Below are 243,793 nucleotides of genomic sequence, written 5' to 3'. Positions count from 1 at the left end.
CTCTCATCGCTGAAGACGACACGTCTCCATTCGTCCCTCCATTCACGCCTGTCGCGACACCACTGGAGGCGGGCTGCACGATGTTGGGGCGTGAGCGGAAGACTGCCTAACGGTGTGCGGGACCGTAGCCCAGCTTCATGGAGACGGTTGCGAATGGTCCTCGCCGATACCCCAGGAGCAACAGTGTCCCTAATTTGCTGGGAAGTGGCGGTGCGGTCCCCTACGGCACTGCGTAGGATCCTACGGTCTTGGCGTGCATCCGTGCGTCGCTGCGGTCCGGTCCCAGGTCGACGGGCACGTGCACCTTCCGCCGACCACTGGCGACAACATCGATGTACTGTGGAGACCTCACGCCCCACGTGTTGAGCAATTCGGCGGTACGTCCACCCGGCCTCCCGCATGCCCGCTATACGCCCTCGCTCAAAGTCCGTCAACTGCACATACGGTTCACGTCCACGCTGTCGCGGCATGCTACCAGTGTTAAAGACTGCGATGGAGCTCCGTATGCCACGGCAAACTGGCTGACACTGACGGCGGCGGTGCACAAATGCTGCGCAGCTAGCGCCATTCGACGGCCAACACCGCGGTTCCTGGTGTGTCCGCTGTGCCGTGCGTGTGATCATTGCTTGTACAGCCCTCTCGCAGTGTCCGGAGCAAGTATGGTGGGTCTGACACACCGGTATCAATGTGTTCTTTTTTCCATTTCCAGGAGTGTATAATGAGGGGTGGCTACGATACCCTACGACTTCCTGACGTGGTTTCGCCTTGGTTTCGCCACGTGTTGAAGACACTGAGCACAGAAGTCCTCCAACACCCGAAAAGTCGTGCAGTCCACGAAATACTCGTGCCGAGCCTCCGGGCCATCACAATCTGCCCCCGGTCAAACTCAGATAGCTCGAGCGACCTCCCCATTCTACATACGGACAGCACGCTTACTGATACTACTGACTAGCAGTCATTCTTCGCTAGGTGACGTTGCTATCGTTTGGACAGATTTATTTCGACAGTAGGTCGGTAGTCATAATGTTCTGGCTGATCAGTGTGTGTAGAGATGGCTTTACAAAGAAGCTGCAAAACAAAGATATTTAATTGTTTTCATTACGTGTCGGATATGAACTGTAAGATACGACATTAACAATGACATGTTTTCTGCGATAGCAAATAAATAACCAATGTACAGCAAAAAATAATCAGTGTTTCTTTAAAAATATGTATGAAATATTTTTTTTTTTTTTTTTGGTTGAGGTTCTGTAAAGCAGCAACACTCGTATTTAGGTAGAATGAGTAAGAAATACTGTAGGTATTCTTTAGGACAATTAGACATGCAGTTAGATTCACATTCTGATACTGAACTATTAATTTCATAACCCTTATGAATTGCTGTAACACCACAAAATCCATTAAGAATCTGGTAGGAGACAGGTAGGGTAAGGTTTTACAAATAAATAGTTTGTACAAATAATTTGAAACATAATTTAATTATAATTATCATTTATATCTTTGGTTACACAGTAGAGGAAGTCAATTACCATGACTGCTGATTAAATAAACATATCTGTAACTCCGGTGCAGTAACTTCTCGCAACTGATGAAGCTGGTCACATCATCTTAAATTTGATTGTGCACTTGAGATGGTTATCTACAGACAGACCATTTACACATAATTTCATAATTATAGTTACGAATCAATTGTACTCATTCATATTTTGAATATGTATTCTGAATCACTCCGGTTCTTTGTGTTATTTCTATCGGCCAATCATAAAATAGGTTTCATGATTTTATTACTGTCTTCAAAAGACACCTGACATCACAGTAATATGGCAATTATTAACTTGGCTAGAGTAGGGCATCACCATATTAAGGCTACATGCTAAAACGACACCACTGATATGAGTGGCCAGCAGACAAAATTCTGGTACAGAAGACCTAGGATTGCGTAGTGTCAATCTACTACTTTGTAAATCTCACTTCACCTGTAATGCAGAATTTCAGAAAATGTACAGGAGTTAAAAATAGATTCATAGCCTGAATATTGTAGGTGTGCCCATGACATGACGAATTACACATCGAAAGTATTATTATTCTTCTTTCAGTTCGATTGAATGAAGCTGACGAAGAAACTTTGGAAAATGAGTACTTTGACTGTCCATTTATGTGGCAACCACAGTAATGATTTTACTCTGGTGTGGTGTATGTGTAAAACTCATGTTTACTAAAGTACGAATTTTGATCAGAGAACAGTGAGAAGTGACAGACATAACTGTCACATCTTTTCTGAACTTTATTACTTTTCCAAGATATAAAGTTAAAAGAAAAACGCAAAACGCGGGAAGAGAAAAAGAGAATGCGGCTGAATGAGAAATGTTCTGAAGTATTTAGCAATACAAAAAAGTGATTTGTGCACAGTGCCAGATGTAAAAGTTATTGCCAGACGTAAAGCAGAGACCCTGAAACTGCGGTAAAGACACTGACAGAGAACTAGCACACATCCATTGTGGATTTGTTAGCAATCACTGTTTGTCAATGAACTGCCACCTTTATAATGCCCATGAATACATCATTTTATAAATCATTGCTACAATCATATTTTATTCTAGTGCACGCTCCAATTGCAAAGAGGGAGTTATTTAATGTTTATCCTGTCGGTTGAGTAGTTGTTCACACTTAACGGTGAACATGGATATTTTAAATTATTCTCTTGATTTAAATTTGTCGCACCTGTATTGTCATCAGATTGCCACATAAGTGAACTCCCTCATGTCTGAAAATATTTGAATAAATACAAGAAGACTTCACAGCTACCAGTAAGTGTGAAAACTCTACCACACACACACACACACACACACACAAGCTTACACACACAGACATTTACACAGACAAACCTCATAAATAGATTAATAATATTGACTAATATATGCTTCTGGTTCAAATATGGAGCTGCATCACTTCGCTGGAGTTACATTTATATCCATGAAGGTGTAATCTCATTGCCAGTCGTCTATAATCATTTGCGCCCCTTTCTCAGCAACCATGACAGTAGGTGCGTTGAGGTTGCCCGAGGGAACATGTGGGATTGCAGAGGCATCCACGACGCGCAAACCATTTATTCCCACTACCCTGAGTCGGGGATCAACGACAGTGTTGGGATCATAGGGGTCACCCATTATGCATGTCCCCACTTGGTGGTTCTCGGGGCCTGTGTAACGCTTCACAGCACAAGCCCAAAAGTCGTCTGATCCTTCCCCGTATTTTTCACATCCCTGCCACAGTTCAGGCGTAAGACTGGCACCCAGTGCTCTCATGGCTGGTGTTCTGATAAATTCCAGTACAAATCTGCAAGGAAATAGAGTTCCATTAAGTTTATAATATTCATCATGAAATCGGAACAGCACACAAGACAAAAATAAATTAACACTAAAAGATGACCACTTTGTTTTGGAGGCCACAACACATTGATTGCTAAGTATTTGATGTGCGAATTTACGACCAAATTTAATTCAGAGAAAAAATGAGTGCAGAATAAAAAACGTGGTAGGCCGAGGCTCGTTAGTAAAACATAGAGGATGAAACGGCACAAAGGGAGGAACCTATGAGTGAAAAAAAAGAAAAAGATGTGGCCATACTTTCAGGAAACATTTCTTTCACGTAGAGGAAGAAAATTTATTAAATGGACATTAAAGAATGAGATTTTCACTCTGCAGCGGAGTGTGCGCTGATATGAAACTACCTGGCAAATTAAAACTGTGTGCCGAACCGATACTCGAACTCGGGACCTTTGCCTTCCGCGGGCAAGTGCTTTACCAACTGAGCTACACAAGCACGACTCACGACCCGTCCTCACAGCTTGGAAGGTGGGAGACGAGGAACTGAAAGGGTTAAAGCTGGGGAACGGGTCGTGAGTCGTGCTTGGGTAGCTCGGTTGGTAGAGCACTTGCCCGCGGAAGGCAAAGGTCCCGAGTTCGAGTATCGGTCCGGCACACAGTTTTAATTTGCCAGGAAGTTTCAAATGGACATTAGTCCGGAAATGCTTATTTCCATGTTAGAGCTCAGTTTGAAGTGAAGCCTCATCCGTGAACAGCATTTTTCCACTCAGTTGAGGGTAATGGCTGTATATTGTTGAACGAGCCATTCGCAGAATTGTACCTGTGCAGGGAAATCAGCTGCTGTAAGTGCTTGCGCACGCTGCACGTACTGCGGATACAACAGGCTCTCAGATAGTCATGTGGTTAACATTACTTGTTGCAGCTAACTGGCTTACGCTGACACTATGCCTAACTTCACGAAGAAGTTCCTCCTCTAGTTGAGGTGTCCCTCTAGGCCTTCCCAGTCGCTAATAGGAGTGGTTTAAACGTCCCATGCTCTCTAAGACGGCGGTTAATTGCTGTCGGGGCATCGTCGGTCTGGAAATCTCTCCCGCTGGCCACGGCCACTACCATCTGCTAATCCGCATAGAAAGTAGGCACTGCCAATTTTGGATTTAAATACATTTCCACTGCACTGTACCGGACGAACACTAAACAGTTGAATATACGTCCTTGTTGCTACACTCATGCTCATAAATTAAGGATAATGCTGATACATGGTGAAACAACGCTCTGGTGGGCGGTTTGCGGGTTTAAATCACCTCGGGGTATGACCATGCGGTGCATTTGACGTGCGGTCGTCCCACGGTGGCGCTGGCAGCAGTCCACATACGCAGAGGTGTGTTGGTACATGTCAGAGTACGGTGCAGCGAGTAAGTGTGCAGACGTTTTCAGACATGCTAATGGTCACTGTGTGTTGAAAATGGCTCAAAGAACACATACTGATGACATTATGAGGGGTAGCATACTAGGGCGACTGGAGGCTGGTCAAACACAGCAGGTCGTAGCACGGGCCCTCCACGTGCCACGAAGTGTGGTCTCAAGATTATGGCAACGATTCCAGCAGACAGGAAACGTGTCCAGGCGCTACAGTACGGGACGTCGACAGTGTACAACACCACATTCGCAGGAAACTGTGGCGTTTTGTAGCACATGTGTTTCGGGACGGTTTTCTCAATTTATCACTAATACCGTGGACTTACAGATCTGTGTCGTGTGTGTTCCCTATGTGCCTATGCTATTAGCGCCAGTTTTGTGTAGTTCCACGTTGTGTGACACCACATTTTGCAACTATCCTTAATTTATGAGCATGAGTGTAGAAGAGCAACGCGTGTCAACGCAAGTAATGAAGTGAGTCGGATGTCAAAATTCCCTTCGTTCAATTGGAACACTAAACGCGGATTGTGAACCTAAGAATTACAAAATACTATAGATTCTAGGCAAATGTAACGAAGACATGACACATGCATAATATACGTACTTGATGCCCTCAACCAGAACCTTGACATCGAAGAGATCTCTGAAGTACTGGGCGTATATGCGTGGTGGCTGGAGCGGGTCCTTGCTTCGTAGCTCTATGTAGCCACGACTCTGCGGCCGCAGCAGAGTGGGCGTGATGTCTATGTAGGCTGGCGGCGAGGAGCTGGTCATCGCCGAGGAGCCGTTGGCCTGCTCGCCCGCGAAGAACACCTGCACGTCTGGTATATCCGCAGGCGCCAGCGGCGCGTACTTGGTTCGGATGAAGCCAGTCAGCTGCAAGCATCCACTCAGTTATACACACAATCAGCTCACAACGGTACTCACTTTAGGAAATTAAACTTTCATGTACCAAAATGTGCACAGTTTGCTCACAGACGCCTCATTCTTCATGTTATTTGCATTAGAAGAGCTACAGCTTCCTCGTCAGTGTACTTATTAAGAGAAAGCAACAAACCTGGGACATTCCTGTAGACGTTATTGGTCCCAGTCTCTTCTTGACGTACTCGTGAAGCGTCCCGTTGTTCAGCAGTGCTTGCTGCTTCCAGTTGGCCAGCTTCACCCTCATCTTGTATGAAACATGATTCTGGAGACGTCTACCCACACCAGGCAAGTGATGGGTCACAGATATTCCTGTATATCAATTGAAATATTTAGTAACTAGAACTGCCAAGTAATTTTGTAAGCCAAATAAATGTTAAAAACTCATGCGTTTGCAAAATCACCGAGCTCTTGCTAAAAAGAGCTCTGTCTAAGAATACAGCTAATCATAAACGAAAAGCAGATAGTAATATTTGTTTTCCATTGTTTATATCCAATCGCAAACCTGGAGTTAGGTCACACCAGTGGCACCAAAAGACATGAATTTATACAAACTTTCGTTACTGTTTGTTTATTAACACCATCTTTACAACAAAAGTTTTCACTTGATTGAGCATGTTGGTGCAAATGAGGTGTTATCTCCTACTGCCACTGAAGTTAATTCGCTTTAATGAACTACTTTTCCCTAACTGTTGCAGTTAAATTTATTATGAGCAAAACTCCATTCGTTGAACTTCAGAGCTGAGTTTGCCCCGCGACCTCCATTTGATTGGCTGTCTCAAGCCAAGCGATGGTTCAGCCGAGTAAAGACATGCTATTGCCTCTACATGTAACAACGTTGGTTTTTATATCATCTCTACATCTACATCTACATCCATACTCCGCAAGCCACCCGACGGTGTGTGGCGCAGGGTACCTTGAGTACCTCTATCGGTTCTTCCTTCTATTCCAGGCTCGTATTGTTTGTGGAAAGAAGGATAGTCGGTATGCCTCTGTGTAGGCTCAAATCTCTCCGATTTTATCCTCATGGTCTCTTCGCGAGATATACGTTGGAGGGAGCAATATACTGCTTGACTCCTCGGTGAAGTTATGTTCTCGAAACGTCAACAAAAGCCCGTACCAAGCTACTGAGCGTCTCTCTTGCCGAGTCTTCCACTGGAGTTTATCTATCATCTCCGTAACGCTTTCGCGGTTACTAAATGATCCTGTAACGTAGCGCGCTGCTCTCCGTTGGATCTTCTATCAACCCTATCTGGTACGGATCCCACATCGGTGAGCAGTATTCAAGCAATGGGCGAACAAGCGTACTGTAACCTACTTCCTTTGTTTTCGGACTGCATTTTCTTAGGATTCTTCCAATGAATCTCAGTATGGCATCTACATCTGCATCTAGGACCACTTTAATTAAAAAAAAAAATGGTTCAAATGACTCTGAGTACTATGGGACTTAACTTCTGAGGTCATCAGTCCCCTAGAACTTAGAACTACTTTAACTAACCAAAGGACATCAGACACACCCATGCCTGAGGCAGGATTCGAACCTGCGACCGTTGCGGTCGCGCGGTTGCAGACTGTAGCACCTAGAACCGCTCGGCCACTCCGGTCGGTCCACTTTAATTGAAGCAGAATAAACTATAGGCAATAAAGTTTATGAAGAACAAATTATGACTAGTGCTGTATCACACTGATAATTATGGGAATTATTCTATATTACTTTTTATATGTATCTCAGAAAAAAACAGTCCAGTGCTGCTCCTATCAACTGCTCAACTCCTGTTTTTTATCTAATGATCGAAACTAAGCATTTATGTAACTTCACACGAATAACATAAATTCATACGTAACGTTGTCAGCGGTAAGTGTAGTGGTAAAGCCTAGGTATCAATGATACAAACATTAGAGTTATGCGAAATTTACATCACTGTATCCAAATATTCTAGTAAATTATGGGAGTGGCTAATAGTTCATACCTTTAATTGACGCCGGCCGCGGTGGTCTCGCGGTTCTAGGCGCGCAGTCCGGAACCGCGCGACTGCTACGGTCGCAGGTTCGAATCCTGCCTCGGGCATGGATGTGTGTGATGTCCTTAGGTTAGTTAGGTTTAAGTAGTTCTAACTTCTAGGGGACTGATGACCACAGCTGTTAAGTCCCATAGTGCTCAGAGCCATTTGAACCATTTTGAACCTTTAATTGACTTTTCAATTCCTGCAGTTTTAAACACTCTAGGTCAAAAAAGCGACACACCACGAAGAAATTATCCGAATGGGACGGAGATAGCTAGATGTAATGCACATGTACAAACAAATGATAAAAATTTCAGAAAAAAAAGATGATTCATTCCGGAGGAAGAGCTTCACAAACTGAGAAAGTCAATAACGCGTTAGTTCACCTCTGGCCCATATGCAAGCAGTTTTTCGGCTTGGCATTGGTTAAGATGTCCTCCTGAAGGATTTCGTGACATATTCTGTCAAACTGGCGCGTTAGATCGTCAAAATCCCGAGCAGGTTAGACGGACCTGCCCATAACGCTCCAAACATCTCAACTGGGGAGAGATCCGGCGACCTTGCGGGCAAGTGGGAGTTGACAATCACGAAGGCATGTAGTAGAAACTCACCTTGAGCGGGCAGGTATTGTCTTGCTGAATGTTCATTTCGGGTTACTAAGAAGGACAACAAAACAGGGTCTAAAATATCGTTGACGTACCGTTGTGCTGTAAGGTGACAACGAAAAGGGACCAGCTATGAAATGAAATGCCAACACAGACCATCACTCCTAGTTGTCGGGCTGCATGGCGAGCGACAGTCTGCTTGGTATCCCACTGCTGTCTGGGTTGGTTGATTTGGTGGAAGAGACCAAACAGCGAGTTCATCGGTCTCATCGGATTTGGGAAGGAAGTCGGCCGTGTCCTTTCAAAGGAACCATCCCGGTATTTCCTGAACTGATTTAGCAAAATCACAGAAAACGTAAATCAGGATGGCCGGACGCGGGATTGAACAGTCGTCCTCCCGAATGCGAGTCCAGTGTACTAACTACTGCGCCACCTCGCTCGGTCGCTGTCTGGGGTGCCTCTAGATATGTCTTCCACCTGTAATCTCACTGACTGGACTAGAATTGTCTTCAGAGGCGAGTCCCTCTTTGAATTGGGCCGCGATGACTAGTGAAGACGTGACTGAAAACGCCCCAGACAGTGGTGGGATACAAACCTGACTGTTGCCTGGCATAGGACCCAACAGCCCGGGGTATTGGTCTGGAATTCAATTTCATTTCATGACTTAACTCCTTTGGCTGTTATCCGCAGCACCCTTACAGCACAGTGCACAGTGGTACGTCGACAATATTCCAGGCCCTGTTTTGAGACCTCCGTGGCAAACCATTCTGGGCTTACATTTCAGCAAGATAATGCCCGCCCGCAGGCAGCGAGAGTTTCTACTGTTTGTCTTTGTGTTTGCCAAACCCTACCTTGGCCAGCAAGGTCGCCAAATCTCTCCCCCGATTGATAACGTTTAGAGCGTTATGGGCAGAACTCTCCAACCTAGCCGGGATGTTGACCATCTAACGCCCCAGTCGCACAGAATTTGGCACGATATCCCTCAAGGAGGACATCCAACAACTCTACAATCAATGCCTAGCAGAATTACTGCTTGCATAATGGCCAGAGGTGGACCAAAATGTTATGGACTGCTGTGACTGAGCAGTTCTAGGCGCTTCAGTCTGGAACCGCGCTGCTGCTACGGTCGCAGGTTCGAATCCTGCCTCGGGCATGGATGTGTGAGATGTCCTTAGGTTAGTTAGGTTTAAGTAGTTCTATGTCTAGGGGACTGATGACCTCAGATGTTAAGTCCCATAGTGCTTAGAGCTATTTGAACCATTTATTATGGACTTGTGAAGCTCTTTTTCTTGAATAATCCAATTTTTCTGGAACTGTAACCATTTGTTTATCTGTTCATGTGCATCACATATACCTATTTCCGTCCCATTCCGATAATGCCTTCATGGTGCATAGTTTGTTTTTTACCTTAGAGTGTATTTCCTGCCTCAAACTGGCGTACAAAAGTCACCCAAATTACAGTGCTCCGGGGAAGATTTTGACACATGATGAAGCCCAGGTGGTTTCTGTAGACCAATTTGAAATTGTTTACCGGCTTCCACGTGTGTGTTTCTGAGAGCATAATGGAGCCGCCACCAGCTCTCCTCCGTCCCACAGTACAGGTATCAAGGAGCTGTTCTCCTGGAAGACGACAGATTCGCGCCCTCTCATCGGCATTGCGCCAGCGTCCAGTGTTGATGGTCACATGTCTGTTACATTCATAGTTGCCGATGTCGTGGTGTTAACATTGGCACATTCGTGGGTCGTCGGCTGCAGAGGCTCATTCTTAGGACCGTTCAGTGCACTATGTGTTCGGACACACTCGAACTCCATGGAGCATTAACGTCTGACGTTAGTTCCACCACAGTTCGCCGCCAGTCCTGTTGTTCTAGTCCGCCCAGCATACGACGTCTGACAATCGTAATGGGGGGCAGCCCCGCGACGTCTGGACGTGGTTTCACCTTCATTTCGCCACGTGTTGAAGGCATTCAGCATAGCACAGCACTTCTCGAACACCAGACAAGTCGCGCAGTTTCCGAAATGCTCATGCGAAGCCTAAGATCCATCACAATCTGCCTTCGATCAAACTAAGATAGACGCTGCTCTTTCCCCATACTACACACAGCGCACTCAGTGATACTACATGCTGCGTGGGATTAGCCGAGCGGTCTAAGGCGCTGCAGTCATGGACTGTGCGGCTGATCCCGGCGGAGGTTCGAGTCCTCCCTCGGGCATGGGTGTGTGTGTTTGTCCTTAAGATAATTTAGGTTAAGTAGTGTGTAAGCTTAGGGACTGATGACCTTAGCAGTCCCATAAGATTTCACACACATTTGAACATTTTTTTGATACTACATGCACCGTGCGTGCGTGGACTGGTTTATATCGAGTGTAGGTCGGTGGTCATAATGTTCAGGCTGACCATTGTAGATCTCTGTGTAAGACAAGATGGTGCATGTAAAGATCTGCTGGATACACAATTTCTTAAGAGTGCACCAGTACACAATACTGTGTTGACCTCACAGGACTTCTCAGACACACTGTATGTCACTTGCGAATGTTATAAGGAGCTGTGAAATGAGAACGAGACATACGGATAAAAGTAAGTAACCTATTAATTTTTCGGTCACCATAACAATACATTCATCCCACAGTGAAAGAAGACGGGCAACGCCTTCATGGAAAAATGTGAAAACCGACGACCACGATTATCTTTCTTCAGGGCTTCAAAAATGTGGAAATCGGTACTGTACGGGCATGAGTAAGAGCTTACAGCGAAACTTCTGCAACGTACGCGAAACGATCTCGGTAACATGTGGGCAGGCATTATTCTGCAACAGAATGATGCCGTTCGTCAATATCCCTGGACGTTTGGATTTGATGGTGCTGTTCAATTTTTGTGCAGTGTTCCAGAATGTCAGTGAACAACGGGCCCTTGCAGTCAGTGCGGGGAAAGTGGTGCACGTCGGGGCGCAACCCTGTCTCTGCAGGGAACTGCAAACGTTTTCCATGACGGCATTGACCGTCTTGTCTCACAGTGGGATAAATGTATTAACAGTTGTGGCAATTAATTTCGAAATAATAAAGAGTAAACTTACTTTTTTCCATCTGTTTCGTTTTTATTTGGCTAACCGTGATAAATTTTATTTTCTAACAGCAGCTACCACTTAAAAATCCAGTTATGTCTACGGGGGGGGGGGGTTCACAATTCTTTTAAAAATGTAGTAAACTCTAACCAGATTTCCTGTCCTCTCATGCAGTGTTACAGTATTGTGCTTGTGTTGTTGATGGTGACGATGATGATGAGAGAGAAGGACGAGATTGATAAAAGGTGAATGTAACCTATTTTAGAATTAAAGCTTAACAGATGTCCCCAGTGGACAGACTGTCATCAAGATTCATATTCCTACACAGGTGTTTGAGATTTAAAAATTTAGCCAGGTCGTTTAGTGATAAGAAAAGGGATAATACCGCTTCTTCTTTTCCTGTCGGTCAAATAGTGGGGAAGCTAATTTATTTTGTTACCAGCTTCCGAAACTGTGAATCTAACACTACCGCTCGAGTGTACTGTGACGAATTCGATGAGGTGTATTGGAACACTGGGTGTCACGCGCAACCAGTGGAAAGGCTGACCGATTCCAGGGAGAAGTTACTCGTAGGCCAGCAGTTGAACTTCAGAGTACCGCCAGTGTTAGCTGTGTTACGGCACCGTGTTCTGTATACGTACCGACTTTCTGCAGATGCTCCTTGGGACCGATGCCGGACAGGAGGAGGATCTGCGGCGATGCGACAGTTCCGGCGCTGAGGATGACCTCCTTGGCGGCGGTGAGTCGCCGCGTCTTGCCCTTCCGCACGTACTCCACGCCTGTGGCCCGCTTTGACTGAGGGTCTACCAGCACACGTGTTACCTGCGACACATAGACACATCTCACACAGCCTGCTCACTTTCGTCCTTTTGTTTCAGTATTCTCGACGTCCCATAACAACGAGAGCACGAGAGATAGAACAGTCACTATATTTTGATTAGAATGTGAATAGCAGGAATCGAGGAAGAGCATCAGAGATCGCATGTAATGAATTATAGTCCGTGAGACGAGTGATTGGTACTGACAGTTCCGGCGGGCAGACGGCGCTGTTGCCGAACGTGGCTCACAGCACGCGGCGCCCTGTCTGCTACACGCATTCTCTAGCAGCAGAAATAAAAGCGAGACAAAATACAAGTCGTATTGGTACGCGTGAATTTATTTAAAGTTGATGCTTGAAATATATTAACTCTAAAACTGATAAGAGCTATTTAGTACAAGTATCTAAGATGCTGAAACATAATAAAGTTATTTGTTAAACTTCACAACTGAAATGAAAACTATTTTCGCAAGTTGTTGAACATTAGCAGTTTTGGTTTCCATTGTTAAGTATTAGCATTATTAATTTGTTCTACTACAAGCCGCAGAATAATTGGTCAGTGTATTAAGAGTTATAATCTGAAGAAAGTACTCACAATATGATGATCTGGTTGTAGATCGATAGCAAACTCCCTCCTTACATTCCTGAATACGTTGTAGTTACTGTAATGGAAAAACACCACTCACATCACTGTCAGAATCTGATTTGACATTGTCTTCCTCAGCACTACTCGAACTATCACTGCTCTCTCCCAGATGAATAATTAAATTTTCGATGCATTCCTCCACAACCCCTTCGGTTTTGGCCGCCTCTCTGATGGCACTTGCAGTGCTGTTTACAATTTTAGCCCACGTCTCGCTTGTCACTTTATTGATAGCTGCTGGAAGGAGAGTTTCCACTTCAGAGATCGTGAATTTTTTATTGTTTGCAGCAATGTAATTTTTTATCTGCGCCCACACTCCTTCAATTGTATTGAAGTGACAGTGGTGTGGAGGAAGCCGAACGATTTCATGCCCGTGCCTTTTAGCAATCTCGTCAATTACATACGTTGGAAATTGGGGTTTCTTTTGTGCTACAATTTCGAGCAGTTCCGCCTTCCTTAAATCTTCTCTGAAATCTACTTTTCGCCGTTTCAACCACTGAATGATATCGTCTTTTTTTTGTTGCCAAGGTTGGTGCTTTATCGTGAACAACGGAATGATAAGGCGCATTGTCCTTAACAATCACTGATGGAGTTGTCAGATTCGTCATAAGCGATGCCTCGAACCATTCTTGAAATACTACACTGTTCATTTCTTCTTGGTAATCTCCCGTCTTTTTTGACCGAAACATTTTCAAGCAGTTTGGCACAAAACCTTTCGATGTTCCTGCATGTAAGACAATAATACGCCCTCCTTTGCCAACAGACACTGCCATTGTCCCCTCGGGCGTTCCATCATTCCAGCCTCTATGTAAAGAACGGCTGGCATTGACCCAAGTTTCATCTAACCACACTATACTTTCGAATTCCACACCCATGATCCTGCGCAGAAATCTGCACCGCCATGCAACTACATCTGTCCTTTCCATTAATATTTTGCGTCCGTTAAACAGTGAATAGCTGAAGCCTATGTCTTTCAACACTGTACACAATGAAAATTTGCTCCCTTTAAAAAGATCGTCTTTCTGAAGCGACACCTGTAATTTAGATAGAGTGGGATGTTCCCTTCTCTTATAATAGCTGTATATATGACGACGAATAGCGTCTTTCTGCAAATCGTCAAAAGCTGTCACCTGCTTATTTCTCAGTCGCTTCTTTCCTGGTGTGTGCAGCTTTGTTGTGCCACTCTCGTCACAATCTACACTATACTGTTCTTTCCCTATCTTTAGAACAATGTTCTTCTTACTTATTTTCAATGCTGCTGCAGTTCTCTTCACAACCTGAACAACAGGAATTAAGGGCCCACCTTTGTCCTTTTCTTTCTCAAAGTAATCCCTCACAGAGCACACGAATTCACGGGCCTGGGTGTGTAGCACACTTTTCTTCCTCCGTTTCACTTCTTGTGTTGGGCTGGTACTACCCGCCGCACTAGACATTGTTTACAACGAAACATAAACAAAGAAACACTAAAAACAACAAAAACGAAATAAACTGCGAATTCAACTTCAGACAAACGACGAATGACCGCACCGCCTGCACGCGAGACACTGGTAAGTTTCATGAGCGCGCGCGACCGGGTTTCAGAGCGGCAACGTGGCCCTTGCTACCCTTCTCAAAGTCAGGCCGTCATTGGCTGCCTGCCTGCGGTCGCTAGGCAACGGAAAGACGCTACCGAGCTGTCAATACCAAAGACTCGTCTCCCAGACTATAGGTCTACCTGAAGAAATACAGCAACCAGCCACATTTAGTGCAGCTTCATTTAAGCCACGATGCGTTTTTGAGCTTAGTGGATCTACAGATAATATAGAAATATTGTATTGTACTGTACTGTATGTTAACCAGGGGCCTAGAAACGACGGAGAGGCTCCGTCCCCGCCGCAGGCGCAGTGGTCCACAACCGTACGACGACTACCCCAGTCCACTTCACCCCTCCACCGCCCCACACCGAACCAGTCTTTCAAGGTTACTGTGCGGTTCGGCTCCCGGTGGACCCCCCCCCCCCACCGCCCCCCCTCAGGGAACGTCTCACACCAGACGAGTGGAACCCATCTGTGGTAGAGTAATGGTGGTGTACTCGTACGTGGAGAATTTTTTTGTGCAGCAATTGCCGACATAGTGTAGCTGAGGCGGGATAAGTGGAACCAGTCCGCATTCGCCGAGGCAGATGGAAAACCGCCTAAAAACCATCCACCATCGGACCTCGACACATGTCCGCCGGGCGGATTCGTGCAGCGGAACAGGCGCTCCTTCCCAATCCGGAAAGCCGTGCGTTACACCGCACGGCTAACCGGGCGGGCTAGAAATATTCATGTCATCGTTTGTGTAACGTTTTTGAAGACTGCATTTTGAACGCTGCTGCGGCCTTATGCAAAATAAGAACTCGTTTAGCTGAGACGTTTCTTGATTTGTCTGTGTATGTTTAATTAATAATTAGATGCAGTTACTGTTGTGAGTTGTGGCTCATTTTTCCGCCTTTGATGCATCAGTGAACCTAAAATTGTTTGTGGATTCCATATAAATCTATTGCACCAGGCCTGCTCAGTCTGCCGCCGTAGCTGAGTGGTCACTGTAGACAGCCGACATACTGAGGACCAGGGTTCGATTGCCGTTACTGCGAAGGATTTTTCTTTGGTTTGTTGGTGGGTTTGGGAGGGATGGGGAAGGAAATCATCCGTGCCCTTTCAAAGAAACTATCCCGGCGTTTTCCTGAAGCGATTTAGGGAAATCACGGAAAATCTAAATCAGGATGGCCGGACGTGAGTTTGAACTGTCGTCCTTCCGAATGCGAGTCTAGTGTGCTAATCACTGCACCATCTCTCTCTGTAATTCTTCTTTGCTGTAATGTTTAATTTTCAACCTTGTGGTGCTGATTGTGAGGAGCAGCCCCCCTTCACTCCCCCCCCCCCCCCCCCCCCGAGACTGATAACTAGTTGCTCGCCAAGGTCTGATAAGTCGGCAAAAGAACCGGGAGACAAGTGTGCTGACCACGTGGCCCTTGGGCCTTCAGGGCCTGGACGAGTAGCTTGCATCCTCCATGCTCATCAAGGATGTACACGTAAATATTTATTGAAATGACTCAGTGAAGAAGAATGAACCATACAGTTTTTATATTGGTTTCAAACTGAACTCATTAACTTCCCTATTGGCTTCACTTACGTGACGAAAGAAATTTTCAACTTTACATAGTTTGTAATTCTTATTGAAGTGTAGCTATGCAATAAATACGGGGTGTCACTAAAAGAATTTTACAATTTTGAAAATTCATATTGTTTTATTTATGAGATTTGCTGACTTAATTTTCGTGTCGTTTTTTTTGTAGGAAAGTACATAATTTTTTTTTTATCTTATAGCTAAACAGCCTGGATTTGACGCTACTTATTATGTGATACACGTCCTATCTGAAGTTGATTTCTCGCCTAACTCGTTGCAATAAGTGAGGGATAGTATATTCAATTGTTCCTTAGATAAGCGTCTCTCAATCTTTCAGCATTCGCGATCTACTTTACATCGCGTCCCCTCACCTTTTAACCATACGCTAACACTTCATATGTTTAAGATAATGGCGTATTGAAGATTTATCACGCCCTGAGGGCTTGTTATGCTTTGTTATAATTAAACGTCAGGTAATGACACATTGGCAGCGAGAGCCATAGGAGACCCTAAGATGAAAGACACAGCTTTTAAATGTTGTATGTGTTCGGCGTGCTGTTGTGGATAGAGAAGTGGAGTTAGGGAGTCGAAGGAAGTAGGTTTGCGTCCTATGTTCTAATATTTTTTTTTGGTTTTCGCACTTGTAACAGATTCTGGAACTCTCTTATTGACGTAACAGAAGTACAAGGGGCAATCAAAAAGTTTCCGTAGATCACGTTTCCGCATTTACCGCACGCACGCTGGAAAGACACGAATACCACGCGAATCCCTTCCGTACATGTCCGTGCTTAATCCACAATGGAGTCAGGGTGTGCTGTATGTACGGCGTTTCCGTAAGTTCGTACAAAAATGTAACAGGACATAGGGAATGCTCCACTGAACAATTTGAGGTAGGGAACCTGGGGTCAGAGAAGCCAGGAGAAATGGAAGTAAATTTGTCTAGTGTTTTGTCTAGCGTTACTGTTTATGTGGTGTCACCGCCAGACACCACACTTGCTAGGTGGTAGCTTAAATCGGCCGCGGTCCATTAGTACATGTCGGACCCGCGTGTCGCCACTGTCAGGATCGCAGACCGAGCGCCACCACACGGCAGGTCTCGAGAGACTGACTAGCACTCGCCCCAGTTGTACGACGACTTTGCTAGCGACTACACTGACGAAGCCTTTCTCTCATTTGCCGAGAGACAGTTAGAATAGCCTTCAGCTAAGTCCATGGCTACGACCTAGCAAGGCGCCATTAGCCTTAGATAGCTTGTATCTAAAGAGTCTCACTTGTATCGCCACAATCTCCAGATGTGTTATCAAGAACGATGTATACAAAGGAAGGATTAAAGTTAAGTATTTTAGAAGCTACGTACTTTTCTTTATAACATTCATTACGTATCCTGTTTCAGACCTCACTCCATCCTTCGTGAGTTAGCGCGTGCATCTTGGCCGCCTCTTTCAATTAGTGTGCGTAGTGTTGGCAAGTCTGCCGACACTACAGTTTACCAGCTTATTTAAAACCTACGTGCGTACAAGTTTACACGTACTGTGCTGTTTATTTACATATACACTCTTTACTTCCTGCAAGGAAACAAGGAGGACGAGCCTGATTAAAAGGGAATTTACCCGGCAGTCTGAACGCTCACCTGCACTTGAGGTCGTTGCAAAGAGCTCTACACGAGTTGTTTCAGAACCTACCCTTGGCTGTTCGTGAGAGGATGTGGGTACAACATGACAGTGCACCGCGTCACTTCAGTGTGGATGTCCGCAACCATCTCCATGCTGTGTTTCCTGGGTGCTGGATTGGGAGATCCTATTCCATAGCCTGCGAGGTCACCTGGCCTGGATCCTCTTGGTTATTACCGGTGTGGATATCTAAAGACCCCAGTGGATACGGAGGTGGAATTAGTTGCCAGAATTTTAGCTGCCTGTGATGTGATTCGAAACATACCTGGGATATTTGCCAGGGTGCGTCAGAATCTTGTTCACAGATATCACGCTTACATTGAGGTTGATGGCCATCAGTTTCGGCACATTTTGTAAGATACAGCACAAGTGGTACGTTCATTGTGTCAATGATGGTATTTGCAGTTAACTGTAACTAATGTAAATAAAAAAGTAAACAGTAAAGTGATTTTATTCCTATTACCTCCTTGGGCTGGCTTCTGTGACTTCAGGTTTCCTATCTCAAATTGTCCAGTGGAGCATCCTTTATGTCCTGTTAAATTTTTGCACGCTTTACAGAAACTCCCTGTATACGCTACAGCAACACCTTCAAACGAAAATTTTTTGATCGTTCGTAATATATTCTGCAACATTTGATATTATTTAAATATAAGAATGGTCTCTCTCTCAGGAATAGGTTTGTTCAATTTTCTGAGTTCAGTCTGATTAAATAACGAAAGATGAAGCGAATATACGTGAAACGAGCACCAATGACACTTGTATTCTTGCTTGTCACAAATATTTACCTATTTTTTCCGACTAAGTCGCGATTTCCAAAGGTGTGGTCAGGCAGGAATCTAAGATCACAGCTCAGATTGTTGCGAGTGAAACGACCAGCGATAACAATTATATTCCAGACGGTCACAAATATTTATCTATTTTTCCCAAGTACGTCACGCTTTCTGAGGGTGCACCGACGCACTGGAGGAGCTAGTGTCGCTGACAGCTTATTAGGTCGACTGCTATCGAATATCACAGTCGTATCGAGGAGCGTGTCATACTGACGTCACTTTACGTTTAGCTTCTAATGCGACAGTTTCTCCATCGAGACCAGTGAAGGCAACCATGTTTGTTGCAACTGCTGCTAGCGCTTGTGGTGGAGTGATTCAGTACTAGTGTACCATGTGAGTCAAAACTTGACCTATTTCCCTGCAAAATTACACCAAGGCTAGGACTGTAAATTGTACAAATAAGATTGTGTACGTGGCAATTAGAAAGTTTCCGTTTGAGGGCGTTGCTGCAGCGTATATGTAACGTAGCGCGATTCCAATGTGGGTATATAAGCACCGACATGTAGGCAAGGAATTAGTGTAATATTGGTGTCGTTCTGAAGAGTGTGTAGTACATGCAGAAACGTGGACATATTGCTATTCTTTTCTTGGCGCTGAAGGAGAATGAAGAATGTGTATGGGACAGCATCTCTGTCGAAAAGCACCGTTCTGGAATGGCGCACCAAGTTCCGTGCTAGCCGAGATTCGACACAAGATGCTTGTCGATTTGGAAGGCTAGCCAACTCAAGTGTGAGAATTTCGAGCACACTCCCTATACTTCCGGTCTCTCCCTGTGCAATTATCACGCTATCGTCCCTTAAAAAAGACCACGAAGTGTCCACGGTTCCTGTTGGACAAGGACGTGTAGCAGGCAGTTATCGACTTCTTCACACAGCAGGATACGGTGTTTTACCCAACCAGTATCTTCAAACTGGTACTACGGTGGGATGATTGCCTCAATAAAGCAGCATAATGATTCTGCACAGCACAGCCTTCGAACAGAAACTTTTTGATCGCCCCTTTTATGAATTTTCAAAGTTGTAAACTCCTTTTAAGAGCAGCCTGCAGTTATAGTCGGTTTGCACTGTTCTGTAGCAGCAGAAATATGTAAGCGGGTGGATGTGCAGAACTGCAGTCCAGCTGCACGTACGCTGGCCTGCGACTGACCTGCGCCCTGGTGACGATGCTGAGGTTCGGGCGTCGCGCGGAGCCGCCGCAGAACTGTCGCAGCAGGCTGGACCTGGCTCCCCGCACGGTAGTGGCCTGCGCGGGGGTGAAGCCCAGCTGGCCGGAGGCGCCGTTGGGGTCGTGGCCGACGCGCTGGCCCATCTGTGAAGCGGCTTGCAGCATGTTGTCCACCAGCTGCGGCAGCCACTTGAAGCGCTCCACCGTCATCGGGCCATCAGTGCCGTGCAGCGACGGCTGCAGGGAACCACCACACACAGTTAAGCTTAATAAAGGAACGCCATCACCAGCCAGATTGTTGAGAAGGTAATACTCTACTGGCCACTGAAATTGCTACGCCAAGAAGAAATGCAGATGATAAACGGGTATTCATTGGACAGATATATTATACTAGAACTGACATATTACATTTTCACGCAATTTGGGTGCATAGATCCTTAGAAATCAGTACCCAGAGCAACCACCTCTGGCCGTTATATCGGCCTTGATACGCCTGGGCATTGAGTCAAACAGAGCTTGGATGGCGTGTACAGATACAGCTGCCCATGCAACTTCAACATGGTACCACAGTTCATCAAGAGTAGTCACTGGCGTATTGTGACGAGCCAGTACCTCGGCCACCATTGACCAGACGTTTTCAGTTGGTGAGAGATCTGGAGAATGTGCTGGCCAGCGCAGCAGTGGAACATTTTCTGTATCCAGAAATGCCCCCACAGGACCTGCAACATGCAGTCGTGCATTATCCTGTTGAAATGTAGGGTTTCGCAGGGATCGAATGAAGGGTAGAGCCACGGGTCGTAAGACATCTGAAGTGTAACGTCCACTGTTCAAAGTGCCGTCAATGCGAACAAGAGGTGGCCGAGACGTGTAACCAATGGCACCGCATACCATCACGCCGGGTGATACGCCAGTATGGCGATGACGAATACACGCTTCCAATGTGCGTTCACCGCGATGTCGCCAAACACGGATGCGACCATCACGATGCTGTAAACAGAACCTGGATTCATCCGAAAAAATGACGTTTTGCCATTTGTGCACCCAGGTTCGTCGTTGAGTTCACCATCGCAGGCGCTCCTGTCTGTGATGGAGCGTCAAGGGTAACCGCAGCCATGGTCTCCGAGCTGATAGTCCATGGTGCTGCAAACTTTTCGTGCAGGTGGTTGTTCCTTTGCAAACGTCTCCATCTGTTGACTCAGGGATCGAGACGTGGCTGCACGATCCGTTACAGCCATGCGCATAAGATGCCTGTCATTTCGACTGCTAGTGACACGAGGCCGTTGGGATCCAGCACGGCGTTCCTTATTACCCTCTTGAACCCACCGATTCCATATCCTGCTAACAGTTATTGCATCTCGACCAACGCGAGCAGCAATGTCGCGATACGATAAACCGCAATCGCGAAAGGCTACAATCCGACCTTTATCAAAGTCGGAAACGTGATGTTACGCATTTCTCCTCCTTACACGAAGAATCACAACAACGTTTCGCCAGGCAACGCCGGTCAACTGCTGTTTGTGTATGAGAAATCGGTTGGAAACTTTCCTCATGTCAGCACGTTGTGGGTGTCGCCACCGGCGCCAACCTCGTGTGAATGCTCTGAAAAGCTAATCATTTGCATATCACAGCATCTTCTTCCTGTCGGTTAAATTTCGCGTCTGTAGCATGTCATCAACGTGGTGTAGCAATTTTAATGGCCAGTAGTGTATGTACACACATCAATGTGTTTGTTGTTTTTCCTCTGCGTTCAACAGTCTTCCCACAAACACATCAAAAATTTTATGACCTGATGTTTTGTAAATGGCTGTACCTGAAACCCGAAGTTAACGACACATGGCATCGAGATTTCTACACTTCATCTCACCTGCTGCCCAGGGGAAAAGGAACATCAATGGTTCACTCTTGCCACATGCACTTTGAGGTACTAACAAATCTATATTTAAAAAAAGAAAAACTACTTTTAGCTAATAGGCTGAAAATGAAGTAAATACTAACGCAGTGTTGTTCAATACACCGTTTTCAGTCACTAACAGAAATATCTGTACTATACAGGGTTGTCCATTGATAGTGACCGGGCCAAATATCTCACGAAATAAGCATCAAATGAAAAAACTACAAAGAACGAAACTCGTCTAGCTTAAAGGGGGAAACCAGATGGCGCTATGGTTGGCCTGCTAGATGGGGCTGCCATAGGTCAAACTGATATCAACTGCATTTTTTAAAATAGGAACCCCCCCATTTTTATTACATATTCGTGTAGTACGTAAAGAAATATAAATGTTTTAGTTGGACCACTTTTTTCGCTATGTGATAGTCACAAACGTATACGTACGTGGTATCACGTAACATTCCTCCAGTGCGGACGGTATTTGCTTGGTGATACATTACCCGTGTTTTAATGGACAGTTTACCAATTGCGGAACAACCGAAATAAAATGTTCAAACGTACCTACGTTCTGTATTTTAATTTAAAAAACCTGACTGTTACCAAAATTGTGAGCCATATGTTTGTGACTATTAGAGCGCCATCTGTCACAAAGCGAAAAAAGTGGTCCAATTAAAACATTCATAATCTTTACTTACTACACGAATATGTAATAAAAATGGGGGTTCATATTTAAAAAAAAACGCAGTTGATATCCGTTTGACCTACGGCAGCCCCGTGTAGCGGGCCAACCATAGCGCCGTCTGATTTCCCACTTCAAGCTAGACCAGTTTCGTTATTTGTAGTTTTTCCGTTTGACGCTTATTTCGTGAGATATTTGGCCTGGTCACGATCAATGGACCACCCTATATATACCCGTTACACTCTGTATATAAGCACTTACAGAGGCATTTTTACCTCGCTCAACGTGCATATGGCATTGTAGAGAAGACGGATAGTGTTGGCATGAAGTAGCCTCCACCGTAAGCCATACAGTGGAGTGGAGAGCGTAGTGTACAGGCACTTACGTCGACGAAGGGGCTGCCCCTCTTGACGTCGAGGTTGTCCTCGGAGCGCAGGAAGTATGGCAGCACGTCGGCCCAGGACCAGCCGCGGCAGCCCGAGGCGGCCCAGTGGTCGTAGTCCCAGGGGTTGCCGCGCATGTACATCATGCCGTGCAGCATGCCCGTGCCGCCCACCATGCGCCCTGCCACCGAGCAACGTCACAGTGAGATTACACGAGACAGTCTCAACAGCCGGGTGCTCAAAGGCATGCGGCACCTCAGGCAAGTGAAAACAACTCAGTACGTGATTACTAGAGGCAGTCATAAAGTTCTGATCACGATCTAACAAGACAGAAAGTTTTGCGATTAATTTTTTGTTTGTGTGCAGCGACATGTCTGCAGTCCTGACGTACACTGAAATGTCGGCATCACAGTTCCAAAGCACGCTGGTAGAGGAGCCCAACTGCCATAAACATCGCAGCCCACTGCACAGAGTACGCGAAAGAACTTGCCCCCCTTCTAACGGCCGTGTATAGCAAGTCTCTAGAGGAACGGAAGGTTCCAAATGATTGGAATAGAGCACAGGTAGTTCCAGTTTACAAGAAGGGTCGTCGAGCACATGCACAAAACTATAGGCCTATATCTCTGACATCGATCTGTTGTAGAATTTTAGATGTTTTTTGCTCGCGTATCATGTCATTTCTCGAAACCCAGAATCTACTCTGTAGGAATCAACATCGATTCCGGAAACAGCGATCGCGTGAGAGCCAACTCCCTTTATTTCTTCATGAGACCCATAAAATATTAGATACAGGCTCCTAGGATGATGCCATTTTCCTTCCGGAAGGCGTTCGACACAGTTCCGCACTGTCGCCTGGTAAACAATGTAAGAGCCTACGGAATATCAGATCAGCTGTGTGGCTGGATTGAAGAGTTTTTAGCAAACAGAACACAGCATGTTCTTCTCAATGGAGAGACGTCTAAAGAAGTTAAGGTAACCTCTGGCGTGCCACAGGGGAGTGTTATGGGACCATTGCTTTTCACAATATATATAAATGACCTAGTAGATATTGTCAGAAGTTCCATGCAGCTTTACGCGGATGATGCTGTAGTATACAGAGAAGTTGCAGCATTAGAAAATTGCAGCGAAATGCAGGAAGATCTGCAGCGGATAGGCACTTGGTGCAGGGAGTGGCAACTGACCCTTAACATACACGAATGTAATATGTTGCGAATACATAGAAAGAAGGATCCTTTATTGTATGATTATATGATAGCGGAACAAACACTGGTAGCAGTTACTTCTGTAAAATATCTGGGAGTATGCGTACGGAACGATTTGAACTGGAATGATCATATAAAATTAATTGTTGGTAAGGCGGGTGCCAGCTTGAGATTCATTGGGAGAGTCCTTAGAAAATGCAGTCCATCAACAAAGGAGGTGGCTTACAAAACACTCGTTCGACCTATACTTGAGTATTGCTCATCGGTGTGGGATCCGTATCAGGTCGGGTTGACAGAGGAGAGAGAAAATTCAAAGAAGAGCGGCGCGTTTCGTCACAGGGTTATTTGGTAACCGTGATAGCGTTACGGAGATGTTTAACAAACTCAAGTGGCAGACTCTGCAAGAGAGGCGCTCTGCATCGCGGTGCAGCTTGCTGTCCAGGTTTCGAGAGGGTGCGTTTCCGGATGACGTATCGAATATATTGCTTCCCCCTACTTATACCTCCCGAGGAGATCACGAATGTAAAATTAGAGAGATTCGAGCGCGCACGGAGGCTTTCCGGCAGTCGTTCTTCCCGAGAACCATACGCGACTGGAACAGGAAAGGGAGGTAATGACAGTGGCATGTAAAGTGCCCTCCGCCACACACCGTTGGGTGGCTTCCGGAGTATAAATGTAGATGTGTAGATGTAAAGTGCGGATGGGCTGGGCCATGCATAGCATGAGACTCATGTTTTATCGTGCACAGTGAGGCATGCCGATTTGTTATTAGAACGAAAAAAATTCAAACTTCGCGATCTAGTCCTGAAGACCGTGCGATGGCGTCTGGCTGCAGCGAGATCCTTTGCCATATGGCATCACGGGGGTAAGGTATGGAAGGGCATGAAGTCAGAACACCGCACTCCCACCGAGCGAGGTGGCGCAGTGGTTAGACACTGGACTCGCATTCGGGAGGACGACGGTTCAATCCCGCGTCCGGCCATCCTGTTTTAGGTTTTCCGTGATTTCCCTAAATCATTCCAGGCAAATGCCGGGATGGTTCCTCTGAAAGGGCACGGCCGACTTCCTTCCGTAATCCGATGAGACCGATGACCACGGCAATGAACGAAAAACAGAAGCAGAAAAAAGTTTAACTACTGTGCCCCGAAAGTAACTGAAATTGTACCGTATGTTATGTTATGTTAACCGGGGACCTAGAAATGACGGAGAGGCTCCGTCCCCGCCGCAACCGCAGTGGTCCACAACCCCATGACGACTATCGCAGTCCACTTCACCCCTACGCCGCTCCACAACGAACCCAGGGTTATTGCGCGGTTCGGCCCCCGGTGGACCCCCCAGGGAACGTCTCACACCAGACGAGTGTAATCCCTATATTTGCGTGGTAGAGTAATGGTGGTGTACTCGTAAGTGGAGAACTTGTTAGCGCAGCAATCACCGACATAGTGTAGCTGAGGCGGAATAAGGGGAACCAGCCCGCATTCGCCGAGGCAGATGGAAAACCGCCTAAAAACCATCCACAGACTGGCCGGCTCACCGGACCTCGACTCGGCGCTCCTTCCCGCCCGGAAAAATTGTACCTTACTAACGATCCGCCTTAGCTTTGCGTGGATAGATTAAACTCTCTACAGCCGGACAATCTGTTTGGCATAGCAGTTATTTTGTCTACGGGCCACTGCATAGAGTTATAATTAAAATTCAGATAACAGCTTTAGGTAACTTAATATCATCGCTTTCATGTAACTATAACGATTTAAGCAGTGCACGAGATGAAAGTTCTCAGAAGGCACCACTGTTACCTTTGCCACATTTTATTGGAATTTGGAGTGACATCTTCTGGCGATGATGGGGCCTGTAAACTAACCCACTGCCTGTTCTACCCGCCTGCAGGGCTAGTCTGGTGTGAGCTTTGGTCTCTCGCCAGGCGCGCGACTGCGGTGCCAGTACAATGTGAATGTGGTCCGGCCGACCACAATGGAGTTCGGCACGAGCTGTGGGCCCTCTCCATCCACCTGGCGCCAGCACCAGTCTGGCGCGAGCTGCGTTTTCTTTGTGGCCTTACCCGCATTGCCCTTCGCATCCCGCAAACTTTAACTATATACCAAAAAATCTGTTCTTACCAGCGTGTTACATTCTGAATTGCAGGTCATTTCGGAAGTCGGTGGTAGCTCGCACCAGCCATACATCAGCGGTACCTCGTGCCAGTCTGATACTGCAGTTGGCAGCCTTACACATTTCCAGGGCGTTCCTGCTTCACTATTAAGCGGCAATGGCATTGTTTTCACAGTGGCTTTAATTCACCATAGTTCAGCCACCTCGCACGTAATATTCACAAATTATACATACAAGTCTTCCTCGTGAATCAGTCTATCTATCAGCGAAAACCGTATCAATATCTCTACAACAGTTTCTGCAATTAGCCTTCACATACAGACAGATAAACGCAGTGTGAGGACTTCAATTATTGATATACAGGTAGAAGATAGATAGAGGAAGAAGACAAAGGAAGTGCGTTTGAAGTACGTGGAAAATAAGCACCAAGGGCATGTCTGCACACCTGTCGTCAGTGATCCATAAAGCGAGCTGCGCAAGGATTGGTATGACTTTGTGAAAAACGCTGCAGTTGTTTCTCGTGACGTAGTGTGGTACACAGAATGAGGACTCGCCTACTCGGTCTTCAGTTTGCAGATCTGTGGAGGAGGTAAGGGCATGACCACAATCTGGCGTCTTACATTCTCTCAAGCTTCTACTCCCAACCCCCACCCTCTGCTCCGACCTCTCTGCTACACTCGCACTACACAATTTGTCCTTTAATAGGACTCTATTGCCCTTATATATGGTACACACATTTATTATTGATCCTTAATCCACTTTATTTAACAGTATACATTAATTTTATACCATTAAAAATCAGTTTTTAATAATGTGCGATTTTTCAGTCCCCTGCAACGCGGAAACTTTTAGTCCTAGAGAACAAGTGAATAGGAGCTTTCTCTCTGTGAAATTTAATGTACGTAGCTTATGTTTGTCCTGGGAAACAATTTCACTAGAAGTCTCCGTTTTCGAGTTATTCAAGAAAAAGAAAAAGAGTGACCTTAAAACTCCCCCCCCCCCTTCCACCCACGCCTCCATCCCAACGCTCACACCACACAGGTCAGGGGTTGCAGTATGTAGTTCATGGTACCACTGTACAAAAATTTGTAGCGACACGAAATTTTTCCCCCATTCAATCTTTTTTTGGTCTTCGTTGAGTGGGCTATAAATAGAATGGAGTATAGTGGTCGAGCAGCTCTTCATGGGGTATAGATTTCTGTAGTCATGATAAGCGACGTCGCTGGACACCGGATAACAGGAAACAAATGATTTGGAGATATGAAGTCACGATGTATCTTGTGGCAATCTAATGTAAGGGTTGGAGGTGGCAAATGCATGGAGAATGTTACCTACCATCACGTGTAGTGCCAATAGTGAAGTACAGTGGTGGTTGTGTTAAGGTATATGGGTGTTTTTCGTGGTTAGGGTGTGGTCCCCTTATTGCGTTTGAGAAAACTAGAAATGAAGAAGGATACGCACACGTTTTGCTACCTTGTGTACTGTGTACATTCGAAGAACATTTCGGAGACTATGACAATATCAGCATGACAATGTACTCTGTCATAAAGCAGCGCCTGAGGTAATGGTCTGTGAGCAATAACATTCCCGAAATAGACTGGCCTGTACAGAGTCGTAACCTGAAACCAATGGAACATATTTGGGATGAGACAGAATGTCAACTTCGCTCCAGATCCTATCGTCCAATACCAGTACCTTTTCTGCTTTCGGTTCTTGAGGAAGAATGAGCTGCCATTCCTCCACAGACATTCAGACACTTCACTGACTGTATCCGCAGTGGAGTTCAAGCCGCCATGAAGGCCAGAGGTGCGCACATCGCATATTAATGTCCACTAATAGGTGTCCGAATACTTTTGACCAGATAGCACGTGAAAGAGACCAGGAGTGGAGAGACGAGTAGAGCGTGTGACTCACCTCGCGGCCAGTAGCAGGTGCTGGCGAGGCAGTAGTTGGGGTCCTTCTCGAGCTGGTAGTTCCAGTCGAGTACGGTGCCCTCGTAGGCGTGGTAGAGGCTGGGGGCGGCGGCGGCGGCGGGGGCGGGAGGTCCCGCCTCCAGCAGCGTGACGCGGTGTTGGCCGTTCTCCGAGAGGCGGCACGCCAGCACGCTGCCCGCCGTGCCGGCTCCCACCACCACGAAGTCCGCCTCCTGCGCAGCACGTCGCATTCTCAAGGAACCCTCACGACGCATGGACCCTCACACGTTTACGCCCTTAAATGGATGGGTGGGCTTAATTTGGAAAGCTAAACAGCGAGTTTATCTACAACTGTACTTTGCGAGTCACCTTACTCTTACTGTATGTTGCGTTCCAGTTCCAGTTGCGAATTGAAGGGCTTATTTCAATACACCTCCACTTTTCTGTCTACAATGCTTGTGAAATTAATGGTCGAAACAAACAGAAAGAAAGGTTCATCTCTAGGTTCAAATGGTTCAATTGGCTCTGAGCACTATGGGACTCAACTGCTGAGGTCATAAGTCCCCTAGAACTTAGAACTACTTAAACCTAACTAACCTAAGGACAACACACACATCCATGCCCGAGGCAGGATTCGAACCTGCGACCGTAGCGGTCGCGCGGTTCCAGACTGTAGCGCCAGAACCGCTCGGCCACCAGCGGCCGGCTTCATCTCTAGGAGGAAGCATGAATATTTCTGGTATCTCAACTGCAGATTTTTCAGCACTCATTTAACTTTAGAACTCTGTATCTCAGAATGAGCAAAAATGGACTTGTACCACTATTGAAATAATCCATTCAATTGGTCTTGGAAAGAAAGATTGTTAGTAAGCCCCGTGTGCCCTCACATCTCTTTTAATTTTACCTTCGTGGTGTTTTTGTGAGATGTGCATAGGAGGAAGAATATATTGATTGATACTTCTAGAGACGTATGCTCTAGGAATGTTTAACAGTAAACCCTCCTGTCGTGCAGCTCTCCCCTTTCTTGTACCATCTAGCACTGGCCCATGCTGAGCATCTCCATGATGCTTTACACCTGCTAGATGAAACTATAGCGAAACGCACTGTTCTTCTTTTGATCTTGTCTATTTCCTGTAACAATCCTATCTGGTACGCATCCCAGACAGGCGAACAACATTCAAGTAGTAAACGAATTAGGATTTTGTAACCTAGTTCAGGGACTACACTTCCTGAGCAGTCTTGCTATGAAAGTCTGGCATCTGCCTTACCTGCGATTAATTTTTTGTAATCGCTCCGTTCCCACATTCCTAGATATTAAATGGAGATGACTGAGTTCAACAGTGCAACCGTACAACAGTGCAACCGTGCAATCTTACAATAATTGAGCTTTCTGTCTATTTATGCGCATATGTTACATTTGTTTATGTTGAGGGTCACTGCCACTCCCTACAGCGAGCATCGATCCCCTGGGCGTTGGAACCCTTTTGCAGAATATCGCTTCTGCGGTGAGACAATTCTGCGTAGTTTGGGACTATTGCTGGAGCCTTTCCGCCGGAAGCATACAGGCGTACTGTGAAAGAAGGCTTTCAGGACAGGATGTCTTAGTTGCTTGCGAGTCTTCCAAGTTGTACGGCCGTCGTCCATGAAACTTTTCTGATCATGAGGTTTAGTCCAGAGCTGTCCTCCTGGCGGCACTGACTTTCTTGCACCATGACCATACAACCCGAAAGACACAACAGCAACCATACTTAGAAAACCTGACTGTGGTAAGAGACTGATCTGTAACTTTGAGGTCTAAGTTAGGATGGAATGTGACTGTGAGATTGTGAGTCGGCGGAGCAGACTGTGAGTTGGCAAAGCCAATAAATGTGGAAGCAGAAACTACCTGAAGTGTCTTGGACTCCATAGAAGTGTGAACAAATTCCACGGCCGTACAAATGTCACTCCGAACAACTCGATCCTTTTGAAGTCTACCCGCATTTTACTATAGTTTTCTAGCCTTCCGACTTCTCTGTATACTGCAGCGTCGTCTACGAAAGGCCTCCTGGAACTTTCGACGTCATCTACCACGTTATTTGCATGTCTTGTGAAAAATAATGGTTCTCTAACATTCACTTGCTATGTGCCCCCGAGTTAATTTTGCATCTGAAAATTTCTCTCCGTATAAAATGAAATGTTGTGTTCTATTTGTAGCAACCCCCATTCTCAGTGTAATATAATCTTGTGAATAGTCAGTGCTGTTGAAATTAAAAAATGAAAACTATACGTCCGCAAATACAATCATTAAAATGTTACACGAATTTTTAACAGTATCATTGATCGTTTCCTTTCCGTCTTCTTCTTCTTCTTCTTCTTCTTCTTAGCGCCGTCCGTTGGAGCAGGTTCTGCTTTTTGAGTCTAATGCTTCCATGGATTTAGGCTTCTTGGTCTTAGATCTGCGTTTATAGTGTCTAAAAAGTACGTCAGAACAGGCCATGAAGGCCCAACGGTACTGACTGGCCGCCGTGTCATCCTCAGCCTGGAGGCATCACTGGACGCTGATATGGAGGGACATGTGGTCAGCACACCGCTCTCCCGGCCGTATGTCAGTTTCCGAGACCGGAGCCGCTAGTTCTCAATAAAGTAGCTCCTCAGTTCGCCTCACAAGAGCTGAGTGCACCCCGCTTGCCTACAGCGCTCGGCAGATTGAATGGTCACCCATCCAAATGCTAGCCCAGCCCAACAACGCTTAACTTCGGTGATCCGACGGGAACCGGTGTTACCACTGCAGCAAGGTAGTTGGCGTTTATAGTGTGTAAACACCATAATTTAGGTCTTCCACATTTTCTCTGGCCTTCGACAGTGAGAAGGTAGGCTGAGATGCTGACTGAAGTAGGTGATGCCCTTACGATGTGCCCATACCAAGAAGTCTCCCTTCTTGCATCTCTTCACTAGCTGGGTTCACTTCAGCTAGTTGCCAGATCGTTGTTTCTTTTTTTTTTCTTTTTTTACCGATCAGTGATCTTCTCAGTACCGACATTTCCGTGACGTGTAGTGTGTGCTCAGCACTTCTAGGTGTAGGCTAACACTCATCACTGTATAACCTAAATGGCCTCACCATTGTGCGGTATATCTATGATTTTAGGTGGACAGGCGTGGAATAGCAGTAACGTCTCTGAACCGCATCCAGGTTGCTTGCACGTCCTCACACTGCTGTCACCCTATAGTCGAGAATTTAGATGTAGGAATGTGCCTACCTTGGTAAGAGAAGCTCCATTAATTTGTGTAGTTGCAGGAGATGGAATCGTTTCCACCTACTCAGTTTTGTGAATGTTTAAACGGAGATCAGATCTTTGTAGGCGATCATACCAATCAGTTTTGGACTTCCCTGGTGCCCGTCACAAGCATTACATCGTCAGCATATGGCTGATGGTTCCCTTTTGTCACACATTTAAAATACTGATAAAATAGTTTAATTCATAAGTATGACTGTATGATCATATATCTTATGGGATGAATCAGTCATCCTGAAACACAATCAAATCTCTATACAGTCAAATTGCGCTGTGCGAGATTTCCTTATTGCCTAAAATGGAGGATAAGTTCGTCTGTAGGCTGAACGCCCGCCATAGTCAACGTATAAAACATTATATAGTAATGCCTGATGCTCTATAAGTATTACTACACAAACAGTGCATTCTAGTAGACCTTCTTGTTGAGTTACCCGTGCCTCATCGGGCAATGTCCAATACAGAGCTGAGTGAGTACCACTGAATGGAAAGATTAGTGCTGTGATCTTGTTGTCGATCTGACTGATTGCAGCTTGTTGGTTGTCTCTTCCTGCTACAGTCTTACCCGCTTAGTCGTCACCCTCTTTATTAGTGCGGAAACGCAAAGAATATGGGTAGTCTACATGCAGAGTCGTCGTACTGACCATCGCAGTTACATGCACCTACAGATGCACATACAAAATGATGCTCAGTCCATTACTCAAGATACAACATTGTCTATAGAATGTGGCATGTGTTCCAGTTGCAGTGCAGTCCTCCTTGCACTGTTTTAACACGTTGATGAGGCTCCTGACAATGCAGCAGACCGCCTGCTGTGGCTGCTGATGACCACATGGCAGTCACCATGTTTGAGAAATTATTTGGTAAAGAAACTGATTCTTTCACAGTTTTCAGCTTCATTCATCAGCTTTATGGTCAACTGCCTATTATTTCATTGATGGCCATAGTTATTGTGACACTTCACAATTAAGTAACACACTGCACGAAATTCGAATCAACTGCAATGAAAAGTAGGAGACGCTATGAGTTTACATTTGGTGCATGTTAGATGATATATTGCTGCATGAGAAATGTAGCTAACGTATTGAATTTTTCTTTAAATTCGATAGGAGAGTTGCAACTATCTACAGTCTCGAGAAAAATGAGTGTATGTAGGGTGTTCACTTCTGCTCGCAAGCACTAACGATAGAATGAGAATGAAAGATTTATGATATCCACCGTATCCCCTCAATGATTCAAGAAATTTAATCATAATACATGTATAACTACAAACTTTTGCAACGAATGATATAATTTTTAAGTGTTATCGATGTCAATGACATGAAAGTTAGTGTGGCCTTGCAAAAACAGAACTGAAGATATTATACGTTTATGAGGTTTTTCGTGAGCTATTGACCTGACTTGTCCACAGTTCCTTCTATAGTAATTATCCTAGCAAAACATTCTACACAATTCATTATTATTATTATTATTAAATTTCTGGGCACCTGTTGCATGATAACATTGGGGTGATGGCACTTATACAGGGTGACACACGGGAGACGGACGGTTTTGAACTGTGTAGTACTGAGCTCGCGGTGGTGGGAGGCGGTCGTGGTGGGGATAGTTCTGATCCACACAAGACGCCATTTCATTTACTCAGTCACTATGGAGCAGTGGGACTGGCAACGTCGAGTGTTTGTCTATGACAGTTTCGTGAAAAGTGGTGAGTCTATTAATGCTACGCAGCGATTGTTTCGTTCGCGGTTTGTCGGTCGACATGGAGCTGTTCCGAGCCGTAACAAAATCCTCAGATGGGTGGAAAACTTCAGATCAACTGGAAACATACTGGATAAGAAGCATCCTGGCCCGAGACGCAGAGTAACGACACCAGAAAATGTTGAAAGGGTAAGGCAAGCGGCAGTCAGAAGCTCAGGACGGTCAGCTAGACGTCATGCTAGTGAGTTACGAATCAATCGTGAATCGGTTGGACGAATTTCGCATAAAGAATTAAAATTTCGTCCCTACAAAATGCTCATTGTCCAACAACTTAAGGAAATTGATTCTGCTGTACGAGAAGACTTCGCTTACAGAATGCAAGTGATTTTGGGATCGCCGGCCGGAGTGGCCGAGCGGTTCTAGGCGCTACAGTCTGGACCCGCGCGAACGGTTCGAATCCTGCCTCGGTCATGGATGTGTGTGATGTCGTTAGGTTAGTTAGGTTTAAGTAGTTCTAAGTTCTAGGGGACTGATGACCTCAGAAGTTAAGTCCCATAGTGCTCATAGCCATTTGAGCCATTTTTGATTTTGGGATCGAATGAAAATGAAATTTTATTGATGAGCGATGAAGCTCATTTTCATTTAAACGGGACTGTGAATAAGCAAAACTTACGTTACTGGGCTCCAGAGCATCCACACCTTATCCACGAGCGTCCTCTACACTCAGAAAAAGTAAAAGTCTGGTGTGCTCTTGGCTCTGTTGGCATTATTGGACCTTATTTTTTTGGTGAGAACGGGGCCACAGTTACTGTTAATTGGGATCTTACATTCGTATGCTTGAAAAATTCTTGAAACCAGAACTAAGAAGACGACGAATCCCTTTAAAATGCGTTTGATTCCAGCAGGATGGGGCAACATCGCACACCGCAAACACTTCAATGACAGTTCTTAGACGCACGTTTCTGGCCGGATTATCTCACGGTTTGGCTATGTTCATTGGCCTCCCAGGTCTCCCGACTTGTCAGTATGTGACTTTTTTCTGTGGGGTTACCTTAAGAACTGTGTCTATAACCACAAACCACGAAATTTGGACGAGTTGAAGAATGAAATCATTCAAGAAATTGCTGCCTTCCCTGCAGAGATTTTAGTCCGTGTGATGGAGGATTTTGGGAAGAGACTTGAGTCCTGCATTCGAAATGATGGGCATTACCTTGACAACATTATTTTTCACAAATAACTTTGTTAACTAAAATGGCAAATAATGAGCTTTGATTTTGTGTAAATAAACATGCATTAATTTTAAAGCTGGCTGAGTATTATTTCATTAAAAACCGTCCGTCTCCCGTGTGCCACCCTGTATTTGGAGGGAGGAGAAGGGGAAGGGGCAGGAGGGGAAGGGTGAGGAAAAATAATAACAAATTGTGCCATTTCCCCCTCCCCGAGCCGAACCCTGCTGCCGAAGTCAGGGAATCAACCGGACAACAGTTTGTGTAGGGCAGTACTCACCCCGTTGAGGTCGTCACCGCTGGTGTCGAGGCAGGCGGTGGGGTCGACCAGGTCGCACTGGCGCTGCAGGGTCTTCTCGACGGTGGCCATGACGGGTGTGCCCGGGTTGCCCACCACCTGCGGCGAGTCGGCCGCCTGCGCGCACTCGCACTTGCCCTTGGCCGGCGCGGCCGTGGCGGCGGGGGTGGCGGGGGCGGCGGACGTCCCCAGAGCCGCCAGCAGCAGCGGCAGCAGCAACGTCACGGCGCTGTGGGCAGGAGACCGACAGCGGTTTACACTACCGATTACGCACACTGCCGGCGAACAGACCCCATGGCTGCGATTGTGTACATTAACTTTTACCGTTTCTTAGGTGCAACAGAAGTATTTTTCCGCAATAGACACCTGAGGTACACAATTGTGAATGTTCAACTTTTTCATCATGCGCAAGTGCTGCCAACTTTTGTGCCTCACTAAGAAAATACCAACAAGTCAATGCAGCAGTGCACAGCATCTCGTGAGCACCAGAACACGCGGATGTGGTTGGTTCACTATACTCTACTGTATAAGTGAATATTGTTATTGTCATTTTGCATGGTAATTATTGAATGATCATTTTACTGTTTATTACAACAAAGAATATTTCATAAGTATTGATTTTAGGGCATAAATTAAGCCAACTGTACAACGTATCTTGTGAAAATGGATACATATTTTTGTATAAATCTTGCATCTGAAATCATTAAAAAATCATCTAAGAGCATTACCGTACCAAGAAAAGTTTTCCGTCCTCTAGAAAAAATTCAGGTCTGAAAGGGTTAAGTTTCTGAGTGTGTGTGCTCGTACCACTGTCGATGGTGGAAGTAATCGGCTATAGGGAGATACGGCAGCGCACTACGAGTCTCGTAGCAGGACAGCTACGAGGTGACAAGCGAGTGATTCTGCATATGGGAGGCTAGTTGATCTACTTGAATGCAACTCCATCGAGTGTGGATAGGAATGACTCAAAAGTGTACTTTCCTCCAACCTTTGAACTGACTTATTCATCCAGTTATATCAAGACTTGCAGTTTAATACGGATACTGAACAACGTTGCAGCTTGGCATTTTCCACATTAATGAACATTGTTGCCAGAGCTGAAAGAATGGAAAAGAGATGGACAAATGTCTTAGAATTGACGAAGGAACAAACTGGAGACCTTTGAATCTGTAGGGTCTGCCATTTCACCATTGCGTAATAGCCCAATAGTCCAAAAACAGTCGAATATCGGGAATAGGTCTTGTACTCGGAAATTTTTGTACTGTGGAAGCAGGGTGTCACGAACCACACACAAGAAATTCCAGCTGGTGAGGGATGAGTGTAGGGGTAGAGGTGCGTTTGAAGGTCACTTTGTCACTTTTGTACGTTTTTCTTGAATAACTCAAAATCATAAGGGACTGCAAAAACGTAAATTAACTACATTAAAATTCCCGCAAAAAGATCCTCTTCATTTTTGTCTGTGGGATCAGTTTGCACGTAGTGAGCGAGAGAATATGAAAATCCCACTCTTGGTTTTTGAAGGCCAGACAAAGAATTGCGGTTTGCATAATACGACATCAGTAGGGCCAGCTGAATACAAAATGATACCGACAAACGCCGAAGGGCTGTAGAGGGTGTCTTGAGGAAGAAATTGAGGAGAGGAAACATCATCCAACGACGTACGTACGGTGCGTTGCAATTATAGGCCCTGGCGCCTGCAGCTAGGCCACCCATTCAGCTTAAAACGTGACTGTACACTGACGGATGGCAGGCGGAACGTCTCGCAGTAGACATGTGCTGTTTGTTATTTGCGACTGACTGCCACGATCGCCAGTGGAGAAGATGAAGCCAGCTGCTGCGTAAACAGGTCTTGTCAACTACGAATGCGATGCTCTGCTGCCTCGGTGGATGACAGCTTCATACACGTGTTTACGGCCGCAGTTTATTTTTCTCCTGAAACCCTCTAAATACTCCAATGGTTTTCAGTATACGGGGTGTAACAGTAAGATAACGACAGCGCCGAAATTACAGGGACTGATATCTACCTATACGGCATCTGTCGCCGTCTGTTCTGTTGGATCATCAGTAATAAGTTGTGTTCGGTGAATAACGGCAGTGTTTTCGGTAATTCGGCAATTTAATTTAATTTAAAGTAAAGGAAATATAAATGCAAAAAAGATGAGGAAACATAAGAATATTTACTGTGGCAGACAACTGAAAACAAGTTTCAAGGAATGAACGTAGCTACCATTTGTTCTATTATTACAAGAAATTGAATAAAATTAGAGAAGGTGATCAAAATGCCTGCGTCCAGCATTTTAGTATGCCTGACACCTGTGTACCGTTGATTGAGGCCCTCGTTCACGAAACCAGGGGATGGTGCGAACATCTTCACACGATGACTGTATCCTTGCAACTAAGTCATCGTTTGGCTCCACTGTATACGACATTCTTCAGGTGGCTCCACAAGGAAAAGTACAACACTCTCAATGGTATTTAGATTTGTGATGCGGTGGGGCTTTGCAGCTGTCAAATAATTGTGAAACTTCATTTTAAATGACCATCAGCTGCTTATTTTTATGCTGGATGCAACCGGTTTTGATCAGCAGACCATTATCAAGCCGAGGCAAATCGTAACCAGCTTATCCTTACAATATTTGAAGTGAAAAACTTCGATGTAGATAGAAAATATAGCTTCTGTTACAATAAATAACCTCCAAAAGACACAAATATGTAGGAGTAGCACACAACACCTTTATGCATTTCAATTATGCGATTTGCAACGTACGATCGTCTTGCGTGCGTCTCCTGTATACTGGCGCCAACAAACTATTTTCACATTCGGAGGACAAAGCTGATGACTGAAATTTCGTGAGAAGGTCCCGCCATAACGAGAAACGTCTTTGTTTTAGTGATGTCCACCCAAAATCCCGTATCATGTCCGTGATACTCTCCCCCGTATTTGTAGATCGTAAAAAAACATGCTGCCTTTCTTTGGACTTTCTCGATTTATTCCGTTAATCCTATTTGGTAAGGATTCTATACTGCGCAGCTGCACTACAAAAGGGGACGAAAAATGTTGAAATGTGTGTGCAATCTTATGGGACTTAACTGCTAAGGTCATCAGTCCCTAAGCTTACACACTACTTAACCTAAATTATCCTAACGACAAACACACACACCCATGCCCGAGAGAGGGCTCGAACCTCTGCCGGGACCAGCCGCACAGTCCATGACTGCAGTGCCCTAGACCGCTCGGCTAAACCCGCGCGGCACAAAAGGGGGGGACGGACAATGTAGAGTAGGCAGTTTCTTTAGTAGAACTGTTGCATCTTCTAAGTGTTCTGCCATTAAAACGCAGTCTTTAGTTCGCTTTCTCCATAATATTTTCTATGTGTTCTATCCAATTTAAGTTGTTCGTAAACAACTCTCGTTCACGTTTAGTGTTTCTGGAGAGGCCGTTAATCAGCGCTCAGTATGTGCAGAATGTTGTAGATCTGTTCTTGAAACAGGAAGAACATGTGTTGTTCGAACAGGATAACGCTCGTCCACACACTGCTTGTGAAACTCAGCGTGCTGTGCAAGACGTGCAGAAACTTCCGTGGCAAGTGACTCGTGCGACTCGGCAATAAACAACAACTACAGAACTATGTGAACAGGTGGATTAGCCGTGGAATATAGTATGCCAAGACAGGACTCGCCATCTGTACGATCGTACGATCGACTGGATGACAGGGTCAGAGCGTGCATTGCCGCCCATGGGGGCTGCAATGCGTGCTAATATGGGTGTTTCAGCATGGGTCGATACGTGATACCTCAGAACCGCCTCTTCTATTGATCTGTAAATATAATCGTTTCGGCTGGCCAGAGTGGCCGAGCGGTTCTAGGCGCTACAGTCATGAGCCGCGCAACCGCTACGGTCGCAGGTTCGAATCCTGCCTCGGGCATGGATGTGTGTGATGTCCTTAGGTTAGTTAGGTTTAAGTAGTTCTAAGTTCTAGGGGACTGATGACCTCAGAAGTTACGTCCCATAGTGCTCAGAGCCATTTTTTTGTAATCGTTTCGCGTACTCCAAATGCACTGTTGCAAATCTTGAGTGAACTGGTAACTTGTAAAAGGGTGTCCTAATTTTTTCCTGCAGTGTGTATTCCAAAACACCGCCCATAAAAACGAGATTTTTTTGAGGTTCATACCTCGGATTCTATTGGTGATACAAAGATAGGGTCACGTGTTTTGGATAGTCCTTATGCTAGGGACTATTTGTATGCTCAACATAAGGATTGTGTTAGTTAAGTATCCTACAGAACAGAGTCAATATTTGAGTATTATAGACTTCGTCCGGCTTAGGCAAATAGAGAAAATCAGTTGGTTCTTTTTGCGTTAGATGTGATCTACGGTGCTCCATATGAGTCTTATGCAGGCACCATTTAGTTCATGGACGGTTCCAGAGAAAACCCGAAAAACTTGCTTTTTGGATACAAGACCTTGCCGCGGATTCCAACACGGCTAAGCACAGCAAATGGCTGTCATTTCTACGATACAACCCTAAGATCACGATCTCTAGCAGTTTTGAAAATTTTCTTGATATCTTTATTCGTTTCCGAGATGCAGAAGTTCAAAACTGCACTGCTCGCGCACATAAAATACACATGTAAAATTCGGTGAGAGTCGAAAACGTAGCTACACAAAATGATGTAGCGCAAAGAAATATGTCGTAAAGTGTCTCTGTTATCAACAGAAGGGTTCTGGGAACCCAATGTTGTTGTAATTTTAACACATGGAAAATTTTTATGCATTTAGATTCCGGTCTGAGACGTAAAATTAGTTTTGCTTTGGTTGAATTTCACATAAACAAACTATGACAAGTGTGCTGATCCGTAAAGTTCTTTTCATACGAGTGACATGCCCCTCTGTAACAGGTAAAAGAAGGGAACCTGCAGAACAACGCTTCTATAGGAGCAGAAAAAAGGCTAATACGCTCCTGGTTAATTTTAAAGATTCTGACTGAAAAGTTGGGAGCCACCTGCCACATTCTACCTTCCTCAGCACCTTTGAAAAATTTCTCAAGAATTTTGGCTCAGGAACATATTCATGCTTTTTATGCTGAGAGACTAGGAGACAGTGGCCGTGGGAAAGAGATGGAAAAATAACGAATACTGGAAGATAGTAGACAGTGGTTTTGGTATAGAAAGAGCGAAGGAGACAATGGCAGTATGAGAGAAAGAGAGGCACACAGTGGCAGCTTAATATAGCTGACAGTTTCAGAACAGTGCTAGGAAAAGTGAAAGAGACACTGCCAGTGGAAGAGGAATGAAGAGAAGTAGAAAGCGGAAGTGGGTCAGAGCCGGTGATAATGAGAGACTATGACACTGACATCGAGGAAGAGAGAGATAATTACAGTGAGAAGAGACAGCAACAATGGGAAGGAATGAAAGAGATAGTAACAGTAAGAGAGAGCAAGAGGGAGACAATGACAGTGAAGAGAACGATGGAGACAGTCGCTGTGAGACATGGGACAGTGACAGCTAGAGAGAAACAAAGAGTTAATGACAATGAGTTGGACTGAATGGGCGAATGAGAATGGGCAAGTGGGAGTGGGTAGATACGAGTGACTTCCACGGATGAACTATTGGGTGTCAGTGAGTTACAGTGAGAAGTGAATTGCATGTTAAAAAGAGCATGAATATGTTCGCAGGCCAAAATTTTTGGGGACATTTTTAAAGGTGCTGAGGAAAGTAGAATGAGGTAGCTGGAATCCCACTTTTCAGTCAGAGTCCTTTAGTAAACAGTAATATATTCGCCTTTTTCGTGCTCCGATATGAGCATTTTTCCTCTTGCGAACTCTTTGTTACACTACGTCTCGATATCTTTCAACTCAAAGAGCGCTTCTTACTAGTGTGATAACCATAACTGCAACTTTGTGGTACTTTCATATGGAAAGTAACTTTCCCTCCTTTGACGAGTGTCAGTAAAAATAATAAAAAACAGGGCTAATATGTGTTCAAGTTTCGGTCCTAGCTTTAAACGTAAACAAATAGCGTCACACGAAAGTTAAGTAACAAACCGTGTTGATGGTGCCGACATGCGAAAGCAAAGAGAGCTTCACTCCAAGTTTAAACGCAGCCAAAACCTCTCAGACAAACAGAAGCTAAACGATGTCAAAGTTAGCGTAAGGAGGGCTATGCGTGAAGCGTTCAGTGAATTCGAAAGTAAAATTCTATGTAGCGACTTGACAGAAAATCCTAGGAAGTTCTGATCTTACGTTAAATCAGTAAGTGGCTCGAAACAGCATATCCAGACACTCCGGGATGATGATGGCATTGAAACAGAGGATGACACGCGTAAAGCTGAAATACTAAACACCTTTTTTCAAAGCTGTTTCACAGAGGAAGACCGCACTGCAGTTCCTTCTCTAAATCCTCGCACAAACGAAAAAATGACTGACATCGAAATAAGTGTCCAAGGAATAGAAAAGCAACTGGAATCACTCAACAGAGGAAAGTCCACTGGACATGACGGGATACCAATTCGATTCTACACAGAGTACGCGAAAGAACTTGCCCCCCTTCTAACAGCCGTGTACCGCAAGTCTCTAGAGGAACGGAAGGTTCGAAATGATTGGAAAAGAGCACAGGTAGTCCCAGTCTTCAAGAAGGGTCGTCGAGCAGTTGCGCAAAACTATAGACCTATATCTCTGACGTCGATCTGTTGTAGAATTTTAGAACATGTTTTTTGCTCGAGTATCATGTCGTTTTTGGAAACCCAGAATCTACTATGTAGGAATCAACATGGATTCCGGAAACAGCGATCGTGTGAGACCCAACTCGCTTTATTTGTTCATGAGACCCAGAAAATATTAGATACAGGCTCCCAGGTAGATGCTATTTTTCTTGACTTCCGGAAGGCGTTCGATACAGTTCCGCACTGTCGCCTGATAAACAAAGTAAGAGCCTACGGAATATCAGTCCCACCGGATTTCAAACACATTTGAGTATTTAGCAAACATAACACAGCATGTTCTTCTCAATGGAGAGACGTCTACAAACGTTAAAGTAACCTCTGGCGTGCCACAGGGGAGTGTTATGGGACCATTGCTTTTCACAATATATATAAATGACCTAGTAGATAGTGTCGGAAGTTCCATGCGGCTTTTCGCGGATGATGCTGTAGTATACAGAGAAGTTGCAGCATTAGAAAATTGTAGCGAAATGCAGGAAGATCTGCAGCGGATAGGCACTTGGTGCAGGGAGTGGCAACTGACCCTTAGACAAATGTAATGTATCGCGAATACATAGAATACATAGAAAGAAGGATCCTTTATTGTATGATTATATGATAGCGGAACAAACACTGGTAGCAGTTACTTCTGTAAAATATCTGGGAGTATGCGTGCGGAACGATTTGAAGTGGAATGGTCATATAAAATTAATTGTTGGTAAGGCGGGTACCAGGTTGAGATTCATTGGGAGAGTGCATAGAAAATGTAGTCCATCAACAAAGGAGGTGGCTTACAAAACACTCGTTCGACCTATACTTGAGTATTGCTCATCAGTGTGGGATCCGTACCAGATGGGGTTGACGGAGGAGATAGAGAAGATCCAAAGAAGAGCGGCGCGTTTCGTCACAGGGTTATTTGGTAACCGTGATAGCGTTACGGAGATGTTTAACAAACTCAAATGGCAGACTCTGCAAGAGAGGCGCTCTGCATCGCGGTGTAGCTTGCTCGCCAGGTTTCGAGACGGTGCGTTTCTGGATGAGGTATCGAATATATTGCTTCCCCCTACTTATACCTCCCGAGGAGATCACGAATGTAAAATTAGAGAGGTTAGAGCGCGCACGGAGGCTTTCAGACAGTCGTTCTTCCCGCGAACCATACGCGACTGGAACAGGAAAGGGAGGTAATGACAGTGGCACGTAAAGTGCCCTCCGCCACACACCGTTGGGTGGCTTCCGGAGTATAAATGTATATGTAGATGTAGATGCAGCATACTCACTCCATAGGTGTTGCTACTCTATGGTCTGGTCATCGGAAAACGCCGCCGCCTGTTCTCTCTTTCCCGCCGGAATAATAGCGTCGGATTCCAGTCGAGCGTCGCCGCACGTCTGCGCGCTAGCTTTCGGAGTTACGAGGGTCGCCTGCCTTGAATTAATAACAGCCTTGTGCGAAAGAGTTAAGATACTCTCCCATTTACGCTGACAGTTTTCGTGGTAAGGAACTCCTAGCGAGCAAGGTTAACTACTCGACGTAGCGATAACATTCACTATTAGTTATGCACTGTACGAAAAATTTCCATAAAGCTAACTCGAAAGTCGTCTAAGCATTATTGCTCTGACTATTATGTACAAACTGAATTGCGCTTACAGGTGATCGTAATAACAATTCTGAGGGTGTCAACGGCCCGGTGCAAGTATTTCTGTTGAAGGTCACTTCGGTGACTTGCGTGTCCCTAACCTTCCCATAGTTGTCCAGCGGTGGGACGGGGACCTACAGTTTAAGGAAGATCCTTCATGTCGTTGAGAGGTGGACTCCTCATATCGTTGGGGGGTGAAGGCTATATTAAGGCGCTGCAGTGTGTTCGTCCTTAGGATAATTTAGGTTAAGTAGTGTGTAAGCTTAGGGACTGATGACCTTAGCAGTTAAGTCCCACCGGATTTCAAACACATTTGAACATTTTTGGAAGGCTATATCAAGACGAAGACTGAGAAATGTGTTGTCCCACGAAGAGTCGAACCCGCAACTTCACATCATTTTCAGGCACAAGCTTTTCTGCTAGACTACCATGCTCGACATGTATATACGTACATCATCTATTGGTTTTGGTGAGAGAGCTTGCGGGCATCAAAATATTTGACGTATATGGCTGTATCATATGAATGCATTGACTTGCATTATTTACACCGCCAAGGGACCATAGACGTTAGTATTTGACATAAATTTTGACTTGATTCCTATACCTATTCCTGAGAAGAAAGGGGTCTTAACAGTCGGACGGACAGACAGACAAACATACGAACATGAAACTTCCTGGCAGATTAAAACTGTGTGCCGGACCGAGGCTCGAACTCGGGACTTTTGCCTTTCGCGGGAAAGTGCTCTACCATCTGAACTCCCCAAGCACGACTCACGACGCGTCCTGACAGCTTCACTTCCGCCAGTTCCTCGTCTTCTACCTTCCAAACTTCACAGAAACTCTCCAGCGGATCTTGCAGAACTATAGCACTCCTGGAAGAAAGGATATTGCAGAGACATGGCTTATCCACAGTCTGGTGGATGTTTCCAAAATGAAATTTTTCTCTCTACAGGAGAGTGGGAGCTGACATGAAACTTCCTGGCAGATTAAAACTGTGTGCCGGACCGAGAATCGAACTCGGGACCTTTGACTCTCGCGGACAAGTGTTCTAGCGGCACACAGTTTTAATCTGCTAGGAAGTTTCATATCAGTTCCCACTCCGCCACAAGGTGAAAATTTCATTCTGGAAACATCCCCAGGCTGTGGCTAAGCCATGTCTCCGCAATTTCCTTTCTTCCAGGAGTGCTGGATCTGTAAGGTTCGCAGGAGAGCTTGTGCGAAGTTTGGAAGGTAGGAGACCAGATACTGGAGGTAGTGGAGCTGTCAGGACGGTCCTGAGTCGTGCTTGGGTAGCTCAGATGGTAGAGCACTTGCCCGCGAAAGGCAAAGGTTTCGAGATCGAGTCTCGGTCAGGCTCACAGTTTTAATCTGCCTGGAAGTTTCATATCAGCGCACACTCCGCGGCAGAGTGAAAATTTCGCTCTGCAGACATACGAACAACAAGATGATCCTACAAAAGTTCCGTTTTTACTTTTGTCTAACTGAAACTAAATTTGGTTCTGTTCCCTGATCGTAAGGGACACAGTCTTAACCGTGTTCAATTAAAATGTCAGGACACTGCACAAAAAGCATCACTCTAATGCCGTATAACGCTGCCTCTAATCCTGATATTTCGGCGAGTTAGAGAACCAATTAATTTATCCAGTTTTGCCACATCCTGCTGAAGCCACTCATTCGTCATTAGTTCCCATAGAACCATCAGATTACGGGGCTGCTGAGAGCTGCATTTCACTGACTATTCCAAATTGTCCGAGACTTATGTGAGATTAAGGCCAACTGATTTGAGGTGCAAAAGGCTACCTGAGCATTCGTGAGACCAGGAGCGTACGCGTGCAGCCGCGAGAACACATTGTCACCTCGGAATAGGGAAATGTCGGCAGAATGCTCGCCACGAAAATGTGGAAGGAATGGCAGCACTTGGTCACCGAGAATGTTGAAAGGAACTTGCTGGTTCACTTTCGGCGACAGTGGCTTCAAGCGATGGTACGAAAAATGCTCGAAAAACACCACAGATCCCCATGCAGCCACAACGAAACCTCCCATAGATCGCGGATTTATCTCCTTACTGGACTGTCGGTGTACTCGACGGCCTGAGTCATTTGAAAAGAGGCACTATCGCCACACGTCGTGCCACACCACACTCCTGCAGTCATGTGATGGTCCAGTCTCTGTGTTGTTCGGCTCATGAGAACGAGCAGCTTTCTGCGCCACTGCCTGTGGTGCGGTACCCGACTCCAAACGTTCAGTGCATCCAGATACCTTCGCAATGTTTTCTCAAAAATTGGTTGAGACGAACCTTCACTCACAAACAAAAAATGGTTCAAATGGCTCTAAGCACTATGGGACTTAACATCTGAGGTCATCAGTCCCCTAGACTTTGAACTACACTCCTGGAAATTGAAATAAGAACACCGTGAATTCATTGTCCCAGGAAGGGGAAACTTTATTGACACATTCCTGGGGTCACATACATCACATGATCACACTGACAGAACCACAAGCACATAGACACAGGCAACAGAGCATGCACAATGTCGGCACTAGTACAGTGTATATCCACCTTTCGCAGCAATGCAGGCTGCTATTCTCCCATGGAGACGATCGTAGAGATGCTGGATGTAGTCCTGTGGAACGGCTTGCCATGCCATTTCCACCTGGCGCCTCAGTTGGACCAGCGTTCGAGTTGGACGTGCAGACCGCGTGAGACGACGCTTCATCCAGTCCCAAACATGCTCAATGGGGGACAGATCCGGAGATCTTGCTGGCCAGGGTAGTTGACTTACACCTTCTAGAGCACGTTGGGTGGCACGGGATACATGCGGACGTGCATTGTCCTGTTGGAACAGCAAGTTCCCTTGCCGGTCTAGGAATGGTAGAACGATGGGTTCGATGACGGTTTGGATGTACCGTGCACAATTCAGTGTCCCCTCGACGATCACCAGTGGTGTACGGCCAGTGTAGGAGATCGCTCCCCACACCATGATGCCAGGTGTTGGCCCTGTGTGCCTCGGTCGTATGCAGTCCCGATTGTGGCGCTCACCTGCACGGCGCCAAACACACATACGACCATCATTGGCACCAAGGCAGAAGCGACTCTCATCGCTGAAGACAACACGTCTCCATTCGTCCCTCCATTCACGCCTGTCGCGACACCACTGGAGGCGGGCTGCACGATGTTGGGGCGTGAGCGGAAGACGGCCTAACGGTGTGCGGGACCGTAGCCCAGCTTGATGGAGACGGTTGCGAATGGTCCTCGCCGATACCCCAGGAGCTACAGTGTCCCTAATTTGCTGGGAAGTGGCGGTGCGGTCCCCTACGGCACTGCGTAGGATCCTACGGTCTTGGCGTGCATCCGTGCGTCGCTGCGGTCCGGTCCCAGGTCGACGGGCACGTGCACCTTCCGCCGACCACTGGCGACAACATCGATGTACTGTGGAGACCTCACGCCCCACGTGTTGAGCAATTCGGCGGTACGTCCACCCGGCCTCCCGCATGCCCACTATACGCCCTCGCTCAAAGTCCGTCAACTGCACATACGGTTCACGTCCACGCTGTCGCGGCATGCTACCAGTGTTAAAGACTGCGATGGAGCTCCGTATGCCACGGCAAACTGGCTGACACTGACGGCGGCGGTGCACAAATGCTGCGCAGCTAGCGCCATTCGACGGCCAACACCGCGGTTCCTGGTGTGTCCGCTGTGCCGTGCGTGTGATCATTGCTTGTACAGCCCTCTCGCAGTGTCCGGAGCAAGTATGGTGGGTCTGACACACCGGTGTCAATGTGTTCTTTTTTCCATTTCCAGGAGAGTATTTAAACCTAACTAACCTAAGGACATCACACACATCCATGTCCGAGGCAGGATTCGAACCTGCGACCGTAACAGCCGCGCTGTTCCGGACTGCAGCGCCTGAAACCGCTCGACCACAGCGGCCGGCCACTCTAAAACAGCGGACTTCCTGTCGCGTTTGGAAACCGACTGTCATTGACAAACATGACACTGTCTGAGGCTCCTGCCGGTTACGTTACGCTGCATTACAGGGCGGCGTATGGTACATAATTCCTTGGAGAGATATTGGACAGTCCGCACCGATACGCTAACCAACAGGGTTTCATTCCCGTTGTGGTTATCGGCACATCCAAACACTGTGGGTACTTTATACAATTCTGTCACGCCTCCACGTCGATCCAGCTTAAATGCACTTATTCGGTACAACCTTCTGGGATGCACACACCACTTCACTGCCATGAATTACGTCAGGTATGAAGGGAAAGATGATCACCTGGTGCCATTTCTACGCCATCAACAGCGCTCCAAAACGACCAATATACTGACTTAAGGGCTTGACAATGGCTTGCGTGACAAACATAAGGACGAAGGTAACTGCTGTGTAACGCGTCATTATGAAATAATATAGCTTAATGAACCTGAGACCATACATATAAAGAATAGCTACAATATAGTACAGAAGGTAACTGAAACAAATAAGGAATGAGACGAACAGAAAGAACACTTTTATTCAAAGATAACAATTATACTGAAGTCTCCGCGATTAATGATGGTCCTCTGGACGTTACATAACGCCATACACGGTTCTTAATAGATTGTGAGATCACGAATAGCAGTGCATATTCTGCAACGTGCTCCCATGTTATCCACAACGTCGGTAAGGAGTTGTTGTGGTAGGGCTTCACATTCCTCCACCAGCGCCGTTGACAGCTGCTGAATGTGGACGTGCTGCAGTAAGTGGGATTCAAGTCGGGCGAACGGACAGGCCAGTCCATTCGCGGAATATCCTCTTGTTGCAAGAGCTCCTACATCTGCACTGTTCGATATGTTCCCGCACTGGTATCCATAAAAATGAGGTCAGGAGGAATGCATCCCTGACGCATATCGGAAAGGACTACAGAGTCACAGTGAAATTGGCCAGTGAGTGTAGCGTGTTCAAAGATTTGGAGGTCAGTCCGCCCATGCAACGTACTGCCCGCCATCCATGTGGAGGACGTGTTGGTCTCACCGCGGACTTCTCGACTGAGCCAGACACAACTAATTTCAGCAAAGTGAACGGGCCTGAAGATGGCGTTGCCGCAACGTCGAAACTAGTAGCGAAGTAAATAAAAAATCTTAAGTACAGCTGGAAGAATTTCATTTTTAATAAAAATCATACCAGCTGTGTCCCAGCTTCATCCAGTTTAAATATGGATGTACGAAGATCATCCAGATATTGTCTCCCTTCCATATTGTAATGAAAAACACAATCACAGTGCATCACAACTGCTCCCTGATTAGCACACAGTGTCTTTTGCCGTTCGCTCAACTGCCTCGTGCTGCGGAGCCATCCTCATCTAGCGTTATAGTCACGCCACGCGGCGACCATCTTCCTGTGCACGATTGGGAGGCCTATGTCAACGTGCTCCCACCCTTTAATTCATTTCCAATGGGTAGTTAATATGTTATATTAATTTATCTAGCCCGTCCTTAAGTTTGGCAGACAAGTGCATATTTTCGACCGCCAGTACTGGTTTCGGTTGCTAAGGCTATTTTCAGGTGGTTAGCCAAAGAATACTGAAGAAAACAAGGTAGAGGAATGAAATAAGTTACACGAAAAAGAAGCTAAGTACAAACATCGTCGAAACGAGAATTGTAAAATAAATAATATTGTACAGCAACCTGTCAGAATTTAAGAAACCAAGCATGGGTATTAACTTATGAGGGTATCGTCGTGGGAGTACAGTGATACACTGATGAGAAATGTGAAGATGCAAATGCCTAAAGGGGGAGACCCCACTCCCCCATTTGCCTAAAGGAGGAGAACCCCCTCCCCCTTTAGGCATTTGCATCTTCACATTTATCATCAGTCTATCAGTGTACTCCCACGGCTATAGGGAGAGACTGTAAATCGTTAATTTGTAAACCTGTTAAAATCAATATGTTATTGTATTTTGTTTTATTTTTAAAACATAGTTCTTACTATTATCTGTTTCCCACTGGCCACCTCCCCTACCCTATAGGGCCCTCCTTGTAACCCACCCCTTCCTTATTTAAGCACTGACTGTTGACATGTCTCATCAGTGGCTCTGTGGACTCCCAGGATGATGTTACTTTCTTCAATTGTGGATCAGATAGTATACAACATTATTTATTTTAGTATGAAGGATAAGTTTTAGGGAAAAAACGAAGAGGCAGGTCAAGAGCAATGTATTTTAATAACATCAAAGTAGATATGGGGATAAAATCGTATGAAGAATTGAAGAGGATGACAACGGAGAGAGGGACGTGGCTAAATTGACAAGGCATAGCCTTTAGTTTATGATGATATGATGATGTTTGCTAATTTCTCTTTTAGAGAACTTTTTCCACTGTTCCTTGGTTTTCAATTTTGCTCAGATAACCACTGGAAAATGATCTTAGTGGCTGAAGCTAGTCATGGTATTCGAAAATAAAAGTGCAGCTGGTGCTGTTATTAGATTTCAAATAATTACTATAATTGTAGAACCTGCAACATTATATCCAACATCTTGCAAAAAAACAAAACAAAAATGATATTTTGTCAGCTAGACATATAGCACAAGAGTTAAAATATGGATGCAGTAATGACGAGGAGCCTCGGTCACATATCTATCTGCGTCTCCTCACCTGCTTTCCTGGATCTTTTATGACTAATGGAACTGTTTCTGAATATATATTACTTAAAAAGTACCAGTTAGGAAATAGACGGTCAGGTAGATAGCAGGGACTCCAGGTGTTGGTGAATATCTTAACCATTGTGCAGCCACGAAATGTCGTAACCTGAAGGAACATTCAAGTACAGTAGGTTGCGAAAATGAATGGCATTGCCAGTATGATGAGCAGAGATTGAACTTTTCCTTGTCTTATGTCAGCTTCTTGCTCAGTGCCGAGGTACAGTAATAACTTTTCAAAGAAGATGACTCGTAAAAGAGTGTTTCGTTTTGTTCAGTCTCGGTTGAGCAAGTTGCATGGCATGTCAATAAGACACGTCGAGTACAATGGAACAGCAGGAGCTTTCTCCTGGTCAAGCGGGAATGGAAACAGTCGATTAGTTCTGTCATTTTGGAAGTGCATGAACGGCAGAGGACACCAGTTACAAAACTGTGAGCAATATTCACGTTTTGTATTCATGGTTTTGTAAAGTTGATGTGTGACATTCATACTACGAAAATGTATATATGTATGTCCCACATCTACTCCGAAACCACTTGACAGATTTCAAGCAAACTTGGTACACATAACACTTACTGTCTGGAAATAATCCCATTGGGGATTCGTATTACCTACCAATGTCAAGGGGTTAGAGGTGGGAACAAAGAAGTGGTGTAGGGCACGACACATGAATACCCAGACTTTATTTACCCAGTATTTGAAAATGAGAGCACTTAATGACTTGCAACACACTTTGCATGTAATTTGGAACCTTCACGAAGCGTTTTCTCGCTGACAACCCCCACAAAATGTTTAAAGGCAAAAGTTTATTGTTTACTACATTTTCGCTGTTAATGCAATAAAACTGTCACATCAGGATTGATGTTGTAATTTATTACTTCTTTACTACTTACTATATGCGTGAAACTATTTTCAAACAGTTTTCACGTATACTACTGAAAGTACCTGCAAAATTATACCACTCTGTGAATAGTTCACGAGATATGAGATCATAAACAATGAGTTGCATGAATACCTGCCGCATCATGTATTACGTTTAAATTTATTCCTTACTTACCACTAACTCTATTCGCAATACATTCCACAGAAGTATCCATATATGCCGTTCAATGAAGCAACAAAATTATGTCACTATATGGCACATAGTTCAGAAGATATACACTACTGGCCATTAAAATTGCTACACCACGACGTGCTACAGACGCGAAATTTAACCGACAGGAAGAAGATGCTGCGATATGCAAATGATTAGCTTTTCAGAGCATTCACACAAGATTGGCGCCGGTGGCGACACCCACAACGTGCTGACATGAAGAAAGTTTCCAACCGATTTCTCATACACAAACAGCAGTTGACCAGCGTTGCCTGGTGAAACGTTGTTGTGATGCTACGTGTAAGGAGGAGAAATGCGTACCATCACGTTTCCGACTTTGATAAAGGTCGGATTGTAGCCTATCGCGATTGCGGTTTATTGTATAGCGACATTGCTGCTCGCGTTGGTCAAGATCCAATGACTGTTAGCAGAATATGGAATTGGTGGTTTCAGGAGGGTAATACGGAACGCCGTGCTGGATCCCAACGGCCTCGTATCACTAGCAGTCGAGATGACAGGCGTCTTATCCGCATGGCTACAACGGATCGTGCAGCCCCGTCTCGTTCCCTGGGTCAACAGATGGGGACGTTTGCAAGACAACAACCATCTGCACTAACAGTTCGACGACGTTTACAGCAGCGTGGACTATCAGCTCGGAGACCTCGGCTGCGGTTACCCTTGACGCTGCATCACAAAAAGGAGAGCCTGCGATGGTGTACTCAACGACGAACGTGGGTGCACGAATGGCAAAACGTCACTTTTTCGGATGAATCCAGGTTCTGTTTACAGCATCATGACGGTCGCATCCGTGTTTGGCGACATCGCGGTGAACGCACATTGGAAGCGTGTATTCGTTATCGCCGTACTGGCGTATCACCTGGCCTGATGGTATGGGGTGCCATTGGTTACACGTCTCGTTCACCTCTTGTTCGCATTGACGGCACTTTGAACAGTGCACGTTACACTTCAGATGTCTTACGACACGTGGCCCTACCCTTCATTCGATCCCTGCGAAACCCTACATTTGAGAAGGATAATGCACGATCGCATGCTGCAGGTTCTGTAGGGGCATTTCTGGATACAGAAAATGTTCGACTGCTGCTCTGGCCAGCACGTTCTCCAGATCTCTCACCAACTGAAAACGTCTGGTCAATGGTGGCCGAGCGCCTGGCTCGTCACAATACGCCAGTCACCACTCTTGATGAACTGTGGTATCGTGTTGAAGCTGCATGGGCAGCTGTACCTGTACACGCCATCCAAGCTCTGTTTGACTCAATGCCCAGGCGTATCATGGCCATTGTTGCGGCCAGAGGTGGTTGTTCTAGGTACTGATTTGTCAGGATCTTTGCACCCAAATTGTGTGAAAATGTAATCACATGTCATTGTCCAATGAATACCCGTTTATCATCTGCATTTCTTCTTGGTGTAGCAATTTTAATGGTCAGTAGTGTAATATCACAAACAATGAGGTTCTCGTAAACGAAACTGCAGGTTAAATATGTGTATAAATATGTTGGAAGTCTGTTAAATACGTGAAATATGTGTGACATGTGCATACGTGGGCAAACCCACTTGTAAAAAGCTCCTCCTCAACCCCTGGATCGATTTCAACCAAACCTGGTACACATACTACTTACTATCTGGAAAGAAATACTGTGGTGGTAAGAACAAGCAGCCTCCTATTGGTGTATGGGTAATGTGAATAGAAAAGGGGGTGGGGTGGGGTGGGGTGGAAATAACAGACAGAAAGGGAGAAGGAAGGAGATGGGTAGGAGGGGAAGGGGGTAAATGGACAGACAGGGACTAGGAAGAAATGGGCAGAGAGAGGGGAGAGGTAGAGAATGACAGGAAGAGGGGAAGTAGGAGGTGGACTAACAGAAAATTGGAATAAATACACACACGGGAAACGCCGCAGACTCAGCTAGCAATATATATATATATATATATATATATATATATATATATATATATATATATATATATATATATATATATATATATATAACGCAACATGTTTCAATGCTTCATTGTTTATTTAGATTGGGCAAGAATCCAGGCTACATGCCCATAGTCAGAGTGGTGTAATTGTTGTGCCCTGACAGAAATTCTGTAGATTTTTGCGAAAATTTCACTTTAATTTTGAATTGCCTTTCAGCGTGTCGTTGTTTTGTAAATGGGTCATGCTGAGACATCCGTAACACAAGAATGACGCGAAAATAAAGAATAAAACAAGTAATACATTTCATTCATCAGCAGCAATATTGAGCTCATTAGCATGAAACAGATTCTGTTGATATGTAATGTGAAACCAAGTCTCACTGTGTATTGCGGAATATGCTGATCCCGGTTTTACCCCGCTGCGGGCGCAGGACTGAAGCAGTCCCTACAAACAAGGTGGGTCTTTGCTTACCACGAGATGCATGAGAGCTACTGGCTCTTCAGCAGACCGTGGCAGGTGGTAGAGTGGCAAGCGATCGGATACACTCTCTGCAGGGCGGCAGCTGTGCAATTCTCCGTCCCGACATCCAGATTCGTGTTTTCCAAGAAATCTCTAAATAGCTCAAGGCAACCGCGAGACGTATCCTTGGAAACACAGACGACTGATTTACTTCAGTATCTTCCCTAGTCCGAGCGTATTTCCTCTGTGATTTACTTACCATCAAACTCAAGCTATTAGAAACACATGCTTTTGACGTAATGCTCATTTAAGACCTCTTGGTGCCTGTAATATTCATTTCCGATAATCGGCTATTTGTGTCAGACCAATATAGGGTAATACCAACAGCGGCAGAAGAGGGTGTGACAGACGTAGGATGCGTTATGAATAGGGAAGTATGGCAGAGAGTGGCTTACGTTGAACAGTCACTAAGGTCGTTATTATCAGGCAGCAAACCAACGCCATCAGTAATATTTCAGGTATACATGGCGAGGCCACGTGACAAGTAGAAGGTGAAGAGGTGGAGCAAATATATGATTATGGTGAACGAATAATTTATTATTTAAAGGGAGATGAAAATCTAGTAATCATGGGTAACTGGAGCGCTGTGGTAGGGGAAGGAACAGAAGATTAAGCTACGGGAGAATATGGGCTCGGCTGTATAAGGGTCAGTCAAATGAGAACAAGCCAGATGGAAAAAAAGGTAAGTAAACTGTTTATTATTTCAACAGTAATAGCCATAGCTGTTAATACATGTATCCCACTGTGAGAGAAGACGGCGAATGCCTTCGTGGAAAAGAGTCTGCGGTTGCCTACGGAACCGTGATTGTATACAAGGCTACACTTCTTCGCCTGGAGCGAATCGACGGCCACTAATGTCTTTCTTCAGGGCTCCAAAAATATGGTAATGGCTTGAGTAGAGATCGGGACTGTATGGAGCATATATAAGGGCGTTCCAGCAAAACTTTTGCACAGTAATCGAAATACTGCTGGCAACATGTGGGCTTGACCACGACCCGCGACAAGAGTCCACGCACTATCAGCGCTCAGAGGCGCATGAGACAAATAATAGAACGATTTGCTCCGCAGGTTTAGGTGAAAGCACTTTTTTTTTTTTTTTTTTTTTTTTTTTTTTTTTTTGCGGATCCGATCTAACTGCTGTCACAGTCTTAACTATAGCAGAAACTCTATCTTATCGAATCCAACATTATTAAAAACGTGTCTCTGTTAGAAATATAAGGATTATAAATTGAGGACAGTGACCAGCCAAGAGTGTGGCATAAAAAGTTGGTTCATATTTAACCAACAGCACTTTCGGATTTTTAAAAATCATTCATCAGATGGCTCTTACAGATCTTTTATGCTGAGGCCTTGCTTTGTGCTTGTTACTTAATAGTACTCTAAGAGAAAGAAAACACCCGTTTAAAATTCAGTAAAAATATGGGAAAAACTTGTAACTTGAGGAATCATACAGGAAATGGTCTTAGAAGTGATAAATATATAATTTGGAGAAAACGTAAATGGTTTATGTCCCTGAGAGACGCATTCGTCGAAAAGTACAAATAGAAATGTTTACTGGTAATGATTAAATGTGAATAAACTTTTTATACCATACGTCCGGCTGGGTGCTGTATTACGAGGGTTATTCGGAAAGTAAGGTCCGATAGATCACCAAATGGAGACGACAATGAAAATCCTATGAAGCTTTGAACAGATGTGTTGGGCAGTGTCTGTAGTATACCTGTCGATCATGTCACGTTACTCTTTTCATATATGAGCACACAGCAAGCAAACAAAGATGCCTAGAAAATAAAGTTGCGCGCCAAGTGTAGGTGCCCACTGCGAGGTTTCTCCTGATTTTATGCAGCCCCACATAAAGTGCGTGTTATGCATTTCCTTCTTCATGGCAATTTTCGGCCACACACTCCAAGTGTAATGAGGACATCCCTGCAGCGTTTTCGATGGGAAATGTGTGATCACCCGCCGTACATCCCAGACTTGGCTCCCTCCTTTGTTCATCTCTGCTCACACAAATAGCTGGCTATTAAGACAACATTTTGGCTCAGACAAACTGCAGACCAGCGTAGAGAAGTGACGGAAAGCACAGGAGGCTGCCTTGTATGACAGGGTATTGGAAAGTCGGAACAAAGCTACGGCTAATGTCTGAGTGGTGACTATTTAGAAAAGTAACTGGAAGGTGTAGTAAAAAACTTTGGAATTTCACTGTGGTTTACATTTCGTAGCGACCGGACAATACTTTCCGAACAACCCTCGTATAATCACTATAATAGCGGAGGACGTTTACTGGTGCCATCTACACGCAGCCTCGATAACTAACCTTGTGACATGACACGTCTTCATAAACGTATTTGACACAATAGTTATATTTTATTCTTATCATTGATTTAAAATGTAAATCTTAATGGTTTGTTTACTGTTAAAGCACCAGAGAAGTATAACATACAGTATGTATCAAAATACATGTGTTAATTGCGTCTGCTGTGTAATGTTGGCAATTCGCCATGTAACAATAAGTTAGTTAGAGGGAGGTAATTGTGGGAGGTATCCCGGATAGAGGAATGAGAAACTTTACGTAGGAGTACTTACTTAGCTATTGAAGTGTCGGCCGCCAATGTGAAAGCGCCGCTCTCCAAAGTGCTCGTACGGAAGCGGCAGGTAATTTTACGTGGACGTCTAACGCGAGTCGGTCTATTAACGGTCTCCTTTTTACAGCCGATTGCAGCAGCATACTGTGAGACAATAGTGGGTTCAGTCTGGAAGCGCTACTTGTTGCAAAGCATAAAGGAAACGCTAGCATTCGCTGCCTAGCGCTTTCAAGCCGCAAAATGTATGTCCTGTGGTGTAATAGTTTCCTTTGTGTTGTATTGTGATTTGTAATGTGCCGACTATGAACAAGCTCACCATGAAATAAGCATGTTTAGTATAACTTTGAAGACTCTGTCATAAAATCAGTATATGGTAACATTTGTTATTCTAATGAGCCCATTAACTTCCAATGACTGTTCCGCAGTAATCTCCTTCTAGCAGAGATAGTTAGAAAATATGACCTAAGAAAATTTGCTCTTTTATTCAAAGTATGATTGTAAACAGATGCAAAACCGAGCGAGGTGGCGCAGTGGTTAGCACACTGGACTCGCATTCGGAAGGACGACGGTTCAATCCCGCGTCCGGCCATCCTGATTTAGGTTTTCCGTGATTTCCCTAAATCGCTCCAGGCAAATGCCGGGATGGTTCCTTTGAAAGGGCACGGCCGACTTCCTTCCCCATCCTTCCCTAACCCTATGAGACCGATAACCTCGCTGTTTGGTCTCTTTCCCCCAAACAACCAACCAACCAACAGATGCAAAGTCACGAATGAAATGCTTGTGGACAGTGATGTAGTGTACAGGTAACGATTTGCGTTCATGACACTTCGTAAGGAAGGCTCTTCGGGTGTACAGTCTTAAACAGTGAAACCAGTGATGTATTTTTTCTCGTTTTAGTGAGTTTATAACCAGTGACATAGTTAGCTGCTCTAAATACGAATTTCATACGTTTTGTGCACTTTTTTCATAGGCTAGTGAAGTATGTCACGGAAGACACCATCCTTTCGCACATATATAATTTAAGTCGAAACTGCAAATTAACTGTTACAACTAACAATTTATTTTATTTCCTCTACTCGTTTAAGCCTTCATCATGATGTAGAGTTATGTGAATTAATAAGCAATGAATGTGTTGCGTGTATGGTTTTTTGATAACTTGTGGCCCTATACAGTAGGAAGCGACGAAAACAAAACACTATTTCAGTACATGGCTCAAAGTTTTGTGGAGGTCTCCAACTGCAAATGTGAATATAAGTATATATGTCAGTTTTGTGCCGTGTACTAAAACAGTGTTTTGTTTCTGTCTTTTGCTGCCAGAGAGTACCACACGTTACCCCTTAGCCGCTCACACAGCACACAAATGTGATATTAATTCACATAAATTCACTTGATGACGGAGACACTGATGACACCTGATGACACACTGATGACTGATGACACCTGAAACGCGTAATGAAAGTAAACTGTGCCTGATTCCAATAAAAGTCACGATATAGCCTAACATAAAATAATAATTACTTGTAGATACTAAAACAGAAACCAATGTAATCATTTTACGATGTGTAAGTGTTACATGATGTGTATTTTGCATTGCCTCATGTTTAACATGTTGTGTGAAGTAAAATTTGTTGTTGCGTGAGTATTGTACTTTCTGGCTTCCGCCTCCCCTCCAATTTCGTGTATGTGGTGTCAAATGAGGGGTACGATTCCTAGTGCGTTTCGACGTTAGCGTCAGACATTTCCTATGAAATAGTTGTTAATTACGTATACGAGGTGGATAATCTCGGTGACCGTAAGGGATGTGTGGGCAGCCGCAAGCATTTGCGATTTTGGTTGCGGCTCGACAACGGGTTTGGTGGGCTCTGTGGGCTGTGGGGGTGTGGGGGGGGGGGGTGGTTCTGCTGCATGGCAGCCTAATGGTCTTTGGTCTTTCTTGCCAGAGCAGATGTGTACCAGCCACTGGTTTCTTTATTTCATTTTCTTTACAGAAACACCAAATCTTTCTGCGAGTTGCAATTGATGGCTTATCCACCCCCCCCCCCGCCCCCTCCCTCCCTTTCATACACCATAAAGCCTGTGATGGGACCTGTGTGTTATCGTCAACAGGCAGCTCACCAAGTACACGCGATACATGATTACGTCCATCATTCGCATACATTTAGAAACTACTCTCACCAGTGAAGACAAGAGGGTGTAATTCAACTCTCCAGTTAACTCTCTCACGGCACCAGAGTAGTCGTGCTTGGCGATGTCGTGGTGTTAATAGCAGCCTGTTAATCCTGCGGCAAGCAATCGGTTTCTTGTCGTTCCTGATAACACATCAGGTGCAACATGTGCGTGGATTTCGTCGCTGGACTATGTTCGGTCAGCCACCGCTGCTCGCAGAAAGCGTCCGTCTGTGCTACGCAACCTTCCAGAACCTGGTCTGCAGGCGTGGGAATATTGCACAGATCACTACTGAAAGTAGCTAGACATCGCCGGAACACTGTGCAGAACACGTGAGGCAATCCGTCGATACGTCGATCCAGCTTCCCACAGGCTCGCAATGCAACCCCATTCAAAGGGCTAAAGCTGTGCAACAGGAGTGCGTACTCGCGGGGGGCATTGTTGTACCCTAGAACAAATTTTGCAAACACCGTTCACCTCTAAAATCAGCAAAGTTACTGTCGGCAGAGTCTAAGCAAAGGGTGCACAGTCAGTCATCCTGAGCGTCGTTTGACAAATGAACCAGTAACACTAGAATCTGTCAGTATGCACATACGAGCATACGGTTATGCCACTGAAAGCAGTACTTGAGGGTGTCGCGGTTTTTTCCGGAAGTGTATGTTGCATTTTGAAGGGTCTCTTGATTAACGCGCTGGCTCTCTCGTGTGCTATGGTTATATGCAGGTACCATGAAGATGAACACTCTGTTATAAGATATGAAGAAAACTGCTAAGTATTGCAGTCATTTTTTATATGTTACGTGACAAAATGCGCCCGCTGTGTTAAACCATCACTTCTGAAAGCAGAGATACGCACAGTGCAACTCTTATTTCGTGTAACTGTTACGTCCCTACTTTGGAAATGAAGCGTCGGTTCAAGGCACATTTACTACACATAGTTAGCAGTCTCAGACATGTAACTACGATTATACGCGGAAAGTAAATGTGATATTCTGTGTAGCTGGGTTACACTGGAAAATAAACTGCTGATAATATGTGAAGCCTAGTGCTGCGCGCAGTAGAGAAGTAACGCAGTCACGTTCCCTTGATTGTCTAGCTTTCTCTATTGCGCTGTAGTAAACAGCACGCGTAGTTCTCAACGTCGGAAGTGGGTACATGTTAAAGGAGCCCCGACAAAACTGCAAGTTATGTAGCAGCGATAGCAAAAGTTGAAAGGGAAATCAGAATTTGTGCCCTCAGAAAAAGATAAAACTGCACTAAACGGGTCATAAGGCTAGGGAGACAGAAGAGACGCGTAGAGAATTTCTTAAGAGAGGAATAGCCTTTTAGAAGGGCTCTAGAGTGTCTTTTTCTTGCTCCATTACATTTCTCGATATAGGTCATCAGTTTACCTGCAACTACCGAAGATAGCTCAAGCTTCAGAAGGAGGATAAATGCATTATAAACACGCGAATTCATTCTTAACGAGGTTTAACTACTGTAGTACTATGGTAATGGTATTTACTCACTTGTCTTGAAAATCGAATACCTCTCCGAGAGAAATGTACTTTCTGATGATGATACCACGTCAAAACCTATTCAGCCCGTATTAGATACTATTCGCTAGAATAGAAAATTTGAAAAGCAGTTTGTCGAGTTTTATGTCCTCCATAGCATCTGGTGACGACATTTTCAGGAAACTAATTAATCTACTAAATCTGTCTTTCGAATATACGTTCGCTGCCCGACAAAAAAAGTGGAGCACCGAGAAGACATGTTCGGATGTCGACGTAACTTCGTACACGTACGAACCTTTGGGGATTGGAGTTGCAAATCTCTGCGAAGAGTACAATGGTCACCAGAGTGCGTTAGTGTTATTCCCGTTTAGCGCTCTTACCAGGCCTGGCAGGGTATATGCGGGGTGCGAACAGCGTCCGATGTTGAGCAATCACTGTGAATGACACAGAGACACCGTCTACTCGCCTGAGACATCGCCATCACCAACTGGCAGAGTTTAAACGGCTCCTCATTGCGGGTCTCTATTTGACGGGCTGGTCGATTACAAACCTCATTACCTGGCGCTCAGTGCCTCGCCTCGCACGTGCTGTGTAGAGGGCTCGTGAGTTGACACTGGCTTAGTCCGGCTGAACCAGTGGCTGGAGCAGCTCGTTGTGGCAAGCCTCGTCACATACCTCTGCCGCACTCCGGATGAGCACCGGGAGAGCTGTCCGTGTTCGAGGAGTAGGCTTACGTTAATAGCGGACTTAGTGAAAGACTGACCAAGAGAATAAAATTAGTGATAAAGTCAAGTTATATGAGGAGTTTCTAGAGCAGGCTCTTATCTTCAGGTAAACTACGAGGGGCGTCCAGAAAGTAAGTTCCGATCGGTCACAAAATGGAAACGACTATGAAAATCCGATAAAGCTTTGCACAGGTGTGTTGGGCAGTGTCTCTAGTATGACCCCAGATAGCATCACGTCGCTCTTCTCATTTATGAGCTCACAGTGAGCGCGTAAAGATGTCTAGAAAATTAGTGTCTCTCGCCAAGTACGAGGGCCTGGTGAGAAATGTCGCCTGAAGCTATGCAGCCAACATTACATAACTGTTGTGGGTTTTCTTCTTCAAGATAATTCTCAGCCGCATTCTACAGGGGCAATGAAGATGCTCCTGCATCGTTTTCAATTGGAAATGTTTGATTACCCACAATACAGCCCGTAATTGTCTCCCTCTGAGTTTCATCTCTGGTCACATGAACCTCTGTCTATGAAGACAACATTTTGGCACAGACAACGAGCTGTAGGCCAGCGTGGAGAATTGGCGGAAAGCACTGGTGGCTGCCTTCTATGATGAGGGTATTGAAAAGTTCGTACAACGCTACGACAAATGTCTAAGTCAGAACGACGACTACGTAGAGAACTAGCTGGAAGGCGCAGCTAACTGTTACAAATAAAACATTTCTGATATTCCCTGTGGTTTCCATTTCGCGATCAATCGTAACTTACTTTCTGGACAGGCCTCGTATACAAGAATCTTTAAATAGGCTAATACTTTTTCAACGTAAAAAGTAATCAGTAAAATCGTCTGACAAAACAGCCGCCGACTTACTTCATATAAAGTCCTTTTCGTAATTTGCTGACACCTTCTTAAAAGACTGAATGAAAAATGAGACGGGAGCTGTTTGTCAAATTGTTTCACTGTTTTCTTTTTACGTTATTACAGTACTAGCTTATTGTAAGATTATTGTATATTTTATTAAAGATGAGATCCTGCCCCAAAACACATCTTGAGACTTGTGATTTTATCACAAATTTTATGTGATTAAACCAAATTTTAAGTTTTCATTAATATTTCACATCCACGACCTCAGCCTACCTAAAATGCAAAGTTCTATATAGCGTACTATTCTTTTGCATTTTAACGCTTTATTTCGTTTTCGTTCTCTGTCATGTATACGTCACGTTCTGGTTATTTCACGCTAAATGATGTCGTTTGTAGTTGTATTTTACAGGAAACTATTATCTTCTTCATACGAAATTTGCTAACGAGAATTAATAATATTACAGCGAACCTTGTTAGGATTCGGACACGAAATCTACCGAACACCTTGTCCCTCCTCATAGCTTCAGTTATGTCCAGCACATCCGACCGGCTTTAAAATCTTCGAAAAGGCTGTCGTATACACCTTAGGGACCAGCGCTCTCGAATAAATGATATACACGCCAAAAGCAGCTTAGCAACAGCCTACGTAGTTGTTATCAAAATGTACCTTTCTCTCTACAGTGAAATGTGCGCTGTTTTGAACCTTCCTGTCAGATCAAAATTGTGTCCTTGTCCGGCGCACAGTTTCGATCTGTCAAGAAATTTCAAACTGTGTTGTTATTTTAAAATCTCAAACACGGCCGTCATTTCAGCAACTGCTTGAGAATAAACTTGAAAATGTCGAAAAAAATCAGCGAGCCAGTTTCTGGAACCCTTGACCTAGGATTGTTTGTGAGTGTGCGTGAAATTTTAGGGGACTTAACTGCTAAGGTCATCAGACGCTGAGCTTACACGCTACTTAACCTAAATTACCCTAAGGAGGACTCGAAAATCCGCCGGGACCAGCCGCACAGTCCATGACTGCAGCGCCTTGGACCGCTCGGCTAATCCCACGCGGCTGACGTAGGTTTCGACAATTATAAAAATGTTCTTCTTGAGGAGGTGAAATGGACCTAGTTACATCACATGCTTATTAAGTACATTGAATAAAGCCAGACGACTCTTGTCATATGAGATATCCATCTTAAGAGCACAAACAATCGCAAGCTATGACTTAGGGTTGCAGCACTACAGTATTACAGGTGTGCAGATCAAATACCAAGCACAGTGGCCCATTGCCATTGCTAATTGTGATGGTACTCTATTGTATTCAAGTCAACTGTTGCGTCGGCAAGACCGTTATATTAATGGGCTATTACACTTTGCATTTGTTCTGCTAATCTGTAATATTACAGTGCTGTAGTCCTTCGTCATGCCTTGTGATTATTTTTGTTCTTAAGATGGATGTGTCTTAAGACAAGGTCCATTTGGCTTCATTCAATGTACTTAATCAGTATGTGATGTAACGAAGTCCATTACACCTTCAGAAGAAGAGAATTTTAAAATTGTCGAAACCTAGATCAAGGGTTCCATCGACCTTTATTTGCAATTGTCTGGCTGATTTTTTCAACCTCTCCGTCATTGTTTTCGTACGTATGGACAGTTTCAAATGCACGTGTGAACCCGCTGTTGTTTTATCCACGACCCGCTACCGAAGTGTAAAGCTTCTGTGAAGTTTGGTAAGTAGCAGGGAGGTGCTGGTAAAAGTGAAGGTGAAGTTGTGAGGGCGGGTCGTTAATCGTTCCTGGATAGCTAACACGGCAAGAGAATTGCTTGCGAATGTAGAGGTTAAGGTTTGTAATTCCGGTCTGCCACGCAGTTTTAATCTGCCAGCGCACACTCCACTACACAGTGGGAGTTTAACTCTGGAACTAATCCATCCTGTTCGCCTCGTACAGGTCTTGGCGCGACCTCCACTAGTTTGCCTATCCAGTTACGGCGACTCTCTTACAGAGACAGAACTGGCTCTTCCATGTAACCGCAGACACGCAGCCGAGCGGCCGACAAGTTTGATTAGCGACAGAAAGAGCGAGGACGCCGGCTGTAACGGCGAGTGCCGGCGGCAAAGCGCTGCGGTGACGGCTCGCCTGCTTCTCGCAAGTGTCACCCGGAACAGTTTACTCTGCACCTCATACTAAAGTACGCTCTGAAGGCTCAAAACTTTATGGTCGACTGTGTCTGCACCGTGGACGAGCCTGGCGGAATAAAATACGTCCGAAAAATATTCATGGACTCGCCAAGGGATCAGTCACACCCGGCGAGGGCTTCTGCAATCACACAGAGATTGTAAATAAATATTTACAGGAAAATTTCTTGCTGTCGAGGGCTGGAGGATGGGCAGACATGCCGGTGGAGAAGAGGTTTTCTTCACGATGACAGAAGACGAAGTGTGGGCTGACGTTGAAAAACTTAGTGGAAATGTGAGAGGGAAAATGTTACGGTTGGGGCGTATTACACGGCTGCAGCTTACCGGCACTTTTTTATCCGGCACACATGTCGAAGAAGTGGCGAAGAAACTAAAAGACAATATCAGAACGGAAACGATGGACGAGTGGGAGTACATAGCAAACCTAAATGGGAGCCGGCCGGAGTGGCCGAGCCGTTCTAGGCGCTACAGTCTGGAACCGCGCGACCGCTACGGTCGCAGATTCGAATCCTGCCTCGGGCATGGGTGTGTGTGATGTCCTTAGGTTAGTTAGGTTTAAGTAGTTCTAGGGGACTGATGACCTCAGAAGTTAAGTCCCGTAGTGCTCAGAGCCCGCTACGGTCGCAGATTCGAATCCTGCCTCGGGATGGGTGTGTGTGATGTCCTTAGGTTAGTTAGGTTTAAGTAGTTCTAAGTTCTAGGGGACTGATAGAAGTTAAGTCCCATAGTGCTCAGAGCCCGCTACGGTCGCAGATTCGAATCCTGCCTCGGGCATGGGTGTGTGTGATGTCCTTAGGTTAGTTAGGTTTAAGTAGTTCTAAGTTCTAGGGGACTGATTACCTCAGAAGTTAAGTCCCATAATGCTCAGAGCCATTTGAACCTAAATGTGAAAGTGGAAGACGACGATTAAACCGTAATTTCGCTTTGTAGAGCATTCTCAAGCGTTAACAGTAGAATCAGTTGCGACCAGTGCCCTAAACGTTCTGTCAGTTTTGACCCCGGTTACGTCAGACACCAACCGAGCAAACGTCGCTAAAGCTGAACTGCCTTGCGTGGTATGAAAATGAACTGGACGCCGTCTCATTACATTGTAAGTAGGCTGTTTAGGATTTTATGTTGGTAACGCCACGCAGCGCTCTGTATGAAAATCGCTGACTGTGCTGTGTGCAGTCTGTGGCTCGCTTGCATTGTTGTTTGCTATTGTAGTGTTGTGCAGCTGGATGTTAACAGTGCGTAGCGTTGCGCAGTTGGAGGTGAGCCGCCAGCAGTGGTGGATGTGGGGAGAGAGATGGCGGAGTTTTGAGAGCGGATGATCTGGACGTGTCCGTCAGAGACAGTAAATTTGTAAGACTGGATGACATGAACTGATATATATATTATGACTTTTGAACACTATTAAGGTAAATACATTGTTCTCTATCAAAATCTTTCATTTGCTAACTATGCCTATCAGTAGTTAGTCACTTCAGTAGTCAGACTCTTTTATTTAGCTGGCAGTATTGGCGCTCGCTGTATTGCAGTAGTTTGAGTAACGAAGATTTTTGTGAGGTAAGTGATTCATGAAAGGTATAGGTTATTGTTAGTCAGGGCCATTCTTTTGTAGGGATTACTGATAGTCAGATTGCGTTGCGCTAAAAATATTGTGTGTCACTTTAGTGAATGTCTGAGTACGTTCAGTTTTGCTCAGCTGTTTGAAAATCAAATAACGTAGGGGTTTATCAGCACAGTCATTCATTAATTTTTCTAAGGGGATTTTTCAACATATCTATCAAAAGCTGCCGTTTTTGGTGTGATTTGTTGTAATAAAATATCGAAAAAGCCACTGAAGTCGTTAAAAGTGCTATCTTATCTGTAACTGCAAATACAGGTTGTCCAAGGAGGAACTGTTAGTATTCAGCGATATGACAAGGACGATCATTCGAAGCAAAAAATGTTTAGTAAACATGGACTCTGTAGTGCCTACGATAAGAACTATGAACCCGTCTTCATCTTCGATACTGTGAAACGAGTATCTTCTACGCAATCTCTTTGCTTTCTGTAATTTGAAAGGAGGTAGTATCGTCAAATAAATAAATAAAAAATTGTCAAATAAACATGGGCTCTAAAATGCATATTTCAAGAGACATGAGCACTTGTTCAGCGGAAGAGATGTGTTTTACGGTAACGAAGATGAAAAATTGGTCATTAAGTTATGGACTTTAGAGGCCATGTTTACCGGACATATTTTTCATGCTCTGGTCCATAGTACCATCTCTCAAAATATGGAAAGCAAAGACCTTGCACTACAGCGGGTTCGTTTCACAGTAGCGAAGATGAAGAAGTTGTCATAGCCCTTGAGGTACGGACCTTATAGCCCATGTTTACAGGACTTTTTTCTTGTTTTGGTCCACAAAATATGGAAAGCAAAGAGCTTGCAGAAGAAATTATCTGATTCACAGTAACGAAGATGAAGTAGTGCTCTTAGTTCTTAACATATGCATTTTGGAGCCCATGTTTACCAGATATTTTTGCTTTTAATGATCATTCCCACCATATCCTTGAAAATTGAACGTTGCTCATGGGGCAGCCTGTATATGGAGCATTAACTTCTCCATATGGTTTCCTCAACCAACTTGTGTTTATGACGAATTTAAAATTTTGTTTGTAAAAAAGGGATGGGAGATTATGGTTTAACGGTCCGTCGACATCGAGATCATTAGAGCCGCAGCACAAGCACAGGTTGTTTCAAGAATGGGGAAGGAAATCTGACGTGCCCTTTCAAAGAAACCGTCCCGGTATTTTCCTGGAGCGATCTAGGAAAATCAAAGAAAACGGATTTGAACCGGCGCCCTCCCGGATGCGAGTCCAGTGTGCTAACCAATGCGACACATCGCTCTGTAATTTTGTTTGAGGTGATTTTGCAAAGTATGGAGGGAAACAGATGGGTGGTACGAACTTTGATCTAACCAATGAAGAATGTTTAAATTGTGTATTGAGGTTTGTGTTCGATTCCCAGTTTGTATATAATTTTAACCTCTCCGAAACCTTGTTTACTCGATCGTGATATGAAAGACATTTTCTCTAGGAGGAGGTACAATATTTTTAACGCCTTCTTTTCATACGTTAAGTTTCGTTTTCTCCGCCTATCTTCGACCCCATAAATAAAGCTAAAGCGAATAGTTCACAAATATCTGTCGCTCTGGTCGCAGACCACATTGACGAGAATATTGCACGTAATAATTTCTTTGCTCTCACCAATTACATTAGAATCCCATACATGAGCTCTGATCCCCAATCTGTGAACCTAACCGGTAATGATTGACAGAAGAAACTGAGAAGACCCACAGAAGAGAAACACCTTTCGTCACAGGTTCATTTAGTAAGCGCGAAAGAGTCACCAACTTCTGCGGCAAACGCTGCAGGAGAGGCGGTGAGCATCACTGTGTTGCTAATTGTTAAAGTTTCAAGAACGTAAGTTCCTAGAGGAGCTAACCAACATTTTGTGTCGTCCTATATACGAAGGACGTTCAATAAGCAAAGAGATAAACTGATGTAGGAAAAGAATGAGACTTTTACTACTTCTCAACATAGTATCCACCAGTATTAAGAGACTTGTCCTGGCGATGGAATAGGTTTTTCATATCTAATGTAAAGAAGTATTTGTCTTGTTGTTTGAGCCACTATCCGAAAAATTCCTTGACTTCCCCATTGTTGCTGAACATTTTTCCACGTACTGCTTCCCTGAGTGGATCAAACGAAGGAAAATCCGAGGGAGCAAATCTGAACCGTAGGAGGATGAGGCAGCGTCACCCAATTCAGTTTTTCAGTGGTTTCTTGGGTCAGCTGGGCGGTGTGAGGGCGAGCATTATCGCGTAGCAATATGACGCGTTTTCTTTCACATCTGCAACATTTTTCTGTCATTGGTGACTTTACTTTGTTCATAAGCATGTCTGAGTGAGTGGCACTTGCGATGCATCACGAATTCATTCTTCATTCATTCTAACACACACACACACACACACACACACACACACACACACACAGACACACACACACAAAAAACTAAGGTGGTAAAGAATGAGATTTTCACTCTGCAGCGGAGTGTGCGCTGATATGAAACTTCCTGGCAGATTAAAACTGTGTGCCCGACCGAGACTCGAAGTCAGGACCTTTGTCTTTCGCGGGCAAGTGCTCTACCATCTGAGCTACCGAAGCACGACTCACGCCCGGTACTCACTGGCAGAAGTAAAGCTGTGAGTACCGGGCGTGAGTCGTGCTTCGGTAGCTCAGATGGTAGAGCACTTGCCCGCGAAAGGCAAAGGTCCCGAGTTCGAGTCTCGGTCGGGCACACAGTTTTAATCTGCCAGGAAGTTTCATAAGGTGCTAAAGTTGGTGATAAAGTGGTGGAGGTGCGGAGGCAACAGACGGCAGGGGAGTTGGGGAAGGCGGGGATGCTAGTTAATATCTAATGGCCTAAGAAAGTTTGAAAACCTCTGTTATAGAGGACTCTGGATGTGTTACAGAGGAGCAGATACTAGATAGGAAGAGCTGGGCAGTATATGAAAGCAGTCAACAAGTTTTTGGCATTAATGAAGATAAATGCATGGCATCTTATGGAAACAAAGATGAGATACCGGGAGAGCTTTAAGTGAAGGCCTGGAGGAATTCACTGAACAGAATCATATCTGTAATCAAAGAAATGCATAGTCATTTATCGAAGCTGATATACCCACCTAGAAGAAAGAAAAAATATTTACAACCCTTTTTTGTCGGAAGCGATTAACAACTGTAGCGGTGCACGCTTTTCCAGAACAGTTGGACGAGAAGTACAAGGTTGCAGTGGAGTGAAACCTGTTACAGCGGTCATATCTCCGGTGGAAAAGTAGTTTGCTTCTACACTCCGTAGTGCATCAAGCTGCTGCAAAGCAGAGAAAAAAACTGACAAAATATTTGTCATTGGTAGCTAAGAAATGGAACAATGCGTAAGGAGCGGTATACGCATGTGAAGTTCAATCAGGAGTCGCAGTTGTACACGTGAAAACGCGCGCTCCTGTCATGTGTAATTTATCATCGTTATGACACTCTTAGTTGCTCTAAATCTTCGATCGTCAGTCTTCGACCGCTGGTCGAGCTTCAGTGCACCTAACTGAAATCTCTGTCTCCTGTTAGGACATTCGAGACGACGCCCGAATCTCACATGGGTGCATCTCAAAGTGGTTGACATAATGACAAAACGAATCATTCACAAGAACAGAATTACCTTCGTCGTTAATGTCGGAATGTCTTGAAAACGCTGCTATATTACGCTTTTTTACAGATGTAATGATGTGACTGTCACTAGAGTCGTCCTCAGAACCATAAAAACATTTATTCAGTCTCCGAATCTTCATTCTCATTAGGAACATCTGAATAGACATCGTAAAATTCTTCCGAAATTATTTTAGTTTGGTTCATTTCGTTTGTTTCCTGTATAGAGCCATGTCTAACAGCAGGAAGAACTTCAAGAAGAAAATAGTGACTGCATGAAATATCTAAATACAATCAGAATGCTGAACAAGCGAAAAGCACATGAAGGCGATCAAATTTGATACATTGTTTGCTGGTATGAACACCTAAATAGATTAAGTAGTTAAATTGCCTGTACATCGCAGCAGACGACATCTACAGACAGCGCGCAGAAAACACGAGTTATGTCGAGGTCCGTCCGTAACGGATGGCGTGACAAACACGAGTGAATTTGGAATCCGTCTGGAGTGTGTTAATGACAACGGACCTTTAGTGAAACGTACTGTGAGGGATGAACAAGGTAACTTATATAATTGCTTTACAACGATAATTATATGACGTGTTGCGATAAGAAAACAGTGCCAAGGCGAGGAATTCAAGGTTAGTGGATCACCTATCATTAGAGAATGCAGGTTTTGCGCGTAAAAAGGAATCAGCACGCCAACTTCTTCTCTTGTAAATATACTGTCTGTTTATCCTTCACCGCGGAAGACTGACGGTTCTGGAGTAGCATCCAGATTGACGTTTAATGGTGACTCTGCTGTTAGTCGTACAACGATACATTTGAAATCGTCCATTATTATCCTGGATAAACACGAAGAAAGGAACGAAGATTAGGGGTTTGCTTTCCGTCGATAACGAGGCCATCATACGAGGGGCGTTCAGTAAGTAATGCAACGCATTTTTTTTCCTGAAAACAGATTTTTTTTCAGGGTTTCAATACACCGTATTATTCCGCACTCTTTTGGCTATAAAACCCTATTTTTCGACATAATCTCCCTCAATGCGACGGCCTTACGCAACCTTACTGGGAAGACCCGGATGTCCGAATGGACTGGTCGACGTCGGAGCCAACGCCTTGCTGCATCAGTAACCTCCCCATCATACTCGTACTGTGACCCGCGGAGTGCGTCCTTCATTGGACCAGACAGATGCTAGTCGGAACGTACGAGATCCGGGAAGACAATTCCCGTAAAGTTTTGTAGGTTCCTCTCGAGTGCGCAGGCTTATTTGAGCTCTTGCGTTGTCATGGGGAACAAGAAGTTCGTTTGTATTTTTGTGGCGACGAACATGCTGAAGTGTCCCTCATGGTGGGACAATACCCTTGAAAGTTGATCGTAGCCGGCCGCGGTGGTCTCGCGGTTCTAGGCGCGCGGTCAGGAACCGTGCGACTGCTAAGGTCGCAGCTTCGAATCCTGCCTCGGGCATGGATGTGTGTGATGTCCTTAGTTAGGTTTAAGTAGTTCTAAGTTCTAGGGGACTAATGACCACAGCAGTTGAGTCCCATAGTGCTCAGAGCCATTTGAACCATTTGAGAGTCGATCGTTTCTAGGGGACTAATGACCTCAGCAGTTGAGTCCCATAGTGCTCAGAGCCATTTGAACCATTTTGAGAGTCGATCGTTGCACCTTGGGGCAGAACATCAAACAGAATAACGCCTTCTGAGTCCCAGGAGACCGTCACCATGACTTTCCCGGCTGAGGGTGCGCCTTTGAACTTTCTAGTAACTGATCGGTTTAGCTGGATCAGAGGACCTAGACCATTCCATGTAAACAAATCCATCGCCAAGGTGGGAATTTAAGGAGATGGGACGTGGGTAAACTGACTAAACCAGAGATTGTACAGAGTTTCAGAGAGAGCATAAGGGAACAATTGACAGGAATGGGGGAAAGAAATACAGCAGAAGAAGAATGGGTAGCTTTGAGGGATGAAGTAGTGAAGGCAGCAGAGGATCAAGTAGGTAAAAAGATGAGGGCTAGTAGAAATCTTTGGGTAACATAAGAAATATTGAATTTAATTGATGAAAGGAGAAAATATAAAAATGCAGTAAATGAAGCAGGCAAAAAGGAATACAAACGGCTCAAAATGAGATCGACAGGAAGTGCAAAATGGCTAAGCAGGGATGGCTAGAGGACCAATGTCAGAATGTAGAGGCTTATCTCACTAGGGGTAAGATAGATACTGCCTACAGCAAAATTAAAGAGACCTTTGGAGAAAAGAGGACCACTTGTATGAATATCAAAAGCTCAGATGGAAACCCAGTTCTAAGCAAAGAAGGGAAAGCAGAAAGGTGGAAGGAGTATATAGAGGGTCTATACAAGGGCGATGTACTTGAGGACAATATTATGGAAATGGAAGAGGATGTAGATGAAGATAAAATGGGAGATATGATACTGCGTGAAGAGTTTGACAGAGCACCGAAAGACCTGAGTCGAATCAAGGCCCCGGGAGTAGACAACATTCCATTAGAGCTACTGACAGCCTTGGGAGAGCCAGTCCTGACAAAACTCTACCATCTGGTGAGCAAGATGTATGAGACAGGTGAAATACCATCCGACTTCAAGAAGAATATAATAATTCCAATCCCAAAGAAAGCAGTTGTTGGCAAACGTGAAAATTACCAAACTATCAGTTTAATAAGTCAAGGCTGCAAAATACTAACGCAAATTCTTTACAGACGAATGGAAAAACTGGTAGAAGCCGACCTCGGGGAAGATCAGTTCGGATTCCGTAGAAATATTGGAACACGTGAGGCAATACTGACCCTACGACTTATCTTAGAAAATAGATTAAGGAAAGGCAAACCTACGTTTCTAGCATTTGTAGACTTAGAGAAAGCTTTTGACAATGTTGACTGCAATACTCTCTTTCAAATTCTGAAGGTGGCAGGGGTAAAATACAGGGAGCGAAAGGCTATTTACAATTTGTACAGAAACCAGATGGCAGTTATAAGAGTCGAGGGACATGGAAGGGAAGCAGTGGTTGGGAAGGGAGTGAGACAGGGTTGTAGCCTCTCCTCGATGTTATTCAATTTGTATATTGAGCAAGCAGTGAAGGAAACAAAAGAAAAATTTGGAGTAGGTATTAAAATCCATGGAGAAGAAATAAAAACTTTGAGGTTCGCCGATGACATTGTAATTCTGTCAGAGACAGCAAAAGACTTAGAAGAGCAGCTGAACGGAATGGACAGTGTCTTAAAAGGAGGATATAAGATGAACATCAACAAAAGCAAAACGAGGATAATGGACTGTAGCCGAATTAAAACGTGTGATGCTGAGGGAATTAGATTAGGAAATGAGACACTTAAAGTAGTAAATGAGTTCTGCTATTTGGGGAGCAAAATAACTGGTAATGGTCGAAGTAGAGAGGATATAAAATGTAAACTGGCAATGGCAAGGAAAGCGTATCTGAAGAAGAGAAATTTGTTAACATCGAGTATAGATTTAAGTCTCAGGGAGTCGTTTCTGAAAGTATTTGTATGGAGTGTAGCCATGTATGAAAGTGAAACGTAGACGATAAATAGTTTAGACAAGAAGAGAATAGAAGCTTTCGAAATGTGGTGCTATAGAAGAATGCTGAAGATTAGATGGGTAGATCACATAACTAATGGGGAGGTATTGAATAGAATTGGAGCGAAGAGAAATTTGTGGCGTATCTTGAGTAGAAGAAGGGATCGGTTGGTAGGGCATATTCGGAGGCATCAAGGAATCACCAATTTAGTATTGGAGGGCAGCGTGGAGGGTAAAAATCTTAGAGGGAGACCAAGAGATGAATTCACTAAACAGATTCAGAAGGATGTAGGTTGCAGTAAGTACTGGGAGATGAAGAACCTTGCACAGGATAGAGTAGTATGGAGAGCTGCATCAAACCAGTCTCAGGACTGAAGACCACAACAACAACAACATGTCTGCCTGATAAAAAAAGTTTACTCGCACATATAGAGAGGTGGAAATGATATGAATGTACACGAGAGGGTGTGTGACGTTATTTCACTGATTACGAAACCGAGTCAAATTTACAAAGGCAGTATGAGTTCATTTATCAGTATCACGATGCGCCTCCTCTGACATGGATGGAAGTATTGGTTCTGTTGGGAATGGTATGATGAAGCTGTTGTATTTCTATTAAGCCAAACTGGCCGACAACTATTTATTTATTTACAGCGAGCTCCAATACAATATTGGTAGTGTAGTGTGTGTGTGTGTGTGTGTGTAATGTAATGTCTGTGTTGTATGACGATGATGAAAAAGGGGAGAGGATGAAACCCGATACGGACTCATAGCCTATTCCTGGTGAGTAGCAGCAACGAGGCCGCCAAGATTCACACATTGCCGTCCGCAGATCTCGTACAAATTTATTCGCTTGGCGCCGGCAGCGCTAATCGGATTACTTGACTTGTCGCCGGCCGCTTGTCACCTTGCAGTTGATTACAAGCTTCAAACACATTGACTTTTGCGTTCTTTAATTTTTCCGGAAATCCTATATTTTGCCGTATCGTTCCACAAACTCGAATTTTCTTTTCAAGTAACTTCTCTGCAAGTTCTACACTGTTATAATAATTATCCATGTAGAGGTGATGCCACTTTCCATAAGAAGGTGTCAACAGTTCTATCACTATTTTTGCTAAACGTTGTCCAGCGCCGGAATATATCTTGAATGAGGAAATGTATCCCGTATTCGAATCACACAACATCCGAATGAGTATGCCATATTCGGTAATTTTCGACGGATTGTAAATTTTGAAATTTAACTTTCCATGCCACGGTATCATTCCTTCATCAATTGGGATGTTTTGATTTGGATTAAACGTTTCGTTAAACTTTTTGGAAAAATAATCAGTTACGAGTTGCACTTTGAAAAGGTGGTCGGCATTATCTGGTTTATTGTTATTGTTAGAAAAATGTAAAAATGATAATATTTGTCTGAATCGGTTGGGGGACATCGTTTTGCGAAATATCGGTGTGTCTATCAACGTATTCGTTGGCCAGTAATCATCGATCCTAGTTTTTTTTTTTTTTTTTTTTTTTTTTGCAATTCCCATAAGGATAGCAAACCCAAACCATTTTCTAAGTTCGGGTTCCGTAGTGTCGACAAATTTTGCATTTTTTTTTGTCCAGTTTCCTTCTATTGCGATTTTGACTGTAATACTTGTTGGTTTCGTTGCTAATATATTCAAATGGATCTTTCCCATTATATAATTCTACGATATCCACGACGCGACGCTCTGTGTGACTTTGGGAAATATGTGTGGACCCGGAGATCGTCCAAATTTATTACTGGTCCTCAGTAAATCATAGTCTGTCTTCTTAGTCTGATTCATCCGAATCAGCTGGCAACCGTAGCGGTCGCTGGATTCTTCTTGGGCGTATTTGCGTATTTCACTATCTTCCAGCGATTCTGCTTCACTTTCATTTTTCTGATATCCAGTGTCTTCTCCCCTATCGGCCAAGTCGTCCGTAACGTCAGACAAGACGTCCGCACATTCATCGTAAATAATCGTATTGTCTCTTTCGTCTGCCATTACGAAAGTGCACAAGTACTTATAAAATTAAAAAAAAAAACTTGTTGACGTGTGTGGCTTATAGTTACCTAAACAAAACACCAACAGAATGAAAAAGATACCAAAGTGCTATCACCGGCCACTGCCCGATACTATGCTCCCGACACCACAGTGGTGTCGCCGGACGGCCAAGTGTTAACATCCCCATCCGGTGGACTGATCGCCATCAACATTGTCACATGCTCTCGCTGTATGGGACACTGCAGAGAGGTTTGTATTTAAACCAGGACATGGGAGGAAAGCCCAGTGATCAGGAACTTTATACCACAACCTCTCCTGCTCTTGCCAGCCAAATACTGGCATTGAAAATTTTTTCCACCACCAGGACTCGAACCCTCAAGTCGAGCGCCTCTGCACAACCGCAATTTAGCGGACTCTGGCGTGGAGGCGGTTTGGCCTACAACTCTTATAACTGGTCCTCGAAATTACGGACACTGACACTGCCCGGCTCAAAAATGGCACCATGATATCGTCAAATAGCAGGCAACACACGAGGTTGCAGGAAACCCATGACAAACCGTTGTGCTGTCAGAGTTCCTCCAATCACTACTAGCAGTGAATTGAAGTCATAGTCGAAGGCTACCCACACCGTGACGGCAGGAGTAAACCACTGTGCCCCTCCTAGATGGGGACCTCTCCCCACCTCGCCACCATACTCGTTAGCGATGGTCATGACAAGTTGCGCAGAAATGCGATTCATCGCTGATCACAACTAAACACCATTCATCAGCAGCCTCTGCTTCCCCGTCACAGCAGCATGTGTTGGGTGTTAATGGCAGCACACGCATCCCCTACTCCACCTGCTGCTGGTCTCTGGCGTATGGTGCGAGATGATACAGAATGTTGCTTGGAGCCCATTACCTGTTCTCTTACGGCAGTTGCGGAAGTCAAGGGTTACCATGTGTTTGAGGTACAACATGGCGACCCTCCCTTGTCGTAATCAGACGTGGGCGACCAGAATCTTGACATCGAATATGCCTACACTTACCGTGCAGTCCAACATCCGAATTCCCCACAAACCTGCACGATATGATCAGGTGGCCAAAGGCAGAGCCACAGTGAAGCCCCTTTCAAACTCCGGCAGGTACTGATACCGGTGCTTCACATGGGTATGCATCATCTTCATGACCTCTACAGTCCTCACTCATTGCTGACCCTGTCAGTCCTGGTAGCAAACAGGAACAACAATGTCGGTTAGAGAGAGCAGCAACTTTAATCATTTACAAATCCGTCGATGGTGTGTACGTGTACTAAGCTACATTGACACCCCAGCTTGTCTTAGGGATGCTTCACTCCTTCTGTCAGGTAGTGTACTTAATCTGGACGAGCAGTTATCGACGAGCACTCACTTTTTGTTCGCCCATGTCACTAGATACCAGGCCGTGACCCGTGGACAAGTTGCACTATGCAGCTACGATGGTGTAAATGGGAAGAAGTAAGATCTCTAAATGAGCGACATATAAACAAGTACTGTAATGATGTTTAAGGGCGATGGGTTTGACAATTTAATGAAGAAATGGAGAGTTAGATTCACTGCCAATTACGATCGCGAGGATTCATTAAAGCCATAAGACCAACGTGGGACTGGTACAGCAGATGTCGCTAGATCGCGTGACGATAGAAAGTTCACTACATGATGAAAATTATCCGGACACCTAGATGTAATACGTAATATACCACTAGATGTCACGAGAGCTGTAGCCGCCACTTTAAAAGGACGTGGAGGGCATTGTGTTGTCAGTAGAGAATCTGTAACAGCAGAATGGATCGACCAGCAGAGCTCAGTGACTTCGAACGTGAACTATTCGTTCCATGTTGATTGACTTATCCATCAGGGTCATTACATTTACTCTAAAACTCCCCGTTTTGACTGGTTCAAATGGCTCTGAGCACTATGGGACTTAACATCTGAGGTCATCAGTCCCCTAGACCTTAGAACTACTTAAACCTAACTAACCTAAGGACATCACACACATCCATGCCCGAGGCAGGACTCGAACCTGTGACCGTAGCAGTAGCGCGGTTCCGGACTCAAGCGCCTAGAACCGCTCGGCCACCGCGGCCGGCTCCGTTTTAACTGTTAATGATGTAATTGTGGAGTGGAAATGCGAAGGAATAAGCACAGATAAACAAAGACCAGGCAGCCTTCATGTACCGATGACCACGGTCTAGACGGATTGCGAAGGGAGATGATGAAAATCACATGAAATGAACGGGTCAGTCGTGAGTTCCAAAGTGTTACCAGCAGTTCGCCTAGCACATTGGCTATGCACGTGGGGTTAAAGGAATTATGTGCAATGGTCGAGCAGATGTAGTCACTACTACGAGAAGCTTGAGGTGGTGTAAAGAGAGGCGCCGGAGGACAGTGGATGACCGGAAATAAGCGATCTTGAGTGAGGAATCACGCTGTACCTGTGGCAAGACGGTGGAATCGTTTGGGTTTAGCGAATGTTTGGAGAACGTTACTTGCCATCACGTTTGGTGGCGATAGTGAGGTACGAAAGATTTGGTATTACAATACGAATGCCTTTTTCGTGGTTATTATGTTGTCCCCTTATTGCGCTTAAGAAAAAGCTATATGTGAAGGGTACGAACACAGTTTACATCATTGTTTATTGCATATATTAGAAGAACAGTTCGTACAGGATGACTGTTCGCATTCGCACCACAGTGTAACCTTTCATTAAGCAGCATGTTTGAGACAATGACTTGAGGACAATAATATTCGTTAAATGAGCTGGGCTGACCTGAGTCTCTAGCAGAACCCAGTGGAACATCTTTGGGATGAGACAGAGCGTCGCCTTCGCTCTAGACCTCAGTGGCCATCTCTACTGGCTCTTGAGGAAGAATACACTGTCGTTTCTCCACAGACATTCAGACATCTCATGAAAAGTGTCCGCAGCAGAGCTCAAGCCTTCATGAAGGCGAACAGTGGACATACCGAATTAATATCCACTAACAGGTGTCTGGATACTTTTCATTAGATAATGTACGAGTCAAACCCGGGATTTCTCGAGCTGTGACGTAAACAGCTCGAGCCCTGTGCAGCTATATCGAGCCACACTGTGTGGGCAGACGGCAGAGCTCTGCTGACCAGTGATTCACGCGGACGGGTTCTCCCGCAGCGCCGGTGAGCGGCGATTCCGACCTCTTCCTCTCTCTCTCCGCTCAAGGCCGCCGACTGCCGGACACCTCGACGACTTGCGGTCGGAGACGGCAGGCGGTCTGCGGTTCATAAAACGGACCGCCGCGCCTAGCCGCGCACATAACGTTTTACTGTCCCGCCACAGCTGCGGTCCAGATTTTCATCTTAACTGCGGCGTTCGCACCGGTAATGGTGGCGACCCTGGCGGGGGTTATTTACACCTGTCGGTTCCGGCTTCAGCTCTGTACTTAGCCATGTCCTCGCTACTCAGCTCGTGAACGTACCTAGTGGCCGTTAACGTCTGCTTCATGACCCACAAACGCGATCTCCTAAGAGGCTCACGTCTCCATCAACGCCTACCTCTATTCTCCTCGAACCACCTTACGGTGTGAGAACGAGGGTACTTCGTGTTTGGCTGTCACTTGCTTCCTTTCCTGTACAAGTCGCGAATGACGCACTGGAATAACAGTTGCTGGTAAGCCTGCGCGTCAGCTCGAATCTCTATAACGTTACTCCATGTCCTTTGTGCGACATACACAGGCTGATTCAGCTGTCCACACCAATTAGTTTCATACAACTCGCACTACGTCTGTATCTGGAATAGTATCAGGCAGGCAACAGCAGCGTAATCGATATGAGTTTTCTGTCAGTGCAAGTTTATTCCGTTGATAGTACTTAATCTTTCCTAAATTTGATCTGACATTTTGTATTGAACAACTGAGGTCGCACAACCATCCAATATAAAGACAGACTTACAGAGATAACACAAGAGGGTGCGTTTGGAGCGATGACATCAGCAGCAAGCACGGACTGCTCATAGATGGTGACGCATTGAGTTCAGCGATGAATGAAGGTTCTGGAGTACGCCAGTTCGTCATCGACGGCTAGTATGGTGGCCAACAGTGTTGGTCCGGGCATCAGCATTAGGCCAGATATTGTGCGTGTCTACAGGTCATGACTGGTACTGAATGAGACAACTGTGGCAGTAAAATGGTACGTTATGGATCTCTCTTGTAACATTATTGTGAAGCATTTTTTTCATTAAAATCCGTCCACACATGGTGGGTGTCTATATGAACTGTCTGACTGACGTTGAGATACTCCAGTGGCAAGCAAGATCACCAGACCTATCCTCGATAGAACATGTATTGGACCAGATTGGACATCAGTTCCGTCCCAGTGCCTGTATCCAGGATCCCAAGGTCCAGTTACAACAACTGGAGGCCAGCTTGCTAGATGAAGGCAATCCTCCCCAATAGAAGTGCAGGCGACCAGGGCAGCGGAGAAGCAACGTCATACTGACAAGTTCCCACACATTTCCAAGTTCTTTGTAAATTTGACTCGATGATTAGAATAGAAGCTTTCGAAATGTGGTGCTACAGAAGAATGCTGAAGATTAGATGGGTAGATCACATAACTAATGAGGAGGTGTTGAATAGGATTGGGGAGAAGAGAAGCTTGTGGCACAACTTGACTAGAAGAAGGGATCGGTTGGTAGGACATGTTTTGAGGCATTAAGGGATCACAAATTTAGCATTGGAGGGCAGCGTGGAGGGTAAAAATCGTAGAGGGAGACCAAGAGATCAATACACTAAGCAGATTCAGAAGGATGTAGGTTGCAGTAGGTACTGGGAGATGAAGAAGCTTGCACAGGATAGAGTAGCATGGAGAGCTGCATCAAACCAGACTCAGGACTGAAGACCACAACAACAACAACATTATAATCATTCGAATAACATCACTCAGGCTCTCGACCTGACGTTTCTTTGCATGTCCTCCACCCCTTCTGGACGTTTCATTGCTTTTTTTATCAGGCAGTATAGATGGCGATTTCTGTTGTCATCGACATTCGACCATTCCATTTGACTCTGGTCGCGGCAGTTTTCCCCGAATAGGGTCATGGATCCAGACTATCCGGCATTGTAGCCGGTGAGAAATCTAGTGTATGTAAGACTTTGGAGATCGGGTGTGCCATACAGAATGAAGGACCTGATTGCAATTATCTGAGGTGAGGTCTCGTGTCTTACCGATACTGACTGCAACTGTCAGTCATAGGGCCAGTGTGACGTATACTACGACATGATCCCGCGCCCTTACGAACTATTTTATTCGTGAAGGTCACGGGAACAAAATGCGTGTCTCTGTCGTTACACTTATATTGTCTTTCATGCGCTTTGGCGGAAAATGGTTCAAATGTCGAGGCAGGATTCGAACCTGCAACCGTAGTATGGCGTAAAGTTTTAGTGACAAAGCTGTGGTTGTCTCTCGAAATACGACGGCCTCGCCGGAAAGTAAAGAACGTTTCAGCATACCAAGATTTCAATAATAATACAGAAACTAATTACACCCATTTGGAACATGCTTGATCTGCTTTCCCACATAGTCTCCTTTGACATAAGGCACGCGCCGTTCCTTGGTACCAATTTGTGTATACCCTCTTCATGCCATATGGCCGTCTGGCTATTCAACCAGGTCACGACAGCATCCATGAGGTATTCAACATTTGCGAATAGTTTACCAGCAAGATATTGCCTCAGTTTTATAAACAGGAAAAAGTCCGACTGTGCCACGTCCGTGTTGTAGGAAGGATGCTCGATCATGTCCCAACAGACTTTCTCAGGCACGAAGATTTGTGTGTGCCGGGCAGTATGCGAACGAGCATTGTCGTGCAACAGAACAATTCAACGCCAGAGTCTGCTGCCTCTTCGGCGGTTCTGCACAGTCCGAGGAAGACGTTCAAGGGTAGCACACTACGCATCACTGTTGGTTGTTGTGTTGCAGGGCATGAAATCGACGAGTGGGACGCATTCACTTTCTCAGAATATAGAAGCAATCAGGTTTTGAGTTTATGCTGTATGTTTTAACATGCGTGGCGACTGAGGATGGTACCACTCAATAGAATGTCAATTCATTGTGGGGGTGTCATGAGAAACCCATGTTTCATGTCGTGTAACAGTCTGGTCAGTGAAAGTGTTGCCAGCCCTTTCGTAACGCTCCAACAACGCTAATGCAGCACCCATTCTCGCAGCTTTCTGGTCATCTGTGAGCATGCGCGGCAGCCACCGAGCACTGGTTTTGTGGTAGCCTAAGAACTGAGTGACAATTTCAGAACTGAACATAACACTTTCCAATATTGTTCATGCGTGTCTCTAATCGTGAATGGTCGATTACGTTGAATGATGCGATCCACCTTCGTTTCAGTGCATCTGTGATGATGGATGGTTGCCCAATTACACTTTGTAATGAACATGTGTTCTCCCGTTCTTAAACATTATGCATCACTTTCGAATATTGGCTCCATTCATTACACCTGCGCCATAAATGGTAAAAAGTCTGCGATGAATGTCACAGGATCCGACAGTTTCCGACTGCAGAAAACCAATAACATCTCGCACTTCAAAGGCGGAGGGATTCGCAATCGGCACAGCCATGGTCACAGCCGTCTCTGCACTTACCACGAGACAAGGTCCGACTTACACCCGCGTGCGCAACTGTTCGCATCACAGTGAACACCAGAAAACAATGAGTGGTTGCCACAAGACAGGTGCGCGGACTGTACGTGCAAACGTTTTTTGCTTTCTGGATGGGCCTCGTGGCATGAAAAGTTTGTTCTCTTTCAAATAGGAGGCCAGACGAAAAATTTGGTGTGACGGAAACGATCTCTTGTAACAGCACCTTGTCAACAAGCGCCACAAACACAAACACACACACACACACACAGTGATAGAGAAAGAGAGAGAGAGAGAGAGAGGGAGGGAGAACGGTTGATCGGTTGTTATACGAGAAGACCTTCTAAATGCAGGCCTATATAAATGAGAATTACTTACACTGTTAGTATGACTCGTTCGCACCGTCTACTGAATGAGTTAGGTGACTGGCAGAATCACGGAAACAAGCTACTGGAATACGTTAGTCAAGTAAAAGAGACATGTTGTTTATCTCCGTGTTTTCACGTTTTATTTGTCCCGTGTCTTGTGACGTACACTTCCGCTAAATCTCGTCTTATTTGAATGAAGGAACGTGTTGTGTCTTCTCGATGAAGATGTCTTTAGAAACGGTAAGAATGGCTTAGGATTCAGTCGTGGCCTAATATAGCGACAATATCGGTGTTCGTAAAATTGTGAGCCTGTAAGAGATTACATCCGTAGCAATTCTAAAACGTTAGTCTTGCTAACGAGATTTCCTTGATTTATGAGGGCCTGTGTATGTGAATTTGGTACTATCCTGTTTTGCAATATGTGCGAGACTGTCCGATAATCATTTAGGCATTTCTAGTAAACTCGATCTGGATAAGACAAGACATATTTACACGAAATAAGATCAACGTTTCGATCACTGATTTAGAGAAATATCAGCGCCCGTCGGAAGTCTCTTGTAGGAGCTGACGAAACGGTTTGATATTGTGACAGGGCGTGTCACCTAGGAAGGTCTCACCATAAGTAACTCCCACCACCACAGCCTGCATTCGTGTCATTGGAAACGCTCTGCAAATTGCGAGCCGGACAGCGGAGGACGAAATGCAAATGTCCGTCCTCTATTTTATGCAAAGCGGAGCAGTCAGGCGATTGTAAAGTGGTTTAAGGGTCATATCCTGGAGAATATTTCATGTCCACTGGGACCCGGAGCGCGTCGGCGACTTATAAATTAGTTGCCCTCGGTACAATTACAGAGGAGCGTTCCGGGAGCGGCATCTACAGTACATCAGTTATGAGAAATACAAGTGTATGATGAAGTCTGTGTGGTTCAACAAGGACTAGAACGACAGCGCTCCCTTTTGTAAATCCTCGTCGCCAGTTTTGTAAAGGCCTCCCCGATACTGCTTTGGAGGCCAAGTTCCCACTGTTGTTACAGTAGACCGAGTTTGTGACTTCGTGAAAAGGCTTCTGGTGTGGTACACCGCTAAGACAATTTCTCCCTGTGATTGTTGTAATGTTAATGCATTAAGTTGTTCTGAAAGCGGTGCTGATATTCAAGACAATAAAAGCGGCTTAAAAGCTGTGAGCTATCTGGGGAAGTTAACCTTGCATTACTGAGCAACTGTTTCACCATGTATCCAGTCTAGCTTACCAAATTCCCAACCAGAGTAACATTAATTATAATCTTTTAATAGTAATCTTACGACAACCGGTGATATATATATACACTCCTGGAAATTGAAATAAGAACACTGTGAATTTATTGTCCCAGGAAGGGGAAAGTTTATTGACACATTCCTGGGGTCAGATACATCACATGATCACACTGACAGAACCACAGGCACATAGACACAGGCAACAGAGCATGCACAATGTCGGCACTAGTACAGTGTCTATCCACCTTTCGCAGCAATGCAGGCTGCTATTCTCCCATGGAGACGATCGTAGAGATGCTGGATGTAGTCCTGTGGAACGGCTTGCCATGCCATTTCCACCTGGCGCCTCAGTTGGACCAGCGTTCGTGCTGGACGTGCAGACCGCGTGAGACGACGCTTCATCCAGTCCCAAACATGCTCAATGGGGGACAGATCCGGAGATCTTGCTGGCCAGGGTAGTTGACTTACACCTTCTAGAGCACGTTGGGTGGCACGGGATACATGCGGACGTGCATTGTCTTGTTGGAACAGCAAGTTCCCTTGCCGGTCTAGGAATGGTAGAACGATGGGTTCGATGACGGTTTGGATGTACCGTTCACTATTCAGTGTCCCCTCGACGATCACCAGTGGTGTACGGCCAGTGTAGGAGATCGCTCCCCACACCATGATGCCGGGTGTTGGCCCTGTGTGCCTCGGTCGTATGCAGTCCTGATTGTGGCGCTCACCTGCACGGCGCCAAACACGCATACGACCATCATTGGCACCAAGGCAGAAGCGACTCTCATCGCTGAAGACGACACGTCTCCATTCGTCCCTCCATTCACGCCTGTCGCGACACCACTGGAGGCGGGCTGCACGATGTTGGGGCGTGAGCGGAAGACGGCCTAACGGTGTGCGGGACCGTAGCCCAGCTTCATGGAGATGGTTGCGAATGGTCCTCGCCGATACCCCAGGAGCAACAGTGTCCCTAATTTGCTGGGAAGTGGCGGTGCGGTCCCCTACGGCACTGCGTAGGATCCTACGGTCTTGGCGTGCATCCGTGCGTCGCTGCGGTCCGGTCCTAGGTCGACGGGCACGTGCACCTTCCGCCGACCACTGGCGACAACATCGATGTACTGTGGAGACCTCACGCCCCACGTGTTGAGCAATTCGGCGGTACGTCCACCCGACGTCCCGCATGCCCACTATACGCCCTCGCTCAAAGTCCGTCAACTGCACATACGGTTCACGTCCACGCTGTCGCGGCATGCTACCAGTGTTAAAGACTGCGATGGGGCTACGTATGCCACGGCAAACTAGCTGACACTGACGGCGGCGGTGCACAAATGCTGCGCAGCTAGCGCCATTCGACGGCCAATACCACGGTTCCTGGTGTGTCCGCTGTGCCGTGCGTGTGATCATTGCTTGTACAGCCCTCTCGCAGTGTCCGGAGCAAGTATGGTGGGTCTGACACACCGGTGTCAATGTGTTCTTTTTTCCATTTCCAGGAGTGTATATATATTGTCGTAAGATTACTATTAATATATACACTCCTGGAAATTGAAATAAGAACACCGTGAATTCATTGTCCCAGGAAGGGGAAACTTTATTGACACATTCCTGGGGTCAGATACATCACATGATTACACTGACAGAACCACAGGCACATAGACACAGGCAACAGAGCATGCACAATGTCGGCACTAGTACAGTGATATTCCACCTTTCGCAGCAATGCAGGCTGCTATTCTCCCATGGAGACAATCGTAGAGATGCTGGATGTAGTCCTGTGGAACGGCTTGCCATGCTATTTCCACCTGGCGCCTCAGTTGGACCAGCGTTCGTGCTGGACGTGCAGACCGCGTGAGACGACGCTTCATCCAGTCCCAAACATGCTCAGTGGGGGACAGATCCGGAGATCTTGCTGGCCAGGGTAGTTGACTTACACCTTCTAGAGCACGTTGGGTGGCACGGGATACATGCGGACGTGCATTGTCCTGTTGGAACAGCAAGTTCCCTTGCCGGTCTAGGAATGGTAGAACGATGGGTTCGATGACGGTTTGGATGTACCGTTCACTATTCAGTGTCCCCTCGACGATCACCAGTGGTGTACGGCCAGTGTAGGAGATCGCTCTCCACACCATGATGCCGGGTGTTGGCCCTGTGTGCCTCGGTCGAATGCAGTCCTGATTGTGGCGCTCACCTGCACGGCGCCAAACACGCATACGACCATCATTGGCACCAAGGCAGAAGCGACTCTCATCGCTGAAGACGACACGTCTCCATTCGTCCCTCCATTCACGCCTGTCGCGACACCACTGGAGGCGGGCTGCACGATGTTGGGGCGTGAGCGGAAGACGGCCTAACGGTGTGCGGGACCGTAGCCCAGCTTCATGGAGACGGTTGCGAATGGTCCTCGCCGATACCCCAGGAGCAACAGTGTCCCTAATTTGCTGGGAAGTGGCGGTGCGGTACCCTACGGCACTGCGTAGGATCCTACGGTCTTGGCGTGCATCCGTGCGTCGCTGCGGTCCGGTCCCAGGTCGACGGGCACGTGCACCTTCCGCCGACCACTGGCGACAACATCGATGTACTGTGGAGACCTCACGCCCCACGTGTTGAGCAATTCGGCGGTACGTCCACCCGGCCTCCCGCATGCCCACTATACGCCCTCGCTCAAAGTCCGTCAACTGCACATACGGTTCACGTCCACGCTGTCGCGGCATGCTACCAGTGTTAAAGACTGCGATGGAGCTCCGTATGCCACGGCAAACTGGCTGACACTGACGGCGGCGGTGCACAAATGCTGCGCAGCTAGCGCCATTCGACGGCCAACACCGCGGTTCCTGGTGTGTCCGCTGTGCCGTGCGTGTGATCATTGCTTGTACAGCCCTCTCGCAGTGTCCGGAGCAAGTATGGTGGGTCTGACACACCGGTGTCAATGTGTTCTTTTTTCCATTTCCAGGAGTATATATATATATATATATATATATATATATATATATATATATATATATATATATATATATATATATATATATATAAAGAGAATTTAAATAAAAATAAATAAATCAGTTTATATTTGGATATTTATTTTAACATTGATCATTGTTCCGTTAAAATTTCAGCATATTAAATTTGATTCATAACCAAACTGGTGCCTTATTTAGGACTGTGAAAATGTGAGTTTGTAATCTTACGGAACACATCAAATATGGAGCAAAGATTGGGAGACTGCATACAACACTGCATTCATAAAATAACACACGAAGAACGTTGAGACATATGCAAGAGGAAATTAACCACAACCAACCGATTCAATTTTCACCCAAAGAAGTTACGTTCGTAGTGCAATCCTGTCCGTCATGAAATTACCACATACTGGTATACTAAATTCATCCTAACTCTCTGTGAAATCTTCCCGAAAAAAATAGCTGAGGGCTACTTTGATGATTACACCACATGCTTCACGTGGTCAACTTGGTTTACACAAAGAGTGTAACTCCACAATAATTTTGATAATTAAAATAAATTACATCGAAACGCAATTTTCAAAAGAAAAGCCTCGAACTGGTTACTATCGGCTTACTATTACACTGATGGGTCAAACAATTGTATAAGCACGTGGTACTGGTCTCACAAAGTACACCCCACGTGGGTTGAACATAAAGAAAAGTTGCTATATTGAAAAATATTGTCAAGACGAGACGTTATAATCTCACGCACACACGTGGTTCCACTTTACTCACAAAATAGTGACAATCCAACTACTGGAAGATATTCTGAACTTCACACTCAAATTACACTGCGTTGTAATTTAAGATAACATTAGATATTTTAGATCTAAGCCTGAAATAAAGATGATTAAATTTTCAGTTAGGCTGAACTTAAGAAATCCATTGTCCTATGGACTTAGCAGAGACGCACTTAGCCGGAGATCTTACCACTTCAGACGCTCGCCGCGGACAGACTGGCGTGAGCCCCTACTGAGGGTGCTTCACAGATACAAACGGAAGTGACCAGAGAGGCAGATTCCTATACCAACATGACAAGGGATGGACAGGACCATACTAAGAATAGAAACCTCTTTGCTTTTAGATACCGTAGCTACCTGTCCCGGCGTTGGTCCTACTGTTCTCTAGCAGACAGGCTTGTCTGCTACCATCAAGCATGCAACTAGAAATACATTTGCTCTTTCACACAGAAGGGAAGGGGGATGACAGTATCTTCTCATATACAGTACATAAAAGAAAGCGGATGTAGGTTCCGTATGAGACTGTGTGACATGAATTACATATAAACTGTGTTTTAAAGTGTAGCAGTGTGACAGATCGTTCTTGATTATGTTTAAAAGTAACACGTTCCACTGCTCAGTCTCCTCCCGCACAGAGTGAGAAACACCACAGTAAATTTAGAAGTGGAATTTATGCCGAAAATGACAACAGATTTAAGAAATTAACATGAAAGGAATCCAACATAGACCTTTCATTATTACATGCTGTGCCCCAGGGTCAGATAACAGGATAGGAGAACGAAGGTTCTACAACACCTACACAAATTAGTAACAGTCACACAGACGAGTTAAAAAGGTTTACTTATCTTTGTGACTTGTCAAATAGTGCATCTGCAACACTGCATGTACACGGAAGAGCGAAAGAAACTGATACACCTGCCTAATATGGTGTAGGTACCCCGCGAGCACTCAGATGTGCCCGAACACGACGTGCCATGGACTGACTAATATCTGATGTAGTTCTGCAGGGAATTCACACCATGAATCCTGCAGGGGTGCCCACAAATCCGTAAGAGTACGAGGGGGTGGGGATCTCTTCTGAACAGCACGTTGGGAGGCACCCCAGATATGCCCAATAATGTTCATGTCTGGGGAGTTTGGTGGCCAGCACAAGTATTTAAACTCAGAAGAGTGTTCTTGGAGCCATTCTGTGGCAAATCAGGACGTGAGGGGTGTCGCATTGTCCAGCTGGAATTCCCCAAGTCCGTCGGAATGAACAGTGGACATGAATGGATGCAGGTGATGAGACAGGATGCTTACGTACGTGTCACCTGTCAGGGTGGTGTCTAGACGTATCAGGGGTCCCATACTACTCAAACTGCACACGTCTCACACCATTAGAGAGCCTCCACCAGCTTGAACACTCTCTCGCTGACACGCAAGCTCCATGGATTCATGAGGTTGTCTCCATCCGCTCGATACAATTTGAAACGAGACTCGTCCGACCAGGCAACATGTATCCAGCAATCAAGAGTCGAATGTCGGTGATGATGGGCTCAGACGAGGCGTAAAGCTTTGTATCCTGCCGTACAAAACGGCTCTGAGCACTACGAGATTTAACTTCTGAGGTCATCAGTCCCCTAGAACTTAGAACTACTTAAACCTAACTAGCCCAAGTACATCACACACATCCATGCCCGAGGCAGGATTCGAACCTGCGACCGCAGCAGTCGCGCGGTTCCAGACTGAAGCGCCAGAACCGCTCGGCCACCGCGGCCGGCTGTCCTGCAGTCATCAAGGATACACGAGTGGGCCTTCGGCTCCGAAAGCCCATATCGATGATGTTTCGTTGAATGGTTCGCACGCTGACACTTGTTTATGGCCCAGCATTGAAATCTGCATCAATTTGCGGAAAGGTTGCCCTTCTGTCACGTTGAACGATTCTCTTCAGTCGTCGCTGGTCCCGTTCTTGCATAATCTTTTTCCGGCCGCAGCGATGTCGGAGATTTGATGTTTTACCGGATTCCTGATATTCACGGTACACTGGTGAATTGGTCGAACGGGAAAATCCCCACTTCATCGCTACCTCGGAGATGCTGTGTCCTCGCTCGCACGCCGACTATAACACCACGTTCAGACTCACTTAAATCTTGATAGTGTGCCAATTTAGCAGCAGTAACCGAGCTGACAACTGCACCAGACACTTGTTGTCTTACGTAAGTGTTGCCGACCGCAGCGCCGTATTCTACCTGTTTACGTAGCTCTGTATTTGAATACGGTTTCCTATGCCAGTTTCTTTGGCGCTTCAGTGTAATATAACATAAAAAAGGCCGTAAATGGCTAAGTGCAAAGAATCGTAGGTTAACTTCACAGTACATAATAAATGTAATTTACAACTGTTCACTTTTAAGAGTTCAGTAAACGACGTTCCTTGTCTAAGTCAGCCCTGGACGATGGTCTATAACCAAGTGGGTGAGAGCTGCTCTTCTGTCTTCCGAGCAGGCTTCTGTCCGTTGTCGTCTGGTCATTGTCGGACTATACTCGGCCGGCAATTGGACGAGGCGACGTCGATATCTTCATCCTCAGCGCCGCTCGTGGCGTTGGTGGAGCTCGCGCAAGGTGCGAGTATCTACGGCACTGGTACCAACTCGCATCTTTGCGCCTGTGGTGCCTTTATCCCGGCATTCCCGAGTGCGGATCCAGCGCCATAATTCCGCTTTGCATTTTGTGTGTCTACCATTTGTAGAACTGTAGTCAGTCTCAAGTTTAGTTGCAGCTTGCTAGAGCAACGCAGCGGCCTTGAGCGACAGCTGTTTAACGGTACAGAAACTTCCTCATAAGCCAGTAACTTATTTTATTTTGAATACAAAAAATCCAAAGTTTCTGTATACCGAAATCTCAGCAAAGCTAGTTATCCAATTCCAAAGAGCAGAACGCCGTCGAATTTGTGTCTTTGCCGGCCGCGGTGGTCTAGCGGTTCTGGCGCTGCAGTCCGGAACCGCGGGTCTGCTACGGTCGCAGGTTCGAATCCTGCCTCGGGCATGGGTGTGTGTGATGTCCTTAGGTTAGTTAGGTTTAAGTAGTTCTAAGTTCTAGGGGACTTATGACCTAAGATGTTGAGCCCCATAGTGCTCAGAGCCATTTGAACCATTTTGAACCAGCCAATTTGTGTCTTTCAAATCCATGGTATTGTAGTATTCATAACTATAGGTCCATTTGAAAAATGGAAGTTGATACCAATACTTCTGCCGTTAACACTGCGATGACAACAGAGTGTATGTCATTTAGTTAAGACTCTCTTACATTTACCCGCCTTCGTAGTCGAGATCGCTAGCACGTTCCTGTGTGGTGGCGCTCGACCCGGAGGTACGTCGGTTTAAATCTGGTGGAAGATGAAATCTTTACTGCCAGTATCTGGCCGGCAAAGGGGATGGGAGGTGTTGATGTAAAGTTTATAACCACCAGTCTTTACGCTAACGTCCTAGAATAAATTCCAAACCTCTCCACAACGTCTCAAAGTGAAGGCATGTGTCACAGTTAACGGTGATCCGTCCATCTGATGGGGATGTTCTCGGCTGTCTCTTTGGGGCCATTTGAGGGGCTTAGGCTATATGCCACCAGCTTGTTTCACCCTCTCCTTTCTCCCATCTTCATCATACAACATAAACGTAATATTCATAAAACTGCACCACAAAGGCATCCATCACACTCACCTACACTCTACAAATAGGTCTACACATATGATACAGCTTTCACATATCCGGACAGAAAGTGGCTAAAGTTTGCCCATGAAGAACACAATTTCTGACAGGCAGCTGAAAACACCACGGTGGGCATCTCAGCCAACAACATTATACAACGTTTACATTTTTTTCTTAAAATTCGTCCGGTATAAAACTGAATTAATGTATCTTAAACAGTTCTGGAAGTTCTTGAGGCTAACAGTTTAGGTGAGGTATCCTATGCAGTGCAAGACAGGAGTGTCCCCAAGCTACACATCGAAGAAGGGAATAACGGAAATAAGTGAAAGGTTCATGATTGGGATTAAAATTTAGGGCGAAATGACATCAACGATAAGGTTCCCCGATAACGTTGCTATCCTCGGGGAAGGTGAAGAAGAATTACAGAACCCAGTGAATAGAACGAACAGTCCATATGGACTGACAATAAACTGAACAGTAATAAGAAGTAGCAGAAATGAGACTAGCGAAAAGCTTAACATCAAAATTGGGCATCAGAAAGTAGAAGCAGTTAAGGACTTCTGCTACCTCGGCAGCGAAATAGCCCATGACGGACGGAGCAAGGCGGACATAAACCAGACTAGAGCTGGCAAAAAGAACGCTCCTGGCCAGGTGAAGTCTGCTAGCACCAAACGCAGGTTTCAGTTTGGGGAAGAAATTACTCAGAACGTGCTGAGCCAGATGGCGCAGTGGTTACCACACTGGACTCGCATTCGGGAAGATGACGATTCAAACCCGCGTTCTACCATCCTGATTTAGGTTTTTCGTGATTTCCCTAAGTCGCTTCAGGCAAATGCCGGGTTGGTTCCTTGAAAGGGCACGGCCGATTTCCTTCCTCGTCCTTTTCTAATCCGATGGGATCGATGACCTCGCTGTTTGTCCCCTTCCCCCAATCAACCAACCGACCTACTCAGAATGTACGCTTGGAGCAGAGCGTTGTATGGTAGTGAGTCACGGACAGTGGGAAAACCGGAACAGAAGAGAGTCGAAGCGTCTGGGATTTGTTGCTACAGAAGAACGTAGGAAAGTAAGTGAACTGATAATGTGAGGAATGAAGAGGTTGTCCGCACAATCGTCGAAGAAATGAAGATATGGGAAACACTTACAAAAAGGAGGGACAGGATGTTAGTACATGTGTTAAGTCATCAGGGAATAACTCCAATGGTACTATAGGACACTGTTAACGGTTAAAGCTGTAGAGGAAGACAGGGACTGGAATACATCCAGCAAATAACTGAGGACGTAGGTTGCAACTGCTACTCTGATTCAAATGGTTCAAATGGCTCTGAGCACTATGGGACTTAACATCTATGGTCATCAGTCCCCTAGAACTTAGAACTACTTAAACCTAACTAACCTAAGGACATCACACAACACCCAGTCATCACGAGGCAGAGAAAATCCCTGACCCCGCCGGGAATCGAACCCGGGAACCCGGGCGCGGCTACTCTGAGATGAAGAGGTTGGCACAGCAGAGCAGTTAGTGACAGGCCACACCGAACCAGTCAGCAGACTGATGATTCAAAACAAACTTATGTAACGGCTGTTCTGTCATCTAAATAAAAAATAATGTTTCCCGCGGAGCACTATTAAGAATTTGCTCAGGAGCTGGCGGTACAGTCTCTCCTCCTGCTTCGCAGTGGTGGAAGAGTTTGTCTGCTAGGTGTGCTTTGTCAAGTCTCTGGATCTGACGCGACCACTCCGTGTTTCTGACGCGACCACTCCGTGTTTCTCTTCTGAGTTAGATGAGGAAGTTAAGTGCACAAAAGCGGGAATACACGGGTAGGTCTACGTTACTTCATAACTTGTCAGAAATGAGGAAACAATGCTGGCGGGCGGAGAGAATTAGCAGAAGTGACGGAGAACAGGAGGAAATGCCTTTAAAGTGCGAGTCAAATCGTTCGAATTGCCGCGTCTCTGCCGGAAGTCGATGACGCGGTCGAAGAACTGGACTGGTCGCTGAGTAATCCTGACGCTTGCGGCAGTCAGCGGTAGTGACGGAAGCTCTACCGAGAACTGGCCTGCAGCGAGAGAGAGACTCCCAGGCGGCGCGTTGCGTCAGTAGGAGCAGCAGGGCGCAGACCGCTGCCCTCGGTCAAGGTCACCAGGGCAGACTTCGGCGGGTCAGCGTATGAGGACGGTCCTCGCTTAGGATGATTCGGTGTCATTAACATAACTCCATTCCTGTCATTTGCATGAACACCTAAATTAATCTGGAGGGAGATGGGAGGTCTCGGTGGGGAGAGGGGGCGGGGGGTTATTTTTAGTAAATAAAGGAGTTACGCACAGTACATAGACACACCCAGTCATAGTTGTTCTATTGACCATGACGCCTTCATCTTCTCTTCCTATCCAAATCGAATTCTTTTAATGACATTCACGAGATCCTTAAAATAGAAGTACAGAGATCAAATACTGATTAAAAATTGGGACAACTTATCGTTAACTCTAAGACCGAGTCCGTCGGATCTAAGCAGTTTCCGCTCCATTACGTTAATTTTTCGTGGCAATGAGTGCGAAATTGCAGAGTCTCAATATTATTCACATTTCTCACAAATTATTATTCTTTTCATGAACAGTTTCACAAATTGTAAATCTCTTTTCAAGAAGCTTAAGTTATAATGGCTTTCGATTAAAAAAAAGAAACAAATGACATGAGAGTATGGCATCGTTGGCCGGAGGCCCCTATTCGGGGAAGTCTTATTTCATTATTTTGGCGTGTCGCCAACTTTTCACCTACATAAACAAACGATTCAAGAGAACAGATCCTCGCAGCGCCAGTTTTTGAAGCTCGTAGGCAGTTGTAAGTGAAGCGACATCATGCGACGAAGTTAAACACCTGTCGTAACTAACGCGTAAGGTGGCATTACAGCGAACAACTGGGCTGTTTCCACATGTAAACTGATTAATGCGTATGGCGGTGGGGAAATGGGCGAATAAGAATTCATGTCTATGGAAACGCGGTCTAAATAGTGATATTGTTGTTGCTGCGGTCTTTAGTCCTGAGACTAGTTTGATGCAGCTCTCCATGCTACTCTATCCTGTGCAAGCTTCTTCGTCTCCCAGTACTTACTGCAACCTACATCCTTCTGAATCTGCTTAGTGAATTCATCTATTCATCTCTTGGTCTCCCTCTACGATTTTTACCCTCCACGCTGCCCTCCAATGATAAATATGTGATCCCTTGATGCCTCAGAACATGTCCTACCAAACGGTCCCTTCTTCTTGTCAAGTTGTGCCACAAACTCCTCTTCTCCCCAATTCTATTCAATACCTCCTCATTAGTTATGTGATATACCCATCTAATCTTCTTCATTCTTCTGTAGCACCACATTTCAAAAGCTTCTATTCTCTTCTTGTCCAGACTATTTATCGTCCATGTTTTACTTCCATACATGGCTACACTCCATACAAATACTTTCAGAAACGACTTACTGACATTTAAATCTAAACTCGATGTTAACAAATTTCTCTTCTTCAGAAACGCTTTCCTGGCCATTGCCAGTCTACATTTTATATCCTCTCTACTTCGACCATCATCAGTTATTTTGCTCCCCAAATAGCAAAACTCCTTTACTACTTTAAGTGTCTCATTTCCTAATCTAATTCCCTCAGCATCACCCAACTTAATTCGACTACATTCCATTATCCTCGTTTTGCTTTTGTTGATGTTCATCTTATATCCTCCTTTCAAGACACTGTCCATTCCGTTCAACTGCTCTTCCAAGTCCTTTGCTGTCTCTGACAGAATTACAATGTCATCGGCGAACCTCAAAGTTTTTATTTCTTCTCCAAGGATTTTAACCCCTACTCCGAATTTTTCTTTTGTTTCCTTTACTGCTTGCTCAATATACAGATTGAATAACATTGGGGAGAGGCTACAACCCTGTCTCACTCCCTTCCCAACCATTGCTTCCCTTTCATGCCCCTCGACTCTTATAACTGCCATCTGATTTCTGTACAAATTGTAAATAGCCTTTCGCTCCCTGTATTTTACCCCTGCCTCCTTTAGGATTTGAAAGAGCTTTCTCTAAGTCTACAAATGCTAGAAACGTAGGTTTGCCTTTCCTTAATCTTTCTTCTAAGATAAGTCGTAAGGTTAGTATTGCCTCACGTGTTCCAACAAGAAAAGTATGGAAACCATGTGAGAATATGAGATCTCAAGAAAATGAGAAAAATGGCTGTATCCGGGATCTATATAGCAGCAAAATCAAAGTAATGGGCGATAAAGAAAGAGATACAATCTAGCTACCGACGTGAAATCCGTGGAAGTGAAACAGTGATTCAGATAATGGGCTGTTCGTGTACCGCCGAACGTGCGGTGCTAGCCACCAAAAAGAAGTGACTGGCCGGATATACACCGCGTCTGCGGACTTGACTGATTGAGGAGAGTAAGAAATAGAAGATAACACTAGGTGTAGTTTTACCTCGCGCACAGCTGGCTGTGCAGAAGTTTTATTGTTCAGTCGTTGTCTTCGATTGTGAGTCAGCGCTATGGAGGACGACTAAGGTTTAGCGTCCTGCTAGCGTCGAGGTCATTAAGTCTAAGTACCGCCACGACGAAGGCGTTCTGGAAAATCGTGTTCTCATACAAAACGTCACGAGATTCACCTTAACAGGATTAGAGAAATCACGGGGAACCTGAAAGTGTATTTTCCCTCCTGGCTACTTCCGGGTTTGAGTACAGTAACATGAGTGACATAGATAACAGTGGCAGTGGAATTGAGAAACAGCTGAAATTGTTAAAATTGAACGAAGCTCAATGGAATCCCTATTAGATTCTAGATTGAATTTGCGGCTGAGCTAGCCCCTCTTTGAACTATAATTTACAATAAGTATCTTTGACAAAAAGAATACCCAGTAGTTGGAAGAAAGCACAGGTCATCCCATCTACAAGGAACGTAGCAGAAGTGATCCCGAACTAGTGTCCAGTACCCTTGACATCCATTTGCCGCAGAATCTTAGAACATATCCTGACATCAAACATAATGTTTCGAGCAAAATGACCTCCTCCATTCCAACCAGCACAGATTCTGCGAACATCGATCGTGTGAAACACAACTCACACCTTTCTCGTATGACACACTGAAAGCCACAGATGACATCAAGGTAGTCAGGTAGTGAAGTATTTCTCGATTTCCGAAAAGCATTTGATTCAGCAGCATATGATCAAAAGTAAGATTGTATGGGGTATCAAACGAAATTTGCGACTAGACTGAGGTTTTCTTCTCAGGTGGAACGCAGCATATTATCTTGGGTGGAGAGTCATCCACAAATATAGAAGTAACTTCGAGTATATACCTGGTAAGTGTGTTGAGTCCTTGCTGTTCCCATTGTCTGTCTTCTCTGTATACGTTCAGTATTCCCTGTTAGTGCTATCTGGTACGGTCTCTCATACTTGAACAGTATTCTAGGATGGGTCCCGAGAGTGAATTGTAACCAATCTCCTTTGTAGACTGATTGAATTTCCCTAGTACTCTATCAATAAACCGAAGTCAACTACCGGCGACTATGTGATCGTTCTGTTTCATGTCCCTACAATGCGTTACACACAGATATTTGTATGAATTTACCGAATCCAACTGTGTCACATTGGTAATGTTGTCATATGTACAACGATTTTTCATTTTGTGAAACGCAAAGTTTTACATTTCTGAACATTTAACTCAAGTTGTCAGCCTTTACAACACTTGAAAACCGTATTAAGATCCGATTGAATATTTGTATAGCTTGTTTCAGTCAGTACTTCACTGTAGATAACTCACTTATCTGCGAAAACATGATGTTAGTATTAAGGTTGTCCGCCAGGTGGTTAAAATACAACACGAACAGCAAGAGATTCAACACACTACCCTAGCATCACCAGTAGTTACTTCCACGTCTGTCGGTGACTCTCCACACAAGACAACATGCTGCGTTCCCCAGCCAAGAAATCAGTCCAGTCACAAACTTCGTTTCGTACCTCATACAATCGTACTTTTGATGATATCTGTGGATGAGGTACTGAGTCAAATGCTTTCCGGAAGTCGAGAAATACTGCATCTACCTGACGTGGCTATCAGTACGTCATTTGAGAAAAGTGCGAGTTAGATTTCACAGGATCGGTATTTCCAGAAGCGGTGCTGATTGGAATGGAGGAGGTCATTCTGTTCGATGTACCTCACTATGTTTCATCTCAGAATATGCTGTCAGATTGTACAACAGATGGATGTTAAAACTATTGTACTGTAGTTTTGTGGATCACTTCTACTCTCCTTCTTGTAAACTGGCGTGTCGTGGACAATCATTGATTGATTATAGTTATACGAGAGGCTAACTTAGCCGCAAATTGAATGTGGAATCTTATAGGGATTCCATTGGGCCCTGGAAATTTGTTCAATTTTAACAATTCCAGCTATTCCTCAGCGAGAGTGACATTATCATCTGTTTAATTCATCTTTTGAGAAGTACGAATTGGGGCAATATTCTGGGTACGTACAATCAGAATTTATTTGTGTTTTGTGATACATCATTTGACAAGACTTGTGGATAACACAAAAATATATAGAAATGGAGCATCAGCTTCATAAATCGATGGAAACCATGCAAGACAGGCGTACAAGGTGTGAGATCAGAATAGACCAGAATCAAGACCAAGCAGAGTTGCGTGCTGGTGAAGAAAAACTGGCACTCATTGCGTTGTAGCCACAGGGCTTTGTCTCACCATCTGCTCTAAAGTGGGGGAAGAACAGAGGCCTTCCTTACCGCCTGGAGTGAGAAACCGGCGTTTCTCCGTAAATGAATTGCAACATCCCGTCTCCATTGCACCCTTCCGTGTACCAAGAAATTAAACCGTTTCCCTCTTCGCTCTTTCCTCTTTGTAACGCTTCCACATGTGGCCGACACGGTTATCTCTGATAGTGAGACGGAAGTTCCTGTCTGGATAATTTCAAACACTGTGACGCTTGCTAACGAAAGCGATACGCCGCAGAATGGCGTACTTAGACGCTGTGGAAGGGGGATTGTAGTGTATCCTTAGAAAAGTACGACGAGAGATCCAGAAACATTTCTTTATTATCCTATGGGCCAACACAAAACGCACCTTGGTTGAACGGAAAGAGGTTTTGTTCTCATCCTCATCATTTTCATTTCCAGAGACTATGCGTGGTGCCTATTTCGTCTTCGTGGGTTGCCTTATTTATGTCGTCTCTTCTTGGACTTCAGAGACTGGTTTTCCCGTGTGGTACATTTTCATAGCCTGTAGCGTAAATCCCTGTTCTGTTATTCTTTCCACATGGACTTTCCATTCACCTGTATATTCATTTATTACATTTATTCGTTCAACTTTTAACTTGACATAATGTCTTAATTTTTTATGTTATTTTTTAATTTATTAATTTTACAGGTTAGTGAGCTCAGTGGCTGTGGAATTCCATTTGGGAAATCGTTAGGGAATTCAATATTCCGAGATTGACATCGTCAATAGTCTGCCGATAATACCAAATTTCAGGACAACTTAGTGGCCGACGGCCTTCACTTAACGACCGAGAGCAGCAGCTCTTGCGTAGAGCTGTTAGTGCTAACAGACAAGCAACACTGCATGAAATATTCGCAGAAGTCATTGTGGGATGTAAGACTAACGTATCCGTTAGGATATCGGCGGAAATTGGTGACAATGGGCTATGGCCGATGCGAGTGCCTTTGCTAACAGCGCGTCATGGCCTTAGAACACCTCTCGTGGGCCCTAGACGACTGGGGAACCGTGGCGTGGCCAGATGAGTCCCGATTTCAGATGGTGTAGGTTGATGATAAGAGTCCGATTGTGTCGCTGACCACACGTAGCCATGGACGCAAGCTGTCAACAAGGCACTGTGCAAGCTAGTGTTGGCTCCATAGTGATGCCTGCAACAAATGAACCTTTCATTAACTGCAATGCTAATGTTCAGCTACTTGAAGACCTTTTGCAGCCATTCATGGGCTTCATATTCCCAAAAAAAAACAATGGAATTTTTATGGGTGGCAGTTCGCCGTGTCACCGAGCTAAAATTGTTCGTGATCGGTTTAAAGGACATTCTGGACAATTCGAAGGAATGATTTGGTCACCCAGATCCGCGCGATATGAATCCCTTCGAACAATATGGGACATGATCGTGAAGTCAGTTCGCGCACAACATTCTGCGGAGTTAACACTTTCTCAGTATTTCTGCAGGGGACTTACGACTTCTTGAGGCCATCAGTCTCTGCTCCACGCCAGGCAAAATGTGGTCAGACACGATATTAAGAGATATCCTATGCCTTCTGTCACCTCAAGTATACACAGTTTGCACTTGTAATAACTGTCTTACTGTGTTAAACCTTACACGTGAGATATAACTCTTAATGAGTAGATAAAGACAGCATATTAAATTTTTTGAATTTGGTTAGTAATTATATGAAATATTGAAAATGAAATTTTTGTTACCTCTGGGAACGAGACATGCCAGCTTAATGGTTCAAATGGCTCTGAACACTATGGGACTTAACATCTGAGGTCATCAGTCCCCTAGAACTTAGTACTTAAACCTAACTAACCTAAGGACATCACACACACCCATGCCCGAGGCAGGATGCGAACCTGCGACCGTAGCGGTCGCGCGGTTCGAGACTGAAGCGCCTAGATCCGCTCGGCCACAGCGGCCGGCCATACCAGCTTAACTATTTAATAATTTAGAGTGGTCAGCTATTGTATACAACAGTCTGAAATGAGCCAGAGGTAATCGAAGAATTTTAATTATCACCTCGGAAGAAATAAATTTGCGCAATTAATTTTTGGTCTGTTTGCAGGTATGCAAGTACAGTCTTCGTACACGGTGATCCCTGCACCACATTACCGCAGGAAGTCGATAGAGGATTCAAAACAAAATGCGGCAGCCCATTGATTCAGTGGAGCATCGTGATGCATTTCGTTTTCGGCAGCAGTGGGTATGTTGCAGTTGCATCAGGCCAACGCAGACGGCTGGGGAAGTGATCCAGGAGTGTGCTGACTCAGCGGCGGGCTCGCTGGTGGGCGTGGCTCGGGCTGCAGCGCTGTGGTAGGCCAGCGGCAGGAGACCGGCCCACGTGGCCGTGACGTCACTGCGGTCGCGCAGGTTCCGGCTGCACGCACTTCACGGTCACATTGCTTCACTGCCGACTGCTGAGAAGCGAATGGGCATCGCAATGTTTCCCGCACGCCAAGATCTGCTGCAATCCGTTTCTTAATACAAAGCACAGGCGTGATTAAAACACGAGGACGAAATTATCGATAGCCTTTTACTGGCATGTTCTCCATCGAATGAACCAACCAACCAGTCAATCATGACTCTCGACCTGTCCTCAGTGTCGCACTAGAGATGAGAAATGATCTCTGTACTCTCGCTTTAAACTCGCCAGCGGGTCCTATTACGTCATCTCAGGATTCACCGTTCTCCCGCGCAGCCCACTAAACTGAAAATTCGTCCCTTGAATCAAAGCCTTCTGGTAGAAGTGAACGATACTATTCTCTAATACAATGACTAATGAGATAGCAGAAAACATTGTGTCATATATATATATATATATATATATATATATATATATATATATGTGTGTGTGTGTGTGTGTGTGTGTGTGTGTATTTAAATGTACAGGGTGTTTCAAAAATGACCGGTATATTTGAAACGGCAATAAAAACTAAACGAGCAGCGATAGAAATACACCGTTTGTTGCAATATGCTTGGGACAACAGTACATTTTCAGGCGGACAAACTTTCGAAATTACAGTAGTTACGATTTTCAGCAACAGTTGGCGCTGCAAGTGATGTGAAAGATATAGAAGACAACGCAGTCTGTGGGTGCGCCATTCTGTACGTCGTCTTTCTGCTGTAAGCGTGTGCTGTTCACAACGTGCAAGTGTGCTGTGGACAACATGGTTTATTCCTTAGAACAGAGGATTTTTCTGGTGTTGGAATTCCACCGCCTAGAACACAGTGTTGTTGCAACAAGACGAAGTTTTCAACGGAGGTTTAATGTAACCAAAGGACCGAAAAGCGATACAATAAAGGATCTGTTTGAAAAATTTCAACGGATTGGGAACGTGACGGATGAACGTGCTGGAAAGGTAGGGCGACCGCGTACGGCAACCACAGAGGGCAACGCGCAGCTAGTGCAGCAGGTGATCCAGCAGCGGCCTCGGGTTTCCGTTCGCCGTGTTGCAGCTGCGGTCCAAATGACGCCAACGTCCACGTATCGTCTCATGCGCCAGAGTTTACACCTCTATCCATACAAAATTCAAATGCGGCAACCCCTCAGCGCCGCTACCATTGCTGCACGAGAGACAAATGGTTCAAATGGCTCTGAGCACTATGGGACTCAACTGCTGTGGTCAGTCCCCTAGAACTTAGAACTACTTAAACCTAACTAACCTAAGGACATCACACACAGCCATGCCTGAGGCAGGATTCGAACCTGCGACCGTAGCAGTCGCACTGTTCCGGACTGCGCGCCTAGAACCGCGAGACCACCGCGGCCGGCCGCACGAGAGACATTCGCTAACGATATAGTGCACAGGATTGATGACGGCGATATGCATGTGGGCAGCATTTGGTTTACTGACGAAGCTTATTTTTACCTGGACGGCTTCGTCAATAAACAGAACTGGCGCATATGGAGAACCGAAAAGCCCCATGTTGCAGTCCCATCGTCCCTGCATCCTCAAAAAGTACTGGTCTGGGCCGCCATTTCTTCCAAAGGAATCATTGGCCCATTTTTCAGATCCGAAACGATTACTGCATCACGCTATCTGGACATTCTTCGTGAATTTGTGGCGGTGCAAACTGCCTTAGACGACACTGCGAACACCTCGTGGTTTATACAAGATGGTGCCCGGCCACATCGCACGGCCGACGTCTTTAATTTCCTGAATGAATATTTCGATGATCGTGTGATTGCTTTGGGCTATCCGAAACATACAGGAGGCGGCGTGGATTGTCCTCCCTATTCGCCAGCCATGAACCCCTGTGACTTCTTTCTGTGGGGACACTTGAAAGACCAGGTGTACCGCCAGAATCCAGAAACAATTGAACAGCTGAAGCAGTACATCTCATCTGCATGTGAAGCCATTCCGCCAGACACGTTGTCAAAGGTTTCGGGTAATTTCATTCAGAGACTACGCCATATTATTGCTACGCATGGTGGATATGTGGAAAATATCGTACTATAGAGTTTCCCAGACCGCAGCGCCATCTGTTGTTGAAAATTGTAACTACTGTAATTTCGAAAGTTTGTCTGCCTGAAAATGTACTGTTGTCCCAAGCATATTGCAACAAACGGTGTATTTCTATCGCTGCTCGTTTAGTTTGTATTGCCGTTTCAAATATACCGGTCATTTTTTAAACACCCTGTATGTATGTGTACGTACACATTTATGCATATATATATATATATATATATATATATATATATATATATATATATATATATATATATATATATAGGGTGTCAATTATCCAACTGTATGAAATAAAATCATCATAGCTTGTTTCAAATGGCTCTGAGCACTATGGGACTTAACATCTGAGGTAATCAGTCCCCTAGAACTTAGAACTACTGAAACCTAACTAACCTAAGGAGATCACATACATCCATGCCCGAGGCAGGATTCGAACCTGCGACCGTAGCATCATCATAGCTTCTGAACGGTTTGCTTTGGGACGTTCAGGTTGCACCTGCCGCGGGGCATGATGGAAATTAATTTGATGTGAATATGGTTTGGTTTAGCGACGAAGCGAACTTTCATTTGGATGGGTTCGTCAATAAGCAAAATTGGCGCATTTGGGTGACTAAGGTCAGTTTTTCGCGATCGAGAAAGGGGTGACTGTGTGGTGCGCTATGTCCATTCACGAGATAATTCCTTGCTGACACGGTGACTACCGAACGGTATGTGAAGGTTTTGGAAGATGATTTCATCCTCCTTATACACAGTGACCCTGATTTCGACACGATGTGGTTCATGCAAGACGAAGCTTGACACCATCGAAGCAGGAGAGTGTTTGATGTCCTGGACCGCATTCTGGCTCTGGGGTACGAAGAGGCTACTGCCATAGGCCTCAATTGGCCGCCATATTCTCCGGAGCTGAACACGTGCGACTCCTTTTTTTGGAGCTATATTAACGACAATGTGTACAGCAATAACTCCAAAACCACTGCTGAGCTGAAAACAGCCATTCAGGAGATTATCGACAACATCGATGTTCCGACAGCGGGTCATGCAGCACTCCTGAAAGAAATGATATTGCGGAGACATGGCTTAGCCACAGCCTGGGGGATGTTTCCAGAATGAGATTTTCACTCTGCAGCGCAGTGAGCGCTGATATGAAACTTCCTGGCAGATAAAAACTGTGTGCCGAACCGAGACTCGAACTCGGGACCTTTGCCTTTCGCGGCCAAGTGCAATATCCTTTCTCTCAGGAGTGCTAGTTCTGCAAGGTTCGTAGGAGAGCTTCTGTAAAGTTTGGAAGGTGGGAGACGAGGTACTGGCAGTAGTAAAGCTGTGAGGACGGGGCGTGAGTCGTGCTTGGGTAGCTCAGTTGGTAGAGCACTTGCCCGCGGAAGGCAAAGGTCCCGAGTTCGAGTCTCGGTCCGGCACACAGTTTTAATCTGCCAGGAAGTTTCAATCGTCACCATGTATGTTCGTATATGGATACAACTGTTTGAATGAGTACTGTACATTTACTTTAATATCCACTCAGAGAATGTCCATCAATTGCATTATTACGTCATCTTATAGGCCTGGCAAAACAAAGAGCGCATCTTATTTGCTTTTGAATCTCAGAAATGGTTCAAATGACTCTGAGCACTACGGGACTTAACATCTGAGGTCATCAGACCGCTAGAAGTTAGAACTACTTAAACCTAACTAACCTAAGGACATCACACACATCCATGCCTCAGGCAGGATTCGAACCTGCGACCGTAGCAGTTTCGCGGTTCCGCACTGAAGCGCCTAGAACCGCTCGGCCACCAGCGGCCGGCTGAATCTCAGAGAAGCATTCATTAAAGCTATTTCCCTCCTTTTAAACTATCAAGCTGCCAAACCAACAAGACAGGATATCTTGCGAAGCAAAACGGATGCACGACGTAAATCTAGAGAGGCCGCTATTTTAATGAGTATGGCAAATTTTTGTACAGCAGATTTAATCTGATGATGGGGCTTCTAGGCTACGAAATCGGTAGTTAAATAAATTATTTGCTAGAGCATTCAACCGGTTATTATTCAAGATGAATTAAATTGTTGTAGGCAGTAGATCGTGATCTCGTAATCACAGATGGTTACTCTCGCTCTCGGGGCCCCGGGTTCGATTCCCAGCCGGGTCGGGAATTTTCTCCGCTGCGTGTATCTACGTATATACTCCGCTAGCCACCAAGCGGTGTGTGGCGGAGGGCACAAATCGCACCAAAATATTTCCCCCTCTCGGTTCACTCGCGGATGTGCTGTCATAATCAACATTTCATCATCATCGACGTGCAAGTCGCCGATGCGGCGTCATCTAAAAAGACTTACCAGGCGGTTGAATTTGCCGGAAGGGGGACCCCGGCCGCAAACGCCATACGCATATTTCATTTTTTTCACTTTGTTACCGAGTGTGTGAGGACAGAACAGGAAAACCGAGGTCAACGACGTATACGGACCCTGCGGCGTGCGTCGCAACACGTGACACAACACGTCTTACACGAGTCCCAGCGACTGTCTCCAGCGGTTGTATTAGACAACTGTAATACTTCGTAGCTGTGCGTCTAATATACTCACGCTCTCGATAACATATTACAAAGTTAAGGGCTAGTGGCTACATTCTCACTGACATACTGATTTCCCGCCTGGCTCCAGTCGTAGCCGAGCGTTCGCGAGATACATTGAACAGCCAAACCACTATGACCATTGCTCACCGCCACGTTGGATGCCGCCAGGCTGTAAAAAAAGTATGTAAGCGTAGCAGACACGGACGGTGGATCATCCCAGCGAAGACATGGGCTGCAAATGAGGAAATCCATTGACATAAGCGATTTTGAGAAAGGGGAGATTACTATTACGGAAAGCCTGTGGACGAGTATCTCGAAAACGACGAAGATGGACGAATGTTCACGTGGTACTGTCGTGAGCACCTATGGAAAGAGGTAGAAGGACAGTGACACTACCACTAGGCGCTAAATAGTCGGGCGTCCACAACTCCTCACAGAATGTGGGGTTTGGAGGCTTGTGTGGTCTGTAAAGTAGGATAGATGGTGGTCTGTGGGTTCTCTGCCGAAAGAGGTGCTTCGGAGAACACCGGTAATCGTACATTGTTGAACTTGCACTGCCAGATCCGAACTAACTGCTGGTACGTTCCAACTGACTGATCAACACTCAGTCCAGCAAAAATAATACGGCAGGGCTTATATTGAAAAGCGCTGCTGCTGCCGCTCACGGGCAGGCAAGGCAGCAACTCAGCGACACCAGTAATTGAAAATTAACATAACGAGGTAGCAGTACGGTAAAAAAAATTACAAGATGTTAAATAAGAGGTGGCACGAACACGAGCCACGGACGGCTCAACCACGCTCTGCTACCAGGCTGTACTGCTTTTCTTATTGGTGTTTGATTGCGTATTTTAATGGCTCGTAGCCGATGGTTTGAATTTGTATGCTTTTAGTTGGGCTTTAAATAATGGGCCTTCAGCCGTTTTAAAATTGAAAGTTCCTTACTTGTCAAGTCTTGAATTTTTTGCGCTTTCACCATCGTTTCCAATGTTGACCGAAAGACATCGTCAATTACGATTGCAGAGAGCACCGGACTATCGTAACTCGACGTCGATCAATGACAACGTGTCGGCTCTTGGGTGAATCACATTTTTACTACACTAGGTCGTCGGTCGTCTCCACAAACACTGTCATCGAGGTGAACGGCGACTCAAAAACGTGCAGCGCGCCACGAACGCAGACTCTATGGGTGACATTCTCCTGCGGTTGCATGAGACCTCTGGTAGTAATGACAGCTGCGAACCACATGCATCCCTTCACGCTTGATGTCTTCCCCGATGCTGATGTCATTTTTCTGCAGTATAACTGTCCGTGTGTCGGAGCCACAACCGTGCTACAGTGGCTTGAGGTGCATTATAGTGAACTTATGTTTATATCGGGCCTGAAGTAAGTCCTATAGTACCATCTGGTCGCTATCGGGCTCCATCACGGGGTACACAGACCAGCTGCCCGTTATTTACGGGAATTACATGACCTATGCGTAGAGATTAATGCCACATAAATGGCTCTGAGCACTATGCGACTTAACTTCTGAGGTCATCAGTGCCCTAGAACTTAGAGCTAATTAAACCTAACTAACCTAAGGACATCACACACATCCATGCCCGAGGCAAGATTCGAACCTGCTACCGTAGCGGTCGCTCGATTCCAGACTGCAGCGCCTAGAACCGCTCGGCCACTCCGGCCGGCAATGCCACATACCTCCACAAAGCTACCAACAAACAGTCAGACACGCAGACTCATTGATGTATTGTGGTCCAAAGATGGACAAGCAAGCTATTAAGCAAGTACTCATAACGTTTTGATCATCAGTGTATATCTGCCAAGGCAACTAGCGTGACGTCGCAAGTTCTTTGTGGGGACCGTATTTCATGTGAGCACGGAAGTACATGCCCATTCAGTAGCCTTAAAAAAAAAACCATCCTAGAATATTGCTATTGTAGGGGTGACCCACACGAAGTAATTGAAGCAGGCTATATACACTGGTGCGGAATACTTAGTACGACAAGACCACGTCGTGCCTTTTGAAATATTCGGGGGACCTTGATAAATACTAACTTTGAATAAAAGTGTCATTTCTGTTCGTTTCACTACCTTTCGTGTTATAGCGCAGCATTTTTTCTATTTATGGTCCACATTTTATCGAGATATGTTACTTAGGAGTGACTCATCATTCGAAAGTTACTTCCACCCTTAAGTTTTGCACACCAGTTTATATCGCGCACAAGGAAAAGCAGCACGAATGTTCGCATGTTCGACCCGCCGGAGGGTATGACGGAAACACTGAAAGAACTGAAATGGGATAAGGTTTAAGATATGCTTCAACTATACCGTGCTTGGCTACCTACAAAGTTGTAAGAACTAGTATTAATTGAGGAGTGTAGGAATACACTGCAGCGTCCTACGTATCTCTCCCGTAGGCATCGCGAAGACAAGATCTACATGTATATTCTGCAAGCCACATTGCTGTGTGTGTTTGAGGGTACTTGTGCCCCACTGTGCGGTGCTCTTCTTTGAATCTCCTCTATTTCCTCAATCAGTCTTATCAGGTAGGAGCCTCACACAAACGTGCAATATTCAAGTATTGGCCGAACGAGGGCTCTATAAGCTGCTTCTTTTGTTGATGGACTAGGGTCTCTGAGGATTCTTCCAATGAATCTTTGTGGTATATTTTATTCGGTCGTTCCAGTTCACATCTCTACGTACTAGCATTTCTCGATATTTTATGGAAATAACTGCTCCCAGTGATTGTTCTCTACAATCTGGTAACCATACGATGGAAATGGAAATGAGCGTTTGGCGTCATTGGCTGGGAGGGCCATTGCGGGGCAGGTCCGGCCACCTTGATGCAGGTCTTATTACATTCGACGCCACATTGGACGACTTGCGCGCCGGATGGGGATGAAATGATGATGAAGACAACACAACACCCAGTCCCTGAGCGGAGAAAATCCCCAACCCAGCCGGAAATCGAACCGGGCCCGTAGGACGGCAATCCGTCACGCTGACCACTCAGCTACCGGGGCCGACAACCATACGATAAAGGGTCTGTATTCGCAATATCTCAGTTTATGTTCGGGGTCAGTTGCCAGTCAGTGCATCAAGCGTAGATCCTTTGCAGATCTTCCTACACTTCGATACAGTTTTCTAGAGTTGCGACTTCTCTGTATAAAACAGCGTCATCTCCGAAAAGCCTCATGGAATTTCCGACGTTACTCATTCTATCATTTATATAAAGGCTGGACCATTTCAGTTCATAACGGGGAATGAATCTGGATAGAGATGAGATACAGTAAAATGTTTGACATAGAAATTGTAGATGTCAAAGAGGGTTACGCATTCCTAATAATGTCCGTGACTTTGAACGTAATTTTCAAGGTGATATGCAGGTCAAAGAGTTTTTGTTTGAAGTGGCAACCATAATATTTGACTTAAGATTTCAAAAGAGTGGCAAATTTTACGTATAGAATGATACATTATTCAACGTCATGGCAAGATTCAATGAAGGTCAAGCAAATAAATACATGTTTAGTTCTAGTTGGGATTAGCTCGGAATAGAGGAGGGATACAAATGGCTCTGAGCACTATGGGACTCAACATCTTAGGTCATAAGTCCCCTAGAACTTAGAACTACTTAAACCTAACTAACCTAAGGACATCACACACACCCATGCCCGAGGCAGGATTCGAACCTGCGACCGTAGCAGTCCCGCAGAGGAGGGATACAACAAAATACAATGTTACATGCAAATTGGAAGGGGCATAAGGTGTCACGAATCATTACCAATAACCATGATCTTTAAGGTAATTATCGAAGGTCATTCGAAGGTTGAGTTTTGTTTTATGAACCCCTATTTATGACGTCAGATTCGGAAAGAGCAAATGGAGATTTGAACTTAAAGTTTTAATTAAAGTGTTTATTGGCAAAAGCAAAAATGAAAACGCCACAACGTATAAATGTTATTGTGGCATTTGCAAGACACAACAATCATAAATAGAACGTAGATCATTGATTTACGTGCCGCCGAGTGCCCCCCGCACCTGTCTTTCCTCGGGATGTCTCTTCCAATTTGTATCTAACATTGTATTTTGCCTATTGCAAGTCAATCCCTGCTACGACTAGCCGGCCGTTGTGGCCGAGCGGTTCTAGGCGCTTCAGTCTGGAACCGCGTGACTGCTACGGTCGCAGATTCGAATCCTGCCTCGGGCATGGATGTGTGTGATGTCCTTAGGTTAGTTAGGTTTAAGTAGTTCTAAGTTCTAGGGGACTGATGACCACAGATGTTAAGTCCCGTAGTGCTCAGAGCCATTTGAACCATTCTTTGCTACGACTAAAAACATATTTCATCAGGCTACCTTCCATTCAGAAGGCTGTTGCACGCAGCGACTCTTATATTGTAAATAATAGATTTCGGCTATCCGTCGTCCTTTCTAGCCGAAATCTAGACCTGCCAATAAAATTTCAAAAGGACGACGGATAGCTGAAATCTATTATTTACAAGTCAAAAACATATTTGCTTATTTGATCGTCACTGAACCTAGCCATGACCTTCAATAATGTATGATTTTATCCGTAAAATCTGCCGTTCTTTTCAATTCTCGAATGAAACATTACGGTATCCATTAAAAAAAATCGTTTAACCTCCAAATCACCTTGAAAATCACGTTCAAGGTCGCAGCCATTAGTAGCAATTAGTGACCCTCTTTCACTTTTATCTAAAATTTTTGCTGTATCTCATCTCAGTCCCGAGTTATTCCTCATTATGGATTAAAATGGTCCACTCCGTATATTGTGAAAAGTAATGGTCCTATAACACTCCCCTGCGCCACGTCCGAAGTTACTTTTGCATGTGAAGACTTCTCTCCGGAATTACATGCTGTGGTCTGTTTGCTAGAAACTCTTCAATCCAATCACGCAGTTGATCTGACACTCCGTACGCTCGTATTTTGTTCCCTAGGCAGCAGTGCGAAGCTGTATTGAATGCCTTCCAGAAGTCAAGGAACACAGAACCTATCTGGGCACCTGCTTTCTGGGTCTCGTGGATGAACGGAGCGAGATGGGTTTCACACCATCGTTGTTCTCGGTACAGTTCCTACAGATGAGATTTTCGGCCTACAGAAACGTCATCACGTAGTTGAGTAACTACATCGCGCACAGAGGCACTGAAGACAAACAAATGAGAAACTTGCGGCGACTGCGTTCTGTCACGTAGGCTCTCGGACAAAGCGGGCGTCTGAGGACAAACCAATAAGCAGATGTGAACTTCGCTAGGCGGTGCGATAAGCAAGCATGACATGAGGTCGTTGCTGGTATTGCTTTTCCTAGAAAAGCGAGTGGGAGTCACACGGAGCTCATAGCAATTACCCTTTCCGTTTAGGACGCACTTTCCTTTTGCTATGTTTGAAGATTTTACAGTTTTACAGCAGAAAAGCTGTAATTTACAGACCCACAGCTTTACCTCTCTGTACGTGCTTTTATTTTTTCCTATCTTCACTTTCGCTTACATTCCGCCACAGTGAGCCGATAAGGAATAGTAGAGAAGACCTTTCAATGGACAGATAAAGTTTTAATAAGGGTGAAACTAATTGGAGAGCATTTGGTTAAGGTCTTCATGTTCTTAAAGGGGACACGTCGTCAGAAGTGCCAGTAAGAGGTATACTAATACACATACAGAGACAGATACACACACGACGTGTGCTACACATTTCTGCTCAGATCTGCTACACTCACTGATAACCACTACTGGTCGATCATACGTAGAGCAAATTTTAATCATAAAAACCATACTAAATCATAAATCATTTGCTAATTTGTCTGTAAAAGAAAGAGTACTTCTACTCTGCTGGGCCCGCATCTTGTGCACTTATTTAGACTTTTACAGAATTAGATGCACGTATTTTGTTTCTTGTTATTCTTACGTGGTTTCACGACAAGCTTATTTCTGCCTTTGCGGCATTTTCATGTGTTCATCTAGAGAGAGTGAAATCCGTGAAACATCTTCTTTTATTTATTGCGTTGCTAATATGGGTCATGTATTTATCTTCTATAGAAACTCTATAGAAGGTTCATGACCTATACAGCCGGCCGGGGTGACGAGCGGTTCTAGGCACTACAGTCTGGAACCGCGCGACCGCTACTGTCACAGGTTCGAATCCTGCGTCGGGCATGGATGTGTGTGATGTCCTTAGGTTAGTTAGATTTAAGTAGTTCAGTTCTAGGGGACTGGTGACCTCAGAAGTTAAGTCCCATAGTGCTCAGAGCCGTTTGAACCATTTTTTTACCTATACATAACCCATATTAAGAATGCAGTAAACAAACGAAATGACGTTCCAAGATGTTTTATGGGTGTCACTCTATTTAGACGAACACTTTTACAGAATTAGATGCACGTATTTTGTTTCTTGTTATTCTTACGTGGTTTCACGACAAGCTTATTTCTGCCTTTGCGGCATTTTCATGTGTTCATCTAGAGAGAGTGAAATCCGTGAAACATCTTCTTTTATTTATTGCGTTGCTAATATGGGTCATGTATTTATCTTCTATAGAATATAGAAGGTTCATGACCTATACAGCCGGCCGGGGTGACGAGCGGTTCTAGGCACTACAGTCTGGAACCGCGCGACCGCTACTGTCACAGGTTCGAATCCTGCGTCGGGCATGGATGTGTGTGATGTCCTTAGGTTAGTTAGATTTAAGAAGCAAGCTTGTCGTGAACCAATGTAAAAACAGCAAAAAATTTACTATTTGCAGCTAGTTTTGTAAAAGTATTAAGAAGATGCCGTGTAGTAAAAAAAAAATCGTTTCAGTGAACAGACAGTTTCTCTTCTTCTTACTAAGTACAAAGTCTTCATTCGAATATTCTGACTCTTATTAAACAAATAACAACGCAAGAAATTGAAATTCATCGCGGAAAATATGACCCCTTACTGGCCAAAACTGGTTTTCGACAGGGCGCCGATCTGTCTTTTCTCCTTTTTAACGTCGTTCTGGACAAAAACATGCGAGAGTGCGAACTAACAGTAAATTCAAAACTACTGGGAACCTGTATGAGCGAGAACGATACAAAGACGAAAAAAAACATGTGTACTAGTTGTGGTGTCACCGCCAGACACCACACTTGCTAGGTGGTAGCTTAAATCGGCCGCGGTCCATTAGTACATGTCGGACCCGCGTGTCGCCACTGTCAGGATCGCAGATCGAGCGCCACCACATGGCAGGTCTAGAGAGACGTACGAGCACTCGCCCCAGTTGTACGGACGACGTTGCTAGCGACTACACTGACGAAGCCTTTCTCTCATTTGCCGAGAGACAGTTAGAATAGCCTTCAGCTAAGTTAATGGCTACGACCTAGCAAGGCGCCATTTGTACCATTGCATGTATCTCAAGATAGTCTCACTTGTATCATCAAGAATGCTGTATACCAAAGGACGATATAAAAGTTAAGTGTTCTAGTAGCTACGTTCTTTTCTTTATCACATTCATTACGAATCCTGTTCCAGACTTAACGCCAGACGGCGTGAGTTGACGCGTGCCCTTTCGGCTACTTCACTGTGGACTGGCTGCCTTAACCGTCCACTACACTAGTCTTTCAGATGACATGGTAATCTTAGAAAATATCAAACCACTGCAGTGAAACACAGAAACCCTCAAAGAATGTGCTGAAAAGACTTCACTTACAAATTTTTTTTCGAGAAACTCAATTCTCGTGCTCAAAACTCGATCTTGAAAAAAACCTGTTGGGAAAGTATAGTCTATTCGCGAGAGTTTCGTATTTCAAATATATTGCCTAGATCCTTGAACCTACTGGGGCAGCGAACAGTAGAGAGCATTCGACTATAGAAACACAGGAACACCTGCAGGAGAACTTAAAAAATTTAAAATAAAAATCTCTGTCCACACTTACAAAAATCGGGCAGTGCAAAACAGTTATCAAGCCAGAAACCCTATATTACAGCGAAACTCACACTCTAAAGGCGATATCGTGAGTGAGAAACGGGTAGTTATGGGCAAGGTTCCTGAACAAAACGGTACGAAAGATGGCTACAGACTAAAATCCTGAAAAATAACAGAGAAATTTATCGAGTGCAAACCGTAAACGTGATAGATTAAGGAAAGGCAAACCTACGGTTCTAACATTTGTAGACTTAGAGAAAGCGTTTGACAATGTTCACTGGAATACTCCATTTCAAATTCTGAAGGTGGCAGGGGTAAAATACAGAGAGTGAAAGACTATTTACAATTTGTACAGAAATCAGATGGCAGTTATAAGAGTCGAGGGACATGAAAGGGAAGCAGTGGTTGGGAAGGGATTTAGACAGGGTTGCAGCCTCTCCGCGATGTTATTCAATCTGTATATTGAGCAAGCAGTAAAGGAAACAAAAAAAAAAAAAAGGTTCAAATGGCTCTGAGCACTATGGGACTCAACTGCTGAGGTCATTAGTCCCCTAGAACTTAGAACTAGTTAAACCTAACTAACCTAAGGACATCACACACATCCATGCCCGAGGCAGGATTCGAACCTGCGACCGTAGCGGTCTCGCGGTTCCAGACTGTAGCGCCAGAACCGCGCGGCCACTTCGGCTGGCAGTAAAGGAAACAAATCAAAAATTCGGAGTAGGTATTAAAATCCATGGAGAAGAAATAAAAACTTTGAGGTTCGCCGATGACGTTGTAATTCTGTCAGAGACAGCAAAGGACTTAGAACAGCAGTTGAACGGAATGGTCAGCAAAACGAGGATAATGGAATGTAGTCGAATTAAGTCGGGTGATGCTGAGGGAATTAGATTAGGAAATGAGACACTTAAAGTAGTAAAGGAGTTTTGCTATTTGGGGAGCAAAATAACTGATGATGGTCGAAGTAGAGAGGATATAAAATGTAGATTGGCAATGGCAAGGAGAGCGTTTCTGAAGAATAGAAATTTGTTAACATCGAGCATAGATTTAAGTGTCAGGAAGTCGTTTCTGAAAGTATTTGTATGGAGTGTAGCCATGTATGGAAGGGAAGCATGGACGATAAATAGTTTGGACAAGAAGAGAATAGAAGCTTTCGAAATGTGGTGCTACAGAAGAACGCTGAAGATTAGATGGGTAGATCACATAACTAATGAGGAGGTATTGAATAGAATTGAGGAGTTTGTGACCCAATTTTACTAGAAGAAGGGATCGGTGGTAGGACATGTTCTGAGGCATCAAGGGGTCGCCAAGTTAGCATTGGAGGGCAGCGTGGAGGGTAAAAATCGTAGAGGAAGACCAAGAGATGAATATACTAAGCAGATTCAGAAGGATGTAGGTTGCAGTAGGTACTGGGAGATAAAGAACCTTGCACATGATAGAGTAGCATGGTGAGCGGCATTAAACCAGTCTCAGGACTGAAGCCCACAACAACAACAACATAGCGTATTTCATGCTCGATCATTGTACGCCATTCTTTTTAACTCCCTACGCACAGTCACTATCCTAGCTGGACTGCTGATAGCACTTCGGTTCCTTCGGCTGATTTCGTGCCGAATCTTACGGCCACCCATGCAACGCCTGACGGTTCCTGTCCGTCAGAACACGATGTCTGTCTCGTCCCGGTTTAGCTGAGGTGCAGTCTTCGATTCCCCACTTCACGGCCAGCAACAACGTACTTGGTCAGCTTTAGAATGGCTGAAAAGTCCCTGATGGATCTGCTGCTCAGGCGACGTCCAGTTATTAGTGCACATTGAAAGTCACTGAGCCTTCCTGACCGAACCATTCTCTTGTTACCGTTTTTCTACTGAACACATAACACTCCCCGCCACCTTTCACACTGGCGGGTCCGCTCTCTCGTGAAATCTAGTGATTAATTCAGCATTACATAGCAGTGACCGAATACTTTTGATTATATATTATAGCACACTTTTAGCCAGTCTGACTCGTGTTGTATGCTGCATTCATGGAGTTGTAAGTTTTATAGCGACCAGTGTATTGGATGCGAGAGGTGTGTGGGAAGCCGGCGCCTTTTCCTGGTTAACCATCGGGAAAGACGCGACTGGTGTTTTTTGGCGCAACGCTGGATTCCGTTCTGCCACGGCTGGGCGAAAGTAGGAGCAAGAGGGGCGCCGTCGCCACAGCGGCGGTCGTCAAACTGCGCGGCGCGAGTCAAATACTCGTGCGGGCCACGGTTCTCCGCCGAATTTTGTAATAATACGCATGTGGCACCTAACAGCCGTTACGGGCATATGCAATAATTTCACACACACACACACACACACACACACACACACACATACGCACACACACACACACACATACACACACACACACACACACACACACACATATATATATATATATATATATATATATATATATAGGGTGGACCATTGGTACGCATTGGTAAGCATCAAACGAAAAAACTACAAAGAACGAAATTCGTCTAGCTTGAAGGGGGAAACCAGATGGCGCTATGGTTGGCCCGCTAGATGGCGCTGCCATAGGTCAAACGGATAGCAGCTGCGTTTTTTTAAAAATAGGAACCCCCATTTTTATTACATATTCAAATCATGCAGTGGTGCACGGTAAGGTGTCGAAGTTGAGTGACTGTAGGAAGTAGATACAAGAAGACTTAGACAAAATTTCCTGTTGATGTGATGAATGGCAGCTAACTGTAAATGTGGAAATATGTAAGTCATGCGGATGAGTAGGGGGAAGAAATCCGTAATATTCATATAGAGTATTCCTAGTGTCCTGCTCGACGCAGCCAAGTCATTCAAATATCTGAGCGTAAAGTTGCAAAGGGATGTGAAATGGATCGAGTATGTGAGAGTTATGTTAATGAAGGTGAGTGTTCGACTTTGGTATATTGGGAGAATAAGGGATGTTGGTGCGACCTATTCTTAAGTACCACTCGAGTGTTTGGGATCCGTACCAGACAGAAGACGTCGAAGCAATTCAGTGGCGGGCTGCTTGATTTGTTGCAGGTAAGTTCTAACAACACTTAAGAGTATATGAAGTCTTCACGGGTTGTCAGCCGAGTAGCATCGTCGGCTGACAACCCGTGAAGACTTCATATATGAAATTCGCCGAGAAAGCCTGCACTCCCATATAACACTTAAGAGTTACGGAGGTGCTTGGGGAACTCAAATGGGAATCCCTGGAGGGAAGGCGACGTTCTTTTCGAGAAACACTATTGAGAATATTTAGAGAACAGGAATTTGAAGCTGGCTGCCAAACGATTCTACTGCCGCCAACATACATTGCGCATAATGACCACGAAGATAAGATACGAGAAATTAGGGCTCAGCCGGAGGCATGTAGACAATCGTTTCTGCCTCGTTCTGTTTGAAAGTGGAACAGGAGAAGAAATGACAAGTAGTGTTACAGGGTACCCTCCACTACGCGCCGTACAGTGGCTTGCGGAGTATCTGCGTAGCTATAGATATCAGAGTGAGAATGTATCACCGTTTCTCTTCCAGTGTTCACAACTCACAGGCGTGCCCCACTCGTACCGATCGGCTTCTTTGCTCTAAATTTTGACACGGAAGTAACATGGATTCGTCATCTTCAGATGCGGTATTTGTTTGTAGCAAGGAACCTTAAATTAATGAAGGTAATACAACACAAGTTTCCTTTAATTTACGTCTATGGTCACAATCTATTTTGTTTAACAGATTACCGGTTTCGATCTTTAATGTATGAAACAGATCTGATGATGGTCATTATAGACCGAAACCGGTAATCTGTTAAACAAAAAAGATTGTGACCATAGACGTAAATTAAAGGAAACTTATTACGTATACGGGTCACTGTGTTTTTTCGAGACGATGTCGCAGCTTGTGTAACACAACATAGTGAGTAGAAAGGAAAACGACATTCAAAACATTTAGTAAACATTTGTGGTCGTGTCATATGTTAAATAATGCATTCACATATAAGTTCATTTACTTATTAATCAATTAATCGTCCGTTCACGCGCACAACAAAACAATACTTCATCAGCCAATTATAGTGTCACCACTTTGGAGTCACTGAGGCCGACAACAATGGAACAGAGAAGAGTCGGCTCAGAGTGTTCCGAATGGTGCCGACTTTTAACATTCCTTACTTTTCACAGAAAAAATTTCTCCAAAACTGAGAAAGAAGATTCTCAAAGTGTACATATTTGCATCGAAATGGAACGCGAATACTGGAAAAGTCAGGGATCAATAGACGGAAGTATCTGGAATGCGATAGTACAGAAGAAGGTTAATATTAATTGCATATATAAAATACGAAAAGATGTTCTAGATCGAAATGAGGAGGAAAGACGTCAATGGAAAACAGTAGGTATGACATGCACATATTCTGCGGGGAACTGCACGCCATTACCCTTTCCCCCGTTGGCACGTAGCTACGGCAAGCACCTTGAAGGGGCGGCCCACGACTCAGATCTGTCGATGATTACACAATAACAAGACTGAAAATTTTATTCCAACTGTGTGGTTGAAACGGTTTTGCGCAATTAAGCTCTTCGAAAATAATGCTGATTCAGTCACTTTCTTCTACGAAGAAGACAAGGTATGCAGCAGAGAGGTATGGCACAGGTAAATGTGATGTCTACATCGTAACAGATATTATGAGAAGGAAAACCGCAGGTACCGATAGTCACGGAAGATGATGTCTCAAGTACGTTATGTGGCTACAGAGAGCCAGATGTTCAGAATTTCGCGCAACCATCTTGAGTCATAGGGAAAATGATATCACGGCCTCCAGCCATGCTACGTGCTGAGGTAATCCACCAGCAGACTTGTCGCTAGTCGCAGTTTTTCGAACAGTTTCATATTTTGCACCTTTTCTGAGTATGCTTAATTTATCAATGTCCTTGTATGTGCCACACCCAAGGTCGTGCCTTCATTGTATGGAGTAATCTAATGTTTCTGTTTAATCTTGATACACTTCTGAAGCACCAGTATTTTAATAATGCCAGTTTCCTCATCGCTTCGGTGATCCATTTTCAGCTCCCACGAAATTCCGTAAAGTTTTAGGCGCCTCTTCGTCCATCGATTGGCAAAATTTGATTCCAGCAGTGCTCGTTTGTGGAAAGCTTTCTGAGTGTGCTTGAACTTTGCTTCAGTCTCGTCTACACAAGTTTTCTCCACTTCTTCATTACTTTTGGTTTGACTTTGTTTATACGAGTACCTACACCTGGTTCTGTGCTAAATGTACTGTTCAGTCCTTTGCTTTCGGCGAGAAGGCCTCTGTCGCCTTCTGTTCTTAAAATATACGATTTCTTTATCGACATTTAAAAAAAAACAATATAGAAAAAAACTTAACTCTTTCTGCACATTATTTATTAACTCTTGGACGACATTTTCCGATTATTTTAAGTAATTCAGTCGTCATTAAGCCTCCACCTTAAGAGTTAAAGTAGCTCTGTTCAGTATGAGCTGTGTCCATCATGAAGACACTTCATTCTGTGTAGAGATACTTTAACTCTTCAGATGGGGGCAGGGGGCGGGGGGGGGGGGGGGGGGGGCGGAGGGCCTTAATGACGGCTGGACTCTGCAAATCTGATCTGAAATCAAAAACCAAACAATGGAACAATGTTCTTAATCTATAGGACATTGCATACGGAGTAATAGCACAGTTTTTTGTAATTTGATAAAATAATAAAATGTCGGCCGTTTGAAACAAAGATATAGTTTTATCGTGTGTTTTTGGACACACTTTTTGAAATAACTAAAAAAATTACTATGAAATTAGCGTATTGCTCATTGCGGAAATGTCATAGGAGTAATTCAGCCAAATTTCAAAAAGATCTTTTTAGTATTGCAAAAGACGAGACCAAAAAAAAAAAAACACAAAATTATGTCTTTGTTTCAAACATCGAACTTTTTTTTTAAATTTCGAAAATTTGTGCCACTACGCCATTCGAAATATCCTATGGATTAAGAAAATAGTTTTTTTTATGTCAGATAAGATCTGCAGACTGCAGAACGTCCGTCATGAACACATCTCATTTTGGACAGAGCAACGTTTACTCCTTGGATGGCGGTGTTTAATGATGACTAAATTTCTTAAGAAAGATCAGAAAGTTTTGTCCAAGAATAAATAAATAATATGCAGAGCGATTTTCGTTGATTGTTTCTGCAAAGAAAGTCGCGTGTTTTGCAGACCGACTAAGGACAATGGACTTTTAGTTAAATCAATTTACGATGCATATATCGGAAGGTTTTCCATAGGTCCACAAATGCTTGAAAATACCATGGTCTCCTATTTTTCCTTTTGTTACTAAACGAACGGCCACCATTGCTCCTCTGGTACCTTATTAATTTCTGTGGAACTAATCTCCATTCTCTAACTCTTCAAGCCTTGTTTCTTGTTTTGCACATCCCTCTACTGGGGAAAACATAGGTGTGGTACGATAGATAGATCGGCAGTTATTACGAACAAAATGAAGTAACTAATGTGTCCGTAGACACACTGTGAAAAATTCCGCAGTCGAGTTGCAACGCCAGGTATTAGATAAAAAAATGGCTCTGAGCACTATGGGACTCAACTTCTGAGGTCATTAGTCCCCTAGAACATAGAACCAGTTAAACCTAACTAACCTAAGGACATCACACACATCCATGCGCGAGGCAGGATTCGAACCTGCGACCGTAGCGGTCTCGCGGTTCCAGACTGCAGCGCCTAGAACCGCACGGCCACTTCGGCCGGCGGTATTAGATATTTCCTGAAGTACAATTGTACACAGGTGTTAGTGTATCTTTAATTCCTGATCTGGTAGTAGTTAAGGTTTAATGTCCCTTCGATAATGAGGTCATTAGAGACAATGCACCAGCTTAGACTGGGGCGGCACTGGATAGAGGCTGACCGAGTCCTTTTCCAAAGGAGTCATCCCGTTGTTTACCTTTAGGAGCCCATCATAAATCCTGATAGGGACCAGCACCCGGGGGATTCGAAATTCGCTCTTCCTGAGTACGACTCTGGTGACCAAGCTACTGCACGGCGTCCGCCAGTCATTCTGAGTGCGATACAACGATACCTTTCGACTTATTCGTAAGGCTCTATCTCTTCATCTATTTACTGAGGGTGAGGTGTCCTATTTCTTATTAATCTAATCTAATGAATACGAGATATGTAATTTGTGAAACTATGTAATTCTGATTTTCTTCAAATGAAATCTTTTCGATTTTGAATTTTGGGCTTTGGGAAACAGTGCGATATAGCGTAAACGACGTCACTGCGAAGACACATGTTGCGCATTCCGATTCTATCTACACTCCTGGAAATGGAAAAAAGAACACATTGACATCGGTGTGTCAGACCCACCATACTTGCTCCGGACACTGCGAGAGGGCTGTACAAGCAATGATCACACGCACGGCACAGCGGACACACCAGGAACCGCGGTGTTGGCCGTCGAATGGCGCTAGCTGCGCAGCATTTGTGCACCGCCGCCGTCAGTGTCAGCCAGTTTGCCGTGGCATACGGAGCTCCATCGCAGTCTTTAACACTGGTAGCATGCCGCGACAGCGTGGACGTGAACCGTATGTGCAGTTGACGGACTTTGAGCGAGGGCGTATAGTGGGCATGCGGGAGGCCGGGTGGACGTACCGCCGAATTGCTCAACACGTGGGGCGTGAGGTCTCCACAGTACATCGATGTTGTCGCCAGTGGTCGGCGGAAGGTGCACGTGCCCGTCGACCTGGGACCGGACCGCAGCGACGCACGGATGCACGCCAAGACCGTAGGATCCTACGCAGTGCCGTAGGGGACCGCACCGCCACTTCCCAGCAAATTAGGGACACTGTTGCTCCTGGGGTATCGGCGAGGACCATTCGCAACCGTCTCTATGAAGCTGGGCTACGGTCCCGCACACCGTTAGGCCGTCTTCCGCTCACGCCCCAACATCGTGCATCCCGCCTCCAGTGGTGTCGCGACAGGCGTGAATGGAGGGACGAATGGAGACGTGTCGTCTTCAGCGATGAGAGTCGCTTCTGCCTTGGTGCCAATGATGGTCGCAGGTGAGCGCCACAATCAGGACTGCATACGACCGAGGCACACAGGGCCAACACCCGGCATCAGGGTGTGGGGAGCGATCTCCTACACTGGCCGTACACCACTGGTGATCGTTGAGGGGACACTGAATAGTGCACGGTACATCCAAACCGTCATCGAACCCATCGTTCTACCATTTCTAGACCGGCAAGGGAACTTGCTGTTCCAACAGGACAATGCACGTCCGCATGTATCCCGTGCCACCCAACGTGCTCTAGAAGGTGTAAGTCAACTACCCTGGCCAGCAAGATCTCCGGATCTGTCCCCCATTGAGCATGTTTGGGACTGGATGAAGCGTCGTCTCACGCGGTCTGCACGTCCAGCACGAACGCTGGTCCAACTGAGGCGCCAGGTGGAAATGGCATGGCAAGCCGTTCCACAGGACTACATCCAGCATCTCTACGATCGTCTCCATGGGAGAATAGCAGCCTGCATTGCTGCGAAAGGTGGATATACACTGTACTAGTGCCGACATTGTGCATGCTCTGTTGCCTGTGTCTATGTGCCTGTGGTTCTGTCAGTGTGATCATGTGATGTATCTGACCCCAGGAATGTGTCAATAAAGTTTCCCCTTCCTGGGACAATGAATTCACGGTGTTCTTATTTCAATTTCCAGGAGTGTATATCCGGATCCCGCTTCAGCTACTGCTGGGTCTGGGTGCTGACAAGTCCTCTCCATTTGGCTCGGTCCTCCCACCACTTTTCTTCCTCCACTTGCTGCCAGGTCACACCTTTCCTTTCCACAAATATTCTCACTCCCGTTTTCCACCGTGTTCTTGAGCGCCCTCTAGGTCTTTTTCCATCCATATTTATTTCTTCCATAATTTTGGGGAATCTCTGCCCACACATCCTCTTAACATGCCCGTACCATCTTAGTCTCTTTTTTTCAATTTCTTCTCTCATACTTTCTTGTTTAAGGTCCTTTCTGATATCTACGTTCCTTACTCTGTCCGTTCTTGTTTCTCCCTTAACTGCTCTGAGAAATTTCATTTCCCCTGCTTGCAGTCTGCTCCAGTCCCTTTCTATCATTGTTCATGTTTCTCCCCCATAGGTTACAATAGGGAAGTGATAACTCTTATACATAAGGAGTTTTGCTTTTTCTGAAACGTCCTTATTCCAAATCAGGTGTTTTATTGTTTGGTAGAAATTGCCTCCCTTCTGTAATCTATTAATTTCGTTGGTTATTCTTCCATCAGTAGATATTTCACTCCCTAAATAAGTGAAACTGTCTACCAGTTTGAAGGGTTCTCCATTCAAAGTAATATTTCCGTTGATCCCTTTGTCTCTTCCAAATACCTTTACTTCACTCTTTATCTTATTTATTTTTAATCCATACCTTTTCATTATTTCCTTCCAAGCATCAAGTTGTAACTGTACATCTACCTTTTTATCGCCCCATATTACCATATAATCTGCAAAAATCATCTTTTTGTCTTTATCTTTTACTAAACTGCCCTATTCATTCCCTCCATCACAATATTAAAAAGTGCAGGAGTAGAATACTTCCTTGTTTAAGCCCTTGTCTTATTTCCAAGTATTCAGAGTTTCCCAATGATGTTCTAATTCTATAATTAAGATTACCCTCCGCATTTATCGCACACGGGGGCTACGCTAAGTTGGCAAAAGTGATGGGGTACCTCCTAACACCGTGTCGGTCCTCTTTTTGCTCGGCGTAGTTCAGCAACTGCACCTCGTGTGGACTCAGAAAGCTGGCGGGAGTGGACGAGCGGTTCTAGGCGCTTCTGTTTGGAACCGCGCGACCGCTACGGTCGCAGGTTCGAATCCTGCCTCGGGCATGGATGTGTGTGATGTCCTTAGGTTAGTTACGTTTAAGTAGTTCTAAGTTCTAGGGGACTGATGACCTCCGATGTTAAGTCCCATAGTGCTCAGAGCCGTGTGAACTTTCTTTTCTTTTCTTTTTTTTCTTTTTCTTTTTTTTTTTTTTTTTGACTCAGAAAAGTCGTTGGAAGCACCTGAAGAAATCTTGAGTTATGCAGCCTCTACAGCCGTTCACAATTGAGAAAGTGTTGCCGGTGTAGGGTTTTTGAGCACGAACATCTCTCGATTAAATCCCATAAACGTTCGATGGCATTCATGTCGCGCGTTCTGGGTGGCCAAATCATTCGCTCGAATTGTCAAGAATGTTCTTCAAACCAGTCGTGAACAACTGTGGCCCGAATACATGTTTGGAAACGGGGAGTCCATGAATGGCCCTGCGAATGGTCTCCAACTAACCGAACATAACAATTTCTAGGCAATAATTAGAAATAGTTTCCATTCCATGGAAACGCAGCCCACACCATTAACGAGCCACCTCCACGTTGCACAGTGACTTCTTTATGCCTTCGTGGGGTCTGCGCCCCACTCGAACACTACCATCAGCTCTTCCCAGCTGAAATCGGGACTCATACGATTAGGGCCACGGTTTCCAGCCGTGGTCATGAACCCACGGGAGGCCCTGAAGGCGATGTCGTGCTACTAGTAAAGGCACTTGAGTCGGTATCTGGTTGGTGTAAACATACTTCTACGATATAACTTTTTCTTCTTTTTTTTCTTTTCGCATTAAAGATAATTATATACGTTCTATGTGTATGATCTACTGAACCCTTATTTTCTATTTTCTGCTGTTATGTACTCAACCTTCGAAATACTAGGGGGGGAAGGGGGGGGGGGGGGCGAAATTACTTTCAGCCTACCTTGTGAAAATATCGTGATCTAGTCTGGTACTTTATATTTTAAAATTCTGAAAAATGTTTATTTTTTTCAGTGTGTTCTTAAGTCGGATTCTGTTACTGTTTTAAGTCTTCTAGTAAAGCTTAGCCCAAAAATATGTCTCAACAGTGAATGTGACATTTCCAAACAAACGTCATATTCATATTTTCAGCTTCAGGACCTTTCTTATACATGTATATAACTTTAAAAAGTAACTTTTGAATGAAAATCGACGACAACTAACGATAATTGTATTTTAAATTTTTTGTGATGGTCATTAAGCGCCGCTTCACTCGTAGTAAACGCAGGAAACGAGATGGTGCTGCTAAGTGTGTGTTAAAAGATATTTTCGGAATCTGCACCTTACTTATACAACAGTATCAAGTATGTTGTTAATAACACGTTTAACGAAATTTGTTTTTTGTTTTTGGTGGTGGGCATAAAGCACACCCCCCCCACCCCAACCCCCTCGGTATTACGCGTTATGGAAAATGTGTTGGTAATATAATTACACTGAAAAGTTTGAGCCGGCCAAGGTGGCCGAGCGGTTCTAGGCGCTACATTTTGGAACCGCGCGACCGCTACGGTCGCAGGTTCGAATCCTGCCTCGGGCATGGATGTGTGTGACGTCCTTAGGTTACTTATGTTTAAGTAGTTCTAAGTTCTAGGGGACTGATGACTTCAGAAGTTAAGTCCAATAGTGCTGAGAGCCATTTCAACCATTTTTGAAAAGTTTGAAGTATTATAATTTATGTAACATTCTGCGAGATATGAGCTTTGAAATGTATCGAAAGGTCGCTATGTCCAGAAGTAATTGGGAATTGGGGAATTGTGTAGGCTGATTACTATCGTGCATAAACGAGTACATCACGTGTTTGTAGCAGCAGCTCGAAATTGTTTTCGGTGATGATTACCGATGTGCGGACAGTAGATCGACGTATTTGCTGAGTGGAGTGTTTTCTGTCTGTAGCGGGGATTGAATTTAATGGTCGTGTAAATGAAAGGGATTCTCGGTATAAACTATTATATCGCAACATAATACTATGGAAGCTACAAAACTAGCACAGTGAAGAGACAGGTATATCGAGCTCACTAGTTTCAAGGAACAGCGCGGGCTGTGAAGCTAAAATACTCATATGGTTCCTGCCATGGACCACTGGTAACAAAACAATTATATGAAAGCTAAGAAGTTTAGACAATCTAGGAACATGTTTACCAAGTGAACTGGTTTCGCTGTGTAGCGCATATTACGAATGATAAATTTACTGAGGTGTTTGTTATCATAGACTAATATCAGGCAAACACATATATACTACTACGTTCGAACAATGGTGAGAAGCGGTCAATGAGAGCGCTGACGGCGGTAAACATAACGTTGTACTGGGTGAATCATGTTAGTCTGTGTCGCCGACTACAGATACCTCAGTCAACAAGAAGCATGTAAATAAAGCTTTACCACTGCCTCATTAAATGAGTGACCACTTTCAAGAGGGCAAGAGGCAATTATTACCAAGAATTATACTGAAATGCTTTATGACCCGTCAATGTCGAATGACAACACGCTATTTGTCACAGCTAATATGTTTGTTCACGGACATTACGACTGTTTGGGAGCTCTTCCCTCGTAAAGCGATGTCATAAAACTTACGTAAGAAACATACAACTTTTTTGCAGAAATTACTCCTACGATTTGTCATTGTTGTTAATTATCTCATTTATCCTAAATCCTACGCACTTTAAATAATTTTCTCAGTAACTTCAAAAGGATTAAACTGAAATTAATGTCTTTTATTAAACTCCCTTTTATACAGGGCGATACACGAAGATATGCAGAACTGAAACGAGCAACGAAATCCTTTCATACATGTGCAGATGAATGCATTGAACTCGGTGGAGACATTTTTGAACATTTATTGTGAATGTATTGTGAAATTGTATGTACACTGTACAACTTCCTTAACACTGAGCTTTGTTTTTTCCTGTTTAACATGAAATCAAGTGTGCTATGGCATTAATAAAAGTAGATTATCTGACACATTCATACAGTTTCAGTTAACGTTATTATCATCATTTTTCCAAAATGAAATTCTCTACAACTTATGTTGAAGACTTTGTGCAATTGTCTGGAATATAAAAAAAATTGGGCAACACAGTTAATAAATTAAAAATTTTACAAAATTACTTCCTCGCTTTTCTGGGTGTTCTGGAAAACTACTGCAGATACACGTCTGGGACATGTTTTATTAGAATCACCAGATCAATAACAACAAAATAAGTGGAAATCGTGCTTTACTTTAACCTCGTACAGTTTTGCGATGGATTCATGTGAAAGGGTACAGTACCGCCCGACATTGAAAATAGGTACAACATACTTCATTATTTTTGTCAGAACAACACATTTTTTTGTAAAATAACTCAATTTCAATTAATACAGCGAAGCCGGATACCAGTGTGGGAAGGAATGACAATTTATTTATTTAATTGATCATATGTGCACTCCCACAAAATAAATCCCTACATCCAGTTTGGTGAGATCTGTGAAGTGAATGAATGTATGGTAGTCTGCCAACCGCAGATAGTAAATGTGAATATATGATCATCTTTGAGACGATCCTTTGGCCACCTTTGGTGGAACCAAAGAGATGAAACTTACCAGAGCTTTGAGCGCCTGAAATGTGGCTGACCAATACGGTAGCATGGTCTTCCCCCACCTCGACAGAGGTGCGAGATGACCTGAAGAACGGCCATGTTTCAGCACTCTGCCGCTGGATCTTGTGCTGTTAAGACCTGTCTTAGTTGTGCTCCGTAAAGACAAAAGAGTGGAGGCATGGTATGCATGTGGAATATTTAAGAGTAGTTTGAAATAATAATTTCTCTATTTCAGGAACTTTTGTGGGGAGAATTAAATGTCAGGCAGGTAATATTAATGGGATCGTAGTAATCTTCGAAAGTGACCAACGGTCACAATGAAACCACGTGTAGCAATAAGTTGAAATACTTCCGTGTGCTTAAGTTAAGCTGAATTACTAGCGTGTGTACTATAAGTTGAAATATTTAAGAAATACCGTGTGCAGGACTTGAAATTAGAGGCGAGTACTTCCACGTAGTGAGTACTGTGTGAGTCTCAATCTGTGTATGAGACAAAGGATAAAGAGAAGTACTCGTCCATGGTATCAGTTGAGGACTCGTGTGTGTGATGAATATGTTCTTATTATTACTTTGCGTGATATGTTTCCGTGTGACGCTTGATTCAAACTATAATACTCTGAGAGAGAAGCAAGGTGAGTCAGCTGTCTATCCAGCAACGCCACTTGGCTTGCATTGCACAGGAAGACGTGCATATATCTCCAGAGTTCATAGTAGGAAAGAAGAATTACGAAGTGGGGCAGTGTCGTGTGAAACTGGGATAAATACTAATTGAAGTGGGAAAGCTGAAAGTGATAGTGTTGTGACTATTTATTGTGTTGTATTGCATGTTGTAGTGTGGTGTATGTCATGTAATTTGGGTATGTGTGGTTTGCATGGGAGAGTTGCAAGGTAGTTTCAGAGGTAGTGAGTTATGCTTGTTCCTTTTGTACCGCTCGGTTTGGAGGAAAGTTTCGAGATGATGATTGTGAGAGTCGAAGTGTGAGATATAATAAAAGATCCACCATCCTATCCAGAAAGTGCACTGTAGCGTTAAATAATTACGAGACCATAAGATAGAGAATCACCAATGTAAAGCCATGCCCACTGGACGGAATTTCTCATGTGTTAATGTTGTAGGTTATAGAATTTGTGTGTTTAGGTTATAGAATTTATCGGAATAAATAAGATAGTGAAAAGAAAAAGATTGGTGGCCTTTTCATTCGTATTGTATGTTGTCATGATATCCAGAATTTATAATGTGTGCGCCATTCATATTCAGTGCGATGGCCACGTGTTGATAAAAGCCGTTAAATAAAAAAAAAAAAGAAAATGTGGTATTGCCAGTGCGTAGTGAACAGTCAGAGTTCTGTAAATTACTGATAGTCAGATGTGGGTTTCCGTTGCGTATTATTCATATAGGAGGATAATTTGTAACTTAGTTGTGAGTACGAGAGTTCATGTTACTCGATAAATAAGAATGAATCCACTCGCTTGGTAGACCACTCATCTTGCAGGCCTGACTGCTTGATGCCACAGTATGAGCAAGGCATGTGGGTGCCTCTCACATGTTAGCGAAGTCGTTAAATTTCAGACAAAATCTTTTACTAGCCGTAACTCCGTAACTAAACATTTGGGGGCCTATGTTTGTATGAACTTTCTTCTTTAGTTTTACTTGTAGAATAGCATATTAAAATATCTGCATATCTTCGTGAATCATCCTCTAGAGAAATATGTGTCTTCTGTTACATCGCCTTCATTCCTGTAGCATTTATGTGTGCTGTAGATTCATCTGCAGTGGTACAACCTTTTTATTTTATGTTTTCTCGATATTTCACTAAATATAAATGTGTATCTGTAGTATTTGTATTACTCCTTTCTATTACATGTTTATTCATGTTACATATCGAATTACGTGGTGTTTAGTGCGATATGATAGAAAAATACGCGCGTCGTATAGCGTCCGCCATTAAGCCAGTTGGCTACGACCAGTGAGGAAAGAACAGGTGGATTTTCATTGGTTAAACATTTAGACCACGTGAAAACTTTAAATCTGACAGAAGTGTGTTGCATGGTTTGTTAACATATCAGAATTCGTCAGACTGCAGGGCCATTGTAGGACTTTGCATACTTTTTGGCGAATATTAATAATTGGTCCAGTCCGAGCGAATGTAATATTCATTGAATTCTGGGAACGCTCAAAATCTTATGCGTTTACTTATTCCAAAGTTATATACTAGGTATGCTGTGCACATTTCCTTAGAAACGTATCGTTTCTTTCAGTTTTAACTTTTTTGGGGTCAAATTCCGCTTAATTGCAAATAGTAATTATTTTTATTTGTAAATTATTTGTATAAACACGACCATTTCTGTTAGAAGTAATATTAGGGAGGCTCCTCTTTCGTTACAACGACCGGACGGGTGTCTGAATCAAATACTACTGCGCCATCTTGCTCACTGTGATTTTTTGATATGCGCCTGAGATAATGGGTTGAGGTACGGCGCTACACACATTGCAAGATTCACAAGCATCCGAGGTGTTTCAGGGTCCACGACACAGTAAAGGCCGAAATAGTAATCGCCTTTTTTCCAAAACTGTTTCAATGAGAAATCATCGCGCGAACGACAAAGTAGCCGATATCGAAATAAATGATCGTCGGACAGTAAAGGAACTGAAATTATTCGAAGTCCACTGGATCGACGGGAAAACAGTACAATTCTACATAGACCTTTGCCATCTCCTAGCGGCGGTGTACTGTAGGTCTTTGGAAGCGCGAAGTGTTCCCGATGGTTGGAAAAGGGCACGGGTCATTCCCACTCTGAAGAAGGTCATCGAACAGTCGTACAAAGCTATAGGCCTATATCTCTGACGTCAATTACTTGCATAATTTTGGAACATGTTTTATCGTCGCGTATAGTTACATTTCTGGATGTCAAAGATGTCTGTAAGAATCAACATGGCTCTGTTCGTCCACGAGACCCAGAATGCAGCAGATACAGGCGCCGGCGTAGATGCCGTGTTACTTGACGGCCGGAAGGCGTTTGATGCAAGTCCGCACTGCTACCTAATGAACAAAATACGAGAGCACGGAATATCAGACCAAATATGTGATTGGAGTGAAAAGCTTCAAGCAGACAGAACAGCATGTCATTCTGAACGGAGACAAGTCTTCAGACATAAAGGTAACCACGGATGTGCTCCATGGGAGTGTTAGACGACCACTGCTTCTAAAAAGATTAGAGGTATGCTAAAAAGTAATGCCACCGAATTTATTTGTGAAACATTTTAAAACTTTTTAAGTTAAACAAACTTTATCCTCTTTCTACATCTCTATTCTTTCTCATGTCTCCATATTTCTTTCTCAACATAGTCACCCTGGCGATGAACACATTTCTCCCAACGAAAGACCAGTGTGTTGATACCATCAGTGTGGAGTGTCTGACTTGGGTGAGAGCGCCACAGCCTGAGCTCCGCTTATATCGCTGTATCACTGTCAAAGTGGTGTGTTCTGGAAACAGATGAAAATCGGATGGGGTCAGTTCGGGACTGTATGGAGGATCGATGACAGAGAAGCCAAGGCGTCGGATTGTTGGAGAAGTCGCAGAGCTCGTGTGTGATCTGGCATTGTGGTGCAGAAGAAGAGGGTACACCATGTGTGGACGAACTCCTCGAATTCTAAACTCGATTACAGCACGGTGTTCCCCACACACAGCCGTAGTTACGTTAGCACACCGCCTCGTTACACGCTACAGTCCGGAGCCCTCTAGCGGGAGAAGATAGCAACTTGCGTAAGCGAAGCAGGAAAGTCGACCAAGACTTATGACGTGTAATAACTCAAGCGATACTGAGAACAGAATAAAGAAATTCAGAGACATTAATTTTCAGCACGCCTTCGTTTATAAGTGATCTAGTAAATAAAGTCGGAAGTCCCCTGAAGCATTTCGCGGATGCTGCTGTTGTATACAGAGAAGTCATATCGGCAGAAAACTGTAGCGAAAAGCAGGAACACCTGTAGAGGGAGTGGGGATTGATGCTCAACAAGTGCAACGTATTTCATATCCAAACAAAGAAAGACTCCTTATTCCATTATTACACAATCGCTGGAAGGTGCTATTTCCCTAAAATATCTAAGAGAGTGCCTTCCGAACTATTTGAAGTGGAACGATCACATAAAATTAATCATGAGTAAGGTTCGACAAAATATGAATGTTGCTCGTCAGTATGGGACCCGCACCAGATAGAACTGATAGAGGAAATGGACAAGATCCAAAGAAGAGCAGCGCACCTCGTCACAGCACGAAAGCGTCACAGAGATGGTCAACCAACTTCAGTAGCAGACGCTGCAAGAGTGGCATTCTGCATCACGGTATAGTTTCTTGAAAATATTCCGAGAGCGTACGTTACTAGAAGAGTCAAGAAATATGTTGCTTCCTCGTAAGTACATCGCGCGAAAAGCCCATGAAGATAAAATTAGGAAGATTCGAGCCCACACGGCGGCTTACCAGCAATCTTTCTTTCCGCGAACTATTTGTGATTGGACCAGAAAGGGGGGGGGGGAGGGGCGGGAGTGACAGTTGTTACGCACCCCCAGATGGGTTGAGGAATATAGGTTTTGGTGTAAGAGTCCCTGGGCATGTCCGCTTGACGGCAGCCCTTGATGTTGCTTGTGTACCACCGAATGTAACAAAAATGTACAACAGAAAAAAATTCTGTCCCAATTCCTAGATTACATAATTCAAGTACAGTAGAGGTGCAAGTACACGAAGCATGTATAAGTAACCTGCAAAAGTTTCATTAAGTTGCGTGAAGTAGTCCTTGAGAAAAGGGCCAGGAAATCAGCAAATTTAACATTAACACAGGAGCATAAATTAAATAAGAAACTGTGACATACCTTGCTAATGAAAACAACCCTTATCTGTTGCTAAAAAACAAAGTGATGTATGAAACGGAAGGATATTAAAAACAACCGAAGACTGTAAACAATATCGAAAACGCTTCGGTGTGAGAAATAGATCTACCAATATAGAATCAGGAGGTATACAATGAAAGTAAAATAAGAACCATAACTGTTGTTCTACCAGAATCAGGAGGTATACAATGAAAGTAAAATAAGAACCATAACTATTGTCTCTTGCACTATTTCTTTCATTAGACGTAGTACCATCATTCTGATTGATAAAATGCTAAATTTAGACATGTTAATCACAGTCACACTTTCTCCTGCCGATTCCAATACGCAATTTCCATAGACACTGGCTTACTGATGTATTTTAAGACGTTCACAAGCTGGCGCGTTCACAAACTATGGGTTATGTAGTGCGGATCAGTTTTCGTCTTATCGAGCCATTATCAAATAGGAACTATATGACATCCAGAAATGCGCTAATTTTTTCGCTTATTTGTAGATGCTAGTTAGCTGTTGTTTAACAATGCCTTAATAAGCTGAAAAATGGTCAGTAATAAATAAATACCGGCGGAATAACAGAAGATTGGCTACTATTAATTCTAAATTATTAAATTAGTCCGTGACGATGCAACAGAAGACCTTCATTTGAAATTTTATTTCTCCTTTCTTGAATTTCGTACAGATCGCTTGTCATAACAAGAAGACATATCTCTTGGGTCTGGGCGGTGGTTCTAGTGACACACGAAGAGCTCAGGTCAGCACCATATTTGGAATCTGTAGATCGCTAGGCAGGACTTGTGGTACGAGCCCTACATGGGTAAACGTTGTAATTAACTAACAAAAATAGCACCTTAGGGCAATTATTGCATTAAAAAAAGTTGTGTATAGTTGTCATTGGTATAATTACTATCAAATTTTTTCTTGTAAGAAAGTTACGTTAAAAATGCGATTGACTATTTGGTGTTTGAATTTCCTGCTAAAACGTTCACGGTAGCCTCACGCTGTCACATCTATGACGTCACGAATCAGTATGCTGTCTTGTCTGTGGACCGTGAGGCATATTGTTCGCTTCTCGCATGTCTCGTTCACGAGTAAAACTGTCTGGAAACAGCTTCCCCTAGCTTTTAGAGTTCAAGAATCTGCTTCTGACGACGGAAAAATGTATTTTCTGTGCTGGTTTGGACGAAATCGGCTTTCCGCGAAATCGAATTCATTTCAGACTGTCAAAATTCCTGTAACCGTTGTTTTAGGAGTCTTGGCTATTTTTCTTTTGACAGGACACCAGGAAGAATTGGACGGAAAGCAGTGTGGGGTTTAACTCGTTACTGTCCGCCTTGTCATCATCAGCCGACTGGAGACATCAGATGCGCATATGGAGGCTCGTGGGGCCAGCACGCCGACCTCGCGGCTGTTGTCAGTTTTCGTGACCTGGAGCAGCTCCTACTCGGTCAAGTAGCTCCTCTGTCAGCATCACAGTTTCAGTGCACTCGGATGGGTCAACAATGCACGGTGGAGGCGACAGTCACCCATCGATGTGTCGACCATGCCCGACGGTGCTTAACTTCGGTGGTTTGACGGGAAACGCTGTATGCAACTCGGCACTGCCGTTGATGGAGTTTTGAAACGTAGTAATAACAGTTAGAAATAAATTCGCTGATTGCGAATATTTTGGCAGCAGCTCAACCTATTAGTGACATATGAAAACATGTGCCAGACTGGCACTCGATCCCGGATTTCTCGCTTATCGCGAATGTAAGGCGTTAGGTGCAAGGTAAGGTACAAGGATGTTGTAGTGTGACGTCAGGAAGTTTTGATACGCCCGGGAGGCGTGCACGGGTAACCGAAGATGTTAAGGCGGCCGCTCGCGATAAGCAGGAAATCCGGGTTCGAGTCGCGGTCCGGCACAAATTTTCATATGTCAGTAACATCCGTAGGTAGTACATCTATACCTAATGCCACTGATGTCAAGATATTCGCGCGCAGCGAATTTATTTCGAACTAATTTCGCACGACTGTCGATTGTCAGGAATGTCTGTTCTTTCAGACACGCAACTAAAAAATAGTAATAATTATCTCATGTGGCTTAATGCACAAGTCTTTCAACTGGATGCCATTTCGGTGGCGAATTTTCCTAATCGGTCCAGTTCCCCATTTGGGAAGAGTGGCGTTCAGTTCATCGTGGAATCCGAACTGCGTGTCGCGTCTAACAAATCTCCACATCGTTGAGAGGTGAATTCTTGGTTGAAAGGAAGGCTGAAAACAAAACAACAAGAAACAAAAAAAAATCGCAGTCCTACCAGGATTCGATCCAGGGATCTTTCGCTTTCCAAACATGCACTTTACCTGTTTCTATCCATTTTCCTTCCTATTCCTTCGTCGTTTTTCTTCTGTACCTGTGTGCGGACGCTGCATGACATCCCTCAAAGTCTATCGATGAAAACTTCACTTAGCTTTTTTAATACAGAGGGTGACTGGTCCCCTGACCTATCACTCTCAACTACGCTACGCTACCCTTTCGAGGGTTGAGAGACAGGTGCTATTCACTGAAAATTTCAGCCGAATAGACTCATACAAAATTACGTATACGCCTCTTACGATTATGAGGGGGCCCAGACCACAGTGTTAAAAGAAAGACATTTTCTTACCGTTAATGTCTGTGTTAGTTAGCCTCTTGTTCCATGGACCATTTGTATGATAAATCATAGTGATGTGGAACGAGTCATTTTACATTCACATCGCAAATTAATTTATAAATGTGGCTACATGCTGAACATTTATGTTTTCTATTTAAAAATACGAGTGTGAGTTAGTAATTCGTACCCATCATATTTTACACATGACAATAATAGAAATTCTTCTACGGAACAAAAGAAGTTGTCAAGGAGTAACTTTTCCGGTTTGTTTTCAAATTTTCCTTTATGTCTTTAAGATATTTGGTATAAATGGGTAAGTGATCAAAAATTTTGGTTGCCGCATTGTGCCCCCTTTCTTGTGCTGAAGACAACCTTAATCTCGAGTTGTGAATGTTATTTTTCCTTCAGGCATCACTGTTCAGCACTGTTCCTTTTGAAGAGTAGTGGATTGTTTACAACAAAGTATGAGGAAATATGTGTATACTGTGGAGCAGTAGTCAGAATGCCCAACTTCTTAAACAGATGCTTACAAGATGATTGTGTGTGAGCACCATATACAGTATTATTCTTATAGCAAGTTTTTGAGCAATGAAGACTTTCTTTCCTAAAGACGAATTACCCCAGAACATTATTCCACATGATATTATTGAATAAAATATGCTAAATATGTCAAATTACTGTTTTGTCTTTCCTTAACATTTGCAATTATTTTAAGTGCAAACGTGGCTGAATTAAGTTGTTTTATGACTTTCAAAATGTGCTTTTCCACTTTAAATTCTCATCAGTATGCGGACCTAAGAATTGCTATGTTTACACCTTCTTTATTATTTCCTTACCATGTGTTACACATACAATTGGTGTAGTATCCCTACATGTGCAAAACTGAATGTACTGAGTCTTCTTAAAACTGAATGTGAGACCATTTGCAGAAAACCAATCAATCATAATTTTAAGAACATTGTTTGCCATTTTTGTTTTTGTATGTGTATGTTTGGATTGATTACAATACTAATGTCGTCTGCAAAAGGAACTAATTCTGTGTGTTGTATATTAGTCAGAAAACGTTTACGTACATGGTGAACAATAGTGGCCCAGAGATTGAGACTTGGGGAACCCCATACGTTATTTTTCCCTAGTCAGAATAATGTTCATGGAATCTATTGGTTGGATTACTAAGTACAACATTCTGCATTCTTTTGGTTAGATATGACATTATCCATTTGTTGGCTATGCCATTAGTCCCATAAAAGTTCAATTTATCTAGGAAAATGTCGTGATTCATACAGTCAACTGCCTTAGACGGGTAGCAGAAAATAACAGCTGGCGGTATTTTGTTATTTAGTACTTGTAAAATTTGATGAGTGAACATGTAAATGGAATTCTCTGTAGAGCAACTCTTCCGAAGTCCAACTGTGATTTTATGACGTCATTATTGTTGCTCAGGTGACACACTATTCTACACTCATGCTTATAAATTAAGCATAATGCTGATACATGGTGAAACAACGCTCTTTTGGGCGGTTAGCGGGTTTAAATCACCTCGGGGTATGACCATGCGGTGCATTTGACCTGCGGTCGACGCACGGTGGCGCTGGCAGCAGTCCACATACGTAGAGGTGTGTTAGTGCATGTCAGAGTACGGTGCAGCGAGTAAGTGTGCAGACGTATCCAGACGTGCTAATGGTGACTGTGAGTTGAATATGTCTCAATGAACACATATTGATGACGTTATGAGGGCTAGTATACTAGGGCGACTGGAGGCTGGTCAAACACAGCAGGGCCCTCCGTGTGCCACAACGTGTAATCTCAAGATTATGGCAACGATTCCAGCAGACAGGAAATATGTCCAGGCGCTACAGTACAGAACATCCACAGTGTACACCACCACAAGAAGACCGATATCTCACCATCAGACCCCGCAGACGGGCACGGAGCACTGCAGGTAGCCTTGCTCGGGACCTTACCGCAGCCACTGGAACAGTTGTCTCCAGACACTCAGTCTACAGACGACTGAACAGACATGGTACATTCGGCCGGAGACCTGCAAGGTGCATTCCACTGACCCCTGGTCACAGGAGAGCCCGTAAAGCCTGGTGTCAAGAACATAATACATGGTCACTGGAACAGTGGTCCAAAGTTACGTTCACGGACGAGTCCAGGTATAGTTTTCATCTGGCGTGAACCAGGAACCAGATGCCAATCCCTTAATGTCCTTGAAAGGGACCAGTATGGAGGTCGTGGTTTGATGGACTGGGTGGGATTATGATTGGTGTACGTACACCCTGCATGTCTTTGACAGAGGAACGATAACAGGTCAAGTGTATCGGTACGTCATTTTGCCTTTTCAAGAGTGCAGTGGGTCCCGCCTTCCTACTGATAGATGATAACGCACGGCCCCACAGAGCAGCCATCGTGGAGGAGTACCTTGAAACAGAAGATATCAGCCGAATGGAGTGGCCTGTCTATTCTCCAGACCTAAACCCCACCGAGCACGTCTGGGATGCTCTCGGTCGACGTATCGCTGCACGTCTTCAAACCCCTAGGACACTTCAGGAGCTCCGACAGGGACTAGTGCAAGGATGGGAGGCTATACCCCAGCAGCTACTCGACCACCCGATCCAGAGTATGCGAACCCGTTGTGCGGCCTGTGTACGTGTGCATGGTGATCATATCCCATATTGATGTCGGGGTACATGCGCAGGGAGCAGTGGCGTTTTGTAGCACGTGTGTTTCGGGGCGGTTTTCTCAACTTATCATCAATACCGTGGACTTACATATCTGTGTCGTGTGTATTCCCTATGTGCCTATGCTATTAGCGCCAGTTTTGTGTAGTGCCACGTTGTGTGGCACCACATTCTGCAATTATCCTTACTTTATGAGCATGAGTGTAGAACACATCATATTCCGAAAAATTTTGGAAAATGATGTCAGCAGTGAAACGGATCAGTAGAATTGACATCTCTCCTACCACCTTTCTTAAAGAGGGTTGGCAATGGCACATTCCAGTCTGTCTGGAGACTGCAGCCTACATAGCGTGAACGTGAAAGTGGCGATGTCTCAGTGGCGGGACGTGCAGCTGACACTAGCCAGACGGCTGCATGAACGGCTGACGGCATCCGGCGAGTGTCGTGCTGCGAGGACGCACGCCACAAGTTGGCCCAGGTCGTTGGCTCCGGCCGCTTTGTCGGAAGCTGATGTCGCCAACACACAGGGTCTCACCTCGACCTTCACACGCCGCTTTTGATACACTGTGTTTGTCAGTCTGCAGCTGCCCAAAAGATCGAACGAATGGTCTGACGTTCCACGCTCGTAAACTACTGACGGAAATGATGCGCACAAGAACAGACAAACATGTGTATCGGTCGGCGAGCATCTGTCTGGAACCAAAAAAAGTGAACGCAATAAACTGAATTATCCGATGTGTTAACCTCGCCTGGTCCATTCTAAGGATGTGTCGGAAGAACATAATCTTTCTTTTTCTAATGGTGTCCGAGAGCCCTTCTGACTGTATAGTTCTTGCACACTAATCTTATACAGGGTGAGTCACTGACTATTGCCACCTAGAATAACTCCGAAAGTCTGATAGGAGCTGAAAAGTTTGTGGGACAAATGTTGCATGGGACAACGGTGGCCATAATATGACTTTGATTTTTTGTTGCTAGGTGGGGACATTACTGTCATCTGTCGATACACGATATTGATTCATTTTCGCCGCAGTTTCACAGTTAATTTTATTTAGAGTGTGCTGGGTACATATGCTAGGAGGAAAGCTTTTTCACTGGGAAGCTGTTGTCCCGCAGCGGTCTCTGGGACACATTTGTCATTTTGAGGTAGTCAGTGAATCCATTAGGAAGGGTGAAGGTCCCCTGGGAGCTGGGCAGTTTTCGAGAAAGTGAAGCTGCCGTCTCCTTCGTGCTTTTGTTGGCAGAGTCGGCGGTTCTCCTAGGCGCGAGTGCAAGGCGCTGTAACGCTACTGCTAACCCCGGAACATAACTGAGCAAGACAATTTTTTGCCTCTTCTGTTCAGACATCAAAAGACGAGACACATACGCCACCTGACCGATGTAGGTACGTCCGTTGCTTTTGCTCCAAAACTTGGTGTACCCAATAGGAATGAGTCGCCCCGCCACCGAACAATTGATGGGACTCTGCTCCATCCCATTACCAAACTACTGTTTGTTAAGGTGCGTTTTGTACACGAGGAATAGGAAGTTTCCGCAGCGTTCCCCGTTTTTTGATGAAGTAAGCGATGCTTGCGTCCCGTCACACTGGCAGCGGCATTGAGTCGTCTCCTCCATATAGAAATTTTTTTGAAAGTGTAGAGAGATCTGTGTTTCGTGGTCATTTGATCGCAGCCTACCGTGAGGGTTACTCATCTCCCACTCTTGTTGGTGACTGGCACACGGTTTGCTTATTTTAGGGAAATATAAGTGTCGCAATTGCGGTAGCATGTTCCATATTCTGAACAACTCGCTACTTGCTTACTTCGCCACGCAACTTGTGTTACTTATACTTGGTTATACCTTGTGGTGGAGAGTGTATCTTGTTCAACCGTTTGGCGGTAAGTACGCCCAAGCAACATTATACCTCTCCGCACCAATAAGAACTGAGCTTCCAAAAAAATATGTTCCAGAATGTTCCCGGGTGCATTACATGTTCCCACCTCAAGTCATATGAGGGTATTTAACCGACCCAGGAAAATTGCTGAACGTGATCTGCATCTACATCTACATACGTACTCCTCAAGCCACAGAACAGTGCGTGGCAGAGGGTATCTTTTAACACTACTGGTCATTTCATTTCCAGTTCCACTCGCGAGGGAAAATCGACTGCCTAAATGCCTCCATATGAGCCCCAATTTCTCTTATCTTCGTGGTCCTTTCGGTAATTTTTGTTGGAGACAGTAGAATCATATAGGTGGTGGAGGTATTATGATGTGGGAGGCACAATGTTGCGTACTCTTGAACAATCTACGTTCACCGCTCAATGTTATTGTGACATACACTTCTTCCTCACTTGCACTTGTTCACGGGTGCATTCGGCCCTGACTTCATTTTTATTGCTCACAATACGCGACCGCATCGAAATCGGCAGCTCTCCAGGTGGAGGAAATCTTGGAACGAGAGGATATTCGGCAAAGGGACTAACCCTTTCCTTCGTCTTAAACCCCTCAGAGCACGAGGAGGGGGGGGGGCTTTAGTTAGTCGTATTGCATCACGTACACATGATCCACCGACCATCTATCACTTTACGAACTTGCAGCATGCTGCAGGTGAAAAATAGGTCCGCAACTTGTCGTGTAATGGAAATAAATGGTTGTAGCTTAGTCATAAGTGTCATTGAGAAGTATCTATTTTATATTTCTCGATGGTGACTCGTCTCGGACGTCTGCGTCCATTACAAATACAGGCTATAGCCCATGTACAGAAACTGCCGCTGCAGTAATCAAGGCGGTGTATGGCCGACTTAACAACAGTTGTTAAGTTGGCCGTATACTGCAGCGGCAGTTTCTGTACATGGGCTATTGCCTGTATTTGTCACAGCACGGACGATTTGAAAATGGACGCAGGTGTCTGAAACGAGTCACCATCGAGAAATATAAAATAGATACTTATGACGAAGCTACAACCATTTATTTGATTCACATCTAGCACTTGCCGACGGAACTTGGGGCAGAGGAATGATGAAACGTCCTACCACGAGAACTCCTTACCAACTTTGAAGACAGCGTGGGAGCACGTTGCAGAGCGTGCTATGCCGTCCATGGTGATCACACGTCCTACTAAGAACCCTGTCTCGCCTTTTTTAATGTCCAGGGAACCATAATAAATCGCAGTGGTATCAGCGTAACTATTGTGTTTGAATAAAGCACTCATTTCTGCTCCTCTCATTTTTTCAGTTAACTTCTGTAATATAACGTAGCAGTTCCTTTTATGTATGGGCCAAGTTTCATCGAGCTATGGCACTTGGCAACTACTTCCACACCAGAATATTTGAGTTTCTTTTATATTTTCGTAATCGTTGTTTGCAAGCGTCAGATGTCAGTCTGAAAAAAAAATACATGCCCAAAAGCAAAAAGAGAGAGATTAAGATCTTTAGACGACTGAGCTGTGAGAGCAGGGGCCCTAGCTGCGATGGGAAGGAAACGGATTGAGAATCGACCGTAGCCTATTGGAGGAAGCATTCCGGAATCGGCCTTACATCAGCACCGTCATTTCAAGACTTTCGAAGTTTTCTCATTCAGCAGTATTGCGCATTTCTCTTTGTCCGGTGCTGTACCTACAGCAGACACCACATTCAGAAGAGCAGTACTTTTTACGGCTGCATTTGTCCTTCGTTGCGCCAGCACTCTCGTTATGATTGCTCTATTACCTTCAGCTTCAGTGCATTCCGTCTGCTGCGCAACGTCCTTTCCCTTCTGCTTCTTCGGAGGAACATCAAACGCAGCGGAACCGCAATCGACGGCAAGGGAAACGCCACCGCCGCCTGCCACGCCTACTGCAGACCCGTCCCGCTGGGCGTCAAACCGCCACCTGCGACCTAAACTCTGCTTTTCGCTTCCTCCATCCTGGACATAAACTTTACGCTGCCCGGAACGCTTTCGCTTCCCGCTAAGTGACTGCAGTCAGTCGCCGTACACAATCGTCTGTGTCTTTCACGTAACGTTGTTAACAAACCTGCGCGTTGCTTTACACAACACAGAGATGGCGAGACAGTGGCTTACCCAACGAAGGTTCAAAAAATGACTCTGAGCACTATGGGACTTAACTTCTGCGGTCATCAGTCCCCTAGAACTTAGAACTACTTAAACCTAACCAACCTAAGGACATCACACACATCCATGCAAGAAGCAGGATTCGAACCTGCGACCGTAGTGGTCGCGCGGTTCCAGACTGTAGCGCCTAGAACCGCTCGCCACTCCGGTCGGCCGCAGCGATCTATTTAGTTGTTTAACGAGAAGCTGAACGAAGTGAAAATGAGCGAAATGAGAGTATTGAAAGAAGCGTTCAGTGACTTGGAAGTTAAAATTTTGTCAGCCGATCTGAGTAAAAAACTTTAGAGGTCTTATATGAAGATGTCCGAAAAAACAGATACCATCATCATATCGATAAGGCTTACCGGCCAATGATCTTCTTCAGTGCGGATGCACTCACATTGATCAAACTCTTACGGGAATCGGTAGATTGACTGCCGCGAGTAATGAGTGGGTAGGGGCACTACAAATGTAGTGTGAGGACAGTAAGCTGGGAATGTGGGTCTCACGGGGAGGGTGCAAGAGATAATTCCCTGCAGTCGCACTATCCTCTGTCTCCAAGATGGCTTAGTTGGATAGAGCGTCTTCCATGTAAGCAGGAGATCCCGGGTTCGAGTCCCACTCGGCGACAAATTTTCAACTGTTCCCCCCTGATATTTATCAACGCCTGGAAGCAGCTAATGGTCTGGATTTCATTGTAATTTCATTTTTAGAGGTTTTGGTCGGACGTAAAATCAGCAAGCGATTCGAAATCCTCTATTAATTCGCTCAGTGACCATACTGTAACCAAAACTTAACAGAGAGAAGGCTAAAATACGGAATTCGGTATACCTAAAATGTTTCACCGCGAAAGACTGTAACACAGTCCTTCCTTTTAATCATCGTATGATCGTTGAAATGGCTTAGATTACGATACCTGATAGTGGAATAGAAAAGCAACTACAGTCGCTTAGTAGTGGAAAGGCGCAGGACCAGCTGAGATACGTATAAGATACTGCAAAAATTATGCGAAATAACTTCCTCCCATTCTAGCAGCAGTTTTTCGTAGATCGCTTGAGCAACGAAGGCTACCTAGCGATTGGAAGAAAGCACTGGTCATTTCCGTTTTTAAGAATGGTCGTAGGACAGATGAAAAAATTATAGACCTATATCATTGACGTCAATCTGTTGTAGAAATACGGAACATGTTCTATACTAAAGAATTATGACATTTAGGGAGAGAAAAAATCTCCTCTATAAAAATCAGCATGGATTCCGAAAACAGAGATCCTGCGAAACTCAGCTCGCTCTGTTTCTGTATGAGATCCATAGCGCTGTAGACAACAGCGTTTAGACTGATGCCGTGTTCCTTGAATTCAGGCAGGCATTCGACAGCGTCCTGCGTTGGACGTTTAGTGAAACGAATGCGAGCTTGCCGAGTAACTGGCCAGATTTGCTACTGGATGCGAGGATTCCTTACAGACAGAACTCATTACCTCGCTTATAAGTTCGTAGCGTTTTCCTATAAGTTTAATAAACACGACAGATATATGTAAGAGATACTTTAGTCATCCATAATATATTCTCCTTGACCATTTACAACAGTCTGCCAACACTGGAGTAACTTTTACACTGAAGCGCGAAAGAAACTGGTGTAGACATGCGTATACAAATACAGAGATATGTAACCAGGTAGAATACGGCACTGCGGTCGGCAACACCTATGTAAGACAAGTGTTACATCGGATACTGCTGCTACAATGGCAGATTACCAAGATTTCAGTCAGTCTGAACGTGGTATTATAGTCGGCGCACGAACGATGTGACACAGCATCTCCGAGGTAGCGATGAAGTGGGGATTTTCCTATACGACCATTTCACGAGTGTACCGTGAAAATCTGGAATCCAGTAGAACATCAAACCTCCAACACATCTTCGGCCGGAAAAAGATCCGGCAAGACCAGGACCAACTACGACCGGAGAGAATCGTTCAACTTGACAGATGCGCAACCCTTCCACAAATTGCTCCAGATTTTAATGCAGGGCCACCAACAAGTGTCAGCGTGCGGTTCATTCAACGAAACATCATCGATATGGACTTTTGGAGCCGAAGGCCCACTCGTGTACCCTTGATGACTGCACGACACAAAGGTTTTCGTCTGGCCTGGGCCCGTCAAGCCCGTCAACACCGACATTGGACAGTTGATGACTTGAAACACGTTGCGTGGTCGGTCAAGTCTCGTTTCAAATTCTAACGAGCGGATGGACGTGTACGGGAATGGTGAAAACCTCATCAACCCATGGACCTTGCATGTCAGAAGGGGACTGTTCAAGCTGGTGGAGACTCTGTAATGGTGTGGGGCGTGTGCAGTTGGAGTGATATGAGAGCGCTGATTCGTCTGGATACGACACTGACAGGTGAAACGTACGTAGGCATCCTATCTCATCAGCTACATCAATTCATGTGCATGGTGCATACCGACGGACTTGAGCAATTACAGCAGGACAATGCAACACCCCACACGTCCAAAATTGCTACAGAGTGGCTCCACGAACGCTCTTCTGAGTTTAAACACTTCCGATGGCCACCAAACTCCACCGATATGAGCATTATTGCACATATCTGGGATGTTTTGCAACGTGCTGTTCGGAAGAGATCTCCAGACCCTCGTACTCCTACGGATTTATGGACATCCCTGCGGGATTCATGGTGTCAGTTCTCTCCAGCACCACTTCAGACGTGAGTCGAGTCCATGCCACGTCGTGTTGCGGCACACCTGCGTGCTCGCGGGGGTATATTAGTTTCTTTGGCTCTACAATGTAGATTACACAATTATTGAAATCACGTGGCTTTTACGTGAAGAACTTATTCGGAGCGCATTTTCATCCGGAAAGGAACTCTCTTGAAGGTTGCTTCAATAGAGAGATGATGATGATGATGATGATGAGGTCCCATACACGGAGGAGGGTAGGGAACGATGCGGGAGACCTGCACCGCCGACTAGGCAAGGTCGTAGCGGAGGTGGTTTGCCATTGCCTTCCTCCGACCGTAATGGGGATGAATGATGATGATGATGAAGACAACACAACAACACCCAGTCATCTCGAGGCAGAGAAAATCCCTGACCCCGCCGGGAATCGAACTCGAGACCCCGTGCGCAGGAAACGAGAACGCTACCGCAAGACCACGAGCTGCGGCCAATAGAGAGAGGAAAAGGTGAAAACCTGAGGGCACAGCATCAGGTGAATCAGGTGGGTGTGGACGACTTCCCAACCTAACTCCTGTATAGTGTCTTTTGCCAGTCTAACAGAAGGCGGGCGTTGCCGTGGAATTGCATCACTTCACTCAATCTTCCTCGTCGTTGTTCTTTGATTACGTCTGCAAGACGTCACAGTCGTCGACAATAATTGTAAGCAGTGATGATTACACCGCGGTGAAATAATTAGTACTACATCACACAGTCGGTGTTCCACCGGATGCACCATATAATTTGTGGATGAGCGTAGGTCTTTGCACTGGGAGTTGCTGCTTTGTTTGGGCTCAACATTCCTTTCGTTTGCTTATGTTAGTAAAAAGATACAATTTATCGTCACCAGTACAGGATAGGAATGGTCGATGTCGCTCAAGAAACCAATTGATGACAAGCAAGCAGAGATGCACATATGGCAATCAGCTGATTTTTGTGATTTTTGCTTAGAACATGTTGTATCCATATACCCGACATCTGAACCTTCACCATTGCATGGAAATGTCGCACGATGGTGGAATGATCGCAGATCATCAAATTTGCCAGTTCTCGAATAACTGAGGTGGAGCATTTGGATTAATTCGTTTAAATGATCTTCATCAAAACCCGAAGTTATTTCTGAACGTGGAGAATCACTAATGATAAAACGATTTTCCTAAAAACGAGAAAACCATTTTCTTGCAATGCTCTGTCCAGTGGTATTGTCCCCATAGACAGCTCAAATGTTACTGGGCTACTTCCGTTGCAGTTACTCCTTTATTGAACTCAAACAGAAGAATATGTCGCAAATGTTCCGATTTCTCCACTTGGCTCACGATTTTCTAACGTCCACAACGCCACTCACGATCTCCAAATGGTAATAGACTGTATATATATATATATATATATATATATATATATATATATATATATATATAGTCAAATAACAATCGTGTTGTTCCTGGCTGGTCGGAGTGGACGAGTGGTTCTAGGCGCTACAGTCTGGAACCGCACGACCGCAGATTCGAATCCTGCCTTGGGCATGGATGTGTGTGATGTCCTTAGGTTAGTTAGGTTTAATTAGTTCTAAGTTCTAGGGGACTGATGACCGCAGAAGTTAGGTCCCATAGTGCTCAGAGCCATTTGAACCATTTTGAAGTTGTTCGTGTTTTCAGTGATTTGTCGCCAGTTGTGTAATTGAACAATAGGTCTTGCTGTGTATTTGTTTTCAGCATATCTGATTAATTTGCGTTGAGGGTTCACTTCGCTATCAACACTTTATTTCAAAATGGCCTAACCATTTGCTACTATGCCGCAGTACCAATGCAACTTTTTAAGTGACATTAGTTTTTAAATAATTTTTTTAAATTGGATAAATACCTTATTTTTGTCGTGAAGTCTTTGTATAACTGCGGAAAAGCTGAAGCATGTTCAGCAAGTCTCTGTGGTTGTCTCCGATGCTGCCGTAACGTTTTCTCACAATAATTTCTGTGTGCGCAAGAAGTTTCTGGCGGTAGCTGCAGCGAGTGAATAAGAAATCCGTTACGATAAAAAGGAGTGACATAATGTGAACTGTGGTGCAGAGAAATCAGGCAAGAGGAGCCTTACGCCTGTGTCTCGAATGGCACGCGACGCTCCTGGACCACGTCACGCTACGACCTATTGCACCACGTACGTCACAGTCTACAGGCATACGTATTTCAGTTACTTTTTGAAGAAACAATATATACTACCAGATGCACTTTATGTGTGTTTGTGCAGTATTATTCATTCAAATACTTCGCGGACTAGGTCTTCTTGTCAGAAATATGACGAAAGAAGAAATTTCAACTACACATTTTCCTCTGTGATGTCGGTGGTTCTTCAAATCTTCACAAATGACGCTATTTTCTTCATGTTTCACGCGAAAGTTGTCTAATTTTTTGGTTTCATCTTTGGTAGTGGGCATCGGCACTATCAGAAATTTAGCCAGACCGGTGCAAGATTTTAAAGCTGTAATTTCATATATATCTAGTTCGGCGATTTCAAATGTGTCATGTTCCAAGAATTACATGTGATAGGAGGTACATGAAACATGCTGCCTCCCAAAAGATTAATAGTTATGTACTCAATTTTTTAGAGGTAAGTTACCGTGATTCCGAAAAGGTAAACATATATGATTTGTATACGCAATGTAGGTCTTCTTGAATTGTTATTATGTTTATAGATACCGTTTGCTTTTAATTAATGACTTGAAATTATATTCTCATACGATTAAATACAGAGTAGCCAACGAAAATGAAGCTAGCAAATATCCACAAAAAAATAATTTTATTCAGACACCAGTCATGTAAGTTTGAGACTGAAAATTTAAAAAAATCTGAAATAAAAAAAATTGAGAAAGATAAAAATTAGATCATCTCATAAAATCCTGCTGGATATTGACAAAAATAATTAGAAGGAATACCGCATTCAATAATACTCCTCAAAGTGGAGAGAGGGGAAATAAACTAAAAAAAAACGCTGAAACTTCCTGACAGATTAAATCTGTGTGCCGGATCGAGACTCGAACTCGGGTCCTTTGCCTTTGCGAGCAAGTGCTCGAGCTACCCAAGCACGACTCACGACCCGTCCTCACAGCTTCACTTCCTCCAGTACCTCGTCTCCTACCTTCCAAAGCTGTGAAAACGGGTTGTGAGTCGTGCTTGGGTAGCTCAGTTGGTAGAGCACTTGCCTGCGAAAGGCGAAGGTCCCAATTTCGAGTCTCGGTCCGGCACACAGTTTTAATCTGCCAGGAAGTTTCATATCAGCGCACACTCGACAGCAGACTGAAAATCTCATTCTGAACAAACGCTTATTCAAACTTGATGCCATCTAAAATAGTTTGTTTTCAGAGAACTTCAGGGGTTTAGATACATGTTTTGTGCAACAGTGTGTCCTGCTGCGCGAGCCTGTAACTGCCTGCTGCGCATCTTTATCCGACAGGAATCTCCGGCCCGTCAAGATCTTTTTTAAAGGGGTGAAGGCATTACGATCGTTTGGGGGGAGATCAGTACCACAACGCGGGTGCTCCAGTGTATCTCACTTGAGATGGCGTAACTTCTGCGTCACGACGTTTGAGATACGGATGCGCGCACTAACATCAAGCAGCGTCCACCATTCCATACGGTGATTTTCGACGGACCTGCTGCCCCATAAACATTCTTCAGTAGTTCAGTAGCTGATAGATGTCTGCCAGTGTTTGTCCTTTGGCAACAAAGGAAAGAATAACAGTAAGTTGGTCCTGTTTGGAGGCATTTCGTATTAAAGTCACTATAGTTCACGTTTCGGCATTTACCGCACGCACCTCAGAAACACTCGAATTCCACATTAATCCATTGCCTACTTGCCGGTGCTTATTAGGCATACAACTTTGCTTCCGCCATTTTTTGTCCAAGTTGGAGGCTTTATTGTGAAAAACTTTTATGATTCAAAGTATTGGCCATCACTGGCCACTGCTTTATCCTGACTGCATACCAAACTCGCGGCGGGAAGACTGGGCGTTTCTAGGGGAGATCAACGAATCGATCAAATTTTGCTCATGTTCATGTGATCGGAACGCTGGACAGCCAGTCCGTATGCCATTGATCGCAAAAATGTGGAAGTCAGAGGTAGCAATGCCTGGAGAATTCGGCGGGAGCGGTAGCAGTTCAACGTCTCCCAGTATGTTTTACGGCATGGGGTCGAGCACAGTCATGCTGCAAAATCACCTTTTCATGTCTATGGTTGTATTGTGGCCGTTTGTCATTCAATGCTCGGCTCAAACGCAACAACTGCTTTCGATAACGAGTTCTTGTGATTGCATCCGTCGGTTTCAGTAACTTCGAAAACCTTTTGTCTGCCGCCCCCATAGCTTCAGCCGCAGATTTCCTCATGTTAAAGCAGAAAATTAAAAGTTCTCGCAAATGACGAAAATTGGGCTGGTAATTTGACGCATTCAGTTGAGGATAACTTTATGATGCAATCACAAATCGAACAATATTTTGATGGTGTTAGGTTCACAAATGCCTAAGTGTATTGTACGCCACTTACGACCCCCCATCTGCACCACCACTTGCTGCAGTTGCCATCTATTCCAGAACGGCGGAAGGAAAGGTATAGACCTCACATCCGCATCGGAGTCGCGCTACGTTCCATACACGCCGCATCAACGCCATAAAATGGAAACTTTTTGATTGCCCCTTATAATACAGTTGAAAATACCTGCAATATAAAACGTTCGTATTCTTTAGGGTATACTACAACCACAGAAGGTGTAAAACTGAATGTAATACTCGTAAGCCCGTAATACCCGTAAAGAAGAAGGGTGTGTACTACAAGTACACTGATCGGGAAGGACATCATGTCCACCTACCTAATAGCCGGTATGTCCACTTTTGGCACGGGTAACAGCGGCGTCGTGTCTTGGCATAGAAGCAATGATGGCTTGGTAGGTCGCCGGAGGGAGGTGGAACCACATCTACACACACAAGTCACCTAATTCCCTTAAATTCCGAAGATGAATCGAGGAGCTCTGACATTCCAGATGTGTTCGATTGGGTTCAGATATGGCGAGGAGCGGGGCTAGCACATCAATTGGAACTCGCTTCTGTGTTCCTCGAATGACTCCATCTCACTCCTAGCATATGGCGCACTATCATGCTGAAAAATGCCGCTCCCGTCGGGAAACATGATCGTCATGAAGGGATATACGTGCTCTGGAACCAGTGTAGGATACTCCTTGGCCGTCATGGTGCCTTGCACGAGCTCCAGCGGACCCATGGATGCCCACATGAAGGTTTCCCAGAGCATAATGTACCCGCCGCCAGCTGGACTCCGTCCCGCTGTACAGGTATCAAGGAGCTGTTCCCCTGGAAGACGATGGATTTGCACCCTCCCATCGGCATGATGAAGAAGATATCGTGATTCATCACACCTTCCAATGTTTTGACACTGCACGAAAGTCCCGTGTCGATGCTGAGGTAGCCACTCCAGTCATAGTTGATGACGTCGTGGTGTAACATTGGAACGTGAATAGCTCGTTAGCTGAGGACACCCATCGTTAGGACTGTTCGGTGCACTGTGTGTTCAGACACACTTGTACTCTACTCAGCATCAATGATGTTAGTTCCGCCACATATTGCCGCCTGTCCTGCTTCACCAGTCTGCCCAGCCGACGACGTCCGACATCTGTAATTAGAAGTAGCCGCCCAGCCCCACGACGTCGGAACGTGGTTTACCTCGGTTTCGCCACCTGTTGAAAGAACTCACCACTCCTCGAACACCCGACAAGTCGTGCAGTTTCCGAAATGCTCGTGCCGAGCCTCCGGGCCATCACAATCTGCCCTCCGTCAAACTCAGATAGGTCGTGCATCTTGCCCATTCTACACACACACACAGCATGCTCACTGATGCCACATGCACCGTGTGTGTGGTTGACTGGCAGTCATTCCTCGCCAGGTGACGCTCCTATCGCCTGGACGGGCTTATATCGATAGGGTAGGTCGGCCATCATAATGTTCTGGCTGATCAGTGTACGTTTATAACGTGTTGCAGAAAGAAGACAAGAATGACCCGCGAGTTTCCGATCTCCTCCGCGCACCAAGCTGGTAGACTAATCCTCCCATACAACAAAGTTGGTCGAAAGATTGAACGGTGCACAGATAGCTTAGTCTTGGTACTGACTTCCTTCTTGCAGAAGAGAGTAGATCGTAGCTGAGCGCTCACTGCACTAGCTTTGCTACACCTCGCTTCCAGTTCTTTCACTATGTTGCCATCCTGTGAGAATATGCATCCTAAGTACTTGAAACCGTCCACCTGTTCTAACTTTGTTCCTCCTATTTGGCACTCAATCCGTTTATATTTCTTTCCCACTGACATTACTTTCGTTTTGGAGATGCTAATCTTCATACCATAGTCCTTACATTTCTGATCTAGCTCTGAAATATTACTTTGCAAACTTTCAGTCGAATCTGCCATCACAACTAAGTCATCCGCATATGCAAGACTGCTTATTTTGTGTCCACATATCTTAATCTCACCCAGCCAGTCTGTTGTTTTCAAGATATGATCCACAAATAATATGAACAACAGTGGAGACAGGTTGCAGCCTTGTCTTACCCCTGAAACTACTCTGAACAATGAACTCAATTTACCGTCAACTCTAACTGCTGCCTGACTATCCATGTACAGACTTGTAATTGCTTCCAAAAGTTTGCCTCCTATTCCATAATCTCGTAGAACAGACAATAAATTCCTCCTAGGAACCCGGTTATATGCCTTTTCTAGATCTATAAAGCATAGATACAATTCCCTGTTCCACTCATAACACTTCTCCATTATTTGCCGCAAGCTAAAGGTCTGGTCCTGACAACCTCTAAGAGGCCTAAACCCACACTGATTTTCATCCAATTGGTCCTCAACTAATACTCGCACTTTCCTTTCAACAATACCTGAGAAGATTTTACCCACAACGCTGATTAAAGAGATACCTCTGTAGTTGTTACAATCTTTTCTGTTTCCATGTTTAAAGATTGGTGTGATTACTGCTTTTGTCCAGTCTGATGGAACCTGTCCCGACTCCCAGGCCATTTCAATTATCCTGTGCAGCCATTTATGACCTGACATTCCACTGTATTTGACGAGTTCCGACTTAATTTCATCCACCCCAGCTGCTTTATTGCACTGCAATCTATTGACCATTTTCTCCACTTCCTCAAATGTGATCCTATTTCCATAATCATTCCTATCCCATTCTACCTCGAAATCTGAAACATTACTGATCGTATTTTCACCTACATTGAGCAACTCTTCAAAATATTCCCTCCATCTGCCCAAGGCATCCACAGGATTCACCAGCAGTTTTCCTGATCTGTCCAAAATACTTGTCATTTCCTTCTTACCTCCCTTTCGAAGACTGCTAATTACACTCAAGAATGGTTTTCCAGCAGCTTGACCCATAGTCTCCAACCTGTTTCCAAAGTCTTGCCAAGATTTCTTCTTGGATGCTGCAGTTATCTGTTTGGCTTTGTTTCTTTCTTCAACATACCTTTCTCTGTCTACCTGAGTTCTAGTATGTATCCATTTTTGATACGCCTTCTTTTTCCTTTTACAGGCTGCCTTGACTGTGTCATTCCACCAAGCTGTTTGCTTCATCCTACTTTTACACACTACTGTTCCAAGACATTCTTTAGCCACTTCTCGTACTGTGTCCCTGTACCTTGTCCATTCCTTTTCCAATGACTGTAATTGACTACATTCAACTAACTGGTACCTTTCTGAGATCGCTGTTATGTACTTGTGCCTGATTTCCTTATCCTGAAGTTTGTCCACTCTTATCCTCCTACATATGGACCTGACCTCCTGCACTTTCGGCCTCACAATCCCAATTTCACTGCAGATTAAATAATGATCAGTGTCATCAAAGAATCCCCTGAATACACGTGTGTCCCTCACAGCCTTCCTCAATTCCTGATCTGTTATTATATAGTCAATGACAGATCTGGTTCCCCTGCCTTCCCAAGTATACCGGTGAATGTTCTTATGTTTAAAAAAAGAGTTTGTGATTACTAAGCCCATACTGGCACAGAAATCCAAGAGTTGTTTCCCGTTCCTGTTGGCCTCCATATCCTCTCCAAATTTACCCATAACTTTTTCATACCCTTCCGTTCGATTTCCAATCCTGGTATTAAAATCACCGATGAGCAGAACACTGTCCTTGTCCTTTACTCTACAACCACATCACTTAGTGCCTCTTAAAAACTATCCATCTTATCTTGATCTGTCCCTTCACAATGCGAATATACTGACACAATCCTAATTTTCTTGCTAGACACTGTCAAATCTATCCACATCAGTCGTTCGTTTACATACCTTATTGCAACTACGCTGGGTTCCATTTATTTCCTGATGTAAAGCCCTACACCTCATTGTGCTATTCCTGCTTTGACTCCTGACAGGTAGACCTTGTATTCTCCCTCTTCTTTCTCACCCCTTACCCGAATGTCACTAACAGCTAAAACGTCCAGCTCCATCTTACTTGCAGCCTCTGCCAGCTCTACCTTCTTCCCAGAGTAGCCCCCATTGATATTAATAGCTCCTCATCTCATTACCATTTGTTTGCCAAGTCGTATCTTAGGAGTCCCTGGTTTGTCAGTTAGAGGTGGGACCTTCAAAGGTCCGAGGCATTTTGCTCTGATTGTTGCCAGCATCATATTTAAAGTACCAGGGAAGCAGGTTGCTAGCCTTACTTGCCCCGAGTCCCATTGAGTTTTACCCCTAACGGTTGAGGGACTAACCGGAGGATTTGGTAGTCTTTGCCGTATGAGCACAAAGGTGACCACGACTCAGAATATGTCCGAGATTCCCAGCCTTATTCCAAAGTAACTGGTATCCCGACTGTCGGGACCACTTACTTGGCCACTCATACGTTGCCCGTGGTTCATGAACTAGGACATGACTACAGGAACCCACACCATGAACCACCATGAGGCTAAAAGACAAACACCCCTAATTTACGTAGCTATTGCTAAAGTGACTTTCTTCCCGTCACGTTCGGCAATGTTAAATCTGGCGTTTATTACAGTCATAGGCCAATATATAAATGCATGCGAATTCTATAACTGATAAAACGTTTGCACTTCAGCTTGGAGGAAAGGTACAAGTACTCCCTTCTTCAACCCTTGTAGATGAGGCCTCTTCCAGAGACGATCTGGATCTGGACATATCAGTGATGGACACACATAAAAGGGATTTTGAAGCTCTTTCATGATTCTGTGGTGGCTTTTAAAGTTTTTAGCTGAGCCACAGGTCATAAAATGGATACATGTGATTCATCCAGTCTTGTTCTGATTTCCTCTACTACAAGATACCTAAGCAACTGAAGAAAAGAATTTGAAACATATGCCTTCTTCCACGGTAATAATGGACATAGGGAATACTGGGAACAGGCAATAGAACTCAAGAGCTTCAATAACAGTCATGCTGTATCCATAGACGTGGTCACTATCAAACGCCTATGCTGTGGCGCTCGACTGGAAGTACACCAGTTCGAATCCTGGCGGTGGAACATTTTCACTGACAGTAATTGTCCAGGAAGGGGAGGAGAGATGGTGATATCAAATTCATGAGCACCAATCTATGCACCTGTGTCCTGTATTAAGTTCCAAACTTCTATGCAGTGTCTCAGAAGGAGGGGGCATGGCGATCCGACTGTCGGATGGAGACTTTAAGCCCGAAGACCGTCTTGCAGCTATTCGGGAGGAGTAAGCTGTTTGTCGGCACCGAGTATAGCCCTTTCCGTCCTCCCATCATCACACACCGAACATAATATTACACTACACACGCGTCCCTTACACTCACCTGCACTCCAGAGATACAGATATGACACAACTTCGACGTCTTCTTCTTCTGTAGTGGTCAATCCAAGGATTGGTTTGCAACAGCTACAATGGCAGCTTGTCTCCATTCTGTGCGTCTTTCAGCTTTTCTCTTCATTTCTTTATAGGTGTTACATCCCACATCTTTCACGATTTGATCCATGTACCTCAGTCGTGGTCTTCCTCTTGGTCTTTTTCCCTCGACATATCCCTCTATGATTGTGTTCAGGAGTCGTTTATGTCTTAATAGATGGCCTGTAAATTGCACTCTTCTTTTAACAATGAAACTCCAGAAGCTTCTCTTCTCACCTGCTCTTCGACGTAGACGCACAAAAAGGGACAAGTGCGTGGAGAAAGAGCAACCTTCCCGACTGGCGGCTGAACCAACCCTGTGGAACTTCTCTGCCAATAACAACAACCGACGTTTTTTCCCTTTTTTTCCTTCCACGAAATTCTTCCGCGTATTCATGTCCAACTGAGATGGCGTGGTGATCCGGACACTGGCCTGGATTATAATCCTTCTCTGGCCATCCTGATTTGGGTTTTCTATGATTTCTCTAAATCCCTTCATGCGAGTGGTGGGACGATTCCCTAAACAAAGCCTTGGCTGATTGATAGTGCTCCAGATCTCATGACCTCAGACTCGACGTGGCTTTGTATTCTCACCTTCCGATAGAGGGGGCACTCTCGGTCGACCTCCCATCTGTCAGATCGCGCTGGCAGCGTGCCGTCCCGTGTGCAGAGTCACGTAACGGGAAAACCGGTGCTTTCCGGTGGGAAGGTCTCGCGTCACAGTGTACTGTACCTGATCAGGCGGAACCAGGAAGCACGCCCTGCGGTCAGTGTCGCAGCGGCGGGCTTCCCGAGCCCGCGCCCGTGACACTCGCTTCTGCAAATAAACCGTTTCGGCCGGTAGTGGGAGGGTGGAACTCAGCACACCTACAGGTGGGGACTGCCAGACAAGTGCGAGACCTGCTTTTCTCGAACGAAGTGCTACCCAAAATGTTCCGAGCCACATGGTGGTTATTAAACTTGAGAGTGTCTCCAATCAAAAACGACTGATTGTAGGACTATGAAATTTTGTGGAAAAATGTTTGACATGCCGAAGAGAACTAACGAATAAACCATTAAAAGAAACACATTTCAGTTTCCACATGAGAGAGTTCAAATTTGGCAGTACTGGAGTTATGCAGTTTGGAACGATCGGTCAATTATTTTGTTTGCTCCTGGGACAGGTCGACGGCTACCGGGCCCCAAGTTGTTGAAAAACTTACTTTTGCAATGGCTGTTAAGACTGGATACAATGTACGCTTTTCAAGCAGTGCGCGAGATGTGTCACCACAGGTGAACATTCCATAGTCCTCCGTTCCAAAAGTGCTGCTAACAATTGTGAAATGATATCCGTACAAACTCCACACTTCTGTCATGGGACGCAGGTAGTCGAGCAGAATTCGCTCTCACATTTCTTGCAATTTCTTTTTTTTTTTGTAAGTGCATGCGACACTGCATGGTGTGGCCTTACGGCACAGTTCATGATTATTCAATTTGTCTTTGAGGATCCCGAATTCAAGGGCCAAGGACATGCAACGTGGAAGGCACACGTTATTGTGATCTACTTCGCCAGCATGTGACTCCTGCTCTACGAGAGAGATGTGCTTTCGACTCTTTTGATGCACGATAGAGCTCCACCTCACACTGCTCGTGATGTCGCTCTTGTTACTTCGTAGCACATTTGGAGAAAACTGGTTCATCAGCCGATCTTTCTGAGTAGCGTGGCCACAAACATCACCAGATTTCAACCCTCTCACGTGGAAATTAACATGTGTGATTTTCTTCAATTGTTTATTCGTTATTTCTCTTCTGCTAGTCCTTACAAATTTTTCCACGAAGTTTCATTGTACTACGATCACTCATTTTTCATGGGAGTCCTCGCAACAACCACCCTATAAATAAATTACAGTTATTACAGAATGAGATTTTCACTCTGCAGCGGAGTGTGCGCTGATATGAAACTTCCTGGCAGATTAAAACTGTGTGCCCGACCGAGACTCGAACTAGGGACCTTTGCCTTTCGCGGGCAAGTGCTCTACCAACTGAGCTACCGAAGCACGACTCACGCCCGGTACGCACAGCTTTACTTCTGCCAGTGCCTAGTCTCCTACCTTCCAAACTTTACAGAAGCTCTCCTGCGAACCTTGCAGAACTAGCACTCCTGAAAGAAAGGATATTGCGGGGACCTGGCTTAGCCACAGCCTGGGGGATGTTTCCAGAATGAGATTTTCACTCTGCAGCGGAGTGTGCGCTGATATGAAACTTCCTGGAAGATTAAAACTGTGTGCCCGACCGAGACTCGAACTCGGGACCTATGCCTTTCGCGGGCAAGTGCTCTACCAACTGAGCTACCGAAGCACGACTCACGCCCGGTACTCACAGCTTTACTTCTGCCAGTGCCTCGTCTCCTACCTTCCAAACTTTACAGAAGCTCTCCTGCGAACCTTGCAGAACTAGCACTCCTGAAAGAAAGGATATTGCGGGGACCTGGCTTAGCCACAGCCTGGGGGATGTTTCCAGAATGAGATTTTCACTCTGCAGCGGAGTGTGCGCTGATATGAAACTTCCTGGCAGATTAAAACTGTGTGCCCGACCGAGACTCGAACTAGGGACCTTTGCCTTTCGCGGGCAAGTGCTCTACCAACTGAGCTACCGAAGCACGACTCACGCCCGGTACTCACAGCTTTACTTCTGCCAGTGCCTAGTCTCCTACCTTCCAAACTTTACAGAAGCTCTCCTGCGAACCTTGCAGAACTAGCACTCCTGAAAGAAAGGATATTGCGGGGACCTGGCTTAGCCACAGCCTGGGGGATGTTTCCAGAATGAGATTTTCACTCTGCAGCGGAGTGTGCGCTGATATGAAACTTCCTGGAAGATTAAAACTGTGTGCCCGACCGAGACTCGAACTCGGGACCTATGCCTTTCGCGGGCAAGTGCTCTACCAACTGAGCTACCGAAGCACGACTCACGCCCGGTACTCACAGCTTTACTTCTGCCAGTGCCTCGTCTCCTACCTTCCAAACTTTACAGAAGCTCTCCTGCGAACCTTGCAGAACTAGCACTCCTGAAAGAAAGGATATTGCGGGGACCTGGCTTAGCCACAGCCTGGGGGATGTTTCCAGAATGAGATTTTCACTCTGCAGCGGAGTGTGCGCTGATATGAAACTTCCTGGCAGATTAAAACTGTGTGCCCGACCGAGACTCGAACTCGGGACCTTTGCCTTTCGCGGGCAAGTGCTCTACCAACTGAGCTACCGAAGCACGACTCACGCCCGGTACTCACAGCTTTACTTCTGCCAGTGCCTAGTCTCCTACCTTCCAAACTTTACAGAAGCTCTCCTGCGAACCTTGCAGAACTAGCACTCCTGAAAGAAAGGATATTGCGGGGACCTGGCTTAGCCACAGCCTGGGGGATGTTTCCAGAATGAGATTTTCACTCTGCAGCGGAGTGTGCGCTGATATGAAACTTCCTGGAAGATTAAAACTGTGTGCCCGACCGAGACTCGAACTCGGGACCTATGCCTTTCGCGGGCAAGTGCTCTACCAACTGAGCTACCGAAGCACGACTCACGCCCGGTACTCACAGCTTTACTTCTGCCAGTGCCTCGTCTCCTACCTTCCAAACTTTACAGAAGCTCTCCTGCGAACCTTGCAGAACTAGCACTCCTGAAAGAAAGGATATTGCGGGGACCTGGCTTAGCCACAGCCTGGGGGATGTTTCCAGAATGAGATTTTCACTCTGCAGCGGAGTGTGCGCTGATATGAAACTTCCTGGCAGATTAAAACTGTGTGCCCGACCGAGACTCGAACTCGGGACCTATGCCTTTCGCGGGCAAGTGCTCTACCAACTGAGCTACCGAAGCACGACTCACGCCCGGTACTCACAGCTTTACTTCTGCCAGTGCCTAGTCTCCTACCTTCCAAACTTTACAGAAGCTCTCCTGCGAACCTTGCAGAACTAGCACTCCTGAAAGAAAGGATATTGCGGGGACCTGGCTTAGCCACAGCCTGGGGGATGTTTCCAGAATGAGATTTTCACTCTGCAGCGGAGTGTGCGCTGATATGAAACTTCCTGGAAGATTAAAACTGTGTGCCCGACCGAGACTCGAACTCGGGACCTATGCCTTTCGCGGGCAAGTGCTCTACCAACTGAGCTACCGAAGCACGACTCACGCCCGGTACTCACAGCTTTACTTCTGCCAGTGCCTCGTCTCCTACCTTCCAAACTTTACAGAAGCTCTCCTGCGAACCTTGCAGAACTAGCACTCCTGAAAGAAAGGATATTGCGGGGACCTGGCTTAGCCACAGCCTGGGGGATGTTTCCAGAATGAGATTTTCACTCTGCAGCGGAGTGTGCGCTGATATGAAACTTCCTGGCAGATTAAAACTGTGTGCCCGACCGAGACTCGAACTCGGGACCTATGCCTTTCGCGGGCAAGTGCTCTACCAACTGAGCTACCGAAGCACGACTCACGCCCGGTACTCACAGCTTTACTTCTGCCAGTGCCTCGTCTCCTACCTTCCAAACTTTACAGAAGCTCTCCTGCGAACCTTGTAGAACTAGCACTCCTGAAAGAAAGGATATTGCGGAGACCTGGCTTAGCCACAGCCTGGGGGATGTTTCCAGAATGAGATTTTCACTCTGCAGCGGAGTGTGCGCTGATATGAAACTTCCTGGCAGATTAAAACTGTGTGCCCGACCGAGACTCGAACTCGGGACCTTTGCCTTTCGCGGGCAAGTGCACTTGCCCGCGAAAGGCAAAGATCCCGAGTTCGAGTCTCGGTCGGGCACACAGTTTTGATCTGCCAGGAAGTTTTACAGTTATTACAGCTTGCCTAGATCTTATTATTCACCATCATCTACAGAGTAGTCCCCATGGGACACAGATGCCAACGTTTTTGCCACTCTTCAAATGTTCTTTTGTTAAGATATTTAGTACCTTCTGTGAATTCTCTTGAATGCACACCACTATATCAAAAATTCTCCCCTTCAACTTGATTTTCATCTTGGTGGAGAGGACGAACTCGTAGTTAATCATGTCTGGCAAGCACGGACTGTGGAAAACATTTTCATTTTGTTTTTAAAGGTAGTTGATTTTTTGTAAAATCTTTATTAGGCAAGACTGCGTATAGGAAATTTGGTAGATAGTTTCGACAGTTGCCGTTATTTTTAAATCAAAATATTCACAGCAGCGTCTAAGACATGAGTACACTTTGTCATGTGGCTGTTAACAACGTAAGGGAATGTTGGCTTCAAAATCAAACTTGTAACGTGAGTAAATCGAAAGTACAGACGACCACTGTTGCTGTGAATTCTGCACACAAGACTTACCCATGTTACAAGTGTGAGTTCCCTTGCGTTGTTAACAGTCAAGGGACAAATGTCCCCATGAGTTAGACGCTGCTGTATACATTTTGATCTAACCGGTAACTGTCGAAACTAGCTGTCAGACTCCCTACATGCGGTCTTGGCAAGTAAAGATTTTGATGACCGTGCAGCTTCTCTAGATTGAAATGATAGTAAAGTCGACAACATAGCTGCTAACAGGCGTTGATATACATCATTAGGGACATGTTGAAAATGTGTGACCGGACCAGGACCCGAACCCGGGATCTCCTGCTTACTTGGCAGACGCTCTATCCATCTGAGCCACCGACGGCGCAGTGGGTGTCATGGGGAGCGTGCAAGAGATAAGTTATTAAAATAACAGATCGCGTCTCTACAAGGACGATGCCAAATGACTAAATGTTATTTTTAGTCACAAATATCCGAATAATTTACGCGGTACCCAGTCGCACACTGCACCCAGCCGTTGGTCCTCTGCTTTTGTGGACGTTTTCTCCTCATGTACCCCGTCAAATGTCCTGGAATATCATGATGCAATTCGTTATTCACTGTCTGTCGGGGAGCGATTAACTTTTGATGAACAGTCGTTTCGATATGTTAACATTGTTTTCATTTACAATCCTGCGATTTTAGTTGTTACTTTCGTATTTAATAATCCATCGACAACGAAATATTTAGCAACAAAGAGATTTATTTGTCGCTTGTTAGTATGCAATTTACCGGCTGTTTGCTTGATGAATCATATCTGATGGCTTTTACGGATTAAAATATGCTCTGCTGCATGCATTAATTGCTTACTTTTCACTGGCTACTACTATGTAGCGAGTCTAAAATGGTGTGAGTACAGAAGGAAGTTTATAACTGCACCTAAGCTGAAGATAATGATGTAGATAACTTTTCCTGGCCGCTGAAAACAAAAGCGCTATAAAACTGTTCTCGACAGTGTTTCCTGTGCGTGTTACGGCGGAGGTGATGAAACTGCTTGCTGTTGCGCAGAACATCTCTTCCGAAAGCGTCGTTCCGCCGGCCACATGTTCGCCGGGAGCGAAACATCCTCGCCTCACGTGGGAGTCTGGTCTCCTCCAAGAGTCACTGCGGAGGTATATCGAGACGACCTCTTCAATGGAGCAATGGGATTGTAGTCCCACTCCGCCCCGTTTCCTAGCGTATACAGAATCCTAAGAGGAATTATCCATCTCTACCGCTTTCCACATACTCGTAAAAAACGTAAAGAAAGGGTTACTGCTGATGAGAAATTTAAAACCTGGAGATTGGTCACAGATTTATGTCCACTGATATTCACACACGTATAGACGGATCATGCAAAACTGTATAATCTGGTGGTCGATGAATGTACGACGCGGCAGCGTAGGTTCACCGTACATTTGGCGAGGGTAGTAAACGGGGGACATCTCGATACCAGAGTATAAAGTTTCAGCGCATTTCAGTCCGCTGGATAGTAATTATGCCTCGCAGACAGGCGCGTGGATAATATACGCAGATCTCAGCACTTGAAAGATGACAGGTAGTCGGGCTCAGAGTAGCAGTTGGAGTAATCGGGGGAACGCTCGAATCTGCATAGGAGCGATAACAGTATTTGAAGATGTTTGCAGGAATGTGTGACCCGTGGCGGTCGGTCTAGAGAGACGACAGAACGAGAGGACAGAGCAATCGTCAGAGAGGCACTCAGAGCCCCGGATTTATCATTATCATCGATCCGACGTGCTACTGGTTCTTGGTGACAGCAAGGACCATTAATAGAAGGCTCACATAAAGGGACCCGAGCTCACGGCGCCTCTTACGCCAACCAGCATCGATCTCTGGACACCAACAAGCCCGTTTGCAGTGGTGTCTGGCACAATCGGCCTGGAATCTCATTGACTGGAGTAGCACTGTCTTCAGCGATGAGTCCCGCTTCCAAATGAGACCTGATGACAAGCGACGACGTGTCTGGAGACTTTCCGTGCAGCGGTGGGGTACCAGCCTGCCTGTCGATCACCAAACACTACGACCACCTGGGGCAATGGTCTGAGGTGCCACTTCATCTCGTGACAGGACCCCTTCGGTTGTCGTCTGCGTCACAGTCACAACACAGTGGTGCGTCGACGTCATTCTACGCCCTGTTTTGTTGCCCTTCATGGCAAGCCATTCTATGTTTACATTTCAGCAAGACAATGCCCCGTCCGCACTCGCCGAGAGTTTCTACTTCTTGTCTTCGTGCTTGCCAAACTGTACCTTGGCCTCCCGAATTGAAGCAGTTTGGAGCATTGTGGCTGGGGTCCTCTAAGCAGACCGGTATTTTGATGTTCTAACGTGCCAATTGGACGGAATTTGGCATGAAATCCCTCAGGAGGGCATCGAAAAATTCTATCGATCAATGCCATGCCAAATGACTGCTTACATAGGGGCCAGAGGTGGACCAACTCGTCACTGACGTGCTTTACTTGTGGAGCTCTTTGCCGGCCGGAGTGGCCGTGCAGTTCTAGGCGCTACAGTCTGGAACCGAGCGACCGCTACGTTACTTAGGTTTAATTAGTTCTAAGTTCTAGGCGACTGATGACAAGATAAGTCGCATAGTGCTCAAAGCCATTTGAACTATTTTGTGAAGCTCTTTCTCTTGAATAAATCATTCAATTTTTCGGAAATCGTAGTCGTTTGTTTGTCTGTACATGAACATCAATCTACTAATTTCCGTCCTTTAGGATAATTCCTTCTGGGTACGTCTATTTTTTATTTTAGAGTGTATTTACTTGGACAAAACAGAGCTGACGATCGCAGCTTTTCTCCTGATGTTTGCACATCAGACCTGTAATCCTTTACACCTTTGAATACTGCGTCTGCAACATCATTTTTGTCGTTACTGTGATCCATCAAGTCTTTTCCGATTACATGATGAAGAGCATCTGTCCATTTGTTACTGGAGGCTATGAGTGAGAAGCGGGTCCCCCAAAAGAGCAAAAACACTGTACCAACCCCTGATGCAATCACATTATTTTGATTGTATTACATTATTCAACAAATTTTATTTTTATTATTATTTTTCAAGTCCCATACTTGAGTCGGCGAAAGATCATCGCGGACAGCTCGCAGCGCTGTTGCCAGATTTCAACTACGAAGTGCAAACGGCTGCAGGCGTAAAGAATAGCTGTCTAAAGAGCAGCGACAACTCTGGGGCATCGCCATAGACACGTGTAGTATACGCATATTCCACTGTAACTGTGAGCAATCTTCTAACGTTGACTACGCAACAGGCATCTATGGCACGTTAAATATGTGTGTGACGGTAATATATACTGGAGTGCGGGACAGTAAATACAGTCAGTATGTAGTTCCACTTTGGGTGAAGATAACGACATAGATAATTTCCTCCTCCCCTCCCCCCTCCCCCCCCCCCCCCCACACACACACGCACCCACTTTGACCCCTGAATATACGCCTTCGTTATTCTACGGGCATTCTGACGCTGTCTCTAACGTCATATATTTACTTTCCCCTTGTTTTCCTCTTCGTCTCTGACCTGTTCTTCAAAGCATTGTAACGTTCTGTGGAGAACCTTCTGCTCGCATGACATACCGAAATTACCATAGTTTTATCTGCAATAAGTATATTTTTAGACTACAAGTAACTAAATACAACTTTAGCAGCCACTAAACTTTATTTCTTCGCCAAGTGATTTGGAAGCTTTGCTCCATCAAGTGACAGATTTGTTTTTTAACTCAGTATCATTGTTCACAGGGAAGCAAACATGTTTACTACAATGAATGACATTGTAACAATCGTAAAACAGTGAGTAAAGTACTGCTTCTTAACTGCTGCGATGCAGTTCTTTGAAAACGTGTTGGTAACGTGGTAACCTTTCCATTATGATCAGGCGTGACCAAATACAAAACTTAGTTTACAGTTCCACGCATTAATAGCCAAAGAAACTGCTCGTGTACTCATTGACGGGTTCTTTTCGACGTGATGCAGTACGGTCTCTTCTAATTCGGGTGTGCGACATCTTCTTTTAGCACCACGACCACGCCGCTGACGGTGAAGGTACCTTTTCGCGAAGCCGTTGCGTATCTGTGGCGAAAAGGGTGTGCGATGTAGTTCGGACGTTGTGGAGAACGATCCTGACAAAAGCGACGATCATTTCTTCCATTACTGTGAGCTTCACCATCCAGAAGGTTCATGTCAGTGTATTGTGCAAACGTGTACTCAACTATGTTGCTCTAACACTCACAGACACGCGAATCAGGCTCGAACCAGGTCTGAGAGGTGGGACAGACAGACGTCCAATGACATCAGCCGATCCGACGTAAGCACCCCTCTTCCACGACTACCGTGTTGCATCCCTATCTAGCAAACATGTTTTCAAACGGCTGTGGCATGGAAACGGTACATTCCCGGACATGGGTCCCCATTCAAAATATTATGTACTCATTCATCTCTACAAGTTCTAGAAGCTTGTAACGAAAATTTCCGAACACACTATATTACACATATGTACTGTCATCAATATGCATTTTTGATAATGCGAGTTTTGAGCAAAAGCCTGGGGGAGGTGCTTACCTGTGGCAAAATTTGTGTAATTCTATGGATTTAACCAGCTGGAAAACAAATTATTTCCACAGTAATATCTGCACCAGGCGTAAACCGATCGATGCTGATAACTGTAAGTAACGCCTTTAAGTCGATCTTATGGTGTATGTTGTGGGTTGGCAGGAGAGCCAACACCGTGATATTAGAGGAAGCCGAAAGACACGCGTTTTAGCTCACGCAGGCTGGCGTGAGGTCTGGAACAGGACAAGGAAATTAGAATTTAGAAAAACGGACGTAGCTGGTGGAATACTTAACTTTATCCATTAATGATGAACGTCGCTCTTGACTGCACATTAATCATAATATCAATAGTAACTGGTAATGGCGCCTTGCTAGGTCGTAGCAAATGACGTAGCTGAAGGCTATGTTAACTATCGTCTCGGCAAATGAGAGCGTATTTTGTCAGTGAACCATCGCTGGCAAAGTCGGTTGTACAACTGGGGCGAGTGTTAGGAAGTCTCTCTAGACCTGCCGTGTGGCGGCGCTCGGTCTGCAATCACTGATAGTGGCGACACGCGGGTCGTACGTATACTAACGGACCGCGGCCGATTTAAAGGCTACCACCTAGCAAATGTGGTGTCTGGCGGTGACACCACAGTGTAAATGATTCTTGCCCCATCAGTGCTTACCTGTTTCGTTTTCGTATGGTGCCACAGTTACACGACCCCCACAATTCTCCATTCATAAAAAGTGATGATGAGTGGCCATAAGATTCGAAATCTGTCACGAAAGGTGACAAGTTGCAGTTATTCATGGAAAGCTTTATTCATTTTACTATGTTAAGAGATTGCAACCGTTACATGGCATTGGTAATAGGTACCGGGTATCAGCTTTTAAACTTCCCATGTTTACTTATATGTGAGCTCTTTTCCCTCAAGTATATTATTACTGATGTCTACCATTAAAATTGAGACTGTTAATAACCAACATAAATATAGCGAGATGGGGTTCAGTTTGCAAACAACGCGAGTAACAACAACAACGACAACAGCAACAAAAGCGAAGACTACAAACAAAGTCCCGTGCCACTCAGTTTGGGGAGAAAGAAGCACATTGTAGGATAGAAGCCAGCGTGTTACACTGTGATCGTAAAGAAGAATCATTCGGTTTGCTCGAGACCTTTATTTGTACTAGGAACACACAACGGCTTTTCTCTTCCCATTGTTCACTACCACCAAAGACACGTTCTGATAGCTGCCCTGAATATGGTGTTTTTGGCTATAACACAGAGCAAACATTACATTTCTGACTATTCGCATGGGCACAATGCAGTCGTAAGTCGCCAGGCTGACGTCAGCATGCGCAGTGACAGATAAGGTACGTTCATACAAATGTGTGGATAACACACCGTGTAATTAGATGTGTCACAAGGAAAGACATTTGTGTAATTGTACATGGCATTTTCAGACGCAGAAATTATATTCATTTCATACGGTTATGGAGGTACGCCACCTATCAGAACCGAGTATAATTGTTTCCTGTCCGACTGTAGAGGTCAGATCACAGTGCGGTCGTAATTGTCTGGCAACGACCTTGACCGATAAGATTCCAGACTTTTCCTTGTAATTACGGAGACAGTGTTGTGTCCTTCCATAATTGCACTTGTCGTTATGAAATTTAGTTGCGTAATGCCTGGCTGACTTTTGCCACGGAATTTTTCAGACGGAAATCATTTACGAAGACTATGACGACCTGGTGGTTGGACTTAACGCGTGGTAAGAATAAAAATATGCGCTGGAATATAGGTGCAAATTGTTGTGAAACTGAAAAATAAGAAACGATGAAAGAAGTCGTCTCGTGTGATTCCTAAGTACCGGTTGGTTATAATCAAAGTCAGCTACTGACAAAGGTCCAGTGTGGGCTGCAATTATCGTGTGACAGCGAAACTTGGTAGTTATGCCAATGCGTCAATGAGAAACCGATCTACGCCGGAAAAAATTAGTTCCAGTTTTGACAACGAGGTGAAAATCTGGTGCTGTACACTGTTTGTATGACGTATGACATCCACGCTGTCATTTGACGAGCCATAATGGTTTATGATAAAATCAGTATTATGCGTTCCTCTCTTGTTTGGCATTTTCTGCCCACGTCTCATTCCTAATACATTTTTATGGAAAGGTTTATATTCGTTTTTGTTGCATTCATAGTGCGAGATTTGCACTTGGTGGCAAAAATTATGTGTTTCCGAACTATGTTCGAACATTATGAATTACCTACAAGAAAACCATTTATTGACACATAGTCAGCACGGCTTCAGAAAATATCGTTCTTGCGAAACACAACTAGCTCTTTATACTCACGAAGTAATGAGTGATATCGTCTGCGGATGTCAAATTGATTCCATATTTTTAGGTTTCCAGAAGGCTTTCGACACCGTTCCTCACAAGCGTCTTCTAACCAAGCTGCGTGCCTGTGGAATATCGCCTCAGTTGTGCGACTGGATTCGTGATTTCCTGTCAGAAAGGTCACAGTTCGTAGTAATACACGGACAGTCATCGAGTAAAACAAAAATAATATTCGACGTTCTCCAAGGAAGTGTTATAGGCCTTGTATTCTTCCTGATCTATATTAACGACATACGGAGCAATCTGAGTTGCCCTCTTAGATTGTTTACAGATGATGGTATCATTTACCGCCTTGTAAAGTCATCAGATGAACAAAAGGGATTGCAAAATATTGTATCCGGCCGCTGTGGCCGAGAGGATCTAGGCGCTTCAGTCCGGAAGCGCGCTGCTGCTACTGTCGCAGGTTTGAATCCTGTCTCAGGTATGGATGTGTGTGATGTCCTTAGGTTAGTTAGGTCACATGAGTACTAAAAGAAATCCGCTAAATTTCGATTCCGCGGTAAGTCATACAAAGTCCGAAGGCTGTAAATTCGCCTAAATATTTAGAGATTTCAATTACAAATAACCTAAATTCGAACGATCGCATAGATAACGTTGTGGGTAGAGCACACCAAAGACTGCGATTCAATGGCAGAACATATAGAAGGTGCAACAGGTCTACTAAAGAGACTGCTTACACCACGCTTGTCCGTCCTATCCTGGAGTGTTGCTATACGGTGTGGCATCCGCATCAGGTGAGACTGACGGATGACATCGAAAAAATTCAAAGAAGAGCAGGTCGTATTATCGCGAAATAGGGGAGATAGTGCCACAGGCGTGATACGTGAATTGGAATGGCACTCATTAAAACAAAGGCGTTTTTCGTTGCCACCGGATCATCTCATGAAATTTCAATCACTAATTTTCTCCTCTGATTGCGAAAACATTCTGCTGGTACTCACCTATATAGGGAGAAATGATCATCGCGACAAAATGAGAGATATCAGGACTCGCACAGAAAAATTTTAGTGCTCATTTTTTCCGAGCGCCGTTCGAGAGTGGAACGGTAGAGAGACAGCTTGAAGGTGGTTCATTGAACCCACTGCCAGGCACTTTTTCGTGAATAGCGGAGTAATCCCATAGACGTAGATGTAGATGAGAGATGTGGAACTAATATTTTTTCAGCGTAAATCGGTTCCGCATTACTGCATTAGAATATCTATCAAATTTCGCTGTTGTATGATAATTACAGCCCATACTGGGCTGGACCTCTGCACCTTGCATATAACCGGCTGGTATGTTGCAGTCTGAACCGAGCAGATCCAAGCCTGACTGACTATCATTGTTCTCATTCAGATTCTAACACGAGGGTGGTTTTACGTGGTTTCCCACAGCTGTCTCGCCAGTACCGTGTTTCTCAGGGACAGAAACAATTAAAACTAGAGAGAAAATTGGAAAAAAATTGTGTACCATTCGGGTTCGCAGCACAGATTTTTAGTGAAAAATTCGGGATAAAATCATACCAATTGCTACACGCTATGAATTCCGAGGTCCTATCATCGGCAAATGGTTCTGTTGGTACAGTGCGATGTTTAGCGCTCTTCGAATCACATTGAGAACATAAGATATCGCAAACACTGCACGCAAACCGGAACTCTTTTGCACTGAAGGCCTTGGCGAACTATCGCCGCTCACCAACGATTATCCACCTGTGGATCTCTGGTGGGTTGCTCAATAACATCACAGTGTGTCGTAGTACCTTCCATCGACTTACGCGCTTTGATGCCTGACGTTTCAACGTTGGTTGACAACACGGCCGTATTTAGTGATCTTGACGCTGCCACGTTGCCAACTATGTATCATCAATGTTTTCTGTACTGCCTTCCAACGTCTGCCTGCATACGGTCAGTAGTCGATTGGGCAGTCACTGGCCGCTATGTGCCCGATAGGCCAGCTACGTAATCGCATTGCGCTGTTTTTAATTTCCTTTTCGACAGTGTCACAGTCGTCGCATTCGCTCGCCACCGGACATTTTAAGATTTTTAGTTTCCTTGCTACGCGAGTTTTCCTCTAACTTGCGTTTTCTATAATTCCGGTCATACTGGATCGTTATAAATGAAGTGCAGCTACTCATAAAGGTCCAGTGCGCACTATAATAATCGTATTGTAGCGAAACTTGGTGGATATTCTAATGCGTTAATGAGGAAACGATTAACGCTGGAACAAAATTTGTAATTTTGGTCACCAGGTGCGCATGTGGTGCTGTGAATGCAAGAAAATCATATAAAAATGTTTCCATATGTAATGGATTAGGAAGGGGGCGTGGGCAGAAAAGGACAAACAAGTGAGAAAGACAAACTTGTGGTTTTATTGTTAACTGCCTCTTGCACAATTTGTTCAATACGAGCACCGGAGACGTCAACGAAATACTGTACAGTGCACCTGGAACTAATTTTGTTCACAGTAAATCGGTTCCGCATTAACGCATACTGAGTTTGGCCGCCATCCGATAATTACAACCCGTACTGCACTTTAATTGTAACCACCCGGTACTTACGGATCATACGAGACAACTTCTTTCATCGTTTTGTAATTTTCAGTTTAACAGCGATTTGCACCTATATTCCTGATTTAGGTTTTCCGTGATTTCCCTAAATCGTTTCAGGCAAATGCCGGGATGGTTCCTTTCAAAGGGCACGGCCGATTTCCTTCCCAATCCTTCCCTACCCCGAGCCTGCGCTCCGTCTCTAATGACCTCGTTGTCGACGGGACGTTAAACACTAACCACCACCACCACCTATATTCCGGAGGATACTTTGATTTTCTCACTGAAGGTTCTAGTAGCGCTCTATAAGGTATTCACTATGCCACCAAAATCAGTCTCATAGCTCAACGCTTTTAGACGCTACACCAATTTATAACACAGAAAGTATGAATAATTCATCATTTCTGTGTGCTGAATACAGACAATTTCACAGCTGCAAAATATGAGTAATGTTAAATGCAATTTATAACTTTACACAAAACTAGTTTGTAACATTCACGTACATGATTCTTCACTGGTAAAATGACATCACAAGTAAAACAAATTCCGTGCGATGAAGACGTACTGATTTGATCTTTCCGTCGTGGGTTCAACCTTTGTTTACGTATTATTACTTTCGTAAATATTACAGATTAAAATCTGACTGTTTTTTGTCACACAAGAAAGATCGACCGACGAACGAACATATCTTTTCACGACGAAATTAGCGTCATTGACAGACGAATGGTGTTTACGGTTTCCTCAGCTTCACGTGGCAATGTCGTGACATGAGTAAGATCTGGCCGTAGATATAAAACAATACCGGCGACTAATCATCATTGGCAATGATAAATGGGATTTTGTCTGGCTTTCACACTTCGAAAATGTCTAATGGGCTTAACGGAATGATTTCAAGGTCTAACCTTTCTGCATAATTTTACTTGCAGGGGGATGTATGACAAACTTTTGGGGTCAAAATTATCCGGATAGAAGAGCATTCATAACTGAGTACTTTGAGATTAAGAGCTGAGGATCGGAGCTGAATGTTTGTTTTCTTGTCGGCGTAAACTTTCACCTTACAGCAACGTATTAAGCTCATAGCAAATGTTCAAAGTCACGACCAGCACTCTCAACTTCTCTTTTACAGCACTCCATAACATTTTGCCGCTCTCTCCCAAATATATTGTATAGTATCTCATTTAGATTGCGGCTGTAGCTTATTCTTATCGTATACTTTGGGATAATTTTAACTCTGATCGTTCGCGTAAGAATCCAGAGGCGCTATATGCACGGGCATTTTGAAAGCCTCTAACGATATTCTACGTTCTACTCGCTGAAATAAGGCTTAATAAAATGAATTGTCATCCATTATAGCAGCTCATTTTGTTCGACGTTCTTGGACTGGCTCATTCGGAAGGAAAAAGTTGCTGGAGTTATATTGTATCCTTATGTTATAAATGAAATAATTATCTGAAATAATCTGATTCGTATTTAAATGAAATAACTGATTAATGATCTCACAGCAGGAAAGAAGTTAGAGTAGAATAATATAACATGTAATGCACTTCGGTTTATGTCTGGTTGGTCGTGTGGTTGAAGCGGAATACGATCTTTTTTATTCTGGCGAATTTAAAAACCTGCAACTTCGTGATAGTTTTCAAAGTTTAAATTGTTCCTTTGCATACCACGAAAGTCAATTTGCTTTGCACTACGTACCACTAGACAGAGCAGGTAAACATACATAAGAGGAGATCAAAAACTTTCCGTTTAAGGGCGTTGCTTCAGGGTATATGCAAGCTAGCGCGACATCGATGCGGATACGTAAGCACCGACATGTAGGCGAGGGATAGTGTGGCATTCGTGTCTCTCCGAAATGCGTGCGGTAAAGGCGGATAGGTGAACTATGTCGACGTCATTGCCAAATGAGTCTAGACGGGACCAACATGCTGTTATTCTTTCTCGGTTGCCGAAGGACAAACACCTGTTGACATCTGTCGGAGAGTGAAGAATGTCTATAGGACAGTATGTATGTCGAAAGCCACCGCTTTGAAATGGTACGCCAAGTTTAGTGCTGGTCGCGACTCGATTCTTTGATTACCGCAGCTCATTGCTTGTTGATTTCAAGGAAACTGGTGACTCTACCACTATAGGGAACGGTACTGCGCATCGCTGGAGAAATTAGGGCGTACAGTTAAGGTGAAACGCCGGGGAAAACTGCGACGGTGAGTACTTCTGTTTCATGTTCACACCCGTTCCCATATCGAAAATGTCGTAACGCAGAAGTTACGCCAACTGGGAGACATAGAGCACCCGCCCAATATTCCTGGTCTCTCCCCTTGCGAGTATCACGCTCTCGGTCCCTTAAAAGAGATGTCGAAGGATAGACGACTTCTTCACGCAGCGGTACACGGTGTTTTGCCAAAATGGGATCTTCAACCTGGTGCCTCGTTGGAATGATTTCCTCAATGCTCACGACGATTTTGCCTGACTAGCATACCAAGCTTCGAAAGAAAACTTTTTGATCTCCCCTTATACACTGTCCAGCCGCGTTAATGTGTCCACCGCCTATATTCGATGTCAACGTATAATAAGCCCTCACAGACTGCAGGTGGCAGTACTAGCAATGTAAGGTATGTGAAGCGTGTGGGGCTGATGGTGAGGGGGGGGGGGGGGACGTGGAAAATAGTGCGGCCGTTGTGGTAACGCGGAAACAGAGCGATTTATCTGACCCCCAATGGCTTTTGGGTCAAGGGTGGAAGCATTTCCGAAATGCCTAAGTTCGTAGGCTGTTAACGTGCCGCCGTGGTTAAAGTACATCGTGTATGGCAACACGGCGATGTCCAAATCCGGCGCCGAGGCATCTATGATGCACCACTGGGTGTAAATGAAAGGGGTCTATGACGGTTGTGCCGGCCGGGGTGGCCGTGCGGTTCTAGGCGCTACAGTCTGGAACCGCGCGACCGCTACGGTTGCAGATTCGGATCCTGCCGCGGGCATGGATGTGTGTGATGTCCTTAGGTTAGTTTGGTTTAAGCAGTTCTAAGTTCTAGAGGACTGATTACCTCAGAAGTTAAGTCCCATAGTGCTCAGTGCCATTTGAACAATTATGACGGTTGTGGAGATGTGTACGGGCGAATAGACGGGCAACTGTTGAGCAACTGAGCACCTAAATGAACCAAGGTGCTACCAATAGTGTGTTCTCAACGACCGTTTAGCGAACGTTGCTAGCAAGGGAACATCCCCATCGCACCCCCCTCAGATTTAGTTATAAGTTGGCACAGTGGATAGGCCTTGAAAAACTGAACACAGATCAGTCGAGAAAACAGGAAGAAGTTCTGTGGACCTATGAAAAAATAAGCAAAATATACAAACTGAGTAGTCCATGCGCAACATAAGCAATATTAAGGACAATATGAGGTCGGGAGCGCCATGGTCCCGTGGTTAGCGTGAGCAGCTGCGGAACGAGAGGTCATAAGTTCATATCTTCCCTCAACTGAAAATTTTATTTTCGCAAAGTTATGATCTGTCCGTTCGTTCATTGACGTCTCTGTTCACTGTAATACGTTTAGTGTCTGTGTTTTGCGACCGCACCGCAAAACCGTGCGATTAGTTGACAAAAGGACATGCCTTTCCAATGGGAACCGAAAACATTTGATCGGAAGGTCATAGGTCAACCGATTCCTCCACAGGAAAATACGTCTGATATATTATATGACGACACTGGTGGCGGCATGTGCGTCGCATGACAGGAATATGTTGTCGACCCACCTAACTTGTACACTTGGGGAATGGGTAAAAAGATTGTTCTACCTTGCCCGATTTAGGATTTCCTGTGGATGTGATAATCACTCCTAAAAAAGTGATGAAAACATAAGAGTTTGTCTCATAAACCGCAACAAATGAATCCAACATTTTCACAGTCGCACAGTTTTCCCTGTGCTCTGTCAAAACACATGTTTTTAACGTTGTCAAATTTTTCCGTGTGTAGACCGTCAAATCCTGCATATGTCCAAGAAAATCTGAACATGTCCTCGAATTTTGGAGAGTGAAGTTGATTATGTGTGAGTGCCTGAACTATGATAATTGTCTGAAAATAGAAAAAAAATAAAGCTTTTCACTCGAGGGAAGACTTAAACCGAGGACCTCTCGTTCCCGTAGCTGCTCACGCTAGCCACGGGACCACGGCGCTCCTGAGCTGACACTATCCTTGATGTTGTCTATCTTACGCATGGACTACTCAGTTTGTATATTTTGCTTAGTTTTTCATAGTTCCACAGAACTTCTTCCTGTGTTCTCCATTGATGTGTGTTCAGTTTTTCAAGGCCTATCCACTGTGCCAACTTACAACTAAATCTGAGGGGGGTGCGATGGGGAGGTTCCCTTGTAAGTATGGACCTCTGCAGCAACCGCTTCGTTCATCCACCCATCCTGTCTGCTGTTCATCGGCGACGAAGGCTGGACTTAGCACGCCATTACCCCAACTGGACGTCCACTCAGAGGCGAACTTTCTAGAAGAATCGGGTTTTATGCTCCATCGGATAGAAGGTAATTGGCGTATTCGGCGTGGAACTTCTGAAAGCAGACAGTGCATCAACACAAGTGTGCATCCATCCTTGGGGACCATGTACACCTCTACATATAGATTGTTTTGGCCCGGCAGGATGCCATATATCAACAGGACAATGCAACGTATCACGTAGGTTTCAGTGTGCGTGCGGTGTTCAAAGAGAACCAGAATGAGTTTAGCTCACTCCCCTGACCACTAATCTCCCTGGATTTAAACACAGTCCAGAATGTGTGGGACCACCTCGATCAGACTGCTCGAGTCATGGATCCTCAATCGAGAAACCTAGGGCAGCTGGCGGCAGCACTGGAGTCGGCATGGCTGCACATGCCTTCCAGTACCTCACCGACTCTCTCCCTACATGTTTCGCGGCGGTGTAGAAGGTGATTGTTCCGGATTTTAACAGTCTGTCACATTGATGTGAATGGACAGTGTGTATAGTACAGGGTGTTTCAAAAATGACCGGTATATTTGAAACGGCAATAAAAACTAAACGAGCAGCGATAGAAATACACCGTTTGTTGCAATATGCTTGGGACAACAGTACATTTTCAGGCAGACAAACTTTCGAAATTACAGTAGTTACAATTTTCAACAACAGATGGCGCTGCGGTCTGGGAAACTCTATAGTACGATATTTTCCACATATCCACCATGCGTAGCAATAATATGGCGTAGTCTCTGAATGAAATTACCCGAAACCTTTGACAACGTGTCTGGCGGAATGGCTTCACATGCAGATGAGATGTACTGCTTTAGCTGTTCAATTGTTTCTGGATTCTGGCGGTACACCTGGTCTTTCAAGTGTCCCCACAGAAAGAAGTCACAGGGGTTCATGTCTGGCGAATAGGGAGGCCAATCCACGCCGCCTCCTGTATGTTTCGGATAGCCCAAAGCAATCACACGATCATCGAAATATTCATTCAGGAAATTAAAGACGTCGGCCGTGCGATGTGGCCGGGCACCATCTTGCATAAACCACGAGGTGTTCGCAGTGTCGTCTAAGGCAGTTTGTACCGCCACAAATTCACGAAGAATGTCCAGATAGCGTGATGTAGTAATCGTTTCGGATCTGAAAAATGGGCCAATGATTCCTTTGGAAGAAATGGCGGCCCAGACCAGTACTTTTTGAGGATGCAGGGACGATGGGACTGCAACGTGGGGCTTTTCGGTTCCCCATATGCACCAGTTCTGTTTATTGACGAAGCCGTCCAGGTAAAAATAAGCTTCGTCAGTAAACCAAATGCTGCCCACATGCATATCGCCGTCATCAATCCTGTGCACTATATCGTTAGCGAATGTCTCTCGTGCAGCAATGGTAGCGGCGCTGAGGGGTTGCCGCGTTTGAATTTTGTATGGATAGAGGTGTAAACTCTGGCGCATGAGACGATACGTGGACGTTGGCGTCATTTGGACCGCAGCTGCAACACGGCGAACGGAAACCCGAGGCCGCTGTTGGATCACCTGCTGCACTAGCTGCGCGTTGCCCTCTGTGGTTGCCGTACGCGGTCGCCCTACCTTTCCAGCACGTTCATCCGTCACGTTCCCAGTCCGTTGAAATTTTTCAAACAGATCCTTTATTGTATCGCTTTTCGGTCCTTTGGTTACATTAAACCTCCGTTGAAAACTTCGTCTTGTTGCAACAACACTGTGTTCCAGGCGGTGGAATTCCAACACCAGAAAAATCCTCTGTTCTAAGGAATAAACCATGTTGTCTACAGCACACTTGCACGTTGTGAACAGCACACGCTTACAGCAGAAAGACGACGTACAGAATGGCGCACCCACAGACTGCGTTGTCTTCTATATCTTTCACATCACTTGCAGCGCCATCTGTTGTTGAAAATTGTAACTACTGTAATTTCGAAAGTTTGTCCGCCTGAAAATGTACTGTTGTCCCAAGCATATTGCAACAAACGGTGTATTTCTATCGCTGCTCGTTTAGTTTTTATTGCCGTTTCAAATATACCGATCATTTTTGAAACACCCTGTACTTTAAGAAGGTAAGTCAACTGTGTATTGTAGTTGGGGTGTGAACATTGTATTAATAACAATCTTATCCTGAGTTAGTTTTGTTTACTCCCGGATAGAAACCCTGTGGCGACCTTGCCGTTTTTGTTACTTCTTCCTGATACTATTAACCGTGATTTGTCTGAGTGTTGGGTGTATCCATTACGACAAGTAGCAGTGCTGATGGTATAGGTTGGGGGTCAGTTGTGCTACGGCAGTACAAAGCTGCTCTCCATTAGTAGGATTCCGCAGGTTAAGAAATCCTCTCGCTCGAGCAAAATAAAACAACAGCAAAAAATAGTTCAGATGGCTCTAAGCACTATGGAACTTAACATCTGAGGTCATCAGTCCCCTAAGACTTAGAACTCCTTAAACCTAACTAATGTAAGGACTTCACACACATCCGTGCCCGAAGCAGGATTCGAACCTGGCACCGTAGCAGCAGCGCGGTTCCGGACTGAAGCGCCTATAACCGCTCGGCCACGGCGGCCGGCAGAACAAAAGCATTTCAAACGATTGCTTCTGCCATAGGAAAGAACCACGCAATTAAAGTGTGAGTTTTCTGTTGTTCAGGTGCTGACGAGTATTAATATCGACGTGGGATGGTGCACCGTCGTATTGAACCACATCCTCTCGCGGACGAAAATCTACAGGGTATTAAACAACTGCAGCAACGCGTTGCATTAACACGAGGTGAGGAGCGCCATTCAAACAACGTGACAGCAAATGTGACTATATATCTCGATCTTGTATAGCAATAGCCCCTACGTTGATAGAGCATCGTCGCTAGTGAGCAGAGCCTAAGGTGTGGATTTCCATGACTCCAGGCGCGGCTATTGCGGCCGATGAAAACCGTCACTGTTGAAAGAGGCCTCACTTGTGATCAACACAGACTGTAGAAGGCCCAGCACCCCAGCCCTGCACCGGATAATCCATAGACTGAACTGAATTCTGGTTCCAGAATCACCTGGCAACCTTTCTTATACGCGTTTGCTATAACAAGGTTGCAATTTGCCGAGAACCTTGATCGACTGTCTGCACCTTGAACTACACAGCTTTTCTAAACTTTCTGTTCAGTGCCAGAATTGTCTTCCAGTTAAACTGACGTTTTTTGCGATATTTTTCCCTGCACATTCTCTCGGCTTTTCCGGCCGTACAGTAAGCTATATCATACATTAAACGCTTGTCGGATAGTTGCTCTATCGTATAACACTCCGCCTTCGACAACATGCCGCGGTGAACCCAAAAGGTTTGGGAAAGCCTGCTTGTAGCAGTAAACAAACGATGTCTCTCAGTTTGCACGCATGATTTGGAGAAACGAATTTCGTGGCGAGAAGATTATTATCTTGAAACAGTGTGCAGCGTGTTTTGGAACTGGTCAAAAGCTCATCTTATGGTAGACACAGTACTTGTTTTGGATGTTGATGTTTTTCTTTCTTTCCGTGCTTGCTGGGAACAATTATGCAAGACAACTTTAGTTTTTTTTCTTCGCCGAAGTTTGTTCGAACGTCTTTTGTGCTATCTGTAGAGGCATTATTTTTAATGTCCAGTCTGACAATTATTATGACATGTTAACATCTGAATTTTAGGTTAAAGTCATTTATATACACAAAAGACTGATCACTAGTTAATGACATATGTTACCTAGCTGGTAGGATAAATACTGAAGGGTTTTTCTAGTTTGGAAATCAAGTACTTGCTTATACCTGACATGATTCTAGGACTTATTTTTATGGTCACAGCCTTTCAGCTACCACACTCGTTTAGAGCCTATCATCTGCAAGCAAGCAAACATAACGGTTTGTAATTTTCTGTCGGAAAATCGCATTATTTAGGATGTTACTTCCAGGCTACAGAATCAAATATCGTAAAGCAGCAGGACACAGAATCAAAAATCGTTACATGCTAAGTAGCGCGATTATCGGTCTGAAATTGACGAAGAAAACAAAACTGGAAACTGCAATCCTTCGATTGCAGATGACAAGCTGTAGGAATGTGTGGTAGTTGTGAAGTTATCAGCATATTAATAAAATCTTATCGTCGTGTAAGGTATATATAAAACTATAGGAATATTTGTTTTCAAAACTAGTATTCTAGATTTAATTTTCGACATAGCACAAACATACAATACTTCGTGTATTTGTAATGTATCATATGGCATTAACCATAAGTGTAAAATCTGATGTCTATCATTAGAGATAGAGTATTCAATATTAATGGAGTAAACTCATGCAGTTGAAAGCACACGTTACTATAACCAAAACAGTCTCCGTAAACAAAGAGCTATAAGAACTCGTTTATCTTCGGTACTGCGAAACAAATCTCATCTACTGAAAACTGTTTACTTTGCGTAATCTGGGAAGAGATAATACGGACCAAAACAAGAAATAATATCTAGTAAACATGCACTCTAAAGCGCATAGTTTAAGAGCAATGAACACTTTTTCAGTAAAACAGATGTGTTTCACAGTAGCGAAGATGAAGAAGTGCTCATAGCTCTTAATGTTTGCGCTTTAGAGCCCAGGTTTCCTTCTAGTATCATGTACTTTCAGTTACATCGTTGACGCCATTAATTACCTTACATGATACATGTAGGGTGTCCCAAAAAAAAATCCAACAAGCCTTAGGGACACGTTGTTTACTCAACAACTCAAAATGGCTCTAAGCACTATGGGACTTAACATGTGAGGTCATCAGTCCCCTAGAATGAGAACTACTTAAACCTAACTAACCTAAGGACATCACACACATCCATGCCCGAGGCAGGATCCGAACCTGCGACCGAAGCAGCAGCGCGGTTCCGGACTGAAGCGCCTAGAACCACTCGGCCTACTCAACAACTAGAAAAAAGCTTAGTAAAAATGGGCAGCAATATGCATACCTTACGAGCCATGAGCACTCGTTCATCTTCGATAATATAAATAAATTTCTTCTGCTTCAGGTTCTTTGCTTTCCATATTTTAGGAGGAGGTAATATGGACCAAAACAAGAAAAAATCTACAGTAAACATGGGCTCCAAAATACATACTCTAAGAGCTATGAACACTTGTTTAGTAGAAGAGATCTGTGTCACACTAACGAAGGTGATAATAGCTGTTAAGGCATGTATTTTAGCGCCCATGTCTACTAGACATCATTTTTTTGTTATGGGCAACACTTCGTCCTCCGAAAATATGGAAAGCAAAGACCTTACAGTAGAAGAGATGTATTTCATGGTATCTAAGTTCTCATGCCTTTTAAGGTATGCATTTTAAAGCCTATGTTGACTCTACATTTTTTTTCCGATTGCTGTATAAAGAACCTCTCGCTAAAGTTTGTCGGTGCTGTTTTGGGACGCCCTGTATAAGTTTTAAGTTGAAACTGAAATGTTACCAGCCGGCCGGAGTGGCAGTGCGGTTCTAGGCGCTACAGTCTGGAGCCGCGTGACCGCTACGATCGCAGGTTCGAATCCTGCCTCGGGCATGGATGTGTGTGATGTACTTAGGTTAGTTAGGTTTAAGTAGTTCTAAGTTGTAGGGGACTGATGACCACAGCAGTTAAGTCCCATAGTGCTCAGAACCAATTGAACAATTTTTTTGAAATGTTACCATAGCATAGTAATTTTAAGACTAAACCAAAAAAAGAAAAAAAAGCCAGTCCGAGTGAGGATAGCACAGAAGTGGTGAAACATGTTTGGGTAAAGAGAAACAAACAAAAGGTATCTTACGTAAGGCGGAATGTTTCTGCAATTTTAAATATTAAAGAATTCCTGCGATCTTGGCTACCAGTTTATTGTTTTACAAGCATCTAAATCGCTTCCAGATGAGCACATTGTGCTCCCTACAAAACATACCAAAGAGGTGAAAACACTTTCACGATATCTGAGAGGTACGATGACCGGTGGTCGTCACGCAATGGTGCCACGAGAGGAACGCTAAACCAGGGATAAATTAATATGGTTCAATGGTTCAAATGGCTCTGAGCACTACGGAACTTGACCGCTGAGGTCATCAGTGCCATAGAACTTAGAACTACTTAAACTTAACTAACCTAAGGACATCACACACATCCATGACCGAGGCCACTCCGGCCGGCATATTAATATGAAATGGATAATAGGTCACGCCACTGATAACGCCTACGGTCTGTAGTCGCAGTCGTTGTGGTGTACCACTGAATAACTTGTTTCAGTTTTCCCGGTTACGTGAGACTGATGACGCTTGCGATGAATCACTGCTCTGTGCAAGGCACCGCAGGAAGTAAACGGTTTCAGGCAAAACAGCAGCGCGCCGATTTTCCTCGTGTTGCGGTTACGTTCGCGAACTTCCTTAAGGAGGCGCGAAAGTTGCGCTCGGCGCGGCGCGGCGCGGCGCGGCGCGGCCGGTCAGGGGGTGCAGTGCCGGTGTACTCACTGCGCTCGCGCTCTCATCGCGGCGGCTGTGGAGGGCGGTGCGGCGCTGTCGGCTGCTGCGCTGGCGGCTGCCGCGGCGTGCGGGCCAAGCAGACTCGGCGGCGGCCGGCGCGGCCCGCATATAAAACGGGGCCCGGCGCGCGCCGCGCGTTCGTCCTTGCCTGCCTCGCCTCGCCGAGGCCTTCCGCCAGACGCTCTGGCGCCCAGGGCGGGGCACCGGGCGATCTCCGCTCCGGAACTGCCCGCGCTGCGCTGGACCGCCGCGCCAGTCTCCCTAGCCCGCCACCTCCCTCGTGCCTGCGCGGCTGCTTGCACTCTTTTGCTTTCTCCCAGTCGCAGTGCGGCTACACGTCACGGACGACTGCACAGGTCCCGCAGTAGTACGAGGGGCGTCCGACGAGTTATACAGTACATGAAACATGTGAGGGGAAGGCACATATGCATTACTTGAAACCATTATGCGATGATCTGCTTTTCTGCCAAAAGAAAGTTAATGACATCTGTCTGCCATTTTGAAGCATAAGCACAGAGCCGCCAACTATCAGAACTTCATGAAACTAAAGGGGCTGAAGAGAGAGTATGTCTCGATGACCCACAATAAATTTCGCACTTTTTCAATCGACATCGCGTCAGAAAAAAAATGCGTAAATATGTACTGTATACAGAATGAGATTTTCACTCTGCAGCGGAGTGTAAGCTGAAATGAAACTTCCTGGCAGATTAAAACTGTGTGTCCGAACAAGACTCGAACTCGGGACCTTTGCCTTCGCGGGCAAGTGCTCTATCATTTTTTTTTTAAAGAACATCCGCAAGGTTTCTTCGAGATTCGAACCCTGGTTCTCCGATCCCCAGCTGTATTTGTTCGGGGCGGACGTCCCATGACGCCAGTTCAAGGTCATCGTTGATCCCTTAACTCAGTTTTTTTACTACAGAGAGCAGCTAACCCTCTGACCGAACACGCTGAGCTACCGTGCCGGCTACCATCTGAGCTACCGAAGCACGACTCACGCCCGGTCCTCACAGCTTTACTTCTGCCAGTATCTCGTCTCCAAACTTCCTTTCTTTCAGGAGTGCTAGTTCTGCAAGGTTCGCAGGAGACCTTCTGTAAAGTTTGGAAGGTAGGAGACGAGATACTGGCAGAAGTAAAGCTGTGAGGACCGGGCGTGAGTCGTGCTTCGCTAGCTCAGATGGTAGCCGGCACGGTAGCTCAGCGTGTTCGGTCGGAGGGCTGCGTGCCCTCTGTAATAAAAAAACTGAGTTAATCGATCATCGACGAACTTAAACGGATGTCTTACGACGTCCGTCCTGAGCAGATGCAACGAACAAAAGCGAACAAAATGAGATTTAAAAAAAATAGATGGTAGAGCACTTACCCGCGAAAGGCAAAGGTCCCGAGTTCGAGTCTAGGTCGGGCACACAGTTTTAATCTGCCAGGAAGTTTCACATCAGCGCACACTCCGCTGCAGAGTGAAAATCTCATTCTGTATACAGTACATATTTACGCTTTTTTTCTGAGGCGATGTCGGTTGAAAAAGTGCGAAATTTGTCGTGTGTCATCGTGACGTACTCTCCCTTCAGCCCCTTTAGTTTCATGAAGTTCTGATAGTTAGCGGCTCTGTATTTACTCTTCAAAATGGCAGACAGATATTAACTTTCTTTTGGCAGAAAAGCAGAGGATCGCATAATGTCTACATTTAATTCATATGTGCCTTCCCCTCACGTGTTTAAGACAAGTATTATGCACATTTATGCTATCGGGAATGCTCAGTAGCAGCAAGGCTACATGTACATTTGACAATTAAGCGTCAGCAAGGAGTATTAGTGATGAAATCATAGGAGGCAATTTTGTACAACCAATCGGACCTTACAATCTGAGACAGTGTTCCGAGACAAACTTCCGTCACAATGCCCGCAAACGTGACGTCAGATTGGCCTAGCAACAGCGATCTGAACGCCCATTGGCTGAAAGTTGGGGTGGTCTCTCTTGTCCTTCAGGAAGACAGGGACTCAGTCGCGAGGAGCCACTCAAAACGCACGGTCGAGTAACTTGGTTCAAATGGCTCTGAGCACTATGGGACTCAACTTCTGAGGTCATCAGTCCCCTAGAACTCAGAACTAGTTAAACCTAACTAACCTAAGGACATCACAAACATCCATGCCCGAGGCAGGATTCGAACCTGCGACCGTAGCGGTCTTGCGGTTCCAGACTGCAGTGCCTTTAACCGCACGGCCACTTCGGCCGGCGGTCGAGTAACTGGGGCGGCTCTAAAAGAACGGTCGCGAGTGCATATTTCGGATGTTAAACAAGCTAGAAGTTGAAGTTATTAGTTATCAGAACGCCACGTCTCGTGGGCAGTGTTTATCATTACGTAAAGCTAGATAACTGTGTTAATATATTACAAAGCGTCGAGTATAACGGCATAGTGCAGAGCGGCCATATTGCAAATGCTGATTCTGTGACGTGTGTGACAAAGCAATTTCTGTATTAAAAAAAGTATAGTACAAACGTTGTTGACAATTAACAACTGGCATCCCTAAACACTTCAATTCAGCAGGATCACCACCTACATGGAACCTGGCGACTGAGTGCTACTTCTGTGCTACGAGGGACTTACCGAAGCAGCAAGACACCAGGTTAGTGATACCACCCAGAGAAGCACTTCCTTCTCGCTACAATGCCAATGAGAGTGTTGTATACAGACACTTGGTAGTGAACAAAAGCACAGTGAGGTGTCGTGGTAAGTCATATGTCACCATCGCAACGATGTCGCGCAAACCTGTCAAACACGGCGCTGCTGAACTGGATTCTGTTGGTAGTGCTGACACACTCGTCCACTAGTTGGGAGAAGCCCGTGCCCGCTGGGCTCTTCACTCCCTAACAGAAGATTATAAAGAGCAATGGAGGATCATCGGTTCAGAATTACCTGCCGGCCATTGTGGCCGAGGGGTTCTAGGCACTTCAGTCTGGAACCGCGCGACCGCTACGGTCGCAGGTTCGAATCCTGCCTCAGGCATGGATGTAAGTGATGTCCTAAGGATAGTTAGGTTTAAGTAGTTCTAAGTTCTAGGGGACTGATGACCTCAGATGTTAACTCCCATAGTGCTTAGAGCCATTTGCAGAATTACCTGAGCGTTACAAGGATGATCGTGACAATGTTTTGTCGAACATTGTTACAAGCGATGAAACATAGATTCTGTAGTGTAAGGTTTCATACGCAATGGTAAGGAGAGGTGGGCTACAGAGAGGTGCAGCAACTGTCGTCCAAGGAAATCGTCTGCAGCTCGTGGTCTAATGGCTAGCATTGCTAACCCTAGATCACGGAGACCCGGGTTCAGTTCCTGGCTGGATTGGGAATATTCTCTGCCCGGGTACTGGGTGTTTCTGTTGTCTTCAGCATTTCATCCTCATCAAAAAATAGTTCAAGTGGCTCTGAGCACTATGGGACTTAACTGCTGAGGTCATCAGTCCCCTAGAACTTAAAACTACTCAAACCTAACAAACCTAAGGACATCACACACATCCATGCCCGAGGCAGGATTCGAACCTACGACCGTAGCGGTAGCGCGATTCCAGGCTGAAGCGCCTAGAACCGCTCGGCCACTCCGGCCGGCATCCTCATCATTCGTGACAGTCGCTAGATTGGACTGTGTAAAAAATTGAACTGTGAAAAAATTGGGACCTTGTACAGGCGCTGATGAGCGCCCCACAAACGAAACATCATCATCAACATCCAAGGAAAGCTGGAGAGAAGCAGAAACGATTAACGATCAAACAACACAGATTTATATGACTTGTATTTCTCCAAACATACGAAGACTCATTACGAATGATGCAACAAGAAACAGAGTCCAGCAATCAATGTCATCAAGGAAGAGTCTCTGTGTACTGAAGCACAAACGACGATGTCAGTGCCATGACTGGGTGGCGTCTGTATAGCCTCCTGTAGCGAAGTGGCTCCAGTCCCGAGTGGGATTGAGCTCTGACACCAGGCATCCTGCATCATGGCGCAGAGGGCGCTCGTGGTACAGAGCCGCTGAAGGCGTGGCTCAGTGGGCGCTTACCACTGGGTCCACCAGATCCCGAGCGAAGCTATCACTTCTTGCTATTCCCTTCCTACGACGCTCCTGGGGTGTTATCGGTTCGTGATACCACAAATTCATCGCTTCGAACCAGAAACAAAATAGCAGCCAATGGTGTGGCGCCACAATGCCTCTCCTCCGAAGAAAAACTTTAAGGCCACTCCTTCAGCCGGTAAAATCATGGCGACGGAATTCTGGAACTCAGTACGCGTTATTCTGTTTGATGTCCTCCCTCATGGAGCTATGATCAACTTTGAAGTGTACTGTGCTACCCTCAGGAGACTGACGAAACAACTTCAACGTTTCGTAGCCACAAAAATGCAAACGAACTTCTCCATGACAACGTAACACTTCACATAAAAAACAAATTGTCAATATTATTTAAAATTTTTTTGGCCTGTTTAAGACATAGTATTATTTTTATCTGATACAAACTGTCAAAATAAGAACAGACGCGGAAAATTTAACAGATTTTCGCGCTCAGGTCGCCATGTAATCGCGACCTTATTTGGTTTCATAGTCGAAATGATGTCTTCCACCACACGTATGTTGATCAAAATATTGTAACACTTCTGTAACCTCGTTACGGACATGTGGAAAAACTGAAACTTCCTGACAGATTAAAACTGTGTGCCCGACCGAGACGCGAACTCGGGACCTATGCCTTTCGCGGGCAAGTGCTCCACCATCTGAGCTACCCAAGCACGACTCATGGCACCTCCTCGCAGCTTCAGTTCTGCCAGTACCTCGTCTCGTGGTAGAGCACTTGCCGGCGAAAGTCAAAGGTCCCGAGTTCGAGTCTCGTTCGGGCACAGAGTTCTAATCTGCCAGGAAGTTTCATATCAGCGCACACTCAGCTACAGAGCGAAAATCTCAATGTGAAAACACTATCTGAGGAATACAGTGTAGATGTCCTACACACTTTTAACGTAAAAGAATTTGTTTGTAAAGCGGGAATTACATTGCACATCAATTAATTATAACTGCCACGTGCAGGGACCTTTGGAATGAAACGGCAAACGGTCTCGAAAACTGATGTAAAATTTGCACTGTCCTTAAAACGTTTGTAAAACTATCCTTGTAATGCTTTCACGCACACTATGACTTCTTCGGACCTCCCTTTTCTTTAATGCCAGTGAGTTTAGGAAAATGGACGGCGATTTTTGTCAGAATTTGTCGCTTCCAAAATACGATTTTCTTTTTAAATGCATCCCCGTCAAATCAGAAATTAATTGTTTCTCACTTTGCAGTGTTTTATTGTAGGCAGCAGGCAGTTATGTCTGTTTAAAACGTGAGGTCTACATTCCAAGTGTTCTAATTTTCGTTTCTGCACTCCTTATTCCTTCATAAATTTAGCGATATCAGGTTTAAAGTCTAAAAACCGTGCCAGGCATGCCAGTTGACTTAACCAACGTATTTTGCAGCGTTATACATGTAGGGTCTCCTTTATTGTTCATTCAGTTTCATCGAAAACTGTTACAACTGACAGTAGAATAATAGATGCGGCTTTAGAAATTTTACTTTTCGTTTCACCAGTTTCTTCACGTGCTCCATGCCTTCAAATTTAACGCAAAGTGCTTCTTGACGTACAGAATAATGAATCCCATCCAGCGGTCTTAATTTCTTGCTCTTTCATTATCAACTATAGTTTTAAACTCTTTCTGCATGGTACTGTGATGTCGTTCATTCCAATTCAGTTTTAAAGGCTTGTGAGGAACGATCGCTAGACTGCCTCTTTTTGCGCACTGGCCACTGGACCTGTGGACATCCTCCATATCTCAAACAAAGAGTGAAGGGTATTGTATTGTATGTTAACCGGGGGCATAGAAACGACAGAAAGGCTCTGTCCCCGCCGCAGCCGCAGTGGTCCACAACCCAACGACGACTACCGCAGTCCACTTCACCCCTCCGTCGCCCCACACCAAACCACTCTTTCAAGGTTATTGTGCGTCTCACACAAGACGAGTGTAGCCCCTATGTTTGCGTGGTAGAGTAATGGTGGTGTAAGCGTAAGTGGAGAACTTATTTGCGCGGTAATCACCCACATAGTGTAGCTGAGGTGCAATAAGGGGAACCAGCTCGCATTCGCCGAGGCAGATGGAAAACCGCCTAAAAACCATCCAGACAGCGTCTCGTGTTTGAATACCGCTTAAAAATTTGCCACCATTATGGAATAGGACTAACTGGATACATTGAAACGAAAGGTTCAAGATTTGTTTGGTTCGCAGGAGAGTCATAGAAAGTGTGAAAAAACTCAACTGGCAGACGCAGAAAGGCAGACACCAACTTCTCCCGCAAAGACTAGCTATAAAGTTTAGAGAACCAGTAACAAGGAAGCAGTCTAGCAATACTTCTGGAATACCAGCTGCTATTAAGGTGATGTTTCGCAGAAATGAACTGTCACCAAGGGCCAATGAGGGGAGACAACAAACAGTTTATAATAATCACTAGAAAGTATATTTATTTTAAAATGGAACAATGTCCATTGACACTAACTACCATTAACATGTAATTTGGGCAGCAGAATAAGTGATGACGTCCGAAGTAGAGAGGGTAAATTTGTTAACATCGAATATAGATTTAAATGCCAGGAACTCTTTTCTGAAAGTATTTGTATGGAAAGCAGCCATGTATGGTAGTGAGACATGGATGACAACACTTTAGACAAGAAGAGAATAGAAGCTTTTGAAGTGTGGTGCTACAGAAGAATGCTGAAGATTAGGCGGGTAGATAACAACTGTGTGATTTCAACTCTGGGCGTCTTCCTTCCGTTAGAAAATGGGGTGAAATATGTGTATGAGGGGGTGTCACGACCTTTCTATTTTGTGAGGTGTCCACGTTGGTGTTCGGCAGAACTCTGGTGGAATTTGGTGTCAATGTGACATCATTAAACCACACTATGCGTCACATGTACTTCTGAGGTCTGGCCTCTTTTTCGCATGTGTAACCAACTTCCGTTTGAAGCGCCATCGAGCTCTTGGGTGTTGTCGCAGGGCGCCACGCTTTTGCACGTTTATAGACATCTGTGAGCCAAATTTCAAACTTCTGCGTCGTAATGGGAGGCAATTACGTGGTTTCGAAAAAGTGATCCTTTCATTGTGTTTCGCGATGTACAGTATATAACCTTATATTCTCAAACTTGATTTGCCTCGAGACGACTGGGTGTTTGTGTTGTCCTCCTCATTTCATCATCATTCATGCAAGTTACGGGATTGGACTGAGCAAAGGTTGGGAACTTGTACGGGCGCTGATAACCGCGCAGTTGAGCGTCCCACAAACCAAACATCATCATCATCATCATCATTATCATCAAACTTGATTTTCTCGATAATGTTGGCATGTGCGTCTTCCTGTTTACATACACGTATGTTGAAGTCCCAGTCGTGCCGTACACACCCTGTCAATATGAGCTCAGTTGGTGAGAAGAAGTTCTTACGGTCACCCTTTCTGTACTAGTAGAGCCACGGCAGGTCGCAAGTGGCGATACGTGGAGCTGCTTGTGCAGGCTGTAGAAGCCACCCGCTAACTGCTGTGACGGGATGGTTGCAGATAGATAAGGCGAAGGACGCGTTGCGAAAGAGAGACGCGGCAGCGAACCACACCCGGACCAGAACGTGACAACCGCTAAGCTTAATGCCCTTCGACAGCTAAGGGTCACAGATGCAAGACTAGCACGGGTTGGACCACGCCCTAAGGACGTTGCACTGCAAGAAAGCCGGACGCGTTCACGAGGAGGCGTCTTCGAATCACATTTCGGCCACTTAGTGTATAATTCCTGCTGTTTACTTGAGCATGGATAAAGTCAGGAAGATTCTTCAACGAGGTTCGTCCGGTTCAATTTCCATTCCTCAACGCAAACCGATTAGTCGTGCTATTTAATCACTTAGTCTTCGACTTTAAAACCTACAAAGAGATCATTGGCCGTGGAAGGCAAGGCCCCAAGTTCGGGTCCCTTTACAATTTTAATCAGTCAGGAAGATTGATATCAGTCCACACTTCACTACAGAGTGAGATATTCATTCTGGAAGCACGTCGTCGAGCACGGATAGCGTCTTGACAAGCCTCATTCCACCAGGGGACGGAAAAGCGACGTGAAGAAGAGGCAGTACGAGGAATGGAATGTTCAGCAGCATTGATGATAACAGCCGTGAGGTATTCGACCTGACTGTCACAACTGAGAAAATCGTGGTCCGGAAAGGTCGCCAGGGAGGAGTAAAGTCCCCAGTCAGCTTTCGGTATGTTCCAGCTCGAAGGACGTGGGGATGGGGTGTGGTGCAGGAGACAAACGACACATGGGAAGTGGTCGCTCGAATAGGTGTCAGAAAGAACATACCACTCGAACCGACGGGCAAGAGTGGTAGAACAGATCGAGAGGTCCAAGTGGGAGGAGGTATGAGTAGAGTCCTTTTGTCCAGGACTGCCACTCCAGCAATGTGAACTTTTGTGAATTTTGGAAACCATGAGACACGTAATGGCAGAAATCTTTTAGGGCGAGTAATGAGCTGGTCACGTGGAAGTCACGGTTCCGGTTTAGAGTCCACGTTCGTCACATAGTTTTTATCTAATGCTTTGAAACATCACATACTCCGCTACAAACTGGTAGACTTACAATTAATTCTCACAGTTTTCTGTTTCCTACTACCAGGGATTAGACAGTCCTTAACGTCAATAAACTCAAATTTATTACAACAAACTAAATTTCTAAAATGTTACCACTCCCATTAGCATCTGAGACTTATAATGCTGGTCAGTCAGTCACATAAATCATTCGGTAATCCTTTCCTAAAACTATTTTTTTTTTTCGAATAAGAGATTTTCCAGCAGTATATGGACTCTCAAATATCGGTATAATTCGAAGTGTTCTTGTTACCTGACAGCTTTTCCAACCACCTATTAACCGCCGTTTGCATAAACTGGTTAATGAACTAACCAGTTAGAAAACCGTGATTAACAGCGTCAACTGCTCTGTGCACACCTTACCATCAACAACGTATCACTAGTAATTTCACTGTATTAATGATGCCTCATAGATTTATGCGCAGTTCGAAAGTAATCTATCGCCCTTGTTACCTAACACTAAGTGACATTAAAAATCATGACCAGGTACGTATGTTTGAACTTCAGATATATAGCCACCTGTTTTGTTCTGGAAATAGATTCAATCCCCGTATCTATAGACAATGCAAACTAAGCCAAGCTTTCGTGTCTGACCGAGACTCGAACACAGGACTGATCTTCATTGGTGACTGCACATTAACAGACGTGATATATCTCATTTTAACTAGTATCAGTTAGTAAACCTGGAATTCAAATTACATGACAAAAATCTTTGTATTGGACTGAGAGTCATATCCAGCAACTACCGTCCCTGTTAACTAACTATGAAAGATGTTAAATATAATTTCATTCATTTGTGTTGCAGAGATATTCTAACCCAGCACAAAATTGGATTGTTAACTGAGCAGAATAAAATTTTAGATACTGAATTCTCTCAGCAGCATCGAAATGTTTCAACCTGAAATGACGAGATGAATGAATAATTTTTGTCTGCCAGGGATTCGAACGCGGCACCTATCGCTGTTGTTTTCTAGCAAAAATGGACATAAAATGTAGGCTCCTTTCACTAGAAGCGAGATGAGGGCGTGTTTGGACTAGAAATAACGTGACTAAAAGTTCAGCGCCTATATCTTACGGGGAGTGAAAACCGCCCCATATCGTTATTGTTGACAAGGAATGATGATACGGCTTCAAAATACATCATGCAAATGTCCGAGCTGCACCAGGATTCGAGAACACATTGAGTCGTTTCGAGACTCGAGCAGGCAAAGAATTGATGAAACGTTAATGACATTCAGGGATCAAACCCTGCGAAAGGGAATATGTAACTTCCAGTCCCAGTCCAGTTCCAATATACTCAACATCTTAAGCACAGTCAAAAGATGGAACAAGTGTCCTGTGACATCACATGGCGTCTGTTTTCTTAACTAAACTAGACGTATAAGAACCGATACTGGTGACAGAATTTCTGTACACTGACACTTCCGCCTCTGTTGTGCTTTGAATAAATACTGGTAGTGGTGAAAGCCTGCCAGAAGACTTAAGGGCTGATCGCCGGCGGTTTCCAGCACCCAATAGAAATAATTTTTTAAAAGTTTGTTCAGGATACAGCACCTCCGAAACGAATGATGCTGACGGGAGCATTAAATTCTGTGGCTGATTGACCGTAAGGCCCGAATGTTGAAACAAATTCGTGCAGCGGTTTGGAGCTGGCGAAGTCGGAAGTCAACTGCTCGCCAAGAGGCGTACGAGCACCTATTTTTTTCATTCTTCAGTCGTGAATCGACGGGAAAACCTAAATACACATCCAGAAATGTAAAGTGTTGCACCGGCATTTTTCTAGCTTCATGGAACTGTTCATTACGCAACATGTATTAAACGGTTAAACTTTTAATTTGTATTTGGAAATGATGGCCTTCAGAAACATCAGTGTAAAGTGTGTGATGTCTTTAGGTTAGTTAGGTTTAAGTAGTTCTAAGTCTAGGGTACTGATGACCTTAGAAGTTAAGTCCCATAGTGCTCAGAGCCATTTGAACCAATTTGTAAAGTGTGACCCACATTGGCACATACAGACTGTGGTATTCATCGTGGCATGGAACCAAACCCCTCCGAATGCCATCTTGGGGAGTTTCTCTCCATATCTGATAACCTGCCGTGACAGTTCATGAAGAATTTTGGCTGGCGGCTGTTTTGACAGTATACGTCTCCGAATATCATCCCAGATATGCTCTCTGGGTGAGCAATCGGTGAACAGAGCAGAGCAATCAACGATCTGTACATCCCTGGGGTGACCTCATTGTGCGGTCTTGCATTGTCCTTTTGGAATATGCCATTTGTTACTTTCACTTAGGACGACAATTATTCAAATCGCAGCCCAAACCTGTATTTAGGATTCTGGTGTTTTTCTACTTATTTCGGATGGACTCCCGTGTGCTCCTTTCCAAAACGCAAAGAGCTGATGTATACTCCTTCAGTTTCACTTCGTGCTTTCTCTTTAAATGCCAACTCGTCGGCGGGATGTCAACAGCAGGCGCAACCACACTCTTTCAGGCCGCTAACCCAATAATGGATTCAGAATATTATTGGCTTTGACAAAGTGAAATGCAATCTGTCGGAGATCCTTTTGGGTAAGACCAAAAAATGTACTCTCCATTGTCATGCTATATTCAGGCAGCAGTTGTTCTTGCTCAGGACGTAGTACAGTTTTTGACACAGGTTTGGTCTTTGTAGCTGAATCATGAGTTAAATCTGATTTTACTAGCTTAGACAGATTGACCCTGACACCATGGAAAGTTTTTGTGACTTTCAAGAAGCCCCTCTTATTTTCTCTAACTTTTTAACTGCTGTTTGCATAGCAGACTCATACCACTGCTTTCGAGCTCGTGAAGTCACTTCTGAAGCAACACCTATAAATAAAACAGGTTGTGGAAATGTGGTACAAATATGGAATACTTGGGTGAAAATATCGAATACTACACTGAAGAGCTAAAAAAAACTGGTACACCTGTATAATATCGTGTATGGCCCCCGGGAGCACGCAGAAGTGCAGCAACACGACGTGCCATAGACTCGACTAATGTCTGAAGCAATCCTGGAAGGAACTGACACAATGAATCCAGCAGTGCTGCCCATAAATTCGTAAGAGTACGAGGGAGTGGATATCTCTTCTAAACAGCACGTTGCAAGGCATCCCAGATATGCTCAGTAACGTTCACCTCATGGGAACTTGATGGCCAGCGGAAGTGTTTAAACTTCGAAGAGTGTTCCTAGAGGTACTCTGCAGCAATCGGGAAATGTGGGGTGTCGCATTGTCCTGCTGGAATTGTCGGAATGCGCAATGGACATGAATGGATGCAGGTGATCAGGCAGGATGCTTACGTACGTGTCTCTGTCAGAGTCGTACCTAGACGTATCAGGGATCCTAAATCACTCCAACTGCATACGCCCCACACCATTACAGAGCCTCCACCAGCTTGAACAGTCCTCTGAAGACATGCAGAGTCCATAATTCATGAGGTCGTCTCCATACACATACACGTCCATCCGCTCGTTAGAACTTGAAACGAGACTTGTCCGATCAGGCAACATGTATCCAGTCATGAACAGTCCAATGTTGGTGTTCATGGGCCAAGGCGAGGTGTAAAGCTTTGTGTCGTGCAGTTATCAAGGATACACGAGTTGGCCTTCGGCTCCGAAAGCCCATATCGATAATATTTCGTTGACTGGTTCGCACGCTGACACTTTTTGATGGCTCAACATTGAAATCTCCAGCAATTGCGGAAAGGTTACACTTCTGTCAACTTGAACGACTCTCTTCAGTCGTCGTTGGTCCCGTTCTTGTAGGATCTTTTTCCGGCTGCAGTGATGGCGGAGATTTGATGTTTGACCGGATTCTTGATATTCACGGTACACTCATGAAATGGTCGTAAGGGAAAATCCCCACTTCATCGATGCCTCGGAGACGCTGCGTCCCTCCGCTCGTGCGTCGACTATAGCACCACGTTCAGACTCACTTAAATCTTGATAACCTGCCATTGTAGCAGCAGTAAGCGATCTAACAACTGCGCCAGACACTTGTTGTCTTATATAGCCTTATTGCTACTCTTTACATATCATGTATGTGAGTACGCATGCCTATACCAGTTTCTTTGACTTTTCAGTGTAGTATTCCGTTTTACGACAGTCATCTTGAAATTCAGAAATGCAAATAAAATCGAAAATTAAATTTAAGTAGGCAACAAACACGTTATTTTAGAACGTAATGTGTTAGCTAAAATCTGCATAGAAAATATATCAATAATTTATGTATTATAACAGGAATGAAACTGAAAAAAAAACCAGTTTGAAACATTTATTCTTCCTATTGAATTCGTAAAAAACGAGCTTCACTCGCTCACAATGGCTGTTAGCTGCAATAAGAGTGAATCTCAAATCAGTGTACAGTTGTCCAACGTAGTTATCAAGCATGTGAATTAAAATGGCTCTCTAAAAAAATTTCTGTGTCTGAGATTGCAGCGGAGTCTGTAACAACGTACTCTATCCGCATGGTACACGAGTTAAACTTGATAAAAATATTCAAAGTCACTGAAACTCGCTCTTGAAATCAGTAATTCCAGCCTGATAGGCTGAGTCCCGGATCAGTTGGTAAGTGCTGATGATAGGGTTCTGTGCGTGGCGCAGACCCTACGAAGCCGTGGATCCAAGTTGCCAACAAGGAACCGTGCAAACTGGTGGTGGCTCCATAATGGTGTGGTCTGTGTTTACATGGCAGGGACTTGGTCCTCTGTTGGATATGGTTATGTTCTGTTACTTGGAGACCGTTTGCAGCTGTTCATGGACTTCATGTTTTCAAACCACACTGGAATTTTTATGGAAGACAATGCGCCACAATTGTCCACGATTGGTTTGAACAACATTCTGGACAGTTCGAGCGAATGATCTGGTCACCCAGATAGTCCTACATGAATCCAATTGAACATTTATGGGACAAATTCAAGAGGTCAGTTTGTGGACAAAATCCTGCACCGGCAACACTTTCGCAATTAAGGACGGCTATAGAGACAGCATGGTTCAGTATCTCTGCAGGGGCTTCCAACAACTTGTTGAGACCATGCCACGTCGACTTCATGCACTACTCCTGGAGAAAGATGGTCCAACACGCTATTGGGAGGTATCCCTTGACTTTTGTCGCCTGTATGTAAGACGTTTCACCGTTGACGTATGGTAGTAACGTGGTGTGTGTGTGTATCTATCGGTTGTATGGAATCAGCACAGTAAGCTGGATCGACAAACACGCGACAGAATGGCGGAAAGGAGCTGTCGAGTTTGAATGTGGCCGCACCTTGAATGAGGTTGCGTGATTTGTCAAAACGGCATGTCTAAAGGTGTCTGCAAGAAATGGCGTTCCACTCGCTGCCATGTAAAACGGCATTAGAACAATATCCATAAAAATATTCTAACCAACAGGGGAGGGAGACGAGTGTCACACCTTGTCAATGAAAATCGCTTTCAAAGTGATGCCATCAGTGAATGCAGTTCCATGTCAACGAGTTCCCGAACGAACATTATGACTAGCATGTTCAGTCAGGTTTTCGCAAAAGGCCGTTGCTCACTGCATTTCTTCAGCGGCGGAAATAGCACAGGGTAATGGAAGTAGCTGATGGATGGCGTGTAGTGTGTCCTATGAGCTGCGATTTTGCCTCTGTTCAAAAGATGCAGGACGTTGAGTACACGGACTGTCGAGTCAGGAGTGTGCGAAGGGTGTGGAGGGGTTAATTGGGCCAGAAGTGGTTCTGTCATGTTTTGAGTGTATTTTTTCTACCACGACCTATGACCATTCATTACCGCTAACTTTAAGCCCTCATACCCACATCAACCAGGACGTAGTGGTACGAGGTACTCTTCGCCATGCACCATATGGTGACTTACGGAGTATGTTCGTAGATGTAGATGTAGATCTACTTTATCATGTCCAAGTCAGCCGCATACACAGTGGTGGGCTCCTGGACAGGGCGAGAATTCCACACTGCTTGTTTGCTAAGGTCCTGGAGTATGTTCGTGGATGTCGATGTAGATCTACTTTACCACATGTCCAAGTCAGTCGCATACACATTGCTGAGCTTCCGGTCAGGGCGAGAAAAAATGGTTGAAATGGCTCTGAGCACTATGGGACTTAATATCTGAGGTCATCAGGCCCCTAGACTTAGAACCTAACTAACCTAAGGACATTACACACATCCATGCCCGAGGCAGGATTCGAACCTACGACTGTAGCAGCAGCGTGGTTCCGGACTGAAGCTCCTAGAACCGCTCGGCCACAACGGCCGACACAGGGCGAGAATTCCACACTGCTTATTTGCTAAGGTCCTAAAGTCCTGGGGTATGTTCGTAGATGTAGATTTACTTTATCACATGTCCAAGTCAGTCGCATACACAGTGCTGGGCTCCCGGACAGGGCGAAAATTCCACAGTGCTTGTTTGCTAATGTCCTGGAGTATGTTCGTAGATGTAGATCTGCTTTATCACATGTCCAAGTCAGTCTCATACACAGTGCTGGGCTCCCGGACAGGGCGAGAATACCACATACTTGTTTGCTAATGTCCTGGTGAGAGCGGTGCTAAGTATTAGGGAAGCTGCGAGTGCGTATCTTGCCGATACTTCACACATGTGCGGATCTCGCGATTACTTTGCACAAGTTTGCAGACGATGCTGTCGTTTACCGTCTAGTAAAGTCATCAGAATATCAAAACCGATTGCAAAATGATTTAAACATGATATCTACGTGCTGCGAAAAGTGGCAATTGATTCTAAATAATAAAAAGTCAGATTATTTACCTAAGTACTAAAAGGAAACTGTTAAATTTCGGTTGCATGATAAATCACACTAATCTAAGGACCGTCACTTCAACTAAAGATCTAGGTAGTTACGAACAACTTAAATCGAACGATGACAGATTGTTACGCGGGAGACGAACAAAAGACTGCGTTTTATTGGCAGAACTCTTAGAATGTGCAACAAGTCTACAAAAGACACTGCCTACGCCACACTTGTCCGTCTTCTTCTGGAGTATTTCTGCGTGGTATCGAATCCTTACCTGACAGGAATGATGAAGGACGCCAAAAAAGTCCCAAGCAGAGCAGCTCGTTTTGTATTACCCCACAATAGGGGAGAGAGTGCCACGAATATCATACGCGAGCTGGCATGGCAATCATTAAAACAGAGAAATTTTTCGTTGCGGCGAGATCTTTTCACGACGTTTCAACCACCAACTTTCTCCTCCGGGCGCGAAAATATTTTGTTCAATTAATTGTTATTTATTTTGCATAGGGACAAATGAACATCGTAATATAGTAAATGAAATCAGAGCTCGCACGAAACATTGAAGCGTTCATTTTCCCACGCGCTGTTCCAGAATGCAATGATAGAGAGGCAGTCTAAAGGTGGCTCGATGAAGCCTCTGCCAAACACTTAGGTGTGAACTGAATGGCAGAGTGGTCGTGCAGATGTACATGCTGATGTCTGTAATGACTGCTTGGGTGACATAACGTTTGTGTCGTCATGGCTGCGTGATTGGATGTGTGCCGACTCTGAAGAACTTATTTGGAATTTTAAGGCAAACACAACTTAAATAAACAAATATGTAGGATGTCCTGGAAATCAGCACAGCAATGTTGTAATTTCTTGTTAGAGATGTAAACCACAAAACTGAGAATATTGGATAGCTTCGTAAGGGGTCTGATGTATAATAGTTGTGAATCATTAAATGGCTGGTATATCAATAAAGTGGACGGAAGACAAAATTGTCCTGCAAAATCATTCAGAAGAAACGATTTATAAAACAGATTCTTCGACGATGGAATATATAATCAGCCGGCGTCGCAAAGCAAGACTTGTCAATATGTTATCTATGTAAGCTACCCGCTCTGGAGATAGCATATCTTTCTGAAAGTTTTCAAGAGAAGATGCCTCCTTCAATAACTTTCCTTCCTACGCGATATGTTTACCGGAAAACGAAATGTATCGACTATCACGCAGAAGTCTAGGCTCGTTTTAGTACAACCTACGAGGGCTATTCAAAAGTAACGTCCGATCGGCTGCAGTGTGCAAACCACTGTCAAAATAAAAAAAAATGTTTTATTTGCAACAGTGAGCTACTACACCTTTAGCTACTTCTTCACATAGTTGCTGCTCCGACTTAAGCATTTGTCGTAGCGTTGTGCCACCTTTGAAATATTCTCGTCATAGAAGGCAGTTTAAAAGTAATGTTTTTTTTTCGCGGTGCTGTGCTGTGCTGTGCTGTGCGTGATCAAACACTTCCCAACGAAAATGCTGCAGTAGCATCTTCATTGCCCCTCCAGGAAACGCATGACAGTTATGTTCCGTGGGCTGCACGAATTCAAGCGAAATCTCTCACCAGGCCCTCATACTTGAGGAGAGACGCTATTTTCTAGGCATCTTCACGTGTCCACCGTGCGCTAAGATCTGAAAAGAGCGAAGTGATCCGATGGATATACTACACACATTGCCCAACTCACCTGTGCAAAGCTTCACCGGATTTTTCACTGTGGTTTTCATTTCGCACCCGATCGGACCTTGCTTTCCTAATAACCCTTGTATAACTTGTAATGCCAAGCCAATATTTCCAATTCGTGCTGTTGCAGCAACTACGATATTTTCCTTAGCGATATCTCACTCTCCGAACTAAGAATGTGTTCCTTTGTAGTAACACTATTTTTCTGTACGGTGCAGTTTGTTAATGGTATCCAATCACCGTCATGCAGAAATACTGCAACGTTTACGACAAAATGTAAATAAACAAATAAATATTTTAGTTGGAGTATGAGGATGAATTGGTACACTTGACCATTTATGATGTAGTCGATGACTGGTAAGATCTTATGGGACCAAACGCTGAGGCCATTGGCGCCTAAGCTTACACACTACTTAATCTAACTTAAACTAACTTACGCTAAGGGCAACACACACACACACACCCATGCCCGAGGGAGGTCTCTAACCTCCGACGGGGGAAGTCGCTCGAACCATACAAGACGCCCAAGACCGCGCGGCTACCCCGCGCAGCTCAAGTCGATGACGATGTACTAATACAAACAGGTATCGACAATTTGATAGTCATTTGAGCAACTAGGTATCTGTTAATGTTGCTTAAATTTTGCACTAGTTTTACGACGACCACCACTAAATCTGATTTCTCTGTTTACTGAGAAACTTAAAATGGCTGACATGTTTCGGATCTTCCCGTACCGTCAGGTGCACGGCAAGCTGTTGTACGTATACATTGATACAAAGCGTGTACCTTGTAAGTACGTTTATGCGTACTATACGCTCAGTCTAGCTACGAGGGTGATCCCAAAAGTAAGGTCTCCTTTTTTTTAATAAGTACATAGACCTGTTTATTTCTACAATGGTTTACATCAGTTTACAGCTTGAAAATTTAGCTATTTTTCGACAGAATCATCATTTCTGTCGATGCATTTTTGTACACGCTGTGGCAGTTTTTGTATGCCCATGTCGTACCAGCTCGCTGCCATGTTGTTCAGAAAGTTATGAACCTCGTCTTTCACCTCATCGTCGGAGCTGAATCGCTTTCAAGCCAACTGTCCTTTTAACTTCGGGAACAGGTGATAGTCATTGGACGTCAAGTCAGGGCTATAGGGTGGGTTGGTGATTACATCCCACTGAAACTGTTGCAGGAGAGCAACGGTTTGCCGAGCGATGTCATGGAGAATGTGCACGCCCTTACTCAACATTCCTCTTCTCCGGTTCTGAATTGCCCGTTAGAGTTTTTTCAGTCTCACAGTACCTGTCAGCGTTAATTGTGGTCCCAGTGCTCAACCTTCAACACTGTCTCCTCAGAAATTGACGCTCTCCCGCTCCTTTGTTCGTCGTGAATTTCGGTCCGACCAGCTGCAACATCTCTACACGAACATTTTTGACATCCATGCACGACTCACAATACACTTCCGTCAATTGGCGATGGATTTCAATCGGCGCAGTGCCCTTTGCGTACAGAAACCGAATAACTACGCGCAATTCGCACTTGGCGGTAACATCCAACGGGAGCTGCATTCTCAACGGCTGCCAAGCCAAGATTGAGCGCCTCAGCGCGGCGTGCGCATGTTTACACACAGCGCGTGAAGCAATCTTCATAACAGTGTGATCAACTACCACACAAACAGAGTTCTGTACTTATAAAAAATAAGATACCTTACTTTTGGGATTACCCTCGCAGACATGGAGCATAAGGGAATCTGGCTTTTCCACTGGTCCGGGTATCATCCCTACGGTCGCTCCCAACATTCCCCGCGCGTAGTGCCAAATTAGACTGCGTTTGTAGTAGAAGCTGTCTCTTTGAGTGCATGAGGTGTATAACTGTTACCAGGTACATTGACTATTTATTAGACCGACTCCGCTAACAGAAAATTGGGAAGGCTACAGATCTGAACACCGGTGGTGATGCGGAACTGATTTCTAGTGCAATCTCCCACCCGAGTACGTGGAGCGTTTCCGTTTTCGTGACGCTCTCGCATTGAATAAACGCACAGATCTTAGTTAATCCGATTTCATAACCACCCACTTGGATATAACTGCCTTAGGGAGGCTACTATTCATGTCACAACAAAAGCGTCTCGCAGATTTTTGAGAAACAAGGCGATCAATTATAAAAAATGGCTCTGAGCACTATGGGGCTCAACTTCTGAGGTCATTAGTCCCCTAGAACTTAGAACTAGTTAAACCTATCTAACCTAAGGACATCACACACATCCATGCCCGAGGCAGGATTCGAACCTGCGACCGTAGCGGTCTCGCCGTTCCAGACTGCAGCGCCTAGAACCGCACGGCCACTTCGGCCGGCGCGATCAATTATATTTGGCCTCAAAACTCACTGGCTACTAACGCTGGCAAAGATGCCTGGGATAACTTCTGCTCAAAGCTCAGGAAAGAAATCCTCGCTATTTATACGAATAACAAGAACGATGCCCGGGCGTTTGCATACAGCAATGTTTGGAAAACAGTTAAAGATTTGTTGAATTCCTTCCGCTTGTGTGGCCCCTTTGTCTTCTATTAGTGTTGAACAAAGACGATATAAAATGAGCGATCATAAAGGGACTTGATCAGTTAATATTTATTACATAGCGTGATTGTATTGTTAGTGGCAAAGATAAATTTATGTTACTTGGCTGTTAACCTGTTTTTGTGTTCGAAAATCAGAAATTTGCCTTACCGCATGGCAAAGAGGGACAGAGGACCTTCCGAAGCTCTGGTGCTACGAACAGACGTTCCGCCCTGTCGAACTCCGAATGTCCACTGAGGTTCCGAGATGCGCTCTAAAAAGGCGCCCATTTGCTGAGTTAAGCTGGCTGATAATGCAGAAACTCAATTAGGCATTATCAAGACGTAAATAATGAGCTGTCACTTTGCAGGTTCACAGTGTGCACATGCTGCTGATAACACGAAGTACGACGACTGACGGTGACGTAATTAAAATGGAAGTACAGAGACTCCCCTCGTTAATGTACACAAAAGGGCTGTTCGGTACTGCACAGCAGTGCATTGTGGTGCACTGATATGGATTGTTCGCAGTTGCTCCTAATGACTTTCGGCGTGGGATGGGTGTCACTTACATCACGGCTTGTTTTCCTTGCCATTGTGTATGACGCTGACAGCCACAATAAATGTTAAGAGGGAGGAACAGGGGCTTCCATGACTCAAAGCTGGGAAAAAAAATTATTCCGTTATCAACTGAACTGCATAAGCGGTCAGCGCATTGCTTATCGTGCAGGTAGGAAAACAATGTGACTTCGAGATTTCAGCAGCAAAAAATGTCACGACAAATGACCAGATAAACGAAAAGTTTACTTCCGTCTTTAGCTTGCAGTTCCTTCCCGGAACTGTAGGAAATAACCCTACAAGCACTTTATTCAAACTAATCGCGCTAACCAACACAGGCCTTGTGTTCAGTTTACATCGGGAGGACGCTCAGCCATCCACACTTGGCCCGTCCGGTTGGCCGAGCGGTCTAACGCACGGCTTTCCGGAATGGGAAGGAACGCCTGGTCCCCGGCACGAATCCGCCCGGCGGACTTGTGTCGAGGTCCGGTGAGCCGACCAGTCTCTGGATGGTTTTAGGCGGTTTTCCATCTGCCTCGGCGAATGCGGGCTGGTTCCCCTTATTCCGCCTCAGCTACACTATGTCGGCGATTGCTGCGCAATCAAGTTCTCCACGTACGCGTACTCCACCATTACTGTACCACGCAAACATAAGGGTTACACTCGTCTGGTGTGAGACGTCCCACCGGGGGCCGAACCGCACAATAATCCTGGGTTCGGTGTGGGGCGGCGGAGGGGTGGACTGCGGTAGTCGTCGTGGTGTTGTGGACCCCTGCGGCTGCGGCGGGGACGGGGCCTCTCCGTCGTTTCTAGGCCCCCGGTTTACAACATACAACATCCACACCTACGAGGAGAACACGACAAGTGTCATAACCCGATTTCTCAGAAACATCCCTCAGTGGAAGACGAGTCAAAATAAGCGGACACGTGGCTCGGCTTGTCCGTAGATACATGACAGTTTCTGACAAAATCGTCAATCAGTTTTTTCGAGGTACTTTATCTGCCTTTTAGCGAGAAAACCGTTCAACCGAAGCGGCGACGCAGTGGCTAGCATCACGGCATCTCACTTACGCACCCCTGTTCGAAACTCGATTATTATTGTTATTTATTTTATTTTTTTCATTTTTCTACCCGTGTCCGTAGAAGGTTACTACATGAATGTTTCTTATGAAGTATACAAGGGCGTTATATAAATTGCACTCTGCACAAAGGATACAGAACCCGTACTAAACCAAAATAAGAAAATATCAACTTGTTTTAGTTCATGTGACAATCATTGTGTGCTTCTGTCTGTGGCAAATTTGCCAGTTTTTCGCATACACCGTAGTGGAATTAGAATATGTTTTCTACTTAGTTGTTGAGTCTTTTCAGGAGACCGAAAATTTCCTCGGTAGGAATCAACATGCATCTCACTAACAACGATCGTGTGAAACCCAGATCGGTCTGTTCGACCACTACAAACAGAAATCGATAGATATCGACATCCGCATTAATGCTCTGTTCGTTGACTTTCGGAATGCATTCGACACAATTTTGCACTATCACCTAATGAATAAAAGATGGGCGTACGGAATATCAGACCAGGTTTTTGAGTGGGTTTATATAACCCAATGAAAAAATTAATAGACCTTCATGACTCGCCGTGTTAATGTGCTAAAGTAATTTCATAAACAAAATTTGTGCAATAGGTCTTCGTATACTTTATCACTTATTATGCGATATTTTGACAACGAACTTCACATTTCCAGAAGGAACTGTCATGTGGGGTAGATAAAACGACGCCAGTAGGGGCACCTAAATCATCTTGTAGACTAATATTTTCATTGGGTATACTGGGTATAAATTTTAAGTTGACAAACCAGAATAACTCGAAAAACAAGCTTAACACGAAAAAATGTGTAGAATCCAAAGCTGATTATTTTCGAGGGGGACATCTGCTGGTGCTAAAATTACCCCACCACCCCAGCCCCCTGGGGATGGGGCGAGAAACTTTAAAATTTCAAATGGGAATCCCCAGTTCTTATTGCAGAATCTGATTCTACATAAATATTTTTTTAAATTCTTGGTAGTTGGCGCTGTAATTCGAGAAAATCCATTTCTCATTTTTGTGTGGAAAATGGTTACGGATAAGTAATAAATACTTATTTACTTCGTAAATTTTGATTCGCTAAAACTAAAACTGCCTTGAGAGAGCGGAATTACAGTTTTACAAATGTTGACCCAAATATTATTTTTTTCCGCAGATTCGGATAAGTTTTGTTTGTTTCGTGGTCATGGGGCCACACAACTTTCAATTATCAAACAAATCATCTGACTAGCTATTAACTAACCAAACATCCTACTTACTACCAAACAAAACTTATCCAAATCTGCGGAAAAAATTAATAGTTGGGTCAACATTTCTAAAACTCTAATTCCTCTCTCTCAAACCCCACCCGATGGGAAGAGAGGAAGAGTTTTAGTTTTAGCGAATCAAAATTTACAAAGCAAATAATTTTTTTTTATTTATCCGTAACCATTTTCCGCCCAAAAGTGAGAACATGGATTTTCTTGAATTACAGCGCAACTACCAAGAATCAAAACAAATGTTTAAGACTAAATAAAACGTAGTTTTTTATGTAGAATCCGATTCTGCAATAAAAAATGGGGGTTACTACTCGAAATTTTAAAGTTGCCTCCCACCCCATACCCAGGGGGCTGTGGTGTCGGGCTAATTTTAGCACCAGCAGATGTCCCCCTCGAAAATAGTCAACTTTGGATACTACACCTTTTTTTCTTGTGAAGCTTATTTTTCGAGTGATTCTGATTTGTAAAATTAAAATTTACAACCTGTATATCGGAAAGTTGTTATTTCCACACTTCTCATTTTGATATCTTCTGTTAATTTCGTTGTTTTCGATGGTGAAACATGCGTCATATAATTATGAAAGATTAAGTACTATAAACGGAATAAACTTTATACTCATGAAGTAATAAGTGCTATCGACAGGGGATGTCAAATGGATTCCATATTTTTAGATTTACAGAAGGATTTCGACACCGTTCCTCACAAGCGTCTTCTTATCACATTGCGTGCCTACGGAGTATCGCCTCAGTTGTGCGACTGGATTCGTGATTTCCTGTCAGAAAGGTCACAGTTCGTAGTAATAGACGGAAAGTCATCGAGTAAAACAGAAGTAATATCCGGCGTTCCCAAAGGAAGTGTTATAGCCCCTCTATTGTTCCTGATCTATATTAACGACATAGGAGACAATCTGAGTCATCAGATGATCAAAACGACTTGCAAAATGATTTTGATATCTACAGGGCTATTACAAATGATTGAAGCGATTTCATAAATTCACTGTAGCTCCATTCATTGACATATGGGCACGACACACTACAGATACGTGGAAAAACTCATAAAGTTTTGTTCGGCTGAAGCCGCACTTCAGGTTTCTGCCGCCAGAGAGCTCGAGAGCGCAGTGAGACAAAATGGCGACAGGAGCCGAGAAAGCGTATGTCGTGCTTGAAATGCACTCACGTCAGTCAGTCATAACAGTGCAACGACACTTCAGGACTAAGTTCAACAAAGATCCACCAACTGCTAACTCCATTCGGCGATGGTATGCGCAGTTTAAAGCTTCTGGATGCCTCTGTTAGGGGAAATCAACGGGTCGGCCTGCAGTGAGCGAAGAAACGGTTGAAAGCGTGCGGGCAAGTTTCACGCGTAGCCCGCGGAAGTCGACGAATAAAGCAAGCAGGGAGCTGAACGTACCACAGCCGACGGTTTGGAAAATCTTACGGAAAAGGCTAAAGCAGAAGCCTTACCGTTTACAATTGCTACAAGCCCTGACACCCGATGACAAAGTCAAACGCTTTGAATTTTCGGCACGGTTGCAACAGCTCATGGAAGAGGATGCGTTCAGTGCGAAACTTGTTTTCAGTGATGAAACAACATTTTTTCTTAATGGTGAAGTGAACAGACACAATGTGCGAAACTGGGCGGTAGAGAATCCTCACGCATTCGTGCAGCAAATTCGCAATTCACCAAAAGTTAACGTGTTCTGTGCAATCTCACGGTTTAAAGTTTACAGCCCCTTTTTCTTCTGCGAAAAAAACGTTACAGGACACGTGTATCTGGACATGCTGGAAAATTGGCTCATGCCACAACTGGAGACCGACAGCGCCGACTTCATCTTTCAACAGGATGATGCTCCACCACACTTCCATCACGATGTTCGGCATTTCTTAAACAGGAGATTGGAAAACCGATGGATCGGTCGTGGTGGAGATCATGATCAGCAATTCATGTCATGGCCTGCACGCTCTCCCGACTTAACCCCATGCGATTTCTTTCTGTGGGGTTATGTGAAAGATTCAGTGTTTAAACCTCCTCTACCAAGAAACGTGCCAGAACTGCGAGCTCGCATCAACGATGCTTTCGAACTCATTGATGGGGACATGTTGCGCCGAGTGTGGGAGGAACTTGATTATCGGCTTGATGTCTGCCGAATCACTAAAGGGGCACATATCGAACATTTGTGAACGCCTAAAAAAACTTTATGAGTTTTTGTATGTGTGTGCAAAGCATTGTGAAAATATCTCAAATAATAAAGTTATTGTAGAGCTGTGAAATAGGTTCAATCATTTGTAATAACCCTGTATATGGTGCGAAAAGTGCCAATTGACCCTGAATAAAGAAAAATGCGAAGTTATTCACATGATTACTAAAAGAAATCAGCTAAATTTTGATTAGGCGATAAGTCATACAAATCTGAAGGCTCTAAATTCAACTAAATACTTAGGGATTACAATTACAAATAACCTAAATTGGAACGATCACATAGATAATATTGTGGGTAGAGCAAACCAAAGACTGCGATTCATTGGCAGAACACTCAGAAGGTGCACCAGGTCTACCAAAGGGACTACTTACACTACGCTTGCCCGCCCTATTCTGGAATACTGCTGTTCAAAATGGTTCAAATGGCTCTGAGCACTATGGGACTCAACTGCTGAGGTCATTAGTCCCCTAGAACTTAGAACTACTTAAACCTAACTAACCTAAGGACATCACAAACATCCATGCCCGAGGCAGGATTCGAACCTGCGACCGTACCGGTCTTGCGGTTCCAGGCTGCAGCGCCTTTAACCGCACGGCCACTTCGGCCGGCGGAATACTGCTGTGTGGTGTGGGATCCGCATCAGGTGGGACTGACGGATGACATCGAAAAAGTACAAAGAAGGGCAGCTCGTTTGTATTATCGCAATATAGGGGAGATAGTGTCACAGACATGATACGTGAATTGGAGTGGCAATCATTAAAACAAAGGCTTTTTTCGTTGCGACGGGATCTTCTCATTTTTTACAGTGTGTTGACGTTTGCTAACAGCTGTTCAAAGCTCTAAGAGGTAATGTATATCGATTACGTGGCTGTCAGCTGTCTAGGTGCCGGTCCTGTATAGACGTGGTGCGGCTTGCGTAAAACCGATCGGTAGGGGCAACTTAATCACCCTGTATATATAGTATTATAAGTGTATATAGCCCACGTCCGTCCTATTACGTTTTAGGGCATTGTGTAAGAATTTAAAGTGTATCGGTCTGAAACAGGGATTTTTTCTACCAATGTTTCCACTAGATGCTAATGTATATTTAAATACATTATTTACAGGAGGAGCGTCACATAATTTGTGAGATGACTTTGCATGTGAAAATAGACCGAAAAAGTGCTGTGAACATGTGTTCGATTTTCGATCGTTACCGAACTGGAGCGGGGTGAAGACTACACACATCCGTGAACGATTGTACCGAAATGCTGTGCGGGCGCTGTAGAGGACAGAATAATGGTGGGAAAGATGACTGATCCATCCTACAAGAGTTGTTCAAAATGTTCCTCACCCATCTCAAACCACTTGTCAAAAAGTTGGAAGGTTGTTGTGTTGCACATCAAACATCATCTCGGCAGGCTTTAATGTGGGCAACAGCGTCGGTGATGTAAGTGATACGTTCTTCACGTGCATCGCCTGTAACCTGCCCTATAAACTGAAGTCTAATGGGGTTGGATTGAGTGATCTGGCAGGCCAGGTAATGAGTCCGCCACGGCCAATCCACTGTTGAGTAAATGTGTTATTCAGATACTGGGATACTTGTCTGGTACAGTTACTAGGTGATCTGCCATGCTGCAGGTACATTTTCCGTCGTTGCTCTAATGTGCTATCTTCCAAAAGCGCAGGTAGGTCAGTAAATGTGCGTATGCTGCAGCTGTCATGCGATTTGGCAGAAACACATGCCCTATCACCAGATCATCAGTCAAACCACACCAGACGTTCACGGAGAACCTGACATGGAATCTTGTTTTCCCAGTGCCACGTGGCTTCTCCATCGCTTATGTATGAGAATTGTTTGTGTTCATGGTACTATTGCGTGGAAATTAGCCTCATCTGTAAATAATGGTTAAAATGGTTCAAATGGCTCTGAGCACTATGGGACTTAACATCTATGGTCATCAGTCCCCTAGAACTTAGAACTACTTAAACCTATCTAACCTAAGGACGTCACACAACACCCAGTCATCACGAAGCAGAGAAAATCCCCGACCGCGCGGGGAATCGAACCCGGGAACCTGGGCGTGGGAAGCGAGAACGCTACCGCACAACCACGAGCTGCGGACTGTAAATAATGAGATTACGCGATATCTTTGTGTACAATCAACCATTCACAATATTGTTGACTGCTTACTGAGTCACCAGAATACAGATGTTGTATGGGCTGCACATGGAGTTGGTACAAGCTTTCGGAACGTAATGTACGTCACACTCGCGTTTGTGGACTATCGAGCTGACGGCTGATGTGCTGTGTACTGGTGATGGGACTCCATTGTGCCATTGCAATAACGTCTTCACTTTCCTCAACTAACCGAAAGGCCTCAAGTTCTGTTGTTACGTGTACAATGGGCAGTGTTCCGGATTTACGTAATGCTTGAAACACATTTGGATATGACCTGGCACAGGGGGTTCGTCGATTAGAGAAACATATGGGAACCGCCATTACGATATTCGACCATGAACAACATGTCTGCCGCGCGGGATTAGCCGAGCGGTCTAGGGCGCTGCAGTCATGGACTGTGCGGCTTGTCCCGACGGAGGTCACTAGAACTTCCCTGGTACACTGAGGCTATGTATAAGTGATTGGAACTCCAGTTACACACAAATAGAATCACCCACACATCAAATCACTTCAAGTCTGTACGTACCACGACATGCACTCATTTCTGGCACAGGACCACAGAATGTTTTACAAGGTGAAAATGAAACAAGTGACAGTCAGAAAAAAAATACAGATAATAAATACGTATATTGATTATTTGGGGACTGAGGAATTTGTTACAATTAGGGATGGTCAAAATTTATATAACTGTCACAAAAACTGTTTCTGAGTCGTGACTATGGAATAGTCAAGCTCCCATAATACATTTTTAAAGGGATGGGATTCACCAAGCAGAAAACTGAGGTTTTACAATTCTCTTCGTTTTTTGATAGCAAGGGGGAACTACTTTTTATTACAATTCTTTACTCCTTGCTATCAAAATTACAGTAGCTGCACGTAAATCAATACCCTTTGTGCCTTGTAAGTGTACTGAGCAGCCTCAGAGTTCTGTTTCGCAGGCTATTACAGATACAGATAGCATCGTGCCGTCATGATGTTATTTGCACGCCTGCTACTTACATGTACCGCAATTTTTGGCACTGCACCCATTAATTACACGGACCAGTCACCTTAGTGACCACTAGCTTGTTCGACGTCAACGTACAGTAACCACTCACAAACGGCAGGTGGCAGTACTAGCAGTGGAGGGAATATAAAGAGTGTCAAGGGACGCGGGAAACAGTGTGTCGTCGTCGTAATGCGGAAATGGAACATTTATCTGACGTCTAAAATGGCATGATGACTGGTTTTCGGGCCAAGTGTGGAAGAATTTCCAAAACGTCCAAGTTTGTAAACTGTTCGCGTGCCGCCGTTGTCAATGTATATCGTGGATGGCAAAACGGCGCTATCCAAAACCGGTGCCGGGGCAATTGTGGTGCACCACGAACCATAGATGACACTTGTGAACGACGGCTACACAGATGTGTCCGAGCGACTCGACGTGCAACTGTCGAGCAGGTGACCACCCACATGAACCGCCGAGTTACTAACAGTGTCTCTTCAACGTTGCTGCGTATGGGCTTGCACAGTATTGGCCTGGTTCATGCAACCATGCTGACCGCCGTTCTTCGGCGACGAAGGCTGAAGTTTGCACGCCAATACCACAAAGAGACGTTCACTGATCGGCGACAGGTGGTCTTTTCCGATGAATCACATTTTATACCCTATAGGATAGACAGCCGTTGGCGTGTACAGCTTGAAACATATGAAAGCAAACATGCTGCAACAATCGCCGGAAGAGTCGACGCCGGCCGCTGGTGGCCGAGCGGTTCTGGCGCTACAGTCTGGAACCGCGCGACCGCTACGGTCGCAGGTTCGAATCCTGCCTCGGGCATGGATGTGTGTGTTGTCCTTAGGTTAGTTAGGTTTAAGTAGTTCTAAGTTCTAGGGGACTTATGACCTCAGCAGTTGAGTCCCATAGTGCTCAGAGCCATTTGAACCATTTTTGAAGAGTCGACGGGGGAGGAGGGACCGTCATTATCTGGGGAATGTTTTCGTGGCGTTCCCTGGGAATCTCGTTGAGCCGTGGTAAAAATTGCTGTTTTGAAGAGCGCGCCACAGCGCGTAGTGTGAAGCAGTCGCCCTTCGTTTGTGGTGGTGGCCCCGCTGTGGCAATCGCAGCTTTGGTGTCTCCCTCTGGTGGGAAAGGTTGCCTGTTCACGTGTATTTAAGGGGCGCTATGGGCTCGCCAGTCGGTCAGTCTGGGGTCGGCCTGGGTCAGTCTTTCGTCCCCAGCTTGCTAGTCTGTCTCTCGGCCGCAGTTGTGAGGCAGTCAGTGTCTGTCTGTCGTTCGGATCAACCTTTGAAGCCGGTAAAATGAGTCTTTCCACTCCGCCAGTAAGAGAACTCAGCGAGTGGTCGCCCGGTCGGGGCTTAGTTCCTGCATCTGAGTCTGTGTTAACGAATTTATTGCTTGGAGTGTAACGACCTAATTTCTGAAACATGTTTTGATCTTGCGTATCATTTTGAGAGGCGGCATCTATGTACTGTAGAGCATCTTAACTTGTTTGGCCAACCCAGTAGAATTTTATAAAGATTGCATTTCATGGGCTTTTATTTAAATGATCATTTTAGTATATAAAGTTGCCACCTTTCACCGTAAGGCTTTCTTAGAAAAAATCAAGTTGCACCTTCGGTGGTAAAGTTAATATTTTAATTTTTACTGTTTTGTACCATTTCCATCCCTCCTACGGAGGTGCATAGTTTGTGTGCTTGTGTAAATTGTTAAAACCTTTAGTTTATAGTAATCTGGTGTGTTGCAGATTTGCACCAGTGTAGTTTTTCAGAGGCTGTTGTGAGCGGTCGTAACTATGGCCGTGTCGAAAGGGAGCGGCAAGGTTCTCTGCCCAAAAGCTCATACCGTCAAAACTTGCTCTTTCTGTCTCTGAATAAATTGTTAACTTGATATTTAGAGGGTGCTTTCTGATTATAATTTTAAATCTGTTTCTTTTAAGAAATGCTTTTAGGCACTAGTAAATTAAATAAATTACCATTTGTTAGAAAGCAATTTGCTTATGATTTCATCAGTTACTCCTTGGCAACTACTTCCACGCTCACATAGAGTGATTGAATGTGTTAATGTTCTTAATGAATCGCTAGTAAATAGAATAAATACTTAAGAAAATTCTTTGAAAATAAATCGCGGTTCACTTGTCATTCTGAAAAGCACAATGGAGCAACACAAATATGCACCTGTTCTTTGGGAGCATGCACACCTCTACATGCAGTTTGGTTTTCCTTCACTTGATGGCATCTACCAGCAGGACAATGCAAAGCGTCACAGATCTCGCAGTGTAAGTTCGTAGTTCGAAGAACACCAGGATTAATTTGCCATATTCCCCTGGTCACCAAACTCCCACGATGTAAACCCAGCCGAGAATTGTGGGACCACCTCGATTGGGCTGTACGCACCACGGATTCTCACCCGAGAAACATCGCGCAAATGGCCACTGCACTGGAGTCGGAAGCTCTCCACTTCCATGTCGATACCTTCCAGACCCTCTCTGACTCTCTCCCTGCATCTTTCGCAGCGGTCCGTGGTGTAAAAAGTGATTGTTCCGGCTTTTAACAGTCTGTCACATTGATGTGAGTGAACAGTGTAGTGTTTCTTCCTGGGCTGTATGTTCCTCACGACTGCAATGTATTCGTTCCTTCAGTAACGATTTAACAGAGATTATCTGCCTACTGCAGAGTTGTTCCACTGCGCAAGCAGTGTCACCCATCTTACTCGGATGCTGTAACATTTTACAATTCTAAGTGTGTTGTGCTTCCCTATTTGTTGAAGGATGCATGAAAACACTACAGAGATCTTCAATAAACCTAAAATAATTATAAATTCAAAATGGTTTCATTTGTCGCATAAAACAAAACCATTCCTACAGTAATGAGAACTATTTCGCTGGTTTCAATATACATCGCGGCCTACGTTGACCACATCAAATAAGTAATAGGTTTATGGACCTTATTACATGGGTGGCACTGGAACATCGTAACCTATTACTCGTAATTAATAATTTAGCTCATCCCTATTCATGACCAGTCCGGAACCACGCGGCTGCTACGGTCGCAGATTCGAATCATGCCTCGGCATGAATGTGTGTGATGTTCTTAGGTTAGTTAGGTTTAAGTAGTTCTAAGTCTAGGGGACTGATCACCTCAGATGTTAAGTCCCATAGTGCTTAGAGCCATTTGAACCATTTGAACCTATTCATGACAGTGTACTCTACTGCATCGTATTTTCCTCAGTGGGAAGGACTCATCAGATAAAGTGTAGTTTGTGACAACTACATGTACGTCTACGTCTACGTGATTGCTCTGCAATTCACACATAACAGTTTTCGGGAGGGCTTTCAGAGTATTTCTCGACCGTTTCAGTCTAGAATAGCACGAAATTCTTATCTGGTAAGGAATCCATACCACCTAGCAATAGTCCAGAAGAGGACGGACAAGCGTAGTGTATGCAGTCTCTTTAGTAGTGTGTGACATCTTCTATGTGTTCCTTCAATAAAAAAGCAGTCTTTGGTTCGCCTTCCTCACAACATTTTTTACGTGTTTGTTCTAATTTGAATTGTTCGTAATTGTAATCCGTAAGTATCTAACTGAATTGAGAGCCTTCAGATTTGTGAGATTTATCGTGCAACCGAAATTAACTGATTCCTTTTAGTATTGATGTGCATGAACCTCCCGCTTTTTTATTATTGGCGTGAATTACCACTTTCTGCACCACCCATGAGCATAACTTGTCTAAATAATTTTGTAATTCACCTTCGATCCTCTGATGATTTTAGTAGACGGTAAACGACCGCTTTATCTATAAAAAAACGATCATGGCTGCTGAGATTGTCTCCTAAATATTTTATGTACTCGTAGATGAAGAAGACAATTACTTTAAGCAGTTAGTTTAGCGGCCAACACTAAGTGTAAATGGTTTCGATATTATACTAGAGCTATCAATGACAAAAAAACCCTGAGTAAATAGAGAACGTTACAGAAATCAATTGTAGCGAGACTGAATATCGTAAAATTCAAATTAACCAAAAATAAACGTAAAATGTAGCATCTACCTTAATATCACTACAAGATAAACTACTTGTAACAGCAACAAACACGTTACCACTAATTGAATTTTGTATATCCGTTCTCTACTTTCTTAGGTCCTTGGCAGAAATTTCGGTGAAACTCATCGTGCCTTTAGCCAGGTTTGATCGCTTAACTGTTTCTGGATCAGTGCTTCCCGTGGGCGATTGGAGCTCTGCTTCTTTCTCAACACAAATACAATACAACTATAATACCGGTGTTTTCTAGGACTGCCCTCATCCTGTGCTGGACTTACTCCGTTTGAGACTTTATTCTTGTTAAGGTTTTCCAAGCCAACTCCATACAGCCCCCACTACCCATGCAGCCTCCTCATGCGTGCAGCGGATCCCTGATGTAGTAAGCGCATCCTGACACTTCCCCACCCTATGACGCAAGTCTAGGAATTTACAGCCGACACTATAGCAGCACCATCTGAGCTTCCGATTCAGACTCTTCGTTCAGGTCTGTAACAAAGTTCGCAGATGGTGAGCTTCGCTTTGACGTTGGAAGCAAGACTGGCTGTCTTAACCATTTCAGATAGCGGCCGGAAACTGTGCAGTGGAACTTATTCCCGACGTACAGCCGACGTTCATTGAGTAAGTCTACGATGACTGTGCGAGATTGTCTGTTGATATTTGTGTTGTTGGCCAGCCTTTGTTTTTTAACGACATAGGTCGTGTAATATCATAATATCACGCATGTCTGATCATAGTACATATATCAAATACCGGTTGTATGACATAATGATAGTTAAGTGTGCTGCTGAAGCTAGGCTTTTGACTTGATACGGGTCAAGCACTATCCATTAAAAAGTTAAATGAAACCTATGCGATATCGCAGAGATTGTCTTCCTTGTAAGTTCGTATAGTATCTTTTAGTTAATGTTTTATCACTTTAATGCTGATTTAATGTAACACGTGTTTTACTGTATCTTTTAAATACACACAAATCATAAAATAGATATTTTATACATGAATGTTTGTTTGTTGTAATTTATGTCAAATTAGTATAAATTCTGTTGATATTGATGTAAAAAGGAGTGCTACGGTCCAGTAACTTAATGTTATTTCTGTAATTTTATCGAGGAGGGAGACAGTTGACATTGAGAATCAGTAGCAGGAGGAGGATCAGAAAAGAAGAAGTTTGTTAGTGGAGAAACGACTTGTATTTTTGTGGAAGGGAAGAAGTCTTTTGTGGAAATGTGTGTTTGGTAAAGCAGAGAGGACTCGAAGTTTTGAGAGTGTGAGAGCAGCTTTTGGAAGATTAGCGACAAACAGAACCATAATGTTGCCAGATTTGGGTGATAGCATAGTTATAATGAGTCTCTGAACATTAAGGCAGAACATTAGTGATTTAAGGTTTTCAGTGGAGAAGAGAGCCAGACGAGAGAGGAGGGGAGAACAGAAGAAAGAAGAATAAGCTTGACTGAGAAGGTTATGAAGAAGAAGACATCAAGACATCAAAAGAACAAGAACAGCTTGGGACTTTCGTTAAAGAATTATGGGTGGACGTTATAACAGATGAGACAACTCAGTGTGACACACTACTGACTGAGAAGTTAGCAGCTATTTATTAGAAGGATAGAAGAGAAACGTTGGTAGATTGTGAATGACAAGTGAACTTTTATGCTACGGGAGATGAACTTGGAACTGTGCAGACAATATCAGAATCACTATTGTGACGGCCTAGCACATATTAGTTTTGAATGAGAAAGTGTTGAATAAATCAACACTCACCAGCCAGAATAAATCATTGCCTGGGCGCCCACTGCTGCAAATAATAATCCATTGCATCTCATAAACGTATTCCACACAAAATATTTATAGGAGTTGTGGTCGCCGGACAGTGAGATAAAATAGTATTTTGACTACGGGGGGGCATATCACTATATTGACAAACAGCACTGACCTCCAGCGCTGCTGGTGTCCAGAGATGATGTCATCAGCGATTGAGTACAGCTGAGTGACGACTATGCAAGGTACGAAACATCTTTGCTTCTAATCAAAATAAAATACTAACTGATGCACAATCGCACAACGCTACAGTTTTACAAAGACTATTTCCAACTCAGTTAGTTAAAACATTCCAAGAGGTAAAGCTCTACAATAGTGATTAGTTCCCATCAGTGAAACATATTTGAGAGTTACAGCCAAACATAGATTATAGCTCACAGTTAATTACTTTATATCTCCATATAAACACGAGCGCATAAACTCTCTATATTTGAAACAGAAGCGTTGAATTAATTTGTGTTTAAATGCAGTTTCCCTCGTGAATTGACTTTGTTTAGGGATTTTTTATGTGATGTCACTTTACAGATGTACCAGTTAAAAATATATGAGATTAACTATACTTTTACACAGGAACAGAATTCACTCGTAGTTAAAAGACGTACAACTTCGGCCTAAACATAGTTTGTTATACATAAACAGCTTGTGAGAAATTTAATAAACGTATTTTTTTCACTTCAAAATAAATTAATTGTATCTTACTGTTGAAATTTAGTGGTTTTTCTGGTTTTAAATAATAAATTACACACACTACTTAAATAAATTCATCAACATTGTAATCCTTTGATGTTTTCTTTTATGCTTTATATGGAATTCAATTATGTGGTATGACTATGTGAGTCTACAAGATAATATATTACCTTTATTAATAAGTGAAGACATCAGACAGGATAACAGAACATAAAGTGTTTATTAGTGGAAGTCATTAGTATTTTAACAGACTTAAGGGAGAAGTGAAAGGGTTCTGCGTTCATGTACGTTAGATCAGTGACATAAGTCGTTAGTATTCGAATTAATGGGACATTACCAGAAGCCAGTACAGAGTTCACAGCTATGTATTTCCTGTTTATTTTGATAAAGTGGTAGTGAGTGTAGGAACAGGCATTTCAGTTATATTTAAAGTGTATAATAAAGTAGTTAAGAACAGTGTTAGCAGGCAGAAGATACTCGTTGGCACATGAAGTCGACTTTTAGCTATCATGAAATTTGGGAGAATTGAGCAACTTGCGAAGTAGCGTGTATATAAATTTACACTACGCCCACTAAAGCTGTCACAGCGAGAATCGTGAATATTAGCGAGAACGCAGCTACTTCTGCATGGCCAAGCACATGCATCGTTATACTGTAGGAATACACTGAAACACAGTTTCATGTCCATCTGATCACATGTAGAGAGCTGCTCGGTTCGATATCCGGTAGATAGAATTAATTTCGGATCTTTGCATGTTTTCTCCTCTGAAAAGGGTTTGTGGCTGCGAAAAATCCCAAGTGAAGTCATAATTAGAATTTCCTGTTGATCTGTGACTTCTTTAAAATTCGTTGGGTTCGTCAATTCTGCGACCTCCAGGACCTTTATGTCTTCTTATATATTCCGAAGGAGGCTTGCCTTACTCTTTTGCAATGGAGCAAGCTGTGGTCCCTGTTTTTCTTCGGCAATTCGAGGACTGAACCGAAGAACTAATGAACAGGAATGGAAGTGTTTGGTTGTGGCACAAGATACCCACGCTATGCGCCGTACAGTGGAATGTGCAGTGTGTATGTAGACACGAGTTCAGGCACGAGTTCAGGCCAAGGTGATTTCCAATAGCCATACCACATAATTGAATTCCGTATCAAGCATAAAAGAAAACATCAAAGGATTACAATGTTGATGAATTTATTTAAGTAGTGTGTGTCTGAACTCGTGTCTGAACTGACGCACGCTCAACACCAGCATCTAAGTAAACAGGATGTAACCGGGGCAGCTGTACAGTTCCGAATAGATGACAAAGCACTCGTTTCAACAAATCTGACACATGGTCATGATGATGTCTTTGATACGCTTCCCATCCGGATGTGGCTGGATCCACAGCACTCACACTTCCAATGAAGGTGAAGACGTCTTCTGGTTAGCAGCGGTCACAAGGTGCTGGGCTGTCTGGTACGATTTCTGAATCCACAGGGCGAACGGGTAGCGCCATAATGTTTTCTCGCCCATAGTCCACCTCCGTACATCTTTGGCGCCTGATCGGATCAGAGTTCTGGACATCACAGGGGTTCCAGAAGACTAATATTGTGTCTTTCTGACGTGAGGCAAACCAACCGACATCGTTGGAAATCACCTTGTCCTGAACTCGTGTCACGTCAAAGACTACTCACTGCATCAGAATGCCCATCCAAAGACTCATGAGAGATCTGAATGAAGATGTAACTGTGCTCCTGACTACTGCACTGATGTCGATAGCATGCCGTTGACTGTAGACCGAATATATATACGAGTTTACAAGGACGTACTAAAAAGTAATCCCTCCGAAATTTTTTGTGAAAATTCGTAAAGCTTTTTAAATAAAAGAAACTGTAGTAACACTCTACATCTTTATTCTTCATATCCACATAGTTATTTTTCAACATAGTCACTCTGGCGACGAAGACATTGCTCCCAACGAGAGATCAGTTTGTCGAAATCGTTGGTGTAGGATGTTTGACTTCGTTGACGGAGGCAGAACATCATCTCCGCTTGCACCGTTTCATGACTATCAAAGTGAAGTCCTCGGAGGTGTTCTTTGAGTTTTGGAAACAGATGAAGCTCTGTCACATACGTTGAGGTTAGTACCGACGTTTCCTTCATTACGAGCACGAATAACCCGACATCGCACATTACTGATGTCGATACAATCACCCTGTAGTTACGTAACACAACGCCATGTTACACGTTACAGCGTGCTCTCTGGCGGCAGAGAATTGCAACTTGCGTCAGACTAGCGGGAATGTCGAGCGAGTAATACAGCATTTGTGACATGTAGTAGCTCAACCAACACTGCGAACAGAATAAAATATTCGGGGCATTACTTTTCAGCACGGCCTCATATACACTGGAAATTACGTACACCTTTAGCTTCCTTACAGTAACCGCGACAGGCTCAATTATTGTATTCAACTGATTCTTGAACTGTTTTCCTGATGGTATTTTGTATGAGTGCATTATTGTGTTAAGACAATGTTCACTCTTCTTGCTCTTGCCTGTATTTCAGAGTTGGACAATAAAATAAAGCGGATGGCCGCCATACTTCACAAACAAACTACCGCACACAATTGTTTGAAACATGAACTGAAACTTTTAAGACCTAGAAGTCAATAGGCGCCCAATTTTCGTAATGATAACCAGCACAGCTTTTTCAATACCACATACTACCCTTCATTTTCGAGGTGATCTATTCTTCTGATGTTTCGTGATACTCGTCTTTTGAAATAGGATTTAATCTGAACAAGGTGGAGAAAGTATTAAGGTATACTACTGACGCCTGTTGCGATTCATCTGTTTTGCAGGCAACTGCTGTTTAATTTTTACGTTACGTAGAATGCACCAGTTAATATTCCTCTGCTTAGAGAGTTAATAGCCTATCCTTAAACTGGGCTCATACGCACTCACTTCGTTAGGATACCATTGGACATTAGTATGGCTGGCTCTGAGCACTATGGGACTTAACAACTATGGTCATCAGTCCCCTAGAGCTTAGAACTACTTAAACCTAACTAACCTAAGGACATCACACAACACCCAGTCATCACAAGGCAGAAAAAACCCTGACCCCGCCGGGAATCGAACCCGGGAACCCGGGCGCGGGAAGCGAGGACATTAGTATGTTCTGCTGTTCTTTGTGCACACTCGATGTTACCTGTTAGTCCAGTACGATCTGAATCTTAAAAATATCGCAAATGTTCTAGTAAGATTTGGAGAAGTATTTTATAAGCAATTTCTCCCCCAGTAACGAGGCCACCGAATACAGTACGACTTTCATGTGGTAGATTTTTCCATAGGACCACAACGGATTCCTTTGCCATTCATGTTCTGCTTCACTCTGGTAACACCGTTATCCATGGAACACTAAGTATCGACTAATAAAAATGAAACAAAAGTACAGAGATGAACTGTCTCTAGGAAAATAACCGGGCTAAATGTACTTGGTACATTTATGGTTCTCTCATTAATGGATAGAAAAAAATCGCTTTCGTAAAGACCTTAGGGTAATATCAAACTGATGGTGAAAGAACATTTACTAACAACAATGATATCTTTTATATCTGCTTTTTTTCTCAGTATAAATCGAACGGCTTCTTGGAAAGATTCATAGCTTCTTACGAGTACGCATGTTCCATTGAGTGCATAAAAGGATTCGCCGCGTCTTCGTACAAGTCTGCTGCCGCCTCGCTCGGTAAAGAAAAATATAGTGGTGAGCGATTAGAATGTGCTCTCTTATATAAAAGCCAGCCTGCCTTGCACTGTCTGATGTGGTTTTCACGCACACGTCTACCAACTGACGACGTTGCTTCAGTCAGGGACAGACAGCTTTGCTACAATCACTCAAGCGTTAAGCGGATCCGAAGTGCAGAAGTGCGCGTTATGTACAAAGGAAAATTAGGGATTAATATATCGTCGACGATGACGTCATTAGAGACAGGGCGGGCGCCTAAGGAAGTCAGCTTGGCTTTTTTCAAAGGAAGTATCCCTGTCGAGGCTGTGGTTTATTGTTCTGCGACGTTGCTGCTGCTCGTGTAGGTCGGGCGAATATGGAATCAACTAGTTCCGGAGAGCCATATTTGACACCATGGCGAATCTCAACGAACTGAACACATTAATTTTTCGGCTGTGAAGAGTGGTACAGCCACGTCACATTAAGTGCTCCTGTTTACAGGAAGACGGGGGCGCACACGGAGAGTGTGACGACGCCTGTAACAGAATGGCTACAGTTTTTGCTGGTTTCCTCGTCGCACCATACCTGTTGTGGAATACGGTCCTTTTAACCTGCGCAGGAGAACTGTAACATTTGTAACGACTATACAGGATCGTCCATTGATAGTGAACGGGCCAAATATCTCACGAAATAAGCGTCAAGCGAAAAAACTACAAAGAACGAATCTCGTCTAGCTTGAAGGGGGAAACCAGATGGCGCTATGGTTGACCCACTAGAAGGCGCTAGCATAGGTCAAACGGATAACTGCGTTTTTTTAAATAGGAACCCCCATTTTTATTACATATTCGTGTAGTATGTAAAGAAATATGAATGCTTTAGTTGGACCACTTTTTCCGCTTTGTGATAGATGGCGCTGTAATTGTCACGTATAAGTAAGTGGTATCACGTAACATTCCGCCAGTACGGACGGTAGTTGCTTGATGGTACATTGCCCGTGTTAAAATGGACCGACTACAAATTGCGGGAAAGGTCGATATCGTGTTGATGTATGGCTATTGTGATTAAAATGCCCAACGGGCGTGTGCTATGTATGCTGCTCGGTATCCTGGACGACATCATCCAAGTGTCCGGACCGTTCGCCGGATAGTTACGTTATTTAAGGAAACAGGAAGTGTTCAGCCACATGTGAAACGTCAACCACGACCTGCAACAAATCATAATGCCCAAGCGGTCCAACTAAAACATTCATATTTCTTTACGTATTACACGAATATGTAATAAAAATGGGTGTTCCTTTTTAAAAATCCGCAGTTGATATCCGTTTGACCTATGGCAGCGCCATCTAGCGGGCCAACCATAGCGCCATCTGGTTTCCCCCTTCAAGATAGACAAGTTTCGTTCTTTGTAGTTTTTTCGTTTGACGCTTATTTCGTGAGGTATTTGGCCCAGTCACGATCAATGGACCACCCTGTATAAGTCACTGTCTTGGTTACACGTTACTTTATCAAAATTGATTACCAGTTTCGGCTCTGCAGCCATTATACGATCTAAAAATTATGGCAGTGGCCAGGGGCATCCGCAGGGCGACGCCTGGAAAGGGGATGGGTTGGGGAGGGGGGTGGAGAGAGCGCTGGCGGCGTGGGAGGCCGGTGGGGGCAGTTGAATAACTGTCGTAGAGCTATTGCACTGTATGACACTAGCTATGCAGAGGTACTTGAAAGTAAAGAGACCTCTGTTGTAGTTAGAAAATGTTTCAAAATTTGCTGGAACAACTGGAGCGTACATTTTGATATTTTCGTTTAGTTCATAAAACGAACCTGAAAAATTGACACGCGAGTATCTGTATTTCACAAACAGCAATTTTTTACGTTTGGAGAAACATCGTTGCAAAAACTGATATTGTCAACAAGTTTCTTGTGCTGGCCATTCTCGCAGTAGCTGTGTTTAAATTACAATGGTTAAAAAGAGAACGCCTCTTGCATGCTGTACATCACGTTTTGGTACTTATCTTGTGCTCCCAGACGCGTTTCGCCTTAATTACAAGGCACCTTCAGTGTGTGTCCTGAAAAAGCACACGATTTTTTCGTTTAGACATACAGATACTTATAGGTTAGACTGATGACCTCAGAAGTCGCATAGTGCTCAGAGCTATATGAACCATTTGAACTTATAGGTTATAGATTTGAAACAGTTCATTGACGCTGTGACGCTGATGTGTAAGTACTTGTGCATTTTATTCTAAAAATCTCAACGAACTGTTTTAAACTATAACCTATAAGTGCAAACGATAACCTGTAGCCGGCCGCGGTGGTCTAGCGGTTCTAGGCCCTCAGTCCGGAACCGCGCGACTGCTACGGTCGCAGGTTCGAATCCTGCCTCGGGCATGATTGTTAGTTAGGTTTAAGTAGTTCTACGTTCTAGGGACTGATGACCACAGATGTTAAGTCCCATAGTGCTCAGAGCCATTTGAACCATTTTTGATAACCTGTATGTGTGACATCGTGTAATATTTCAGGACACCAACTGAAGATGCCTTGTAATTAAGGTGAAACGCGTCTGCTTGCACAATATATATATATATATATATATATATATATATATATATATATATATAAGAAAAAACTTAATGTGTAGCAAGCAAAAGGAGTTTTATTTAAACCACTAATTTATACAGTTATTTTTCCTTCAATACCCATTGCATTGTATGTTAACCGGGGACCCACAAACGACAGAGAGGCTCCGTCCCCGCCGCAGCCGCAGTGGTCCACAACCCCACGACGACTACCGCAGTCCACTTCACCCCTTCGCCACCCCACACCGAACCCAGGGTTATTGTGCGGTTCGGCCCCTCGTGGGCCCTCAGGGAACGTCTCACGCGAGACGAGTGTAACCCCTATGTTTGCGTGATAGAGTAATGGTGGTGTACGCGTACATGGAGAACTTGTTTGCGTAGCAATCGCTGACATAGTGTAGCTAAGGCGGAATAAGGGGAACCAGCCCGCATTCGCCGAGGCAGATGGAAAACCGCCTAAAAACCATCCACAGACTGGCCGGCTCACCGGACCTCGATACAAGTCCGCCGGGTGGATTCGTGCCTGGACCAGGCGCTCCTTCCCAGTCCTGAAAGCCGTGCGTTAGACCGCACGGCTAACCGGGCGGTCTTCAATACCCATACCTGGTACAAGGATGTAGCCAGGATTTTGTCAAGGGGGTGTCCGATTCGTTAAAGAGGAACTTGAGTACACATATCGCCGTTCCACAAGTGACCCGTCTTCATGCACAGCTACATAGCACAAAATGACGCTGGCTAGCCGCCTTGCAATGTAAATATCGCTGAACTACGCATATTGTCGATACCAAACACAAACTAACACTGAAATTAAATACTCTTTGACCGATAAATAAATAACTATTCCCCAAACCAAGATAAGTACTATTACAAAAGTAAAAAAAAAAGTTATTATTTATGTCACTATTTCTACAACTTAAAAACATTACAGTTTGAAGACAATCGTAGAGCATCGTAAAGAACTTCAGTTATTATGGTATTACAAGCGTGAAAGTAGATTTTGGACAAAAGGGATGTGTGTGTGTGTGTGTGTGTGTGTGTGTGTGTGTGTGTGTGTGTGTGTGTTGGGGGGGGGGGAGGTCGGACCCCTTACCCCTTTGCCGGGGATGGAGGGCACTTTCGCCTCAGACAATTTCAAGCAACCCGCTGAAAGATCTTTTCAAAACGAACGAATTTCTGTGTAGAATGTGCTGTCACCACATAATCCTTCCGATCTCCACAAACACCATCCCAGCGATCCGTATCGAAACTGGTTTTCATAACTGAATACTGCTTGGGTGAGCAGACTGGGCGCTATTTTGCCGTTTGGCCCAGAAATGATCAAATTCTGAGCAAACAGTTTAAAGAAATGCAACCATCACCATGTGGGCGATATTTTTGATAATTATAGCGATGTTTGGGTGACACTGGTAAATACAAATATATTTTTACGCACCGACTTTAGTTCGATGTTATTTGTACTGAAGTTTCCCGCTCCGCTGCTTTGTGTAATAATGAAATATTACAATCCCAAAGTTCTACCGGAAAGTAAGTTCCGCTCGGTCGCTAAATGGAAACCACAGTAAAAATCAGAAACATTTTATTTGCAAGAGTTAGCTACACTTTCCAGATACTTCTCTACATAGTCGCCGCTCCAACTTAGACATTTGTCGGAGCGTTATACCGAATTTCCAACACCCTCGTCATAGAAGGCAGCCGTCTGTGCTTTCCGATAATTCTCTACGCTGGTCTATAGCACGTATCCTGCACCCAAGTGTTGTCTTCGTATCCAGTGTTCCATGTGAACAGAGATGATACTCAGGACGAGCCAATTAGGGCTGTGTTATGGGTGATCGAACACTTCCCATCGAAAAGGCAGGAGGACCATCTTCACTGCCCCTGCACAATGCGACTGAGAATTTTCATGAAGAAGGAAGTGCGTAGCAGTTGTGTTAGATGGGCTTACTTTCTGAACAACCTTCGTATTTCGATTCGAAAACCCGCAACAACCGTGCTTAAGGGATCTCTAGGTTCCACGAGAGAAAACGTGGCAATATTTTCCTCTCTGTTTTCGCAAGAAACGGAAAAAAAGCAGCTATCCACCGGATAGAACATCCAACGTCGACGAAAGTGTTCTAAGCAATGTGCGAAGCAAGATTTCTCGCGTCATTGCAAGAAAGGGAAGGCGTCGAGGAACAGCCATCTTTTCTGCAGAGCGTGGGTCGCCTAGGGCCCGTTGTCAGCTGCATGAGTGCTACAGCATCTTTTGTCACACCAATGATGCTGTTCCCTTGCAAGAACCTCAGCAGTCAGCTAATGAGAGGTGCTCTGCCTCGGTCCGTCCTGCTGGCCACCCCTCTGAATGAATTCAAAGCCAGCTATACACTAATTTTCTAAGAAACCTGAAGCCAAAAGTAGGATCGCCGGTGCTTATGATTCTCGTTGAGCATTACAGCCACTCCAGAAACCTGGATGTTATAAAACTCACGCGCGAAAACCGTGTCAGCATCTCGTGCTTGCCTCCTCATGCCTCCCAAAAGTTGCAACAGCTGAATAGAAAGCATATTTCTCTGAGAAGGTACGCGTATGGATTAAGGAAAATGTACGTCCAGTAGTAAACTCGAGCATCGCTGAACTGTTTGGGAAGGCCTACCTCTAGTGCGAGTCAGAGGATAGCAATAAATGGGTTTAGGGTGACAGGAATATTCTCGTTAAGCCCTCACATGTTATCTACAGGAGCTGTGACTTCTAAAAATGGAAAGTGTCGGAGGGTAAGGAGAGGCGGGACCATCTTCCGCCACATTCGAAATTACAGCTTTGCAAATCTCGTCCGCCACACAAATAAAGAAGAGACCAGGTACCGGGGAAGAAAAGATGACTCTCCATCAATGCTGACATCGTCCCCTACGGTAGATGTCTTAAAGCATCAACAACAGCAGCAACTAAAGAGGAGAAAAAGAAGCAGACGCCGCCAAGGTCTAGGGTCCTAGAAGCATCTGATTCTGGGGGTAAAGTTTTTAGTTTGAGAGGTTATTCGTCCGCCCTCAGTAATGTTCCGGACAACAGCGTTCACACTAATGAAGATGCCGATTGTCTTTTTGCTCAGGTAAATTTTCACATGACAAGGCAGGGGGAGAACGGAGAATGTGTCTAAGGTGTGAAAGGTCGGCGCACACTGAATGTGCAGGGGCGATGTATGTGTGACTTCTGGAAGTGAAATTACTTAGAGTATGGAATTTAATAACTGAAAATGTCATATTTTGCGTGGTTTTGCGTTTTTATAGTCTATTAGTACATTTTATTGTGTTTTCTTTGATGATGAGTTACTAGATTTTCAATTATTTATTTTAAACCTAGCACACTTGAAACGAATGAAATAAGAAGGGCGTTTGAAAAGTCCGTGTAAAAATAAAAACTACTTACGTGTTTGGGGTAAACCTTTTTTATTTTTCGGCATAGTCTCTTTTCAGACTTATACACTTCGTTCAACGTTGTTCTAATTTGTTGAGCCCTTCCGAATAATAGGAATTGTCCAAGTCTGCAAAATAGCTATTAGTTGCTGCAATCACCTCCTCGTTTGAATAAAATCTTGGTCCCACCAGCCATTTCTTCAAATTGGGGAACAATAGTAGTCCGAGGGAGCCAAGTCTGGAGAATAGGGGGCACGTGAAAGGAGTTGGAATCCTGTTTCCATTAATTTTGCGACCAAAAGTGGTGAGGTGTGTGCTGGTGCATGGTCGTGATGGAAAAGGACTTTTTTGCGGTCCAGTCGTCGGCGTTTTTCCTGCAGTTCGGTTTCTAGACGCTCCAATAACGATTAATAATATGCAGCTGTAATAGTTTTACCCTTTTCCAGATAGTCGATGAGGATTATCCCTTGCGAATCCCAAAAGAGAGCCACCATAACCTTTACGGCCGAAGGAATGGTCTTCACCTTTGTTGGTGCAGATTCTCCCTTGGTAACGCATTGTTTAGATTGTTGTTTGGTCTGAGGAGCATAGTAATGTATCCATGTTTCATCCAGAGTGACGAAACGACGCTTAAAGTCCTGTGGGTTGTTCCTGAACAGCTGCAAACCATCCTTGCAACACTTTACACGATTCCGTTTTTGGTCAAGCGTGAGCAATCGCGGAACCCATCTTGCGGATACCTTTCTCATGTCCAAATGTTTATCCAAAATATTATGTACCAGTTCATTCGAGATGCCCACTGCACTAGCAATCTCATGCACCTTACCTCTTCTGCTGTCTATCAGCATGATTTTATCAATTATTTCTGGAATCTTAACCTCCACACGGCGTCCAGAACGTCCAGCATCACTTGTGCCCATATGGCCACTTCGAAAATTTTGAAACTACTTATAAATTGTTCTATTCGAAGGTGCAGAGTCACCGTAATGTTTATCAATCTTCTCTTTAGACTCCTGAGGTGTTTTGCCTTTCCTAAAGTAATGCTTAATCACAACACGAAATTCTTTTTCGTCCATTTTTTGACAATCACTCGACTTCCTTGATTCACACGAATGGAAAACACAAATAAATAGGCCAATCTGGCTGAAACTTGGTGTGCGTTTTTTCCAAAGATGTTACCAACTAAACATGACCTCCATACGTGCCGGTGCTGCCATCTCTCGGATTTTGCAAGGCCTTTTCAAACGCCCCTCGTAGTCCATTTTTGTATCTGAAGAGTCAAAAATGTCGAACTTTGTGTTAAGCCTCATTCAGAAATGTTCCTAACGTAGTATGTATTCCAAAGCATACGAAGCATCCCAAAGCATGTGCTACAGATATTTTTTTGTTTAGTGTGGAAAAATGAGAAATTTATGAAATGTATTTCTACATATTTCTGTTGGTCCCATCATCAGCCCTATTTCCTCAATTAATTGAGTCCTTCCCTTGCCACTTGCCACTCAAATTATATATATATATATATATATATATATATATATATATATATATATATATATATATATATATATATATACTGGTGTCCAAAATTAAAGCAACAAACCGCTATTTCCCCTTCCTGTGCCTAATTCACGATATAATCATACAAAATGTCAACCAGATGTTCGTACGATCGTATTCTGAACGGAAGATAGCATTCTGGTCAACGGATAACCATGCCAACGATGACGTCAGGGCACCTATGAAATGAGGTAGTGCTTTCCGGGTAGCTCCACATCCCCAATCGCTGTGTGCTTAGTCACAAACGGTGCAGTATGACACAGAAAAGATTGTTAGAAAACTCTCTGAGGTGCAGGGCCATAGAAAGAAAGGATGCAGGACAGTCGCAAACTGACGTGACCCGGTAGATTAATGTGAATCGTTCTGTTGTTTCTCTGTTGTGGCGACGGGCTATAGAGACCGAAACTGTAACCAGAAGAACAGGGAAGAGCCGACAATGTGTGACTTTAGAAGAGAGGACCGTCATTTGGCTGCAAGGGCACAACAGTACCACCATAGTACTGCACTGCACCTGGCATGTGAGCTCGCAGCATCCACTGGACGTGTTGTATCGAGGCAAAGGATGTGCAGAAGGCTTCGACAGAGTGGGCTTTATTGTCGGAGACCTGCTGTACGCCTGCCCCCGACGCGTATTCACAGAAGGGAACTTCTAGAGTGGAGTCATCAACATGCCATCTGGACTGTCGAACAGGGGACCAATGAGTCCCGATTTCGTCTGGAGAGAGATTCTCGATGTATTCGCATCTGGTGGGAACGTGAAGACCGACATCGAGGAGGATCCCTAATGGTGTGGGCAAGGATTATGTTGACCACTGGAACTCCTCTTCGTGAAATTGTACGGGTGAATCGGCCAGGTTTAAGTCCTGTGAGCGATCGTGAAGAGGTCGTTGATGTTTTCTTGGAAACGGAAGATATCGCACGGAAGGCGTGGCCTCTTCGCTCTCCCGATCTGAATCCCAGCACGTCTGGGCTGCACTACGGAGACGGCTTGCATCACGTCAGGATCCACCGACCAAGCTCTGCAGGAAGAATGGGCTTTACTGCCTCAACATGTGACTCATGACAGCACTTACAGCATTCCCGTCAGTGTCAGGCCTGTATTGCTGCCTGAGATGGTCACATCGCGTACTGAGCACATTAACCACCTGCTGGAATGCCTGTGCGAATCCTTTAAGTTGCAAAAAACAAAGAATACTTTTGTCTACCGTTATGCGTGTTGCTGTTGTTTACGTTCTGTATTCTTTACATTGTTGCTACTTTGTTATCACCTGATTATGCTGTTTTGCGGCAAAATAAAAGCAACCTTGCAAGATTTCCGTTTGTCGTTTTAATTTCGGACACCAGTGTATGTATTATTATTCAGGTATGGGCCCAATAGGACCACGCGAGGTACAATCCATCAATGTCGCTTTTGAAGGTTGGTCTTCCTTTGTGTCCAAATTTGTTTCGTCCTTTCAGAATGAAAGTCTCTTTCTTTCATCAGACCACGAGGTTCCACTCCGTTTTTTAAATTCCCGCTGACCAATTTTCCAAGCAAATATCTTTTGTCTGGATTTTTTTCTGTCTGTAACGTCTGCCTGAGTTATACCAGCTACTTTAAAATCCTCCTTAATCACAGCGATCCATTTAATTGGCTCAGTTTTGGCCTCACTTCTGTTTTCGTAGAATTCTACTATTTGTTTTGTCAGCTTAGTGGCTACCATTCTTTTAATGGGCCCATAAAATTTAATCTTCGTTTTCTTATGTCACCAAAATGTTCAAATGTGTGTGAAATCTTGTGAGACTTAACTACTAAAGTCATCAGTTCCTAAGACACTACTTAACCTAAATTATCCTAAGGACAAACACACACACCCATGCCCGAGGGAGGACTCGAACCTCCGCCGGGACCAGCCGCACAGTCCACGACTGCAGCGCCTTAGACTCTCATGTCACCATGTATGTCTGTATATTCTATTTCCTTATTACTTTCCCCAACAATAATTTTGGGGACCAATATTTTCCCAATAATCTTTCTTCCTTTCTTCTGAATTTCTTCAGTATACCTCTTTCTATTTAAAATTAAAGTGCCTGCTCCATAGAGAGTTTCAGGTTTGATTACAGTGCTGTAATGCCTAAGTTTGCTGAATTTAGAAAGTGATTTTTTATTATAAATATTTTGTGTTAATCTGAATACATTTACCATTTTTTTACAGCGATCTTCATTTGCAGCTGTTTTCAGACTGTTTTCTTGTATGATTTCTCCCAAGTATTTAAAACGAGAAACCCTTTTTATTTTTCCATATTTTGTGTTCGAAAACTTTGGTGCTTATTTGCTGCATGTCATATATTCCGTTTTTTCGAATGATATTTGTACTTTTTCCGCAACTTCTTTAAGAATTCCAATTTGGTATTGAGCTGTGGTAATATTCCTACTTAAAACTGTCAGACCATCTGAAAAGGCGAGGCAATATACTCTAGTATTACTTCTGGCAAACTTGAATGATTGATCTATAGTTTGACTCGACTTTTGCTCTCGCCATTCCGTAGTCACCCTTCCCAAAACACAGTTAAAGAGTAATGGGGAGAGCGCACCTCCCTGTCTAACACCAGTCTTTATATCAAATGGTTCAGAAATTTCTCCTATGTATTTGAGTTTAGAGCTTGTGTCAGTTAACGTTTGCTAAATCAGTGTTAGAAATTTATTATGTAGCTCTAGTTCCTTTAAAATATGGAAAAGAGATTTACGATCAACTGAGTCGTAGGCATTCTTAAAATCCACAAATGTACATACAGTATTGTTACCAGAAATCCTTTGGTGCCTAAGGATTAGTTTTAAATTGAGAATCTATTCCGGACAGGATCTGTTTGGTCGAAAGCATGCTTGGTATTTCCCAATTTTATGTTCTAATTGCTCTTAGATTCGATCAAGTAAACAATGCGAGACAATTTTGTATGTGACGGGGAGAAGAGAGATTCCTCGGTAATTTTTAACATCTGTTCTATCCCCTTTTTTATGCAACAGATGAATTAGGGCAGTTTTGCAGTCCTCAGTTTGACAGATATGTCCCATTAGTTGAGTAATCTCTTTTCTAGTGTTAGGGCCAGCTGATTTTAGAAGTTCTGCAATTATACCATCTTCTCCGGATGCTTTATTGTTTTTAAATTTCTTAATTTGTTTAATTATTTCAGTTTCGTCAGCTTCTTTAGAGTTAGGGTTGGTGTTATTAGTTTGATGTTATTGGAATTTATTCGCTGGTTATGGAGAGTTTAATAGGTTTTCAAAATAATTAGCAAGTACCTTACAATTTTCCTGGTTGTTAAGAGCCAAACAGCCATTTTCATGTTTGAAGCACAGACTTCGCAGTTGGTAACCAGTTGGTTTTGTTTTGAATGTTTCTTGTATTTTTCTTTTGGAATTATTATTCGATTTCTAAAAGTTGGGCATTTTCGCAGTTTCTTTTAGTCTGTCGGATTAATTTAGTTGTTCTTTTTTCTTAAAGTTAGAAAAGTGTTGTACGTATTTTCGGTTTTATTACTATTCCAGTTTTTGAATGCCTCATGCCTAGACTTAACTGCTGTTTCACAATCCGCTTTCCATCAGCGGTGTTTTGTTTCTTTAGAAGCGGAATTAAGTTTTGTGGTATTGTGACGAACTTTTCTTTTAGGCTTTGCCAAATGTTGAATTGTTTTTTGTCAAGTTCGTTTGTTAGAGTTGGGGTTATTTTAGCAGTTTCAAATTTTGGGGTAACATTTTTTGTTTTGAAGAGTTTTTGAGGTTGAAGTTTTAATTTTATTCGTATTAAATAATGGTCAGAATCTACATTAGCCCCTTTCCTAAAATTTATTTGCACATACGTAGGATGAATAGATAACAGTGGCCTCATTTGCAAATCTCATATAGGGGGAAAATGTTTTGATCCTAACAACAGAAATTAGTAGAAGAGTTAGAAGTTGAGAGAAGACAAACTAACAGCAAGAAAACAAGACGTAGATCACGGTGTCAAATAGAGCGAAAACATATCACCATAACTGTTTACACAGAGGTACAGAAATATGGAATACAGACAAAATTCCACAGGAATGGAAATATGCGTTGACTCACCCACTCCACAAAAAGGGCGCCCAGATAGATCCTAATAACCACAGAGGTATCTCATTATTACCGGTCACATACAGAATTCTCTCCAAGGCATTACTCAACAGACATAGATATAGGTGACTACCAAGCAGGCTTCAGAAATGGAAAATCCTATATGATCAGATTTGGAACCTGCGAACGCTCCGAAGGTCAGGAAGACGGTCGACACGTCACATTCGCGGACTTTAACAAGGCCTAAGAGTCCATAGGCAGACAGATTCTTTCTTACACATTAGAAGAATATGGAGTAGACAGAAGAACTAGGACACTCATACAACAGACACTTACAGACACCACACCCAAAATAAAATTTGTGGGAGAAATCTCATAACCATTCGAGATATATACAGGAGTCGGACAAGGGGATAGTCCTTCACCTCTTTCATTCAACTTTGTCTTGGACAAAATTATCAAACAATGGAGAGAAAAAGTAAAAGGAATTCAGTTGAGAAGAATGTGTATAAACAAGACGATCATAAAACGCCTGACATTTTCTGATGACCTTGAAATACTCAGCAACAATAGACAAGAAGCACAAGAAGCACTGGAATATGTCCATAAAGTCTCTGCAGAAACAGGTCTACAGATGCCTTATGACAAGACGTAATACATGGAATAAAAGAACAAGAAAACCAAGCCATGTACACAAAATACGAAAAGGTTAATAAAGTCGAAATGTTCAAGTATGTTGGGGAATATATACAAACAGGAGGATCAAACAAGGTATCCAACATACAAAGAACAGTAAAACTTCAGAAAGCATACAAAATTACATGGACGCACCAGAATAAAATATTTTAAGACAGGCTAAACTCAGGCACTGCAGAGCAGTTTTAGTATCCAGAAGCATTATACACATCAGAAACGACCACAATCGGACCGTTAGGCATCACAGAGACTGAAAAAATAGAACGTAAAATCACCAGAAATTTTTTTGGAGCAGTACACAGATATTGCATAGGGATGAAGAAACCAACCAAAGAATTATATGAGCAGGTAGATAGATTCACAGACATGAGCAGAAAATGCCGACTAACATTCTATGGACACTTACGTAGAATGAACAACAACAGACTCACAAAGAGCATGTTTGATTTAGTAAACAGTTGAATAAAAAAAAAAAAAAACAATTGGTTTCAAGAAACAGCAGAAGACCTAAAACAAACAGGGATTAGTAGTGACATGATAAATGGAAGAGACAAATTCAGAAAGAAAATCATTAACACGAAATTTGAAGTAAAAGAAAGGACGAGAACACGCAAAATATGGACAGAGAAAACGAAACCGGAATGCAGCCAAAGAATGAGATGTTTTGAGTAAAGAAGAAGAAGGCTAGAAGAAATGGATAATCTCGTAACATTCAAGTTAGTCATTGTCTTGGAGGCGAAAATGTGTAATAATTGTGGTGTCACCGCCAGACACCACACTTGCTAGGTGGTAGCTTTTAAATCGGCCGCGGTCCGGTAGTAAACGTCGGACCCGCGTGTCGCCACTGTCAGTGATAGCAGACCGAGCGCCACCACACGGCAGGTCTAGAGAGACGTACTAGCACTCGCCCAGTTGTACAGCCGACGTTCATAGCAATGGTTCACTGACAAATACGCTCTCAATTGCCGAGACGATAGTTAGCATAGCCTTCGGCTACATTTGCTACGACCGAGCAAGGCGCCGTATTCAATTGATATTGAGATTCTATTAATGTATCATCAAGAGCGATGTTCTACAAATGTGGATTAAAGTTAAGTATTCCAGAAGCTACGTACTTTTCTTTATAGCATTCATTACGTATCCTGTTTCAGACCTCACGCCAGCCTGCGTGAGTTTAAGCGCGTGCCTTTCGGCTTCCTCTCATTGTGTCTAGGCTGTCTTGTCTAGACACAACAATAATAATAGCAATGAAATGAACTTATGGCATTGATGGCCGGTATTCCCCATTCGGGGCAGCTCGGTCGCCGTATTGCAAGTCCTTTTTAGGTGACGCCACATCGGCAACTCTTGAGTCAATGATGATGAAAATGACGATGAAGGACACATAACACCCAGCCCCTGCCGGGACTCGAACCCTGGCCCCCTGCAATAATAGTGTACGTAGACTTGATCACATAGGTGAGACAGCGTACTCTGAAATTAATTTTAAAGCCAACAATGTGAATTCAAAAACCCTTTTTGTGTTTTGAACAGAGTGTTTCAGCTACTGAGAAGACGAACTGCAATTGCACTGATCATTACAGACGCAACACCAGCGGATGCAGAATAGATTATTAAACCTGCACGTGATTTGGAGGTATACATGGTCGATGGAGCTGCCACCTCTGGTAGGGGCTCGGCGTTGAAGTCCAACTGAGCTTGGACGACAGACAAGGGTACGTCATTCCACGCTGCTTCAGCTCTACGCCAGATGTTATCAATTATTGGCTGGAGAATACTGGCGTGCTAATCTCTCAGCGTCCCATGACCGGAGATGTTTTCAGTGAGTGACACATCTACAGAACATACTAGCCAGGAACACAGAAATACATGGTACCTAGGCAAAAAATAAATTGGAAGCGCAGGGAAGCTGAGGCGAAACAGCTACATGAAAGATGTGATGAAATCGAAAGAAAAAGTATTGTCGGAAAGACTGCCTCAACATACAGAAATGACAAAACAACCTCTGGCGAAATTAAAAACAAGGGCGATAACATTAAAAATGCAATGGGAATTTCAGTGTCACGTGCAGAGGAGAGAGCGGATAGGCGGAAAGAGTACACTGAAGACCTCTATAAAGGGGTGGACCTGTCTGATGACCTGATGGAAGAAGAAAGAGAAGTCGACGGGGAAGAGATAGGGGATCCAGAATTAGAATCACAATTTAAAGGAGTTTTGGACGACTTAAGCTCAAATAAGTCAGAAGGAATAGATAACGTTCCATCGGAATTTGCAAAAAAAAGACTATTCACGTTGGTGTGTGGAATGTATGAGACTGTCGATATACCATCAAACTGTATGAGCCCTAATCTCTCTTATCTTATCTTTGTGGTCTTTCCGCGAAATGTAAGTTGGCAGCAGTAAAATTGTACTGCAGTCAGCCTCAAATGCTGGTTCTCTAAATTTCCTCAGTAGCGATTCACGAAAAGAACGCCTCCTTTTCTCTAGAGACTCCCACCCGAGTTCCTGAAGCATTTCCGTAACACTCGCGTGATGATCAAACCTACCAGTAACAAATCTAGCAGCCCGCCCATGAATTGCTTCTATATCCTCCCTCAATCCGACCTTATAGGGATCCCAAACGCTCGAGCAGTACTCAAGAATAGGTCGTATTAGTGTTTTATAAGCGGTCTCCTTTACAGATGAACCACATCTTCCCAAAATTCTACCAATGAACCGAAGACGACTATCTGCCTTCCCCACAACTGCCATTACGTGCTTGTCCCACTTCATATCGCTCTGTAATGTTACGCCCAAATATTTAATCGACGTGACTGTGCCAAGCGCCACACTACTAATGGACTATTCAAAAATTACAGGATTCTTTATCCTATTCATCTGCATTAATTTACATTTATCTATTTAGAGTTAGCTGCCGTTCTTTACACCAATCTCAAATCCTGTCCAAGTCGTATCCTCCTACAGTCACTCAACGACGACACCTTCCCGTACACCACAGCATCGTCAGCAAACACCCGCACATTGCTATCCACCGTATCCAAAAGATCATTTATGTAGATAGAAAACAACAGCGGAACTACCACACTGTCACGTTCTCGCTTCCCGAGCACGGGGTCCCGGCTTCGATTCCCGGCGGCGTTGGGGATTTTCACCTGCCTCAAGATGACTGGGTGTTCGTCTTGTCCTCATCATTTCATCATCATTCATGAAAGTGGCGCGACTGGACTGAGCAAAGGTTGGGAATTTGGACGGGCGCTGATAACCGAGCAGTTGAGCGCCCCATAAACCAAACATCATCATCACCTACCACACTTCCCTGGGGCGCTCCAGATGATACCCTAACCTCCGATGAACACTCACCATCGAGGGCAACGTACTGGGTTCTATTACTTAAGAAGTCTTCGAGCCACTCACATACTTGGGAACCAATCCCATATGCTCGTACCTTAGTTAGGAGTCTGCAGTGGGGCACCGAGTCAAACGCTTTCCGGAAGTCAAGGAATATGGCATCCGTCTGATACCCTTCATCCATGGTTTGCAAGATATCATGTGAAAAAAGGGAGAGTTGCGTTTCGCAGGAGCGATGCTTTCTAAAGCCGTGCTGATGCATGGACAGCAACTTCTCTGTCTCAAGGAATTTCTTTATATTCGAACTGAGAATATGTTCGAGAATCCTGCAACACACCGATGTTAAGGATATTGGTCTGTAATTTTGAGGATCCGTCCTTCTACACTTCTTATATACAGGCGTCACCTGCGCTTTTTTCTAGTCGCTCGGGACTTTACGTTGGGCAAGAGATTGGCGATAAATGCAAGCTAAGTAAGGAGCCAATGCAGTAGAGTACTCTCTGTAAAACCGAATTGGAATCCCATCAGGACCTGGCGATTTATTTATTTTCAACCCATTCAGCTGCTTCACAATCCCAGGGATGTCTATCACTATGTCCTCCAAACGGGAATCTGTATGAGACTCAAACGGCGGTATGTTTGTACGATCCTCCTGCGTGAAAGATTTCTCAAATGCTAAATTTAAAATTTCAGCTTTTGTTTTGCTGTATAGAAGAATGGAAAAGAAAAATGAGGATCTGGGAGAGACCGATCAATTTGGCTTTGGGGAAGGTAAAGGAACGAGAGGGGCAGTTCTGACATTGCGGTTGATAATGAAAGCAAGACACGTTCATAGGACTTGTCGGTCTGGTAATAGCGTTCGAAGATTTCAAATGATGCAAGATGTTCGAAATAGAAAAATTGGAGTGTGCTATAGGGAAAGACGGGCGATGTACACTTGACAGCAGAAAAAGTGGGTCACTGCCGAATACAACCAACATAACGTAGCTGTGTTTCAGGTCCTCTAAACACTAAAACCCCATGGGGTACATTTTGACTACACACAATTGGTACTGCAAGAGACTACTAAGAGACCAAAGGTCTTTATGGCAGTCAGTCTAATATCGTCATACAAAACATATTAGAAAACACGTTCTTAGCGATGAGACACCCCATAACACTCATAAACTAACCTTAATTACAACAAGTGACATTCCAAAAGTTCTGAGAGAACGGATTATTTTACATATATCGTACAGTAATCCTTGGTCAGAATTAAATACTTGAGACAATATATGGAGTTACAAAGCTGTACGGCAATTGGAAAAATGTTTTTCGCTCTCTAAAAGGTTTTCCATCCACGTGCTGAAGGTCGCTCAACGGCGAGTGGCTCTGGAAGCTGGATATTGGACGAACCAGTAGAAAAACGCGATTACTGGCAACAAGTACTCTAAGGAAATCTCAACATTAACAGCGAATCACCAGTAATATCATTGTTCTCGTAACACATCAACAGCTACGTGTACAAAAATTGGAAAAACGTTTTTCGCTCTCTAAAAGGTTTTCCATCCACGTCCTGAAGGTCGCTCAACGGCGAGTGGCTCTGGAAGCTGGATATTGGACGAACCAGTAGAAAAACGCGATTAATGGCAACAAGTACTCTAAGGAAATCTCAACATTAACAGCGAATCACCAGTAATATCATTGTTCTCGTAACACATCAACAGCTACGTGTACAAAAATTTGAACTTTAAATGGCATGACCAACGTCATCGTTCCTACCCAGCATCTATTGTCCCTGTTAACGAACTACGAGAGATGTTAAATACTGCTTCTTCACAAGTAACTTACCTGAAACGCAGTGAGGTAAAGCTTTGTGTTGGACAGGCATTCGAACCCAGAACCTAATCGGATTGTTATCGAAGCACAATCAACTTTGACATATCGGATTTTCTCGTCAGTAGCTAGATGTAGTAAATGAAATGACGAGACGAAACATTAATTTTTCCTTCCCAGGACTCCAACCCGGCACGTATCGCTTTTATATTCTAAGGAACGTTAAGTATGGGTTTGTTACAGGAGCAGCGACATGTGAGCATGTTTGAACTAGAAATAATATGTCAAAGAGTTCAGTGCTTGTAATGTCCCCACAGAAAATACCCTCTACCACGCACCAATTAATCATTGTCAATCAAACCATCCACATTCATTCACTTTGGAAAAGTAACTGATCTGATTTTCTCGTAATATATGCGGCGACAACTCGTCGACGCCAAAGTATTTTCTAGTACGTTTATTCTTTGAAATAACAGAGATGCATATATGCATTCTCCATGGTTGTGAGAGGGGTAACTAGGACAGCTTCTAGAGTATGGATTGAGGGATTGACGTGTTTCTGAGAGATACATATTCTGATTTTCTTCTCGCTAAATCGAGCCACTTAACATTTGTGCCACTAGCGGTTTGTTTGAAGAGAAAGGTACTGTAAAAGGAAAATACACTCCTGGAAATGGAAAAAAGAACACATTGACACCGGTGTGTCAGACCCACCATACTTGCTCCGGACACTGCGAGAGGGCTGTACAAGCAATGATCACACGCACGGCACAGCGGACACACCAGGAACCGCGGTGTTGGCCGTCGAATGGCGCTAGCTGCGCAGCATTTGTGCACCGCCGCCGTCAGTGTCAGCCAGTTTGCCGTGGCATACGGAGCTCCATCGCAGTCTTTAACACTGGTAGCATGCCGCGACAGCGTGGACGTGAACCGTATGTGCAGTGACGGACTTTGAGCGAGGGCGTATAGTGGGCATGCGGGAGGCCGGGTGGACGTACCCCCGAATTGCTCACCACGTGGGGCGTGAGGTCTCCACAGTACATCGATGTTGTCGCCAGTGGTCGGCGGAAGGTGCACGTGCCCGTCGACCTGGGACCGGACCGCAGCGACGCACGGATGCACGCCAAGACCGTAGGATCCTACGCAGTGCCGTAGGGGACCGCACCGCCACTTCCCAGCAAATTAGGGACACTGTTGCTCCTGGGGTATCGGCGAGGACCATTCGCAACCGTCTCCATGAAGCTGGGCTACGGTCCCGCACACCGTTAGGCCGTCTTCCGCTCACGCCCCAACATCGTGCAGCCCGCCTCCAGTGGTGTCGCGACAGGCGTGAATGGAGGGACGAATGGAGACGTGTCGTCTTCAGCGATGAGAGTCGCTTCTGCCTTGGTGCCAATGATGGTCGTATGCGTGTTTGGCGCCGTGCAGGTGAGCGCCACAATCAGGACTGCATACGACCGAGGCACACAGGGCCAACACCCGGCATCATGGTGTGGGGAGCGATCTCCTACACTGGCCGTACACCACTGGTGATCGTCGAGGGGACACTGAATAGTGCACGGTACATCCAAACCGTCATCTAACCCATCGTTCTACCATTCCTAGACCGGCAAGGGAACTTGCTGTTCCAACAGGACAATGCACGTCCGCATGTATCCCGTGCCACCCAACGTGCTCTAGAAGGTGTAAGTCAACTACCCTGGCCAGCAAGATCTCCGGATCTGTCCCCCATTGAGCATGTTTGGGACTGGATGAAGCGTCGTCTCACGCGGTCTGCACGTCCGGCACGAACGCTGGTCCAACTGAGGCGCCAGGTGGAAATGGCATGGCAAGCCGTTCCACAGGACTACATCCAGCATCTCTACGATCGTCTCCATGGAAGAATAGCAGCCTGCATTGCTGCGAAAGGTGGATATACACTGTACTAGTGCCGACATTGTGCATGCTCTGTTGCCTGTGTCTATGTGTCTGTGGTTCTGTCAGTGTGATCATGTGATGTATCTGACCCCAGGAATGTGTCAATAAAGTTTCCCCTTCCTGGGACAATGAATTCACGGTGTTCTTATTTCAATTTCCAGGAGTGTAATTAAGACGTGGAATCACCGGAGATCTGGACATGTAATGGAGATGGATTTAATACACAATTTCCTTCATAAATAAGGTTTGTGACTTTTTGTTCTGACCGAGCGAGGTGGCGCAGTGGTTAGCACACTGGACTCGCATTCGGGAGGACGACGGTTCAATCCTGTCTCCGGCCATCCTGATTTAGGTTTTCCGTGATTTCCCTAAATCGTTTCAGGCAAATGCCGGGATGGTTCCTTTGAAAGGGCACGGCCGATTTCCTTCCCAATCCTTCCCTAACCCGAGCTTGCGCTCCGTCTCTAATCACCTCGTTGTCGACGGGACGTTAAACACTAACCACCACCACCACCTTTTTGTTCTGGAGTGAATGAACGAATGAGTTTTTCTGAATCATTTGATGATCACGTTGGCCCTGTAATTAGTGGGGAAATTTCAGCTGTGTCGAAGAAAACCTGCAATCACTGAGTCTGTGTTAAATCGTCCAAAAAGGCTTCGTACACATCTGGAATTCACAATCTTTCGTAAAAGGAACAAATTGTCCACACGATTGATTCTCCCGACTGAATACAGTGTTTAACAATGTGAAATTCTGACTAGGAATCGAACCCCACACATATCGTCGTTGACTACACACAAAGAGACGTCAGATACCGAATTTTTCTCTACCAGCAGCTCGGAATAACATCCTTGAACTTACAGTGATCTCGCAAATAGTTCTGTGTCTCACCGGGAGTCAAAAACGTCAGATATCTTTAGTGTTGACAACGAATGAAAATGCATTAAAAATATAAATTATTATCCACCAGCAGATAGGTGTTCTCATACTAGAGCTTGGTAATACATAGTGAAAAGCTTAGTGCTGGACCAGGATTCCAACCCATTCATGCGCAATATGTGGAGATGTTGAGGAATCTGCAGTTTTGAACAAACAACAAGTTGTAGTCGAGCTGTATTGTCACGAAGGGAACAAATTCCGCGTTAAGGGCGGTCTGATTTGCATTCCCAGTTCAGAAGCAATCTTATCGACATACAGAAGCTCAAATAAAAGACGGAATAAGTGTCCTGTGACCATACACAGGGTTTGTTTCGTCACTAGAAATAAATAACTAGTATAAGAAAGATTACTGGCTATAGAGTTTCTACATGTCGCCACTCCTTACTTTATTGTGGTTCCACCTAACGTCTACTTGGTAGGGAAGGAATATCATGTTAAATGTGATTTTCAGACCTCAGTGCCATTATACCTTCTTCACTTGGCGTAGCCAGAAGAGAATAGAATCTGCCTCTCCCTATCAAAAAACATCGGTTGAAGTTGGAATCGAACCGAGACAAACATCATATGAAACTAGCATCAGTCCAACAGACCACCTAAGCCTCTTCTCCACGACTCATTTCCCAATTATAACACCATTGCGGCACACAAGACGAGAATTCTGACACACAGGCTCCCTGTAGTGGTTTGCAGGATGTTCAGTACATTCATTTACTTGGTTGACCGAATCACCATGAACTAGCTGCCTTGGCTACCCAGTGCATACATTCGACTCTATTTTGTAATCACCGAAATAAAATAACGTAACTGCCACCTACACAGAACTGCCAACAGTGTAGGATGCAGAAATTTAAATAGGAAGTGTTCCTTTACATTTGAGCTACTCTATTTCGCTATCTGTTTGTTGAAACCATCGTGCAGTGCAAAAGAAACGCTGTAACTGTCATTAAGAAGTCTATATCCGGCATATGCATTTTCTCACAGCACTGTGGAATGCCGAAGTTCTGGAAGAACTGTTGTTCACTTCCAGAGGTGCTGCAGCTACGTCACGGCTAGTAGCGTAACGGTAAGCGTCGTACACTGTTGATAAGAAGTCGCGTGTTCTATTACATTCGCTACTACATATTTTTAAAACACAATTCTGCTGTCTGCTGAAGTTATCAATTTAATGGAAGTTTGGACATAATCCTCTTCACTTCTCAACCCAAAATATTCGCATGTGGGAAAAAGGCTAACTTCTGCGTCATTTTGTTCTTTTCACGTTTAATAGTCGGCCAGGCAGCAGATGCGCTGGAAACTTTTGTATTATGTATGGGGAGAGCGCATCGTGCCAAAATACATTGGAAAAGTATTTTCTAGATTATCTGTCGTCTGGTAGTGGCATTTTATTCTTCTTCAAACCTTGTTTGACAGCTTTAACTCAGAACAAGTTTTCTACATGCATGTAATCAATAAACTGCATGTGCATTGTCAGATTGTTATAGATAACATCAGAGAATTCGCATATATTGTTGATGATTAATTGCTCTCTCATGTTTAGTATTGTTTTAACAACACTAAAAGAAACCTTACGAAAACTGTGCACTGTATTGTAAGAAATGAAATAAAACTACCCACGATAACCTCACGACGAAAGTAAGTCTGTTTTAACAATAGTATCTGTACACAAGCAATGCCTCTATCTGCAGGAATTAGTAAAATACTACTCAGATTTCGATTGGGTCTGTGTTTAAATGGTATGCTGTGTCATACTCAATAGGTATGAAAATGTGGCATTTCATAAATAAGGTTACGTATTCCTAGAAACCCAAAATTCGCTTGTCAGCAGCGGAAAGAGGCGTTACCTGTTGTGTAGCATTGTAAGTTTTTCACCATTGCACTATGAGCTGAAAGTATTTTCTTACGATTTGCTTATCGATGTTTGATCTGACTGCTTGCAGCTCTTACACAGAAGGGAAAAAAAAACGTTACATTCAACGAGGCTGGAACCGCGAACCATAACAGTCGCGTTTACACAGGTCAGCACGTCAACACAGAGCTAGCGAATAGATATGTTTTGCGCCTTCCTCTTACGAGGCCAATAGTGCCTAGAACTCGTAAACCGCTATTTGCAGGACGAGATTAGTTGCGATTTCCACGTTCAATGACTTTGCTGGGCTGAAAACAGTAAATTTACAATCTTCTATTACACCTCAAGCGATAACAACTCAGGTTATTCAATGGAAATGACACGAGAAATCAAGTGAACTTTGAGGCTTAATTCCGTGCACACCAGGGAGTAACTCGTCGATCACAGAGTTACCAAACATGCCTTGCGTCGTTGCCAAATCTCGGTTACATTACCAGCAGGAAGAAGACGAACCGGTGTGATCCTACAGCGGGCTGGGAAGTGACCATAGCTGGCGCCTCAAAGACGCGGCTGCTACGGCCTGGAATACGTAATGCGTCTGATTCGCATTTCTGTAACTAGGTTTAGGGACAGGAGCTTAGTTGCTAATAATACTCAGAACTGACTGCTACTAAGCATCATAAATCAGTAACTCTCATAGTAGTTTTTATATTTCTTTCGTAACTGTACTCAAATCTAAGAAACTCATTCACGGACGTTTTCGTGCCTCGCCGATAGTCGAGCACAACAAACAAATAAAAATAAAAAGAGAATGTGTGTGTGTGTGTGTGTGTGTGTGTGTGTGTGTGTGTGTGTGTGTGTGTGTGTGTGCGTGTGTGTGTGTGTGTGTGTGTGTGTGAGAGAGAGAGAGAGAGAGAGAGAGAGAGAGAGAGAGAGAGAGAGGGAGAGAGAGTGGGTAAAAAATTGTTGTAAAGAAATTGAATACTGGTATGTAAACAAATCTTTCATTAAAATGACTCGTTCCATATCATTACGAAATGTCGTATTCATGATCTATGGAACAAGTATTAATCTAATCGAATCTAATCATATCATATTGCTGACTATCCTTGAAGAGTCATGACGTACCGAAATGTTCGCCTATATCAGTAACCAAATCTAAACTTGAAAATAAAAGACGACAGCTTTTGTAATAAACCGGGACTCCTATCAAGACCCTTTCATCCCTGTTAACTAACCATGAAAGATGTCTGATATACCTCAATTCAGAAGTAACGAAGTGTGTATGAATTTAAAGATGAAGCACATGATGTGAAGCTCTGCGACGGAGATACGAACCCAAGACGTAATCCGATTGTTAACTAAGTAAAATTAAATGTTACGTATCGGTTTTTCTTGCCAGCTGCTAGGTGTTTAATCTAAAATAAGGACACAAATTTTTGTGCCTGAGCGACAATCGAACCGCACTCCTATCGTTCTTCTTTATTGTCCACGAATATTGCTTAAGTATCAATTTCTTACTCACCAACAGTAAGATGTGTGCGTGTTTGTCCAGAAATTGTTGGCAACACATGAACAGACATTAAAAATGCACGTTAATTTTCACTAGCAGGCCGGTGTGCACGTGATAGGGCTTGAAATGAAATTATGAATATTTTTGTACTGGATCAGGATTGGGACCCACATATATTTACCTTTGGAGGAGACCTAGAGAAGACTGCAGTCATGGGTAAAGGAATGAAATGATTGAACTATACTGTTCCGAGAGATTCAGGTCCTCGAAAGAGTAGATACGAATTCGAATCACAGTCCAGCACCAAATTTTTCAACGTCTCTAGTTCAATCAAGTACAAGTAAAATAAGAACCCTGTTCCTTTAGACGCCTATCAGTTCATCAAATAAAATAAAATTTTCTAATGTAAGTAAGTTTACTGGTGACGGTATTTCTGTTTACCCTGACCTCCACCTATGTCATTTTCCAACGTAAACCGGCTCTGCCCAGTTTGGAATGAAGGAACGTGATGTTTAATGCGGATTCTGGATTTAACAGCTTAATCTTGAGGTTACCAGAGGTAAAGTAAATCTGTTTGTGCCTCTTAAAAGTAAATCCCTGATCCCACGCATTGCACCTGTGATAGTTCGTTCCACCAGGCCATTGTGGCCACATTTCCCAGCCCCAAGAGTGTGCTGTAACGGATGATGTGCTTAGCTTACTAAACTAGTCACGGCGGAAAAAAACGTGAGTCTATTAAATGGTTAAGTAGAAGCAAGCTTCTGACGTGGAGATTATGCTATTCTCATGTCAGCAGGATGTAAAGACTCTTCTAGGCGTCATAGCCTCGATTTGAAGCCATTTTGAAATTTTCACTAATTCAGGAAATTTCTTAGTTCGAGAAAATCCACTGTGAAGTGTGAAGTTACCGGATAATTCGAATGTCACCGTCATTATTACTATCATTTTCTTCATACCGCTGCTGGAACACATGTGCTTGAAGATCATTTAAGTCCTTTTGGTCATTATAGAAGTAGTTGCCCAAGAACAAGTTCTTTCCCTGTCTATGGAATCCTTTTCATGTTAATATCAAACATCAGCAATTACTCGTAGATCACATTAAAACTAAAGTAATTTATGAAGACGTTACTTGATAACGAAAACGCGCTGCCTTTCTTCATTTACTTGCGCCTAGAAATGGCTGTCAAATACTGCCAAACCAAAAGTCAAGGGATCTTACTGCCTTCCAATATACGTCGCTGTCGGTTCTTCAATATGATTTGGTCGACGTGACCTGTTTCAAGTTGTGTATGACACAGAATGTTTTAGAAAATCAATTGTTTTCCTTTGCAATAAACAGAACGATTTTCATTCTAAGCTGTCCAAGTCCAAAATTTTCACAATATTAGTTCAAATTTAATGTTCGCTTCCATAATGTAAGGAAAGTATTTCACAGTTGCAAAACCTGCATCTGACTCACTGTCCTTACACTTAGTCACTGGCCATAAATTCTAGCTCAAAGTGACGCCAGTTTAAGTAACCTAATGTAGCGAAGACTATTTCCCAGTGCTCTTTCTCACCGGAAAATACGCAATTCACTCATTGGGCTCCATAAGTACACTGTAACAGTATTTTCTGTTTGTATGCAATGCATACGGGTTGTAGAATTTAGTGGTGATCTCTCTTCAACTTCTGTGTACAATGTCTGAGCTAAACGGGCCCTTTATCATTACAGGCCCTGGGCGGTGCAACATCATATTGACAACAGTAATGTGCTTATACTGATAACCTCATTGTTCGTTTTACCCGATTTTGTAATCATTTAAGTAAAAACCTTCGAGTGGGAGACATTTCGTCCCCCTTTTCCTTCTGTGAAATTTGTCAGTAAGCTTTCTGCCTTCGAACCAGCGAAATGCGGCACAGTACGGCTGGTAATCGATTTACAAACCACGATTTAGTGCCGTTAACACGATTTCTTTAAACATTGGCGTATCTGAAGGAATTAAGTTTCTTCTTAAATCGTCTTATGCAGCAACGTTCACAGATATCTCAAATAGGAAAAACTCTTTGTCCAGGTACGAAGGTTGTAAAACAAACTTCCCACAGTTTGTGTCAGGTTGATCTTTTCGTCTGATAGCACTGCGTAAGTATTTTGTGTAAGAGGTATTAAAGTAGTGTTCCCGTAGCTGTGGGAATCATTGGTAGAAAACGAGTTTCACACCAATGGGTACAGTACTGATAAATATTCAAAATAATTATCAACCTAAGTCTGCGTTCATCCACAAACTGAGGCGTATTTGTAATATTGAAGCTAGACTAGGTATCCTTGTCTTCCTTGAGTGGGCATTGGAAGGCGTTTACACACACGTATACGAGGGTAATCCCAAAGGTAAGGTCTCCTAAGGGACACACAAGTGCCAACGCAGGCACAAACGAGAGATCCTTAATTTTAATGGCAAGCAGAAACCACAGTGTTGGCTGCGTGGTGGCAAGGTGATAAAGAGCAAGACTATGGATACGAAGGTCTCAGGTTCGATCCCTCACCAGTCCCACGATTTCTATGTGCCGTTTTACACATATTTCCCCTGGGGCAGTGTCTGTTGACGTGAAAAATGCCGAGTTGCACTGTGGTCCGAAAGCCACGTAAAACTGTAAAAAAATGGTTCAAATGGCTCTGAGCACTATGGGACTCAACTGCTAAGGTCATTAGTCCCCTATAACTTAGAACTAGTTAAACCTAACTAACCTAAGGACATCACACACATCCATGCCCGAGGCAGGATTCGAACCTGCGACCGTAGCAGTCGCGCGGTTCCGGACTGCGCGCCTAGAACCGCTAGACCACCGCGGCCGGCGTAAAACTGTAGATTCCCCTATTAACTGGCTAGGTAAGTCAACTCAAAGATCGGATGAAAGCAACGGCATACCACCTCCAAGTCCGTGCCTATTAAAGCACTGTGGTGTTCAAACCATTATTGCGACTGATGACTGCTTTACTTTCTATGGGTTCCAAAACTAATGATCTTCAGATTATTAACATTTTTGTGTTTTCATGCTGTAGCTTTGATACTAGTAAACGTAAGTAACCGGCCGAGCACTGTCACCGTTCGAGTTGTCAAGGTGGTAGACGACGATGCTGTCGACCCCAGTTACAATTTTGGTCATGGCTATGTTTCAGTCGAATACCTCTATGCGCCTTTCTGCGTATTTCAAGATATACTTTTATACACTTGGTACGCTTCCAAATTGATATCTGATAGAGCTGTATTTAGCAACATGAATCAGATATGTTTTCCGTGCAATATATCGGACAACACGTCAGTGCAGCGAGATTTCGTTTATGTGTTGCGCATGGTGCAAGAAATATTTGTGTTTTGCTTGCTTCTGTGATAGGTTTCACCCCACTGAATGCGAGCAAGCTCACGAATAGACTGTCAATAACTGGAATTACGCAATAACACACTTAAAAGTTGTATTTTTGCATTAAGTATCCCGATGAAAATAACTGTAAACAGGTTATATGACTACTCGCTTATTATCGCGCTTCTCGATGCTTTTCTCAAAAAATTAAAATAAAATAAAAAAAGAGACAGAAAACAGAAATGTATTTCAAATATCAGCTCAGTGACGCCATGTTCGTCTCGTGATGTAAAGCAAGGATAGTTGATAGGTAATATCTCGTTGTACTAGCGATATGTACGGTTACAGGGTTCTTTGTTTTCTCTCTGCAAACAACTAGAACAGAATTCAGTAACAAAGTGGTAAGAACACCTACTCAGTGCGCCAATTAAACACTCGGCCATTCTTGGTTATTTTCTTAAGCGTTTGTAATGCAGTAAACATCCTTGATTATTGATTTGTAATTACTACCATTGTTATTGTTATTCGTCACCCCACGACAGCTTTCGTATCACTCATTGCCGTCGATGCACGTAACGAATGGATCAGGATGACTGGAATGTGGGATGTTTCGTCACGGAGAATATACACGTTTATCTCGGCGTCTTGTGTCAGGGTAATATGAAAATCTCAATAAGAAAAGACGACAATAACACCCAACTATTTCTGTCCACTTAACACCATGACGACAGACAAATTGGCGTCTCACTGTATTTTGATTATAATTCGTTAGCCTTTTTTCGACCTTATTTTAATACCTCGTGGGAGCAGGCTTAATATTTTGCTTTTTGAACACCGAACAATAACACACAAAGATAGTAGATGGAAGGACACAAAGAAAAAATCAGATTCATGGGTGTGGATCCAGTTCATCATGAGAAGACTAAACAAGAGGGAAACATTACGAAAGCAATGAATACGCTGGTTAGTATAAATTATTTGTATAGATCTGAAGATGAAAAAGCGCAGATCTGCACAGTGCCCGCATCTGCACTTTAGTTTCTGTCTTAATGGGCATAATTTTTAGTTTTTTCTCTTCTGAATTATCAAATGAATTGATTATTACGTGGTACAGAATAATTAGGTAACTGTGTTTCTTACAGCTTCCATTCGCACCAACATTTTTCTACATTCTCGTGCAATTCACGAAATTCTACTTGTATGCTCACAAGACTGCAGATAGACGCAATTGATTTTGAGGTGCAAAGTGTTTGTTATCTTACTTTTCGTGACAGCTTGGCACAGTTGATTTCCAAAGACTTTTTATTGTACTGAAATAATCTTTTGTAACAAAGTAACAAGGTAAGTGTTTTATTTGTATATATTTTGTGGAAAACTGTAATCGTGATGGAAGATTACACACCTGAATGTTTCACACAGCTGGTAGGAGAAAACACTGCATAATAACCAAACCCAGCGCCTCC

At 44.3% G+C, this 243,793-nt stretch overlaps 1 protein-coding gene and 1 non-coding gene across 4 annotated transcripts; one reads left to right on the top strand and one right to left on the bottom strand.

The window, feature by feature from the left end:
* Nucleotides 1-1,459: 1,459 nt before the first annotated feature.
* On the bottom strand, nt 1,460-197,087 carry LOC126203084 (glucose dehydrogenase [FAD, quinone]-like). Of its 3 annotated transcripts, none has more exons than XM_049937326.1 (9): nt 197,000-197,087; nt 34,252-34,498; nt 27,780-28,011; nt 22,557-22,735; nt 19,587-19,841; nt 11,975-12,155; nt 5,800-5,975; nt 5,347-5,618; nt 1,460-3,336 (listed from the first exon to the last, which is right to left on the bottom strand). In XM_049937326.1, exons 1-9 carry the CDS (start codon nt 197,002-197,004, stop codon nt 2,988-2,990), a joined length of 1,896 nt encoding a protein of 631 aa, XP_049793283.1. In that variant the 5' UTR covers nt 197,005-197,087; the 3' UTR covers nt 1,460-2,987. The 3 variants fall into 3 exon arrangements, with proteins under 3 accessions (XP_049793283.1, XP_049793281.1, XP_049793282.1); XM_049937324.1 differs by lacking the exon at nt 197,000-197,087 and adding an exon at nt 177,118-177,159; XM_049937325.1 differs by lacking the exon at nt 197,000-197,087 and adding an exon at nt 42,243-42,388.
* Trnap-cgg (transfer RNA proline (anticodon CGG)) lies at nt 101,883-101,957 on the top strand. The gene has a single exon. It is a non-coding gene; the product is annotated as a tRNA-Pro (tRNA).
* Nucleotides 197,088-243,793: the final 46,706 nt, after the last annotated feature.

The sequence above is a fragment of the Schistocerca nitens genome, chromosome 9 (genome assembly GCF_023898315.1).
Source record: "Schistocerca nitens isolate TAMUIC-IGC-003100 chromosome 9, iqSchNite1.1, whole genome shotgun sequence".
Taxonomy (NCBI): domain Eukaryota; kingdom Metazoa; phylum Arthropoda; class Insecta; order Orthoptera; family Acrididae; genus Schistocerca; species Schistocerca nitens.
The sequence above is the reverse complement of the archived record's forward strand: the minus strand, read 5'-3'. Positions and strand labels throughout refer to the sequence as shown.

Excerpts from the sequence above, each read along its gene's own strand:
- LOC126203084 (XM_049937324.1), bottom strand. Across the intron at positions 28,012-34,251 it reads GCGGTGACGACCTCAACGGG|GAGGCGGACTTCGTGGTGGT; the intron begins GTGAGTACTGCC and ends CGTGCTGCGCAG. Across the intron at positions 5,619-5,799 it reads CGTCTACAGGAATGTCCCAG|CTGACTGGCTTCATCCGAAC; the intron begins GTTTGTTGCTTT and ends GGATGCTTGCAG.